The sequence below is a fragment of the Mauremys reevesii genome, unplaced genomic scaffold (assembly GCF_016161935.1).
Source record: "Mauremys reevesii isolate NIE-2019 unplaced genomic scaffold, ASM1616193v1 Contig61, whole genome shotgun sequence".
Lineage (NCBI taxonomy): Eukaryota > Metazoa > Chordata > Testudines > Geoemydidae > Mauremys > Mauremys reevesii.
Genome location: NW_024100875.1, coordinates 49,243 through 337,600, shown reverse-complemented (window position 1 = coordinate 337,600; position 288,358 = coordinate 49,243). Strand labels below are relative to the sequence as shown.

Here is a 288,358-nt window from a genome sequence, read left to right as displayed (position 1 = left end):
GCTCCTCCTGGGGAGGCTTGCTGCTGCTGCTCCTGCTCCTGCTCCTGCTCCTGCTCCTGCTCCTGCTCCTGCTCCTGCTCCCTGCTCCCTGCTTCCCTCCCTCCTTCCTCCCAGGAAGGGGTTTAAAAAGGTCTCAGGCAGCCCCAAGTTGGAATCACCTGGTCCTAATTACCTTCAGGTAGCTCCCCCTCAGCTGATTCTAATTTGCTACCTTGGTAACCCTTTCTCAGCTGAACCTGATTGACCTGTAGTTGTCTCTCAGTTGATAAGGAGGAGGGCCTTTTAACCCTCTGGGACTGACTCCTACCCCCCCCCCCCCTTGCAACTGTCTGTCCTGAGTTTATCACACTTGGAAGACAGGATTATAATTCAAAATGATCTTGGCAAGATGAAAAAATTGTCTGAATTATAGAGGATGAAACTCAACAAGGACAAATGCAAAGTACTCCACTTAGAGGAATAATCAATCATGCACACAAATACAAAATGGGGAAATGACTGCCTAGGAATGAGGGAGTACTGCAGAAAAGGATCCGGGGGTTATAATTGATCACAAGCTAGCTATGAGTCAACACTGTTGCAAAAAAAGCAAACACCATTCTGGGATGTATTAGCAGGGGTGTTATAAGCAAAACACAAGAAGTAATTCTTCCACTCTACTCCATGCTGAAAAGGCCTCAACTGGAGAATTGTGTCCAGTTCTGGATACTGCACTTCAGGAAAGATGTGGACAAACTGGAGAAAGTCCAGAGGAGACAAACAAAATGATTGAAGGTCTAGAAAACATGACCTATGAGGAAAGATTGAAAAAATGGGTTTGTTTAGTCTGGAGAAGAGAATATTGAGGAGGGATATGATAGTCTTCAAGTGTGCAAAAGATTGTTATAAAGAGGAAGGTGATAAATTGTTCTCCTTAACCATTGAGGATAGGACAAGAAGGAATGGGCTTAAATTGCAGCATGGGTTTAAATTCAGGACCGCCCAGAGTATTCAGGGGGCCTGGGGCAAAGCAGGGGAGCTGCGGCGCTTGTACTCACCCGGTGGCAGTCCGGGTCTTCGGCGGCATTTTGGCAGTGGGGGGCCCTTCAGTTGCTCCGCGTCTTCAGCAGCACTGAAGGGCCCCTCGGCACCGAAATGCCGCTGAAGACCCAGACCGCCGCTGGACCAGGTCTCATGGGGACCCTGCGGGGCCCGGGGCCTGGGGCAAATTGCCCCACTTGCCTCCCCCCCGGGAGATTTAGGTTAGACATTAGGAATTTTTTCCTCAACTGTAAGGGTAGTTAAGCACTGGAACAAATTACCTAGGGAAATTGTTGAATCTTCATCACTGGAGGTTTGGATCCGGATCCGGATCACAACTTCCATCCTGTCGTGTTTCTCAGCAAGAAACTGTCTGAGAGGGAAAGCCGCTGGTCCATCACTGAAAAAGAATGTTACGCCATTGTGTATGCCCTGGAAAAGCTACGCCCATACATTTGGGGACGGCGGTTCCAGCTACAAACTGACCATGCTGCGCTAAAGTGGCTTCATACTAACAAGGGAAACAACAAAAAACTTCTCCGATGGAGTTTAGCTCTCCAAGACTTTGATTTTGAAATTCAACACATTTCAGGAGCTTCCAACAAAGTTGCTGATGCACTCTCTTGTGAAAGTTTCCCAAAATCAAGTGGTTAAAAAGTGTTCTTGAAATGTAACAAATCTCATTGTTTACATGCTTAGTAGTATATGTAATACTGCATGTGTTTCAGTAATCTGTTTATTTTCCAGTTCTAGGAGGAAATCACCGCCAGTGGTTCCCACTGTTGGCGATTTGGGGGGCGTGTCATAAACAGTTAGTTAAGGGTTAAGGTTTTTTTTTCTACCTGTAAAGGGTTAACAAGCAGTACCTGTGGACACCTGACCAGAGGACCAGTCAGGGACAAGATATTTTCAAATCCCTGTGGAGGGAAGTTTTTTTTTCTGTTCTTTTGTTTTTTAGAGAGTCTCTCTTGGGAGTTAAGAGAGTCCAGACATCTTAATCAAGTCCTCCCAGGTTTCTGCAATAAATTCTTCTATTCAAGCTAGTGAGTATTAGCAAGGAACTAGTATTCTTATACTTTTATTTCTGTATTTGCAATTCTGTGTTTTGCTATAGAATTTCTTTAATTCTGTACTGTTATTACTTTTACTGAGAAAGAAAGGAGGGGGGATTCTCTCCAGAGATTGATAAGTTTAGACCCTGTATTTTTGCATCTTGGTAATACAGAGATAGTGTACTTTTTTCTTTCTTTAATAAATTCTTTTCTTTGGACTTGGTTAATTCCTTCTCTTGTGGAGATTCAAGGGAAGGGGAGGGGGGAAGAGTGAGTTCCTCCTGAGGTTGATTCACAGGGTTGAATCGGTGTGAATCTCTCCAGAGTGGCTAGGAGAGAGGGAGGGGGGAAGTGGGCTGCTTCCCTGTGTATAGAGATTCAGGGAGACTGAATCTGTGTTCCCCAGGGGAAGTTTGGGGAAGGACTGTGTCCCAATACACGTATATTATTGGGTGGTGGCAGCTTTTACCAGATCTAAACTAGGATTTTAGTTTAGGGAAACCAATGCAGGTCCCCATTTTGGAACCCAACAGCTCTAAGTGGGGGTGAAACCTATGACAACAGGTTAGGCAAACACCTGTCAAGGAAGGTGTAGATAATATTTTGTCCTGCCTCAGTGCAAAGAACTGGACTAGATGACCTATTGAAGTCCCTTCCAGTTCTGTATTTCTACAATTCTATGATCTTGTTCAAATATATTAGACTTTTACAGTTCTTCTAGCTAAATCAGGATTTAGAGCACAATTCGGCGAGGTGTTGAATACTTATTCCAATTCAGCAAAGCACTTGAGCATGTGAGTAATTCCGTTAAAGTCAATGGAAACACTAACCAGCTTAAAAATTAAAATGTGCTCATGTGCTTATTGGATCAGGGTCAAAGTGCTCAGAGCTTTGCAGGATCAAACTTGGAGCCTGTTTTGGAGGTGTGGGTTTTGTTTTTCTAGTGTCCAGGCTTTCCTAACCCCATTTAGAATTCTTCAGTGAAGAAACTCAATGTATTTTTATTTCTGATTCTCTTCAATAAAAACCAACCAAACAAAAACAAGCTATACTTTTTTTTAAATGACCAGATCCCCAAAATTAATACAAATATTTATCTAGGGAAACAAACATATAATAAAGCACCAAAATATTTACTTAGTTAAGCAAGCTAGTTGGCAGGACATTTCTAAGATGCTTTAAAGTGTTATGTATAGGTGAACCAAAGATCTGTTATATAAACCATGATAATAAGCTTGGCATTGATACATTGATAGATTTGTTACAGGTAAATCAGCAACAATAATCATTTCAAATAAAAAGGTTTGACACAGGATTCTAAAATTTCCTAGTGTAAGTTCAAAAGAAGTCTCCAACTCCTAAAGAACAGCCTGTAAGGAAGTTAAAATATTGCTATGGTTAGGAAAATGACTACTGTGATAGCAATTAAAAAGTCAACATGTTGCCAGACCATGGAATGTGAGAGATGAAAATGGACCAGGTTCTTCTGATACTCTTGAACACATTGGGTATTAACTTTACTCCTCCAGAAGTCCCATTGAAACTGATGGGGCTGCTTGCGGAATAAAGTACTATTCAATATGAGTAATGTTATCAGAATCTCATCTAAAGTAAGAAAAAACTCTGGTACCTCTGATATCACAGCATGGTAACTATTGGTAAATATAACAATAATTGCTGTAGATACAATTTTTATCTTCTCCAAAGATCTCTTCCTTGTATTTTTCCTAAGTTAGACCTGCTTACATTACTTTCAAATCTAAGGGTAAGTCCATACTTACCGGCCGGGTCAACGGGTAGCGTTCGACTTCTCGGAGTTTGAACTATCGCGTCTAATCTAGACGTGATAGTTCGAACTCCGAACACGCACCCGTCGACTCCGGAACTCCACCACCGCGAACGGTGGCGGAGTCGACGGGGGAGCCGCGGACTTCGATCCCGCGGCGTCTGGACGGGTGAGTACTTCGAACTACGGTATTTAAAGTTCAGCTACGCTATTCGCGTTGCTGAACTTCCGTACCTTAGTTCGACACCCCCCCCCCCTTAGTGTAGACCAGGCCTAAGTTATTAACACTATAATCCTGTTAGCACTACAGGGCCAATACAGCTGTAGAAGAGTGAGCAGGATTCTTTTCTGGCTTGCTGTTCAACATGAAAGTCATGACTTGGGCCTAATACTTTGAGTGAGGACTAAGCATCAGGAATGGTGTTTACATACATTTATCCATAGTATTTTTTTAAAATAAAGTAGGAGGAAACAATATGTATATTGGACCAGACTTTCTGCCCAGTTAACCTTAATGTCAACAGAGTTGTCAAATATATTTCAGTTACAGAATCCTTATGTCTATTGATGTTGTGCAAGCCAAAAAGATCCCACTAGGACATTCATCTCCCAGTCTGACCTTTGAAGGTAAAGAAAGAACATTTTTTAAAATTTTTATTTATAAATTAAGTAAGCTTGATGCTGAAGTTATTGATCCTAGCATGCCATTCATTTTTAAGCAGAGGTCTCCATTTATCCGATTGGGGAGCTCTATTTAAAAGTGGATTTATCTGTCTTATCTCTGTCCATCTGTTCAGGCAATTATGGCACAGTATGGCTCACTGAGAGGCAATATAAATGAATTCCTCCAATTTGTCCCCTTCAAGAGAGCACTTAAGTTCAGCAATATCGAGAAGAGATATTACAGGAAATCCAATCCTTCCTATCTACAAATATCCTTGAGCCTGTGATGCTAATAGCCCATTAACATTTATATCCAGATAACAATCTGAAGGAAAATAATTACCTCTTCTCTACTGTTCTGCCTGTGAGTTGCAGGTATGCATAATTAAATATTGGGTGAAGGAGCGTTCAAAGACCATTTACACATTTTGTACTCTTTAAAGATGTCTAAGTAGATCTGTTTCTTCCAAGTCTCCTGGCCTCATCTGAATGCAGTATTCGCTTAAGGAATACCTCAAGTGTTACCCCCACCCAACTCCTGTTCATATACACAGATCTCTAGCTCAAGTGAGATGGAACTCAGAGGTATGGGGTAAAGCTCAAGTGCTGCTGACGCTGAAGCTAACAATACAGTGCTGTTGCAGCTACAGAATTAGCACAACTCATCAACTGCTAATCCCAACACTCTGTGCTGCTAATCCAATCGCTCTGTGTGGTATTGTTTGGCAGAGTGGCTGCTCTCATTGGGAGCTAGACTAGCTCAAATTCAGTAAATTGAGTTGCAGTGAAGACAAAGCCCTGAGTGATGATATCCGAAGGTTATTTATATATTCTCAACCCTTGCAGCTAGCTATCATTGTTAGTCTAGTTGAATTATTGGTTGCAAATAAGCCTTTTTTCCGTTTATGGTTAATTCACAAACTGATCCTAATGTCTACAAACATTTGTTATTGCTAAATACGTGCCCAATAGTTGATGCAAACAAATTTCAACCATGGGGCTTTTTTTAGGAAATGTTTGACTATTGGCTGTTCAGTGTATATGATTAGTCTCTTCTATCTCGTGATATTGTCCCAACTTTCTTACTGAACAACCAACACATTTTAAACAGGAGAATAATGGACGAAGAATAGCAAATCATGAATAAACCACCCATACGACATTTTAAAACAACCTCACATGGTACCAACTGAACATGTGCACACATCTTCTGTAAGAGATGACACCTGCTTGTGGAACAGAGCATCTAAAGTTACATTCCATTATAACTACTGGAAGAGGAAATGGCTTAAAAGAGTCATATATTTATTATTTTTAAATGAAAGTATATGAGTGCTTTATAACACATCACTACCAATACTCTGTGTCTCCTTCATTAGAATATGCATGGCCAGTTTGGGTGTTCCCAGTTTCACGCAGTGTCTTGCTCATGCTGATTACATAACGACAATTTCATAATTCCATGGAAATTATTGTGTGTGCAGGGGTTAACATCAGCTTCTTACTGTTCTGTTTTTCCCAAGGACCTGCAGATAATGTGAAATCTGTGGTTAAATTATTAACTATAAATATGAAATGAGATCAGTGCAAGGCTAGTTGACATAACAACCGCACAAAACATTTTAAATCTTAGAACACACATGAATTCTATATGGGGAACTGCATCTAGTGGGAAACAGACCAATATAAAGTGCCCTTGAAACCAAGTGCAAACCAAATGTAAATGCTTTCAGAATCCACTATTTATTTTTTTAGCAAGTATTAACAGGTTTACCAATCCTTGCCCTGTAAAGATCAGAAATAATCATTACAACTGTGAGCTTTTGTTTAAAGAGACATTATACAGGAATATAGTCATCAGATGTTCCTATTTAATAGGGTGTTATGATATTATAGAGAGCATCATTACACCTATGACGTGGTTTCTAGTGATTTTATTGAACTGAGTGAAATCTCTGATTACATATATTTAAAAGACTAGGCATGTCTATCAAATGTTATATTCAAAAAAACTGGATGGCTTTGCTGATTTTTGTTGTTGTTTTTGCACACTGGGTAGACAGACTTGCACAAGCCAGGCTTGAGCTAGCATGCTAAAAATAACTGTGCGGATGTTGCAGCTTAGGTAGCAACTCGGACACTCAAGCCCATCAGATCCCCTGGGTCTGAGCTTGGGTGGCCAGCCCTAGATTCAACAAGAGCTGCAACGTCCACACCGCTATTTTTAACATGCCTGCTTGGGCCTTGCTAGAGCAAATCTGTCTACCAGCTGCAGTGCGGATGTACCTTTGGTACCTATTTGTCCTCTGCTTATTTCTGCTTATTCTGCTGGGTATATCATTGGTGTTAATATTTCCATAACATCAACCTCCCATATTTTTGAACCATTCCTCTAAAATTGGACTTTTCTTTTCAGAATCATTTTTTAAAACACACATTTAATTAATCACGTTGAGATTCATTTAAAATCTTATGTCTATTCTTTTCTATGGTAATTCCGTAAGATTAATTTAAACATTAATCAATCATAGAGTAAACAAAGACAGCACATAAAATATTCCCTAATGGACCAATGTTTGTCTATTAGCTGAAATGACATGAAAAATCCATAGTTACTCTTTTGTTCAGTAAAATCAGCATCTTTTAATGGTATTACCAATTCTTTTCCATGGCAAGGAAATGGCATTTTGTACATAGCTCTATTTGTTCTACATAATACGTATGCCATCAATATGCTAGTGACTAAATATTTACTTAATAAATTCTTCCCCTACATTACTAGTTCAATCTATTATTTACACAGTCATATGATTTGAAACTGTTACACAGAGGGATTATCAATGATTAACTAAATTACTTTGGGCTAGGCTGTGTCCTCTCAAGAATCCCACTGAGGGTTGGAAAACTGATAAATGTTTGCAAAAAGGCTAAATGCTTTTTAGTGAGCGTGTATAGAAAAATTATCCCCCTTCACTCGACAGAATCCTTCCTCTGACCAACAAAAGCCACTCTTGGTCAAAAAATCTGAAACCCAAACATTTTCAGCCAAAACAGCTGGAAACTGAAAATATTTCAGTTTTTGGCCAATTTTTTTTCATGATTTCAGGTTTCCAACAAAAATTAGAAAGATCTCCAGGAAAGCAAACACTATCTGCCAAAATGTGTTTATTCAAACACCCAATTTTCTGTCTGCCCCCAAAAAAAAGTTTCACAGGGAAGTTTTTCATCAGACCTTGAGCGCATGAATTAGTGCCTAAAGGAGATGACACCCGGGGTGAAAATAAGGCAGTACAGGCCGGTATGGGCTGGTACAGTGTACCAGTAAAAAGTGGCTGCCAGTACTGGCCCCTACAGCTGACGTTGCCCCTTTTGTCCCCACCAGGACACCAATGGGGGGGGGGGGGAAAGGAGCAGCTGGCCTGGGGCTGGCGATTTAAAAAGGTCTGGGGCTCCGGCTGCCACTGCTGCTACCGCGGAGCCACAGGCCTTTTAAATTGCTGCTGGAGCCCCGGGCAGCATGGGCCAGGCAGCGCAGCTGGGCTGGCTGGGGGACACTGACCCCCAGCCCCGCCCCTCCCGCCCAAGGCCGCGCCTCTTCTGGGGGGGGCGGAGTTGGCCCCGTACAGGTAAGAGTTCAATTGTCCTTTCACCCCAATGACACCTGTCTTTGGCAGAGGTTTCCCTGTGCAATGCTGACCTCGACTGCATTACTTGTGAGCTTATGTGAGTTCCTGTGCTTCTTTGAGAGAGAAATTAGGGGCAGGGGCAGAAGTGGAAGCAATGGAAGCACATTTCTTGAAGGAGCCATTTTGCCATGAGGGATGTGCAGGCCCAAAAAATTGTTACTGGGCCTAGACTGTACCAATGCCCCAGACCGAGACAGATGTATTGAGATCAGTGGGCCATATCCTTTGCCTGCTCTGTAAGCAAATCCTCTCCCATCCCTGATGGCGTGACCTGTCAGACATTGGCAGCATCTCTGGGCCTGTATGCAGATTTCCCTGCAGTAGGCACGACCAGGTCCTTTAATCTTTATACTGCACTGAACCTTTTACTAAAAAATGTCTAAGGTTTCTTTGAGTGAGACTATGTAGCAGCACTGTGCCTTATGTGGCTTTGTGTATGAAACTACAATTCTGTAAAAGAAGACAACAATTGCTATTTAAACGAACATATTTGAAGATAAGTGATGTGATCCTTTTTATCCAAATAGAGGTCCAAATCCTGCATTCCTTGGTTCTTATGAAAGCAAAATGCCATTGACTTCAGTGATATTTTGCCTGAATAAATACCAAATATTCACATTGAGATTTGGCCCTAGCTATGCTTGTGCAACTATCATCACAAGCACAGTAGCTGCATGTGACAGTGAACGCAAGAGGAAAGATCCAATGATGTGCGGTATAGAGATCAATTAAAACAAATGCTTTAGTGACTTTCTGAATGGAGGCCTTAGCATTTAAAAAAACAAAAAAACACAACCCACCTCTGCTCCGCCCATCAACGAAATCTCTGTTTTAGAAGTTAGTCTAGAAGGTGTGGCTGAAATGAGAACAGAAAAGTATCTATGTACTTGCAGCATACACACCCCAAACCTCCTTTTGTCTCATTCTTAAGGAGATCCATCATCACTTACCTTCTGACAGCAGCCTCCATGCATAGGCTGGGCACGTAGAGAGCAAAGGCAAAGGTGGGGCTGTACAAATGAATTTAGCACATTGCTGCTTGTGAGTTATTAGCGTTCTGCTGTCACGTTATCCAGTACAGACAGATCCAAAAAAGACTGAAGTTAAAAACAAAACTAAAATAATTATTTTAGAGCTATAATTAGTAACTAGGTAAGGCTCAAATCACTGTGTAGAGTTGTAGGGTAACGCCACAGCTGACTCACAATAACCGATTTAAGAGAGTAAAAAGACATGCTAGGTAATCCAGTCGGTCCCCACTGCCAATGCAGAATTATTTCCCACAATATATTCTCCAGTGCTTTGTCCAGTCCTGTGTACATTTTATTTATATCAGCACATGGTATTTATCTTTATTCCTAAGTGAATTCCATTTATTTTGTGTTTCAGTAGCACAGAATGATTCCAATCTGGATTAGGGCACATTGTGCTAAGCACTATACAAACACACAGGAAAAAAGTCCTTATTCTAGAGAGGTTACAAACTAGGGCCCTGATCCTAAAAACACTTAAATACATGCTTATCTTTATGCACATGAGTAATGTCACTGAATGCAGTAGCAATGCTCTTGTAAATAAGATTACTCTTGTGTCTAAGTGTGTACAGGATTGGGCCCAAAACCATTTTGGTATTGTTCTTTGCTAACTTGTCAGCATCTTTTTCTTTAAATGTGCCCCCATTTTGAGATGTAGACACACAAGAACTTTCTGAAAGGCAATGAGTGATATCCTACCCTTCCATATAGGATGAAATTCATCCCTGTGCGGTGGGCCAGTGCCAGATTTGTGCACTCCTTATGACCTACTTATGCTACTCCTGGGGGAATTCTGCACAATTGCGCATTTATGTCCCCCACAGATTTCTTTGCTTCCATGCAGAAAAATGACTTTCTGATGGGGAAGCAAAGGGAAGCCACAAGAGTGGTCATGAGATTCTCCTCAGCGGTATGTTTCGGATGCCCAGGGCAGGTGGCAGAGAGGTAAATCACTGTGAGGCAGGGCGCGAGACTGAGGAAGAGCCGGCTGTTACTCCTACCCTGCACTAGGCTCAGATGCTAGTCCCGGCTGGGCTGGGGAGGATGGGACTTCCTCTTCCTGTGCACGGCATCTGAGGCCGTGTCAGACCCACCCCCAGATTTCTCCCCTGACTATAGGAAGCTTTGCAAACTCTTTCTCTTCCCCTTGCCCCCCATGCTTCCTGCACCTATTGCTCTTCAGTTGCAGGGGGAGGGATGACAGGACAGGGAGCTGCTCCCCCATTCACCCAACTCCTATGCATCCAGACCCTCTCCTACCCAGACCCTCCTGCCGAGCCTCACCCCCCACCCTCAGCCCCCGCCGCTGACAAGCTCCATTCCCCCTGCACCTGGACCACCCGACAAGCCACTCACAACTGGATTCCCCACCCTACCAAGCCCCAGCCAGCTTCACCTGGATCCCCACCCCAACTGAGCCACACTCCCCCAGCATCTGGACCCCCCGCTGAGCCTCCCACACCCAGACCCACCCCCCATGCTGAGCCCCGATTTCCTTCACCTGGACCCCCCTGAAGAGTCCCATTATCATTGCACCCAGAACCCCCCAAGAAGCCCCTGTGCATCCAGATTCCCCCCGCACTCGGATCCCCCACTGAGCTGCCCACACCCAGATTGCCCCACACAGAACCCTCTCAACCCACACCTGGATCCCCCCACACTTGGATCCTGCCTTGCTGAGCCTGCCTGCCCACACCTGGTGCATATGGCATGGAGGGGCAGGGCCCTGGAGTGTTTCTGGGGAAGGCCCGGTTCTTGCACTGTGTCAGGGTTGGGTGCAGCCTCATCACTGAATTCGTGTCCCAAGGGGGAGCTGCACAGTGATCTCCCATCTCTGTACAGTCAGTGGCCTGTGCTCCCCAATGCCACGCTAGAGTCTCCAGATTTATTTGACAAATAACATTTGCAGAATTTTAAAATAGTGTGCCCAGAATTTGAATTTTTGGCACATAATTTTTATTTCTCTCGCAGAATGACCTCAGGGGTATGATGCTCCCATTTAAGTGGTACAGAGGTCCTTGTGCTGGCATTTTGTACCTAGGTCAATTTCACACAATACAAAGGACATTCGCAGTTTCAAACTCACAAAAAGCAGAACTCTGTATTTCTCAATTTTTTTTATCATAATCATCATCGAATTATAAATGTAGCAAGAATGTCTGATTGTAAGCTATACATTCCTGGAGAATTATTGAGGTTCTTGGATGGCAAATCCATACAATCTGCAGTTTTTTTCTATCTGGGTGCCAGAGGCATGCAAAAATTATGCAGGAAGGTAAAGCTTTTGTTTAATGTCAGAAGAAAAACCTGTTCCCTGCCTACGCACATTCTACTGTATATTATCAGGCTGCTTCAGTGTTTTCGTAGAGCTAGTATCCAAAAGAATTTATCTTTGTGAGGACCCATTTCTGGAGACACGTATGTGAACCTGTGTTATATTGTTATTGTTTGGTTTACAGTAGGGCTGTAGATTAATCACAGTTAACTCATGTGATTAACTCAAAAAAATGAATCACAATTAAAAAAATTAATAGTGATTAATCGCAGTTTTAATTGCACTGTTAACAATAGAATACAAATTGAAATTTATTACATATTTTTGGATGTTTTTCTACATTTTCAAATATATTGATTTCAATTACAACACAGTATACAATACAATACAATACAAAGTGTACAGTGCTTACTTTATATTATTTTTGACTACAGGTATTTGCACTGTAAAAATGATAAAAGAAACAGTATTTTTCAATTCACCTCATACAAGTAATGTAGTGCAATCTTTTTATTGTGAAACTGCAACTTACAAATGTAGATTTTTTTTGTTACATAACTCAAAAACAAAACAATGCAAAACTTTAGATCCTACAAGTCCATTCAGTCCTTCTTCTTGTTCAGCCAATCGCTAAGACAAACACGTTTGTTTACATTTATGGGAGATAATGCTGTCCACTTCTTATTTACAATGTCACCAGAAAGTGAGAACAGGTGTTTGCATGGGACTTTTGTAGCCGGCATTGCAAGGCATTTGCATGCCAGATATGCTAAATATTTGTATGCCCCTTCATGCTTTGGCCATGATTCCAGAAGACATGCTTCCATGATGATGACGCTCATTAAAAAAATTATGCATTAATTAAATATATGACTGAACTCTTTGGGGGAGAATTGTATGTCTCCGGCTCTGTTATAGTAGTCTTGGATGATGAGTCAGCACATGTTGTTCACTTTCACTGCAGATTTGATAAAACACAAAGAAGGTACCAATGTGAGATTTCTAAAGATGGCTACAGCACTCAACCCAAGGTTTAAGAATCCAAAGTCCTTTCCAAAATCTGAGAGGGATGAGGTGTGGACCATGCTTTCAGAAGTCTTAAAAGAGCAACACTCCGATATAAAAACTACAGAACCCGAATCACCAAAAAAGAAAATCAACTTTCTGCTGGTGGCATCTGACTCAGAGGATGAAAATGAACATGCATTGGTCTGCACTGCTTTGGATCATTATCGAGCAGAACCCGTCATCAGCATGGACACATGCAGTCTGGAATGGTGGTTGAAGTATGAAGGGACATATCAATCTTTAGCTCATCTCGCACATAATTTTTGTACATAATTCTACATTTGTAAATTTAACTTTCACGATAAAGAGATTGCACTAACAGTACTTGTATTAGATTAATTGAAAAATACTATTTTTTTTACAGTGCAAATATTTATAATCAGAAATAAATATAAACTGAGCACTGTACACTTTGTATTCTGTAATTGAAATCAATATATTTGAAAATGTAGAAAACATCCAAAAATATTTAGATAAATTGTATTCTATTATTGCTTAACAGTACAATTAAAACAGTGATTAATACAGATTATTTTTTAATTTTGTGATTAATCACGATTAATTTTTTAATCGCTTGACAGCCCTAGTTTACAGTTACATGTGAATGAGAGGGGTAAAACTTAGACGTGCATGTCAGCCATTACAATATAAAGAGTATATGCTTGACCTTTATTAAACAGGAAGAAAATTATTTTTCAACACTTTACTGGAGTAGGCTTTTGTTGCATATCATGAGATGAGGATTCTGACCTGTTTGTCCCTCGTGCGGCAGTGATTCGCAGGGTAGGGTGCATGGATCATTAGTGGCTCATAAGGTCCTTCCTACTGGTCTGCAGAATGAACCTAACAGTCATGGATGAAATTGGGCTGCAGAAGGCCGAGGCTCACTGTCAATCAGTATAATATGGTAGGCAGAAAACAAAAAGAGATTTCAATTTCTCCTCCCTTTCTGGCAGTTCTGTTTCCATCAGTGCGCACTCATTTTTTCTGGATGTATTTTCTATTCATGAAGACGAAAGGATCAGTAATGCTGAAAATGATTGCCTTTACCATTTAGCCAATGAGTGACGCAACCCGAGCCTGGGCTGCTCCTTAGCCATGGAGGGCATCATCACCCTCTTTAGCAATCAGTGTCTGTGGCTTTGGGTGTAATATCTGTATTTCCACAATATGAATCGAAAGCCATTACTTTATGGGTAAGCTCTAGTTATAAAACAGGATTTATCTTGATAGAAATAAGCCCTTTTGATATTTCTGGTTTAATTGCTAAGAATAAGGATGCGTGATAACGTTAGCAAAGATTGTCTGGGGTAAGACATAGAGTTTTTCAGATTATCTAGCACAAACAGGAATATGTTTCAGTTAATGCTGATGATAGTCTATAAGAGATTGTAGGATAAGGAAGGGACTGTTTAGGGCACTTTGAAGCACCACCACACACTTCAATCTAACCTCAGATATAGAGTGAATTGTACCCAAAAGCTCCTGAACTGAGGGGTGGGGGAAGACAGTAGGTAGCGTCAATCTTTATCTGAATGGCCTCCAGGTCCAATCCTGTTGTACCATAAATTTCAGGTAATCCTAGCCCCATGATCACTGACGTAACTATACCTCTAATCCCAGGATTTGATGTTCACAAGGTTACAATGTAATCTTTTTTGAGCCTGTCATGGTGTACACAAACCCCAGACTGGAGAGCAAGGAACAGCACTGGGCTTAGGTATCCCTGCCCGGACACACACTGCAAAGCCTGCACAAGCTGGAGGCAGGGCTTTACAAAGGAGTGCAGAGCAGTTTGGGGAGGGTGGGCAGCAGAAGGCAACAGATGGCTGCTCTGTGGGGAAAGCACTGCCCAGAAGCTCATTGCCTGGGACTGACAGCACAGACCTGTACAAACATTCCAAGGAGAGGCCAGTGACGGCATGTGCAGGTCAGAGACTAGACTGAAGTGATTTACTCTGGGAAGCTAAAGGAGGCTGGGGTCAGAAGAGGTCCCACTGGCAGCTGATTAGCATCTCAAGGTGCTGATTGGAGCTGCCCACCCCTGCACTGGATCCTGGTGGAGAGGGTTGGGCCAGGGCTCCCTTACCTACTCCAAGAGGACGTTACAACAAGAGCTTTCACCTATGTGAGAGTGTCGCTGGAAAAGACTTTGGCTGTTTGAGGGGCCCAGTCCCCCACCCGCAACGCCCTGTGCTAACAGGGAGGACTGGAAACCCTTGGGATGGGGCACTGAGGACTGTGTTTCAACAGAGAGGTGACAGGTCAACCCTCGCCTGACCACTAGGCGGTTGTGCACCCTCTACAGAGCCACATACAATACATATGCTAAGGTTGTGCAGATCCTCTAGGGAAAGAGAACCACCTGCATTCATGGCAACATAAACATCACTCATTATACTATTTGAAAGTTGATCCTTAGACAAACAGCTCTACCTGAATTTAATTATAAAAGTACACAGTCTCAGAATTCAGCCATCCCAAAGGGATGTGACGAGATTCCCTATAACCTAAACATTCATTTTAATACAAATGAAAAGTGTTGTTCTTCTGGGTGCTGAGATCAGCTCTGCAAGGTAATAATGTTCCATTGAACAGCTGGGCTGGTTTTCTGTCTCACTTCACTGGTATAATTTTGGAGGAACTCCACTGAAGCTGATGAAGTTACTCTGGATTTACACAGTGGTAAATAAGAACAATTTTTTTCTGAGATACTCCTTGACTTGAGTTTGCTCAATCCATCATTAGTTTCTGTTGGTGTTTGATTCTCCCAAGGCATAAACGTAGTGATCTAGATTTTCCCTAGATATTCCTTGCCTGTGCAGGAGTGTAAGGCCCCATAACTACTTTCTTTGCATAGCCAAGTGAGGGCCGCTCAGATGGGGGCTCTAGACACAAAGAGGCAGCCAATGGTTGCTCACACAATATTCCCCCTCTGAGCAAGTTGGCAGGGAGGAGTTGAAATGGCTGCCCCTAATGCACAGGGGGAGTATGTTGCACTCCAAAAGAGAGTCAAGTAATTTGCTCCCCACTCAGAGCAAGGGGAGAGACAGGGTGGGAACTGGGGCTCATGAGGTAGCAGGTCCAGTGGCAGCATGCACTTCAAGCATGTAACATTCTCCTTACAGTAACTACCACAAAGGAGGGTGTCTGGAGATTTAATGGCAAGTATACAGTGAAAGTTGCACCTATGGAATAGTTGCACGTTTTGGCGACCTGCACTGTAGGTAATGCCTACATTTAAAATTTGAACACCTAGGGACAAATCCTACCCCTCCTCTGGTCATGTGGAAATATTCTTGGCAGTGTAGTTCTCTTGCACAAGATGAGAGCAAGATTTTAGAGAACCAGACAAGAGATATGCACCCTTTGTACAGTGCATAGGCCAACTCTGCAGAGAGCACAAAGGTTGTTTGGGGACAGGGCTGGTGATGCCTAGGGAAGAGGCCAGGCCAGAGCATTCACCGTTTCACCAGTTCTCTGGTCATATCTCTGCAGCCCCAACCTCCATACATAATGAAAAGAATATTTCATCTTCCAGGGAGGATTCCCCTGCTCCATCAGCAGAGATCCCAAATGTTCAGTCAAGATACATGAGTTTAGTGCTCGGAGAGATTTGTGCCACAGTGCAAAACCTTTTCATGAGGCCGGCAATGTCCCTAAAATAATCTCTGTTATTTACTACCTTTCCTAATTTTTTTCTAAATATAGAAGCTCAAATGAGTGTTTGTAATGAGTTGTGAAAAGGTTGGAATGCCCATTTGCTTTATTTATTATGCTTTTAAAAACTACATGCAAACTGTCCAGATAAAATGCAGAATAGGTAACATTTACAAGGCAACTGGAAAAGCCTGATAAACACTAATAGGTTGGTGCACACATTGTCAGAAATATACGATCCACCATTTGGTCAATAGCTAGTGCTACTTAGCCTTTGAGATAGCACCTTTAAGTCAATAGCTCCTTTTTAATTTTTAATGTCCTTATACCATTAGCCTGTTCCTGTGTCCCTTTTTATTGCTTAGCCAAGCTATTGGCAGTGACCTTGACATTATTCTAGGTTTTTAGAATGGATCATGTTTCACTTGAATTAGCAAGCAGAGGAAGAGCTTTCAGTTGATTTAAAATCCTTCTACATTTTAAGATCCTCAGGTGAACTGTTATTGTTTAGGCAAAAGACAATTTTGTTCCCAGTATAAAACACAATCTGGATTAGATGGCACTGGATAGTCCTGGTTTATATATATATAATAGGAGGGACAAGTAATCTGACATGTTGTGTAGTTACTTGTGTGTAACGACTACATTGCAATAGAAAACTATTTCAATCTGTTTTAAATTTTAGTTAGCCAGAGAAATCAACACCAGTCTTGGTTCCCTTTTTATGTTAGTTTGAAAAGGAATTCTGGACTTTTTTCTTTATTTGGGATTTTATATATTTTCTTTCCCCATGTTCCTTACTAAAGTTTATGAAATGTGGATGCGAGTACTTTTGTCTTCAAAAGATTCTATTTTCAATAATAGTCAGATAGTAAAGTAACTATGGTAATTAATTATATCTCAGTGCATTTACTCATCTATAAATTACCACACTAAATAATATTTTCTATGGCAAAAGAAAATAAATACAGGCGCTCAGTAATTAAATTATATAGCTAATTGTAGAGAGCAGAGTTTCACAAATCAATTCATACTGCAAGTTAAATAATCTTTAATTGAACACTCTTTTTACATGGACCAATCCCCAGGGATTGATTTCTTGCTAGTGGTGTTTTAATTATCATTCCCATATTAACATATCAGTGGCTTACAATATTTTACTGCTTTGTGTAACACTGCCTGTACATTGGACTGGTGTTAGATTGCTGCCATAAAACCAACATGGTGATTGCATTAAAACACTTGTTTACTTTTCAGTGAGTCACAGGAAATACTTTAATTGGATTGTTTGATACAAACAAATGCATTGCACTAAAAGTAACAAAGCAACTAGGGCATGATCCAAAAGCCCTTTGAAGTAATTTGAGTCTTTCCATTAACTTCAGTGGACTTTGGAACAGGCTTTTATATACATTTGCTCTGATCTGAATGTTTTTGTTATCAGGGTCCCCCTCAGTCTTCTTTTCTCAGGACTAAACATGCCCAATTTTAGTAACATTTCCTCATGGGTCAGGTTCTCTAAACCTTTTATCATTTTGTTGCTGTCCTCTGGACTCTCTCCAATTTGTCCATCTTTCTTAAAGTGTGGTGCCTAAAACTGGACACAGCTGTTCATAGCCTTCAAAGAGAAAGCAAAGCATGGGTGCTGGCCTCTTTAGGTAGTCTGGCTTGCTGGGGTTATCACAGTATAGGCAGGGAACTGTGTAACCTGGAAAAATCCTTGTATGGAGGGAGAGAGACACACTGCTCTACCCAAGAGAAGGATGGCTGAAGAGCCAAGAGCCGAGCGTATTCTCAAGGAACCACACAGGGGCAATGCAGGCGCAGTTGCCCTGAATTGTGGCATATGTGGTAGCAACATGTGTGGGGTCTATGACAGTGTGAATTCCCAGCAGTCACACAGTTCTTTCTAAGTAAGCGTGTTTATTCTTAAGGTGACAGCATTACACAGAAAACACGTTACAAACAATAAAGGACAATACATGCATGCTAAAAAGCTTACCAGAGATCACCCCCAGCTTCAACGAGGGTTCTGGCAGGAGTCAGTCCTTCAGACCCCACCAAAGGGTATATCTGTGGTTGCAAGTTCATAACTGCCTTAGCTCAGAACTAGCACACCCATGAATAGTTGACTCTTCCCTTTATATAGCTTGGGCATTTGATTTTGAGAGTCCAGGAGCAGACAGTCAGCAGAGAATGGTCATCTCCTCAAGGCATAGTTTCAAAAGGCTTGGGGAGGTGGGGTGGATATAACTTGAGGGGTGGCATTTGCATTCACTTCCCCCTAGAGATTCACCAGGCAAACCACTTGACTCTGTTTGTCCTAAAAGTCCATTCTTGTCTGGCACATTGTTCAGTACAGTCCTTTTGAAGTTCATAACACTTCCCAAGTTTCATATCACATCTGGAGAGATCACATTCAATCCTGGCCACAATAATATATAACCTTTGCATTTAGTACAATGGACCCCAACAATACTTAAACTTTATTCAATAAGGTTTGTCAAGGCTATTGCAGAAAATTGCCATGTCCGTCACACACACCCACCAACTCCCCATCTCCTTACCAGCCACTCCCAGTCTCTTACCTCCAACTCTCTCCCCCTCCAGTCCCAGTCTCACCAGACTTCTTGTCCTAATCTATCCCCTTCTTTACCCCAGGTCCAGCTTTTGTCCCCCCTGCATTTGATTTGAGCAGCTTCCTCCTCTCCCCTGTCTGGTGGACAGAAGGAGGGTCACAGACACCAGAGGAGAGACAGGCTCCCTGCTCTCAGTTCCAGTATCCAACAGCACCCTGGCCCAGAGAATCTGGGAGAAGGAATTTCAGAGAAAGTCCTGGGCTGCAGCATGCTCAGTTGCTGTGTAGGGATGGTGCATGCTCAGTCCAGTCACTCACAGGAGCTGTGAGGAGACGGCTCATACCGTTGCCCTGTGGGGATGGGGATACATAGGCTAGTCAGCACTAGGAGCTGTGAGAGACTCAAGCATGCTCACTGAGGATGAAATCCTCAGAGATTTTAGCTGCTAAAATTGAGCACATGCGATCTGTGATTTTCCATTATAAATTTGGGGAGTGTGCTGGGGTCTACTGGCCCTACACTGAACCAGGGCTAAGAGTAGAGCCATAGGTGCAGGGCATGTTACCAGTGATAGAACAGTTTGAAAGGACACTGGTAGCCCAGGAAAGAGACGGTGGAGCTGCAAACTGCATCAGGAAGCAAGGTTGATCCTGAGCACTGTGTCAGGAGTCGCAACAGCTTTGAGAAGGCCGCTCTTGTTCTCCGAAATGGCTAAACAGATTTGACTGGAATTAAAACAAAACAAAAACATAAACAAAAACCAGCCCAGGGCAGGCAACTGGCATGTCAAATTTCAGCCCAAACAGTTACAGTTTGGCATAGTTATGTGCAACCATAAACAGGGTTTTACAGGGGTAAGTGTCACCAGCCCTGCCTGTGATAGTCCTGGTTCCACACTTCTAGTACTGCTGGTGACTTGCTCTACAACCTTGGTCCTTGGGCAAGTGAGTTAACAGTTCTATCTCTCAGGCCTGGTCTACACTATGGCATAAGGTTGACATATGTCACATTAGGTCGAATTTATAATGTGTGTGTCTACACTAACAAGCCCCTTCCGCCGACCTAAAGGGCTTGTAAAATTGACGTCTGTACTCCACCTCGGTGAGAGGAATAGCGCTAGAGTCGACCTTCCTTGGTCGAATTAGGGGTAGTGTAGACACAACACTGTGTAATTCGATGGGATTGCTCCAATGTGACCGCTCTGGACAGCACTTTCAACTCCACTGCACTTCAGCCAGGTACACAGGAAAAGCCCTGAGAAGTTTTGGATTTCATTTCCTGTTTGATCACCTTGGAGAGCTCTCCACCACAGCTGACCATACCTGCCCAGGTCCACAAATGCTCTCCAGTGTGGAGCATACAGGAGACACTGGATCTTATTACTGTGTGGGGAGAAGAGTCTGTGCAGACAGAGCTCCAAACCAGCAAAACAAAGGCTGACATCTATGCCCAAATCACACAGGGCATGGGGGACAAAGGCTACACCAGGGACACACAGCAGTGCCGTGTGAAAATAAAGGAGCTTCAGCAAGCATACCAGAAGACGAGGTGAACAGTCGCTCTGGTTCTGAGAGACAGACATGCTGCTTCTATGAGCAGCTGCATGAGATTCTAGGCAGGGACCCCACCAGTACTCCAACACTCTCTGTGGATACCTCCCAGGCAGGGCCAGCTCTACAGTTTTCGCCGCCCCAAGCAGCACACCGAATTGCCGCCGCGGGGGGCAGTCCGTGTGCCCTTAGGGTGGCAGGCGCGTTTCCGCAGCAGTGGCAATTCGGCGGCAGCTTCTATGTTTAGCTGAAGCCGCCGCGTACAGCTAAACAGAGACACAGCCGCCGAATTGCCGCCACCGCGGAAACGCGCGAGCCGCCCTAAGGGCGCACAGACTGCCCCCACCGCCCGCAGCGGCAATTCGGTGCGCTGCTTGGGGGCAAAACAACAGGGACTGCTGCCCCCTGCAGATTGCCGCCCCAAGCACCAGCTTGGAATGCTGGTGCCTGGAGCCGGCCCTGCTCCCAGGGGCCCCAGGCTGCCTCGGGCAACAACAAGGAGGACATTGTTGATGAGGAAGGGGAGGAGAATGCGCAGCAGGCAAGCGGAGGATCCATTCTTCCCGATAGCCAGGACCTTTTCCTAACTCTGGAGCCAATCCCCACCCAGGATCTATTGTTGCAGGCCTGTGATGGCAGAAAAGGCACCTCTGGTGAGTGCACACTTGTAATCACACTACAGGGGTTCAATGCAATTGCAGTTGATGTTTAATCTGAAGTAAACAATTGGGATACAGTGGTGTTCAGTCCAGCTATGCAAAGGGTGCTCCCTGGAAAAGTCTGTTTATGTGCTAAGAGTTTCCCCACCAAAAAATGTCCCCGGGTGGCCTTGACACCTCCTACCCTTTTTTGCATGCTTACCATGCCTGCCCGCAAACTGAAATCTGCTGCCCAGCTCTCTGCCGTGTGTTGTACCTTACTGGTAAGCACTTCTTTTAAAAGACAAAATGTGTCCGTGTACCTCAGGGAATGTATTTACGGCTGTGAAGTGTTTCATTCATTGCAAGAGTTAACCTTCTGTTTTCAACAATGTATTTTCTGTAAGACTACCCTTGTGGGGGCGGGGGGGGGCGTTTCTTGCAGCTGCAACCTTGTCTGTGGGTGCTTCCTCCACACCAGCACAACGGCTGTCCCAGATTAGAAGGAGAAAAAAGCAGACCAGGGAAGACACATACTCAGGGGCGACTCTAGGTATTTTGCCACCCCAAGCATGGCAGCCAGGCTGCCTTTGGCGGCACGCCTGTGGGCGGTCCCCAATCCCGTGGATTCGGCGGCACACCTGTGGGAGGTCCACCGGAGCCGTGGGACCAGCGGACCCTCTGCAGGCATGCCGCCGAAGGCAACCTGCCTGCCACCCTTGCGGCGCCGGCAGAGTGCCCCCCGTGGCTTGCCGCCCCAGGCACGCGCTTGGCGTGCTGGGGCCTGGAGCCGCCCCTGCATGTACTGTGATTTGATGCATTCCTCCAAGACTGAAAGGGCCCAGCTGAATACATGGAGGCTTACACGGTTGGAGACCATGCGCACTGACCAAGAGGTCAGGAAAGCATGCAGGGAACAAGAGCGTAACATGCAAGAGAAGATGTTGCAGCTTATGGGGAAGCAAACAGACATGTTCAGGCGTCTGGTTGAGGTGCAGGAAAGGCAGCTAGACCTTAGAGTCCTGCTGCACCCAATGATGAACTGGCTGTGCTTCTCACCAAGCTCCATATCCTCATCTCCCAGATGTCCTAGAATGCCGGGGGCAAGGGGTAGAAGCTCTGTTATCCCTTGAACTCAACTCCAGGGGATGGTTCATGGAGCAGAAGGCTCTCATTCACACAGCTCTGATTGCTAGACAGTGCAATTGTAATAATCTGTGTATCCTTGCCCTCCCTCACCCCATCCCCTGTGTTATCAGGCCCTTAGATCTGGGTTATCTTTGCTATTCATTGCTGTCTCTGATCAGTGTTTGTTAGCATAATAAAAATGCATGGATTGAAAACAAGAGGCTCTTTATTCACTGTGCACACTGTGGTTGGTGGGAGTTTAGTTTACAGGGCAGTACATGCAAAAAAGGGGGCAGCTTGGTAAGGAACAACACACAGAACTGTCACATCAGGGTTGGGTCATTCATGAAACTGGTTTTCAAAGCCTCTCAGAGACGCAGTATGCCTCAATGTGCTCTTCTTATTGCCCTGGTGTCTGGTTGCTCATAATTAGCAGCCAGGTGATCTGCCTCAACCTCCCTCCCTGCCAGAAACTTTTCCCTTTATTTTCACAGATATTATGGAGCACACAGCAAGCACCAACAATGGGATTATTGCTTTCACTGAGGTCTAACGTAGTGAGTAAACCGTGCCAGTGCCCTTTTAAATGTCCAAAGACACATTCTACCACCATTCTTCACTTGCTCAGCCTATAGTTGAACTGCTTCTTACTGCTGTCAAGGCTGCCTGTGTACAGCTTCATGAGCCATGGGAGCAAGGGGTAGGCTGGGTCTTCAAGGATAACTATTGGCATTTCAACATCACCAATGGTAATTTTCCAGTCTGGGAAGAAAGTTCCTTCGTGCAACATTCTGAAGAGACCAGAGTTCCTAAAGATGCGCGCGTCATGTACCTTTCCCGACCATCCCACATTGATATCGGTGAAACGGTCCTTGTGATCCACTAGTGCTTGCAACACCATTGAGAAGTACCCCTCGCAGTTTATGTACTCTTTGGCAAGGTGGTCTGGTGCCAAGATAGGGATATGTGTTCCATCTATCACCCTATCGCGGCAAAGCCATCCACTATGTCCTACACATTTCCCAGAGTCACTACCCTTCTTAGCAGAAGTGAACTGATTGCCCTGGCTACTTGGATCACAGCAGTCCCAACGGTAGATTTACCCACTCCAAACTGATTCCAGACTGACTGGTAGCAATCTGGCGTTGCAAGCTTCCACAGGGTTATTGCCGCTCACTTCTCAACTGTCAGAGCTGGTCTCATTTTGGTATTTCTGAGCTTCAGGGCTGGGAAAAAGCAATTCATAAAGTTCCAGGAAAGTGGCCTTACACATTCGAAAGTTATGCAGCCACTGCTCCTCATCCCATACCTGCATAGCTATGCAGACCCACCAGTCAGTTTTTGTTTTCGGGCCCAGAAGAGGCATTCCACCATGTTAACAAGCTCAGCTGCCACTGCCACCATGTATGAATTGCTCCATTCCATGGCTTCCAACACGGCTATTTTCATGGCATCACATTCTTCTGCGGTGCGGCTCCTGGCTAGGCTCTGCAAATCCCGCAGTATGCTGCGCGAGGTGTTTGGGACACTCACAACAACAGTGTACAGCTGAGCAGGGTCCATGCTTGCCATGCTATGGCATCTGTACAGGTAACCTGGGCTTAGATGCGAAAATGATTGTTTGCCGTTGCTTTCAGGGATGGAGGGAGGCAGGGAGGGAGGAGACAAGTGCATCATGGAAGGCTGACGACATGTACTCAAAACAACTTGTGAAAATGTTTTTGTCCCAACAGGCATTGGGAGCCTAACCCAGAATTCCAATAAGCAGCAGGAACTGTGGGATAGCTGCTCACAGTGTATTGCTCCATGAGTCGATGTTGTGAGGATGCGCTCCGCCAACGGAATGTGCATAGAGGGGACATGCAGTATCAACTTCATAAAATCAGAGGCTAAATGTCAACTTAAATAAATTTGACCTAATTTTGTGGTGTAGACATATCCTCAGTTTCTCCATCTATGAAAAGACAATTTACTAATATGTAGTTACTACATATGGATGTTTTGAGGCTTAATTAATATTTGTAAAGTACTTTGAGATCCTTGAGAGGTGCTATAAAAGTTTTACTGTATAAGTTCTGATTTTTTTTGTTCCTGTTGTTGAAACAGAGCTTAGATAGTACAACGATAGGGACTTCAGAAAGCCCAGAGAGAGTTAGACTAAATGTTGCAAATTTAACACTGGAAAGAAGGTGAGTCAGCAACAGAATCAGAACATAAATCAGAAGAACATTAGAAGCATACAAATTTGCAGTGCTCTGATGGGTCTCACTTCAGTTACTGGACCTAAACCAAGACTTCCTCCTAAAATAACCTTATAATGATACTTGTCTGGAATACATTTTCACAGCTCCAAGTGGAATACAAAAGAAATGATGGAAAAAATAGTGTTTTAATCTTTATTTAACTAAATATACATTTACAAGAACTAGAAGGAAACAGCTTCTAATGTTCTCATGAGACCAACTTTCCAGAGAAGCTCTGGAACTTTGAGTATAGAACTGTGATTGGCTGAAAATCTATCCTGAACATGTAATAACTCCTGCATGGAAAACCACAGGAAAGAGGGCAATGAATGGAATCAGAGAATGGGGATCCAGGAGAAATATTTTCTAAGCCTTTTTCCAGAATTTAGTGTAGTAAGACATTTCAATTTTCCCCATAGTTTTAGTCATTCAAATAGTAATTATGATAACCTCCCAGACTACACATGTAAGTAGGAAAAATGAAAAAGATTCTGCTCTGTAAAATAAAACCAGAGCCTGCCATAGGATTATTACTTTTGAAAAACCAACCAACATTGCCCAAAAATTGGCCTGCATCAGGAAATATCATGCATCCTTCAATGTTAATAGTGATTTTTTGAACAACACCGTACTCATAAACACCACAGTAAGTACGATGATTTAATAACTTACCTCGGCTCAAAGTCTTTCTGAATAAATACAAAGAATTTTTTCGATCCCCACGAATAATATACACTGTTCAGTTTTCATATGACTCTTACTTGAAAATGTAAAGTGGTATTGTGAAACACCATAGCAGATATTTGTTATAAAAAAATCTTGTTAAATGTGTACTTTTTCTAGGTGTAAACTGAAAAATCCTGCATTTATGGTGAAAAATTGGGTACAGTATGCCTGAAGTAAGTGATAAAAGTAATGAATCTGAATTAGTACTAAGAAATATTTTTATAGGAGGTATTATAAAAGGCTAACTTGCAACTTATAAAAGATACAGCAGAAGAATCTAGTAGACAAAGGTGTTTCTCCTTTAGAGAAAAAAATCTTTACATAGTCCAATAAGAAAAGCAATCAAAATGTTTTTTTTTTAAACTGGATATGAAGATAAAAAACATCAGGAATATAAGATGGATCTTTCTGCCACAGGGGAAGTTATTTGGCTCAAGTGGGATAAGTTGCTAAGGCCTAACTACAACACCATAGCAGATCTTAATATCTTTGCAGAAGCACCATTATTTAAATTCCAGAGATGTTGATCCATACTTATTTCTGCAATCCTACAGATTACCTGCATAGCTGGGAGAGAGGAATATGACCGAACACCACTGCACTCTGCCTGTTCTCAGCTACTTGGAGGCCATTACAATGTGGTGTAAATTGTTCTAGTTTACACTGGGACCAGAATGATTGCAAGCCAGCTCCAAAACCTGAGAAGCCACAAAGGAAATCTCCAGAATCCATGGAATGCAGAACTTGCTCCCTACCCTTAAACTGCACTGAGATTAACTCAGAATTTGCGCCATAGTCTGTAACTTCTTAAAAAACCCTTCAGTAAATGTACTTGGTCCAAATATAGCACATCTGACAAAGTAGAAATTTGATTCTGCAAACCATTATTTGTATAAGTAAGGGTATTCAGGATCAGGCCCTGAATATGAAAAGAAAATAAAAGAAAATTTGGAGATTAGTATTACTACAGGGATAGGTTCTGGATTGTTTGGGTGTTTTAACTGTGCATTTCCATATTTTCAAATGTTTAGATTTCTTTAAAGTTTAACCTAAACTCTTATTTTTCTGAGATTGAATGCCTAATTTTGTTGTTGGTTTTTAAAACTATAGCAGTCTAGAGCAGTGGTTCCCAAACTTGTTCCGCTGCTTGTGTAGGGAAAACCCCTGGTGGGCCAGGCCAGTTTGTGTACCTGCAGCGTCTACAGGTTCGGCCGATAGCGGGTCCCAGTGGCTGTGGTTCACTGCTCCAGGCCAATGAGATGGCGGGAAGCGGCGGCCAGTATGTCCCTTGGCCCACACCGTTTCCCACAGCCCCCATTGGCCCGGAGCAGTGAACCGCAGCCACTGGGAGCCGCGATCAGCCGAACCTGTGGATGCAGCAGGTAAACAAACCGGCCCGGCCCACCAGGGGCTTTCCCTGCACAAGCGGCGGAACAAGTTTGGGAACCACTGGTCTAGAAAGGTTTCTTTGGCCTTACGGCTGATAATATATATCAGTAACTTAAATGCATCTTAATGAAGTTTTTTGTGTGTGAGAGAATTTCCATATAATATAAACTAATCTACAGTTGTATATCTCTCAGCCATGTTCAGTCTTTCTACCAGAAAGATTCCACAATGTAGGAGATGACTATTAGTCTAGCTCAGGGGTCGGCAGCCTTTCAGAAGTGGTGTGCCGAGTCTTCATTTATTCACTCTGATTTAAGTTTTCACGTGCCAGTAATACATTTTAACGTTTTTAGAAGGTCTCTTTCTATAAATCTATAATATATAACTAAACTATTGTTGTATGTAAAGTAAATAAAGTTTTTTAAATGTTTAAGAAGCTTCATTTAAAATTGAATTAAAATGCAGAGCCTCCCAGATCAGTGGCCAGGACCCGGGCAGTGTGAGTGCCACTGAAAATCAGCTCGTGTGCCGCCTTTGGCACCCATGCCATAGGTTGCCTACCCCTGGTCTAGCTAAAGGGAGTCTACTGAAACAGAAGACTTTTAGCATATCTGATAAAAGGCGATACAAAAGGCATGTAAGCACAATACAGTTGTGTGATTGAATACCTACCTCAAAAAACAATTATGCTACCCTCAGCACAGATCCACTGCTCATATCCAAAGCCTGTACAAATCGACTCCAATGCAAAACAAGCAAGCTACCCTTAAAGCAAGAAACTACTATCCATGCTAATTTCAACCTAAAATCAAGAGTAACAACCATGAAATTATATTGTCTCAAGCATTCTAAATTGCCTTCATCAGCTTGACATGGCTCTGTTGAACAAGCCTGTGCTGGCCCATTTATATTTTACCAAAAGTTTCCTAATGCAAACAGGTGCCTCTGATGTAAGCTTTGGCACTGTATTTACTCTAAACATTGACGAGGCGGAACATCCGGTCAAAGAGAAAATTGTTTCCTCAAAAAACCAGATTGTCTAATTAAATAAAGAACATCTCTTGGTCATAAAATGGGACACAGCAACTTTTATTACAGGGCATTCACACTTAGCAGCATGTTATAAGTGTTTCAGTACTATTGAACACCCCAAAGGGATAGTTTAAAAGCACCTAAAATAACTTGAACTTGTTATAAAATAATTATTTAAAAAACAAAATGAAATTTATTTATTCTACAAAATACCCCCGGTTCTTTCCAGGGACTTCAATGCATAAAGAATAGAGCTAGTTCATTTCAACAAAGCAGAAACTTTTAGTGGAGACATATCGGTTTCAACAAAAACCTCAGGGTGATCTGGCTTGACAAACTCAAACTCTGAGTCAGCCAGCATAGAAACTTGAACCTTGGTTCCCATGTGCTAGGCCAGTGCCCTAACTACCAGGCTATAGCACATGAGTCACTTACTTACTAAAATCTTCCTAAATCCAAAGGCTCAATTTTCATCTGAAAAAGAACATTTTGACACCAAATGTCACTCAAAATGGAATCATTGTCCTCCAGACACCTCTAAAGGATATATTAGCACAGATCCCCTGCTCATATCCAAAGCCTCATAACGTGTACAAATCTACTCCGATGCAAATGTATGTAGAATTCCTGTCAATTGAGGGTTCCCTGGAAAAGCATCCCATGGAAAAAAATACACGTGGATCATATAATTAAAGACTGCATCGTAATGGATACATAAACAGAGGCTGAGTTAAGTGTGGGTAACCTTAATTCTGGCATTTCCCAAAATTTGAGCACTTGAATTTGTAATCTTAATGTCCTTTAATCATAGTGTTCTGGATGTAGTTTCCAAATTAAAAAAAAATGAGAAAAACCAGAAATATTATCATGGGGAACCACATTGATCCCCCAGTTTAGGTCATCAGCAGGGTTCAGATCTTTAGATCCACAGCACAGACCTTTACCACTTGGGCTAACAGAACTACTACTGGTAGCTATAGTAGGCTGTTATCTCTTATGAGGTGCAACTACTAGAAGGGGTTGAGACACATACCCTACCAGTGGGTTTCAAAACTATCTGCTGACAGTAGAGGAATGTAGATTCTTAGGCTTGGCTCATGCCCCTGGGCCCTCTTGTTTCTTCTTCTACTCACCCCTCTGCTGTACTCTGGCTGCTTCCTCCTCTTCTTTCATACTGCTAGGGGGTCCAGCTGGGTGACTATTGAGAGCTCAGGTGAAACAGCCTCCCTGCTTTCAGTCCCTGTGCCTAGCACTACAGTGGCTACTGGTGATTGGGATAACCAACTGCTAGGAAAGCCTGTTCAGTCCCTGCAGCCCTGGAATACAGCATATTCAGTTGCTTTGTGAGAATGGCCCGTGTGCAGTACAGTCACAGGCAGGAGTTCTGAAGGGATGGAGCAGGCTCGCTACAGATGGAATCTTTGGAGAATTTAGCTGCCAAACTTTAAGATGTCTCTACTGAGCATGTGCACACAGATTTTTCAGACACTCATAACGTGGCCAAATTTCCATGAATTGTCACAGGAATAACAAAAGACACAACCCTGTCATGACACCAGAGTGATTGCCAAATTTCAAGCCCTTCCTCCAAAGCACGGGGGACACTACAGCTTCTCAACAAATTGGTTGTAAGAATTTTTTAATATGGACAAAACATGTTCGAGTTTCTCTAAACACATTCTTGGAAATCACTGAGGCATTTTAGCTTAAATCTTCTTGCACGCCCTTCCCCCTCCCCCCCAACCCCACCCCACCCCCAAATAACAGTGTGAGGCAGACACCCAGCTTGGCAAATTTCAGCACAAAAAGTTTAACTTTGGCAAAGTTATGAGCAACTGTAAATAGGGTCTTATAGTGAAGTGTCAGCCAGCCCTAACTAAGGCAGTGGTACTAGCTGCACCTATAATGTGTTTGCTTTGTCTATAAGTTTGCTTTGTCTTGTCAAGCTTTCATTTCTTTACCCAAAGATTGCTCGTTGCCCGCTCTGCCTGTATTGTGTCTGTTATTCCAGCATATATCTTTATGTTTGGGTCCAATTATTTCTGCAGGCCGCCAAGGAGAGTGGGGTCTAACTGTATCCTTATACTCTCAATTCAGAAAATTAGTTTTCTTCTGAAGACCAGAAGTCTGCCTTTGTAGTTTGAGAGTGAACATAGGCACATCACATGGCTGTAGGTACAATATCTAGTCTGGAATTACCCCATGATTATCAGTGATGAAAACATTAGCTACCAGAGTCTGCATTTTTAGTGCTAGATTTAACACATTACAATAATGTTGGACCTAGAAAAATCCCCTATATTATTTCCTTTGGAATTATCTGAATGAATGTGTCCTTTTTTAAATTTAATTTGACGTCTCTGTGTTTGAAAGAGGAGAGAATGTGCTTTAATCTGAGCAGGGACACTGAAAGATCTGAATGGAAAATAAAAAAAGTAATGATTGCTTACAAAATGCTATAGGTACATTTTTTGAAGTGTAAACTTGCCAAGTGTCACACATTATGTGTGCTGCACATTTCTTCGCCCATTACCACATTCCTGCTGGAGTCTTAGGTACAAAGATTTGTGGAACAGTTCTTTCAGAGGCTGTGGAAAAAGGCAGGTGTTGAGAAGGGATTTGAAGGAGAGGGAGAGGATATTTATTTCTAGAAATTTTAAATGGAAATTCCAGGAATGTAGCACAGCAAATCCAGATGCCCAGCTCATGACTGTTTTACAATATCACATCCTCTGTTTGGACACATAAAATCAATGGTAAAGTGCTTCCTTTATGTGCGTGTATTTTTATATTTTAAAATGAAGCATTTCTAAACATTGCTTTAAAGTAGCATCATTTGCCCTAACCCCCCGCTTCTACTGCTATTAACTTAGATATGAGAGGATTACCCCATTCACATTATATTTGTACATGGATCCATAATAGTGAAGGTATTCAGCATTTTTTTTAAAAGGTGATAGTCTGTTGGTGTTGTGATGCGTCATGCCCAATTTACCATGTGTTGTAATTGATCATTGTTCACTAATAGACACCAATGCTCCAAACCTGAAAACACTTACACTTGTGCTAAACTTTACTGATGTAAATAGTCCCATTGAATTCAATAGAATGGCTCATGTTTGTAAAGTTTAACAAATGTGTAAGGTGTGTAGGATCAAGGACAATGGATATTTTTACCTCATCTTGATGTTTTGTGGATAGAATGCTTGACTGAAAAAGAAGTGCAATATAATATAGAAGTTTTTCAGTTTGGGAGTCCAACCCAGTAGAATAAGACCCTGATGTTTGTAACCTTCCTATTTATAGAGTCAGTGCTTTGTCTGGATACTCCACATTCGTCATGTGGAAGAGAACTTTGCCATGGTCATGCGATTGGATTACTGTACTACACAATCCATGTGGCTACATATTAAGACAAATTCAACTGTAACTTTGCTAACTGCTACTGTAACTGTAGCCACCTAATGTTAGTGCTGCAAATCCTGTCCATATTAGAGTTAGTCAAGAATTTTACAATGAAACACGTTATCAGAAAATGCTCATCCAATTAAACCTAAATATTTTGTGGCCAGGTATCTGTTTCATAAAGCTTCCACTGAATCACAGACAGGTTTTCAACAAAAACCTGCCTGATGCTCTGACAGCTTGGCCTGGTGGACTGCTAGGGACCCCATGTCTTCCAGGGTCTGTGGCTCTAGGGTAGCACTGCCATGAGGACTGCCTTGGAGTGGGGACCCCAGAGCTTCCACAATCAGCAGCTCCAGGGTCTACCACAGAGTCAGGAGCCTGGAAACTTTGAGTGCTCTCACAACTTCTAGGCTTCCTACTGCAGAGCTGAGATGGGAGCCTCCGAGGTTGGGGTCCCGGGTCAATTACATTTTAAAAGTTCCTAAACAATTTTTTTTTCAAATTTCCCTTCCACAGGAAATTTCAAAGTGTGTGCTTTTCATTCTGAAATGGAGCACATTTATTTTAAGAACTTCAGAATTTTCTGTAGAACAGAAATTCCAACTTTCAGGAAGCTCTAGTCCTTATTCCCCCTCCAGACCCAATGTTAATGTCCCATCCATTGTATAATGTCTGAAATTACAATGGTAATTCTTTGAGTCATGCAACTAGTCATCTTATCTATAATGTGAGAACTTATCACATTTATAGATTCCTAGATTTTAAAGCTAGTAGGGATCATTGTCATCATCTAGGCCATGGGTAGGCAACCTATGGCACGCATGCCAAAGGGGCACGCGAGCTGATTTTCAGTGGCACTCAAACTGCCGAGGTCCTGGCCATTTTAAAAACCTTATTTACTTTACATACAACAATAGTTTAGTTATATATTATAGACTTATAGAAAGAGACCTTCTAAAAATGTTAAAATGTATTACCGGCACGCAAAACCTTAAATTAGAGTGAATAAATGAAGACTCGGCACACCACTTCTGAAAGGTTGCCGATCCCTGGTCTAGGCTGACCTTCTGTATAACACAGGACACAGAATTTCATCCAAATGATTCCTGCATCTAGTCTAACAATCCAACACCTTGCATAGAATAGCACACTTTTTGGTGCATGCTGGGGAACTGTAATAAATTATAAATCTGAAACTGGGAAAAATATATACATATAAAGAATGTGAGAACTGGAGAGTCTGATTTCATAAAAGTAGAGGGCAAAGAAATACTGTACTAATCCAGCAACCTGTAAAGAAAACCAGTGCTGAAGATATAATCAACACTTGGGAGATCTTGGGTGAAATCCTGGCTCCACTGAAGTCAATGGCAAAACTCTCATTGAGTTTGATGGGGCCAGGACTTCAGCCCTTCTCTTTTTCTAACACATTGAGCACTTATTTTACATACTAATATTTGATTCACATGTTTCAGTGTGCAAACAGCATTTTTCTGCTATCACAGATTATCGAAAACAAAAGTCAACAGAGCTCTATGTAGGAGCATCAGTCCACCTGCAAGCTATCAATTGTAGGACTGGGGTCTTCCTATGAAATGCAGGCAATGTGCTGCTGAATATAAAGAACTGTTATGTAGTGTAGTCTTAACAGGGCCGGCTCCAGGGTTTTTGCCACCCTAAGCAGCCAAGCGACCTGCGGCAATTCAGCGGGAGGTCCTTCACTCCGAGCGGGAGCGAGGGGCCCTCCGCCAAATTGCCGCCGAATACCTGGACATGCAGCCCCTCTCCAGAGTGGCCACCCCAAGCACCTGCTTGCTAAGCTGGTGCCTGGAGCCAGTCTTAATTATTTAGCTTTAAATAGGCTGCTGAAATAAATCTGACATCTTTTTCCTTTTTCAAACATTAAGTAATGTGTCTTATCTGGTATCTGAGTAAATGTCAGGGCTGGTACTTTCTTTCAGCTAGCCAATTTGAAAAATAAGTGGACTTGTCATACTCCTAAATTAAGTGCAGTGAAAGAAACTCGGAAACATTTTTCATCTCATTTAGGAAATGATGAAAAAAGTGGAAGAGGGATTTCTATTTCCAGTGTTCGCTTAAAATCCCTTGGAAACTCCAGAAATGTGGTCATATTCCAAGTGAGAACAGATCCACTCTGTATTGTTGGAAAGTTTAATCACTGTATAACACTTGGAGAAATACTTTATTGGCCTTGGTTACACCAAGAAAACATCACTTAGAGAATTCGGCTCCAACTCCTCTCTTTCCAACACCCCCACAATATAACTGTCACTTATGCTTTTCTAGCTTTCAAATCTAAGTACATTCAAGGGACTATGTTAATATAACATTAAGGTCATGCAATTAAAATAACAAAAACCTAAGGAAGACAAAAATTTAAAGTTCCCATACCAACATTAACTGATCCGCATTACACATCCCCCACAGTATATAGTATTTTATGACATTACATAAACAACAAAGAGTAAGGGATGAATTGTGGGGTTTAAGATGTTTTCTCTCTGTGAAGGGAGGAGCTCCCTGACACGTTATGCAGATGGTTCCTAGACTGCAGGATGAGTGCAGTCAGTGCAACTGTATTGCCAACCTCAAGCACACAAAACACATGTCAAACCCTCCAAAATCATGAGATTAGCTTAAAAATTATGAGATTTTTAAAAGCACTCAATTGTGAGTATTGTTTATATGGCTTTTTGGTGTCTGGTTACTCAAGGCACATTTAATTCACATTTTCAGGCTTTTCTCTACAACCATGAGAATTAGAATTTTTTTTAAATGAAAGCTAAGATGCTTGACTCCAGAAACTTGGGCATTAAGAAAAACAGTACATATTGGTAAAAACAACAAGGAGTCCTTGTGGCACCTTAGAGACTGACAAATTTATTTGGGCATAAGCTTTCATGGGCTAAAACCCACTTCATCAGGTGCATCTGATGAAGTGGATTTTATCCTACCAAAGCTTATGCCCAAATAAATTTGCTAGTCTCTAAGGTGCCAAAAGGACTCCTCATTGCTTTTGCTAATACAGACTAACATGGCTACCAATCTGAAATCAGTACATATTGCAAGACTTGCAACAAAATTGCGAGGGCTGTCAATGCTGCTGCTACTATACCCTATAAAGAAGTGTAGCATGCACCTAGCCCTCTGTGATTGGCCAATTCTACCCCAGCCCCACTCTCTTTCCTCTATACCTCTTTTTGAGAAACCGTCATTGCTGCAGGTGCTATCCCAGAGCAGCCTGTCTTTTCCCCTGAATAAAAGGGCTAGGCTCTGCTTCTGCAACCAGTTGCCAGCTGGATTGGTCATGTACATAAAATTAAGCACCTGCACACTGATTGCACAACTGGATTCTTGCATTGTGCCCAGCTTCTGTGCAAGGGAAGGCTCCTTATACCCACACAGAGGGAGGCACCATCAAGCCAAAATTAAGTTACACATTTAACCAACAAAAAAAATAGGTATGGTAAACAGATATAGTCTAGGTGAGCTAATTTACTGCGGAAATTATAGCTATTGCATTTCCTGCCTTTGTGATTTGAATGGGACAGCCTTAAAAACATATCAATATGGTTTTTGCATTTAATTTCCTTGTTTTGTCACATAGTTTGCCCCACATATATAAGAGAGATAATTGCAGCAGGTCTGTTTACATTGTGATGATAGCTCAAACTATAGATAATTAATTTTATTTAAAAAAATGAGAAGTTAGAATTTTGCAGAATGCAGGAAAAATTACAGAGACTCTAATATAGTGGATTCATGATTTCTTTTCATGTCTCCAATTTTCATCTGTCCTTTTTTTGTGTGTGTTTGTGTTGTGGGGAGGTGAGGATTTTGTTGTGTGTGTTCCCATTAGACAATCAACACTTCCCTCATAATAACTATGCTAGCAGAGGCCTGGCTGGTAGCAGCAGTGTCTCTCTCTCCCCTGGCCTTAATCAGGGCAGGCTGGGAGAATGTGATTTGTGATAGCAATAAAGGTTGGGCTTCATTAAGATCTGCTAAAAATCTTAGCAGCATGCTTGAAAGGGATTTTTCAATCACTTGTAATTTTTATTTTAAACTGTTTTTCCTGAAACCAAGCAACGTACATCCTCCTCAGTGAGGAATACATCCCTGCCAATTTTCAGAATTCAGCCATTAAAACATCAAACTTCAGCTGTAGCCCTATTGAAAAACAGGGATTTTTTTAAAAAAAGAAAACCCATGACTTGTCACTATCACCTAACTCAAAAGCAGCTGAAGGGATTTTGCTCATACTTCCAAAAAAAGGTCACCTACAGGCAGTTTTTAATGGAGATTGTTTTGCAACTTTAACTATAGCAGAGTTCATGCTAGTAGAGAAAGATATAACACAGTCCACAGGCAGGAAGTTGAAGCTAAACAAATTCGGACTGGAAATAAGGTGTACAATTTTAAGTGTGGGTAATTAACCATTGGAACAATTTACCTAGGGTTGTAGTGGATTCTCCATCACTAACCATTTTTAAATCGAGATTGTACACTTTTCTAAAATATATGCTCTAGGAATTATTTGGGGGAAGTTCTATGGCCTGTGTTATACAGAAGGTCAGACTAGATTACAATGGTCTCTTCTAACCTTGATATCTAGGAATGTAAACTGCAGCAGAAATTATCAGTGCCCATTACAGTATAGATAATATGCAGTGCTGTTGTAACTGTGTTGGTCCCAGGATATTAGAGAGACAAGGTGGGTGATAATATTTTGTATTGGACCAAATTCTGCTGGTGAAAGAGACAAGCTTTCGAGTTCTTTTTTCAAGCAGAGCTCTGTGTAAGCTCAAAATCTTGTCTCTCTCAGAAGTTGGTCCAATAAAAGACATTACCTCAGCGGTAGTCAGTAGGCGAACCACAGTCCAAATCCAGACCACCAAATGCTTTTGAATGGACTGCAAAATCTTTCTATTTACTTATTATCATTATTGCTATTGAGGTGTGAAAAAATGTTTATCTGGAGTCTGGACCTTGACTATCCCTTGACCAAGAAATTTGGACCTTGATAAAAAATAATTGATTAACCCTGAATTACCTCACCCACAACATAGATAACATTTTTAGTTCCACCCAAGAAATCTTACCACATTTAATCACCCTATTAAACTAACCTACCTTTAATCATCTACTGTGACTGGTTTTATGTGTCCCACAGATTTGGTGTAGTTCTTCAACTAAAAATGTTTCCAGATGAAGCTAAATGGAAGTTTTGGGGTAAAAATGCGATCCATGAAAATGATAGAGCAGGAATCGGCAACCTTTGGCATGTGGCCCATCAGGGAAATCCACTGGTGGGCTGTGACAGTTTGTTTACCTGCAGCGTCCACAGGTTCGGCTGATCACAGCTCCCACTGGCCACGGTTCGCTGTTCCAGGCCTGCGCCACTTCCCGTAGCCCCCATTGGCCTGGAACAGTGAACTGCGGCCAATGGGAGCTGTGATTGGCCAAACCTGCAGATGCTGCAAGTAAACAAACCGTCCCGGCCCACAGTGGATTTCTCTGACAGGCCGCATGCCAAAGGTTGCCAATCCCTGTGATACAGCCTGATCCAACCATTGAAGTCAATTGAAAGGCTTCCACTGACATCTCACTGGGCTTTGAATTGGGCTTACAGCATGACTATCCAAACTATTTTGTACAGTGCGGCTTTAAAAAAAAGGTTAGAATTGTAATGACATTGGTGGGTGGATATGGGAAAAAATAAGAGATAACTGGGAAATAAGAGCAACAACATTCCAAGCTGTCTGTTTGTACCACCAACAGCTTTATTTTTCTCAAGGAACTCGCCAAGTAGCTGGTCCTTGGCAAGTAATACTGTTGAAACATCTTAGCAGGGTTGCAGGGAACCGTGACCTACAGACTCTTGGCATGGTAGGAGGTTGGGGATATTTTCCTTTTATTTTATGAACCTCCTCGCTGTGGAAATTGTGACTGTTGGTGACTGGTACAGAGTGATGGCTTTAGTGAGTGAATAGCTCGTATTCATCAATTTATGGTATTAATTCCAGTAATAACATAGCGAAAGCTAGTAGAAGGAGCGAAATAAAGGGAAGAACATAATCTGGAAATGAGAAAAGTAAAAAAAGTGAATTTCTCAGTGTAGAAGGAAAGAGAGAACAATCACTCTACAAAAAATTATACCACATCTCCTCTCATAGGGGTTAATAGTCTACCAGTTAATCTTCACCAGTATGGAAAAGAAATTTTTAAAAAGTTAAATATAGCAATAAAAGCATATTCAAATTTACCATCATAGAACATAGCTAATATTTTGCCTGTGTATCACATTTGTTTTTTGGGTCCTTTACCTGCAAATGTTTTAAAACATGACTGACTGGGTGTAGAGACCCAAGGCATATTTGGTAGAAAAAATATTCAGCCAATTTTCAGATGTTAATGAATGCAGATCTCACCTAGCCTAAAGCTCTATTAGAGATTTATGGTGCAGCGATAACTGAAGGGTTGAGGTAACTTTTCCATGTGGTAACCCAGATATTAGAATGGACTGTTTTAGACTATTTGTACCTGGAATGTATCCAGTGCCGCAGGCCAAAACTCATTAATGTGGAGGAAAAGTATTGGGAAAAGTCTTTGACTATTGATGCAAATGGGAGAGAGCTTGGAAAGTAATTAAATGTATTGGCCCTTGGCCTCCAAGTATTTGAAGAGAGCTGGTGGTACAAAATCTACAAAGCACTAGGGTTCTAGAAAGTTGGATAAGCATTTCATGGCTGTTTGACTTATCCAAACTAAACCCTGGAACTAGAGATGGGTCCTGGATTTTGACCCCAGTTTTTTCAGAGTTTAACGATCTTCACAGACACAGGTTTTTCAGTTTTTTCTTTCAGCTTGCTCTCTGATCTGAACCTTTTGAGGTTTACACATTACTAGCAAGAATAGAGCATTTAGAATGATGGAAAAAGCCCTGTCAGAACCAGCCTAACAGGACCATTTCCAGAAATTGGACATTTCCCAAACAATGATATTTGGCATTACTATGATTTAATCCTGTTCATTATGATTCTTAGTCCTTTTGTGGATCTGGGCTTTAGTGTATTTAAATAGTGCCTCACAATACAGCTGATCCACAGTCTACTGCTGTTTCTAAGAATCGGTGCATTCTAAAAGCAGTAATTCAGTCAATGTATTTAAGTGCTTTATTTTATTGTGTCATATTCTGGCTTTCATTTTAATGTGGCCCAAGATAGATTTGAACATTAGAGCTTGAGCTTTCCTGCAATGCAGCATCAACAATTTTTATCACAGGTATTTTAGCTGCCAAATTCTTTAAGCTCTCTAGTATCAGCTTCTGTTATTTATTTTGATGAATCTTTATCCTCAGGGTCCCACAAAGGAGCTTCCTCATATCACGTTTAGAACAATCTTCTCCTATGATTTTTTTTTTCCAATTTCTTCTGTTGGCTTTTAGGAAAAATATTTGGCATGGTAAATTAATGTGTTTTTATGCAGTAATCATATTCTCCCATGTAAAAGGTTAAGTGCAAATGCGGAATTCTTATTTTCTCTGAACATGTCTTTCCTCTACCAAATGGCAATCTTCATTGACATAACTACAATATGGGTGTACGTGAGTCTGCAGTATGAAGATGGGAGGAAGTAAACCAAACATCGTTAATAACCATTGTTAACTCGTCTCTGAATTTACATTCTTCTGCAGTAATAAATCATGCAATCATAGAAACAAGAACTGGAAAAGACCTATTAGGTCATTTACTCCAGCTCCAGCTCCAGTGCAGGATTTTTCCCTGCAGTATATTATTAATGAATGCTTTGTCCAGTCTTGTTTTAAATTACTCAAGCAGTTAGGCTTCCACTATTTCCTTTGGGAGACTATTCCATAATCAAATTCAGGGTTATGAATTTTTTCCTGCTCTTCAGACTAAATTCCCCTTTGCTTAATTTCCACACTTCGTAAAAACTATTTTTGAATTATTTTTTATATTGTGCTTGGACTTCTTGTGGGTGCAGAAGTCAGGGTGGAGAGAATCAGTGCCACGACCTTGGATGGGATTTCCAAAGAAATAAGGGATTTAGGTGACCAACTCCCATTGAAAGCAAATGGCAGTTGGCACCTAATAACCTTAGGCCCCTTAGAAAATCACAGGCCAGCCCTTCCCCCTTTGCACACCCTATAAACAAGAGCCAGACACTACTGTGGCCCGGGTTCTCTCCTGAACACAGGGATTACTCCCTGCCAGCACCCTGTGGGGCACTAGTCACTCCAAATAGGGCCATATTGGGGCAGGGAGGAGAAGGGCCATAGACATAACCTCACTCCACACCAGCCAGCTGTGAAAGGAAGCGCACTGTGTGCCCTCCACCGCCATAGCACAGTGCCTTCTGGAGCTCCCCTTGGGGAGTGCAGCTCCATACCACCCCCAAGTGGCACAGTCTGGCCTTAATTGCTAAGCACATGCATGCAAATGTAGAGAACTGATATACAAACACGATATTAAAACCAATCCAAAAAATCCTTTCTATCCCAAAATATTCGGTAAAAATAACTATATACCTAATATCATGCCCTGTGGTGCAGAGGACAGGCCGTAGCAAAGGCACACTCTAAATATATATGTGTGTAGAAAAACAGGAGGATAATTACACAAAATTATTAAAACAGAAATGTATAATAGAAAAACACATAAGGATTAAAGAAATAAATCCTTGTTCCCCAGTAGTCAGCCTACGCTCTGTAGAATACTTAAGCCAACTTGTCTACAGTAATAGTCTAGTACACATTACAAGTAATAATTACCCAGTAATAATGGCTTAATAATTAATTGGTATATTCTACCAATGATCCAAAGCCCTTTGAAGTCAGTGAAAAACTCCCATTGACTTCAAAGGGCTCTGAATCAGGCCCTAAGTACATGCTGATGGTAATTAATTTTATATTTAGAAAAACAAACAACCAAATGAAGTGGGAGGCAAGGTCAGAGACCAAGCCTCTACTCCATCCTCTTCCAGAGTTGGAGTCTTGTTTTCCCTTACAGTGGCTGCACATGGGAAACAGGCAAGAGACAAGTTGATGCTCAAGCAATGAATACCAAAAGGTGAGGGGTCAACATAGCATTCACCTCTGATACAAGCCTCTGATGGCGGTTTATTGGTTAACATCTAGCTGCAGCCAGACACAAAGAAACAACGTGTAACCACAGCCCTCCTTAACTGACTAACCCGTGTTCTAACATGTGAAGAGCAGAAGTAGCAGCAATGGAACTCACAGAGCAACTCGCTGGCCAGACAAAAAATTTAGCATTTGGCAGTTGGCGTGGATAGCAAGATGAAGCAGAATCTGAGGCTGGCTGGAAGTCCCTGCAGCAAGATGTACTACAGCAAAAATTATTAATACAGTGATCAAGATCATGGAGGAAAGTAGACATTCTCTGTGCAGTGCAATGATATTTCCCCTTTAGTAGCAAAAGAAAACAAATATCACTTTTGGTTGATCCAGAGCTGTAAAGGAAACATGAGTATTAGCTGGCTAACACCAACAATTTCATTACTTGGAGCTGGAGCTTTCTACTTTCTGACAGAGAAGAGGCTATGTAGGACAGGGTTTGTCCTGAGTTTGATAGAGGAAAAATTAAAATCCTGACCCTGAGCTAGGAGTAACTAGTAGGAATCACAGTGTGTCCTCAAATGATGATGATTTCCCTTAGCAGGGAAGATGCTACACAATATATGAAGGATTTGAGAGGGTTGTATGTTATGGTGTAAATTGGCATAGCTCCATCAATGCTAATTTACACCAGCTGAGGATCTGGAAGAGGAACAAGTTGAAGCCAGAGAGCAATGACTGAGTATATACAAGAAGAATTTGTTCTGGTTTAAACTAGTCATCGGCAAAGTTCTGGATGAAGTTCATGGAAGTTTGTCAGAATAAGGTCTAAACTGAGGGACAGATTCTGATTGCCTTTTGTTGAGTAGCACCTTACTCAATGAGTAGTCCCACAGAACTAAGTTAAACTATTTGTGGAGTATGGTATTACTCAACATGAAAAAAAGATCAGAATCTGTCCCTGAATAAGGACTTCAAGATTTAGACCTCAGACTCTTGGTTTAGAACAGGGGTAGGCAACCTATGGCACGCATGCCAAAGGCAGCATGTGAGCTGATTTTCAGTGTCACTCACACTGCCCGGGTCCTGGCCACCGGTCCAGGGGGCTCTGCATTTTAATTTAATTTTAAATTAAGCTTCTTAAACATTTTAAAAAACTTATTTACTTTACTTACAACAATAGTTTAGTTATATATTATAGACTTATAGAAAGAGACCTTCTAAAAACATTAAAATGTATTACTGGCACGCGAAACCTTAAATTAGAGTGAATAAATGAAGACTCGGCACAGCACTTCTGAAAGGTTGCCGACACCCTGGTTTAGAGGGTTACCAGGATCAGAGCTGAGTGACCTAGTTGTTATAAAATATATTATTCTTAACTTAGCATCCCTTTTGGAGAGTAAATTTTTTGTGAACTGATCCTGATTTAATTTGGGCAATAATGTGTTCATATGTTTTTGATTTATAGTTTGGACAAATAATTTTGAGACTGAGTTCTTTGCAATTTGCCTTGATTATTAACTATTTTCTGTTGTGAAGAGGTAATTATTGCATTGTTTCTGCTTGGCCTGAAACATTTCAAACAGGAGAACAGTAAAAATAAAGCATTTCTGATTGAAATCTTCAGCCAGTTAATCTTCATGCTAAATATTATGAAAACTTTCCAGATTCATAAACGTTTTCAACAATATGTGGCAGCTGTACAAATATTTGTGAATAATTATATGAATCTATGAATTGTAGTGGTGCTTTTATTTATAATATTTTAACTGGTCAATGAGCTCTAATCAGAATTATCCAAAACACTTAGGTCTATAAAATTGGATTGGAAGTTCCGTGAGAATAGGCGCTTATGAGATTTCCAGTAGTCCTGACCTGACTACAAATACCACAAGAACAGCTTTCCTTGTTGTGTGTAAGCACTACTGCTACTGCTTCTGATCTCAGCTGAAATAAAAATACTGAGTTTCACATAACTGAGATATGAATCTGAGTTCTGGACGATAAATGTTTTTGTGGGGATAAGTTAACTGAGCAAGTTTTCCCATTCCAGCACCTAGATGCTATGATGATAAGCGCTTTAGAAATGTCTACAGGCAACTTCAGATGTACTCACCATTTGCAATTTTAACTGAATCAGTAACAACTGAACATCAACCTTACTTATGTAAAACATATAGTAGCATGTGCGCAGAGAAAAACTTCTCCTTGATAGATTTAGGAGCAAGAAATAGATGGTGGGCGATTAGATATTTAGATATGGCATTTAAAGTGTTATGTGTTCACTCAGGAAGTTATGTGTTTAAAGTGTTATGTGTTCACTCACTGCTTATAAAATTTGTATTATTAACAAATACAACTTGTTAGTAATACAATAGTAATATTCAGGGTGGATTGATTTAAAGCATGATTTTTAAATAACCAAGTGGAAAGCCTTAACTGGAATCATCAATTTTAATCAACTTTTCCATTTGTACTTAATTTTCTAATGAAAGGTGCATTCTCATTGGTGATATAACCATTAAAACATGTTGATTTACAATTAAATAGAGCTTTTATGCCAGATTTGGTATATCTTTTTGCTACCTGAGGTGGGAAATGCTATAATTGTATACATTTGTTAAACAATTATGTAGCTTAATATTTTTAGATTCTTATTAACAAATTGTACATTTTTGTATGTTAGAAAATGGTGAATAATATATTGCTTATTTACTATACAATTAACTTTTTGCTCATAATTTGTATCAAGCTGCATTAGGATGGTAACTGGAATTTAATTAAATACACAAAACAGCATATACAATTTATTTTTATTAAACAAAACCCCTTAATACACCATCTGACCTATTGTGCGACAGTTATAAAGCTTGACCTCAAAAGTTAGATTACACCCCCAATTCTTTCCTTACCTAGAAAAGCAGCCTTTAACTCAAAGTTTTTGATAGAGGCTCCTGGACTCAGCATATTTATTTTTGTTTTAAGAGAGTACAATAAATTTAGGCCTTAACACATTTTTGTATTAAGTTCAGATTTCACTTTAAACAGGTTTATTTTAAAAAGAAAAACTTACTATAATTTAAATGACAAAATCAAAAAAATCCAATTTAAGTAAAAAAATCTGTATTTTTTTATTTTAAATCATGGATTTTTATCCACCCTGGAAATATTGAAGATTACAGACAAGAGTGGGTTCTAGGTAATACGGAGATCTGAAGGTGCTGGGTAAGCGTCTGTTTGTCTTAGTAAAAGGAGTGGAATACATCATGAAAAGTCTTTTTTCCTCCTAATGTGACAAAGCCCTATTGTTCTATTAAGATATGTTTGGATATGTTGCTATGAGATGTCAGTTAAATGGGTGGATAATATGCTCATGGACTTGTGTACTGAAACTGTATTGTGTACTGGTCCTGCTTTGGTCAGGGGGTTGGACTAGATGACCTCCTGAGGTCCCTTCCAACCCTGAGATTCTATGATTCTATGATACTGTCATGCTATCAGCTTCTGTTTTGCCTCTTCGATACATAAAGTGGCGCCCCTCAGACCATATAGTGGACAAGCTGACAAGTTCAGCCAGCAGTCCAAAAAATTGAGAAGAGAGACTTACTATACTCTAGTTCTTCAAAGAAAAGCATTTTTTACTTCCCAGTTAACCAACAGACTATGCAGTTTTCCTCTTGAATTTGGTTAATGTTTAGAGTGGCTACCATTAAAGTCAAGACTTACCACAGAGATCCCGCAGTTATTTCCTATTTTATGAATAGCTGGCAAATGGTCACTTATTTTTAATGGTGACCATTTGGTAGGCATCAGATTAAATATATTTAAAGGGACATTATCAATTTAAGAATAATATTTTTAATTGTTATCCTTCATTAACTTAATAATTAGACCTAGAAACCTCAAAGTACAACTTGCCTTCAAATGGGGCTTGTAATTCTCCAATTTTACATGTTTTCATCTGCTTTTTCCTGTAGAGGTGGGAATGACTACTGACACAGCCTGGTGCTTCCTGATCATATGCCTCAGCATGGTGCCATCATCAAGCTCCTGAGTTGCTATGGAAGCCACTTGCACTCTTCCCCATTCACTCAGTAGGAACGGGACATGAGTACAACAACTGCTCCAATCTCTGGGTGAGATTTTGCTATCACTACTCATGTTGAGTGGTACCTTGCTCCATGCAGAGCCTCAGGCTCTCTGGGAAGTAAGTTAATACTCAGAGTAAGGTGACAGAATCCAACTCTAACTATTAGAGAACTGAATGTGTGTAAATAATATACTGGACTGTTTCATGATACCACTGTAAAATCTTTTTTTAAAGGATTTCCTGCATGTTTTTGTTTTTTATTTAGTTCTATTTGCAGCATACTATCCCAACTTTCCTCCAACCCCACAGCAATCATCATCTTCCTTTAAAAACACCAGGATACCAGCAAATTTCTCTCTTCACCCAATCCCCCCAAAGTCCCTGAAAAGATGCCTACAGGGGGTGGCCAATCCCTCTGTGACACACAGGATGCTTTGGGTGGGGACAGAGGCCTGACATTTGGGAAAGTGGGCTGTTACATGCAAGATTTTGGGGAGGAGGGAGCAGCCATGCTTGCTTGCTTCAGTCTTGAATGTCTCTTTATTCTCCATGACTTCTCCAGGAGGTGCTCCTCCTGTGACTGTTCTGGAGGAATCCCTGTGTGTGATAGCCATCTAGCTTGGTGTTTTCCTAAATGGTGTTTCAGTGCCTCATGCCTCTTGTGCTTATGCATTCCTAGGCTAACATTTGCAAGAGTCTTTCAAATAGCCTAGCCCGGCATCTTTACTTGCCAGCTAAAGCATGTTTGGGAGCAAAGCTAAAGAAAACATAGGTAGACTGATGCTCCTGGGACAGAGAGTCTAAATATTTTAAAATAGTAAATCTGAGCGGATAATATTCCTTTAAAGCTAACTGTCCATAGTGGGGAAACTTTGAAGAAGACTTAAAAATAATTCCATTTACACTTGTTTTTTCATAACTTTGTTTTAGCATGTTTACAAATGTTATCAATGTGATTTATGATCTAAATAGCTTGCTCTTTTTATACCATCTTTTCAGATTTGAGACTTCATTGAAATCATGTTAAATTTGTGACATCAGCCATTCCTATAGCAACAGACTGCTGTCATAAACACCATTTATGAGGCACTTCTGTGCAATATTATGAATGAGAGGCTGATAGAGGCTGCTTACTAAAACATAAATATCTGAAATAAAAGCTGAGGGAATGCAGAAGAATAATGTACCGAAAATGTTCCTGAGTGTTGCCAACACTCACAATATTATTGCAAGTTTTGCAATAGCTGGTGTTTTTCTTAAAGCCCCAGTTCCTGGAGCCCTTTGATTTTATAAGAATCTCAGCTCTCATTTAAAGAAAAAAAAATCTTCTAGCCATCATGGTGGCAGAGAAAAGCTTGAAAATGTTACCCAAGTATACCATAAAGGCTCAAACCAAAAGACAAATAAAAAGAACCCCACTGTATTATTGTTTTTAAAAATCATAAACTGTTAAGCTATTTTCCTGATTTTCGGAGTCTGATACTTGGTTTCTAAACACATGAAGTTGGTAATAATATTGCCTATGTAAGTAGGGTCTGAATGTGTTGTCCCCTGACAGCTGGGAGGGGGAGAGACTTCAGGAGCAAACTGTATTTATATGAATACACCTACTCTGCCTAGATATTCAGCAGATAGAGCAGTACAGTAACTCCTCACTTAACACTGTAGTTATGTTCCTGAAAAAATGCAACTTTAAGTGAAGTGATGTTAAGCGAATCCAATTTTGCCATAAGAATTAATGTAAATGAGGGGGTTAGGTTCCAGGTATATATATATATATATATATATATATATATATATATATATACACACACACACACACACTATAAGATTTAAACAAACAATTTAATACTGGTACATAGTGATGATGATTATGAAGCTTGGTTGAGGTGGAGGAGTCAGAGGGTGGGATATTTCCCTTACTGCTAAATGATGAACTAGCAATTGGCTGAGCCCTCAAGAATTAACTCTCTCACTCTACAAGGCAGCAGGAATGGAGGGAGATATGGGCATTTTCCCTTTAAGTACACTGCCTTGTTAATTAGATCAGCTTGCTGAGACCGCAGCTGCTGCAAGCTTCCTCTGTCCTGAGCCCTGGTGTGTGTCCCCTGATCTATGGAAGATGAGGTAACTGGGGTGCAGGAGTGGAGGGAGGGGGACACCCTAACATTAGCCCCCCCTCTTCCTTCCCTTCCACCCGCACAGCAAACAGGAGTCTCAGGGAGCAGCTCCAAGGCAGAGGGCAGGAGCAGCACATGGCAGTGGCGGGAGGCACAGCTGTAATTGCTAGCCTGCTGGGCAGCTGCTGCACAGGGAACTTAGGAAAGCGGGGAGCTGATATGGGGAGCTGACTGGGGAGTTGCTGGTCCACCCTGGTTCCAAGCCCCCACTAGCTAGCTGCTACGGGCTGCTCTTTCTGCAAGCGGAAGACAAAGCAGGTGGCTGCCAAAGGACATTAGAAGGGAGCATTGCACAACTTTAAATGCGCATGTTCCCTAATTGATCAGCAACATAACAATGAAACAACGTTAACTGGGACGACTTTAAGTGCTCAAAGTGATCAACTTTGGCTGGTGTTGGGTTACAAATCACTTTAGTACTGAACACAGGGGTAGTGAAATGTTGTTATCAACATTATTGTCTTTATTGTATGAGTAAAGGGGAGCAGAACTATGCTTAACTTGTCACAAATGAGGGGGTCATTGAGCCAGGGGCTCAAATGCCAGACACCTGTGAAAGTAAGAGAGGTGGGAACAGGTGTGCTAGTCAGGAGGTGTGGATTCTCCCTAAGGGCCTCTGATCTGGTAAAGATAGAGCTAAATAGGCTCCATTAGGAGCTTTTCGTTATTTTAAGTGCACAAAAGAGCTGACAATCATTTGTGGTGGGAGAGTGATTCTGCCCAGCCTAAGAGCTGAAAATCACTAAGACCTGGGTAGAACTAAAGAGACTGACCTGCGGAGGTTACAGCAGAGAGGCAGGTGGCAGAAGGTGACCAGCATGAGTGGCTGGCGAAGCAGCGAGCAGAGTGGAACAAGCAACTGGCAAGACAGCCAGCAGAGGGGAACTGTGGCTGGCACAGTGGCCAGCGGGTAGGAACAGTGGCTGGCAGGACAGCCAGACAGACAAAGTGCTCAGAGGGCTGAGCAAGCAAGGTACCTTCTTCCCTGGGTGGGAGGTGAACTCACACAGATGCACCTCTGAAGCCTCGGTCCTCACTGACCAAGGCCAACCACTGTAAGTGGGGTACAGTGAGGGAGCAGAGAGTGGCACAGAAAAGGAACTTTTGGTTGTAGAGCTCAAGAACATGAGGCAGAAGACACTGCACCACACACTCTGGGGTGGGTGTCCTGCTCACAGTTTTATGATTATGAATCCTGCTTGTGGCATTTTCCCTAATTAATCTCAGGGGACTTCCCTCCTTTCATTAAAAGTTTCTTTTCTAGACTCAGACTCTGTGCTTGTGAGTGGAGAAGTATTGCCTCTTAAAGGCACACAGGGTGGTATGTAATTTTCCCAGATTACTGGGTTGGACCTCGAGCCACTTCTGGGTTCTATTGTTGAAAAGGAACCGCTACATAGTTAACTCGGCCCTGGTTGCTGCCAGCTCCACCTGGCAGAACAGTTACACTTATAAATGTTCTCTTGTCAAATTTACTCCAGAGTGAAAATCTCCCTCTAGTTTCTGCATGTGTATATTTCTTTTCCTTGTGAGGCAAAAAATAGGTTATAATATACCAGTTCTACAAGACTTATTACTTTTTTAGCAGGCAGACTGGTTGTCACATGAGACCTCAAGGCAAGATCAGACTGGCTGGTAAAGGAAGTACTAGAGATACATATTGCCAGATAACACAGACACAGTGGGCCAGGCTAAACTCTGGTGAAATCCTATTGAATTTGGTGTAACTATACCATTGATTAATTTGACCCCCAAGTCATCTACGTTGCAAAGGCTATCAAGATATCTGCTTCTTAATCAGAATTTGCAAGTTGAGTTCGTGCTTATTCCTAGTTCTAAGTGCATGAGCCATACAGTGAGTATGCCCATACAGGAAGTCATTAGCAAAATGTGGAATGCACTAAATTCTACCAACATGCCGTCATGCATTTATATTCTAACCTGTCAAAAGGATAATATACAAGTGAGAGTAGGACCTCTCTAGTGATTTGTTATATAACTGCACACACAACAATTTACAACATTTGATTCCAAAACATTTTGAATAGTGATCAATAAGTTCAATAATTATTATGTTAATACAAGACCTCTTAGGCAACTTACACCTTAATTTGACATTGAATTGATGCTTGCTGTCTATATTGAGGCATCTTTGATTTGGCTTTTGTTGAATCTCAAACACCTTTTTCATTACACTTTTTTGCCACAACATACAAACCACTTGGCCCACAAAAATGCCCTTATAAAAAAATCAAAATATCCTGGCTGAGTAATACCAGTGTTTTTCTTTTCAGAAAAAGAAAAAATCTGTTTCTGATATAAATAGAGGATAATATCCAAACCCAGAATTAACTGGTAACCATCCAATGCAATTTTTAAAAGTAGCAATTGCTCTGTTAACTGATGATATCTGATTGTATTTTGGTATCAAATAGTTTTAGCTGGATAGAGAAAATTGTAGAACAGCCAAGTTGTGTGGATAAAGCAAAGTCTGTAGCATACAGATGTTTCTGTCCTTTTAGTTCAAGTGAATAAGGTAAAAACTTTTAACTGAAAAGGACAGCCCAGCTAAGTTGTTAAACTCACTATCCTGGGTTTGTCAGGCTTACTTGGCTAAGGTGAGTCCCTTCTAGTTCATTTCTGGCTACAGACAGAGTTTACTCCATCCTGCGACTACATGTAAGACAGCACCCACTGAGTTTGTCATTTTCCAAAGGAAATTATATTATATTTCAGAGCAAATTTACAATATTATGTTGTCCCCAACTTTTTCTTATATTTTCCCAGTGACCAGCTGAACAGATGCCTAAACTGGCTTGTATTAGTACAATGTGATCATTTTTGTAGCAATTAAACAACAAAGTTAAACCACATCCTACACCAGCAGTTTTCAACCAGCTGGCCATGAGTGGGTTCAGGGATCTGTCAAAATAAATTGGGCTTCAGCCCTGAGTGGCAGGTCTTGGGCTTCAGCCCCAGGCGATGGGATTTGGCTTCAGGCTTCAGTCCCAGGCAACAGGACTCGGGTTGGGGCTTCAGCCCCGGGCGACAGGGCTCAGGGAAGCAGCATTACCTCCACCCCTGACTCACCTCAGTGGGCCACCCACAAGTTTCACACTGAGTAAGTAAAATAAAAATAGTCCGTTTTTTATTTTTATAGCTATATCATCCTTTTCTTTTTTATATTATAAATGTGTGTGTGCGTAACTCTATAATTTAATACAGCTATGTAGAAAAAACAGTTGTGGCACCGGTGGGCTGTGGAGTTTTTATACCACGTTGGGGGGGCCTCAGAAAGAAAAAAGGCTGAGAACCCCTAGTCTAAACAGCACTGAAAATTACATGTATCTGTTGATTCAGGAGTATTTCTATTTGTGGTGTTGTAATTATTGCAATAATGCCTTGGGATTGAGCGAGAAAATAGCCCCGTTGTGCTAGGCACTGTAGAAACAGAGAGTAGAAGACAGTCCCTGCCCCAAAGAGCTTACAGTCTAAATAGACAAGACAGACAAAGGGTGCGAAAGAGAATATACAAGCGCAAGGAGGTGCTCTGCAAACGTCATATTGGTGCCACAATTTGTAGAGTAGCGGTGGGGGTTTGTTAGAAGAGGACCAAAAGACAAAGGGAGAAAAGACTTTGAAAGGAGAAGGATGAAGCAAACAGGGCAGGGAGAACAGGGAGGAAAGGGATGATGGGAGGATGAAGGACAGATGGAGTGAGGCTGAGTGACTGAGACAGTGTGACAATCAATATTATAGAGATCAAGATGAGAAAGAATAGAGAAGCCCAGGCTTCGAGACTGAGGGTACATCTTCCCTTCAGTAAAACCTCGGTTGCCCTGACTCAGGCTCACGGGGTTTGGACTGGGGGCTAAAAATAGCGGTGTGGATGTTCAGGCTTGGGCTGGAGCAGGGCCAGATTAACCTCCCACTCTACCCATATTCCACCCCAAGGCCCCGCCCCACAGCTCCACCTGCCCTCCGTCCCAAGGCCCCACCTCCACTCAGCCTCTTCCCCAGGGCCCTGCCCACCACTCGCTCGGGGGGAGGGGGCAGAGAGGAGCAAGCAGAGGGTGGGAGAGAAGGGGACAAGGCAAGGAGGGGGTGGATAGGCGCAAGGCCTCAGGGGGAGAAGGCCAAGGAGGAACAAGGACTCGGAGCAGAACGTAAGCGGAGTGTGTGTGTGGGGGGGGGGGGCATAGACCAGGCACCGGGACCCCTTCTGAGCATGGGCCAGTGCCATTGGCACCATTGTAAACCCGGTACTTGGATGGAGCCCAGTATCCAGCCTGAGTCCAAACATCTACACTTTTATTTTTATCCCCACAGCCCAAGCCCTGAGAGCCTGAGTCAATTGACCCGGGTTTTGAGACCAGTACCATGGTTTTTTTATTGCAGTGTAGATGTACCCTGAACTAGATGTATTCAAAATTAGATGGTCACTGTGGGCTTGACCAGATAGGGATTTCCTATGGATAACCTCTCACAGGCCTAGGCCCTTTGTCTATCTAATCTGTGATTAAACTGTAAGAATGTACTATGCAAAACTGAAAGGGAGAGCCATGAAACTTAACATTTAAATAAACAAAACAGTTCAGACAAACAATGCCCTGGATGAGCTGGCTCTATGCAAGAGCATTCAGAGATGTTTTTAATAGAGGTGTGACAGCATTTGTTACTCAGGTGGTTTAACCCTGGTATGCTTTGAGGAAAAGATGGGTGTTAATCTACAGTGGTAGGGGGTTCTTTGTTGTCCTGAGCCCTGGTATTAGTCATTCTGCATAGCATTTTCAGGTATGTACATTGTTTCTACTGAAGATCATCAAGAGGATTACTGCTGAGCATTTAATACCAGCATTGATTTAAGGTTACATAAATATAAAGGTCTCGATTGTGTGCTCTCGGTATTGTCCTGCCCAAAAGAAATTGTACGTCAAGGGCACAATATTTTCCAGAGCTCCCCGCAATGTAGTGGGAGTGTGGTTGCCATGGCACACCTTAAAAAGGTGCAACAACTACTCCTTTTGATGGCCAGCCATCTCTGCAGACCAGTTCAGAGGGGGTATAAGGGCCATGTTCCTCCTTTTTCCATACTCCCCTTAAGGGTGGCTTGGCTAGCACCACCACTGCCACATAATCTTTGCACTTTAGGTGAGCACAAGGACTGCAACTATGCTTGAATGTTGCAGGGGTGGAGGAATGGTGTAAGTAGCCAGGGAGTCTCCTTGCATTCTCTTACCCTGCTGTGGGTAAGCAGAGGCAGGAAGCAACCTAGCCCAATATCAGTCTTGCCAACTCTTGCCATTTTTCTCATGAGTGATAGGATTTCGGACGTGGTTGGAGCTCCTCTTGTGATGATGGGAGAAGCTCCAGCCCCCTTGTGAAGTTTGGTCCTGCAGAAGCTGTCAGGGTTTCTCTCCCCAACTCGCCATTCTCACATGAGGAGAGAAAAGAGGAGGGAGCAGAGAGCCCAACAGCTCAGTGTGCCTCCATTATTCTTCCTCCACCACTTCTGTGAGAAACACAGACAGGACAATGCCTCTGCTCCTCCCCGCTCCCTCCCTGCAGCACTCAGCTTGGGAAGGGAGAGAGGGAAGTGAAAAGCCCTTGGAACTGCCCTCCCAGTCTGGGAAGGAGGACAATGGAATCTGCTGCAGCATCCCCAGGCCTGGGAAAAGTGAGACTGAGAAGACTAAACTGGGGGGGTGGGGGGAGAGGGGCAGCGCTGAACTGAGTTTGGGATGGGGGAACAAGACTAATGGCTGAGCAGGGGATGTGCAGAAATGGAGGTGAGAGCTACTGCAGCAGTAGATAAAATAGCCTGATCTGATCAATTTGGAAGAATGGGCAACACTAATTCTCTCTCACACACACACACTGTGGGTGGGCAGAGGGAGTTCAAATGTAAAAAGACAGACCAAAAACCCCCACAATATAGTCTCATTTTTCAATGTCATGATTTTTGGCCCAGTCCCATGATTTTTTTAATCTCTTGGGGTTGGCAATACTGTTATAAGCACCAGGAAACTGGAACCACCAATGACAGGGATGTCCTATGCTGAATATAATATATTTCAGGTAGTTGAATGCTTTATACAAGATCTAAAGTAACAGGACTTCCCCCTCCCCCACCCCCATCTTAAGCACACCACTATGTTTCCCAGAATTCGCTTTGGAAATGGCTAGGAAAACCTTTTCTTGAGGTGCAGCAGAATACCCTAGAGTATCCAGAAGAATTTGCTTTTTCATACTCAGGTTACAAATGGGATCCGTCCAGTTAACTTAGGCAAAAGTGCAGGTGCTTAAAATGTTGTTTTAGACATGCAGAAAATGTTAACACAGCTTTAGCTGACTCTGCTATATATTTAATTTGTCCCTGAACCACACTAAATCTTTCAGTAGAGCTATTTCAAGATTAGAGCAGTCCAGGAAAATTTCAGACTTCACTTTGTTTCATAAAGACAAGAACAAAATGAATAATCTATAAAACAGAACTATGTTAGTAGGCAAAACCTGAAGAATTCAGATTCAAGGCAAGTTCAGATTTAATTTCCTGGGGACTGGAGGGGGAAGGCAGCAAAGCCTAAATGATACTGGGCAAGATGTATATGCAGATGATTCTGTTTTCAATTTTTTAAAATGTACCTAAATTTTAGTTTGGGCACCTTCCAAGCATGCCACAAAGTCCATATTTTTTCACTGGCATTTGCAAGAAAAGGAGAAGATTGGTTCAGTAAGGAGATTGTTGGTTGGTTGATGGGTTACGAGGGTTTATGGGTTAATGTTATTGAGGGGAGCACTGTTATTGACATGGGCAGTCCATTAAATGTATTATATGTTTTACATTTTTGGATTAATTGTTTATCTTAATAAATGCCTAGTATCAAAGAAGAGTGCTAAAAGAAATCAAAGAGACAGTAAAAACAAACGTATAAGAAAGAACTAATAAACTAAATTCTTCCATCTGCGATGATTGGCAGTTACTAACTTCCCCCTCATTTACATGCATGCTGTTGGATCCATTTTAAACCATACCCTCTCCTTGAAAACCTGGAGAACAGAAAACCTTCTCAGAATGCCCTGAAGTTCAACAGGCTCAGGTCCTGTGGACTAAGAGGAGAAGTGAGATCCCTAGGTAGAGGGATCCCCACTACTGAAAATGTAGCATAACCAGCACACTCTCATTCAAACTGGAGAACTGTCAGCTCAAGCACCTCAGCTGGTCTCCATTGTCATGGGGCCACACCAGGAGAGGCACAGGTCCCAATCACACAGGTCTTTGCATTGTAGGTCAAAACCAGTGACTTGCATTGCAAAGACTATTCTTTTGAGACACAGCCAGAGCTCTGCTGATTCTTCAGCGAAAGAATATAACAGTTTGCTCACTCCTTGATTCAGAATTGTTCTCAAGAACTGAAACTTCTTTGAATAGGGTCTCTGTGGCTGCTCCATTTCAGGTGCACCTGAGCCCTTCGCCTCCGATTGGAGAGTTTTACTAGCAGTGCCCTTTCAGCCTGCACATGCATCCCACACACCCTCCTGGCCCACACCAAAACTATATGGGGTGGTGTTGGCAAACCACCTTCAGTTCTACCTTTGGAAGGAGATGGAGTCTACCATATGTTTGTTATAATAGTCTATAAGTACTTAGTTAGCATATAGTTAGTTACCGTATAGTGGGTATAGTTGTTAGAAAAGTTGTTCTCTTTTTTCTTTTCCTAAAAATAAAATAGAAAAAACCATCACTAGACATGGTTAGATAGTAATTAGAGTTTTCCCCTACTAGGGGGCATTTTTTGAGATATTACTCAGGAACGCTGGGCTCCCTGGGATTCAAAAAGTGCCTTTCCAGTCATGAGGCAATTCCCATCAGTAACAGAGATTCCCGAGTGCCTCCACTGTTTGGAGGAGACATATCCCCAGTAAGTGCAATCTCTGCGTTTCCTTCAAGGGTAGATCCTAAAAAATGGAGAAATCAAGTTCAAGCTCCCGATGATGAAGCTTTATGACCAGCTTCAGATCCAGGGGCTGAGCTCCCCGACCCCCAGTACCGTTAGTGCCCCATCCACATCAAGATCTTGGTCACCGGAGACCGCTAGAGAGATAGACAGTACCTGCACTGAGCACATCTGTAGAGGGAGCCTCAACATCTGCTTCTAAGCAGAAGGAGGTAAGGAGTAAATCTCCAAGAAAATCTCAGTCACCGACACAGAAGATGACTATAAAGACCTCAGGTCCCTAGGGGGGTTCCATGCAGGCTCCAAATGATCCCAGTTCCACAAAGGTGAAGGATAGTCAGTCATCTATGACAGACTTGGTACCAAGCTTGGGTACCAATACCCAGAGTGGCAGAGACACTGGTGAAAAAAGTTCTAAGCCCATCCCTGAACAGCACTCGGTATCAGTAACACAAAAGTCAATGGCACCAAAGACATCTCTGCTATCTATGTACCAATGGAACTGGAGTCAACCAATTCCTATGCCAAACATTCAGTACTAGCTGCATCAGTACCAAAGCCATTCTCTACAGGTTCTGACTCGATCCCATCCTTGAGATCATTGGTACCGCCAGAATTTAGGTACCCTAAGGACCTGCTAGTATCTTTGGAGCCAAAGTCTCCTCTGTTAACAAGTGTAGGTTTGTCAGCATCAAGACTCTTAGTCACCGACCCTTCTATCATCTAAAGTACCATATTCACCCTTGGACACTTGGTGGATAAGGAGGTGACTCCTCATACCAATATTTTCTCCTCATAGCCTGATGAAGCTGTGATGCCTCCACTTCCTTCTGTGGCAGATGCCTGCAGGCAGTTTCCAGAACTGATTAAGTGAATTGTGGACAGGCTTCAGATTACCTCAGAAGACGTACAGGAGTCCCACCATAAACTCCTAGATATTTTGCACATTTTGACTGGAATAGTGATCCTCATAGATGTCAATGAAGCTCTTATGGAACTTGCTAAGACTGTTTGGCAAACCCTGGCTCGTGCACTGCCTACCTGCAAAAGGGTGGATTAAAACAAATATGTCCCAGCCAGGGAATCAGAGTTTCTAATGTCTCACCCAGCTCTGAATTGCCTACTAGAGGCCATTAATAACCAAGGCAGAAAACATAGGTCAAAGTCCACCCTCTACACTAAGGACCACAAGAGACTAGATCTTTTTGGTCACAAATCTTATTCTTCAGCCACACTTCAGTTCAGAATAGCAGCCTATCAGGTGCTCATGGCCAAATACAACTGTTTGAATTACAACAAATTTAATTCATTTATTGAGCACTTGTCAGAGGAATGTCATGAACAATTTAAGGCCATGGTACTAGAGGGTCAGCTATTGGCAAAGACATTGCTCCAGGCCTCCTTGGATGCTGCTGATATGGTAACATGGTCTATATCCACTGCAGTGGTCATGAGAAGAGTGTCTTAGGAGCAGCTGTCAGGCTTCACCAGAGAAGTCCGGCGTACTGTTGAAGACCTCCCCTTTGACAGTCACAAGCTCTTTGTGTACTCAGTGGATACATCTCTCCACACTTTAAAGGACTTGAAAGCCATGCTGTTATCCTTAGGGATTTATACTCCTGTAAATAAGAGGAGATTTAGTGGGTCTCAGATGGCACAAAGAGCATGCCCCACCCCATATTTTACTTATCATAGACCATTTGAGCTCTTGGCCAAGAGACTAAAATATTCTAAGACAAAAACCTGCTTCCCCTACAACTATATCTTCTCAGACACCTATATCTTCCAAGCAACAGTTCTGATGGTGTGTTTGAGAATCTCAACCATCCAATTGACAGTGGTTTACAGCTGGAGGGAGTGGGGTAGGATGTTGCATTCAGATGTCGCCTCTCCCATTTTCAGGCAGCCTGAGAGAATAGAACATTGGACAAAATGGTTTTGGAAGCTGTAATGTCAGATTACACTATCCATTTTAAATCCATCTCTCCTATCCACTCTCCCTCCCCATCGCTCTTCAGGGACCCTTCTCACAATCAATTGCTGGCACAAAATGTTACCACACATCTATGCTTAGGAGCAATAGAACGAGTTCTAGCACAGTGCAGAGAAAGTACTTCCTGGTCCCCAAAAAGAATGGAGGGTGGAGTCCAATTTTAGACCTCAGGTCTCCAAACAGATATGGAAAACAGTAGAAATTCAGGAAGGAGACCCTTCCAGCAATAATTCCTTTATTAGATTTAAGAGATTGGTTTGCAACTCTCGATCTACAAGATACACATTTTCATATCACTATTCACCCTTCACACAAGAGGTTTCTTTGTTTTCTAATCAACAACTAGCACTACCAATACAGGGTGCTCTCTTTTAGAGTATCTTCTGCCCCGAGGTGTTCTCAAAGATGCTGGTAGTAGTTGCTGCCCACCTACGTTATCTGGGTATAATTGTTTTCCTGTATCTGGACAATTGGTTGATCAGGGCAGATTGTATCAGGAAGTGTTGATGGTAGTAAAGGTAACATATTCTCTGTTTCACAGCCTAGGACTTCAAATCAACCTCAAAAAGTCAGTTTTGGCTCCAATACAGCATCTAGACTTCATAGGAGCTTCGCTGGATGCAATGACAGGCAGAGCATACCTCCCTTCCAGCAGATTTCTTGCACTAATGACTCACCTCAAAGATTCAGGGCAGTCTTCAGGTAACAGTAAGAAACTGCCTTCAATTGCTGGGGCACCTGTCATCTTGTTTCATTGTAGTGAAACATATACATCTCAGATGTCTACAGGGGTGGCTTCAAACAGTTTACAAACCAAGCAGCCACGCAGCCTAGGCTGCTGTCTGTCCCCCAGTGGGTTCACCAGTCACTCAGCTGTTGGAAGGAGCTGACCAAGAAGTGCGCAACTGTTCTGTTCTTGCAGAATACCCCTACCATAATAACATCAGACGCTTTGCTATTGGATAGAGGACACATCTGGGACTTCACATAGTGCAGGCAAATGGTCACTACCAGAAAAGCTTCTCCACATCAATCTTTTGGAACTGAGAGCAGTCAGAAATTCTTGCCTATACTTTCTACCTCTGATCAGACCCAAGTCAAAAAAAGATAATGATAGACAATGGGGCGTACATGCATTATGTCAACTGTCAGGGAGGGGCATATTCCCCAACTCTGAGTCCCAAGGCGATAAAGCTCTGGAATTGGTGAACAGCCATTCAGATAGTTATCTCAGTGACTTACCTCCCCAGTATTCAATAAACCATGGCAGATGGCCTCAGCAGACATTTCTTTCTAAATTACGAATGGGAACTGGACTCACAAGTCCTCTACATGATAGTTCTAGCTTGTGGATTCCCAGAGGACATTATGTTTGCCACACTAAATGCATCAGGTCTTGTTCCAGAGAGGGTCTCAATCCCCAATCCCTAGAATACATTTTCTAATCTCATGGTTGAAGGGGCTTCTCTATGTGTAGCCACTGACACTGTTAATGTTAAAGGTTCTCAGCCAGATCAAACAAGATTAGCCAGTGTCATATCCAAGACAAGTTTGGTATCCCTGTCTAATCAGACTCACCTGTCACCCTCCATGGCAGCTTCTGTTCAGTCCTTGCCTACTGACTCAAGATACTGGTCAAACACTTCACCCCAACCCACAGATTCTGAGGCTTCAAGCATGGTTCCTTGATAGTTCTTGAGAAAAGAGGTATCCTATTCAACAACACATTGTATTAAATAATAGAAAAGACTCCACAAGATTTACTTACCTCCAGAAGTGGAAAAGATTATCTTTGGTGTAACAGTCATCAGCTTTTGCCAACTCACTCTCCTATTCTGTTCCCAGCATACTGGATTACCTGTTGGAACCAAAAACATCAGGTCTTTCTATGAATGTCATTAGGGTACACTTAGTGGCAATAACAACTTTTCACACACCCACAGGGGATTTTTCACTCTTTGCACACCCTACCACAACACAATTCCTGAGAGGTTTGTCAAATCTCTCCCCACAAATCAGAGATCCTACTCCTAGCTGGAACCTCCACCTAGTCTTTAATTGCCTTATGAAACATCCTTTGAACCACTTGCTACGTGTTCTTTATTAGACTTATCTGTGAAGACACACTCCCTGGTAGCTATCACTTCTGCCCAAAGGGTTGGAGAATTGGGGGTTTCAATGGCAGACACCCCACCCCCCATTTCCAGTATTCACCAGAGAGAAAGTATTGCTATGGGCCCATCCAAGATACCTAAGATGTCCTCAGAATTTCATACATTCATCTTCTGTTTTTTCCCAAAAAACTACATTGAACTACTCAAGAAGTCATATTCTATAGCCTAAATGTCAGGAGGGCATTAGCCTTTTATCTAGGGAAGACCAAACCATTTAGAAGATCTGTTAGATTATTTGTGTCCACTGAGGACAGAAGCAAGGGCTCAGCAATTTCAAAACAGAGAATGTCAAAGTAGATCTCCAGTTGTATTAAGATCTGTTATGACCAAACTCATGTTCAGCCCTCTTCGAGGGTGATTGCACATTCCATCAGAGCACTAGCTATTTCTATAGCTTTACTAACAGTTATACCAGTTGCAAAGATCTGCAGAGTGGAAACTTGGTCCTCTGTTCATCCTTTTTCTAAGCATTATGCATTGGTTCCTGTGGCTGGATCAGATGCTGCTGTAGGCAATACAGTTCTCTCTTTTATATTGACTCTGCTCCGAACCTCCCACCTCCTTAGACGGGTACTGCTCAGGAGTTACTTGAACTGGAGCACCCACAGAGACACTACTCAAAGAAGGAGAGTTTACTCACCTTGTGCAGTAATTGAAGTTCTTTCAGAGGGGTGTCCCTGTGAGTGCTCTGCTACCCACCCTCCTTCCTGACTGCTCTGGAGTCTCCCATTTGGGACTTTGTGGTTGAAAAGGAACCGAGGAGAGTTTGCCTGCACAGCCCACATAACCTCAGTGTGGGGCACAAGGATGTGTGGGGCACATGTGTGGGCTGAATGGACACTGCTACCAAAAAGCTCCAATCAAAGGCACAGGCGCACCTGAAGTGGAACATCCACAGGAGACATCTCAAAAAACTCCAGTTACTGCACAAGATGAATAATCTCTCCTTTCCTTCAAAGTCCCCACCAGAAGCTTCATTACTGCTATTAATTCTAAGTGGAATGTGCTCAGATACTACAGTGAGGAGTGGCTACATAAATCCCCATGACAACTAGGCAGGTAGAAAATACGATTATGAAAATAACCTCAAAAATATAAACGGAGTGTAAAATGATGCAGCATTGCCTTCATGAGTCATCAGACAGCCTGAAACAATTAATTTTAAAGGGGTAAACTGTACTCTTAACTAATTCACTTCTGATCATGTTACCAGAAGCTACCAGCCTATGTGCTTATCCCACAATCCTAAACTGTCTTCCCAGGTGCCAAAAGCCCCAACGGCTCCCTGACTGGCTGATGTCCCCTGAGAATTTCTGTGATAGGATTATGCAGCATCAGTAGCAAAGATCTGCAGCACTTTGAAAGGCTTAAATAAATTTCAGATGAGAATAAATAACAAAGGGGCTACTGCATTTCTTATATTATTCAATTTTGTATTTCATTTTTAATTCAAATGATGCTGCTATATGAGACCACTAGAGAATCAAATAAAACCAAATACATTTTTGCATGCGCCATTTAACATGGCCAAGTTTCAGCCAAAAAAGATATTGACTTGGGCAGGTGTACAAAAATGCAATTTGTGCACACAAGTCCAAATCTAGGCCTATGCAAAAATGTCTACATAAAACTGTGAAATTGCATCGTTTTAAACTGAGCTTTTTCAGTTTAAAGAAATCCATTAAGTTTTCATGAAGTAGTTTCTGAAGTTGGTACTTTCATAGACAACATAGTGACTATGTTATACTAAAATCACTGCTTTTCACAGTTATTTTTAACCATATATATATCCATCTGCTATATAATGCAGAGAGAGCAAGCGAGACCCCTTGCTCTCTCTCCAAATGACTGCACAACAGGCACAACTGTTACCATACTCTTTACAGTCATTATAAAATGGTGAAACGACAGCATAAACAATAACAGTTCCTTTCAGCAAGGTCTCTTCCCCAGTGGAATAATGTCACAGCAAGAAAATAAAAACAGTTAACATAAGGAAAAAATGAACACAAAAAACTCCCCAGTTTGGAATTCAACCTAGACTTACATCCCTACATGGGGAGTTCCAGCTTCCTAAGCCATTCAGCCCCTCTAGCGCCTAAGCAGCTAATTTATAGTTCTTCACTAGAGCATCTGTGAAACCAGAGTGGGAAGCTGAGATGCCTCATTCACCAGGGACCTAATAGTAACCCTGCATCCTATCAGTCACATTATTAGTTACTCATGTGGTGGGCACCTGTGGGATGATGAGAGGTCTAAGGCGGCAGTGTGAGATAAAAGCAAGTTCAGAGCTGACTATGGGGTGTTTTTGAGTATTTTCTCATGAACAAGGAGAAATTACCAATTTTTCAAACGTTCTCCTCTACACTGTAACCTTCTCAAGGTGATTAAAATATTTAAGTGGCAAAAACAACTACAGAAAGGATCACCTGGCCTTTGTTTTTTGTGAGGTTTTAAAGCAGTGTGTGTGTGTGTGTGTGTGTTATTACTAATAAATCATACTTGTCTTAAGAACTGTCCATGACAACTTTGCTTTCCTTCTCACCTGTCTGGAGCATTAGAGTAACCAAAGGATTATATAAAGGCATTCTACTGATCTAAATACCAAATGACAACTATTCTAGCCATACTAGCTCAGATTCAAACCTGGGAGTTACATCAAGGGTGTATCTGGTCCACTTTGTTGTTCAGTTACACTTACTTCAGACCAGTTGGAAATGGAGTAATGGTTTTAGTTTACATTTTTGTATCTATCTCTCAGAACTATATAAAATATAGCCAGCCAGGATTTCTTTGAAATGAACGTGGATGGCCTTAGGGAGATATTATGTTTATAGAAGGGGCTGACCCTTCCTTAAAAAGCCAAACACAAGTAGCCTTAAGCTATATGTTCTCATTAAGAGTACTCCGACCAGTCCTGAAAGAGTTCCTGATTTTTTGTTTGTTTGTTGGACAGTCACCATGGCAACTAACTGGTTCTACATAAAGTTATAGTACAAGCCAGCACAGCTGTAATGGAATACATTCCTTAGAATGAGTCAATGCCTTTGCTGCAAAGGAAGCACACTGTTATGGAAATAAATTCTAAGCTGATGTGCTCTGGTCAGAGTGGAAATAAGAAATGGTTCAGAATCAGGTTTCTCACTCCTCCACATATGTAAAATTATTAGTACACAAGTTAAACTTTGTTTGGATGGATCAGTAGTCCAGCTCCTGTATGGTACAACACACCTGGGCCCAGATCCTCAAAGATATCTAAGCACCTAACTCCCATTGATTTCAATGAAAGTTAGGCACCTAAATACCTTTGAGGATCTGTGTCCTTCAGCTCCTGTTGGATTCAATGTGACTGTGGCAATGAAAACTGAGGAAATGGGAGCTGAGGTTGCTTTGTATTGCAGGATTGAGTCCTGTAACTGTCACATTGAAGGCAGCCCATTATTTCCCAGGAGAGTAGAAATTCAAAATTATAATTGGATAATGTACACTATGAGAATATAAGGGCCCTGATTCTGCTCTTATTAAAACGGTGTCAGTCTGGAGTAACTCTATTGAAGACAATGAAATTATGCTGCTGCATGTGTAATCAAGCCTATGATTTCATCTGACCAAATTGATCTGGCTTCTGATCTATGAAAAATCTTGTGTATGAACTTTGCAGGTACACAGGCAGTTAACATTCTTTACTTTAAATATAAATCTAGAGCTTATACTATGCTTTCCACAAATTAGTAACCTGGCAAGTTTGTCACACCAAATGAAATGTGTTTACACTATACATAATTTAAATCAGACTATGACTTTGAATTGCTGTTAGAGATAGGATTTAATGTTACTTTCCCTCAAATTATCCTTCATAATTGGTTTATGAAGCCATAAGATTATGAGCCATAAGTTCTCAAAAATAAAACCAGATGGCAAAATATACTTCCTCTCTAGCTCTTAAAACCCAGTGAAGGCTTAAGAAAAGTCAAATGAGAAATACCACAGTGAGAAATAAATTGGTCCATAAATATGCAAAGTTCCCGACCAGTCTCTTTTTCAAATCAAAACAATTAAATTGCCAGATATAATGCTATAAATCTTGGAAGCTCTAAACCTTATTTTCACCCCACTACTAATGGGTGAACAGCAATCAATTTACTTTAACAGGCTTTTCCAAGTGAACCTGTATGGTCTTCCTCACTAAGGTATGACTCTCAAGGAAGTTTTAAGGTAAAACAATTCCTTAGTAACCTAAATAATGCACCGAGTTGTTCTTTTCTGTTACAACAAATGGTAGGCTGTAGAGAGGGGAGAAGAAAAAAAGCAAGTTAATTTAGGTCTTAATCCTGAAACCTTTATACACACCAGTAAGCCCATTAAAATCAACAAAAATACACATGTGAATTGCAGGATCAGGCCTATAAATTTCAAAGATGGGAATATTTTAAGGCCAGAAGGGACCTTTATATCATCTAGCCCAGCGGTTCTCAAACTGTGGGCTGGGACCCCAAAGTGGGTCACAACCCCATTTTAATGGGGTTGCCAGAGCTGGCTTAGACTTGCTGGGGCCCAGGGACAAAGCCTGAGCCCCATCACCCCGGGCCCTCAACAGCATGGAGGTACGTCTCAGAGTAGCTTATGGCAGTGTTCATTCTGTGTGAGAATGGAATGCTCTTGGCATATTGACTCTGGGGGGGCCCATCCACCTCACAAACTTTGCTTATGTTTAACATTGATTGTTCCCTTCACTCAGCATTGCAACACCTAACATAGGTCTGGTCTACACTACGACTTTAGGTCAAATTTAGCAGCGTTACCTCGATTTAACCCTGGACCCGTCCACACAACAAAGCCCTTTTTTTCGACTTAAAGGGCTCTTTAAATCGATTTCTTTACTCCACCTCCGATGAGGGGATTAGTGCTGAAATCAGCCTTGCCAGGGTGAATTTGGGGTAGTGTGGACGCAATTCGATGGTATTGGCCTCCGGGGGATATCCCAGAGTGTTCCATTGTGACCGCTCTGGACAGCGCTGTCAACTCAGATGCACTGGCCAGGTAGATAGGAAAAGGCCCGCAAACTTTCTAATTTCATTTCCTGTTTGGCCAGTGTGTTTGCAGAGCTCATGCAGAGCTCATCAGCATGATGTGGACATTGCTGGGGCACATTGTCCAGCCCATACTTTGTGAGAAGTCTATGACCATGTCCCTCTCGTCACTGCGCTGCAATCGCCTCCTCACCTGGTTTTGCGTGAAACAATTGTCTGCCGTTGCTCTGACGGAGGGAGGGGCGACTGACAACATGACTTAGAGGGAATTAAAATCAACAAAAGGGGTGGCTTTGCATCAAGGAGAAACACAAACAACTGTCACACAGAATGGCCCCCTCAGGGATTGAACTCAAAACCCTGGGTCTAGCAGGCCATTGATGTCACAAAACAAATCGGGTCAATTTCTTGTTTTGATCCACTCCATCTATCTTTTACATCTTAGGCTGGCAGCAGATGGTGCAGTATGACTGCAAGCCATCGTCATCTCCTGGGTGCTCGGCAGAAGATGGTGCAGTACGACTGCTAGCCATCGTCATCTCCTGGGTGCTTGGCAGAAGATGGGAATGACCTGGCTGAGTCACTCTCATGTCTGCCCAGGCACCCCTGACCAACCTCACCGAGGTCGGCTAAAAGAGCACCCAGAGTACGACAACGATAGCTACCAATCGTAATGCACTGTCTGCTGCCAAAAGGCAATGAGCTGCTGCTGTGTAGCAATGCAGTCCCACGTCTGCCAGCACCCAGGAGACGTACGGTGACGGTGAGCTGAGTGGGCTCCATGCTTGCCGTGGTATGGCGTCTGCTCAGGTAACCCAGGAAAAAAGGCATGAAACAATTGTCTGCCGTTGCTTTCACGGAGGGAGGGAGGTAGAGGGGGGCCTGACGACTGGTACCCAGAACCACCCACGACACTGTTTATGCCCCATCAGACATTGGGATCTCAACCCAGAATTCCAATGGGCAGCGGCGACTTCGAGAACTGTGGGATAGCTGCCCACAGTGCAACGCTCCGGAAGTCGACACTAGCCTCGGTACTGTGGACACAGTCTGCCGACTTAATGCACTTAGAGCGTTTTGTGTGGGGACACACACAATCGACTGTATAAAAATGATTTCTAAAAAACCAACTTCTATAAATTCGACCTAATTTCATAGTTAAGACATACCTTAAATCTCATTTTCAAAGGTTATGTAGGTACTTAGGAGCCTAAATTCCACTGATTTAAGTGCTTTAGAAAATGAGATTTAGGCTCCTTAATCAGTTAGGTATTTTAGTGCTTAGTGCAGCAACACCTAACTACCTTTAAAAATCTGGGCCTGAGATTTCAAATGTGGCACAGTATCCTCTGAAGAGACAGTGAAGTAAGTGGAAGATGGGCTCTGTGTTATTGAGGTGGCGCTCTGCTATAATCTGTATCACTTGCTGTTTTCTCAGGGCCAGCAGGATGTGTCACACACCACCAGGGGAACCATTAGTCTCTTTATTTGTGTGAACTGGAAGGGAACTCTAAAATATATCTATGGCTTATTGTGTTCTTCATATTATTAGGAATAAGTAGGCCACAGAACTGAGGGCTTTTTTTTTAAACACCTTATTTTGTGCTGGCTCTTGTAAAATAAAGAGTCAGGCCTTTTTCCCAATAGAGGGTTTTCTTTCTAAAGTGTCTCCTGTTGTTTCTGAGTTGAACTTTAGAATTGGACTCTGCCAGAGTACTGAACAACTCACAGGAGTACCCTCAATTCCCTTTGACTTTAACAGGAGTTGAGGAAGCTCAACACCTTGCAGGATTAGACCTTATGGTACATGAAGGTTCACGTCAACCAGGTTTGTAACTTTACACATTGCAATCCACCAAAACGATGAAGGGCCTTTTTTCTATACTTCCTAGATTCACAGATTCCAAAGCCAGAAGTGACCATTGTGATCTAGTCTGATGTCCTGTATAACACAGACTCTAGAACTTCCTCTAAATAATTCTTAGAGCATCTGTTAGAAAAAAATTCAATCTTGATTTAAAAGGCCCATAAAGGCCCACTTCCTGCAATCACTTACACTTATGTTTTACTACTATGAGCAGTCCCATTGATTTCAATGGGACTACTCACAGCGATAATGTTAAGCACATGCATAAGTGTTTGCAGAATCAGAGCCAAAGCAAGTGTCAGTCTATATGAGTTTACCATAAGTGGGTTCCATTATATTTACTCCTTATCAGCTGCACACACCTAGAGAGTTTTTTAAAATGTGCATTTGAAGCCTGGTTGGTTTGTTTTTTGTTTGTCTGTTTTGTTTGTTTTTTGAGAATTAGTGAGATTAGTCTTGAGTTTAAAAAACAAAGTATAAAGGTAGTCTGACTAAATCGCTGTGAGTCAGATATATTCCTTTTCCTTGTTTTCTAGCCCTGCATGTGGACAAATTGGAGAGAGTACCGAGGAGAGCAATGAAAATGATAAAAGGTTTAGAAAATCTGACCTATGAGGAAAGGTTAAAAAAACGGGGCATGTTTAGTCTTGTGAAAAGAAGACTGAGGGGGCACCTGATAACAGTCTTCAGATATTAAGGGCTTTTATAATGAGGACAGTGATCAATTGTTCTCCATGTCCACTGAAGGTTGGAACAAGAAGTAATGGGCTTAATCTGCAGCAAGGGAGATTTAGGTTAGATATTAGGAAAAACTTTCTAACCATAAGGATAGTTAAGCATTGGAATAGGCTTCCAAGGAGGTTGTGGAATCCCTGTCACTAAAGGTTTTAAGAACAAGTTGGACAAACACCTGGCAGGGATGGTCTAGGTATACCTGGTTCTGCCTCAGCAGGGGGCTGGACTTGATGATTTCTCATGGTCTCTTCCAGTGCAACATTTCTATGATTCTATGAATGAAGCACAGACTGACTGTAGTCTCTTTCTTAAGTTAAACTATGTAGAGTAACCCTGCTTTATAAAATACTGGTTTAAGGAATAAATAATGCCAAAAGGTGAGTTTAAAAAAAAATCATTTGACACTTTGTTTTTCCAGAGAACAAAACCAGCACCTGGTCAAGATGCACTCCAGGAGTCTCTATCCTGCAGTTTGACAGGTGAAGATTCCCGGAATGATGCAAGTGGACACTTCTGGCTTTGATCCTAGAGACTAGGCACTTCATTAAAATAATTTAATTATTATGTAGAAAGTCCGAGGAGCTGTGCACCATCCTTAGCATAGACTTCCCATTGATTTATTTTCCATCACTGGCTGGAGATGAAGCAGAGCAGGCACACTGAGATTTTTTAATAATAAAAAAACAACTTTACCATCTGTTTGCTGACCAAGCCAAGCCAAGCTGTTCTGTATATTTCATCCCTATGTAGCATTTGGCTTGGTCAGCAAGCATATAGTTGGGGTTTTTAATATGATTTTAAAGATCACCTGAAATGTTTGTCCTGCTTTGTCTTTAGCCAGATAGAAGAGGAAAAACCTTCTCAAAGTCATCTGGAGCATTGTTGTTAAAGAGCTGTTGTGGTTTTTTATTGTTTTATGGGAACTCTGAAAGAAGAAACAAAAGTAACTGATAGAGGAGGCCAAAATTTCTTTTTCTGCTTCTTACTTCCATTTTTTCTTTCATAAAAAGAATTTTAACAAATATCTGTAGTAATGTAAAATATGAAAAGATGAAGATTGTACTTTAAAAAACATGCTGCTTCTATATTTTAACCATGTCCTCACCGGAGTAGTACAAATACACAAATGAGACCTGGCTGCTGACTTTATACACCATTGAAGAGTATCTAATCCTAAATGTTTGGTAAGCATTGCTCTGAACCCATAGCATGGCAGTTGATTTTTTTTTACTTATACATGGTGATAAGTATCAGAGATTAACATTTGGATTTTTGTAAAATGTACATCTTCTCTTTTAGTCAATGTCAATACAGGCTATCTATGTTCAAGTTATCATAGCTGGTGAACTGATGCAATGAAATTTAAGTGGTGTCCCTAGCATGTAATCTCATATGACCCCATTCTGCTCCATAACACCATTGAAAATTAGGTGTAATGCCTTTTAAATCAGTGGAGTTGCATTGGTATAAAATAGGTGTGAGAGGAAGATCAGGCTTAATGTTTTTGCTTGGTGTTTTTAATTGTCCTTCTGAAAATTGGGATCATCTCAAGATTCATTTTCACTATAACTCAAGCTCTAGTGCTCCATGCAACCCAAAATATGTCTCCTAATCTGCAGTCTTTACATAACTGAGTAATCCTTGCTTATGTGACTAGTCCCATTGATGCCATTGCTCTATAGGCTTGAGAGACAGAGACTCTCTGTGTAAGGACAACCCACATGACTGAGGGTTGCAGGAGCAAGCACACACATATTTATTACTACCAAGAGTAAAGTACAATTCAGTTTAGCAACTGCAAATGTTCAAATGCATTAAGAACCCATTGAAAGGTCTGTCTACAGATGCTTTGAAGAAAACTTCTGAGTCCCTATTTTAGACCCATATCCATCAGTTCTTATGTGCATAAATCTCCCATTGACAACAATGGAAATTTTGTGCATGCAAAGACAGGACTGGGTCCTTAGTTTGTTTGTAGGAATTATATACCATTAGCCAATTGAAGTGCTTGAGGGAAAAAACAGAATGTTGTCAGCATACTTTAATACTTTATATTTACAGTATTTTGAGTTTTGCTGCCAAGCTGGGAGCACATTTTTAATGGTGTCCTGCAGGGGTCTGTCCTGAGTCTGGTACTATTCAACAGTTTCATTAATGGTTTGGATAATGTGATGGAGAATAAGTTTATAAAATTTGCGGATGACACCAAACTGGAAGGGGTTGCAAGCACTCTGGAGAACAGGATTAGAATTCAAAATGACTTTGACAAATTGGAGAATTGAGCTGAAATCAACCAGATGAAATTCAATAAAGACAAGTGCAAAGTATTACACTTAGGAAGGAAAAATCAAAAGCACAAATGCAAAATGGGGAATAACTGACAAGGCAGTAGTATTGCAGACATGGATCTGGGGATTATATTGAATTACAAACTGAATATGAACTGACAATGTGATGCAGTGCAAAAAGGCAAATATTATTCTGCGATGTATTAACAAGAATGTCATATATATGACACATGAAGTAATTGTTCCACTCTCCTTAGCCCTGGTGAGGCCTCAGCTGGAGCACTGTGTCCAGTTCTGGGCATCACACCTTAAGAAAGATGTGGACAAATTGGAGAAAGTCCAGAGGAAAACAACAAAAATTATAAAAGGTTTAGAAAACCTGACCTCTGAGAAAAGATTTTTAAAAATGGGCATGTTTAGTCTTGAGAAAAGAAGACATGGGGGTGGGTGACCTGATAGACTTCAAATATGTTAAGGGCTGTTATAAAAAGGACAGTGATCAGTTGTTCTCTATGTCCACTGAAGGTAGGACAAGGAGTAGTGGGCTTCTTCTGCAGCAAGACAGATTTAGGTTAGATATTAGGAAAAACTTTCTAACTATAAGGAGATAGGCTTCCAAGGAGGTTGTGGAACACCTGTCACTGGAGATTTTTAAGAACAAGTTAGACAAACACTTATCAGGCCTGGTCTAGATCAGTGGTTTTCAAACTGTGGGTTGTGACCCAGTACTGGGTTGCGGAATGTAAGGCACCGGGTTGTGGCAGCTCTGGTCAGCACCGCCGACCGGGCCATTAAAAGTCCCATCGGTGGTGCTGCCCGGCTAAGGCAGGTAGTCCCTTCCTGTTCTGACACCGTGCTGTGCCCCGGAAGTGGCCAGCAGCAGGTCCAGCTCCTAGGTGGGGGGGGGTCACGGGGCTCCACGCACTGCTCCCACCCCGAGCACTGGCTCCGCACTCCCATTGGCCGGTGCTGGGGGGACGGTGCCTGCAGGCGAGAGCCATGCAGAGCTGCTTGCGTGCCTCTGTCTAGGAGCCGGAACCTGCTGCTGGCCGCTTCCGAGGCACAGCATGGCCTGCAGTGCAGGAAGGGCAGGAAGTCTACCTTAGCACCCCCCCTGCGTTGATGACCAGGAGCCACCCAAGGTAACCCCATGCCCCAATCCCCAGCCCCAACCCAGAGCCTCCCCCCAACCAAGAGCCCCATCCAGCACCCAAACCACTCATTCCCAGCCCCACCCCAGAGCCTGCACCCCCAGCCCAGAGCCCTGACCCCCTCCCATGCCCCAACCTCATGACGCAATCCCCTGCCCCAGCCCTGAGCCCCCTCAAACCGAGCCCCTTCCTGCACCCCAAACTCCTCATCCCCAGCCCCAGCCCAGAGCCTGTACCCCCAGCCCAAAGCCCTGACTCCCTCCTGTACCCCAATCCCCTGCCCCAGCCCTGAGCCTCCCCAAACCCAGAGCTCCCTCCTGCACCCCAAACAGTTCGTCACATGCCCCACCCCAGAGCCTGCACCCCCAGCCCAGAGCTCTGACCCCCTCTCACACCCTAACCTCCTACCCCAGCCATGAGCCTCCTCCCACACCCTGAACCCCTCATTCCTGGCCCCACCCTGCAGCCCTCACCCCTGCACCCCAACCCTCAGCCCAGCCCTGAGCCCCTTCCACACCCCAAATCCCTCATCCCCAGCGCCGTTGGGCTGCGGGTATCAAAAATTTCCTTCAACTGGGTCACCAGAAAAAAAGTTTGAAACCCTCTGGTCTAGGTCATTCTGCCTCAGACTCAGTGCTGGGGACTGGACTAGATGATGGCTCAAGGTCCCTTCATTTTTATCATTTTATCATCTAGCATTTACATATAGTAAGAAATAGGCACAGTACAAAATTCTGAACTGGAACAGTAGTGACCTAAGTGGTAAATCTTCAGTGGGTGACAGTAACCCCCATTCAATGACATTGCAAAATTAATTACTACTGCATCACTCTCAGATTAAATGTGCTTTTGAGGGTCTGACAGCATTCTTCATTCCAAACATTTTGTCTGACCAATATTATTCTCTTCTCCTGCAAAATGTGTCCTCCTATCCTCATGTCCTTTCCAGTCATGACGGCCAGTCTCCAAAAAGGGTCATGGTGTGGCCAAAAATAGGTGAATGAATAAGTTATTCCTATTCTACTGTCTGGAAAAAAGGAGGATCTGGAGGCAATTTGTTCTGTAATTTATTCCAGATCCTTCCTGGAATAATTTATGCTCTTGAATTTCCTTAGATGTATGTCCAATTGGGAGCTGCCTTGCAATCTAATTTTTTATAAATCTTTCAGCTATATTGGAGGCCAAATGCAGAATTAGGGCAATTATGTGGATTCAAGATAGTTCCTGAAGGATTTAGCACCTGAAATTAATTAATAATCAGTGGCAGATTAAAGCAGTCTTTAAGGAATACCAGTATGGATCCCATCCTCAAATTATGTGACTGCACCACCAATCTCACCCCTGCCTTGGAACCATGCAAACAAGTTTGATGCACCATATTTTTCTTTTTCATATTTATATTTTTAATTAATTTTTCCAAATACAACAAATATACCAACATACCAGATTCAAAGTGAATAAAGAGTATTAGGTTACTATCTTCAGGGTCCATGTTAATCATAGACCTCTAAAAAGTCAGCCCAAATTGCTTTGAATTTTTTGGGCATTCTTTTTCTGTGGAATGCCGGTAGTTGGTTAGCTGCAAGGTCAGCCAAATCACTGAGCCAGGTATCAATATTTGGTGGGGATTGACTTTTCCATTTTTGCAGGATTAATTTTTTAGCAACCAAATCTGCACATTGGAACCAAGCTGCCTTGTTACCCGTTAATCTCCAGATATCAGGAATATATCTCAGAATGAAATTTAAGGGGGAAGGTTCCAACATAGCATCCAATATCAAATTGGTCCTGTGGTGCACCTCATCCCAGAAATTCTTGATAACGGGGCACCTCCAAAAGATATGAGCTGATGTAGCACTAATGGAGTTAAATGCTGACCACTGTGGGAAATGTATCAGGCACATGACAAGTAGCCCATGTGGGGACTAGTATATTCAAAAAAGTGTCTTTTGGTGAATAAACTGTAGCCTCAGGTCTATAGTTGCTTTTTTTTTAACTTTAGATACAATTCTATTCCATTGTTTTGGAGTTAGATGAGTATCCAAATCTCTATTCCAAGCAACTCTCAAATCCTCGTTCAACCTGAACCCAAGGTGGGGTCTGTGTAGTCATATCTAGTCATGCCTGAATCAACAAAAAGGAGATATGATCATTTTCCAAGTTGGGAAAACGAAATCCTCTCAGAGATAGGGGGAGCTGTAGTTTGTTCAGAGCCAATCTAGGTTTCTTACTTGTGCCCCAAACGAATCTCCTGAAAATATTATTGAATTTCTTAAAATAAGTTTGAGGATTATAAGTAGGAAGACCCTCCGACATATGAAATGCTGGGAAAGCCATTCATTTTCAGTATATAAATTGTACCCCACAAACTGAGGGTTAATGAACTCCATCTCCAAATCATTAGCCACTTGCATAATAATTGGCTTTATATTTATTTTAGTGATGTCCAGAATATTTTTGGGAATCATTATTCCTAAATATTTCATATCAGAAGATTGCCATTGAGAAAAGGTCTTTGTGGGCATATTTATTAATGCCTAAGATTTTTGATTTACCCCAATTAATTTTATATCCTTAGGAATGGTAACTTCAGTTAACTAAAAGTACTAGAACATTATCCACACAAAGCATAATTTTGTGCTCTGTTTTACCTGCCCTGATACACTGAACATGTTAATTTGCTTGAATGGCAACGACTAAAGATTCTAGAGCTAAAACAAACAGAAGAGGATAAAGGGGGAAGTTCTGCCTTGTACCTCTCTGAATGGAAATGGGGTGGAAATAATACCATTGGTAACTACCCTGGAAGTGTACAAAAGCTTAATCCAAGCAATAAATAGGTTACCAAATTCAAATTTTGCTAACAACTGAAAAGGATAGTCCCAGGCTATGCAATCAAAGACCTTTTGCAATCTAAAGAAATGACAGCTAGTGGTTTTTAGAATCTCTCGAAGTGGCAATACTATCAATCAGTTGACATAAAGTATTTAAGCCATGTCTGTAATTAAGGAAGCCTACCTGATTTATGTGTATCATACATGAGAAAACTTGCCCAATCAAATAGCAAAAGCTTTAGCTAAAATCTTAGTATCACAATTGATTGAAGAAATTGGCCTGTAATTGCTACATAGTCTAAGGTTTTAGGAATACCTGAAATTACAGCTTATTTTAGAGTAGGCAGGAGAATTTGCTCATTCCTGGGCTCATTGACCATATTCAATAATCTAGGTGTTAAAGTTCCAGAGAACTTTCTGCAATATTCAGTTGAGAACCCATCTGCACTGGGAGTCTTTCTGACCTTCATTTCCTTTATACACTGAGTCAGTTCCGCAATTTCTAGAGGAACATCAAAAAGTTCCTTCTGAGTCAGAGATCTGTGGCAGAGACAAGCCACTAAAAAAGTTATCTAGGGCATCTTTACTCATGTCCTCTTCAGCTAAATATAATTTTGAATAAAACTGTTAAAATTGTTTTTTTAATATCTGACTGAGTGCAGGGCTAGGGGAGAAGGAGTGCAGGAGGGGCGGGGTATATGGGGACACCGGTGGGGTGTACAGGGGTTAGGGGTGCAGCAGGGGGGTGCCGTGGTTCGGGGCAACGGGGGGAGTGCAGGGTTAAGGGAGAAGGTGTGCAGGAAGGATTAGGGGAGAAGGGGGTGCACAAACACTTTGGGAGAAAGGGCGCAAGAGGGGGTTGAGGAGAAGGGGCATAGTACAGGGGTAAGGGGCAAAGGGGGTGCAGGGATTAGGGGTGCAGGCGGGAAGTGCAGGGTTAGGTGAAGGGGTTGGGGAGAAGGCGTTATTCATCATTATTGTTATTCTTGTGTATTTTACAAACAATTTCAGATTTATTTCTCTGACTAGGTGCCTGAAATCACATTCAATTTTATCAGTGACTACTATCTCTCAGCTTCTCTGCACTAGCACAAGATGGGCCTATCTCCCCCTCCATCTGCCTGGGTTCTTTCCTTCCCTTATTTTATTCTTGGAAGCATGCAGAAACCTGTCAGCAGGAGCCAAAGATTTGATCCTGAAACCTTTACTCTATACGTAGCCCTTACTCATACACTTAATGCCATTGCACTCATGAAGGTTTTACTAGGCCAAAAAGTGTCCCCAGCTCCTGCTGTAGTTCAGAGTTTTGGAGCAGCACTATATTTGTGCTGATTTGTCTGCAAACATTTAAATGTTTTGCCACCATGAAGAATAAAGAACGATTCTATGTTCTACCATACAGTCCTTGTATCCTGAAGTGAAATCACAAATGGCAGACTCCTGTTGGTTATATATAGCACGTGTTGTGGGAGATAAAGCATATTTTCTTGCCGATTCTGCAACACACATTGCAGATGTGTAATTTTGTTAAAGCTAGAATGCATGGATTTACACAGGAGGAATTTCTCTACAAATTAATTCCTAATAAAGATAATTTCTTCAGAATAAGCACTAAAATAAATTTTTGCAATATTGATTAGCCTGTTCAAATTATTATTTTTGTAAAGACTGTTTAATAGCATACAGTGTATGTCCAAGTCCAAAATGTATACCCTTTTTTGCACTTGCTTATATATTTTTATTTTTGCTTTTTATTTCTTAGGTAACATAGAAGTTGCAAAGTGGTTGCTAAGTTATACAGTTATAAGAACAGAAGCCTGGAGGAGCAAACGCTTTGTGTTCTATATTCTGACTGGTTATTGTCTAGACAGTATTTGGTCCTGCCATGAGGGCAGGGGACTGGACTCAATGACCTCTCGAGGTCCCTTCCAGTCCTAGAATCTATGAATCTATGAATATGTTTTTTAATCCTTAATCTTTTGAGACTCCAATTCCACAGCTATAGATAGTGGAAATTCCTGTAGTAGATGATGCAGTGTCTAGCCTATTTTACTGGAATGTGTGAAAGCATGTACTTCTGTTTTAGATTATTTACCACCTACTTTTTAAAAAAAAATTACAAATGCAAAAACAAAATGGGTAAAATAAGTCTGTCTTTATCCTTTCTCATGGCATTATATTAAACCAGCCGGATAGAGCAGATATAAGAGACAAGCTCTAGTAGGAAGTGGCTTCTTTTATGATGTACAGAAAGATCTGTTTTTCGGTATAGAATTTTGAAGTTGAAATTTTTTTCCCAAATCAAATTTGTGACAATGTGACAAATTTCTTGTAATTTTGCTGTTCTCTGTTTTTTTGCTGTCAGAGCTGAGTGGCCAGAGAGCAGCGGCTGCTGGCTAGGCGCCCAGCTCTGAAGGCAGCGCCAGCAGCAGCAGCAGCAGCAGCACAGAAATAAGAGTGGCAATACACCATATATCATGCCACCCCTACAAATATATATATAATTACTAATCAAATGATAAGCTCAATGTAAAATCTTTCCCATGAGTTAAGACAATAGGAAGAAAATTGATAATCACCCTTCAACTCTTCAACCCCAATTTTGATACATAACAGGAAATCTGATGGGGGCTCAAATCTCCCTTGCTCATGTTTTCAGAATTGCTCTTCAGCATAAACTTCTCCAAAAAAAGCCATCAAAAATTCACATTGGAAATCAGCACAACCCTTAACTGATCCAATTCAGCCAGCTGGCTCACGTTTAAGAAACTTTTCCCACCATTTCTTCATGTTTTCACTTGCTGCATTACCTTATTAGTTTTTAATTAAAGGTGTTTGCACTACAAGGATCCCATAAAAAAACATCTGAAAATTAAGATCGTGTCTTCATCTATTTCATAATGTCCTGTAACCTTCCTGAGTGGACCATTAAGTAAAAATAATTCTGTTTATATCCCTGATCTCAATAATAGCTATTCCTCACAGATTACCATTAACAATCATTGAGGAATGACATACTAATACTTTCTGGATGAAATGTAGTACTGGAAATTGATGTACAATCATAAAGTGCTCTGCAATGGGCTTAGTTAAGTATTTTTCAAACATAAATCTCTGGATTCTTTCAAAGCATTGATTTAGCTGAATATCAAAAAGGACTGTGCTCTGCAACTAATAACAGCTTAAAACATTTTATTTTTAGAAGTTCATTTGTTTATGACCTAGAGATTAGAAAGAAAACCCAATAACCCTGAAAATCTAAATAAGTTTCTTTATTTCAGCCTTGCAAATTAATCATGGAAATTTACTAGGCCAGATGCACAATCTGCTCACCCACCCTCGCTGTAAAGTTGACGATGGAAAATACTAATGAGCCCAATTCTCCAGCAGGATAAGAGAAACTCCCTTTAGCTGCATTGGGAATTACTGTTGCCCTGCAGTGGAAGAATATAGACCAAGAATTTTCCCTGCTCATCCTGCCTCCCACATACCTATCTCCCGCCCTCACCAAAATGGGCATGTGGATGAATGGGCCATTTTGCAAGGTTGTTTTATTTACCCAATTTGTTAATCAAAAGTAATTGACCAATGTAAATAATGTTTTGTATTAGAGAACAAAGTCATCTAAATGACCAAATGTGAAAAGTTCCACCCAATGTCATTTAAAGCAAATTAGTTAATAATAGGGTTTATAATTGGGAACTGACCCTGAGATACTTTACATGGCACCGTAGCAAGACTATTGGAGTCTAGCTGGCGAGAGAGGATAGGAAGGACGTAGAAGAGGATTGCTTGTCACATGAAATAGGAGACAGATGCTGGAGGAAAAAGCAAAGTCAAGAGACATAGTATCACACTGCAAAAAACAAAAAACAAAAAAATCACAGGCATAATCTTTATAAAATAGATCCATTGCCCAAGACCAACTAAAGCCAGTGAGGCTAAAGAGACAAGCTAATGGCACAGAAACTAAGACTTAAAAAAAAGAAAAGAAAGAAATTAGTTTGTCAACAGTCAAAAACAGAGTATTTTTTTTAAATGCAAGGTGGTGACGAATCACAGCATATGGAACTAAATGTTTAAGTACAATGAGCCAATATACCCAATGTAATTCATGTCTTTCACACTTCAAAGGTAGGAGTGTTACACACACCAATGTCTTTTGCTGACTTGTATATATTATGTAAAAACTACTATATACTCACATAGGCATGACCATAAATATCTATATTTATTTATATATTTGAAAACTAGTGCATAATGGGCCTGATCCAAAAGACTTTCCATTGACTAAATGGGTTTTGGAATAGGCCCATAATATGAAAACTAGTATTATAAATGTTTATATTATCAAGCTGGGTGAAGGTCCACACAGGGGCGGCTCTAGGCACCAGCGGGCCAAGCGCCCGCTTGGGGCGGCATCCTGGGGAGGGCGGCATTTGGCCCCGGTGGAGCTCCCGCCGGCATGCCTGCGGCAGGTCCACCGGAGCCCGGGACGAGCGGACCTGCCGCAGTCATGCCTGCGGCGGGTCCCGTCTTCCCGCGGCTCCGGTTGAGCTCCCGCAGGCATGACCGCGCAGGTCCGCTCGTCCCGGCTCCGTGGACCTGCCGCAGGCATGCGGCGGAGCTCCACCGAGCCAAATGCCGCCTCCCCAGGATGCCGGAGCCGCGGAAGAGGGGACCCGCCGCGACTGGGAAGGGCGGCGCAGCGCTCCGCGCTGCTTGGGGCAGCCTACTTTGTAGAGCCGCCCCTGGGTCCACATATGACCTTTTCCTTTCTCCATCAGCTGCTTTCTGACAGGTGAGTTCTTGTTGGTATGACAACTGGAGACAAAGCCAAGGCTCCATTCAGCAGGCTTTGTGGGCAACTTTTTGTCCTGAAGTCACTGTTGTAAATAGGACAGGCTCTGCGGGGAAAGACTATCGATGCTCACAGACCACTGGAAAACCCGGTGGGAGCTATACAGCAACAACAATAAATTATGTGAAATATGCTTTTGTACATTGGCAGCTGTTTGGGATTTTACTGATAGCTTTCTTGGGTATCATTTCAAGTACTGAACTGAGCAGAGATTTTAAATCCAAATTTAATCAAGTGATATGGTCAAGAAGCTTCTCCTAAATCTCTAGGCCAAAAATAATATATAACCACCTATTTATGAGAGCAACAATAGAGGTGTAGGATAACATTTACCAAAAACTAAGCCCACACCCACCACTAGAGCTGTTCAGAGGATGCAAGTTCCATTTTGCAAAGGATTATGAGATTTTGAATTTGGCTTTGTTCCAAATTGGAACAAAACCAGAACATTTTGAAATTCTCCACAAAGGAAAATTAAAAAACAAATTGGTGGACAGGGGGTGGGAGGGGTCAGTTGAACTATTTGTTTTGACAAAATTGAAATACTTAATTTTGATTTTGACCTCTTTTAATTTTGTATTATTCAAAAGCAAAAGTCATTTCAAAACAAAAAAACCCCAACATTTTGGTTTGTTAAAGGCCAATTTGGGGTGATGTTTGCCTCTGGGAGAACAGGAAATGAACAGCCCCTGAGCTCTACTGGCCTAGATTGCAATTATGACTACTCCTGAGGTGGCACTTGCACCGTCACAAGGGCAGATCACAATCTAGCCCTTAGGTTTTTAAAAAAATGTTAAAGTATTATTCAGTCACATAAGATCCTGTGGAACCTGCAAGCTGTAAAGGGACCCTAGGGGAACTTGCACAAAACTTAATTTGGCCCCTTTATGTGTATGCATTATAATGCAGTCTCTAACTACTTGATCATATGCTATATGTTGAACAAGACCCTTCCTCATGGTAGCAAGAAGAGAAAGGATGTTCTTTTACGTTTGTGGCACTGGACTGGGCTCTGCCATAAACTTCCTGTGTAGGGAAAGATTTTATCACAATGTATACTCATGAGGGGTAGGGTGACCAGATATCCTGATTTTATAGGGACAGTCTTGATTTTTGGGTCTTTTTCTTATATAGTTTCCTATTACCCCCCAACCCCCGTCCCAATTTTTCACATTTGCTGTCTGGTCACCCTAATGAGGGGTCAATTTTGACCTTTGCAGTTTTGATTTTGCAATCTTAACACAAACCTCAACAAAACCTTAACACAATCTCACATCATTTTGTGTATGTTTTACAGAGAAAAAGGGAGAAAAACACCATGAAGTTATATCAGCATAAAACTAGAGTAACCCCGTGGCAAATCAGACCCACTAACAGTATTGAGAGATAACATGGTTTAGTGCAGGGGTGGGCAAACTGCGGCCTGCCAGCCGGATCCGGCCCATCAGGGCTTTAGATCCAACTTGCAGGATTGCCACCCCTGTGGCACCGCAAGCCCCATGCCACTCCTGGAAGCGGCCGGCACCATGTCCCTGCTGCCCCGGGGGGCAGAGGGCTCCGTGCACTGCCCTCACCTGCAGGCACTGCCTTCCGCAGCTCCCCTTGGCCGGGAATGGGGAACCACGGCCGCAGGTTCCCCATTCCCACAGGGGCCGCAGGGAGGTGGTGCCTGGAGCGGCGCAGGGCCAGGGCAGGCGGGCAGCCTATCTTAGCCCTGCTGCGTGCCACTGCCACCCCAGAGCCACTCCAGGTAAGCAGCGCCGGGCCAGAGCCCGCACCCCAACCCCTCCTGCATCCCAACACCCTGCCCTGAGTCCCCAACCCTCTGCCCTGAGCCCCCTGTCGCACCTCACACCCTCCCACTTTCCAACCCCCCTGCCGCACCCCTCCCGCACCAACCCCCCTGCCGAGCCTCCTTCTGCACTCCGTACCCCCTCCTCCACCCTAACCCCCTGCCCTGAGCCCCCTCATACACCATGCTCCCCTCCTGCACCCCAACCCTTTGCCCTAAACCCCCTCCCGCACCCACACCCTGCACTCCCTCCTGCACCCCACCCACCTGCCCCAGCCCTACATTCATGGCCGTGCATGCAATTTCCCCACCCAGATGTAGCCCTCGGGCCAAAAAGTTTGCCCACCCCTGGTTTAGTGCAATGGGTCTTAAACTGAGGTCAGTGGAGCACAGATGTCTGGCAGTGCACGGATCTCCTTTTGTCACACTGGTGATGACATATCCCCCAGTCTTTAAGAAACGACACTTCCTCTTCACTGTGGAGCCACTCAGGACTCTTGTAGGAGCTCCAAAAACTTTTTACCATGTACAGCTGTTTCCTGTCTTTCTTTGTTGTGGGTTCCACTATTATAAATACTGTAAAAACTGTGATCAAATTTGTAAATGACACTAAAACCAAATGCGTAGCAGAAACATGGGAGACAAAACTAAACTGCAAATAATTGGGGAAGATTAAAGCAGTGGGCGCTGAGACAATATTGAGACTTTCGGACTAAAACAATAAATTCTTGCACTCAGGGACAGGAAATAAATAGCCTAGATATGAAACAGGGAAGTATACCAAGCAGCCCCGCCTTTAGCATTGAAACAATTTTATTTTCATCTCATCTCAATATTGTCCTAATATTGCTTTTCCAAGTAACCAAGCAACATACAGAGATTTTCTTCTAACATAAATTGAGTCACTACTGTGACTCCCAATATCTACTTGATGTCAGTATCTGAAAGAGGGGGAGGTAGCTTTTCTCTATTCCTTATGCCACAGTGTCACCTTGTGGCATTTTTGTTACAATGCTATGCTTTTTTAATCTGTTATATGGTCTTTGACCTTGAAAGGTTTCCAGTTGTTTTAACTCAAACGTGTAAGCTATATAGTACAACCTCAGTTATACAAAAGCTCTGGGAGCATCTAAGTCTTTAGATAATCATAGGTCTGATTAATTGGGGAAAGTCATTTTTATGTGCTGAAGTCAAACCTTATAGACAATATTCAGACTCTGGATATCTGAGGTTCAGATAATTGAGATTTGACTGTTTTAGCAACTGTGAAAAGTCCCTAAGATCATTCATCCATTGCATATAGGCATGGAAAGACTAGATTTTTATCAATAAACGTCAATTTCATCACACACACACAAAATATTTCCATTAATCTAAATTGAAATTTACAGATAGGCAAAATAGGAATGCTGCTGCTTGAGAACTTATTGCAGTTTTATTTAATGCTATTTAATTTGTAAATTTTGACATGTGATGTTGGCAATTTGTGTTTTAATGGCTATAAAGCTTAAACTTCTTGAATCTCAAAATCTACTGTCATTAAATAATTATTGACTGCTAACCCTATTATCTGACACCTCACATAATTTCCTGCAACTATGAAAATTTAAATAAAAACAATAAAAATGCTTAAAATATTATGCATCAAAATTATAAAGTCAAATTCTAAATATGTTATTGCTTAATTATGAGAAGTTATATAAAACTGTTGCTTTCAGCAAGGGGGTTATTTTCTCCTGGCATTTTCTACTGTTCATTGTATTATATCCTCCTTTTGATCATTTACTTCATTCAAGGGTTAGTTTTCTGTATTAATTTCTGTGGCATTCAAATTACTTCAGAATTTTCAAAATGACGTGCTTTTCAGTTTTAAATGGTGAGAATGTATTAATAAAAATAAAACAGAATGAACAAGTTTTTAAAGAAAACACAGAAATGATTTAGAGTTCTGCTTTATTATTTTTCAAGAGATATAAAATGGGTCCCTTTCCAGTCAGAAACACATTGCATTTCCATGATTGTTAAAATATTCACAATATGTCACTTTATAAAAATATAATTATGAAAAGTAATCTGATTTTTTGAATGCGAGTGGGGAAGAGCAATGGCCCCGATTTATTTATATATTTTTTAACTAATCCTGACATTTTCTATTTGAGCAGGAGAGATGATACCATGGTAACTGCTACATTCACAGACTTAGGGTTTCTACTTCTTGAAATGTTCAGGACATTGCAGATTTTCAGTAGTCTCACCTGCATTCTGCAGGATATTAAAGAGTCCTAAATTTAAGTCAGGCTGGAGGTTGTATCATAGAGTTGCTCTTGACACTGAAGAAATCTCAGAGCCACTAGCAATAACATTTGCAAACTCCTGGATGACAGGAGAGGTGTCGGAAGACTGGAGAAGGGTTAACAGTGCCCATCTTTTAAAAAAGGGGGAAAAGGCGAAACTGGGGAACTACAGCCGAGTCAGCCTGACTGTGATACCTGGGAAGCTATTAGAGCAATGTATAAAACATTCAATTTGTGAATACCTGGAGGATGAAGGGGTAAATCACTAACAACCAGCATGGATTTACCAAGAACAAAGTATGCCAAACCAACTTGATTTCCTTATTAGACAGGGTAACTGGTTTGGTGGATAGTGGGAATGTGGTGGACATAATACACTTGGACTTCAGCAACAGTTCCACATGATATTCTGATAAATAAGTTGGAGAAATGCAGGCTTGGCGGAACTACCATTACGTGGATACATAATTGGTTAAACAAACAGCAAACAAAGAGTAACTGTTAATGGAATTATGTCAGATTGGAGGGAGGTCTCAAGTGGATTTCCATAGGGATCTTATTGCTTAACATCTTTATTAATGACCTGGATATAGGAATAGAGAGCATACTGATCAAATTTGCAGATGACACAAAGCTAACGGGGGAGGGTGCCAAGACTTTGGAGGATAGAGCTAAAATTCAGAGGGATCTTGATAAATTGGAGAACTGAGCTACTGGCAACAAAATGAAATGCCACAAAAACAAATGTAAGGTGTTACACTCAAGGAAGGAAAACCAAATGCACAAATACAGAATGGGGGAAAACTGACTTGGCAGCAGCATGGCTGAGAAGCATCTGGCAGTTGTGGTGGATCAAAACCTCAGCATGAATCAGCAATGCAATGCTGTTGCAAAAAGGTAAATGTGATTTTAAGTTGCATTAACAGAGGCATGCGTGTCACGGGAAGTGATAGTACCACTCTACTTGGCACTTGTTAGGCCTCAGCTGAAGTACTGTGTCCAATTTTGGTCATCAACATATAGAAAGGATGTGGAGAAACTGGAAAGGATCCAGCAACAAGCAACAAAGATGATCAAAGGGATAGAATGCAAGCCATATGTGCAAAGGCTGAAGGAACTAGCTATGTTTAGTTTGGAAAAGAGGAGATTAAGGGGGAAATACTTGAAAGGCTGTGTCATAGGTCTTCTCCCCCACTTGAGAGGTTCCAAGATGGGGACCTGCATGGGCTCCTCTAAACTAATCTTAGTCTAGATCCAGTTCTGCTGCCACCAGTTAAGTTTAAAGTGGGTAACACACTGCCTGTCCCCCAAACTTCCCCTGGGGAACCCAGATTCAAACCCCTTGAATCTCACCAGAGAGAGAGAGAAACAGCCAGTTCCCCTCCCCACCCTTTCCCTCTCTCCAGCCTGCTCCGGAGAGATTACACACCAAGTCAAATCCTTGACTCAACACAAAGAGGGACTCACCTCCCCCTCCCCTTCCCTTGAAAATGCAACCAAGAGAAGAATCAATCAAGTCCTAAAAAGAAAAGAGTTTATTAAAAGAACAAAAAGAAAGTACACTATCTCTGTAATACCAGGATGGAACAATACACAGAGTCTAACCTATAAACCTGGAGAGAATTCCCTCTCCCCATTTCTTTCTCAGTAAAAGCAAAGTAACAGCAATAGAAATAAAGAGATTCCTTCAGCAAAACACACAATTGCAAATGTAGAAATAAACTTATAATACTAGTACGCCTTTCTAATACTCACTAAACTGAATAGATGAAAAATACTGCAGAAACCTGGGAGGACTTGATTAAGATGTCTGGACTCCCTTAGCTCCAAAGAGAGACTCAACTCAAAACAAGAACACACAAAAAAACCTTCCCTCCACAGAGATTTGAAATTATCTTGTCCCTGATTGGTCCTCTGGTCAGGTGTTCATCAGGTACTGCTTGTTAACCCTTTACAGGTAAAAGAGACCTTATCCCTTAACTAACTGTTTATGACAGGCTGCCATATAAAAGATGGAGAAAAGTCATTCTCTCTTGCCACAGAAGGCAGTACAAGAGGTCATGGGCAGTACTTACCCATACGGAAAGTACGCAGCTGCGTAGGGCACCAGGAAATTTGAGGCACCAAATTTCCTGGAGCCCTGTGCAGCAGCATGCTGCTCCAGCCCCTGCTCCGGCTCTTCCACAGGGCCCCCGCCTCTGCTCTGGCCCTGCCCAGCCCCACCTCCACTCCCCTGAGCTCTGCAGCAGGGCCTGGGCTGCACTCATCGGCGGCAGGAATGCAGCGATCTGGCCCCAGCTGTGCTGCTGGTGAGTGCTGGGGGGTGGTTCCCCCCTGCCCCCCAAGCCAGCCTCGCCCCCCCCAGGGAGGCCTGGGGCCTGCTCCTCACCCCCCCATACCCACAGAGGCCTGGGGCCAGCCCCACCAGTTCCCCCCACAGAGGCCTGGGACCCAGGGCCGGCTCCAGACCCCAGCGGACCAAGCGCACGCTTGGGGTGGCATTTTGCCGACAGGGCGGCAGGCGGCTCTGGCGGACCTTCCGCAGTCATGCCTGTGGGAGGTCCACCGGAGCCGCGGGACCAGCGGACCTCCCACAAGCATGACTGCGGAAGGTCCGCCAAAGCCGCCTGCCGCCCTCCCAGCGCACCCTCCGCAGGCACGTCTGCAAGAGGTCCCCCGGAGCCGCGGGACCGGCAGCGCGCCCCCTGCGGCGTGCCGCCCTGCTGGGGGTGGCCAACTTCCTCGAGCCGCCCCTGCTCGGACCCGGGCCGCCCCAGCCATAGGCAGATCAGGCAGCCGCCTAGAGCACCACTAGGTCTGGGGGCACCGCTCTGCTGTGAGCCCGGACAGATGGGAAGCAGTGGAGCATGTAAGAGCAGGGCTGCTGGGTCCTACAGAGAGCTGAATGCAGCACAGTCTGAGGGAGGGAATTGGCTGCTGGGGTCTCTGGGAAGGGGTGGGGGAAGGAACTCACATGTAGGGTGACCAGATGTCCCGATTTTTGGGTCTCTCTCTTATATAGGCTCCTATTCCCCTTTACCCCCATCCCGATTTTTCACATTTGCTGTCTGGTCACCCTAGGTGGGGGTAATTGGTACCTATATATAAGAAAAAGGCCCAAATATTGGGACTGGCCCTAAAAAATTAGGACATCTGGATCTGGTCACCCTAGCTGGGGAGCACGTCTCTCCCCCGGGCTGGCAGTGATCCATCTCATCCAGGGGGAGCTGCACAGGGCAGGATGAGCTGCTGTGGCTCCATGGGTGCCCCGTCCCTGAGATCAGATGCTGTGCTAACTTCACCCTGGTCGTTGGGCTGGTGGTGGTGCCCACTGGCGTGTGATCGGAGATGAGGGTTTGCTGCTGCTGTTGCCACTCTGCACCCCAAGAGGTGGATTTTGGGGTCCTGCAGTTTTCCACCTATCTCCTCCTCTACTGCAGCTGTTGGACCAGCAGGCTGGGGAGTGAGCCAAGCATGAAAGCAGTACTGAGTTGCCATTTAGATTGTCATTTAACAACTTTGTTTGCCAAAAGAGCTTGCTAACAGTCCTGAATTAAATTTCAATTTTTTAAATTTTTTTTATCTTAGCCAAAAACAGAAAATTAAGTTGTTGACAATTATTGGTGACAAGTTTGGTATGGGGAAGGAGTGGGCCAGTTTTCATCAGAGAAACAAAAAATGTTGACTGACTTTCCTATAGCCCTGTTACTGCTAAATAGAGCCCTCCAAAAAACTGTAATATGCTCATCTCCTTACTAATGTATAGAGCAGGGGTCAGCAACCTACGGCACACATGCCAAAGGTGGCACGCGAGCTGATTTTCAATGGCACGCAGCGGCTCAGCCCGCTGCTGCTCTGGGGTTCTGGCTGCTGCCCCATTGCCACCCGGGGTCCCGGCTGCCGGCCCCACTCAGCACCCACTGCTGGCCTGGGGACCCCCAAGGAACCCCAGGCTGGCAGCGGGCTGAGCAGGCTAGTGGCTGATACCCTGGCTGAGCCACTCAACCCGCTGTCGTCCTGGGGTTCCATTCACTTAGCTGGTAGCGTGCTGAGCAGGACTAAATTCAATGAAATAGGAAAACAAGAGCAACTAATGACAAAGTGCAAGAACCTAGAGCAGTGGTCCTCAACCTTTTACCGTGGCAGTGGATGAGCATCCGCTGAAATTCGGCGGCATTTCAGCGGCAACGCTGCTTATCGGCGGCAAGCGGCATCATCCAAAGGCGTCGCCGCCAAAATGCCGCCGAATTTTGACGGCATTTCGGCGGATGCTTGTCCGCCAGCCAGTACGCAGTGCCCCTGCGGGCACCATGGCACCTGCAGGCACCGCGTTGTGGACCCCTGACCTAGAGAGCCTCCTGAAGCACGGCGATCGTTTTGATTTAAATGGACTTGAACTGTACGAAGAATTGAGTACACTGTCATCAATGTTGCCACATGCAAAATCAATAATGGACAATGTACAGTTTACTCATACCAGCAAACTTGTTGACATATATCCTAATGTGTACATTGCCACTCGTATTCTACTGACAATTCCTGTAACAGTAGCATCAGGAGAACAGAGTTTCTCAAAACTAAAGCTCATTAAAAACTATCTCCACTCTACAAGGAATCAGGAACACTTGACTGGTCTTACTATTCTTGCAATCAAACAAGACATCACTTTGTCTTTGTCATATGATTACATTATTACTGATTTTGCAGTCAAAAAAGCCAGAAAGATTGCTTTTAATTAAAAACAAATCCTTGTTTCAATACCTCTTCATATAAATTTCCAATAAAATTTTGACAAATTAAAAAAATTACATTATTTGCATCAGTCTGTCAAATCAGAATTTTTTTTATAGTGCTACTTCTTTAGTGCTAGTCCATCAGCATTACAGTGTGCTTCATTAAGTTAAACTGGTTTTAATAACATGCATGTGGCAAGTTTTCCAGTAGTGTAAGCTTATGTTTGTGTTGCTAAAAGCAAGACAGGCACAGGGGCACCAGTTTAATAATCCTGCCTAGGGCACCATAAATCCTAAGGATGGCCCTGCCTGGGACCCCCCACTCTTCCCCACCACGAGGGGGCTGCATAGGGCCTCAGAATAGCTAGGGACGGCCCTGGTAATGGGTTCAAACTACAGCATAGCAGGTTTAGTTTAAATCTCAGGAAAAACATCCTAATTGTAAGAAAAGTTCTGACAATGGAACAGACTGCCTAGGGAAGTTGTGAAACCACCTTCACTGGAGGTTTTCAAAAGGAGGCTGGATAGCCACCTGTCTTGGATGGTTTAGACACAACAAATCCTGTATTTTGATACGACGTTAGATTAGATGGCCCTTGCAGTCCCTTTGAACCCTATGATTCTATGACAAAATAGCATATTGTCATGCCACAAACTTTGCAGTTCACGTGTCTGACTCCAATATACCTCACTATCTCGAGCTAAAACAGATGAACCCTAATTAATACAGCAACAACACTAAAGAAGATTCTGTGTCCTTTTGCCTAAGTTTACTGAGCCACACAGACATGCACACACAGAGACTAAGTGATGTGGCAATCTGCCTGGATGGAGGAGCTGTCAAAGGCTGACAACTTCAAAAACTTTGACACCTTGATGGACAGACTCACCGCAGAACTCTCTGCAGAAATCACAGCTGGAAGGAGGGACTCCCAGGAGAGCGCACAGACCACTCGCAGATTCCCCGCGCTGAGCCATAACAAGACTGCCAGAGAAGGCAGGAGAGGGGATGCCGGCCGCAGCTACGATCCAGTGGCTGCATCCCTTATTCACAAACTATACAGGACGAACCGCCCAAAAGCCATGAGGGAGATCCTCGATGGGATCTCCTCCTACTGCGCCATCCAGCCCGAGAGGCTCTACTCCTACTTCAAGGATGTGTTTGATCGCGAGGCCCAGACTGACATGCGACGCCCAGAGTGCCTTCTCCCGCTACCCTGGATCAACCTCACGGAGGACCTGGAGCAAGATTTTTCTCTGCAGGAGGTTCTGGCGAGGTTGACGAGGACCAAAAACCCCGCCCCTGGAAAAGATGGCATCCGCTACCACCTGCTGAAGAAGCAAGACCCTAGCTGCTTGCCGCCATCTTCAACAAATGCAAGCAGTTCCACTGTGCTCCCCGCTCCTGGAAAAAATACATGACTGTGCTCATCCACAAAAAAGGCAAATGAGACGACCCCGGCAACTGAAGGCCCATCTCCCTCTGCTCCACCATCTACAAGTTGTATGCCAGCTGCCTCGCAACAAGGATCACGGACTGTCAGTAAAAAGAACAGGAGTAGTTGTGGCACCTTAGAGACTAACGAATTTATTTGAGCATAAGCTTTCGTGGGCTACAGCCTACTTCATTGGATGCACAGAATGGAACATATAGTGAGGAGATCGTTATACATACAGAGAACATGAAAAGGTGGGAGTTGCCCTACCAACTCTAAGAGGCTAATTAATTAAGATGAACTGTTGACTGCAGGAGAAAAAAAGCTTTTGTAGTGATAATCAAGATGGCCCATTGAAGACAGTTTGACAAGAAGCTGTGAGGATACTTAACATGGGGAAACAGATTCAATGCCTGGTCAGTGTGCGGGGTTGGCGTCAGCTCAGCGCAGAAGGGCTTCATGTCCTGCGAGGGATGCTATGAGCACAACTTCCTTCTTCAGACAGCCATCCAGGAGGCCAGGAGGTCCAGGAGGCACTGCGCCGTAGCATGGCTTGACCTGACCAACGCCTTTGACTCCATACCCCACCATCACATCTTTTCCACCCTGAGAGAGTTCGGGATGCCAGAAACCTTCATCCAGATCCTCTGGGACCTCTACAAAGACTGCACCACCACTATGTTGGTGCCACTAGGCCTGAGTAAACCAAAGTTGTGACTTTGGGCCTATGTGACCCAAAGTACCTTTATGTGAAGTGCTTTTGTTAGCCTTACTAAACTTTTGTAACCTTTTGTGTTATGTGCTAATTACTGCAGTGGTAAGGTTGCTTGATACTAGATGTAGCCAATATTAAATAAGATAGGCGGAAAGCAGGTGCTGTAATTAAAGTTATATGCATGAGAACGTAGCCCCCACGGTGGGAAAGTACAGATAACTGATCACAGAAAAGTTGCTAACGAGCTAAGGTGTTTTTTTGCCAAGTATGACTTAACTGCTTCATGTGATTGCTATTGCAAAGTGTATTTGCTGCATGGGAATGAAAGGTGGGGGGAGAGGAGGAGTGTGGGGGTATGGGGGGAGAGGAGGAGTTAGGGGGTAATGGGAATGCATAGCTGAAGTTCTGTATAAAGAGAGGAAAACCGCTTGTATCGGTGTGCAGGATTTGAGAATGCTTTTCTCCCTGGCACCTATTTGGGCTTAAATAAACCTGGTTTTGCTTCTCCACCCTGGTGTGATAATTAGTGCGACGCACACCGGGCAACGAACCCCCACTGTTGCTCCGCCTCGGGCTCTTTGAGTCAGCAACAACTATCCACGCCACAGATGGAGAGACGGACGCTATCCCCATCCGCTGCAGCATGAAACAGGGCTGCCTCAGCCCCATCATATTCAAGCTGGCCATGGAACCGCTCATCCAAGCCATCTCCAGCGGCCCGACTGGCTTCAACCTGCACGGCAAGAGAATCAGCATCCTGGCTTATGCGGATGATCTGGCCCTGGTCGCTGACAGCTCGGAAAGCCTCCAGCAATTGCTTGACATCGCCAGCCAAGCCACCGAGTGGATGGGCCTCCGCTTCAACCCCCCAAAATGCACCTCCCTCCAGGGCCAGGGCTCTGGTCCGGGCATCATGGTTCCTGATTCAGGGTGAGCCCATGGCCTCCCTCGAGGAGGGAGAGGTATACCAACACCTGGGCTCACCCACAGGAGTCTGCGTCTGACAGACCCCCCAAGACACCATCATGGAGATCCTGCGGGATGTGGCCCAAATTGACTCCTCCCTGCTCGCCCCTGGCAAAAGATTAACGCCCTTAATATCTTCCTGATCCCCTGCATCTACGTTGTCCTCAGGGCATCGGCCGTAGCCAAGGTGCCCCTGAACAAGGCCAACAGCACCATCAGGCAGTTGGTGAGGAAATGGCTCTACCTTCCTCAGGTCAGCACCGACATCATCTACATTTCCCACAGGCAGTGCGGCGCCAACGTACCTTGGATGAGTGACCTATGTGATGTGGCAGTGACCTATGCCTTCTACCTCCTGACATGCCCGGCCCCGATGGTGAGGACGCCGTATGGGACATGGTCAGGAAACACATTGCTAGGGCCCCCTCTGAGCAGGACGTCGCCACTTACTTCAGCGGCTCCCTGGAGGCTGAGTTCGGGAGAGAGGGGGGAGACCTGTCCTCTCTCTGGTCCCGTGCCTGCAGCACCTTGAGACACCTAGAAAAGAGGATCGGCTACCGCTGGAAGTGGTGTGAGGTGCGCCGGGAGCTGGGAATACTGGTGCCACACATAAAGACCCTGGACCACGCCATCATCATCCCGACTGCCAGAATGATGCTGGAAAGGACCCTGAAAGACACCATCTGCTGCCACTATGCCAAGAACCTCAAGTGGAAGCCAGACCAGGGCAAGGTGTTCAACGTGTCCAGCAAGTGGGACACCAACAACCACTTCCTCCCCGGGGGCAGTTTCACCAGGTTCACCGACTGGTGTCAAGTATCAGAGGGGTAGCCGTGTTAGTCTGGATCTGTAAAAGCAACAAAGAATCCGGTGGCACCTTATAGACTAACAGACGTTTTGCAGCATGAGCTTTCGTGGGTGAAGAAGTGGGTATTCACCCACGAAAGCTCATGCTGCAAAACGTCTGTTAGTCTATAAGGTGCCACCGGATTCTTTGTTGCTTTTACCGACTGGTGGTTCATCCACCGGGCCCAACTCAACTGCGTTCCCCTCAACGGAGCCATCCACCATGGCAACCAGGACAAGTGCTTCAGGAAGTGCGGCTATGACAACGAGACCCTGCCCCACGTCCTGTGTGGATGCAAACAGCACTCTGGAGCCTGGCTGCACCGCCACAATGCCATCCATAACCGGCTGGTGAAAGGCATCCCGCTGTCCCTGGGGAAGATCACCGTCGACTACGCCATCTCAGGGACAGACAGCCAACTGTGACCCGACATCGTCGTGACAGACGCAGAAAAGAAGGTCCTCATGGTAGACGTCATGGTGCCATTTGAAAACAGGTCACTGGCCTTCCACGAGGCCTAAGCACGGAAAGCGTTGAAGTACACCCCACTGGCCGACACCCTGAGAGCCCAGGGCTACAAGGTCCAATATATGCCCTGATCGTGGGAGCCCTGGGCTCGTGGGACCCCCACAATGAGCCAGTACTGAAAGCGTGTGGCATCAGTCAACGCTACGCCTGGCTCATGAGACAGCTCATGGTGTCCAACACCATCAGTGGTCCAGAGACATCTATACGGAACACACCACAGGACACCGTCAATACCAGGTTGAGTAATCGAGACCGCCAACCAGGGAAATAACCCACTGCCTTCCCTCACGAACCAAGGGACACACCCCACCCACGTACTTATTCGCTACACTGATACTGACTTGGACTCTTAATACATTCCATGGGTGGCGCACCCGAGCCCACTTATCCACTGACACTTTAAAAACTCCTGCACCCCAATCTGGGTCTATGTTGGTTATGTGATATGTATGTATCTCGTGATCCTTGTAACCGATACCTGTAATCCCTCATAACTCAAGCCTGAACCCAGATGTACAGTACCTTCCCTCTTGTGCATATTTAATTGTCAACACTAATCAAAAATTAATATTACTATTTAACCCTGTATTATAGATATCAGCCATATTGGATAGTCTAGTTGCTGACAGTCAAAAGAGAAATTATCTAGAGTAGGTGGAAAAACAGAAATATTTTTCATAATTTGTTTAAAAATATATCCTTTTGTTAAAAAAATTCAATTTTTTTTTCAGTCAGATCTAGTCTGAGTGGTTTGCTGGCTAGACTCCCATTCAGATCGTTACATTCTGCCTTCCTAACTCTCCTTTGCAATTCCCTGCTGCAGTGCAACACTGCTAACCACGAGCATGAAAAGATCATGCACCAAGCCCTCCGCCCGAACCTGAGATCTTAAAAAAGCACATGAAAACAATACAGGTTGATGTTTTTAAGTGGGACTTCTCCCATGTCTGACGATTGAGGACTCACGTTTCCAGCAACCAGGGCTAGAAACGCACATTTCACCTCACGCCCCCGTTCCCTGCTGCAGAGCTCCGCACGTGCGCGCCCAGGACGCGGAGCCGGACGCAGGCGCTGCGCACTTACTGCACCGCGCTGGGGCCAATAACGCTCTAGTCTCAATTCCCCCCGGCACGCGGCGTCCCCTCCCCCCGCCTCCCACCCGCTCAGGGCCGGGGGAGCGGGCGCGCGCGCGCGCGGGCGGGGGAGAGGCGCGGACCCAGCTGGGCGCGTGCAGCGCGCGGACACTCAGGAAAGGCGTCGGTCGGCCGCCGCGCGGGCTGGAACGCAGCGCCGCCGCCGTCACTCCGGGCCGCTCAGGGTCGGCCCAGCGGCGGGGGAGGGCGTGGCCCTCGCTGAAGGAGACTCGAGGGCAGGAGGCCGCTCGTGCCAGGCGCAGCCGCCCCCTCATGCGCAAGATGCTGCTGGCCGCGCTGTCCCGCGTGCTGCAGGGCCCGGCCGCCGCCGCCGCCGCCGCGAGACCGGTGAGGGGCGGGGCGTCGCTGCCCGGGAGCGGCGCGATCGAGCCGCGTTTGGGCGGGAGCGGGAGCGGGGCGGGCCCGGCCGCGGGCCCCCTGGGGCGGGTCGGTAGCGGAGCGCGGCTGTGAGTGCGGCCGGAGCAAACTGGGCCCGTGCGCCGGGCAGGGCCCCGGGAGCGGGGCCGTGGAGCCGCCCCGAGGTGCCCCCGGGTGTCTTGCTACAAATAAAACTAAACTCCCCGCACGACGGGCGGGCCCGCCCACTGCTGAAACCGGGGGGCTGATGTCACTCGCACTCCGGAGTCACTGCGCGTTTTAAAGACGTTTAAAATGAGAACGCGAAGAACGGCGTGATTCAGTCTCTGCCGTCTATTAGTTAAAGGGGGATCCCTGGCCCAGAAAGGCGCCCTCCTGAGGGCAGTGTCTGGGTACAAGCTGCTACAGGGAGCTTCTCTTTTATCAAATCAGAGTGTTGAAGCCAGCAGAGATGTTCCCCCTCCCCCCCTCCCCGGGGGCTCTCTCTTGCAGGTCCAGGCACAATTACCCTTCATGCATGTACACAGATACACATAGTAAATTGGAGCACGGCTTTGGTTTATTTAGATTCACTACAAGTTGAACATATCTCCTTGAGGTCACCTGCCATTACCTGCCTGTTTCTGTTAGCCCTTGCTGCATCACTTTTTGTCTTGCTTCCTAATTCAGGTCAGATCATCAGTGGGTGTAAATGGGTACTGTGTTACACTAGCTGAGTATCTGGTCCTCTCTCTCAGGCCTGATCTACACTAGAAACTTGTTAGGTTGACTGTGGGGTGAAAATCCACATCCTGGAGCAGTGTAGTTAAACCAACCTAAATCCCCAGGCAGACAGTGCTAGGTTGAAGGATGATTTCTTCCACTGATCTAGCCATTGCCTCTCAGGGAGGTGGATTACCTACATTAGTGGGAGAATCTCTTCTGTTGGTGTGGGTAGTGTCTACACTGAAGCACTACAGCAGTGCAGTTGTGCCGCTGTAGCGTTTTAAGTGCAGATGCACTGTCAGACTCTTGCTTAATGCTCTTTTTCTGATTGCTTCATGAATTCTCCCTACCATCACCACTTATTCTTCTTGAGCATTGCAAACTGTCCTCATTCTGTCAGTTTCTGTATGTTCTTCCCAATTATTTTGTTACACACATCCCATCATGCTGCTGGTACGTTTGGCATAGTCTCCCTCTTTTCATCGGCCAAATCTTGTTTCCTCCTTAGATCTTTCTTCAAAACTCACTTCCAGAGATCTTTTTACCTTTTCAATATCAATATCAGTCCCCAAGCCTTTCCTTGTAACAGCTTGTCATGTAAATAGTTCAGGGCACAATATGTCAATACAGGTTTGTAAAGTGCAGTATAAACTTGCAGTGATATGAATATTATCACATGAAATGCTATTAAAACCAGATAGTAGGAGCTGGTCCAGTGTTCTAGTGGCAGAGCAACGGTCTTTTTTGGTTTGGGCTCACTAGGAGCTGGAAGGGTGTGCTGTTTGACACTGTTTAGTAACTTCCTATAGTTAAATGAAAAAAATTTTGTTTGTTTTTTGACAGGATTTGCAGAGTGCTTTGTCCTAACCTATTTAGGTCAATCCAACCTTTCCTTCACCCAGCTTGTGAACTCTTGATAGTGAAGGGAAGTAAGGAACAAAAGTGGGAGTGATCTTGAGGCACTGAAAGGGTTAAGGAGGGCAGGGAGTAGCTTGAGCTTCTTAAGGGCTTGTCTACACTGGCAATTTACAATGTTGCAACTTTCTCGATCAGGGGGATGAAAAAACACCCCCCTGAGCGCAGCAAGTTTCAGCGCTATAAAGTGCCCGTGTAGACAGTGCACCAGTGCTGAGAGCTACGCCCATCGTGGAGGTGGTTTTTTTTTTTGTTTGGTTTTTTTTTAAGAGCGCTGGGAAGAGCTCCCTCCCAGTGCTGTTCCGCAACCCCACAAGCCAGTGTAGACTAGCCCTAAGACTTCAATTGTCTTTAGTGCATCTTTTGCCGGATGTACTTAATGGAACAAGAATGTATGAGTTTAAATAGAATATCAATTTAAAACATCAGCAGAGTAATATGCAGAGCAGTTCAATACTGAATGGGTTAATGAAAGGTAAATATTTTGGGATGGAAAAGGGGACTTAATCTTTTCCTGACTGCTAATCTCAGTGATCCTGGGTCTGGGGTCAGCCCACAGTAATCTAGTGTAAAATTCCCTCTTCACTCTCTTCAGTTATTTTTAGTGATTAAAAAAAAAATAGCTAACCATAAGGATTAAAGTGAGGATAGGTGGTTGAGAGGGAAAGTTCAAAATGCTAACAAAAATGCTAATTTACAGATACTGTCAATATATACATACAGTCCTACCACTGTATGTATATATGTATCTTACCTACTATTCTGGAATGTGTCATCCTAAGGTTACTAAAGACCAGAGAATAAAATTCTTATTTTTCAGTTTGTCTACTTTGTACATTGGACATAATTTTATACAAAGGAAGTTTGTGTTTCTCATGTGTAGTCAGTTGTGTGTGTAAACTCAGAAAAATTGTGGAGGAGACCAACCTTTTTTTAAAATTGATTAGATTTCATTTTGGTGATGAACTTTTAAAAATAACTTTTGAAGTGTTGACACCACATAAAGGGAGTGAATCACAGAAGACGTTATTGAACTACTACTGTGAAAATTTACAGGATTTTTTCGTCTTGTGCTCTGTTCTTAGGCTGTGTAACTCAGTGTCTAATACTTGTGCAAATAAGTGATATGATAGCATATGTGGTCAAATTCTCTTAGTATGCTTTTGGAAAGAAAGCTTTTAAAAATAGTTACTGGGTGAGCTAAAGAGATTCATTCGAAGATGGATTACGATTTGAAACAGATAAGGATGTTCTCTAAATTAAGATTTCCCACATTTCTTCTGTTCATATGATCTAAGAAGTGATCCCACTTCAAGTGTACTAACATGATTATGAAGACTGTTAGTTTTGGGGTTTGTTGTTTGTTTTTGTATTTTGAGTGTGAAATTTGTATGTCTCAGGAAGCATATAGTCAGACAATTTCTTAATCTTGTACTGGGCTGTTGAAATTTCAGATTATTTTAAGGAAAAGATGTCCCACACTCAGTGAAATTGCTTTGTTTAATGAAGTTTTATATGATCTTACATCTTAATGTTATAAGTTTTGATCCCAACCCTTCTTTCGCAACTCATTTCCATATAGACAAGAGACCCCCCAGTGAGTGAGTGAGACACAACCCACCAACTTTGTGGTGTTGAAACTAATCAGTGAGGAGAATGACTTTTGGCTCTGTTCTCGGTGTGATACTGACCCTCCTCAATATCACATGGGAAAAGAGCTTCCCCAGTGACTTCTTGTGCATGGATCTGACACCAGGTGGAAAAAGGCTGGCAAAGCCAGCTTGTGCAGCAGAGTGCTTTCCACTCAGTACAGACCTCTGAGGCTCGGTCTACACTAGGAACTTATGCTGGTATAACTGCGTCGCTCAGGAGTATGCATTTTCCACACCCCTGAGTGACATAGTTGTACCGACCTAACTTCTGGTGTAGACAGCACTATGTTGATAGGAGGGCTTCTCCCGTTGACACAGCTACTTGGAGAGGTGGAGTACCTACGCCAGTTAATAAAAAGCACTCATGTTGGTGTAGGTAATGTCTTCACTAAGCGGTACATCAGTGCAGCTGCAGCATGGTAAGTGTAGACAAGCCCTGAGACCGATAGAGTGACTTGCTCACTCTTGCGTGGTAGGGGCTAATTTGGAGAAGATTTTGGAAGAGAGGCTAAGAGAATTAATGGGTCCGACTTTCATCTTTTCTACACTAGTTTTATATCTTTGTAACTTTGACTTTAGCAGAGTTACTTCTGGTTAACCAGTGAAGGCAAACCAGAATCAGGCCTGCTGTATGGAGAGAGGACATGGTTTGAGAGGGGGATTGTCATGGGTAGGAGTTACTTTGACAAAGATGAGGATTTAATGGGTTAAAAATAGAAAGTAAAAGTGGTTACTAATACCTAGTTCTAATATAGTATTTTTTATCCAAAGATCTCAAAGCACTTTACAAAAGAGATAAATATAGTTATCCTCATTTTACAGAAGAGGGAAACTGAGACATAGAGGTGAAGTGACTTGCCTAAGGTCATCCAGTAGGCACAGTGGATGAGTGGGCAACATTCTGAGGAGAATAGTAATAGAGACATTTTATAAATGAAAATTGGCAAGTTTGAGGGCTGGGTAGGAATATAACAGGGACAAATGAGCTTAGTGAGCTATTACTCCCTCCTCCTTATTCCACACTACATTGTCTTATTACCTGTCTTATTACATGTCTGGAAAGCACAAAACACACTTTGGAGCACTACACTAAAATGGTAGATTTTTCTGAATCAGGTTTGTGCTCCTGCTTGGTCTGCAGCCTGGACCAATGAGTTTTGTTTCTGCTTTTTAAACATGCCAGGCTGATTCACCAATCACCAACTTCCAAGATTATGGAATGAGGGCATGAGTAGAAGCAGAGAGAATTCTTTCAATTGTCAATTGCCTTTCCTTTTCCACTCACTCAGTGTCTCTGCAGCCCAATTCTTATGGGTTCCCCCCCCCCCCCCATTCTCCTTTCATTGTGTATTGTATACCCCACTAATCTTATGTTTGGGGGTTTTTTGCCTGTTGCTCCACTTTATGTTCAGTGTGCTTACAGCAAAATAAAATGTATTAAATGTAAGCTCTATGAAGCAGTTTAAAAATTGATTTCTAGTAAATTTCATTTTGAGAAAACTCAAAAAACAAACCCCAAAACCCTTTATAAATTATAGCTTTATAGACTGACAGTACAATGGCAGAGTGCTACCTCAGGAAGGGAGGAAAGCTCTCTTGCAGAAATCAGGAACTCTGCAGAAGGGGAGGGAGCCTCTATTGAGAGGAAAAATGCCTTTAGGAGAATCTGTAAACTAAATCTGTAAACAAACCTTTTTTTCCCTTCAGATTATGCACTCAGTATTAAAGCAGGCGAGAACCAGGCTTTTAACTCTTATGGTGTCCTATACTGCTGGCATTAGTTCTTGACAATACATGTTGTCACTGCTTTTGTGAAGATCATTTTAATCAAGAACTGAAATATTAAATACATTTCAGGACACTTAATATTATGAGACTATATTTATTGGCATTTACTTTCAGAATTATAGTCCGTATAGAAGGAAACTTCAGGATTCTTCCCTGAACAACAGGGACTCTAATAAGTTAAAGGGCTATTTGTCATTTTTGTAACTGGAAGTAGCAGACTGCCCTTTCTGGAGGTAATCTTTCTCTGAATCTGTCCCCTCTGATGCATTTTATTTGCCACCTGTGATCTTTAAGTCATAAAATCCAGGTGCTGATAGCTAGCTCCTGAATCTACGTCAGGGATAGGCAACCTTTGGCACGCAGCTTGCCGGGGAAAGCCCCTTGAGGGCCGGGCCAGTTTCTTTACCTGCCGCATCCGCAGGTTTGGCCCATTGCGGCTCCCACTGGCCGCAGTTCAGTGGCCAGCACATCCCTCTGCCTGTGCCGCTTCCCGCAGCTCCCATTGGTTTGGAGTGGCGAACTGTGGCCAGTGGGAGCCGCAATTGGCCGAACCTGCGGACACGGCAGGTAAACAAATGGGCCTGGCCCACCAGGGGGCTTACCCTGGCGAGCCGCATGCTAACGGTTGCCGATCCCTGATCTACATTGAGGCACCCAATTAGAAATGGCCTGGGCTTTCTGGAGTGTTGCACATTTGAGTGCCCAAGCTAGTTCTATTGAGATATCTTAATATAGATTTAGAAACCCAATTTTAGGCTTCCAGGTTTGAAAATTTTGGGTTTGATTCTTTTCCCTGAATGTTGTTACTTACACTCGTGCAAAGTCAGAGTTAACATACTGCCAATCAAGAGTAGCACTTACATGCACTTCATAAGGTAATGTTTTACATCGACTTTGCACTCCATGTGCACAGGTGTTAAATGACTTCATGAAGTCCAGAGTGGGGAAGATTCAAACCATGAGGTCTTAAAGTACATCCATAAGCAAGAGAAATGACAGTACTGTCTTTTATTTTGCTAGTTTGTTGATTATTTTTTCCCTGAATTGCTTTATTACAGCTGTTGACTCTTCTTTCTTTTGTTTCCTCCAATTGCTGCTACTTTAGGGAGCTGTTAGTGAGGTAAGGCACATCATCACTTCTGTAAAGGTTTGCTTTTAGCCAGTTAAAATTATATACATACATAATCTGCTTTACAAACTTGCTAGCCTTTTTATATAAACCTAAACTCCTTGCTCATTGTTAACTTCACATATAAAATGGTTAGAGAGCACTGTAAGTATTGCTACATTTTACTAATTTAGTCTAATTTTCAGAATTTTTCTTGAATATCATTAATCTTAGTTGTTTTTTCTTTTAATCTGTTGCATTAAAGAAGGGTCAAAAGGATATTGGGGTTTTTAGGTTGCTTCAAAATGTTTATAGTCTGAGAAAGTTCTTCAGAGTCTAAAAGTGGAGAGTTATTTGTTTTTAGTTTTTAAATTTGTACTCAATTTTTGGGAAAGTAAAACAGAACAATATTTCTTGTTAAGTATGAAAATAGTTCTGTTTTTCTGTAAGTTGATGCCAAGCAACAAACTAACAATAAGTATCCCAAATCCCTGGTTACTGATATTAATTATCATGGAGAGCTGTTTACCAACCCTCAGGCAAACTTGAATTGTTACTAAAGAAAAATAATTGTATATGTCATCTGCTCCATTCAAAACATTGGGGGGGGGACCCAAATGTAAATCAAAACAGAATGAAAGTGCAGCCTCTTCCCACAAGATTTTAAAGAATAAGTAATGAAGAGTGTAAAGAAGTCCTTTTAAATGTAGTGATGGTACCAGTGAATTCAGTCATGTAATGTGGATTGTGCATGGTATGTCAAATTTTGGTGAATGTGGATGAAAAGTGGTGGGCTGCGGGATAGAGGAGGAAGAAATGGGATCATATTTAGCTTGCTGATATTCTGTAGACGGGTAGTAACTTTGTAGTATGTTGAAATATAATGTGCTTGAGAGAGACAATATATATAACAATGTAGTATTTGTGTATAGACATACATTTATGTATATATAATATAAAATTTTGGGTGTGTATACATTTTTCACAGTCCTGAGCAATGTAGCTAGGTCAGCCTAAGTCAGGGGTCGGCAACCTTTCAGAAGTGCTGTGCCGAATCTTCATTTATTCACTCTGATTTAAGGTTTCGCGTGCCAGTAATACATTTTAATGTTTTTAGAAAATCTTTCTATAAGTCTACATACAACAATAGTTTAGTTATATATTATAAAGTAAATAAGGTTTTTAAAATGTTTAAGAAACTTCATTTAAAATTAAATTAAAATGCAGAGCACCCCAGACTGGTGGTCAGGACCTGAGCAGTGCGAGTGCCACTGAAAATCAGCTCGCGTGCCACAGGTTGCCTACCCCTGGCCTAAGTTTTAAGTAGACCAGGCTTAGACTGCAGTTCACTCTGGTTTCTGGTAATTAATTGCTACTTTATTTTTAAATATGAAAAATTTTGCACCCTGAGCACCACAATTAGGTCGGCCTAACCCGGGGTGTAGATGTGGTGAGGTGAATGGAAGGATTCTTCCATCAGCGTAGCTACCACCTCTCAGAGAAGTGGATTAACTACATTGATTGAAAACGCTTTATGTTGATGTAGGAAGTCTCTACCCCATGGTGCTGCTACTGTGTATTTCTGTAGTGTAGACATACCCCATGGACTCTTATTCCAAAAATGTACATGCAGTATTATGTACCGGCATGTCTGTTTTCCCACTCCTGGATTAGAATGTCTTAACCTGCTCATATTAGGAAAAACATTAGGATGATAAAATCAGTTAAACAATAGAATAAACTGCCAAGGTAACTTGTAGGATCACAGTCATAACAGACTAGAGTGACCTCCATCTTTTAAGGATTTTTTTAAAAGTAAAATTGAAAAAAATCCTGTCAATGTGGTATGGGAGGTGAACTACATGATGTGCTATATGACCCTTTCATGTGACCATATATGTCAGCAGCTTGGCTGAATGAGTTATTGGAATTGCTCTTTTATATAGCAGCTTGAGCTTTTGGAACCAGAGGTAAAATATTGTATTCACTATGCTGTATAGACGGTGATTGGATGGATGGATAATCCTAATTTCTGTAGTGTGTGTGTGTGTGTGTGTGTGGGGGGGTTCAGCTACATTACATTGCAACAAACCCATCATTTATGACAGTTACAAAGGAGTGTTGAGTGTGGAATAGCCCCCTAATCCATGCACACTTTATTTTAAAATGTGCTGCCTGTTCTGCTACATTTCCTTCTTGAAGCTTTCTGTGTCTTAGGTCCCTTGCCCTTATGTTTTCACATTGTTTCCAAGATATGACTATGCTTTTCCGGCTCAATCTATGCTATTCTTTGTTCCTCAACTATCTGCTCCTGTCATTACCTTTCTAAAGTGGGTCTGGGTTGTCTCTAGAAGTGAATAATTTTAAATCCTGCCAAGTCATGGGTACCGGTCTAGGGTAGCTGTTAACTTGAAATGGTTAGAGCAGCCTAAATTTCAGAAAACTAGTATTTTTCTTGCTATTCTAATACAGGTGAAATTCACCCCTATGCAGAGGGCCAGGACAAAGCCTATGTCCCACTCAAGCTGTGTTCTCGCAGGGTAAATTTCATACAGAAAAGACAGCTGCCCTTTGATTTGATGCTGTTGATTCTTGCAGGATCTTAAGAACTGTTCAGAATCCTTATGCTTCCCTTATTACTTAGTTATTGATCACGATTGTGAGCTTAAGATGGCACCCAATCTTCTGTTTAAAAAACCTCTAAAAATCAAGTTAGAAACGGAGGTCTAATATCTGGGGGAGGGTACAAGTTAAAATCCAAACTACTCTCTAGTACTATGGGAAGATAAACATAATTGCTACATATAATGGTGACTGAGTATTTAAATGACTGAGGAAATGTTCGTTTTTCCTTGGGATTGTTGTTGACTTCTAAATTTAAATAACATGTATTGCTTTTTTTTAGGTTTCCCGTGTGGTGGTGGCATCTCGTAACTATGCAGACTTTGCAAGTGAGGCTACATTTGATATTAAGGTAAGGAAGTTGAATATTTCATTTTTGAGAATTAGCATTAAATAGAAGTATTGTTATAGATATTACTACTGTGGATTTCTCTCTAAGAAAAGACATAATTTCTGAATGTTCAGAACCAAACATTTCTATATCTATCGGCACCTGGCAGGAGTTCACAACTGATATTCCCTCAGTGCATGAAAAAAAGTCAAGTTACGAGGCAAGAGTAAAAATTGTTGCTGTTTGGGATATTTGAAATGCTAATGTAAGATTCTGAGGTAACTAAAAAACAAAAAATAGCATAAATTATTGAGATGAAAAACCTGAAATATTGTGAATTTAGGACTGGAAGGGACCTCCTGAGTCCTGGAGCCCAGTCCCCTGATGTTCAGGCAACCCTTACATATAATCCTGATCATAAACACATCAAGGTCTATCTTAAAATTAGGGAGGCTGTTTACCCCCACTAATCCTATTGGAATGCAGTTCCAACCTTACTACTCTGATGGCTAGAAACCTTCTAATTTCCAGTCTATATTCATGGCTAGTTTATACCCGTTTATTGTTGTGCCAGCTTTGTCCTTTAGCTTAAATTGCCCTTGAGACATGCACTAAGCATCTGCACGGACTTGTGAGGATGAAGGTCTCCTGTCGTTATACCCAGCATGCCAGTGCGTATTGGATTGACCGGGCCTTTAGTAGTACACAATACCATTGTTCATCTCTGGCCCTATCAGTGTCGACAGAATCTAAAGTTTGAAATCAGTGAGTTCTCTTAAGGGGCTCGGTCATTCTCTCCTATTTGGTTTTCCCTGACAGTCTTCTATCAGAGGAATGGTATTTGCTGCTCCCCATGTGTGACAATCAGGGTCCAGATACCCCAAGGAGAGAACGGGTGGTTTTAGTCATTAGTCTCATAGTCATTATGAGATGTATACAGTTTATACAGTGAATATATATATAGAAAATTGTGGTAGATACTGTGGTGCAACTTCAGCATAACCTCACACCAGGGTGGTGAAGCAATCAGGCAGAGAGGAACTACCTCCCCAGCTACTAGCTTCAAACATGTAGCCATTGTCAGGTCCAAGAAATAACACTGAGGAACCATCAAAGCAAAGGAAAATGGCTTGAAACTGAAAAGAAAATCAGTCTTTGGAAACTAAGAAAGGAGGGAGTTTTCCCCACTTTGAATATCTATTGTGAGTAGCGATTGAAGTGGGGGGGGGGGAAAGGCAAACCATTTTAAAATGGAAGTGGTTTGAATTGAAGAGCATCCAGAACTTGGGAGACAGTCTCAAGGCAGGATGCTATCAGTGAATACTGGCATAAGCACCAACTCGGTGGGTGCTCCAGGGCTGGAGCTCCCACGGAAAAAAAAGCGGCTGCTTAGCACCCACCGTCAGCCAGTGCCGTCTCTTCCCCCTCCCCACTCCGCCCGCTGATCAACTCCTCTCCCTCCCTCCCAGTGCCTTCTGCCTGCCACAGTCAGCTGTTCCAGCAGAGCCAGGGCGGAAAGAGGAGGCTGGGGGTGGGGCCTTGGGGAAAGGGGTGGAGTGAGGGTCGGGCAAAGCCGGAGCAAGGAGGAAGCTGGCACCTGTGAATACTGGATCCCCCTTATAATTAGGGGGTAAGCTGGGAAACTTTTAAGGCAATATGTAACTCCTATTAGAAAAGGGATTTTATCCAATAGGAAAGTGCAAAGCCTGTGGTTGTCTGTTTATTTTCATACCAAGCAGGTCTCTGTTGTGCAAACTGTGTGGAGCGTGTGTTCCAAAATAAACTGGTATCTGGGGGACTGGGTTCATGTCTTCAGGGCTGACGGCTCAGATGTGAAAAATCCAAGTATCTGGTAGTTAAGAACTTGGGATGGACATATTTAGGGAGACTTGGGACTGGAAGGGCTGGCATCACCCTGCAAAGAGTAATTGGGATGGTGAGAGCTAGGGTGAAACCTTATGCTTGTGGGCTGGCTGCTGGTGTCGGAGATCTGAACCATGGCTGCACAGCACCAAGGCATCCAAAGGGCAGGCAGTAGCCTGGTCTGGGTGGACCCCAAAATGTCACACCATAGCAGAAGCCATGGGTTCCATTTCCCAACATGCACCTTTTCCCTCAGGTCTCTGTGGATTCTGGGGAACATGCAAGAAGGAGTGGGGCATCCTCTGTAATTGTTTGACTTGCTGCAGTCCCTGGAGAATGTGTTCCCTATGCCACTAGCTACCCCAGGAAGAAGAGGTTGTTCTGGAGCACAGAGAGGGAAAACAGTTTCAGTTACATCAGACTCCATCTGCGATAATTTATGCTCACTTCCTGTTCTGGTTTTGGGAAGTACCCACTTCCCACTCATCCAGACTGGTGGGAGAAGAACCACACAGAATCTTCCTGCATGGTATAAGGGTGAGGGAGTGCAGTATGTTGCAAAGGTGGTGTCCCTTTTAGCAGGCAAAGGGAGACCCTGTACAAAAGGCTCTCTATGTGCTGGTGTATAGAATAAGACCTGGTCCTATTGTGATGGGGTCCCCGGGGTGCAACCTGGACTGTGGGACCACTGAGCCCTCAAACCCACCAGCCTGGCTCGCCTCCTACACTGTGTTGGTGATGTCAAGCTACAAGCCTCTGACAGGCACTGCACTTACACAGCCATCCACAGGCAGGGACACACCCAACTCAGTTACATGAATGATCTCCCAGCCACTCAGGAACCATCAATAGAGAGGCTCCAGCCAATCCTTCACAGCCTTGCACCCCAGAACTGTACCATCTTGCACTGGTCAGAAGCGTGAACACCATAAGTTCATTATTTAGTTCACCACTTCTTCATAGGAAAGTGAACATGCACCAGCCTTTGTGACCTGAGCAGATTTTCCAAGCACTTTAGACAAACTCACTGGTAAGGGTAAAACATTAACAGAAAGATAGATTTTAAGTGATTATAAGTGGTAGGCATAAAGGAGATAGTTACCTTAAGAAATAAAAATAGAAACATGCATTCTAAATCCTAAACTTACAAAATGATATCTCTCAAGGCATACTTTGTAAAAAACATCATAATATCACAGTGGTGAATATGGCGGTTCCAGGGTGCTACTTTGAGGTACAGAGTGTCACACCTGTGTTGCTAGCCATTATGGTTTTTAGATTAGATTGTCTTTGGAATGTGACTTGTGAAGCAGTGCTGTCTTCCTGAGTCTGCTGATAGAATAGTTGGGTCAGCTTCTTCCTGGTGTAAGCCCACTGGTGTCAGTGGATTGGCATTGGAGATGAAACTGCTATAATAGCTGTGGGGTGCAAAATGCTGCCATCCTCTGAAAAGGAATAGCCCTACTAAAGGACTGGGTATCTAAGTTCCCTCTAAGCTGCGTGGCCACGCAGCTGGCTATAAAGGGCCTTGCAGGCACACAGCCACAGGAGCCTGGAGAGGTAGGGGCTGGACAGGGAAGGGAGCAAGTTGGGTTGTGCAGGGCTGCCGGCGAGGAGAGGCACTTCTCCCCCGGCCCCGGAGCTGCTGCAGGCGGGGAGATGGTTAGGGGGAGTCCTCTTCTCCTGCTGCTGCCCTGGGGCAGCCTGCACCCAAAACCCTCATTCACAGCCCCACCCCAGAGCCCACACCTCAACTGTCTGCCCCAGCCCTGAGCCCCCTCCCAAACACCTCATCACCGGCCCCACCCCAGAGCTTCAGCTCAACTCATCTAGATATTTGCTTAATTTTACAACAGGCTACATAAAAAGCACTAGTGAAGTTAGTACAAACTAAATTTCATACAGACAATGACTTGTTTATACTGCTCATGCAAGTACAATATTTATATTCCAGTTGATTTATTTTATAATTACATGGTAGTAATGAGAAAGTAAGTAATTTTTCAGTAATAGTGTGCTGTGACACTTTTGTATTTTTATGTCTGAGTTTGTAAGCAAATAGATTTTACGTTAAGTGAAACTTGGGGATACGCAAGACAAATCAGATTCCTGAAATGGGTAAAGTAGTCTGGAAAAGTTTGAGAACCACTGGTTTAGTCATAAATATTCAGGTTTTACTGTTCAATAACTATCTGGAACTTGAACCTCATAAATTAAAATATTGGATTTTTAGTGCTGAGATGGCAAACAGGAACATGTACCTTATTGAAATACCTCCTTGACTGTGTCTTTAGAAATGCGATCTCCATCGTCTGGAAGAGGGCCCTCCTGTCACAGCAGTGCTGACTCGGGAGGAGGGACTCGTTACTACAAGACTATGCAGACAATTCGGCGCATGGAACTGAAGTCAGACCAACTGTATAAACAGAAGATTATTCGTGGCTTCTGCCACTTATATGATGGTCAGGTGAGTGACAGGTCCAGAGAGTTCATAAAAAAGGGTGGATTCTTTGTGTGTTGCATTATTTAATGTAGGGGTTTGAATGAAGAGGGAGCTAAGTTTAGAAGCATATATCAATGGTAAATATCTTAGTCTTAAAGCATAGCTTGGATCACAGACACCCGTTCTCTTTCAATATATGTATAAACCAAAACTTGGTCTATTTTTTCCTTCTTTAAAAAGACAAACAGAAAACCCACTTTAGATCATATGTGCCCCAGCTAATGAGGTAGGAAGAAGATCTGCCTGAGCTTCCTCGGGGCAACAGCAGCAAGGGAGAAAGCAGGAAGCTGCCGAAGATGGGCACAGGGAACCAGCATCTGCAATGTTCTGATTACAGCTAATCTGGAGGTGTAGGCAGGGCTGGGGTTGCCTGCTTCCTCCATATCAAGCTTCCCAGATGTCCTTTGGGAAGGCTGGGGCAAAAGATCTTTGGCCTCTAAAATAGTATCTGTCAGCAGGGAAAGAACTTTAGGGATGTCTGTGGCCTAGTTTTTGCTGCCTGTCCTTTTCCCCTTTTGGGTGTGTGGTGCAAAATCCTCTTCTGTGAGAGGGCTGGTGATACTTGTCTCCCCAGCTCGCTGGTCATGGGGAATGGAAAGGTCAGTCATGGTGAGCATCGGAAGAGCGGTGCTTAAGTGGTTGAACACACAGGCAGTGACAGTGGTCCGTAAGCTTTCCTAGTTTCTCACCTTCCTTGACCTAATCATCAATTTCCTCCTATGCTGGTTTTGATTATTTTGGAGCTGCAGACTGTTGTAGTCCAGTGACTCTCAAAGGACCTAGCTCCAGCCCCATATGTCAAGCATATGTCTCCTTTGAGGTGCAGGGCAGTCAACTGTACCTGCTGCCCTCCATTGCTACAGATCTTCTAAGTATGGATGGGGACCTTGGCCCTCAGCCTCAAGAGCTGGCTAGAGGAGTCTCATGTTTTGTCCTCTGTTGTCAGACTTATTTTTCCTTTACAACAGGAAGCGTGCTGTGTTGGACTCAAGCTGCCATAAAACCAACAGATCACTTGATAACAGCATACCGGGCGCATGGCTATGCCTACACACGGAACTTCTGTCCGAGAGATCCTTGCTGAGCTTACAGGTTCATCTTGAATAAAATGGGGATTCAGGCACTGCTGTACTTAGCTTGCATCAGAATTTCCAGATAACATCTAAACCAGTGATACTCAGACTGAGGCTCGCAAGCCTCAAATGGCTCTTTAATGTGTTTCCAGTAGCTCTTTGCAGCACATGATATTAAAATACTGTGTGATGTAATTATTAACCAATCAGCATGCTTTTACTCTGTTAATCAATTGTAATTGATAAAATAATACTACTTGGTCAGTCATTTTGCTGTGAGAATAAGATATAAAAATTAAATATTTCCCCTATCATACTGTTTTAAATATGAATATAGTACTATAGTAAATGAAACCGTGAATTTACACTGCTGTGGCTCTTTTGGGTAATGTTGATCGTTAATGTGGTTCCTGAACCACTGAGGTCTGAGTATCGCTGATCTAAACTGACTATGACATACTAAATAAATTGGGACATGGGATGTCACACAATAATATGGCAAAGTAAATCATCAGTATTCTGTGACCTCTCCTGATGCCACACAATAAAGTTACAAGGTAACTTTAATACTCAGATACTTCTCATGACTTGGAGTAATACAAAATGCTATTCCTTTCAGTTTACACCACTTCTGAAAGCTTTGCTTGATATCATAGACTCTGTCTACATGAGCATTATCTAGAAGCATGTCTTGCTACAGTAGCTTTATTATTATTTGTGCTATAGGTCCCATCTAAACTATGCTTTTGGTGGATCTTATTTATTCATGATAGGGCTTGACACCCTCCAGTTTTGTAGTTTGGATGGTTCTGACCTTGAGCTGTACTACTGTCTGGGTCTTTACTGGAGTTGTAGCACAGCATGACTTTACCTGTAATGCACAACTGAATTGTGTCAGGGATGACCTGGTTACACGAGGGTACTCTTGTTATGGTAATTGCTACAGTGAAGCTGAGGTGATCGATTAGAATGGTCAGGAAAACCCAGGTTAGAACCTTTCTCCCAGGAACCGTATTTACCCAAAGTTGTGACTAACAGTGTTTCTCTGCTGTAGCTTACAGCATGTATCAGAGGTATTTGGATGGGGTGGGTGGGGTTGTCTGAACACAAGTAGGATCTACTTCCTTGTTAGAAAATACTAAGATGTTATAGAATGATGGGACTCTTCCAGTAGATGTTTGTTTTCATTTCTCTCACTAATCTCATTTCATGTTTACTTTGATGCTAGTTGTAATTGTTGCACTGTTTTCTTCTGTTCTCCATCTGTTTGTAGCTCCCTGTTGTGTCCTGTCAGATACTTAAAATGTAACCTCTTTTCATTATATGCCTACACCTTTCAGGTCGAAAAGGAGGATGTGCTAAGGAAAAGGAGGATCAATGCACTTGTATGCCCAGAACTTCTATGGTGGCAATGGCATTGTTGGTGCTCAGGTACTATGATACAGTATGCAAATGTCTAGCATTTGAAAATCAAATTAAATCTCACTTAGATTCTGTGCCAACATCACCTTTCTTGCTATGGGCCTGCCTACAGCAATCATTGCTATACGTGACCATAGTCTAATTGGTTTCCACTTAATTCTTTACAAATCAAAACATATAGTTGAATCTAACAGAGATTAAACTATTGATATTATTTAATGTTATGTGAAAACTAGAGTTTAGATTGTAACAGGAATCAAGTCTTATGGAAATGAGTTAACAGCCTTTGTAGCTATACTTTTCATTATTAATTGCATACATTTACAAAAGTTAATTTTTATAGTTCACAGCTGTGTGTCTCCAACTATTCCAAAAGTTGCTCCAAATGTTTGACTTGTTATATCTGTTTTATAATTCACTGTAGGTTCCTCTTGGAGCTGGGATTGCCTTGGCCTGTAAGTACTTTGGCAAAGATGAGATCTGTCTGACTTTATATGGAGATGGTGCTGCCAATCAAGTAAGCTTTCTTGATTTAAATGTGTATAGTGAGAGTTGTCCTATGTATGCCCTATTGACATTCGTTTCAGTCACTTTGTGACTTGTATGTAGAAGTCAGTAAGCTTGGCAGTTGTGATGAAGGGAGGGTTTTATAATGTGGCTAAGAGCCAGACTTGTGTCATATAGATAACTTTTGGTCACTATCAGGCTGCTGCTCTGTCTAATCACTCTACATACTTTAGGCATTCACACTGATCGAATTATAAAAATATTTTAGAGCTTGGAAAATTTAAGTTTGGAAAGCTTATAAATTAGGGGATTAGGCTTGCTTTCCAAAGGTAGATCTGAAAGACAAGAGAAGGGGTGGTGGTGGTGGAAGTCTTCACCCTAGTGGTTCTTCACATACCAGAAGTGCAAAGGTTCCTGGAATTCCTACCAGGGTCTCGAATATGCTTGGGAGCACATCTTTCACTTAAACTTATTGCTAGTCGGTGCCTTCTTATAATTTTGAAGCACCATATTCCCCACCACTCCCCGCATTTGGAGCTCTCTTCCCCTCCAGGAAGTTGTGAGGGAGTGGGGCCAGGTCTTCACTATTCTAGCCCTGTCTCAGCCTGCAAGTGCTGTGGGGAGATGTCTTTGCATACTCTGGACCTGCCCTGTGAACAGCTTTCAGTGCCTGCCTCTGCTGTTGCTCATGGCTTTCCTAAGTAGGAGACGCATGACATTGACGTGATTCTTGAGTTTCTCTGCTGTCCAGAGTTCTCAAGTGCAGCACAAACTGACTAGTGGTGTTAATTTCATTCTGACTTTGCTCTGTTGGTGCTTGGAAAAATCCATGAGCAGTAGCAGACACAATAAACCTGTCTTTCTGAAGACCTGGGGTGGGGAAAAGCACCTCATCAGTTTATATTTGATTCTCGTATGAAAGGTTATTTACTACTGACAGCATTCTGCGCCAAAATATTAAAAATTCTGTGTAAAGTGTTTAAAATTCTGCAAACATTATTTGTCAAATGTGGAGGCTCCATCATGGCATTGGGGAGCACAGGCCACTGGCTGCACAGAGGTGGGAGATCACTGGGCAGCTCCCCCCAAGGACACAGACTCAGTGGTGAGGCTGCACCCAACCCTGACACTGCGCAAGGACCGGGCCTGCCCCAGAAACACTCCAGAGCCCTGCCCCTCCATGCCAGGTGCACCAGGTGTGGTCAGGCAGGCTCAACAACGCAGGATCCAAGTGTGGAGGGGCTTAGTGTGAGGGGATCCAGGTGTGGGTTGAGAGGGTTCTGTGTGGGGCAGTCTGGGTGCAGGCGGCTTAGTGGGAGATCTGGGTGGGGGGGGATCTGGATGCACAGGGGCTTGTTGGGTTCTGGGTGCAACAATAATGGGACTCTGCAGGGGGGTCCAGGTGAAGGTGGTGGGGGCTCGGTAGGGTGGGGATCTGGGTGTGGGTGGCTAGTTGAAGTGGTCCGGGTGCAGGGGGGAAGTGAGGCTAGGATGACCAGACAGCAAGTGTGAAAAACCGGGACAGGAGGTGGGGGGTAATAGGTGCCTATATAAGAAAAATCCCCCAAAAGTGGGACTGTCTCTATAAAATTGGGACATCTGGTCACCCTAAGTGAGGCCCAGCGGGAGGGTCTGAGTATGAGGATGCATGGAGTGGGCAGTTGGGGGAGCAGTTCCCTGTACAGTGATCCCTCCCTCTGCAGCTGAGGAGCGATGGGTGCAGGAAGTGGGCTGAGGGAGGAGTTTCCAGAGCTTCCTACAGCTGGGAGAGAAATCTGGGATTGGGTCTGATACAGCCCCAGATGCCATTCAGGGGAAGTCCCGTGTCCCTTGTCACAGGGTAGGAGCCACCAGCCAGGTCTTCCCCAGCCCCACCCCTTGCCCCACAGTGATTTACCTCTCTGCTGGCTGCCCTGGGCACCCAAAACATACTGCTCTTGTGGCTTCCCTTTGCTTCCCCAGCTGAAAGTCATTTTTCTGTGGGGAAGCAAAGAAATCTACAGGGTAACATACATTCTGTGCATGCGCAGTGGTGCAGAATTCCCCCAGGAGAAGGTTCTTTTACCAATAAGGGCTAGAAACTTAACTATAGCAACTTCTACAACAATCTGTGCTTTAAATCTCCTCTCCCCTCCCCACAGCTATGGAAGCCATCCCAGTTTCCACTAGCAAATAGAATTCTCAAGTGATGACCTTTTCCGTGACCTCTACTTGCATAGAGTAGTTGATACAACAGTGTTGTTGGAACTTTCTTTATTTAACTGAAGTAGAACTGTAGCATGTTACATGTGTAGTCCAACATTGCTTTTATTAATGTAATTTTCAAATTTTCTGTTGAAAATATTTTCGTGTTGTGAACTCCTTGGTGCACCAGTTTATCCTGAATGTTGCTATCTAGGGGTTAAGGATAATACTTTTTAATTGGAGAGTATTTTATTACATACAGGTTAAGATGAAAAGTAGATCTTCAACCCTATGATTTTCTTCTTTCAAGACTGAACTGACTCAGAATTTGAGTTCCCTATCAGAGTCAAATACTAGCCAGACCTTTGGTGGAAGTGAAAGAACCCCTGTAGGCCTTGATACTTAAAATTTAAAGAATCCAAAGAGGGACCCAACTTACATGTTACTGTTTTTCTTCCAGGGTCAGATATTTGAAACATATAATATGGCAGCCTTGTGGAAGCTGCCATGCATTTTCATCTGTGAGAACAACAGGTATGGAATGGGTACTTCAGTAGAGAGAGCTGCAGCCAGCACTGACTACTACAAAAGAGGAGACTACATTCCAGGGATAAGAGTGAGAACAGTTTCCATCTTTTCCGTATTCATAATGGAGCAGATGATTAGAGATCTTGAATTCATACTGAATCTATGGGAATACTTAAATTGATGTTCACCCTCTGAAGTCTGTTCTGCTCTACTCTAATTAAAAAGCTTTTCTGTTAACAGGTGGATGGTATGGATATTCTCTGTGTGAGAGAGGCAACAAAGTTTGCAGCTGAACACTGTAGATCTGGAAAAGTAAGTAACTCAATATCAGTCCTTTACCAGGGATAAGGTAATTATTTTGTGCTATATTGTTCTCACATACAAAATCTCATACCAACCCAATACTCTGCAGTTAAATTATTTTTGAAATTCTCTTTGTATCTCTTTTTCTCAATTAAGGAAAGTTTCAGTATCAAACATTTATTTATATAATATTTATTTCACCAAATTTTTCTCTATCAGTTTTACAGAAATGGATTGTCTAAATACCTTTTACCAAAATGTATTGACTTAAGTAAAAAGATCATATTAAAACTGAAAAGCATGTATTTTCATCCATTTTATGTCTTCTGCTGAGAGGATTTCTGAGTATGCTTTAAACGTTTTATTTACCAATTAAAGGGTGGGGGAAAGAGTAACCATCCTGCTGTATTTGCAACAAATATAAAATAACTGAAGTAAATCTTTGTGAGGTCATGTAGGAAGAGTAAAACTGTAAAAAGAAGGCATATACAGTAATTTGCATTAACTCAGACATGATATAAAATGACAATGCAGATCTTCTGTATTGGAGTGGTTGTTCCACTTCATCTACAACTTTAGAACCACTTATAAAGTGGATGAATTTATTTTTTAATACTATTTTTGACACTAAAAGTGTTCTGGCATAGAGACCTAATCAGTACTGGTAGAGCAAGGTCAACTCTATTACAGTCTTGAAAGGGAAGGACAATTTTATGCAACTGAAGCTTGCTGAATAATGATGGACTGACATCTGATGCTGTGGAGCTATGCTGTTTAAATACATGAGAACAAGCTGCCAAGTGAAGTTATTCAATTGCCTTCACAAAACATATATCCAAGGTTCTTCTTGATACCCATCTAGGAATAGTTTCAGGATAATGACATATTTCTTGTCCATGTTGCAAGAGATCATGTGTAATGCAAAGAGTGAGCTTGGAAAGGTGGTTTAGGCGAGCATTGGTGTTGTCTCATTCAAACACAAAATGAGAGCTGAGGCGAGTGAGTAATGCCTGGATCTGTAGTATATGCTATTGTTGCTCTTTAGGCTTATGAAAACAACCAGAAACTATTTATTTTTTCAGGGTCCTATAGTGATGGAGTTACAGACCTATCGTTATCATGGACACAGTATGAGTGACCCCGGAATAAGGTACAGTAAAAAGGATTGTGTGAACTTACTCTATTGGGTAATCTACACACAAGGCCTAGTGAGTGGTAGATAAGATGGTAGTAATGTTTCCCTCTTTCTCTCTCTGTACCCGCACACTCAGTATCAAACAAAGTCGTGCCACGGACAAAAATTTAGAAATGTGGATACCTTGCTGAAATCCACCTTTAGGCATGTAAAAAAAATTAAGATTGAAATCTTGCTTATGAGAATCAATTTGACCACTCATATCCCCTTGCCTAATAACACATCACCAATGCTATACTGTATCTCTTAATAGGTTTATATTGCACACATCACAGTAATGTCTAACTTAATATATCTCTCAGTTGCTTTGACTCATAATACTTCAAAATGGCATAAGTCCCAATGTTAGAGAGCTTTTTCAAAGATTTTACATTCAGTAAGATCGTGTTTATTCTGCACCAACAAATTCCTTTTCCCACTATTTATGTAAGCTTTAACTGAAAAACAGCTTGCTTTTAAACCTCTCTGGTGCATGCTTTCAATGAAGGTGTTGATTGTCCTTTGGTAGAGAAGTTAAAGTAACGGTATTTTAATTTGGAATGAAAAATTTCATTTTAGTATTTTGTGTAGTTGTCACCCTTAGCGCACGAGCTCTATGCCAAGTGTTTTTAAACACATTGGGGACTGAGCACTGTGCTAGAGTTTCCATGTGGATTCTGTATTTCAGGAAGGATATTTTCTAGCTGCTGGAAAACGAGGTCAGGTGATGAGAATTTCTAAGAGGAGGTGGTCCTGTTACACCATTCATTCTATTTGTGTGTGATTATATTTGATTTTAGTCCCTGAAGGCTGGCTGTCAATTTCTTCAGTGATCAAACAATTTTTTGATTCACAGCTGAGTATAAGAGCAGGATTCTGTTCCTCCTTGTGCTTCATCTTTAAGATTTTTTTTTTCTGAGTTCTAACAAGTTACACCTGTGTGATCTAAGGGCATGTCTACACTTACTGGTAGATTGGCACTGCTGCAATTGATGCAGCGTCGATTTAGTGGGTCTGGTGAAGACATGCTAAATCGATGGGAGAGCACTCTCCCATCAATTTATATACTCCACCTCCCTGAGAAGCGTAAGGGAAGTGGATGGGAGACGCTCTCTCATTGACACAGCACAGTGTAGCCACTGTGGTAGTGGATCTAACTATGTCAACTTTGTAACTGAAGTTGCGTAAGTTAAGTTGATTTACCGCGGTAGTGTAGACCAGCCCTCAGAGAGCATAACTTGAAAATAATGGAGTTGCATGTGTATCAGTGGAGGATTAGTTTTCCTGCGGATTGTTTTTGCTGGTTGTTATGTGAGAAAAGGAAAGACTCTGAACCCAGTTTAGGGGGCCAGTGAAGAAAGTTGGAAAAAAATTTCCAAACAAACTGAGCAGTAAGTCTGAATTTTCAGAAAGTTCTGTTTAACTTGAAAAGGGAAGTAATGGAAGCCTATAAGTAGAAGCCTTAAACCTAGAGGAGAGAAGATACTGTAGCGAGCAGTCCTCTAGTGGCTAGGACATGAGATGGCTTTAATTTCTAACTTTAGGCACTGCCTAATGTAGGCACTTGTCTTACAAATACAAGTATATTCTCTCCAAGCTTAAATTCCCCATCATCTGACAGAGATTAATTCATTAACACATCCCTTGTGAGATAGAGAAATAGCCATTTTAGAGAGTAAGTCACTTGCCCAGTCACACAAAGTCTAGCAGAATGGGAGTTGGATCCAGATCTCCCAATGCAATCATTGTATTAGCCTTCACACCAATAACTACTTTTTTCACCTTATTTCAGTGGCAAATTAACTGTCTTCATTAAAATTCTTGCTGTGTGTCAATGGGTAATCACAACTCATATGTCTGGGTGGTAGTGTGTGGAACTTATATAATGCATGTCTTTCCTTGACTCCCATAGCTATCGTACCAGGGAAGAAATTCAAGAAGTCAGAAGCAAAAGTGACCCTATTACTCTGCTGAAGGACAGAATTCTTAACAACAGTCTTTCTAGTGTCGAGGAATTGAAGGTATTAAGTGATATTTTTCAGACTACTCTTGGTGATAATCTGTGAAAGCATAAATGAGCAGCCTGTGAAAGAGCCCTGTGATGGTGCTGCCAATAGTCCCCCCCCCCCCCCCAGCCTGCATAAAAGTGCTATTGGTGAGAAATGATAAGGGACTAATGAAAATATTCATTGTTTTCCTATTTAAACAAAAGGAGTCTAATAACTTTAACTAACAGAGACAAAACTGAATGCAAGTGAGGTTACACGTTTCTGAACAACAGAATTTAGGGCAGTATTTCTCCTTGCAAACTTTTGAGTGACAGCTTTTGGAGGGGAGGAGTTTTTGTCACCTGGGAATTGTATTTTAAAAGACCTACTACTTGGGGCTTTCAAAATAGCCTAATTAAAAAAAAAATGTTTTTAAATGCACCAAGGATAAATCACTGCTACTAGGGATTAACTCCAAAGCTGTCATCCCCATTCCCTTTCAGTTTGGTGGTGGCAGGTCCAAGAAAATCCTCTAAAACATCTCTACCCAAGTGTCTCAAAGATTATGCTACAGCCGTGTTAAACTCTTTCTGCACTTCTTTTCAGTTTCTGCTGTTTATCGAGATAAGATTTTTCTTCTTTGAATTGGCTAAACAAATTTGGCAAGAGGCACAGGCCAGTTAAAAAGAGGAAATGTAGAATATGCATGTTATTAATTACAGCTGTAGCTCTTTTCCTTTAAGTTGTGTGTAGGTTTGAGTCTACAAAATAGAAGCACTTAAAGTTCTGTTCTTTATTGGAAACTGAACTATTTGTTTTAGAAACTGACATGCAAAATTGTAACAATGGAATGCCACACTATTTGATCTATTTAAAAGTAAATGGGATCAGCCAGATATACACACTTTCATTTTACCTTCTGAAGGCAATTTATGTATAAGAGCTCTTTCCTTATTCTGGTCCAATCTCAGCCTTTAGAATGTGAGCATATGCCAACTCTGAGGTGTTCCATTGGTGCATTATAAATTTCATGATGAGGGAGTTTTGTTTTTAATTTGCATCCTTTAAATAGGCCTGGAAGGATTAAATGTTGATAACCATCTATTTAACCACACACACAGCCATGGAAAAAAAATATTTCCATTGACGTTTACAGAAAGGCAAAGTAAGAAAAATTCTGCTTAAGAATTAACTTATTTAGGGATATTTACTTTATATATTTTGATATGATATAGACATTGAGATTCAAAAAGTTGTCATTAAATAATTGTCTGGACCCCCCCCCCCCATAATTTTCAACAACTCTGAAAATTTAAATTGGGGGGAGCTTAATCATTGATCTTGTACAGTGCACTTAAAAATATAAATTCTGTCAAGCTCATCTTGTGACTTTACTAATAAACAAGTCACTGGAACATAATTAGTGGTAATTCTAGAGAAAAGTTAGACTTCTATTACTTTTTAATCATATGCAGGACACTGAGAATTAATAACTAACTGGGGTTAATGACTGCAGTACAGTCATTTGGTGCTGTGGGGAGGAGTTAGTTGCCAGAGTTCACTAATCCCTCAGGAAATGGCTTATTATTCCCTGCGAGTGTTTTGTATGCTTAACTAACAGGTAAAGTTTGCAAAAGATCTTGCCACATGTGTCTGGCAGTCAGCAGCTGTAATGGAAGGGGATAGCGTGATCATGATCCCTATGGAATGACAAGTGACCTTTTGGGCTTGAAGTTTAATTTTAGCCTATTAGGCACTTGAAGCTCCCATGTTTGCACTATGACCAAATCTTGCAGTTCTTAGTCAGGCAAATGTACTTCCTATTGAATGTCACTAGAAGTTTGCCTGACTGTGGATCTTCTTATGTAACCCCTATCTCACTCTGCATTAGTTGCTGAAAGGAGGAAATCCAGCAATGGGCAGTAACTGGTCCATCTGCCACCCCCTTTTTATATGAACAGACCAACATTGGTTTTAAGACTGTCACAGCCTCACTTGTCTTCTGTGTTTTAGGAGATTGATGTGGAAGTAAGGAAGGAAATTGAGGAGGCGGCTCAGTTTGCTACCACTGATCCAGAACCACCATTAGAAGAATTATGCAACCATATCTACAAAAATGAGCCACCCTTTGAAGTACGTGGCCCCAGTCAGTGGATCAAATACAAGTCTGTTGGCTAAACTGAATGCAATTTACTCCAGCAGCCTGTTACATTATGGCCTTCTGTGGGGGATTAAATTTTGTATTCATTGTAAGAACAAACTGTTCATATTTAAGGTAGGTTTGTTTGGAAGAGTAAAAAGTGCTTTCAGCCAAGGACAGCTAAACATTATGTAGAAAAATGCACAAACCCATGGATAAGGAGCTGAATTAAGCTAAAGCAATAGTTATTTAAATTGCTATAAATTTGCTTCAGTGGGTTGTTTTGGATTGCTTTACTTATGCAAGTTACTCCTCTAAATGTTTTGAATAAAAATCATGTTATGTACAGTATATAAATATATTAAGTGTCACACTGAAATGGTCTACTGTGCCTGTTTGCTTTGGGTATGAGATCAGAGGCTCCTCATACCATTTTTTTTCACAGATGTCAGGCCCCAACTCTTTCAATGAGTTGTAGAGAGAAATAAGGATTTACTTTGGATTGCAGAAGTTTATAGAATTTGAAGATGGGACTAATACTATACAAATCAGTGTTTATGATTTTGCTGATTAAGGAAATGAAACTCTAGTCGCAGAGAGCAAACATTTCAATATTTAATATAAAAAAATTATCCAGAAGTTCTAGGTGCCCTTGTAAGCACATACATTTCCCCATCTTATATACATTTGGCTGATACTTGTTAATCAGTGCACATGATAGCAGAACTGTACAACACATTCTAAAAAATCTAATGTATCTAAAATTAGAATGCATTTTAAATGCAAGACTATTCAACAAATAGACTGCTCTAGGTATACGGCATGTGTTTTATTAAAAACAGTAAGCTGTTTTCTTCAGCTGCAGTTTGTATTTACATTGACAGATGCATTACATAAATAATACAAATTATTTGTAAAAATTAAGTGCAAGATTGGCGAGGGGTCTTACAGTTTCAACATCTAGTATCTAATGGGCAAAAAATCACAAACACCCTCTTAAAGAAAGCTGTGCTTATGTCCACTGTGCATTACATTTTGAAGTTACATTGATAAACAGGCCACTTATCTGTGCAAAATTGCAGAACAAATATACAACAATCTAATAATTTAAGGATTACTTGGAATGTGTTTTCTGCACCTCAACGGTGAGAAAGAATTAACTGTTGGTTTCTGAGGGCTTATTGGCCATTTTTCTGTGGTTTAATATTGCATTCCAAATTCTGCAGAGAAGACCACCACTATAAAGATGAAATGAAAATAGGGAACAACATTGAATTAGAAACTATATTTAAAATTCCAAAACATTATGCCAATAATAATTACACTCTTGGAAAGGGTTGGAGAATTTTAAGTGCCTGTGTGTGTGTGTGCTCTCTCCTAGGGAACAGGAAATTCCAAGTAGTGATAGTGGGGACAGCTGGCCAAAGCAAGCTGGGGATAATAATTTTCATCTATCACTAAATATATCGAAGGCTGTAAATAGTTTGTGCATAATTACCAAAAATTTACTCTTCCTCAGCTAGTAAGGAATTCAATCAATGTGAACTTTCTAGAATGACAACATAGACAAGCCACCCATAATGGCCCTCATGTCAAAGAAAGGAAGACTATGTAAAGAAAACTTCACTTAGGATGCCACACACTTAATGTTAACTTGCCCCAGTGATCCTGCATGTAAATGTCCCTTGCACCATAGGTCTTAACACCTACATGTTTAAATATTCTTTCAAGTTTACTATAATAGCAAGAACCCTTTGTGCAATGAAGCTGTGAGAGCTTATTTAATAGAAAATTAAACTCATTTTTTGATAAGGACCACTACAGTGATCCTTGACATCTTTATGTTAAGACCAATAGAATGGCAAGCAGGTACTTTGGCAAACATTTCTGGCAGTATTCAAATATTGCCTTACCGTAGTCTAAGGTATCTCAAGTCATCCTTAGTGATATCATTAAGGACATCATTTAGTGTGTAATCCTCTTCAGTAAACTGAAAGACAGAGTTGTTCCTAAATTAAGTATTGTTAATACTAGTTTGGTTTCAATAAAATAACATAAAACAGAGTGTTAATTTTTGTTTTTTTACCCTCTCAATGGCATCGGAGTCAGCTCCTTGTTGTCTTAACCAGTCTAGGAGCTCCAGGTCTACATTCTGTACAGCAGCTCCTGGAGGCCTTCGAAATTCTGTAACAATTTAAATATGTAGGTTGACAGGTCAACGACATGTAGAATTGTACAGCTGTATCGGTATTTTCTAGGGCAAAAATAGTTAGCCGCAGCAACCTGATGCTTTCCTCACATAGAGGGTAACCTATGTTTTGTGGACCACAGATTTCCTCTTAGACTATTCCAAGCCCAAAAATACAATAATGCAAAATTATTTAGCAAGTCCCATTTAATAAGCTGATTCAAACAGAGGTTTTGGTAAGCATTTGGAACTGAGTGCATAACTATCTATAGAAATAAAACCCCTCCTACCTGCAGGCTTGGACTGTAACTGAAGCAGGTGAAACTCTTGGGTTTTCTGCTCTAGAGTTTGCTGTAAGAGGGTTTGATACTCTCTCTCCTTCTGAATCAAGACTTCCAAAAGCCTGTCAAACATGACCAAAGCCAGAGACAGTGAAGTTGAGAATAAAATCTGTATTCGTATTAAATGTCCCAAAGAATATCTTGAGTACTTTAAAAAAATAAGAGATGTTAAATACCAGTATTTACCCAAGAGCTATATGTACACATTTCTGAGTTAATTCTCCTTCCAAATGAGTACTTTCTCCTACACAAACAGCCAAACAAAATCCAGTCTAATTCCTAACCCAGAGTTGAAATCCTTTCCTGTAACCATACAAATAGAGGAACTGTAGTCAAATATTCTAGGAACTGTTTTCCTTTTAACTAATTAAGTAATTTTGGTTTGACATTTAGAGTCTCTGAAAACTAGGATAAAAGTGGCTTTGAGAGATTTATCCTGTCTAACAAATGTTTCGTAAGCTCTTCAGTGCAGAGTGTGAGTGGAAAAGGATGTTTCAGGTTGACAAGTGTCAAATCATTTTTTCTCCAATATTACTAAAATTTATAGTTTAGAGAAACAAGAAAGGCTAGGACAAATTTTAATGATGTGCCAAAGCAGCAATGGTCCTCCCACTATTTTAATCGCATGGGGCTTTTTGCTAGGCCTTAGGGGACACCAAAATTATAAACAAGCAAAATCACAATTATTGACTTTACTAATAAAATTAAAACTAAATAGTCAAGCAATAACTGTTACTTCAGTTACAGTCTTTTCATATATGGAGAATAAACAAGATTACACCTTTAAGAGTGGGCCTGCCTCTCATAGGGGAGTTCTTCTCTTGCTAAATTAAGACCAAAGTACATTATTCCCCGAATTAGTATTGAGTCCAGCCTCAATGTAAAACAGCTTCTAGAAGGGCAAACGAACTTCAAGAGTGAATCCTGTTTGCGCATCTATAAATTGTTTTATGATATACCAAAGGTAAGTGATCAGAGGCTAAGTCTTATGCAAAGACAGTATTTAAATCAGTTACTCAAAAGAAGCCATTCACGGAGCTGTCCTGAGACAGACAAAATAATCCAGAATCTTAAACCCAAAGCCTTCCCAGCAAATACCCTTTCCAATACTCGCAGGCAGTTATAGGAAATCCCACCCCTTAAACATCCCAGTTTTTTGCTGTTTGCCAAAGTTTATGGCTCTGTAGGAATGCATAACAATCTTGTTTTTAACAAGAGAAGCTGTTAATACCCTAAATTACAACTGCAGTCCAATATTCTGAAAGTCACTGCAGGAAAAATTTAAATTCTTTGGTAAATTGCATCTCACTCATGCTGAACTGGAAGGTTGCTGCATCTGAATGCTGTTCTGTGGCTTCTTTTTTGTTAGCTGTCCAATTGCTTGCTTGCAGAAGTGTCAAACAGGCTGAGTGTGGGGAGTGTGCTTCTGAGAGTTGCCTGCTGAGGTTGACACACATGAGCATAGGGCTACTGGTTGCTCAGCACAGCAAGATTTTATATTCTTTCCATAGTCTTACTGAAGGAGGAAAACATCCCTCTTTGACTGGATTAAAAAATTAGCTGCTGTCATCCTTTCACTGACTCAGTGCCTTCATGGATTGGCTATAGCAACATCTTCAGCTCCTGAATATGCACTCTGCTACTGTCTGTGCATCAGGGTGGTAATTTTTCTTCCATTCATTGACTATATTGACTTTAAAGATGCTCTGAGAACTTCTAACACAGTTGAAACTTTTTTTTTTTACATATCCCTTGAATTCCTTTGGGGGGTTTAATAATTGAGATTCTACTGCAAATGGGTCCAAATACCCTTTTGTCATATGTAAAGGTCTTACAGCTCAATAGTCTTTTTAAACTTCACCGTCCTGAAAATTAAATAGCCATTCAAGAAGGCACTGGAGAAGTGACTCTTGGTAAGTAATTTGCCCAAGCAGTGCCAGATGACTAGTTCCACACATTAATATAAATAATTCTCTACTAAAGTGACTTCTTACTTTAGTAACCAGTTAAAGTATCAAATGATCTAGCTATAAAATCTATTCACACAACATTTGCAAATACATAAGGCGCTTAATCATCACTAAGTATTTGTTGGGGTTTTAAAACAAAGGTGTTTTCATGGGTGAGAAGGCCCATATGTATGGCTCCTGATAACAGTGCAGCCCTGAATATTCCTACAAAAAGTCTTTTGCTTTAGACAAAACTCAGCCTTGTCTCACATACTAGAGAGCTGCACTTGGGTCTTTGAACAGACAGTTTTGCTGGTCTACTGGCCCTTTTGATCAAAATGGTCTTAGATTTAAGATTGACAATTTGCAGTACATGTTCAACTTGCAATTTAAAAACCACTTACTAAATATTGTATACAAAGAACAAATCAAACTACTGCATTATATATACATTTCATAACAGCATAAGAAAAATATGAAAAGTTAAAGGAAGACTGAAATGATAAAAGCTGTATCTCAGAAGCTGTATAAATATACGTGGAAGTTTTGATAGGGGGTGGGGGTTATTTTATTATTATTTTTTTGTACATGTTAGGAGTCTGTGCTGTGGACAAATCAGACTTTCTAGGGCTTTCTTAAAATTCAGTCAAGGCGAAGGCAAGTTTGTAATCACCCAACAGCTCAAGTACTTATTGAGTGACTGTCCACATGCATTCCACTTCTAATGTGCATGGACCTCATAGACAAGAGACTGGAATAGTTTTGAATAGCAGTGTCTGCTGGCACCAAGCCTGTGCCCTGCATGCCCTCTGGCACTCATAAAGGGCAAGGTAGCCGTAACTGCACACTCCCAAAAAAACTGCAAGGCAAAAGCACGGCAGCTCCACACCTCCCCACTCCCCCAACAATCTCTTCTCCCCACCCCTTGGCTATGTCGGAGGCAGGAAGCCGGAGCCAGGCCATGCGTGGCAGCTGCTTCTCTAGCTGGTGTCATGGCGCAGTTAGCAGCAACTGTAGTGTTCCTTCCTCTCCTGCTGATGCCCCAGCTTGAAGCTGCTCCCAGCCCCCTTTGCTCCCACAGAGGCAGCCGGTGGCGCTGCACCACCCCCATCCCAGACCCAGCGCCATGGCTGGCAAGGCCCTCCACGAACAGGGACTGCAGGGGAGTTCGCCCAGCACACAGCCCTACCACCTCCCTACACCCTGAGCTAACCCTCCGCCCGCATGCAGCCCCTAGCCACCCCTCTTCCTTCACCCCGAGCAACTGCCCTGCCTGCACACAGCCCCTAGCTGCCCCCCACCCTGCACTCATAGCCACCCGCTCCCTGCACCCTATGCTGTTTTCAAACATTTTGAGCTAAGCCACCCACTTTGGAGTTATAATTTTTGGTTGCACCCCCCCCCAACCCAGACAGTCAGGTGGCCTGTTGAGGTGAGTCAGGGGGTGGAGGTGGCACTCATTCCCTGGACCCCACCATGCAGAGGTGGCTCACATCCTGCTGGCTCTGCCCCCTCATCCCCCGGCCTAATTAGAAGTCAAACTATACCTATGCCTAAAGCCCCTGGCATTTTTATAGCACATCTGGGGGGGGGGGGGGGGTCAGAAAAAGGTTGAGAACACCTACACTATGTCATTTATCTTCTAGCTGGTTATAGTTAGTTTAGGCTCATTATTTCTCTGCTCCCAAAAAAGAAAGGGGGATGGCACCTCAACCTCTGACAACTCAAGTTCATCCATTGATTCAAGTTCAGGATGGTAACCCTAGTGTGCATAATCCCCATGCTGGCTCCTCAGGACAAGCTCTTGGCTTGCAAGACCAACAGTCATGGTGCAGTCTACCTGGCTCGCAGAAAAGATGTCAGGTTTCTCATGGGGAAGTCTTATTGCCAAAGGCTCACTACCTTTGGCCTCATGACCGAATGCCTGGCTACACATCTGAGAGGGCATGGAATTAAAGTCGACCCCGGATTGGCTGCTTTGAGGTCAGTCATCGCTGCATGTGAATGATTTGCCACAGCATGCCTCAGCCTCAACAGACCAAAGTCTACTTTCATCCCTGTCAGCATAGAATTCATGGGGGCTGTACTGGACACCTTACTGGCAAAGGCCTATCTGCCCTGGCACAGCTTTCTCGCCTTTCACAACCTTGTCAACCAGCATCCATCTCAGCTGAGAGCATCGGCCCACAACCTGTTTGATATGCCTCTCATGCCATGTGACACAGTTTGCCAGAGTTTCCCTGCCCTGCATGCAAAGATGATTGAAATAATCCCCTGGCAGGGTGGTAGCTCAGGGTGCGGGGGGGGGGGGTGGCAGGGGCTGTGTTTGGGCAGGGTGGTAGCTCAGGGTGCTGGCAGGGGGGTAGCTAGGGGCTGTGTACTGGCAGGATGGTAGCTCAAGTTGCAGAGAGAGGTGTACTGGGGCTGTGTGCTGGCGCAGGGGGTGGCTGGGGCTGTGTGTGGGCAGGACGGTAGCTCGGTGCAGGCAGAGGGTAGCTAGGGGCTGTGTGCAGGAAGCGGGGTAGCTCAGGCTACAAGCAGGGGGGTAGCTCAGAGTGCAGGGAGAGGGGTACTAGGGGCTGTGTGCTGGCAGGGGGTAGCTCAGGGTGCAGGGGGTGGCTGGGGCTGTGTTGGGCAGGGCCGTAGCTCAGGCTGCAGGCAGGGGGGTAGCTCAGGGTGCAGGGAGAGGGGTACTAGGGGCTGTGTGCTGGGAGGACGCCCCTGTGGTCCCTGGTCCCAGAGGATGGCTTTAACTGCACTCCAGTTTCTTCTGCCTGCCAGGGGCTGAGATACAGAACACGTGTAATGTTTACATCTCTGTACAGTGTGTCATGTTAAAGGTCATGACACGCTGTACAGAGGTCACAATTCCCCAAGGGGTCCTCTCATATGATTGGTTGGAAGACCCTCTACATGTCTCCAGCAGTGTCCTGCTCCACACCTCTCTCCAGCACAACACTAGTGCCAGACTTGTCCATAGTAGAATGGGGACTGCATCTAGGCCATCAGACCCAATGCCTCTGCTGCCCCCAGGAGGCCAATATTCACTTAAATATCCTGGAATTGTGAGCCATGTGGCTAGTGTTCCTGATGCTTCAAGGTGTCACAGTATTAGCTGGACAGAACAGTCATTTAAGAATGTTCCTATCATTTGCTCACAGAACGAGGCAGGGTTAACCTATCTCCACCTAAAAACTGTCAAAATGGGTCTCTGACTGCATTAGGGCATGCTATGTGGTGGTACATTGAGGCGCAGTAGGGTACCGTATTTTTCCGTGTATAAGACGCTCCCGTGTATAAGACGCCCCCCACTTTTCTAACCCAAAATTCAGAAATCAATATTTTAAACACAGAACACATTTTTATTTAGTACGGTAATTAGGCAACATTTATATACCAGTACTATGATATTATGCATCACACTTAGCTTTAAGCAAATCACTTTATTCAACCTCTATTGCATCACTGCTTCTTCTTCATCACTATTAGTTTCAAACATATCAGTTTCTTCAACTTCTATTGCATCACTGCTGTCTACTGAGTCACTGTCTATATATATGAGATCATCCTCAGTTCCATCCATGGCATTGCTGATTCCACATTTCTTGAAGGACTTCACAATCACCTTTTGTCTGACGCCATACCATGAGTTTAGAACCCAATTGCTAACCTCAGTAATGGTTGGTTTTTTCACTCTTCCTGTCGGTGTCAAGTTACCACCTGCTTTTTGAATCCATCTACTCCATTCTTCTCTCATCAGGGCTTTAAATGGCTTGTTGATTGAAACATCTAGTGGCTGTAGCTGACCTGTAAGTCCACCAGGAATAACTGCTAGCTGTGTTCGCAAATCCGATGCAACCCTTTTTGTCTTTTCTGTTAAATGTGCTCGGAACTGATCAAAGACAAGTAGAGCTGGCTTCTTTAAAAGCCCTCCAGGTCTTCTGGCCCAAACCTTTGCAAACCAAATGGCCATAATGTCTTCATTCATCCATCCCTTCTCCTGAACTTGCACAATAATGCCAGGTGGTACGGTCTCTTTAGGATATGTTTTCCTCTTAAAAATAAGCATAGGAGGCAGTTTAGTACCATCTGCACAGCATGAAAGCACAGCAGTATAGTGTGTCTTTTCATGGCCACTTGTTTTGATTGCCACTGTTTTGATTCCTTTCACATCAACAGTTCTGTTGGAAGGCACATCAAAATTGAGAGGCACCTCATCCATGTTTCCAATCTGACTTGGTTCAAAATCATATTTTTTCCGAAGTTGTATGACATAGGAGTGAAACTGTTGGATTTTATCCTCATAAACTGGTGGCATTTTCTGTGCTAACTTTGTTCGTGCTCGCATGGCCAACCCTTCTCTCCTCATGAAATTGAAGCACCATTTTGCCTTTCCTGTAAAATCAACAATCTTCATTTCACTTGCAAACAGTCTTGCCTGATATTGAATAAGCTTGGTTGACACACAGAAGCCACTCTGGCGCTGCTCCATAATCCAAGTCTTAAGCCTCTGCTCCAAGTTTGGCCATTTTGCTGGTTTTCCTCTTAAGGCCTTCTTCTTTTTTGGCATCTTAAGAAGTTGTTCTTCCTGTTTTCTCCACTGTCTGATCATACACTCAGTGGGAGGAGGTCCAAACTGTCTCTCTGCAGCTCTATTTCCATGCTCTTTTGCATAACTGATTACATTCAGTTTGAATTTTGTAGAGTAAGACATTCGCTTCTTTATTTTTTTATTTTCCAACATCTTTATGGGCTCAGAATGCTCTGACATTACTGGTCCCTGTCGCATCTGCGCACTGCCTGCGCACTCCACCTCCAATGAGATGTGTTCTAATTGGTTTGTTCAGCATTAGCTGACCTCAGTTACATAAGGCTCCTGATTGGAGGAAGCCTGTTTGCTGAGACAAGCTACCAGTTTCCCGCCTGATTGGAGGTTAGTGATTGGCAGGGCCAGCTCCAGGCACCAGCTGAGCAAGCTGGTGCTTGGGGCAGCATCTTCTATGGGGTGGCATTCCGCCCAATCCTAAGGCAGCAAGGCAATTTTTTTGTTTTTGGTTTGCCACTCAGGCAGTGCTGCAGGTGTCCCCCCCCCCCCGACTTTGGCGCTCAGGCCCAGGAAGAGGACGCCAAGGTAGGGGTAGAGGGAACGAGGAGGGCCGGGCGCCCCGGCCGCCTGGCCCGCGTCCCCAGCCAGCTGACTCCTGCCCTGGAAGCCGCCCGCGTCCCCGGCTGCCCGGCCCGCGTCCCCAGCCAGCCGACTCCTGCCCTGGCAGCCGCCGCATCCCGGCCGCCCGGCCCGCGTCCCCAGCCAGCCGACTACTGCTCTGGCAGCCGCCGCGTCCCCAGCCAGCCGACTACTGCTCTGGCAGCCGCCGGCGTCCCGGCCGCCCGGCCCGCGTCCCCAGCCAGCCGACTCCTGCCCTGGCAGCCACCGCGTCCCTGGCGCCCGGCCCGCGACTCCTGCTCCGCGTCCTGGCCGCCCAGCTCCGGGTCCCCGGTCCCGCTATGCCGGCCGCCCGGCCCCGCGTCACCAGCCCGCCGCGGCCGCCCATCCCGCCGCGGCCCCGCTTCGCGGCCGCCCGCCCGCCCGGCCCCGCTTTGCCGCGGCCGCCCGCTCGCCGCCCGCCCGGCCCCGCTGCCGGCCAGCCGCCCGCTTGCCGCCCGCCCGGCCCGCTTTGCCGGCGGCTGCAGCCCGCCCGGCCCGCTTTGCGGCGGCCGCCCGCTCGCCGCCCGCCCGGCCCCGCTGCGGCGGCCGCCGCTTCGCCGCCCGCCCGGCCCCGCTTTGCGGCGGCCGCCCGCTCGCCGCCCGCCCGGCCCCCGCTTTGCCGGCGGCTGCAGCCGCCCGGCCCCGCTTTGCCGGCGGCTGCAGCCCGCCCGGCCCGCTGCCAGCCGGCCGCCGCTCGCCGCCCGCCCGGCCCCAGCTTCCCGGCCGCCGCCCGGCCCGCTTTGCCGGGCGGCTGCAGCCCGCCCGGCCCCGCTTTGCCGGCCAGCCGCCCGCTCGCCACCCGCCTGGCCCCACTTTGCCGGCCGGCTGCAGCCCGCCCGGCCCCGCTGCCAGCCGGCCGCCCGCTCGCCGCCCGCCCGGCCCCAGCTTCCCCGGCCGCCCGCCCGGCCCCGCCGCCCGGCGGCCGCTCGCCGCCCGCCCGGCCCCGCTTTGCCAGCCCGCCCGCTTACCCGGTCCCGCTTCTTTGGCTGCCCGGCTCGGTCCCGTCCACGGCTGCGGGCCCGCTTCCCGGTCCCGCGGATCCAGCCACGTGCAGGCAGCCGGTAAGGGGGCAGGGAGGGTGTTGGAGAGGGCAGGGAGTTCAGGGGTGGGGGGGTGGATAGGGGTTGTGGGGGTCAGAAGGCAGGGAACAAAGGGCTTACTTCCCGTGTATAAGACTACCCTCTATTTTTAGTCTAAGGATTTTAGAAAAAAGTGTAGTCTTATACACGGAAAAATACGGTACATTTGCACCCATTCCATCAGAGCTTGGGCAGCTTCTGCAACTTCCCTGAAAGGCATCCTAATCATCGAAACCTTCAGCGTAGCTACCTGGAATTCAGTTCACACTGTCACCCCACACTGTTTGCTGGTGGACAGCTCCAGCTCTGACACTCATTTCAGCAGAGCTGTCCTGCAGTCATTATTCCAGTAAACTCAGAGCGTCTGCCTCAAGCAGTAACTCAAGTCCTGGAGAGGCACTGGCAGTGATATCCATGCGGGCAATCACTCGAAGAAGAAAGGTTACTTATCCTACAAAAACTGATTCCTCAGAATGTGTTGTCTGCATGCATTGCATGGCCCACCCTCTTTCCCAGCTACTGTACAAGCCTTGCCCCCACTGGATTCAGCATTAGCGAAGCAACTGGAAAGCAGGGGCAGCTGTCCCAATTCTTTATACACTCCGTTACGAAGCACCAGAGGACACATGCATGGCCTCACTGGACGTTGCTCCTCAAAGAGTCCAATCTACCGCTACACCTGAAGTGGAACAAACATGGACAACACATCTTAAAGAACCACAGCGCTTTACTGTACAAAACCATAGTTACCCGGTATAATGGGGTAAAGAACCGTTCTTTCATTAATAAGAATTTTTACATCAATATTGAGTTTTCTCTGCCATGAAGGACTGTCTTCCCTTTATGTTTGCACAGCACCTACCCTACAAGGCCCCAATCCTGACTGATTATTTTTATCATGATGGTGCCCAGAGATCCTAAAGTTTTAGTAATTCAACAAATCAGTGCATTCCTTATTTTACTGTGTAGTCCCATATTAAGCCTGTGTTGACAGAGCTGCAGCTTTTACAATATCATCTATTGACAAGAACTCCAGATTTTTCATTACTGGGGCGAAGGGGCTGATGTGAACCCTACTGTATAGGAATATATAAAACCTTCTGAGTGGTCTAATGCAGATTGTGTCTCCAGCACTGGGCATTACATCCTGAGTTCTTAGACCAATAATTGTCTGGAATTTTCTGACATGAAATTTAGACACCTGGTGAATGAGAACTTCTCATTTTAGTTGCCACTACTCCACAACAGTGGTGAGAAAACTGAAGTTCAGCTCACACTGGGAATCCTGTGCTTATATTTAATATCCAGTGTTTGGCACCCTTACTTGATACCCTTACAAATAAAAAGAGTGTGTCAATGCTTAGTGGGAAGCCAACATTTTTTCAGTGTACTTTCTGTGAATTGAAAGATCCTAAGCTGTGTTGTAAGATTTGGTGAAAGTTATACAAGTGCATATACATATATATTGCTGAGTACCTTTCTGAGACCACGAGGTGAAGTGCAAATTCTACTTTGACTAGAGGATACTGTGGTTGGATGAACATATGCCTATGAATAAACATTCTTTTTTGAGTGTGTTGTTTATTCTTGAAGGTTTTCTGAAGACCACATGAAAAAAAGCATAGTTCTACAAGAGAAGTTACCTGTTTGTCTCTTGTTTAAGTTTGGCTAGCTGAAGATTAAGATGTTGCTGCTGTGATTCATGTGACACCACAGAACTGAGTGTGCTCACTCCAGATGTGACAACTGGCTCCTCATTTCCATTTTGTTCCACTGGGAGGCAATCATCTTCTACTTCATCGGCATCTTTTTCCACTCCTTCAGTCTCTGAAGCTGGCTCAAAGTGAGCTTGAAGCTCTGCAAATCAATGAAGAAGTCAATTTAATACCACATACCCATGCTTTTTGGGGGGCAGTTAATGTGGGAAAACCACAGGAAAGCAACACTTTTTCTGGACATCTTATGGGTGGCATATTTCCTCTTTAACTGAAAAAAGCTGAGTAAAATAGTGATGAGATTTTATCCTGATGTTTTCCACATGGTATGTACTTTCCTACGGTGTTTAATAAGGGAGATACCAGTAGCTAGGAGTGAAATGTAACATTGGCAAATATTAACACATGATAGCATTAGTCTCTTACATTAATGGAACCACAGACTTTGTGGCACCATTTCCAAACAACAGCAATGGCAGTATTAGTGCATTCAAGCGTGGATAGGTCCCTGTTTGTATGGCGTTCACAATCTTACTTGTCTATAAAATCACAGGTGCACTGGTGATGTAGCAGAAGTAATAAATAGCATGGACAGGCAGTAAAGACTCAGGATTCTGTTTACATAATGGGGGAACAGAGTTGCTTTTAGAGGAAGAAGAATTCCAGAAAAGTCTGGTTACTTACTTTGTGCACTAACTGGCATTCTTCAAGATGTTCTGTTCCTATCTGTTTTCCTTCTGAACTGCACATGTGATCCACATGCCTGAGACTGGAAAATTTTCACTAGCAGTGTCCATTGGCTCATGCCTTCACCCTTCTCCTTCTGCTCCAAACCAAGGGTACAAGGGGTGATGTGGACTGACTGCCTCTCCAGTTCCTTATCCACAGCAAATAACCTCAGGAGAAGGATCTGAAGCAGAGGTGGGCAGTGGAATACACACAGGGACACATCTCAAAGAACTCCAGTTGCTGTACAAGGTAAGCAACCAGACTTTCTTCTTTGAATGATGGTCCCTATGTGTATTCCGTTCGAGGCGACTCACAAGCTGTACCCATTGAGGAGGAGGGTGTGAGGAACCCTGCTGTATCACAGACTGAAGGATACATCTGTAGAAGCTTGTACCAGGGCAAAGTGTCTCAAAGGTATGCACAGAGCCCCATGCTGCTGCTCTGCAGATCTCTAGAAGAGGGCCATCTCTACATGAAGTTACAGATGTACACTGGGCCCTGGTCAGGCATGCTCTCACACGTTGTGGGGAAGCGGTTTCTATCAACTCACAGCGATGCAGCCCAAAATCCATTTAGGAAGTCTCTGTGAGGAGATCGCCAAATGTATGAGGGGGGAAGCAAAGGAGACAAACAGTTTAGGAGATTTCCTGAAAGTAAAAGGAAATCTGTAGGTAAAAGGTCAAGGCTCAATGGACACTGTCCTCTCTGGTGGCATGGGGCTCTGGATAGAAGACAGGTAAGTAGATGACCTGAGTCAGATGGAATTATGAGATTACTTGTGGATTAAATTTAGAATGTAACCTCAGGGAAACTTTATCCTTATGGAAGGACATATAAAGTGGGTCAACCGCAAGGGCCCTCAGCTCACCTACTCTTCTGGCTGAGGTGGCCAACCAAATAGGCAACCTTCATAGACAGAGGAGTGACGGAACATGAGGCTAAAGGTTCAAAGGGAGAATTTGTTAATGCTGACTGGACTAGATTGAGGTCCCATGTCAGAGTAGATTTCAGTACTGGGGGAAAGGATCTGACAAGTCCCTTCAGAGACCTGACTATAGTCAGGTGGGTGAAGACTGAATATTTGTCCATTGGAGGGTGAAAGGCACTAATGGGCACCAAGTGCACTAGAGAACTCTGATATTTTCAGAAAGAGGTCGGTCGGTCATAATTGTAGGGAGTCTTGAAATTGATGCCATAAGGAGAATTTCTTCCATTTTGCTGCTTAGCATTTTCTGTTATTGCTGAGGATGGACTGTACAATCTCCAAGCATGCTCTCAGTTCATCATCCATCCAAATATCAGCGAAGGGAATGTCGCTTGAGTCCTTAAGGGTATATAATGGTTAGTCCGTCTTCTCAATGAATAGGTTATTTCCCTTGAAGGGCAGATCTTCCAAGGTTGATTGGGCTTCTTTGGAAATCTGGAGGATTGGAGTCACAAAGTCCATCTCATGACTACAGATGGTGCCATTGAGTGGGAGGCTGTATTTGCTCCCTCTACCAAAGCTTGGAGGGCAATTTACCTTCTTTTATGATCGTATGGAATTCAAGTCTGTGTTCTTGAGGCAGCCTGTTGACAAATTTAGAGAACGGATTATAATTTATAAACTCATACTTTGTCATTAAAGCCTAATAGTTTGCTATGCAGAACTGTAAACTTGTGGAAGGGAAGTTCTTTCTCCCAAAGAAGTCTAGACATTTGGCCTCCTTATTGTGGGTGTAGATCTGGGTTGATATTGCTTGTTCCTTTCAGTGACAGCTTGTACCACTAGAAGTTCAGAGTGGGATGCAAGAATAAGTATTCTGCTGCTTTAGATGGTATAAAATATTTCTATGTTTTTTTCAGAATACAGATGGCTGGAATATGCCAGACCATCTTGGCTAGTCCCTAATATAGCCTCATTGATTGGCAGTGCCACCTTACTAAGATCTGAACTTTGAAGGATATCCAAGTAATTTATGAGGGATAGCCTATGCTTCTTCCAGGGGGATATGAAGCATGTCTTTAGTTCTCCGTAGGAGATCTTGAAATTGCCTATAGCCATCAAGTGGTGAGGCTGGTGTGACTGCCTCATCTAGTGAGAACAATGATATCCCCACAGTGGCTAGTTGCTCTGCCTTGTTGAGCTTCTCTTGTTTCTCTTCCTCAGAGCATTCCTGAGTGGGTTGGGGTTCTTCCCAATGCAGGGGTACATGCCTCAACTTGCATTCTTGTCTGTCTGTATTCAGTATGTCCCATATAGGGTTCCCTGGGACCCCAATAAAGCCATTGAGATAGTTCATAGGGATAATGGGGTGGTCTCCAGGGAGAAGGGTATTACTGGTCCCAAGCCAGGTCCTGTGGGAGTGAGAAGGTGCCCATGAGATTTTAGAGTCTCTGCTGGAGCTGACTTCCTGTCTTGATAAGACTGGTAAGCTCTCTCCAATGATCCCAGGATTGTTGGAGGAGCACAAGGCCTCTGTGTCCATGGGCAGGGCTGTTAGAACCAGTGATGGTCTTACTATGCTTCCACTGGTAGATGGTACCAATGAGAGACGAAACAATGGTGTGAGGATAGAGTCAGTGATTCTGGGTCTGCAGGCTGTAAGATCCTCCAGAATAGCATATCTGATCACTGATGCTGGTGGGCTTCTGTCTCTTGGTGGCACTGGCAGTGCCAGTTTTGAGCAGACAGTGGTTCTCAGTACCAATGAATCCTTCTCCAGGCAAGTCAGCATTTGTGTAGGAGTTGTCCATTCACTCCTTTCGCTCGTTGGTACACAGAACGGTTCTGCTCCTTCAGTGGTTGATGGTCTCGGGGCACTTTTGCCTCTCGGGGCCATGGAGCTGGTACTGTGCTCCTTTGGTCCTCCTGACACACCTGTACTGGGGTGCAGAGTGTCACTCAGCATAGAGTGCATTGGCGAAGAAGTCCTCTCCTTAGAGGGGGATTTCTCACATACATCTTGTGAGAGTGTTTACTCTTACCCTTCTCATGTCTGTCCTGTTTGCTAGAGTCCTTACTTCTGTTCCCAGTGTGGACACAAACATGCTCTAAGACTGCTTCTCGGTGCCTCTGCCCAGTGTACGTGAGGTCTGATGGGCCATGGTTGGACTGTGGCCTCCCTGAGCGATCCATCAGCAATGTTTGAAGTCAGAACTCTCAGGATTGGTGGGTCGAGTGAGGGAAGGACTGACAGATCTTACACTTGGAGGGGACGTGAGATTCCCTGAGGCAATACAGACAAGTGTTGTGGTTGTTGCTGATCAGGAAGGCCCGGGGCAAAACCATAGAGATCTTGAAGCCTGGCATCTTGGACATGCTAGGAATCCCCTACATGGCTGTGTGAAGTGCAGCGGTACCCTCACACAATGGCTCCTAAAACTAACTAGCTCTGGAGGAAACTTATATAATAACAAACCATTTACAACTTTTTACACATAAACAAAGAACACTAGCTAAAGCTGTGGACAATGGAGGACCCCATCTCAGCCCACAGGTGATAGAATGGAACTAGAGAGGCAGTTGGTCTGCACCGGCCCTTATACCGTCGGTTGAGGCACCAGGAGAAGAAGGCCACAGGCACGGACCAACGGACGCTAAAATGAAAAGTCTTCCAGTCTCAGGGGTATGGAGTGCAGGTGCACCTCAAATGGAATACACACGGAGACCATCCAATGAAGCACTTCCCCATCAGTTTAAGAGTAAGTTATGGCCTAATTCCAAAAGCCTTTAGAATTAGGTTTCCCCAGTTATAAAACTACCAGATATAAAGGAGTAAATCCATTTTACTCTGTGCGGCCTAGTTCATTGGTTATTTGAAAAAAATGTTGTCCCTGTCCACAGCACCGTCCCGCCCCAGCTGAAGAGAAATCACTCAAGCCCATATTTCCCCCCTACTCACAAACTTCAGAAATGAGATGGATCAATCAGCTGGAAAGAACGTGAAACCATTTATGATGCATTTTGGAAGTGTTTCATTTAGAAACTAGTACTGATGTGTTTTGATTTACCTGGAATAAGAATAGTGACTGCTGCTTGGACTGCACGGCGAATTATGTTATCCATAGCAAACATCCAATGAGGCCTAATTAAATGATTCCTTAATACTTTGTTCACCTACAAGTATAGAAATAAGCAAAAGCATCAGTGAAGGACCTAGTCACCACAGACAAAACTTTGTTTTGTAAAGATTCAGATAAAGCTCTGTAAATTAATGGGAATCTGTATAGAATAAGTCAGCACAATCCTTTCCTCTTGAGACTAAAATTATTAGCTGCTGAGTTCAGACTTCACCAGCTCATGAACAACAACTTCCAAATCTCCCATATGCTAATAAAATGCAGTGCTCTAAGCAGCGACTAAGATATCTCAGCATTGCAGCCATACTAAATAAAATTAAAATTATGCAAGACTAAGGATACACTACATATATATAACATGAGTTTCTTGAACTCTCTTCAATTTAGCTTAGAATAACTAGACTGAGAAATGCAGTGGAGGGGTTCACAGATGAAGGGATACTGACAAAAAAACCTTATTTAGCCTTGACAGAAGAGGATTAACAGGAGATGTGATAAAACAAGAACCAGGGCACAAAGGGTATATACTCAGTGCATAAGAAGAATTTGAAGAATTTTTTACAGCAAAATTGGTGAATGGGCTTCCATGTGAGATAGTGGAGCCAAGCAGTCATGTATTTAAATAAAATAAAATAAAATAAAATAAAAATAATTACATGGAATGTATACGTCAAAGGATCCTCTGTCTGGAGGAGTCAACCAACCTTATTGGCATCCCAAGGAAGTTGTTCACTGATAACAGCACAATGCTGCTGTTGTCTCTACATGTGCAGCACCAGCTCCCACTGAAGCCAGTAGAAATTCTGTACATGGAGGTGCTGAAGGATCTGGCTCTAAGCTGTCTCCCCGCCCCCAGACTAGCAAAAATATAAACCTTTTGATATTTTGGGGAAAAAAAGAAAAAAGAAAAAACACACAAAAACAGGACAGTGGGGGGCAGTGGGATGTATGGGAGTGGCCTCTGGGACAGGAGAGATCGTAGGGAAAGTGATGCTCTTCGGATTTGACATCTTGGATCAAGCCCTTACAAAAGCCTGTCACAGTTGCCAAATTCATTCCTGAACTACATGGCCTGATACAATTATCATGGCACAGGACAACAAAAAAGATGGGATTGTAGGGAGATACTGGAGTTCAGCAGAGCCCCATTTATCTGACCTTCCATTATCCAGCTCTCCGAGTTAACCAAATAACCAACGCACACAGGTCCAGAAGCAGGTGATCTCTCCTGTGGCCACCAGATGGCGCTGCAGCCTCGAACGTTCCCATTCTCTGGATTATCTGAATTTCTGATTATCCAGTCCAGTCCCAATTAGATCGGATAAACAGGGTGCTGCTGTATAAGTGAGGATGGGGCAGCAAACAGCGAGCTGGGATGAGTAGGGCCCTAGTGGGGGGTCACTAGTGATGTATCAGGTGCCTGCTGGGATGAGGCTTGTGTGCAAGGATCCTGGGATCACCCACAGGGTGCCAAGACATAGTATGGGGAGAGCCCTTCAAGCACCAATGGCCTCAGCTCACTCATGCACCAGGCAATAGTGCTTGGGGAGCCCAGGTGTTTCTGCACTGAGACTTCTATGCACCTAGAGCTCTGCATAGTGCTCAGTATGCCAGGTAGCAATGACTGCTGCATCAAGAGAGACCATTTAGCATTGATGACTCAGCACAGAAGCCCTAGCCCTAGCTTGTCCATACAGCTGTGTTCTGTGCTAACCAGGTCTTCTCCAAACAGACCTTTTCCCCTGACCCTCAATAGCATCGAGCACACATCGCTTCTCACCTCCCAGCTCATCACATCCCAGTCACCTCTCTCACTTACCCAACATATCCCACCAGTTCCTGACACATCACGCAGAAGGGCCAAGAGGAGCTATAGGAGTGAATGGCTGTGCGGAGGGGAATAAGCAGGGATGGGGAGCAGGGAAAGCAGAGGGAAGTAGCAGGGGTTCAGCCAGGAAGGCCCTGGGAATAGGAAAAGAAGTACAGGGATTTGGTTTATCAGAGTGGAATGCCACTCCCTTCTGCTTCTAGACAAATGGAGGACTTACTGCATCCTGAAATCCAAACAGCACCAGGTGAATCTGATTGATGGAAGTGCTGTCAAAGTCCAAATCCACTTTCAGCTTGGATATAGTGGATGCCATCACTCTGTGTTCGGGAGAGCGTATGAAGTCCCTTAAAATCCCAATTATCTGCTTGATGTGGGTGACTGAAAGTTGCAGTTCTTCAGAATTCTGGAGAAAAGGTATTCAGTGCACGATATCAAGACTCACACAAGGAAACAATAAATCCCCTGTACTTATGAACCTAATTATTTAGCAATGCTAACATTACAGGGTTACAGTTTATATTTGATGTGGCTGTTTCTCACACAACCACACAAAAGTGACAGAAATTTAATCACACATCTGCAAGTCCTACTAAACTTGTATTTATTCTCTGCCCTTGTCAAACCTTAAGAATTATATTTATTGTAACTTAATATTTACTTTGTGAAAACAAAACCAAGGGCTGCAATGACTGTCCTTGAAATGAAGAGTGTGGATACTTGACTGTTTAGTCAGTGCCCTTTATATTTGCTTCTCTGTATGTAAATAGAGAGGATGACAAACACATGAAAGTCCAGTCACAATATGGATTCTCTCAGTTTATCATGTTAGTAGATGTGTAACTAGAGTAGAATTTACAGTTAGTGACTTCTTGTGACAAATTAAAGACCTAATAAGTTTGTTAAATACAGAAAGAATTTGTTGTAACTCATAGCATGAAAATCACTGTGTCAGAAGCAGTCACTGGCACTGATTATTTTAAGCCCTAAAATATATTTTTGCTTTGTTTCTATTCCAATAGGCTTCTCATGTAATTCTACCAATTCACTGCAACTGCACCAGTCAATATTGTACTGCATGATTAAGTTGGCTGTTAAGGCAGGATACAGATAATGAGCTAAATTCAGCCACAGTGCAATAGAGTTCCACCTGCTTACATTAGGGCTGAACTTGGCTCAACATGTCTGACCAAGTCACTGTTCTCATGTCAACTATGTTTAGTACTATAGAGGAGGCCTGGGCACTGCACCCTCTCTAGAAAGGATGCAGTGCACTGGCATGACACCACTCAGCATTTTACCTGGACTCACTCTGTGCTTCTCTAATAGAATTTAGATTGTTTTGTATCAGAGAAAATGTAGATGAATGAAGAGCTGCATTGACCAGTGAAATGAAGATGGTAGTTTTCAAACATGCCATGCACTTTCAGGATCCAATAGAAAGGAGAACTTTAAACCAATTAATTCACCATCATTTCTGGGTGGGAGAGGTTTAGAGACGTCAAAAACGCACAAGAGAAACAAACATACATTTTCATATCTATCTGATTATGACAATTTTACTTCTGTTCTCTTGCTTGCAGATTAATTGCACTGATACAGAATACAGTAAGTATGTAAAGAACCCACCTGCTGATTATGTTAGGAGCTCTTCAACATATTCAGAGCATTTTCAGCAAAAATTTAACTTGAAAATAACCCAAAAAAGCCCCAAAAATGTCTATAATTTTTTTAAAATCAGAATTGGTTTGGTTTTTTATCCAGCTCTAATTAATTTACACTTCTGCAACCACACAAGCTCTCATATTACTGGAGAATTTCCCCACTAAAAGAAAATTCCTGCCCCTATCTCTGTAGGTGTGGAAGTCCTCAAACACAACCAGACTGTTGCAGTTCTCTTGGAACCCTCCTTGACTCAGCACACTTAGGGCTGGCTCCAGGCTTTTTTGCTCTGCAAGCCAGAAATGTGGGGAGGGAATGTGAGGAGGGGGAGGTGAAGGTGGAACTACCTGTACAGCTAGTGTTCTTCATTGAGCAGGGGCACAACACAGTGACTTCCCATTCACAATGGGTAGGTCTACACTGCAATTAAAAACCTGCAGCTGGCCCATGCCAGCTGACTCAAGTTTGGGCTAAGGGGCTGTTTAATTGCAGTGTAGATGTTTGGTCTCAGGCTGCAGCCTGAGCTCTGGGATCCCCCTCAGACCAAGGCCCTTTCCCCAAGGCAGCTGGCACAGGCCAGCTGCGGGTTTGTATTTGCAGTGTAGATATACTCAGTGTGGCCCAAGGAACGGACTCTTTTCCTCCTACACCTGCAGAGATCACCAGCTCACACAGCCTGGCTATTCAGGAAGGTTTTCCCCCTGAGAGAAAGACATTTTTACCTTTGGTTGTTCAAGTACTTCCCTATACACTTGGTTAGCTGGGGTTTATATGTTGATGATTCAGAAGGTGGTGCTCTTCCCTTTGGTTGAACACTGAACCAACACTCCAGTACAATGTATACCGTCCTTTGCGCTTCTCATACAAGTAAGGTCATAACCCCCAGTTTCCTGGCCAGTTTCCAGTTTGGATAATTAAATTCTGCCTGCCTAAGTTCCTCTTGTATTTAAATGGATAAAGTAATTGTCATGGAAATCACTTCTGACACCATGTCATGTACTCCTTGTACATAATAGGTTTCAGACTGCTACTAGCAAGTCAGGGTCCTGTACCAGATATGGACTGGCTACAGAGTTTCCATCACAGAGAGAGTACAAGAGAGGTGCACTCTAGAAGATCCTTAAATGCACTGTGACCTATAGCTGTTACACACTGAAGTAAGGTATGTGACACATGCTGTAATACAGCTTAGCATTCCATTACAGAAACTTCTTCCAGTAGGAAGACAATAAAGGAACAGAAAGTTAAAAAAATCAGATGTGACTGTGAGTTGCTGTGAATGGTAAAAATCTACAAGTACCCTCTCTCATCTGTCATAAAAAGAGGAATACTACATACTACTGGATTTTTAATTTTCCTTTTTAAACACAAAAAGAAGTATTAAAATATTACCTGTGCGAGACACTCCTGTAAGTTTGAAGCAACTTTATTTTGTTCCTCTTTAAGAATTTTATAGAGAATTGCCCGGCGTTCACTGTCCTTCCTTAGCAGAAAGAGACCAGAATCTCTATCCTCAAGGGAAGGAGAAGCACTCCGATCCTCTAAGGCAGAATTCTCATCAGGAACACTGGATCAGAGACAAGAGAAAATGTAGAAGACACAACTAAGCATTAGAAATAACAAATCACAGTCGGGAGTGGGTAGGGATATTTACATAGATAAATAAATAATAATTAGTACTAATCTCATCTTATTTCATTGTCACTGCAATTTTCATTTCAGAATCATTACTAAAGACAGTTCAGATCCTCAGCTGGTATAATTCATCTAACTCCCCTGAAGTCAATGGAACGACACCAGTTTACTTCAGCTTAGTCTGGCCCTGTTTGTGCACCAAGTCAATCAATAACAAGAAGTGAAAATAACGCAGAATGAGCATAACAATGAATTTCATTCTGAGCACACGTTGCAACAAATGTATCTGAAGGTGAGATGTTTCATGTTCTCCTCTGATCAGGAAACTATTCTCTTCCCAGGCTTCTTGCAATTACTGTTCAAGGGCCTGAACCAAATCTTGCTGAAATCAACAGAAAGACTATGGAGCCCCCTTAGGCCCCAGGCTTTATCTGCTGGTATAAACCAGCATAATACTTGGAGACATTTGGGGGAGATCTCCATGAATCAGTTAAATATAATCAATATTTAAATCAATTGACATTTTGATTAATCAACAGATTTAATTATTGAACACATCTGGTTATCTATTCATTACATGCACAAATTGCCTTGGATAAAATGTCATGCGACTCTAACCTGCATAAGCTTTGTGGAGGCTGTGCCAGAAGCAATTAGACAGCTTTACCTTAAGTGGGAAATGGGATGCTTCGCTGGGTTCTCTGAAACAGATCGCTTTGTCTTTTCAAAGAACATATCATGCTGTACATCTGAATCTGGCGAGACAGAGCCATGTTCACTGCTGCTACTACCAGCCTGTTCCCCATAGACTGGCAGTGGGAGGGACGTACTACGATTATAATCTAGCAAGGGACAGCAAACAAGCAAACCACACCCATCATTAAATAGAGCATATCACACAACTGTGAGAGAGGGCAGTGCTTTTAAAACCACAGAACTCCAACACACTGAATGCTATAAAGCCCTTATTTGGCAAGGTACTTAGAAGTAATTCTGCATGTTTGGTCATTGTGAATATAAAGAATTGGCATTTTTAGCTAATTAATATTTTCCTCCTATGACATACTAACACCAGGTGCATCCAATTACCCCTCCAAGGCCACGACTATGGGACCAAGATTTGATCTCTCATTGGCCTCCTAGCTATCTGCCTCTCTTGCATCCCCTGCCTTCAGTTATCTCCTTCAGGACAAGCCAAGAAGCCTCCTACAATCCCTCCCATTTCATCCAGAAGGGAGAACAAAATAAATGAGTCGTTGGGTGCCCACTACTTCCCTATAGGCCTATTTACTAGAGTACAATGCAGGAGAGGTGCGGCAGGCTGGGGGTACATATTTAGGCTGGGAGGCAAATTTCTGGGTGTTTGTCTCCACCATCGCAAACGGTTGATATTTTGGAAGGGAGGGTTGGGTGTAAAATTCTGGCATAGTCATTAGGACACAGTTACTCTTCAAATAGGAGTTTAAATTGCCACCAAAATAAAAACATGTCAACTTGTGGCTCTTCACAGTCCTATGTTTACTGGGTAGGCCCACCTCCACTTGCCACATCAGAAAGTTGCCTGTGGTCTTATGAGGGAGAGCTGGGGCCACCCAATATTGGTCAGCCAAGGAACCGCCACTTGCAGCGAAAAGAAAGGAAGCAAGGTTGCTTGGCCTGGAGCAGTTCCTAATGTGGGAAGAAGGCACCTGCAGACCTTTCCCGGGGTGGGGTTGGTAGGAGGATGAGAACAGGTGAGCTGAGGAAGAAAATAACTTTTCCAGTTTGCATTCTGTGATATTTGTACGGGTATTTTTCTCAGATACGAATGGGGCTCTTCAGTAGGTCAAAGTTCAGGCTCACTATTTATCCTGCTAACAAAGCGGCCAGATTTTCAGTAGAAACATCAGTAACTGGAAAATTAGGCCACTAGGTGCCAAAATATTGATACTCCACATTAGGCACTTGTGATGCTGTATGATTGGAATATGACCATGTTTATCATGAATATTGCCACTGTTAGACAATTGCAACAAAACTTGTACAAAATATATCGTGTAAGGTGTCAATGGAAAAGTTATGATTTGCTAAAGATGATTATCCTGTTTATATGCATGTATCATTTTTAGGAGTACTTGTGGCACCTTAGAGACTAACAAATTTATTTAAGCATATTTAAATTTAATTTAAATTTATTTAAATAAATTTGTTAGTCTCTAAGGTGCCACAAGTACTCCTCGTTCTTTTTGCTGATACAGACTAACATGGCTACTACTCTAAAACATGCATCATTTTTGTATCTGAAGTTATGAATATTGGTTATGTACTGGTTTCACCGTTGTGTTTGTTCCTGAGGTAACACCCACAAGCTAGTTTACATCAGTCTAGCCAACACATTGTGAAGGGACTTTTCAAGCTTGGCTGCCCATTAAGGATACTTCACTCCTACAATGGGCCATAGAAGAAACTCATTCTGCCCAGATGGCTCGTCCTGCTGACATTGCCATCTCCAAGGGGCCAATGGCTACCTCTTGGAGTCATCAAGCCATGTAAGGACATATGACATACTCATATGACCCTGGACTCCATCTTGTGCCATTAATTTTCCACAAACTGTGCTGTGAGATTTGTTTGGAATAGTAAAATTCTAAGCAGTTGGCAGAGGATATAAAAGACCCCTGAAATATTTCCATGTTGCCTTTTTCCTGCTCTGACTCTCCAGACTCACTGAGGCACAGTGACAGCACCAATGTTTGAAAATCCTGTCCAATACGTATAAATTGAACACAAAACATCAAGATGCTTGGCCAAGATTTTCAAAACTAATTAGTGCTTTTGGGTATCTTAAAATTTGGGTTCCCAACCTGACACACCTTAAAAGGGACCTGATTTTCAGAAAGTGCTGAGCACCAATCTTCTGAAAATCATACCTCTTTGAGGTGACTCTTGGTGGGCACCGAAAAATTAAAGTAACTTGCAAAAATCTTGGCCGAACGAACTTTTATTTTATTATAAATGGTTTACACATTTGGCCAGTGGGGAGATTTTAACAAGCCAAAACAAGATACAAATATAAACTACAAGGTACTTTCTACAGTTTAACGCTAGTTGATTTCTTGGTATGTTCAACATCCTGAATAACAGAGAGGAATTGGCTAATGATTCAAATCTTTTTATGTAACACTTAATTATATTGACTTGTAGTTGGCTGATAATTCCTTACCTAAAGGCTTGAATGCAATTCTGTTTTTCTTGCCCTTGTTCACCTGTTTTAAGAAGAGGTCTTTGAGTAAATCAGATGCTGTGACACGCTTATTCGGATCAGGTTCAAAGCAGAGCAAAATAAAGGCTTTTGCTTCAGCAGACAGTGATTCTGGGATTTCAGGATGAATTTTAAACATCCCAACCTGTAAGTAAAATATGGACAGAAAATTATATGGCCTCAAACAAATAGCTGCAAAAGGGCCACTAGCTAGCTCCTCGCTTGGTGTAAACTGGGATAGCTCCATTGACGGCAAGTGAAGGGTTTGACAGCTGCAATGCAGAAGTCCACTGAAGTCAGTGGAACATCAACGGGGCTCCATTTACGCCAGTATGGGATCTGGCTGTATTTCTACTGCAAATGTTTAACTCTGCAGATGTGTATCCTAAGTGGTTATGTCAAGAAATGGACATATCCAACTATCTAAGCCTTGTGCAACCCCTGGGTCTGACCAGACCCACCACAAGTGCTCCAGACACTATTCTCCCTATTAGCCACCAAGCCCTTCTATTCCATATGCCAGCCAGCGCCTCCCTCCCAGTTGCTGAGCCCGCTCAGGACACTTCTCCCCAAACACCAAAACCAACTTCCAGCCCTAAAGCTGAGTCGCTTCATAGCCCATTCCCTCTGTCTGGTGCCCAGACCTGTCCTGCTTTGCCTAGTGCTCACTCTTAGCACAAGCGTGAACACCCAGTCTCCGGCTGCCAGATGCACTCATTATACCCAATGCTGAGACCCGTGTCTTTCTTAGCCCTTCAATGGCAGCCAACTGGAAATTACACAATGTTCAAAGGGTTAACGTAATCCCACACTTGGATAATGTGATTGGACAGAAATTTATTTATTTCAAAACATTACTGGATAGTAACTTGATATTGCCCTCTGGTGCATCAGCATGAGCTACCCATTTTTAATCCCCAGGGCTGATTTTACAGCACTATTTTTGGGTATGTCTACAACGCACACAAACCAAGCAACCCACAGCAGCGAGTCTCGAGCAGGGCTAAAAACAGCAGTGCGGACGTTCAAGTGATGGTAGAACCCTGAGCTTGAGCCTTAACCCCCTTGACAGGTCTGAAGCCTGAGTTTGAATGTCCACACTGCTATTTTTAGCCCCACAGCATGAGACCGGAGTAGCTGACCCAAGTTCCGAGACTCGTTGCTGCAGGGGGTTTTCTTTGCAGTGTAGGCGTACTCTTTAAGACAGAGTTGTGCCGCTCATTCTGCACATGCCATACAAATCTGGCAAAATTATTCTTTTCATCCTTGAAATATTTATGTAAAATAGACTCTGGAGAACAAGTAGCAGGAGCCTGGAAATAATGCTGGCCACAAGGCAGCTAGTAGCTAAGTGGTTAAACAAGTGGCAGCAGCTTGCTAAAATAAAGAGTTGTCTGAATAATCACATTAGATAACTGTACTAATGCACTGTGGCACTATTATACATTTACAATAGCAGTTTAGCTTTGTGAGATCCAGTATGGTCTACTCACAATGCAGGCTGAAGCCAAAATGCTGAACAGTAGAGCCTGTATTTGAATTGTAGTGCAGGGTATAAAATGCTAGTGCATTAACCACTTACAAGCTATATCTCCATGCGCATCCAAAACAATGCCTTTAAAAGCCAGACGTCATATTTCCTCTGCAGTGTAAGATTCCAAGCAGCAAATCCATAGGCATATAGCTGTTCTAAGCTCTGCTACTACTCACTATGTGACAACAGGCCACCTGGTCTCTCTGCACTTCAGTTAACCTGTCTGAGGGACCATTTCTATTTGATTTGTAAAGCACCATGAACACAGCACTTCCCTCAGTGATGCATCTTGAAGCAAATGGGATCATTCACATGCATAAGGAAATTTAATTAACAGGTACTACTTCAAGTTTCACAAACTGTCCAGCAAATAAAACAACTCTTACTTTAAACATTGCTGCTTGTGGCTCCCCCAGCTCATGAAACGGAGGCTTTCCTGTTGCCATTTCAATGATAGTACAACCCAGTGACCAGATATCAGCTGGTGCACCATATCCTCGAGGCCCCTTATCTATAATCTCTGGAGCCATATACTGCAAAGTTCCTGAATCAAGACAAAAAAGGAAGAACACAAGTCATATATTTGTTTTTCTTATCAAATAGATACACCATATCATTAAACCCCTTGCAGGTTGTCACTTCAAATGCGGCTTGTATGACTGAAAGATGAGCCCTCTAAGTCAAACTCCACCACCAACACTGAGTCATAAGATTGTATTTTCCCATGTCTTTTCTATACAAACTCTTAGTTCTTCCCCTCACATGAAGGACTTCAAATGGGAGAAAATATATTTACCGTACAATCTGAAAGTTCTCCCTTGCCTTATTTAAGCTAAACCTACCTCCATTTCTGAGAATGACGAATTGGAAAGATATGTGAATAAAAAGGGCTGCAGAGAGCAGCCAACTAGTTGATGGGTTTTCTTTGAGGGAATACCTTTTTTTGCTGTATTCACCACCTCTGGCGGGAACACAGAGCAGGCGAACATCAGCAATAGCGAAGTGAGCTAGTCCATGGAGAGAGGGTCAGGCCTCGTAGGAGAGGATCAGGAGCTGAATGAGAGATTTTGAAGAGGGAGCGAGATGGAAAGAGGTAGGGCTAGAGAGATGAGATCTGGGAAAGAGATAAGGCTTGGAGAAAGAGGAAAAGTGTCCTACATTACAAATGAAATATCAGGGCCGGACTAACAGAAAGCAAAAGAAACAACCTCGTGGAGGCAAGTGGCAGAAATGTGAGACAAACAGGGCGAATATCTGGGTCAAATTGTGAACTCCACATTTTTGGGGATTCCCATTTGTTTTGAGAATACCAGTGATTGTAACCTTCACTGTGACCTTTGGTCTGTATTGTAATTTCTATGGAGGGTTCAGACATTCAGGTGGTGATGAAATCTTGATAAAGGAAATGTCTTGCAGATACTGTGTGCTCATGTTAGAGGGTGGGACACCTTGACAGGGCCGGCTCCAGGCACCAGCCAAAGAAGCAGGTGCTTGGGGCGGCCAATACCAAGGTGTGGCATGTCCGGGTCTTCGGCAGGAATTCGGCAGCAAGTCCCTCTCTTCCTCTTTGAGCTGCCGCCGAAGAGGAAGAGAGAGAGTGAAGGACCTGCCGCCGAACTACGATTGCGCTGCCGCGGCCTTTTTTTTTTTTTTTTTTTTTTGCCGCTTGGGGCAGCAGAAAACCTGGAGCCGGCCCTGCACCTTGAAGAGGCTAATAATGAGAGAGCCATCAAGGGCCATTAACACTGAATGACTCTTCCATGCTGAAGCAATGGGGTTTCTACTAGCAGGACCTGTGACTTTGAATGGACTTCATACACAGAAACCTAGCTAGGAGAGCATGCAATTTCTCAGCCTGACCATCTGACTAAACACAGGAGACTTTACTTATGGAGGCTGCTTCTCTGAAGAAGGGGACCATCCACCACCACAGGCCAGACGCCTGTGCTGGAGCGCGGGAGAACGCGGGGGGCGGGGGGGGAGAAGGGGTCTTGCCTTGCCAAAGGATGCTGACCAGAACTAGAGCTTTTAGATGGGGCGAGATCAGACCAGGGAGTTATGTTTAGGGATTTGTTGTTTTCCATGGATCTGTAACTCTGTTGTGCTTTGTTAAGAGTAAATGTAACTGTGGTTAAGAAATTCCTTTGCTAAGCCCGTATTCATTGCTTTTCTGCCACATTGTCGCTAAGGGGATTAATTAGGAAATCAGAGCTTGGACAGCCAGGGGAAACATGTCTAAGCAACTGGGTGCTTGGGAGGGCTGTGAAGCTGGTTCTAGGGTCTAGGCAGCCAACTGAAAGGTCCTGCTGCCCAAGGAGGGTCAGACACAGGTTCTGCACCTGAGACCAGGGCGCTTAGGAAGCACATGGGATTCAGCAGTTGGATCCAATCATAATGGACTGAGTTCCATCCATGTGGGGGGACTGGGCTGGGCTGCAAAGTGTGTTTGACAATCCACAATTACTGATGATGATAAGACGTAGTTTCATACACTTTAAAGAACGTTTCTGTTATCAGATATAAATTAATGCAAAGAAAGATTTTTTTTAGGGTGGGGCATGTTTTCTCTGCCACTATGGAAGAGTGTCCTTTTCAGTTCCTAGGTCTGTAATACAGTATAGGCACATTCTCATTGCTTCAAGGAAAAATAAGTCTGAAAGCTAAACTTCCTTAACTTCACAACTAACTTCGTAAGTGTAGTTGGCTGCTCAAGCAGAAATAAATTGAGGAAGCAGAACTAAGGGAGGGGTCTTAGTAACTTTAACTAATCAAAAGTTATTGAGTAAGAAACAGGCTTAACAGACCTGTAAATATTACATGTACAAAACATTATGAAGAGATCTATGAACTCTAATGAAAGAGGAACACACGTATTATACAATTTCCTCTGGGCTAAAAGAGACGCTAGTGACAATAGTGAAAAGGCTCTGCCTGGAATGTTAATAAATTAATTTGGATTACTTAGTTAAGAAATAGGTTTACAAAATTATATAATACCAATAATTAAAAAACAAAACAAAACAGGCATTAGCAGCTTACTTACCATACTCAAATAGCTGCCCACCTCAGAGATTTTTGTAACAATTATATATTCCAGAAGTTATACTTAACCAAAACATCAGTTTGTTTATAGGTGGAAAAAACATAAATAATTTAAAACATAATAGTCTCATAATACCACTAGAAACAAATGCCTAAACAACACACATCAGAGTTGTGCTAGTGGCGGGGGCAGTCACAAGTAAAGTAACAACATAATAAGAAAAGGGTGAAAAACTAAAACCTTGGGAAATGTAAATCAACATTTTTGAAAGTCACAACATTTTTAAATGAAATTCAATTATATGCTGATTGCAAAAGCTAAAATATTTTAATATAAAATGTAGTTTGTATATGGGTTTTTTGGTTTTAGATAGCACTAAGGTTTTGCATTTCATAGCTGACTCGTGTTGCAACAAAATCGGCAAGCAATCAATTCAAGAATAACACAAAAATGGTTATTCTTGGAATACTGAATTGCAGTGCTAAAACACAAGTGTTTACAACTCTACCTGTTAACAAAAGAAGGCCTGGATCTTGCAATCTGATCTGCATGGACAGATCTACATGCCTGTACAGAGTCCCATGGCCATCAATCTGTTTGTGCATATCTGATTACAAGACCAAGGGTAAAGATTGTAATATTGTTGAAACAAACATCGAAGAAAGTAGTAAAACATGCAGCAAGTTAGTCTGGAACAGTTACTGTGATCTTTTACTAGGACATCAAGTCAAATGCACTTTGTACCCTCTTTTATACTGTAAAGTTGCTCTTTAAAGTTTAATGGATTTTCAGTCAGTACATAAATAACTCTCCATTAGCAGTAGAACAACTCTACACATGCACTTGGGTGCTTGAAGGATTTTGTTAGGTTCACAGATTACAAACAGAGAAGTTAGAGAAAAACATAATATACTCTCTCTGGAAGGTTGCAATAACGCTCTTACTTAAAAATCCAGAACCTTAACATACAAAAACCAAAAAGAGAGAGAAAGCAGGCTGCTTCCAAAGCCAAAAGGGTACAATTCACCGGGCTCTAGGCTGGCTCTTTGTATATTGAGTGCTGAAAGACCCAGATTGCACAATCCTAGCCTGCTAGCAGAATCAGGAAAGCCTTTACGATTTAAAGTGACAGCTTATAATTTATACACAGTTTGCAATACAACACAGATTTCATAATATTTCTGCAAGTGAATTGCTTCCTTGGACTCTTTTCCATAAAAAACATATGGAAAAGTTGCCATTAAAAAATAATGTAGCCAACAAGGATATTTCTTTTTAGGAATCTGATAAAACTTGCGTAGGAATGGCCAACTCCCACCACATGCACCCCCAGATGGCAGATAGGGCAACATCCTGCAGATATGCAGGGCAGCTGCAAATAATCAGTAAGCAGTCGCAGACCATCTGGTGACATCTCTCAGCAGGATGTGATGGGGTAGCTAGTGGCACAGTATCAGTTATGTCCATAAAATGCCACTTAGGCCCCATGATGACAACATCAAGGTGAACAAAGACTGCCTTAAAATCAGTCTTGCTGGGCCAGGACCTTTGGTTTGAAACCGGAGTGTTCTTTCTCCTAGGTGAGATGTCTGCTAAGGCTGACAAGCCTCAGAAGGCAGCTCACCTAGGAGAAGGAAAAGTCCGGTTTCAAAGCAAAGGTTTTGACAGCTGACCGGTAAATGTCACTCCATAGATATGCTCATTAAACTGACATTCATGTCAAGTGTGTCACAGTTTCAGCACAACTGCACCTCTAGTCCCACTCCATGGTCCACAATGGACACCCACTTCAACCTTCCTGTTCCCAGCCGTCACCTCTCCTGACTAGGGACATTAAGGCTGCACAGCTCCTTGCCTTACACTGTGATATCCCCAGCCAGCCTGCCCCAAAAGGCCAGCACCTGCACTTTGCTTTTTTCTCCAAAGGCTACAACCAGTGTATTGCTGCAGTAGTAAGTTATCACAGAGTACACATATTAATTCTAAAGGTAAAAATATTACAGAGAAAGCATATTAAGGCAATAAAATAACCAACATGCCTGCTAAAAAGCTTACAAGTGGTCACCCACAACTCCAATCTAGGGCTCTGATAGGTTTCAGGTCTTCAAAACCCAAATCTGGGTTTTCCCTGTGGTTACAAGTTCATCCATCTTGGATCCAAAACCAGAACCAAGGCTGGACAGATCAGTCATTTCTTTATACAGCTCGGCCCTTTGATCTTGGCCTTCTGTAACAGGTAACCAGCAGTCAGTCACCCTCTCCTCACCCTCTTCGAAAGTCTAGATTTTTGCATAGCCAGAGCTAGGGAATTTGCATTAACCTCTCCCTAGAAATTCCCCAGGAAATCTACTTAACACTTATTGTCCCAAAAGTGTCTCATTTTCAATAGTCTTTTGAACTCCCAGGTCTCACATCTATCATCCCCCCCGAGAGGTTACACACAACCCCATCTCACAATAATACGAAACGTAATACACCAAGGTCTTTCAATGATATTGTAGGAAATTGCTATATTTGTCAAAAAGTGTATCCCAGAAGGCAAAGATGTTCCCCACAAGTGACATACATCAGCTGTGCCTGACTGTAGTAACTGAGCAAGGGTTGATAAAATTTAAAAAGTCAATGAGTAAACTGAGACATGCAAGTTGGGGTAGGAATGCCGACTGGAATAAGTTTCGAGCTATGTGAGTTCTTAAAGAAGAGAAGAGTAAATATGGCATGTGTACAAGAGACCAAACAGAAAAAGGCTGCAGAGACAAGAGAGTGATGAGGAGTCACAAAATCTATTACTCAGAGAGTTCAACCTCCTGAAATGCTGTTGGAGTTATTCTTGATGAAACCCTGCAGAGGCATGTGACAGAGCTTACCAGACCATTGGACCAACTGATGAGTCTTAAACTGTGTTGGGAGGCGGTAACTATCTCTATAGCAGGTTGGCATGCACCAACAGCTAGGAGAAGATCAAAAGGTAAAGTTTTTTTATGAGGAGTTTTACCTTACTGAAGATATACCATCCAACAAGAAGATCATTATAGGAGTAGATTTATATGTACACACTAGAACTGAGAAGACTGGATATGAAGGTGTCCATGTTGGGCACGGCATTGGGACCAGAAACTCTGAGGGGGAAAAAATGGTCCTACAGACTTGTCTGGCACTGGGCTTGATGACCGCAAACACACACTTTCAAAAGAGGGAAACCCATCTCATATTTTATACCAGTGGAGAACACCAGTCCCAAATCAATTTCTTTTCAATACTAACCAGAGATAGATCACACATAATCAATTATAAGGTAAACGGGGTGAGTGCACTGTGAGACAGCATAGACTTATCCTTATGGACTAGAATGCAGAGCCTCAGAAGTATCTGAACCCCTTGGCACTGGAGAGGCCTAACTGGTGAAAACAGATGGTAATGAAAAAAACTTCATACAAGGAGAAATGCATAGACTTCCTGACTACACACAGGAGTGCATGGAGGACAACTGGTTCAAACTAAGGTCAGCTTTGCTGAAAATGGCACAAGTCGTCCTAGGAGAGATGAAACCAGTGTTGAAAAGGATAAGAAGGAAGACTTGGTGATGAAATCCTCAAGTTAGAGAATCTGTTGAGGGGAGAAAAAGGACAATCTTCAAAAAATGGCAGGCCAGTGGGTTTCAGTGATGATAAGACGGTGTATGGGGAGGCACAAATGAGGCTAGAAGAAGTGTTGCAACAGCTAAAAGTATGGCCTGTGATGAGCTAAATAACTGACTAGGAAGACAGGAGGGAGATAAGACCATCTGTAGACTTGCCAAGGCAAGAGAGAAAACGATGAAAAGGATGCAAGTTTGCTTACATTAGAAATGCATATGGCATTTTGCAAACAAATGGTGAATCAATCAACGAAGTATGGAGTGATTATTTTGAAAGTGTGATGAATGAGGAGAACCCAATGGCGGAATTAAGAACATGTAAGCTGAACATGAGCATGACAGATTGCATACCAGAGGAAGAGGTCGCAGAGGCACTTGGGAAAATGAAAAAGGAGAAAGCACCTGGGCCAGAAGAAGTAAGAAAGAGAAAAATGCCGGATGAAAAGCTTTGTGGTACCTATTTTGAAACATAAAGGAGATATTTAACACTGCGTACTAATTATAGTCCAATTAAGTTGAAGTCACATGCTATGAAAGTTATTGGAAAGGATTACTGAAAAGCATCTGCATGGAATGGTTGAAATTTGGAAGGGTCCGTATGGATTTGTGCTGGGAAGGAACACCATTGATGCCATATTTGCACCATGAATCCTCATGGAAAAGTTCAGAGAAGAGAGATGGCAACTAGGTATGGTCTTTGTGGACCCAGAGAAGGCGTAGGGTCATGTTCCAAGAGAATTAGTTTGGTGGAGTTTGCGATGGAGAGGTGTGCCAGAAGGATACGTTCCTCTTATCCAAGATATGTATGATGGAGTGACTACCATAGTCAAAATTAAATGGGACTACAGTAGAGAACTTCCAATAAAGATTGGTCTGCATCATGGGTCAGTGTTTAGCCCCTTTTTATTTGTGATTGTCATAAATGCAATAAGTGAGACTACATGAAGGGAGCCACCTTGGAACACGCTGTTCACTTAGTGCTACATGTGGAAGACTGTGAGCCCCTGCAAGCCAACTTTGAACAGTGGCAACATAGTTCTGAAGAGGTTACACAGAGTGAACGTTGGTAGGACCGAGGCTATGAGGGAGGAGGACTCAACATGAAGTATATCACTGGCAGTGAACTTAGAAGAGCAGAAGTATTTAAATTCCTAGGATCAATGGTTGCTGACAGTGATGCCCCCGAGTGAAGCCTGGCATCGTACTGAAGTTGGGTGGGTACAAATGGCGGGAGCTGACTCCAGTTCTCTGTGACAAAAAGATGCCAATAAAAAGGTAGAGTGTATACAACTGTAATTTGATGGAACTTAACAGATCAGTGACTTGGCCAGCCATAAGAAAGGAAATCAGCATGCTCTCCACCATGGAAATGAACATGCTGAGATGATCAAACAGTTCGAGACTCCATGACAGGAAATAAAACAAGAATGCAATGGGCCGGCCTAATGTAGATTTGTTCCAGTTGAAGACAAATTGAGGGAGACTAGCCTGTGTTAGTATGGGCATATCCAGTGGAGACTACTACAGTTACACGTAGGTAAAATATATCCACACAAAGCACTGAAAAAAAATGTAGGAGGGGATGAATGCAGAAACAGGATGAAATTTTTACCTGCTCTTGTCACAATATGGCAACTATTCTTATGCTGTCATTTGGTAGTTCCTTTAGGATGGTATTAAAATACGTCTATTTCATATGGTTACCATGTGCAGCATGCTGTTCCGTTCTCATTATTTTATACAAACGGCATAGAACTGCTCAAATACTTGCAAATAACAATTGCAAGTATTCTATTTCAAATATTTAATGAAAATTGTATATATATTTTTGTTATTTATTCACATAGTTTATGCAGCTGGATAATAAAAAAGCATGTATTGAATAATTTATTTGGAAAACTATGGTGAAATTTCTTAAAGAAATGATTCAACCAAACTCTACCCCAAAATGTACTCTGTTTTTTGTATTTCATGTTTTCATGTCTGTGAGCTAAAGAGATAGCCCATTTTGGAATACGTGAAATGACTCTCTCAAATCTATGTAAACTGACAAATAATATTTTAATTTCACTTAAGTGCAGCATTTTACTAGGAATCAAGATTGATTAATTTTACAAATGCTATGACTATAACTTGCCCTTTAATTTTACTTTGCCATTTTTAAAATGTTAAGTGATGAGATTTTTTCTTTGAAATACTTCAGTTTTTAAATCAAATAGAACTGGTCTTTATTGCAAGAGAAATTATATTTGTTGAAACTGTCACCATTTCAGGGTTAACTGCGCCTTTGACCCTGATCCTGGTCTTCTTCAAGGGCACCCACTTACCTAAGAACATAAGAATGAGATACTGGGACAGACCAATGGTCCTTCTAGCCCAATATCCTGTCTTCCAACAGTGGCCAATGCCAGATGCTTCAAAGGGAATGAACAGAATAGGGAAATTATCAAGTGATCTCTGTCGTCCAGTACCAGCATCTGCCAGTCCGAGGTTTCAGGACAATCAGAGCACAGGGTTGTACCCCAACCATCTTGGCTAATAGCCAGTGATGGACCTATCCACCATGAACTTATCTTATTCTTTTTTGAATACAGTTATAATTTTGGCCTTCACAACATCCCCTGGCAATGAGTTCCACAGGTTGACTCTGTGTTGCATAAAGAAGTACTTCCTTTTGCTTGCTTTAAACCTGCTCCCTACTAATTTCATTGCTAAATGGAAACAAGTCAGATATTAGGAATGTAGGAGAACACTTCAAACTCCCTGGATACACAATAGCAGATTTAAAGGTAGCCATCCTGCAGCAAAAAAACTTCAGGACGACTCCAAAGAGAAACTGCTGAACTTCAGTTCACTTGCAAATTTGACACCATCAGCTCAGCATTAAACAAAGACTGTGAATGGCTAGCCAAGTACAAAAGCAGTTTCTTCTCCCTTGGTGTTCACACCTCAATTTCTAGAAGAGGGTCTCATCCTCCCTGATTGAACTAACCTCATTATCTCTAGACTAATTCTTGCCTGCATATATATACCTGCCCCTGGAAATTTCCACTACATGCGTCTGACGAAGTGGGTATTCACCCACAAAAGCTCATGCTCCAATACGTCTGTTAGTCTATAAGGTGCCACAGGACTCTTCGTCACTAATTTCATTGAGTGACCCCAGGTTACTGTGTTATGTGAAGAGATAAATAACACTTCCTTATTCACTTTCTCCACACCATTCATGATTTTACATACCTTTATCACATCCCCCCTTAATTGTCTCTTTTCCAAGCTGGACAGTCCCAGTCTTTTTAATCTCTCCTCATATGGAAGCTGTTCCATATCCTTAATAATTTTTGTTGCCTTTCTCTATACCTTTTCCATTTCTAATATATCTTTTTTGAGATAAGGTAACCAGAACTGCTTGCAGAATTCAAGATGTGGACATACCATGGCGTTATCTAGTGGCATTATATTTACTGTCTTATTTTCTATCCCTTTCCTAATGGTTCCTAGCATTCTGTTAGCGTTTTTGATTGCCTCTGCACATTGAGCAGATGATTTCAAAGAACTATGCAAGATAACAGAAAGATCTCTTTCTCGAGTGGTAACAGCTAATTTAGACCTCCATCCTTTTGTATGTATACTTAGGATTATGTTTTTCAATGTGCGTTACTTTTCATTTAACATTGAATTTCATCCGCCATCCCTCTGTAACTTTACAGTCTGCTTTGGACTTAACTATCTTGAGTTATTTTGTATCATCTGTAATTTTTGCCACCTTACTGTTTTCCCTTTTTCAAAATAATTTATGAATATGTTGAACAGCACCAGTCACCATAGAGATTCCTAGGGGACACCACTATTTACCTCTTTCCCTTCTGAAAAATTACCATTTATTCCTACCCTTGGTTTCTTGTTTTTTAACCAGTTACTAATCTGTGGGAGGATCTGGTCCTGGTGACTTATTACTGTTAAATTTATCATTTTTTTAAAGGTTTCAGGTTCCCAGCTGTCACCTCTCTGGGGCAGAGACTCACATCTCTGTCCCTCCAGACCAGGGGCTTAGGCTTGCAGTTAGTCTGACTGGGGTCCAGTACCTGTCATTAACCTTTCTCCAGGGGCTATGACAGTGTCTACAAGTTACCAACCAGCCTTCACAAAGAAAAATACATTTATCCTTAAGGTAAAAGCATTACAGAGAAAATGCATAAAAGTCAACAGAAGTTCCTATATGCATGTTAAAACTCATCAGAGGTCAATCTTCAGTCTTACGGGGCCCTAGTAAGCCAAAATCATTCCAAACCCTCCACACTGGTTGGGGAGAAGGTCCTGTCCATTTGCTGAATCAAAAAAGGCTCAACTCAGCCTTTTTATACCAAAAGCCCTTTTTTAGTCTGTTGGCGTCTGGAAAACTCATCTCCAACCAGTATATATAAGCCTTTCTGGGGGCGGTACCTCTCGAGAGGCGTTTACAACCTAAGTGATTTACTTTAATCACCCCCTCACTGTTTTTGGCTCTCTCCCTCCCCAGAGTTTCATACAATCACTGGCCCAAAGTGATACATAAACCATTCATAAACTTAATACCATATGGTCCTCAAAGATACTAAAGTGATTACAACTTTTCTTTCACGTACTTCAATTTTTACATGAAGTACTACTGGTCTTTATTTCTACAGATTCAATTTCTCTTTCAATATTTAACTAAAACTAGTAAATTTTGTTTTAAAATTTTGTTTTATTCATTTGGTAATTCATGAATGCATACTTTCCTAAATTGTATTTTAACATGAAATAAATTAGACATGAGTCTTTATGTTGAATACTTTAGTTTGAGAAGTTAATTATAAAACACAGACAAACTGGCTGACCCATTGTTCGTTATGGTCAATAAAAAAAGAGCTCACATTGTTTGGAAATAAAAGGCTGGTTGGTTTTAGCCAGATTCTGATTTGCATAAAGCAAAAAGAACTCTTACACAGGAAAGGAAGTAAAAGCTTGCAAAGTCAAGGGGGAAGGAAAACTTGCTGTGTAACAAAGAAGCTAGTCAGGAAAAGAAAAATATGCTTACGTAATTACTCAATTGTTTTGCTCAGTCTGAACAGCAAAAAACAGGAAGGATAATATTTTCTCATCCTTAGAACTATCATCTATTTCCTAAAAATCACAGTGCAGATTATCTACTGGCCTGCAAAATGGCAGCAATCTTTTTAAGTTTGGAAAAAGTTACATAGACATTGTGATTGGTCATAGATGGTGAAGACAGAAAATGGCCTCCAGCTTCTAAAGGGTGATAAAATACCTTTTCCGTCATCTCACTCTGGCAGTGGTCATGTAATTCCTCTGGTTTTCTTACAAAGGATGATATACATAAAATTATGTAGGCCCAACTTTAGTTCACATTTTAACTATTTGTTATTAGCACAACACTATTTTATTGTTTAAACACACACAGCACACTTAACTGACTATAGGAAAAACATCTTCAGAGGATCCGGCTACCAAAAAAAAAAGTTTTGAAAGCTTTGTCAGTCAAAATTAGGTTCTCACTGATTCGTATGGTGCAGTTTGTGGTATTTTGTGAGGTGGTGGAGTTTAAAGTTTTGCAATAAAACTTTTCACAGACATTTTTGGTCTAAGATTTTAAATTATAAGGTTTAAATAGGCTCCTTAAGAAGAAGAAAAAAAGCCTATCCTTACATGTGACCTACACCAATCTACTTTCTTTGTTTTCTTCAAAGCAGAAGTCCCGTCTTTCTTTGCCGACCAAAAGCTCTTGGTGGCTTCAACAGGCACTCTGGATCTGTGAGGAACCCAAAACTGAATCCTAAATAAGAATGCTAACTACAGCATCAAACCACCACCACCAAAGAGGAGACTGTTCAGAAATGTGTTCGGTTCCTCTTACCTGTAAATGTCTCCGTACATGGATTGATACCTGCGAGCCGCTTGGAAGTCCCAAAATCAGAAATTTTTACCACTCCACTATATGTGTTCACCAGAACATTATCTCCCTGGAGACAAGAAAGAGACAGATAGATGTAAACAGATTCCAGCATGCTGACAACAAGATTCCAGAAAGATTGATAACAAAGATAATACTTTTTACAAAGCAAACTGCCAGGCGCAGTGGTGGTGTTTTGTTGTTGTTTTTTAAAAGTTCCTTCCTACCAAAAGTACTACTTCTGTTCATAACAAAATTAATTATGCTGCAAGAGGTACTGAAATTAATCCCCCCCCCCACACACACACACCCCACATACACTTGCCTCTACTGTACAAAATACAATACTTGGAGAAAATTCACCTTTATATCTCTGTGTACAATCAGGTTCTCATGGAGATATTTAAGCCCTTCCAGAATCTGCTTGGTGTAAAATTTTATTGTGGGTTCTTTCATTGGGCCCCATTTTGATCTTAGAAGAGCAGAGAGGCTTCCTGAGTTAGATAAAGAGGAAAACATGTTAGGATAGCATAGTCACAAGGTCAACTTTTGGAGGTCAGCACTCCAGGATAAGCCCAAGACTTTTCTGGTCACCCACTTCCTCCAGGGCAGAAGTGATTTATTGCAGTCTTTGCCTGGATGCAGGTTATTTCCCTCTTCATGCCAGCTCAGCTCCATTAGCTGGCACATCAGTGGAATGCAGGAGCAGCGCCAGGGTTTTTGGCGCCCTAGGCGCAGGGCCGCCTGCGGGAGGTCCACCGGAGCCGCCTGCGACCCTCCCGGCAAAATGCCGCCCCCCCCTCCAAATCCTGGCGCCCTAGGTGACTGCCTAGGTCACCTAAATGGAAGCACTGGCCCTGGTGGAATGGCAGAGCGAAGTGTCTACCCATTTCCAACCCATCTACACCAGAAAGGGGCAGATTGAAAGGGGCAGAAAGTAACTAATGCACAACCCATGCCTTAAACCATGATGTGAGGAAGCTGTACGCCAGGGTAGAACTGGTCTCACTCCCCTTTAAGCCTTTAGGTGTGCACGTTAGGGTCAGCCACACTCTGGCACTTAATGAAAAGCAGCGTGGACTTGGGTGAATGTCACAGTGTGTCACGTGAAATATGAAAACTATGTAAGTTAAGAGAAGGTGATCTACTCTGACAGCAAAACAGTCTAAACCCATCTCCCTTTGATTTAAAATAGCCTTTATCCTTGGGCATAGATGGAGGTAGAGGAAAGAATGTTCCAGAAAGAAACCAGGGGATGGAGGCCTCCTACACTCAGATTGGAAGATGGGTTGCTGTTATTTCTTCTACTTAGTGGAGATAGTGAACCAGATTTAATCTTTTTAAACAGACCAAGTTCTTGATTCACATAGCAGCATTTTCTGCAACAGTTTCTGCTTATGACAAGTCAGACACAGAATTTACAACGGGCTCTACTTAAGTTCTAGCAAAGGTAGTTGAGGGAGTTTTCAATCCATGCCAACAGCTTTCTGAGTTGGAAGTTTCCTGACAGTATTGAACCACAGGTTTTCTAAATAGCTGTCCCTTTAAGGACAGCTGGTGGTGAAGAAATGTAAGTGTTAGTGCAGTCGTGTCCTGTCTCCAGCAGCTATTCAGAGTGCACTACAACATATATGGGAGGAGGAGTGCATGGACAGAATAAAGCACCTGGTAAGCAACAGCAGCTGGTACTGTCCAGGGGCAGGACAGTGACTGGAGATGCTGGGATGAATTTAGCACAAGCATGTGCCATTATGTTAGCACGGCAGCACAGGGGCTGACTCCATGGGTGCTCTGGGGCTGGAGCGCCCACGAAAAAAATAGTGTGGGCTCAGCTGTTCAGTGGTGGACAGGAGGTGCTGGGGCGGGGGAAGGGGATGCAGGGGCAGGGAGAGGCAGAGCGAGGGTGGGGCACACTCCGTGGCAGAATGGGAAGGGGTGAAGCGGGGGTGGGACGAGGTAGACAGAGGGTGGAGCCTTAGGGGAAGGGTTGGACTGGGGGTGAGGCCTGGGGCAAAGCAGGGGTGGAGCACCCACGGGGAAATCAGAAAGTCGGTGCATGTGTGTTGCAGTGTTGGGAAGCAAGCACATTACGGTCAGGAGGCAGTGGGAACCTGAAGAAGGGAGTGAAATGGATGCAGGATTATCGACTCGTGCCTCCCAAATGTATTTTTAAAATGCACTCTGAATTACCTTTTTTGAGTCTGTGTCTTGGAGGTTTAACCTTAACTTTGATTTTCCTGCCTCTTTAATAGCTTTGGTGAACTACTAGTAAGGATTTTTACCCTCAAATTATTGATATATACTTAAACAAAGCTTTTGTCTGGGAATTATTATGGGGTGAGGAGGCTAATCCCACCAGCTATTAAAAAGGTTACCTGTCACTTAGACTCATAGACTGTAAGGTCAGAAGACACCATTGTGATCACCTAAGTCTGACCTCCTCCACATTGCAGGCAACAGAACCTCACCCACCCACTCCTGTAAGAGACCCCTAACCTCTGGCTGAGTTACTGAAGTCCTCAAATCATGGTTAAAAACTTCAAGTTACAGATACTCCACCATTTACATTTGTTTAAATCTGCACGCGATCCCATGCTGCAGAGGAAGGCAAAAAAAACCCAGAGTCTCTACTAATCTGACCCAGGGGAAAATTCCTTCCTGACCCAAATATGGCAGCCAGTTAGACCCTAAGACCCACCAGCCAGACACCTGGGAAAGAATTCTCTGAAGTAACGCAGAGCCCTCTCCATCTAATGTCCCATCACCAGCCATTGGAGATATTTGCTGCTAGAAGTCGCAGATCAGCTACATGCCATTGTAGGCAGTCTCATCATACCAGCCCCTCCAAAAACTTATCAAGCTCAGTCTTGAAATCATTTAGGTATTTTGCCCCCACTGCTCCCCTTCCCATTAGAAGACCCTGTTTTCAATTGCTTATAACTTTCGCCAAACTTTAACTATTTTGGATGAATTTACCATGCTGGGTGCCTGCCTCAGGCTGAATGTTTTTTGAAAAAATTCAGTAAATAGTTCAGCCATTTCAGAGAATAGGGCTTAGGAAATTATCTTGTTTTACCCATGTTTAAAATTTCTGGCAGTTTGGGACAGGAATTTTAAATTTGGCAGGAGGTGACCTCTGTGTCAGGCCTGTACTTCTTGACATCTGTCTGAAAAATCTAATCCAAATTTGACACCAGCCTTTATCAGCCTTTGGAAAACAAAAACTGCAATTCATCCATGCTCAATAGAGAATTTGGTGAATTTAGTGGTTAAAATCCCATAACATTTCATTTGCACTGAGCATGTTCCTGCCCAGGATTGAACACGACTTCCCCTGCAATTGTAGCTCTGAGCTGCTGTGGGCCACGCTGGGTCCAGGCAAAGTGTGTGTCTCATTCCCCTCTAGTGCTGGTCCACAGAGAGCATGACAACCTACTACTGCTATCAGTTACTGTTAGCTCAATTGGCAGAGGACTGTGTGGTGGATAATAGAATCATGGAAGATTAGGGTTGGAAGAGACCTCAGGAGGTCGTCTAGTCCAACACCAACTAAATCATCCCAGCCAGGGCTTTGTCAAGCCAGACCTTAAAAACCTCTAAGGAAGGAGATTCCACCACCTCCCTAGGTAACCCATTCCAGTGCTTCACCACCCTCCTAGTGAAGTAATTTTTCCTAATATCCAACCTAGACCTCCCCCATTGCAACTTGAGACCATTGCTCCCTGTTCTGTCATCTGCCACCACTGAGAACAGCCGAACTCCATCCTCTTTGGAATCCCCCTTCAGGTAGTTGAAAGCTGCTATCAAATCCCCCCCAACTCTTCTCTTCTGCAGACTAAATAAGCCCAGTTCCCTCAGCCTCTCTTCTAAAAGTTAGAGCCATACTAATGAACTATGTGGGTATCAATAGGATGCCACAGATGGAACTTCTGTTTTTTCAGTTTCCATTTTTAAAAACCTAGGCAATTATACACGCAGAAAAAAAAAGCATTATTATTAAACACACAAAAGTTAGGAAATGCCAGAATTAAGGTGGTCCCCGTGTGTGCATGCATTATAATACAGTCTTTAATTACCATAATATTTCCCCCCCCAGGATCCCTGCCTCATTCAGTGCACAAGCTGGACCTGCTCTGGGGATGAATCAGGGTTGTGTAGTGAAAGAAGCTGTAGTCTACAGGACCCCATCTCATTTGTTGCAGAATTTGGAAGGCATGTAGTAAATGAAGCAGGTGATTGCAGGAAGAGAAAGGATGATCTTGTGGTTAAGGAAGCTGAATGATGCTCTGGAGAACTGGATTCTATCCCTGCCTGTGCCACAGAGTTCTTTATGTGATGCTAGGCAAGACATTTAACCCAAACTTTTCATGAGTGGTCATTAATTGTGTTTTCCTCATTTTTGGGTGCCCTACTTGAGGGTCTGATTTACAGAAATGCCGAGCACTCATAGTAGCAACTGATGTCAATAGGAGCCGTGCTTTGAACATACGGAGTGCTAACTAATGCTAAGTATTCTGAAAAATCAGGTCCCAACTGTCTCAAACTGGGCATCCAACATTAGTTTACATTTTTTACCTTAATCTCTCTGTGCCATTAAGTTCCTATCTGTAAAATGGGTATAATAATAATCCGTTATCTTACTGAGGCATTGTGAAAACAAATTCATTAACATTTGTGATGTACTCAGATACTATAGTGATGAGTGCCATAGAAAAGCCCGTGATTAAATTAATAATTCTGTCTTCAGAGCAATTGTGTGCAGTGAGGATATAACAAATATTGAACAGCTGTTCAATAAGTGGGCAATGTCCATTCTGTTCACTGAATGAGGCAGTGGTCTTATGAAGAAAAATACCCCAGACAGTTAAAACCAACGGATGCAGTGAGCACTCTTTTTTCAGTCTAAATAAAAGGAGCCTCTTTATGTAATGAGATAGCTGGAAACAACAGAAGCCTCATGCCAAAATCGGATCAGAAGCTAAGCCATATGATCTGAGGGTTCCTTGGCCGCACACACAGGAGCTAGATTATTGTTTGATGAACAATGTGTGCATGAGAGGCAGAAAGCCAAAGGGAGAAAGCCAGAAGACAGAGAGAAGAGTCATGAGCAAGATCCTAAGATGTGGCAGAGAGACAAAGCTCGCTGAGGCACAGAATCAAGTGGAGGGGTTGGACTTGGAAATTATGAGTAAGGAAACTGCCTCCTGTTATTTGTCTCTACTTTGTTCAGGGAAACTGGAATTAGAGTACATTAGGATTGAACTAAAGAAATAACTGACTCGTATCATCAAGTCCTCCTCCTAACAGCACTGCCCGAACACTGGCTAACTGCTTGGGCCAAAGGGGAAACAACCTTACTTCTAGCATTTCTTAATTTCTGAGTGCTCTACTTTTTAACCTTACTAATATTATTTTAACATAGTTTGTGTGGGTGTAATTATTATAGAAAGGGATTTCACAGGATCTCGAGAACTGTACCACTTCATATCTATTCTTCACATACAGAGAATCTGCTTATAAACAGAAAAATGCCACTTGCAATTAACTTCTCAACAGGAAGGACACCTACAGTGTAGCAATGCATTAGTTCTGGGATTTAGTGAAGTTCCTAAAACATTTAAGTGCCCCACTCCTATTGACTGTTTCCAGGAGTTAGATTCCTAATACCCTTAGGTGCCTTTGAAAATCCCAGTCCAGAATGATACAAACCTCCTGGCACCTGCTCCATAAAGATCTTAATGTATCCATCTTCAGAAACAGAACCAAGGTACTGGACAATGTTCCGATGCTTTAGATATTTATGCAGCGCGATCTCTTCATGCAGTGGCTGAGAATACCTATCAAGAAGTAGTAAATTGAGGATCAGTTGAAGATTTATGCAAATATACTGGACTAACATCTTTAGAGACCTAGTTTTAAATCCTGGTTTACAAATAAAATGAGTTTAGTGGTTTCATCCAAGTCCCCAAAAACCTTCTAGTCACTAAACTCAAAATGCAGCTTGACTGGCTGGCTTTTCAGAAAACATAAAGCAATGGAGTGCAAGAAAAGCTTCCGACAAAGATAGAGATGCACATGCATCTCTTCCTAGCATTTTCCAGCTCTATGTTTGACATATTCAAATGGTTTAAAACCCTTTCTCAAAAAAGGATAAAAATATGATTGGATTGCTACATGTAAAACAAACTGTTTCTTATCTAAAATATTCCAGGAAATAATGTCAGACTCTTTATTCAAACAATTAAAAAATCCTGATCCCCACAAAGGATTTTATCAAATTAGCACATATTTTTGGTGGTTTGATAGTACTGGGAAAAGAGGAAGACATTAAAGTTGCCCCTAAACAGAATTATTAAAGCCATATTTTATATAGATTAATTCAATGATCATGCATTGGAATATTATACTACAAACCATTATACATAAATCCATTTTAGAAGGAAAAAAGTCTTAGCAACAAACTGCATTTCTCATTGGTGATGCAGGTTTATTACTACACTGAGGGCTTGTCTACACTTACTGGGGGATTGACATGTGGTGATCGATGCATCGGTGATCAATTTAGGGTCTAGTGAAGACTCGCTAAATTGACCGCAGATCACTCTCCTGTTGATTCCTATACTCCATCGATCAAGAAGAGTAAGGGGAGTTGACGGGAGAGTGTCTTTCATCGACATCACGTAGTGTGGACCCCGCAGTAAGTAGATCTAAGCCACGTTGACCTGAGTTACGCTATTCACGTAACTCAAATTGCATAGCTTTCCCCTGTAGTGTAGACAGGGCCCAAGACTCACCTGCTGTCCTTCTCAGGGATTTCCTTGATGGCTATTCGAACTTGATTGCTAAGATCTCTTCCAGCATAAACTATTCCATAAGTACCTTTCCCTAATATCACTCTATCGCCATTCTCATCATAGTCATATTCATACTGAAAGCAGAAAGGTATACGTAATGGTACACAAATAGTTACAACTGCAGCCACCTTTCAGATTGCAAATAAGTTTTAGTAAGAATGATGAAATATATATTGGTCTATACATACATACATAATTTTTAAAAACTCACTGGTCATTATTTACTTTTTGCTTTATAAAATGTGGCCTTCCCTAACAGGAGTCCAGATACATAATTGCTAAATAGATTTACTCAAAGGGAATTTTACCTGAATATGGAATACAGGATTGGGCCCAAACAGTGCAAATATTTATAATAAAAAACAATAACAAAGTGAGCACTGTACACTTTGTATTCGGTGTTGTAATTGAAATCAGTATATTTGAAAATGTAGAAAACATCCAAAAATATCTATAATAAATTTTAATTGGTATTCCATTATTTCTTTTTAACAGTGCAATTAAAAATGTAATTAATTGCAATTAATTTTTAATCAAGTTAATTTGTTTTGAATTAATCGCTTGAGTTAACTGAGATTAATTGACAGCCCTAAAGCTGATCTTCTGAAATGAAATTAAAAATACAAAACTAAGTAGTTGTATACATTTCTGTTGGAACATACTGGGTCATATCCTCAGCTAGTATAAATCGGTGCAGGTGACTGACTTCAATGGTACTACAATGGTTTACACCATCTGAGGATCTGGTCCACTACTGTGACCTCATTGTAGAGAACTCGTGTTGCAAAGATCTCTGCAGACAAAAGGCCTATTGATGCATGAAGCAAATTCACAGGCACTAAATGAACTTCTATTATGAGAGATGGGTTAAACAGTGCAGTCTTGATTCATAAACAAATTTGAGTGTGAGGAATTAGCGTAGGAAATTTTGAAAGCTTTTACACAAACAGAAAACAGATTTTTTTAAAGAGGTGTGTAGCTTTATAATTTCCAAGATGAACGACTGGAGCATGTAGACTTCCCCTTGTTCCTTCCCAAATCCAAATGGCTGTTTATGCCCAATCTGTGAGACTTCAGGCTCCACATGCTGTGTCTATATGAATTCCCTACCTGGGTAACATCATTTTTTATTTTTTTTACTGCTGTAATTAATAGACACTTGTCTCATGATACCATTTTTTCTGCAATGTCAAATATGTCCATGTCATGCAGTGGAACTGAATGCAACCTCGAGATCTGTCTTCGTCGAGCATATCCTGAGTTAAGTTGCTGCTGTCTCAATATGCCTTCAAAATTCTCTGTTCATTTACAAAATGATCCCCATCTTCGTATCACTGTACAGAACATGCTAAGGAGTTCTGTTGTTGTTTAACCCCAACACCTACTCAGTGGATCTGTACTTGGATTAATGTAGCCTTAATATAGTTTCCTTTTCCATGTTTTAGCTCTTCAAAGTTCCAACATTATCCTGTTATGTGACATGCACAATTGACCAAAGTGTCACACGTAAAACTTGTCAAGTTCTTTGGCAGTAGCACACCCTGGTTTCATAGTTATGGCATGATACAGCTGCATGACAGAGTATGAGGTCAGGGTGCAGCTCTGCAACAGACGAGTCCTAAGGTAATTCTTCTCAGCCTAGAGAAGGAGTCCATGTTCCCTAGCATGCTTCCCAGGATATGTGAAGTCTGTTGAGATGTGTAATTCAGTGCTTGACAATAGGTTTAGCAGACTGTGTATCTGATGCAATTTGGTATGTTTCCATTCTGTTTTCTTTAGGTGGACAATAAATCCATACCCGTTTGCCACTGCAGAAAATCTGTGCACATGATCAACTACTGAGCCTCCTTGGTGAGTGATTCAACTGCAGTTATGAACAAGCAGGTGTTCCTCCTAAGACCTTGGCCAAGGCACACCGTCTGGTGTTCCCAGGCCTATTTGGGATTCAGTAACAACTTTTCCAGTGATAGAAACTTCCTCAGTATTAATTTACAGATGTGCACAAAAGGTAATATAAGTAAATCCCACTTGGTTCAAAGAATCCCAAAATTGGCTCTAGTTCTAAATCTAAATCCTTGTTAACAGCAGCTTTTACTCCAAGTTACAATCATTTTCAAATGCTACCATTGTCCCTATCACGTAGCCCTTTACCCAGATGATACTCTTAATCACAAGAGTTTTGACTGAAAACTGAAAGATCACAGGTTTTCTTTTTCCTTCCAAAGTTTCTTTTCCCCTTAATACCATGTATGGTTTCCAGGTGAGGTTTTCTCGTCAAGTCCATCAAGAACATGTCACCTAGCATTTTTCATGTTGTCACTGCGACGTTGGCAGACTGGGTGTGAGCCCTTGCCATGGTTTAAGGCGTCAGCTGAGCACTGAAAAATTCATTTCTGGAAACCAGTCTGTAAAACCTGTGTGTTAGTACAGTTCAGATGGGTATTGGACTTTTAACATATTTAGTGTTTAGACTCTATGAAATGCTTGTAGGTTGCTGCATGCATTAGTCTCACTTATTATATCTTTATCACATGCTATATGATAATATTTAAGTTTTTGATTTATGACTGTAAAAAATGTTTGCTCTGAAACTGTGAACTCAATCAGGAGGGATCATCTCCCAACCATCAAGGCGGCCTGTCAAAACTAAACGGGCCATTGTGAGACATCACAAAACAAAGACTTTGTTAACTGCCCTTTCATACTCATGAAGAGGCTAAGTGTAAAAGTGCAAAAGCACTTGAATTTGAGGAGAAGAAGAAAATAAAAATAACTGACAAGAAAATTTTTCATCTCGTTTCTGTTTGGACTCTCACAGGACTGGAGCTATGAAACAGAGGTGACATATTACTACAACTCTGTCACCTTTTAAAGCTATAGACTACCTCATTTGTGTATACACATTTGCCTGCTTTAACCTTGTAATAACTCTCTCACTTTTTTTCCCCTAGTTAATAGATCTTTAGTTAGTTTATTACTGGATTGGCTACAAGCATTGTCTTTGGTGACAGATCTAAGGTACAAACTGACCTGGGGTAAGTGACTGGTCTTTTGGGACTGGAAGCAACCTGAATATTTTGCAATCTTTCGTGTATAGCAACCAACTATCCCTAAATTCAACTTGCTTGATGTTGATGGTAAGATAGACTGTCTGTGACTACATGGTACATCTATTATAGTGCTTTGGGAATTCCCATTTGTTACTGGGTTGGTGAAATCTAACAATAGAACATACAACCAGTTTAGGGTTTCTGCCCTGCTTCTTGACAATCTGCCCTGAGGTTGGCACTCATGGTCATGAGCCACTCCAGACAGCATGATAGTCCCTCTAAGTGAAAAGACTTCATAACCTATAACTGTGGAGTGATATAACATGTCTGATCTCATTTATGAACCAGTTGTTTCTGGCTAAAAACTATTTTTTTTAAAGGGATTGTAATGTCAAATCAACCAAAGTTCCAATGTGCAAGTTATAACAGTGAAAAAAAAAAAAAAACCCCAACCCAAAAAAACCCTTCTCCCATATAGACAAATCTGCTTAGGCGCTTTCAAACCAAATAGCTGTCCTGTATGGATAGAGTTCTGCCTTTCCCTTCCATATTTTGATTTCTACTTTGCCTCTTGTTGCATAATAGAGTAAACTTAATTTAATACATGTGAAAAAATGCAGGTTGCTTATAGAATCATGCAATTTAAAGATGCAATATATATATATATAAATATCATTAGGCCACCATTTTTACAAATGGAACCTATCAATACATGATTATTCCCTACAATGTATCCTCAAGCATTTAGCTCAGTTCTGTTTTTAAAAGGCTCAAGCTATGGTGAACTTACTTCCTTTGAGAGACTATTCCTCAATCAAATACACTGTATTGTTAGGAAGTGTTCCTGTTGTTAGCTAAGTACACAAATATGCAATGTAAAACCCATTGCCCCAGATATAACTATATCTCTGATCAAGCAAAATACTGCTTCCTGGATCCTATTTTCTCTACAGTAAATCCTGAGGCCACAGATATGAACTATTTAGCTGAGCCTTCATAGACTCTCTCAACTGATGCACTTTACATTGGCGGGATGAGAGAATTCTGTGGCCAGAACTCTCAGACTTGGTTGTGGAACCTTGTCTTTCAGCTAATACCCAGTCTTGAACAACTCTTCCCTTCTCCAATTCCTGCTTGAAGTTTCAACTCCTACAGGAGATTCATTATCATGAAGACCTAGTCGCATCCTAAAGGTAAGTAAATTGCTCCCGGGGAGTGCCCATTTGGCAATGGTTTTTGATGGGATAAACAGGGGCAGAAAGAACTTAGGTTCAGGTGAACTACAAAGAGTAAGTATTTTTTAAAAACAGCAGCTGGATTTACTTTTACCTGCCCATAGATAAAAATGACATCAATCTTTTAGCGATGCTTTCCCAATTGCAATAAAACAACAGAATGCAGTGCGCACCCTCAAAACTGACAATTCCGAACTTTCTGGATGAAAAAAAACAGTGTTCACATTACCAAGAGTCTGGTATTCAATCACCACCAAAAGAGCCTATCAATTTAATTTATCCAAAGAGATGGCAACATCATGGAACTGGTTAGAAAAACTACATGGCAATTTCTAAAGAGGTTTTCCTTGGGAAGTATGCAACACCTGCTATCATTATCTAACCAACTCCACCCAGGATCAGGTGATTCTCAACTATCCATCACATGTGCAATAATTTTCAAGATCAATAACTCACATTCTCATGTACTTGTATGACCCCAGCCACTGTAGTAGCTGGCTCACTATGTTACATACAAACCTGTATTTTTCCCCCACAAGAAAGTTAACTGTTTTATATAAAGAGTTACAGGAGTATTGCAATGTTCTATATATTTTGAAGGATTTAAATGTTATTTCCTTATCCTTGTTTCTCAGACAAATTCATATGAGAGAAAAAATGGAAAAGGAAAAATGGTTTAGGGTTTTCAGCTATTTTACCCATAAACATGACTTACTTCCAGTGTGTCCCCATCAATCTCTCCTTCTAATTCCAAAGCACTGCCCACGGCATCAGTCAAAATCTCCTTAACCAAGCCACAGAATCTGCAAGCAGTAAGTATCAAACAATCAGCAAAGAGAATGCCCTCGCTGTAAAAGATTAGCTAAAATGTTGTAAGCCAAGTGCAAAGCAATAAATTTACTAACAAACTGTAATAGGGTTCCTTCATTATCTTTCCATCTTTACATTTACTATAGTTTATCTGAGGAAAGATATCAAACATACATTGAAAAATAAAAGCCTGCTTATCTACGAAGTGGTTTAATCAGCTGCAGTGTACCCAAGGATTTGTTTGGGGTTTTTTATTGTAATTCTTCTAACTACAATGTTTTAGTCAGATAAAATCTGTAAACTAGCCTTAGTGTGGCCTAGTCTTTATAAATGCAATTACAGAAACATGAAAACCAAGATACTTAAAAGTGGCTAGAGATATTCAGTGCCTCAATTTTTGGGTGCACAATCTGATACACCTTGGTAAGGGCTGACTTTTAGAAAGTGTTGAGCAGCCTATGAAACTCAGGCAGGGGGCAGGGCCAAAACTGAGTGAATAGCATTGTGGCCTGGTGCAACTTTAATTTGGCTGCCTTATGTTGCAGTCCTTAATTAAATGATCACATACTATTTTCTCCACAGGACTCCTGTCTCCCTAAGAACACAGAATGAATGGTGCTAATTTAATTAGCAGTTATGCAATATTTTGTTTTAGCTTCATTGTTCCATGTGTGGCCCATGCCTTATTTACTGCAAACTATTCAAACTCTGCTCTGAAGAAAGAAATGCTAATTTCTGCATGTTTTTTCTATGGCATTCATTACTTTAGTGCTTGAGTGCTATACAACCATTTAGTAATTTATCTTCACAATATCTCTCAGGTGAGAGGGTATCGCCAGGGAAGCAAAAAACAAACAATAGGAAGTACTTCTTTACACAACACACAGTCAATCTGTGGAACTCATTGCCAGCTGTGAAGGCCAAAAGTGGAATTGGGTTAAAAAAAGAATTAGAGACATTCATGGAGGACAGGTCTATTATTGGCCATTAGCCAAGATGGTCAGAGATGCAACTCCATGCTCTGGGTGTCCCTAGGTCTCTGACTGCCAGATGCTGGGACTGGATGGCAGGGGATGGATCACTACATAATTACCCTATTCTGTGCATTCCCTCTGAAGCACCTGGAAATAGCCACTGTCATAAGACAGGATCCTGGGCTAGATGGATGGTTGGTCTGACCCAGTACAGCTGTTATGTCATTTAAGGCAGAGAGAGATTAAGGTCAAAATTTTGCACTAATTTTGGGTGCCTAATTTGGACCCAATTTTTGAGAGTACTGTACTTAGCATCACTTTATAAGTTCAAAACACAGATCCCATTGACCTTCTCTTCTGACAATCCCCTGCCTTGTTCACTGCACATTTTCCGACTCCTGCAAACAAATAAGGCAGGGGTCCTACGCACCTACTTCACTACACACTCTCATTCACCCCAGAGCAGATGCAGCTTCTGCACTGAGAGAGCCAGGGGTCCTGTGGAAAAAATATCACATGACCATGTAATTAAAGACTATTATAATGCATATACACGAGGGGCCAGATTTAAGGTTACACAAACAACCCTAATTCTGGCATTTGCTAACTTTTGAGAGCTTGACTTTACAACCTTAATAATGTTTAACATATTGTTGTGTGTTCCCCATTTTATATAAACACTAAACACAGATCACAGCCCAAAAGAGGGAAAAAACATTAGACATATTAAGACAAACAGAGCTGAATTCACTGCTGATAGAAACTCCACTGATGTCACCAGTCAAATTCCAATCCCAGGAGAGTTATAGACCAAATACTCTCCTAGTACGTCTTCCACCAGAATTTCAACTACTGTACTTATTATCTAGATTTGATATACTCTATCTGCAGAGAATATTCAGATACCCATGGCAAACTTCAGAAGGGTTACATGCGAGGTAGTAAGTTAGACTTTCCATTATACTTCTTTAAACCTACTTACGCACCACTTTGCAGGGTTTAAGGAAGTCCAAGTAAGTGTAATTTACATGCCAACGAGCTAGAAGAAAGTGTAGGTTAAAGTAGTATGGGGGCTACTTTAACTTATACCTTAGTTCAAGCCAGGGCCGCCCGGGGGGGGGGGGCAAGTGGGGCAATTTGCCCCGGGCCCCACAGGGGCCCCACAAGCCCCTCCAGGTTTTGGCGGCACTTCGGCAGCAGCCCCTTCCCTTGTTCCGGGTCTTCGGCAGCGGGTCCTTCAGTGCAGCCGAAGACTCGGAGTGAGTGAAGGACCCACCGCTGAACTGCTGCAGAAGCCTCGGAGTGTAACCCGGTGAGTACAAGCACCGCAAGCGGCAAGGGGGAAAAAAAAAGCTGCGATCAGCAGCACTTAGGCTGCTCTACTGCCGCCGCTTCATTCTTCGGTGGCAATTCGGCGGCGGGTCCTTCTCTCCGCGAGGGACCCACTGTTGAATTGCCGCTGAAGACCTGGCCCTGCCCCAGGCCCCCTGTATCCTCTGGGCGGTCCTGGTTCAAGCTTGTTTACATGCAAGTTGTACCAACAGAGACTGCCTTAAATATTGCAAAGTAGGTGTAGGGAGTCTGAGTGTAATGGGATCTAGCTCATATCATCTTATATATCATCTCTGAATTCAGCCCACAGTTTCTTAATAAGAAAAAAAGTTTCAAGATGATAAATGCACAAATGAACTTTTATTTCTTATCTGAAAAACTGTCCGTTTTTGTCCTCTACTAAGTGCTATATACCAGTCACCGGTGATGAGGGAGGGGAGCAGGGAGGCCATGGCCCTCCCAGTTTTTGAATGTGGACACGTCTGACTGGTCCACTTTTCACCAGGGTGGACCCTGTTCCCTTCCCCTACTCTTCTCCCAAGCCCCAGCTCCATGGCCAGGCCAGTGTGGAGCCCAGCTGGGGAGCCTGGGCAGTTGTGGGGACTGTGCAGACCCTCCACCTGCCCATGGTGCGGGGGAGCCTAAAGCAGCCCCCAGGCCCCTGTCCCTGCCCCCGGGCTCCCTGCCCAGCCCAGGGCAGGTGGAGGGTCCGCGACTCCAGGCCAGCTCACCACAGCTGCCCGCGTGGCGCTCCCCGACCCAGCTCTGGCTGGGGGATGGGGAAGACATGGGCCGGGGGCTTCTCTTGGTGGGCCTCCCATACCGCGGCAGGTAGAGGGCCCACTGCAGCTCTCTACAGCTGCCCGTACAGCTCTTATCATGGCCGGGCTGTGGCTCCGTGGCCCTGCCCCCTGGCTGGAGTTGGGTCAGGGAGAGCCTGGGTCCCTCCACCTGCCCTAGGCGGGAGGCCTGGGTAATGGGGACATGGGCAGGGGGATGATTTCGGCTACACTCCAACCCAGGTGAGGGGGACAGTGGGCTCCCCGGCCCTGCTCCAGCTTCTGGCTTGGCCAGGGGAGGGGCAGGGGCCCCCAACTCCCCCACTTTTGGGAAGGCTCCAACACCCTTAACAGTCACATACCAGAGAAGTTTTATTAGTGGTAAAATCAACTCACCTACTACACTGGTCCTCTGTGGAAAAGTAGATTTGAAAGTCATCAGAGTTGTCATGGACATAAAGAAAACAACATCGTTCGTCAAACTTGGATATGCTGTAAAATTTCCATCAAAAAAAGTTTTACTCTATATGTTCATATTAGACAGCACGGAGGAGGAGGAAGCAGTAATATCTTAGGAATTATTCAATTTCAGACAACTTTTCTTTTCTCAAGGACACAGTTAATTCTCTCACAAATGCAAGAATCGCTGTAATTGTTCTCCTTACATATAAAATGTCTTGTGTCACCTATTATTGAGGGTGAAATCCTGGCCACATTTAAGTCAATGGCAAAACTAATGTTGACTTTGACAGGGCAAACCTCATCCCAGATGTTTTTCGTTTTTTTTAAACCTTTCTTAGTAGACTCATATGATTTCCTAGTATTTGACTGCCCTTGTGTGGAAACTGAACTGATTTAACATCTATTTGGATTCCAGGGCTGTCTTTGTTTATGTTAACGAATTTAGTTTATACTTTGGTTACATTTGCAATAAACCTTAAAAAGGAAATAATGGCAACATACATTAGTGTGTAAGCTTCTTAGAACCCTTTAAAAACCAGATTAATGCGCAACAACATCTGCCATTGAGGCCAGGCCCTTTGTTGAAAAAGTGCCTCTTTGATCACCCCTGCACAGAACCCAAATAAATGGGCTGCGTGCTGAAGAACTTTGCAGGAACTGGGAGAAATGGAATCCACCTTCAGTCCATGCACAATGCACACAGAAGTCCTACCATCCCATCATAGCTGCTACTAGCTTTTGGATTGGAATCGCTTCTGAATTGCTAAACATTTTCCATCCCCCATACAGGAGTTCATAGTCATAGGATCTGCATAACTGCAAACTCCTGCAACCCCTTCCTCCCTTCCCTGAGCAGCCACCAAGCTCTCCCTCCACACTAGACTGCACAGAACTGTCATGAAGCCCTGTTCAACTAAGTGTAGAGTTTGAAGAGGTCTTTTGTGTGTCCACTTTGTAAGAGAACCTCTGCAGTTCAGCTGCATTTGGAAATGTTCATGGTCTTTATGATCCCAAGCAAAATTCACTCTAAATGCTATTTTTCCCCCATTCAATAATTTTTGATTAGCACTTTACTTATGTGTATGAGGTGCCTTGTTTTGTAAAGGCATTGTTCATTTGAGAACATGAATTAATTGAATGCTCAATATTTTGGGTTGCTGTAACATTTAAGGGTAACAACAGTGCCAACATTCTAAAATACATAGAAAGAATTCGGCCAAAACAAAAAACATTTTGTATAATTTTAATAAAAGTTATATTTAGTAATAATTCCACTCTGGAAATGTAACATGGGAGGAAACCCTCATTTTTTGCAGCCAGCTCTATTACTTTACAAAACACACAATAAAACTCTCCATTTCAAATGTCACTGCATCACTTGGCTTTGATGAAGCAATCTCCGGTGTAGAAATGTATGAGGCAGATTAATCTATCTGACTAAACTACAATAAAAAACAATGTGAATTTTCAAAGGTTATACACAGGTGAAACAAGTCAATATCCATGCATATGATTTTCAGTTTACTAAATATAACAAACTATATAGGAATGCCTCAGGAATTTAAGATTAACTGGCTACCATAAAGAACAATTACATTTGACAAAAGTGTGAATTAAGATTACAAGTACTATTCTATATTAAATAACTGGTGAGAGTTTCAAAAGCATGAAGAGGTCAAATAACTCAAAATCAACAAATACAAACGTTAAAAGAAATCATACCTAATTCAATCACATAAAACTTTACTTCCAAGGGTTTTAGAGTCCGCAGAAATGATTAAGAAAGGAGCCAAAGCAAATTAATTGTCACTATTTAAGTAAAGTTACCATGCTAAGCAATTATTAATAATGCAAACTAAGCCCATTGTAAAGTAAGTAATGTGTGTTTTAGAAAAGTAGCACCTTATCTGGTAACGGTGCACACCAGCAACAATAATCATTTCATTGGTCTTGGAAACTTGTTGGGACCAAAAATAACCTAACATTTCTCCAGTGCAACAAAGGGAAAATCCTGGCTGCACCTATCTCAGTTGCACAGGTGCAGAAGGACTAGTGGTGGTTCTGCAGTACTGAAGGTCAGGTAGGCAGGATTTGAGTGCAAGTGCTACAGTTGGGGCCTGGGTGACCAGGCCTAGTGGGTAGAGCTGGAGTCAAGAGTCAGGAACAGAACCAAAGGTAAGAGCTGTAACTGGAAGACCGGAACCAGCACGGAGGATTAGAGCCAGGGTTGGAAGCCAGGAGTCAAGGCTGAGGGTCAGAGACAGAGTCAGAAGCCAGGAACTAAAGCCAGGGATCAGAGCAGTAACTAAGAGCAAGGCCTGTGATAGAAGCTAGCTGAGGATTCGCCTATTTGCATAGTCAACTTCCTGTTCCTGGTGCTCCCTCCAAGCTTAAGTAGTGCACCTGGACCAATCAGGGACTCTGGGAGCACTGCCAATCAGATCCTTTGTGGGTAGCATATCCAGTACTGTTGGGCCCACTACGTTCACAGCCTGTCAACTGCTGCTCTGACAGAGCTGTCTGGTGGCAATGTGGAAGCAGCAGTTGCTTAGGGACCAGCAGACCCAGGCTCCAGACCCTTACAGCAAGGGGACAACAACTCTGTGAAGGCTCCCAGCAAGGGTGCTGGAACAATTTTTATAGTGGGGGTGCTGAGAGCCATTTAACCAAACTGTAAACCCTCTATATAATGGCAACCACGTCAAGCCAGCGGGTACAGCAGCACCCCTAGTTCCAGCACCCATGCTCCCAGCACCTGCACTTGGGGTGGGGGAGGGAGGCAGAGCAAGGACAGACTAGGAAAGGCGTGAGGAGGCCAAGTGGTTCCCTCAACCATTGTTCTGCAACAGAGCTGGGTGGAGAAGGGGCCATGACCCACAGGAGTGTGCGGCTGCAGCAATGGATGCACAGCAGTCTTAGGGGGTAAGATTATTTCCCCAGAGCCACTACAGAATTCCCATCTATTTCATCTCTGTGCTTCCTCTCGTTTGGGGACTTTAATCAGTGTAGCTTCTGAACAGAAGAATCTGGTTATATTATTTTATTGCTTGGTTAATGAACCAAGAAAGGTAGTATTATTTTTATTTAATCAAAGGGGTACTGTTCTGAGGTCATTACCTATACTTGAGAGGAAATATGAAATTCTTTAATTTTTTATGTTATATCTTCAAGTGCTCAATTACATGGGTAGGTTATTTGTAATGCTTCCAGGATTTTGAGTTCAGAGCTCTTTGTTGTAATGTATCTTCTTTATTGGACTGATGTTTTATGCTAACTAAACTAATTCATGGCCTAAGAAACTACAACTGAGCTTTGTTAAAAAAAATTAATTAAGTTTTAGAAAACAGGGCTGACTTTTTACTATTATCTGGCGAAATTATATTTAGAGTTCAGTTTAATTTAATCCTTTGTCAAACTGAGGGAAGAAGCTTTTGGACAATATAATTAATTGTTTCTTGATCAAGAAAGTCCAGGAAGAGAAGAGAAGTTACCCATTGGTTCACTTCTCTCAGACGCTCCTACACCTAGAATGGGTAATCACCTTTGCTGATGTGATCTGAGGTATTTTTTTATATACCTCATCTATCTGGGTCTGAGATAGGGTTGCCAACCCTCCCTGTTTCACTGGGAGTCTCTCAGTGTCGGGCTTTATCTCCCAGAGGCTACTGAAGCCAAACCGGGAGATTTTAGGCTGCTAAAAGTCTGGTGGCACAGCGGGGCTAAGGCAGACTCCCTGCCTGCCCTGGCCCTGTGCCACTCCTGGAAGCGGCCTGCACATCCCTGCAGCCTCTTGAGGGGGAGGAAGGCAAGGGTCTCCGCGTGCTGCCCTCATCCCAAGCGCCAACTCCGCAGCTCCCATTGGCTGGGAACCGCGGCGGTGGTGCCTGTGAGTGGAGGCAGCGTGCAGAGCCATCTGCCCACCCCCAGGGGCGAGAGGGACATGCCAGCTGCTTCTGGGAGCAGTGTGGGGCCAGGGCAGGCAAGCAGGGAGCCTGCCTTAGCTGCGCTGTGTCGCCAACTGGGAGCCATCTAAGGTAAGCGCCACCCTGCCGGAGCCTGCACCCCTCACCCCCTCCTGCATCCAACCCCCTGCCCCATCCCAGAGCCCCCTCCTGCACCCCAGCCCCTCCCAGAGCCTGCACCCCTCACAAATCGCAATCCCATGCCCCAGCCCTGAGCCCCCTCCCAGACCCCACACCCACTCCTGCACTCCAAACCCCTGCCCCAGGGACAGCATGGAGCCCCACATCCCCCCAAACCCATTGGACCCAGGCCAGAGCCCGTATCCCCTCCAGACCAGCGAAAGTGAGTGAGGGTGGCGGAAAGTGAGCGACAGAGGGAGGGGGGATGGAGTGAGCAGGGTGGGGCCTCAAAGAAGAGGCCGGGTAGGGTAAGGGTGTTGGGGTTTGTGAGATTAGACAGTTGGCAACTCTAGTCTGAGACCTTGTACTTTTCTTGCAGCCTGAAGATTTCTCTATAGATGTCTCCTAATGTAAGAGATGTCTTCAGCTAGCCTCTTCCAGCCCTCTCTCATCCTTGTTTTTAAATACAAAAGTGTCAACCATGGAAAAGAAACTACAATTTATTTCCTGTAAATCTAGCTTCCAGTGACATGGAACTAAAAGTGTGATTGCACCAATTGAGGGTGGGTTTAGCTCAATGGTTCCCAAACGGGGTCACACTATCAGCAAATGGGGTTGTGGCAATCCCTAGTGTGAGGAGGATGCCATTTTGCTCACATGTACAGTGTGTGCCAGGTCATGATGCCTGGAGAAGGCCATTTTGCTCTACACATGACTTCACATGCACCATACATACAAGGTCACTCTGTGCAGAGGACATCATATTCTAGGACAAAATGGCATCCTCCAGGCTGTCTGGGGTCCTGGGAGGAAATAATTAGTTAAAATGGGGTCATGATGTCAAAAAGTTTGGCAACCCCAGCTTAGCTGAATATAAAAATTGTAAATACAGTTCAAAATAGAAGTCTTGACATTTTAGGTCGGACTCTTTAGAGCAGAAGCTCACTGCTCTGCTTGACTTAAGGCAGGGGTTCTCAAACTGGGGACCCCTCAGGGGATCGTGAGGTTATTACATGGGGGTCGCGAGCTGTGAGCCTCCACCCCAACCCCACTTTGCTTCTAGCATTTATAATGGTGTTAAATATATAAAAAGGGGGTGAGGGTGTCGCACTCAGAGGCTTGTTATTTAAAAGGGTTCACCAGTACAAAAGTTTGAGAACCACCGACTTAAGGAAAGACAGACTCTTCCCTATTACAATGTTCTGAAGCGGTTTAAGTAGAAGAAAGATTTAACAGGAAATGAAAAGCAGAGTTCATTATCTCAAATTGTAAGGCATGATCATTTGACATAAGTGAAACATTAAATGTGAAACCGTAATTAGTTGTTTTCAAACATACCAACCTTATTCCCCTAATGGAGGAAGCTGTAAAATTCCATTCATGAATCTGTTTCTGTAAGGAACAAAGATCTAAGTCAACCAAAGGCTAGTCTCAGCTTGTTATTTGAAAGCAAAGTCATACAATACATAGGATCTTGGCAAGACTAGCCACATCTCCATATTTTTATTTGAAAGGATGAATAGATTTGGGTAGATATAGGATGTATATTCAATGCTAGCTTTACTCACTTGAGGAAAAGCAATTTTAAAAATATCACAGTGAATTAAGATACATATTTTCTAGTGTAAAATTCAGTTTCAAAAGCAAAGTTGAAGCTTGAAGTGTAATTTACCAAACAGTACATCTTTGGACTGATTAAGCAATCCTTTCACATGAAAAAATACACATAGGGCAGATCCACTGCCCTGCTCTTCTCCTTTAGGAATAGAACTCTCCCGTTTTCAGCAGACAGAGCGCTAGCGTAATTGGCTCCTATGAATTCACTCCCCCAGGAAGCTCTGGCACAGATATAATTGAAGGCAGAGAGGGAAATGGACAGATTATGACCATAAGTACTGCCCTCCAGCTGTCCCCAGCAAGTGGATGGTATCTTGGTTACTGTTGTCAGCTAACATAGGTTAGGGCAGTCAACAAGGAATCTACTTTGTAAGGTAAAATTGTGTCATATATGCTGTGGCCTGTATTGGGAGTAGTGCACAACCCCACCACACCAGGTCAGATTAGATTTCAGGGATTCACAAACATTTAAAACCTTGTTCCATTATTTGGTCATCTCTTACTTTGGTTATCATAACCTCTTTGGCTACCATACCTCTTTTCCAGATGTCACTCATGGAGGCTGCAAAAGCTGTCCTCCTCTCACGCCTTTCCAACAGTATCTCCCCCTTCTTGATCATTCTGGGCTTTCTATTCTCCTTTCTCATCAAATTCAAGTTACTTCTCACTGTCAAAGGTTTGGACAACTCCATACCTGTCTGCATCCCATCTCTTTATAAATTTCCTCCTACACCCTCTCTCATAACCCCATATTCCAACAAAGTTTGTCTCTTGACTTTGTCCTTCACTGGCTCACAACCTGATATCTTCTTTCATGCTGCTCCCAACGTTTGGAAAACCTTTACAATTTCAACAATGCCATTATGGTGCTTTATCAATAATAACTAATAATCAATGTAGGTTAGCTCTGAATTGTATCTCTGTAAAATCACATGTGCTAATGTAAAAAAACAAAAATTAAAGAGGATAACAGAATCAATCACGCTACCCAAAAGGTTTTCAGAGGCGTAGCCATGTTAGTCTGTTAGTCAGCAAAAACAACGAGGAGTCCTTGTGGCACCTTAGAGACTAACAAATTTATTTGGGCATAAGCTTTCGTGGGCTATAACCCACTTCATCAGATGCATGGAAGACTTTGATAGAGCATGTTCTAGTGAAATGAGCTCAGGACTGGGAGCAACAAAGACCTGAATTCTTATCTGAGATCAGCCACTGAATAATCCCAGATCTGCAAGTCATTTCACCTTCTCTATAGTACCTCAGTTTCCCCATGTGTAAAATGGAGATATTAATTGTCCTGCGTCACAGGGATGTAGAAAAGTTTAAAGTGTTTCTAAAGTGCTTCAAAATCCATAGGTGAAAAAGGAGCCATACAAGTACAAAGCATCATTAGCCATGTGAAATGTGTTTGCCATTTGTCTTACCACTTCAGTGGGTGAGACATGCCACAGAGAGACAGTGCTCTCTTCTGCTTCGTTGTTGATTGACACATATGCAGGCTGATAGACCTTAGTTGGTTCTATCACTAAAACCTAAAAAAAAACAGAGTTCTGTTTAGTGAAATGTAACAGCAACTATACCATAAGATCTCAAGAAGGATAGTGATATAGGATAATAAGCAATCTCAAACCAAACATTACATACATATTTTTTTGTTTTACAAAATCCATGGTTTTTTTCCTATTTACAATAAAACAATATTTTTATGGTATATTTGTTACTGTACTTTGGAGAGGGCATCAGATGTTTTTAGGTTGGTCAAATGACTACGTAGAAGAAGGGAGATTGAAAATATGCTAGCTTTTGGTTAATGCCATTCAATAAGATCTGGGGAAATTAGGATTTATATGTTACAAAACCTATTTGGGCATCTTACTGGAAATCTCAGTCCATTAGTTGTTTCTTTCGTTGCCTCAAAAATGATATCTAACCAGAAGTTCAGTCTCTCTTGTCTGGGAGAATGCTCGATGATGAGTTTCTTGAAACGCTGAATTAACAACAGGTTCTGGACTAATGACCTCAAGTACCTAGAACATATACAGTCAATCAAGGGGAGGGAGGAGGGGGAGGGAGAGAGAGAGAGAGAGAGCGAGAGAGAGACTCTGAGACTGACTCAGAATCTCCTCCCCTCCCAAAGCTTTTTAATAAGTTAGTAGCTCAAATGTAATTTAAAACAAAATTAAATGTAGTCTACAAGATACTGTCATTTACATATGACTGTGCTGATTTTACAAATTTATAGGCCTGATATCAAGCTTAGACATGAATCTATAGTGTGCTTTTATGCACAACTGATTTGAGAAGTACATGGTTAAATGGATCCCTATGTAGTGATGCCAATGGACTGATCACATGGGGGGGCAGAATGGGTTGCACATATCAATACTTAGAAGAGAATTCTACTTCAGTCTGAGTCATCTCCACCATCCTCCTCCCCTTAACATACACATTTCAGGGGAATCTAAAACCAGCTCTATCAGTCTGATGGATAATTTTATTTTCTACCAGAAAAAACCACAATAAAGAATCAAGTTCAAATCAGAGTTGCAAAATTTGAGATTTAGAAATGTATTAAGTCATCTGGTTCATCCAATTGTCTGTGTAGGATTGTTCCCTACTGGACATTTTCTAGTATTTTGTCCAGTCTAGTTATAAAAATCCCAAAAGGTAGCTCTTTTGACTGAGACTTTATGTGCATTTAATGAGAACACACACTACTTACCAAACTGGAGGCTTCAGTTTAAACAGTTTCTCCGCTGCTTGCACTGCCTTACCAATGTCACTGGCCAGCATGCTCACACTGAAAACTGTCCCACGTCCCAGTAATTATTCATTTTTTCCAAGCTTCCCTTTCTTCCCAACAAACTGTTCAGCCGCACACCTGGAAAATTCCACATTGAAAAAATGCTTCTATTTTAAATGAAATTTTTGCATATTTTGCTATCACTGTAACAATGATCATTCAGAGATGGAATTGTCATTAATGAAAGAATGGGAGTATTTACTCCTACCTGGAGATTATGGGCCAGGTGCTTGACCCCATTAAGGTTACTTTGTACAGCTGTGGTGACAAAACGCAGCCTTAGACATGGCTCAGCTGGCCAGGGAAGGATTTATTTTGTGAAGGGCCACTGTAGGAGCTCTTACACTGGCTCCCAGTGTAGGGGATGTACCTAGGTGTCCCTATGTCCTAGAGATCCCCACCTGCTGGAACAGTCCCTAGGTCAGGGGCTGGTGCAGACTGGCCCCAGGATTGAGGTGTAAAGTGGTTAAAAAGACACTTTTGCATCCCCCTGGCCTCCTTTGCTGCGGGGAGGGCTGCTCTGGTGCAGCTGAGGATCCGATTCCAAATGTAGAACTTTGATTTTTGGCTATTACCTTTTTAGAATGTAACTGAATCTATAATACAACAGTTTTACTTTATAAATCTATCTATCTCAGGGATGGGTTTCAATCAAGCTCTTGAACTTTGGGGAAATTGGAATCTGAGTTGGGCAACTGGCTCCTAATGCTGTAATGGGCTAAACCAAATTTTGAGCCAGATTAATCTCTGCACTGATACAAAGGGGGTGAGGGGATGGTCTCCCTGATTCAGTGTCTGTAGTGGCCCTCAATGCCCCTTAATTCACACCTTTGTTGCAATGGCAACTCTGAACCACTGCAGTGGCGCAGAACAGTTGGGCCACAGGTCCAGCCTACACCACCTCCCTCCACCTCTGCTGTGTGCTCTAATTCCCCCACCTGTTCCCAGGGCTCCTGAAGAGGTGGCACAGAGCTGTCTCTGCATCAACTCATTGTAGGGGTCACACTTATCTGGGGTCTGTTCCCTGGAGCAGATTTATGCTCCTTCTGTGGCCCCTTTTATGCTGATGTAGCTGGCATAAAGGGACCAAGGGGCAATGATGAATAGACCTCAGACCCATCTCAGCAAAATAAAATTCAATTGTTCTTTATTAAAACGAGAACACAAACTTCTTGTTTGTTTACCTATTTTTCTTAATTCCATAGAGGTTTCAAACTGCTGTCCTGCCACAATCAGCAAAATTGCAAGGTTAATTCCAGAATACAGACTTGACTGGAGCTCAAATCCCTTGCGGTACCTGCAGAGACAAAGAGTCTAGAGCTCACATCTTACTGTGCCTTAAACACAAAACACAGCACAGTTGTAAAAAAAGGGGCTCATCGCCCCCTGGGAAGAAAGTATTTTTAGGGACCATGTAACATGTTCATTACTTTGTACCACCATCACCTTGAAAAGGGAATGCTTTAGAGACCATGCGTTAACCCAGTGGGTCTCAACCAGGGGTACACAAAGGTCTTCCAGGGGGTACATCAACTCATCTAGATAGTTGCCTAGTTTTACAACAAGCTAGATAAAAAGCACCAGTGAAGTCAGTACAAACTAAGCTTCATACAGACAATAACTTGTTTATACTGCTCTATATATTATACACTGAAATGTAAGTACAAAATTTATATTCCAATTGATTTATTTTATAACTATATAGTAAAAATGAGAAAGTAAGCAATTTTTCAGTAATAGTGTGCTGTCACACTTTTGTATTTTTATGTCTGATTTTGTAAGCAAGTAGTTAAGTGAAGTGAAACTTGGGGGTACGCGAGACAAATCAGACTCCTGAAAGGGGTACAGTCGTCTGGAAAGGTTGAGAGCCACTGATTTAACCTGTTGTCAAAGAAGAGAGGAGAGCAGAGGACCTGCATACAATTTTGTGTCCCATCAATTTGCAGGATTTGGATGAAGGAAAATCTGAGTTAGTTATTTAAAAAAATTAACATTTAATGCAACAGAATGTCATTTTATTCCATTGGTGATATAGGAATATTCAAGGAAAATGCAGCAAGATGTTCTTTCTTAGTGAGAATTTTACAAAAGGGGCTGAGAGTTGCACATATTCTGTACTTTATGTCTCTATGCCCCAAATCTTGTTCCTTAGTAGCAAAACTCCCATGAACGTGGCTAAATTATCTAGGGCCAACAGTTTTTATGCATTTATTTAATTTCAGGAGAGACCCATTTACATCCTGGGGGTTCATTATTCCCTGCACACACTGCTTGAGACATCCCCTTTGAAAAAAAAATATTTTACAGTAACAATCCAGAAAATACACCATTAACATTACTGCAATCAGCAGAAGTTTGAATAATTACTGTACAATATGTGGCTTATATATATATACATACACACACACACACGCACACACACACACACACAGAGAGAGAGAGAGATCTGTGTATACACATGTCTGTGCCGTGACTTTATTATGAAGTTTATCAATGCGGCTCCTTAAACTCACTGGACAACTTGCTATTGAGCAACATGAGAGATCTCCTTTCTCAGCACCCCCTCCTGGGACTGAGGATAGAATTCCTCCCTGTGCAGAAGACCAGCATGAGGCCTCCACACTACCTGCATCTCACTTAAACCCTCAAAGTGGGGTTTAAGTGAGATGTAAATAGCACTAGGTCTTCTGTGGTGTCTCTGCACGGAGGTGAATTTCACCCTGAATTCGCTGTTTGTACAGCATTCCCAACCCATACCAATACATAGAGAAGAGTAAGAGACCAGGAATTTGTTTGCCTTAAAACAAAACAAACAAAAAACAAAAAAACACTAAGATACAGTTGGCCAAAATGGAGATCCTTACTCAAAGTTTTCTCAATTCTGACTAAAGCAAGTGCAAATTTTACTTCAATAGGAGTTTGCTTAAATAAACACTGTGTGGAAGTAAAGATCTTGGAGTTTAGTCTTATAATTCGGCACAGTCTTGTTTAGATAAATTCTGCTGTTTTTTCAAAGCCAGATGTAAAACTTTAACAGCATTTTCAAATGGGTTTGCTTTTTCTGTTACCATTCAATGGCAATATCTCGGCTACTGGTATCTTTACAGTCGGAATCAAGGAATATGTCCTTGTAGATTCTCCCACACAGGCAGAACATATCTGGAGCAGGGTGATCACAGGTCTGCAGGACTTGAAGCATCACTTGTAATGCCTTCCCTCTGTCGCCCGTATTGTTCCTTCTAAAATCAATGCAGAAAATGATACGAATGAGTTCAAATCCAAAACAGCAAGTCTGAGATGCACAATAGATTTAGTTTTTGCTATCATTCCACTGAAATGTAATTGTGTATTGGTTGGCATAAATAAAACTCTACCTGTCATAGGGGAACTACTTGTTAAATCTAAGAACTGAATAAAGTTCAGACTATTCAGGTATATTAAAAATTCTCCATCTCTCACCTGGTTCTTCCATCCATGAACAGACAGGTGTTGGGCATGCTGTGAAGGGGAAACAAGCACTTCACATGAGGCTCAGTCCCCACAACACTTGCTACAGGGTAACAGTCATATTCCCATGGTAGTCAATGGGACTCCTCACTGCACGATGCCTAATAGTGTTTACAGGCATGGACCCATAATTCGGAAGTGACCAGTACCAGCCTGTCCTGTGGTGATATTGACTGGCTGTGGGGGAAAGCCAGGTTGATCTCTCTTTGTCCAGCAAGACAAGAGAGATCAACATGAAGTCTTTGGGGAAACGGATATTGAGGGAAATAGTATTGAAGTGAACTACTTTTATTCCTTGATTAATCTGTGGCGGTAAGAAATAAAAAGTGTAAAAGATCTAAAAATTAACAACTGTAATGAGCTTCTAATTAAAAACATGTAACAGTCATAGTCGTCACAAAAATCAAGCTAGTAAAATATTATATGCTCTTAACATTTTTGTTAACATAACTTCAGAATTCCTGGCTAAATAAACCTAGATTTACCTCGTCGTTTTCAATAAATTTAAAACTCACTCTCACTATTACATCAAAAAGGCACATTAGTGTGAACAGAAAAAAAATGCATTTGCAAGTGAAAAGCAAGCACGGTTTTAGAGCTTAAAATCCACTTACCAGCATTTTGCTAATAACTAGGATTCAAACTATTTACCAACCCATTTTCAGATCTGCTTATGGTTTCCTGATCCCTAGTATCTAGGTATACAGAAACAAACTTATGCTTAAGAACGTATATGCTTGCTTTGTCAGCAATGCCAAGGGCAGATAGCTGCTTCTGGTAATTTTAGAATTTTTTTCCACTGAAAGGATTTAATCTCTGGTATAGCTGCTCAGTTACTTGGGTAACCAGCAGATAGACCAGGGCCTATAGAACATACCTACAGTAAAACATGTTCTATGCGTGAGAAGTGCAGGATAAAAGTGCAATATTGCTATACATATTTGTCACTAGTTCTCTACATTTTGTACTGCCTGTGATGCCAGAGGCATTATGTAAATTGTACAGTAGCAAGTACCAGAGAGTTTTAAAAGAGTGCATTGTTTCTTCAGATTAAATTCTGAATTAAAGTTCTTCCTGACCATTTCTAATGAGTTCCAAATGAAAGGTAAAGGACTTTTTGGACCTTTATAGAGGTAACAAATTAAAAAGAGGAAAGGACAAGTCCAATGTCCTCTGTGTCACATTCTCTCACTAAACCTGTTCTACATTAATCAGATTCTCTAAGGAATGTTGGCCAAATTCTACCCTTTTTACATAAATACAATGAAAGTTGTGCATGCATAGCCAAAGACAATATTTGGTCTTAAAACAGGTTCCTTTGAGGTCCCATAATTAGCACATATTGGAATTTAGGGATGTGCTTAAGACATCGCTGACACAATAATGTCTACTACATTTGCTTTTAAAGGCATCACACAACCAGCATATAACTTACAGTACTTTCAGATAGCTGGCGTAGGTTCGTACCATTAAGCCACGTTTATAAATTGTCTGTGCAAAAGCACAAATTTAAAGAAAAAGCCATCTATAATACAATACATAGTATGACACAAGGATAGTTTTGCTTAAGATAGGCCAGGGATCAGCAATCTTTGGCACGCGGCTCGCCAGGGTAAGCACCCTGGCGGGCCAGGCCGGTTTGTTTACCTGCTGTGTCCGCAGGTTCGGCCTATCACAGCTCCCACTGGACGCGGTTCGCTGCTCCAGGCCAATGGGGGCTGCAGGAAGCGGCGCAGGCCGAGGGATGTGCTGGCCGCCACTTCCCAGCACCCATTACCCTGGTGAGCCACGTGCCAAAGGTTGCCGATCCCTGGGATAGGCTAATGAACAGCTGGTAATAGTTTTCTATCACTACGTAGCACCGAACACTTTTGGGGCACCATGGGCTTGATCCAATGCCCATTCAACTCAACAGAAAGACTCCCTTTGTCTTCAAAGGATCAGGCTCAATATAAATAATATCAATATTAATGCAATATGTACTCCAGATTCTAATGGGCAAAAGCTTCCACATCTCATTAAGAATCCCATGAATTATTCAGTTCCCTTGTAGGGGAGGGAAGGCACTTTTAATAGAATTTAGAACAGTGCATTTAAATCTTTTTTAGATCAATTAATTGTGGATTTAAATTAATATGAGACATTATCACGCATGGCATCAAGCAACTCATCTTAACTATATTTACCTAGACCAAATTTTCAAACATGGATGCCCATACTTAGTCACCTGAACATCTGATTTTTGGCACCTAATAGCTCATTTAGGAAGTTAAAGAGATATTAAATCCCAGTATGTGCCCAGTGTACACTAGGTGCAAGGTCAATAGTGACAAAGTTATTACCATAGGATAGTTATATGTGGCCTATGTGAAATGAGTCCAGTTTCTATGGGGTAAGCACCTACGTTACCACCAGTCTTGGGAATTAACTATCACTCTGTAAGGCAATCTCAGCTGAGAAGCCAAGGTACGAATGGGATGAAAAACTGAACCACTCTCTTAAGGCCTACAGGTAGCTTCTCCAACTCAGCATGGAGGTACGCAGGTGGGATAACGTCTGACACTTGGCATGACACTGTTATACCTACTCCATAGATAAGAGGACTCCTATTTATTTCATGTTCATCACTATGGTAACCAAACACCTGACAAAGTCTAAATGTATATTTCAGGCTCCAGTGCTGTCAATAGAGCAACTGAATCAGCTTAATTTGTTTTTGTTTTTTTAAATGGTAATTCTGTTTAACACTGTCCTTGCCCCATCATCAATTGTATTAACATGTTTTTCATTCAGAGTCCTAACAGCAGAAGGAAGAGTGGCAAAGTTAAAGTACATTACGCTATAATGTCCCAGCAGAGCTAACAGAAAGCATGAAATATTTTCCTGGTATGAGTAAGTCAGCACAGCAAGGATGAATTGACCAAGGTAAGCATGCCTAAGAAATCCTACTGGCAGAAGCAAAATTCCAGATAACCGGACGTCACAATGCATTCTGTGTATTTTACTGCTACTTTGCCAACCTGCTACAAAACACACCTGCTGCTGCTAGCAGCATATGTGCTAGTTAATTTGGGGACTAAAAAGCCCTCCTTTTCAATGGATCAAGTTCATGCATGTTAATCAAGTGTACTTCCTACCATACTCTTGGCTGTTTGAATTAGGATAACTGCCGCTGCTCCCTATCTTCTACCCTCTTGTGTAACAGTGCAATAAAAGGTAAGATGTATTCCTGATCATTTAAAATAATGCATATAAACAAGTTGCTTTGAGTAGGGTTTTTCTATCAGCAATCACAGCTCAAGGGGACGAAGATCATTCCCATAACTCCAAAGAAAGTTTTTGGCAGAAAACTAGATCACAATATTTTTTTTTAAATGTTTTCCTGCTTGTACTAATACAGAAACAAATAAGGTTATTTTAGACATTAATGTTGATTTCATAAAAATTTCCATCACATAAACAAACAAAAACTTTGCAATCCTCTGAGTGTAAAACTAAATGAACTATCTTGGCCAGTCTGCAGGAATGGGTCAGCAAATGTACATGTGTAGTGATCGCTGTCATTCAGGCCTTCATCCTGCAAACACTTGCATTCATGCATAACTTTATATACACAAACAGGACTACTGAAGTCAATGGGCCTTATAGCTAAGCAGGTACATAAGTGTTTGCAAGTAACTGCTATTTTCATCTCCACAATCATGTTGCTTGCAATGCTCTTACTTAAAACATGTGTCAGGGCATCTATATGCCAGTCGCTTATCAATGAAGTGATCTAGCTTACAGAAAAGCCAGCATACAGTACAGCTGACCTTCCTCATGCACCATTATCATAATAGACAGTCAAATAAGACCATCCTGCCCCACTCCAGCCATGGCAGAGGTTAGACCAGACTGGGAACAACTTTTACTTGTGCCACCTTGCAACAATTCTCAAGGGCCACATGCCAGTGGGAGGTAGCCAGAGCACAGTAACTCCAGCTAGGGACTTATAGGCAGCTTCAACTCTGGCCTGGTCTACACTAGGCGTTTAAATCGGTTTTAGGAGCGTAAAACCGATTTAACGCCGAAACCGTCCACACTAGCAGGCACCTTATATCGATTTTAATGGCTCTTTAAACCGGTTTCTGTACTCCTCCCTAACGAGAGGAGTAACGCTAGTATCGGTATTAACATATCGGATTAGGGTTAGTGTGGACGCTGATCGACGGTATTGGCCTCCGGGAGCTATCCCACAGTGCACCAGTGACCGCTCTGGACCGCAATCTGAACTCGGATGCAGTGGTCAGGTAAACAGGAAAAGCCCCGCGAACTTTTGAATATTTCCTGTTTGCCCAGCGTGGAGCTCCGATCAGCACGGGTGGCGATGCAGTCCGAAATCAAAATAAAAAAAAGAGCTCCCGCATGGACCATGCGGATGTGATCGCTGTAAGGGCAGGCAAATCCGTTCTATCCGTTCTATCAGCGCTCCGTTAGAATCCTTTTTTAAAAATCTCCAGACAGACGCCATAGCAGGGACTCAGCGCACTGCAGCGTGACAAGCGTAACGGAAAGCCAAAGAATCAAATGGATGCGCATGGACTGGAGGACTGAAGCTATCCCACAGTTCCTGCAGCCTCCTAAAATTATTTGCATTCTTGGCTGAGCTCCAAATGCTTCTAGGGTCAAACACAGTGCCCGCGGGTCAGGGCATAGCTTGGCAATCTACTCACCCACCCCCACCCACCCCCAGAAGCGAAAGGTAAAACAATCCTCTGACTCTTTTACATGTCACCCTATCTTTACTGAATGCTGCAGATAGACGCGATAGTGCAGCACTCAACACCAACATCCTTGCTCCCCCCCCCGTCATGGGCGGCTGATGGTACAAAAAGATGGAAATCCATCCTCATCATCAGCATAAGCTGATCGTACAAAATGATGGAAATCTATCCTCATGATCAGCTTCAGCTGATGGGACAAAAGGACTGGTAACCGTCCTCGTCATCAGCCTATTGGCCCTAATTTTTTCTGGTGGATGGATGGTGCAATATGGCTGGTAACCATCCTCATCATAGCAACAGGGGCTGAGCTCCATCAGCCCCACCCTTCATGTGTAAAGAAAAGATTCAGTTGCCCCTGGACTAGCAGTGGGATGCTGGGCTTCTCTCCTACACACTGCTTAATGTCCTGTCTGGACTATCATAGCAGCTGGAGGCTGCCTTCCACTCATTTCTCACTAACAAGTCAGTGTGTCTTATTCCTGCATTCTTTATTAATTCATCACACAAGTGGGGGGACAATGCTACGGTAGCCAAGAAAGGCTGGGGGAAGAACGGAATCAACAGGTGGGGTTGTTACAGGAGCACCCCCTGTGAATAGCATACAGATAATTTCTGCGGGCTCTGACACAGAGCAGGTGGTTCTCTAGCACACTTGCCTATATTAGGCAGCACAGATTCTATTTTTAGATACCAAAAAGGAGGGATTGACTCAGGGAGTCATTCCCAATTTTGCTGCGCCCCTGGCTGATCGGCCAGGGGCACTTATGACAGCAGCCAATGGTACAAAGCGATGGAAGGTACAATATGGCTAGTAACCACTCTTGGCTTTTGCGCCCTGGCTGATTGACCAGGGGCACTAGCAGCAAATGGTACAAAAGGACTGGTAGCCATGATCATCCTCAGTTCCAATTTATGGAAGGGTTTGGATGGTGCAATATGGCTAGTAACCATCTCTGCTGTCATGCAAAAGCAAAAGCATGCTTCTGTGTAGCGCTGCTGAATCGCCTCTGTGAGCGGCATCTAGTACACATACGGTGAGAGTCACAAACGGCAAAACAAGCTCCATGATTGCCATGCTATGGCATCTGCCAGGGCAATCCAGGGAAAAAAGGCGCGAAATGCTTGTCTGCCGTTGCTTTCCCAGACGAAGGAGTGACTGACGACATTTACCCAGAACCACCCGCGACAATGATTTTTGCCCCATCAGGCACTGGGATCTCAACCCGGAAGTTCCAAGGGGCGGGGGAGGCTGCGGGAACTATGGGATAGCTAGGGAATAGCTACCCACAGTGCAACGCTCCAGAAATCGACGCTAGCCTCGGACCATGGACGCACACCACCGATTTAATGTGTTTAGTGTGGCCGCGCGCACTCGATTTTATAAAATCTGTTTTACAAAACCGGTTTATGCAAATTCGGAATAGTCCCGTAGTGTAGACGTACTCTCTAGCTCCAGCAGTCATAGCAAGAGGGAATGCAGGGATGAACTGAGCCAGTGGAAACATTAGATTTCAGTAGCATGCTCCACCCCTCCCCAGGAAGCTTCCACAACAGCAATACACCTTTACAGCCTCCATGCACTTCTGCAACATCAGCCCTGCTGCACTCTATCCAGCTCATCTAGGGTGACCAGACAGCAAATGTGAAAAATTGGGACGGGGTGGGGGGTAATAGGAGCCTATATAAGAAAAAGACCCAAAAATCAGGACTGTCCCTATAAAATTGGGATATCTGGTCACCCTAAGCTCATCACTATCACCAGACACCCTCGTATTGTCAGAAACCACTCACACTGTTGCTGCTTGTTTAATTCACTTGTCAACAAGTTATTTTACCTGTCTGTCTGCTACACCATCACCTTCTGAGACTTACTCTTAAGCTTTCCTCCCACTTCCCCATTCCCAATACCCTCTTCAACTCCCATATCTCCATATCCTGCCAAGCAATCCCCTTCTCCTTAACTGGCTCTCTCACTTCTATCACCGCAGCACCACACACCAACTACAAACACACGTTTGTTTTAGTTCACAATCAAGCTACATTACATTTTAAAGTGCATATAAACACACACATTATATATGAAAGACCAGTCAAGTCATGCACAGAGCAAACGTAAGTTACTGTATAACTTCACTGTCGTATCCCTTGCCCTCAATCATTCTACAGTCCCAGACTCTTTGTTCATTGCATCCTGTTTTAATTTAGGGCCAGATTCAGAGACTATTATTCATGATGAGTAGTACCCTGCTCCTCAAGTCTTCCCATTGCAGCCAAGGTACTATTCAATGTATTTACAGATATGATCCCTATATTTGGAAGCGTTTTGGGGTGAGAAGTGTCTCTTTAATTTAACTGTGACATACTTTGAAAGCTTTTGGATGGTGTTTATAATATCTATCTAGGTATTTATAATGTGTTCAGCATGGTGGTAACTGAGTGTTGACAAGATAACGTTAGTATATACACAGGCTACATCTATACTATGGGCCAGGAGTATGATTCCCAGCTCGCATACACATACTCTCACTAGCTTTCACTGAGCTATCACAAATATAAATACCTGTAGTAGCGGAGCTGCAGTAGCACAGGTTGTGCCTAGTACCAACCTGCCTGCAATCAGTGGTGTGTTGCCACTGTCCATGCTACTGCAGCTACACTACTTCTATAACTCATGCTAGATCAAAGTGAGCTAGCACAAGTATGTGTATGCAAACTGGGAATCACATGCTTAGGTCATAGTATAGAAAGTCATAGTCAAAAGGACTTTTCTCCACCACTTTATTATTGATGGTACAAGGGGGTTGGGTGGGGAAGGGTGCTTGAACTCTCTCTCTCTCCATTGCTTCCAACTCTTCCTACTTCATTGCCTTACTTTGCTCCTCTTTTTTGACTTCTGTCTATTCTCATCCAAGCTATTATTAGAATTGTTGAGGGAAAGCAGCCAAGGGGAGGTTCGTGAAACACAGGAGTATCAGCAACTTGCTCTTTGGAATGGATTAGCTACTTGGAGGACAATGGAACCAAAATACAGTCATTTCAGTGCCTTTAGGTCTTCTAAACCACTTATTTTTTCAGATCTTAATTTCATACCCTTCTTAGGCTATGTTCATACTCTCCTATTTAGTGATCACCACTTCTGGCTAGAATCAAAATGACAGTGCTCTCTCACAGTGTTCTCTATAAATGGTTCCTATTTACCACATCAAATGTTCTGTCAAATACACACCTATAAACTGTTGAATCAATAGGACTTCTTTAAAAAGCCAGGATAAGTTTTGAAAACTTTCTAATACTAAGTAATAAAAGGATTTTCTCCCCCAAATACACTGTACTGTTTTGTAATTTGGCAACTCAAATTAGAGGGATTTTTGCCTGCATTTAGAAATCCATAGGTATTTTATGTACTACTGAGTTATGCTTTCTTGTTTCCACGGGGGAACAAATACAGCTTGCAGGAATAAGTCTCAGTGATGCACAGGAATGCATTCATCTTCTCTCTCTCACACCTATGCACGTCAAATGATCTACTACACTTTTTTGTTTTTTGATGATTAATGGATGTGGAATATTAAGAGCTCATTTTACATACTCATAATTGCTAATGGCACCAGCGACTCTCATTCCTCTAAACTTACAAGTAATTTGCTGGTTTTTTTCCCATTAAGGATCATCAGCATCCACAAGAATATGATCCTCTTACAACTTTACCCCCTCAATTCCCTTTCCCTTCAGCCGCTCGAAACCCACCCAACGTATCATCTTCATGCCCAATCCCTCTCATCTACCCCCGTCCTCTGCACTACAGCAACATGCAAACCACTAAGTATACACTACTATTTTTCTTTTATGCCCTTCACTCTTCACATAAACCCTTCCCTGTAGTCTTTATTTCCAGTAACTGTGCTGTCATCACTCTCTCCATATCTCCAAAAACAGCCTCCTTAATCATTTCCAGTCTGGTTTCATCCCCGTTGGAACACTAGCATGATTAACAAGTCAGAGCTTCACACCGTGAGCCACATTCTTACCCCACTGAAGTCAACAAGAGTCTTGTCGTTAACTTCAGTGGGGCCAGGATTTGGCTGTCTGGGATTAGGCCAGCGGAAGCATTTGCCACCTTGTAAACAAGAGTGATGTTACCAGTTTTGGTCTGGACCTTTGTTGATATTTTGTCCTGTATGCCTTCTGTTTGCACCATGATTAGGCAGGTAGATAGAATACAGTGTATTCTGGAAGAGAGACTGGATTATAGAAGGGCCCTAATTCAACCAAAATAAAAGTTGCTCAGGGCAGGGGGCTTTGGTTTCATCTTTAATTTAATTTTGTCTCTATTTGTCTGCTCATACAGGACATAAAATATTTTCTCCATCTTTGCTACCCCCATCAGATTGGAATTACTACCTACCATTTTGGTTGTTAGACAAGATATATTGAATATCAGTGGAAGAAGGCAACATATTTTTTTCCCCCACATATCAAGGCTGGCAGTTAGGTTGACCAGGTTTTCATGGCATCCATTCAAGCCAGTATTTTGTTCTGACTGATTATTTCAGCCTTCAAACAGCTGTCAAACAGTTTACTATGCATGTTATCATTATAAACGTGACCTCAGTGTCGTATTGCAGAGTAATGAGAACATGAGGCAGCCTAATCCATAATAAATACTGTATAAATACAACCATTCATAAAGTAATTAGCATTCAAAAGCAGCACTTACTGTTTACTCTGACTTAATACATTCTGGAACACTTACTTGCGCTAATAAAAAATAATCAATATGCATATCAAAGCAGTCTTAAAATGAGGATGAGGTCTGATGACTGCTGAAAAAATGGCATCACAGCATTACAATATTTATTGCATCTCAGTTACTCCATATCAGATTTGCACGGTTTATAAATACAGATGGATAATCCAAAGTATAACTAAGTATATTAAAATCTACAGCAAGAAATAGGCCTAGAATAATTTACAGCAGATAATTTAGTGGTATTCCACATACTTTTTCATTAAAGACACAATACTGATCCCACTGAAGGCTAATGGCATTATATATGTGTCAAAAAGGGCATAATTTGGCCTGCAGATCCCTTAATACTGGTGATAATGCACAAGGTGATGAGAACTCAGCTTGACTTTCAGATTGTAGGTTGAACTTGCAGGGCTCTAGTTAGGAAAGAACATTTTTTCTTGAAATTCTGAAACGTCAGATGCACGTCACTGACAAATAATAAACCACATACCCCCATGATGCCATTTTTACAGAAGAAGTACATTTTAAAACACTTATTCCTTTTCAAGGAGAATAATTTCCTATGGCTTTCATTACCAGTAATAACTAGTTATTTACTAATGAATCCCTTGCACAATGTTATTCCCTCACTTGCTAATAGCTTGCTCTTTGTATGCTAGTTCATTGTTAATAACCAGTGATGATTGCATTCTCCCTCATCTTTAATATGATCCCTTGGGAGGGATAGCTCAGTGGTTTGAGCATTGGCCTGCTAAACCCAGGGTTGTGAGTTCAATCCTTGAGGAGGCCACTTAGGGATCTGGGGCAAAAATTGGTCCTGCTAGTGAAGGCAGGGGGCTGGACTCGATGACCTTTCGAGGTCCCTTCCAGTTCTAGGAGATTGGTATATCTCCAATTACCACCTTTTTTTTTTTTTTTTTAAAGATGGAACTGGTTGGGGGCTACAAAGAAATCACACACGCCAGAATTTTGAATAGCAGGAGCTGTAATATCTCCACCCTAGGTCTTATGTGAGGGCTGAATTCGGCTTTAAGGTAGCTATAGTCTGCTCTGTTTTATGAAAAAATCAGATGTAGCCCTTGGGTGCTGGGAAAGCGGCGAATGCAGCCACCACTTGAGCAATATTTGGACTGTCTTGGTTTAGTCTACAAGGACCTCTTCAAAATATTAATTAAATCATTTTTTAGTTGATGTGACTAAACTCTAAATCACCTATGGACAGCCATAACGTTAAAATTCTAGCTGATAGTGAAAATTTAGACTTTATTAATATTCAGACAAACTACTGCAGTAAGTAAAACAACAAAGAGCCAGTCTAATGTGCCATTTAATTATTCTCTTAGCATTAAGCTATCTAATTACAGGCAAGTTGAAGCTCTACCTTAGCCTCTAGATAACCCCCTCCCTACCCAACCCTCGCCCAAATTACCTATCACAGTCTCCCTTCCTGGGCTTCTCATCCAGTCTCAGTGTCCCCATCTCCCTCCAGCTCTCTGTTGCATTCTCTTCACTCAGCCAGTCCCAGTTCTATGCCCAGACTTGTCTCCTCATCAGATCTGTCTCCCTTCAACTCATCTCCTGTCCCCGGCCCCACTGATTCTCAGTCCCAGTCTCTTTACCCACCCAGTCCCATTCTTCTCCCCCACCACACCCAATCTGATATCAGTTCACCCTCCTCCCATTTCCCAGTCCCAGTTTCCTTGTCCAGCCAGTCCTGGTCTGCCTGCTCACGGCCCCAGTCATTCCTCCAGCCCAGTCTAGGCTATGTCTACATATAAAACACTAAGGCAGCACTCTACAGTAACAGGAGGGGTTCTCTGGAGGCATAGGCAGAGGACATTATTTGTTTAAAGGTGAGCCCAGAGCTCAAACACCAGGAGTATTACAAAATATAATCTTCACCCTCCTCAAACGCAAAACTATACTAAGGTCCAGAGCATGCCTACTTCTATTCCTAGAGCCTGAAATCACTTGGGACAGACCCATGATTGTCATGAAATGCTGAGTCAGCCGTGAAGCCATGTCCACATAGTCACATAATGCACCGGACCCTCGCTAGAACGCGTGTCTATATAGCGCGAATTCGCATATAATGTGGTCGCGGCCATGGATCCCAAATTTAATTACTTTAATTGCAATTTATTTTAACGCAGTCCCCGCGTTAACGTGGTACCGCGCATGGATCCCAAATCCCACGTTCTAGCAAGGATCCGGTGTACAATAGGTCTAGGCAACTCCAGTGCCAACCCAGACAAAGTGCCACAGTACAAGCTGTACACCCCAGCTATTTCTCACCCAGGAATCGCTCACTGATTGAAGCGAGGGAACATCTACATTTGAAAACAGATGCAAACATGACAAACTGCTCCACAGATCCTCAGTTATACATCATCCTTACAATTACATCATAGTAGTTAGAAATTTTATTAGCCACTGACCTTACATTAAATAAGATGAAGCAAAGAGAAGAGTCCCTGATAATATGTGTTCTATGCTCCAAAGCTGAGTCCCCAGTTGAGACCAGTGTGACAGATAACTATCCTACCGCAGGACCTACACTTGAGGAATTATCATAATCTATTATTTAGAATAGTGCCATAAATGTGTATGCAATTCTCTGTCCTGTCTCCACCTAATTTGGAGAGTCCATGCCCCCAGAAATGATTTCCTACCATTTGAGTGCCATATCTCTAGCTCTTTGTAGCACAGCCCAACCATCTAACTGAAAAGACTAAATGAAATTAACTGCCAACAATAACTTAAAGCAGAACAAGAGGAAATTAATGAATAAGATTTTCTGCTGATTATGATTAGAACTGTGGTATAATTGATGTGAAATATTAATTATTAGATTCAGCAGTGTCTGACATTTAGTATACTCGGGTTCCTACAATCAGTTATTCTGTTATTACTTATGATGCATGTTGTTACTGCTGCACTTTATTGTAGATTCTGGGTAATCTTTACCCTGTTTTTCAAGACAAGAATCAATATCTTAGGTATAACTTTATCATTTTGTATTCTTGTGAATACTAACAAACTTCAATAAAACACGAATAATAAAAACAGAAAGTTAATAGCACAAGCAGTCTGTAGAAAAAGTAGTTAACAATTACGTTTTTAGGATGACCAGATATATGAATAGACCTGATCTAAAAATATTTTCAAGTCCAAAACAATGCATCAAGTAGCAAATACATTTTGAAAATTGCTGAAGGGAAGTAATTTAAAAAGATTACTCTTTGATTGGACCAAAAATCTATAAACAGGAGAGAGTACTTTTTGTGTTCTCACTGTTGGAAAATTAGTTGTTCATTTCTAGGAAACTATTTACCATAATACATTTCCTAAGTATTTCCTAAAGAACATTAGAATACTATACTCAAGCAGACTGGTAACTCAATGCAGCATATGTTGATGAGGAGAACAGGTGCAGATTATTTTGCATGTGTCTTTTACAGAGCTCTAACTCCATCAATATCTTCAAAAAGATGCATTTTCTACATCAAATTCCCAAGTCAATAAAGGGGGAGAGAGGGAGACAATTTTGATAAGCTTCATTCTCAGAAAGCCTGAATCCCTTTTGCTGAAACTCTCACATATACATAAAAGTACAGTGAGGCGGGCACCAAAAATGGAAAATTTCAGCCAAAAGGTTGCATTCTGGGAAATTTTTAAGAATGTTGTGCTGTACTAAGTCAAATGCCTTACAATAATCTAAGTACATTACATTTATACTTTATTATTTAGTTACTTTATTATCAACCAAACTTGTAATCTCATCAAAGAGCAAAATCAGGCTTGTTTGACAAGACCTATTTTCCACAGAAACAAGCTAAAAGCTTTCTTACTATAATTTTAAAATGCAGTAGCCATTGTAGAGAAGTGCTATGGAAAGACCTGCCTAGAGGAATACAGGGAGAAAACAGAACATTTATCTTTGTCGCTTCAGGAGAGGTCGAGTGGATGAAAGCAGGCAGGCTCAAATGGGCTTTTCTTCCCTCAATCGGAGATACAATGTATGGTTCAGCTACCACTTGTCACTGATTACTTTAATAAAATTACCTTTAACTAAAAGCAATTTAGCAAAAAGGAAACATGGGTAAGCAAGAACTCAAACATTTAAGGAATTTGGGCCTGATCCAAAGCCCACTATAGTCAATGGGAGTTTTCCCATTGACTTCAATGGGCTTTGAATCAGGTCTTTTATCCAGTCTTGTGGGCAGGCTATTCTTTTACCAAATTGGGGCTGTTTGAAAGGATTTCAAATGTTAAAAGCTGTCCTGGCACAAATGGATTAACACATGGTTATTGCAAACAAAGTAATTTATTTCATGAATAGTATCCCCAGTGGTGTGGGTGTGAGTGAGAAAGATGTTGCACATACACCTCTACCCCGATATAACGCGACCCGATACAACATGAATTTGGATACAATGCAGTAAAGCAGCACTCTGGGGGGCAGGGCTGCACACTCCAGCAGATCAAAGCAAGTTCGATATAACACGGTTTCACCTATAACGCAGTATGATTTTTTGGCTCCCCAGGACAGCGTTATATCTGGGTAGAGATGTACATGCATGCACACACACATGCAAGTATATGCACATACATTTTAAATGTGTGCATATACATATACACACCTATAGAGAATGCAGAAAACGTAGCATTTATCCTTACCGATTCAATGCAAATGCATAATGAAATTTAATGTTGTGCTGATCAGCCAGATCGCAGGTAGGCAGCATTTCCAGTGTTTCCACCAGCTTCACCATAGCATTATAGTCCTGATATCAATAAAAAAAATACAATCACAGAAAATATCACTAAGCCAGATCATTTGATCAAACTCCCAGCTGGATCAGGCTCTTCACTTGGAAATGTAAATCAATTTAGTTACAGTAATAATTACTGGTCAGTGTGGACAAGGACAGCTCACATTCACTAACAGGCGAGGTAGTTGTGCACAAGAAGTAGTTACTCACCTTGTACAGTAATGATGGTTCTTTGAGATGTGTCCCCCTATGGGTGCTCCACTGTAGGTGTGCTTGCGTCCCTGTGCTGCTGACTGGAGAACTTCGGTAGCAGTGTTCATGAGGCCCGCACATGCGCTGTCTCTCCTCGGGCTGCGCCACAAGGCTAGTCAGCACGTGCGGGCTAACCCCGCTCAGTTCCTTCTCTATTGCAGAGTCACTGACAACAACTCCAAAGGAGAGGGTCAGAGGGTGGGTTGTGGAGCTCCCATAGTGACATACATCTCAAAGAACCATCGTTACTGCACAAGGTGAGTAACTTCTTCTTCGAGTAGGGTCCCTACGTGTCACTGTAGGTGACTCCTGAGCAGTATCCCAGTGCAGGGTTGGGACTTCAGGGTCAACGTCAGCACTGTGGAGCCGAAGATGGCATGGGAGGCAGAGTCCCCAGTGATCGCATAATGTTCTGCAAAGGAGTGGATTGACACCCATGTCGCCACTTTGCAGATCTCTGAGACAGGCACATTCTTGAAGAAGATGAGGGATAAGGAGACAGACCTTGTGGAGCGTGTACGAACAGTATCTAGAGGGGTCATATTGTCTGATACACTCTGAGACCATCTTGGAAAGTCTTTGGGCTGATATTGCTGAACCCTTGGATCTTTCCGCAATGGACAGGAAAAGCCTGGGGGGAGTCTCTGAAGGCCTTTGTCCTGTCCAGGTAGAAGGCATGGGCTCTCCTGATATTTAGTGTGTGTAATATAGCCTCGCTCTTGTCTCGGTGAGGCTTGGAATAGAACGTTGGAAGATGAATCAATTGGTTCATGTGAAACAGAATGGTTTGGAATGAATTTCAGATGTGGCCTGAGTGTAACCTTGTCCTGAAAGAATATTGTGAAGGGGTGGGGGGAATATGCCATCAGAGCCACTATTTCCCCTAGTCTCCTGGCCGAAGTAATTACTAAAAGGAATGCTGTTTTCATTGAGAGCTACGTAAGCAAACAGGTGGCCATAGGTTCGAAGGGAGGCCTAGTACCAGGTTTAAGTCCCATGCAGGCGTAGGAAGCCGAGGTTGTGGAAAGAGGTTAACTATACCCTTGAGGAATCTTTTGGTGGTCAGGTGTGACAGCACCGAGTACCACTCTGCTGGATGGTGGAAGGGCTGGTATAGCCACTAGCTAGACTCAGAGAGCATAGAGAGCACCCCAATCCTTTATGGCCAGTGCATAGTCTAAGATAGGTGGAAGAGTCATAGATGTCGGGAGATTTGTTGGCAAATATACCAAATCTGAAACCTAGACCATTTTTACAGGTAAGTCTGTTGTGCTGAGGACTTTCTGCTGTGTAATAATATCTCTTGCACCTCTATCAAATAGGAGCTTTCTACGTGTTTGAAACAAGAAGGAGCCATGCCTTGAGGTGAAGAATCGCCAGGTTGGGATGTAGGGTATATCCTCTATTCTGCGAGAGGAGGTTCAGAATGACTGGAAGAGAGATTGGTGGATGTGTCATGAGCTGTGACAGGTAAGGAAACCAGGTCTGTCTTGGCCACGTAAGAGCAATCAGAATGACATCTCTTTATTTTCAGCAGGACCTTTGATAGTAGAGGAAAAGGAGGAAAGGCGTAAAGAAGGTCTCCATCGCGGGGAGGAGGAAAGCATCACCTAAGGAGAGTTGTCTTATCCCTGCTCTGGAACAGTAGCGTGGACATTTCTTGTTCAGGTAAGTGGCGAACAAGTCCGTGCTCACCTGAATAGATCGTGAAGCACTACTGGGTCTAGTTCCCACTCACGGCCACGTGGGAATTTGCAACCAAGACTGTCTGCTATCGAGCTGTGTGTGCCTGGGAGGTAGATTGCTGACAGTGTGACGTCACGAGAGGTACACCATAGTCTCATCACTTCTGTGCAAAGGGAGGGTGATCGGGCTCACCCTTGTTGATTTATGTAGAACATCCAGGCTACGCTCTCCGATAGGACTCTAGGTGTGATACTTTGATCAGTGGGAGAAAGTGAGCACAGCCATTCCTGACCGCCCTTAGCTTGAGGAGATTGATGTGAAGGGAGATCTCCATGGGTGACCATTTGCCTTGCGTTGTAAGGCCATTTAGATAGCTCCCCCTGTATGAGTGATGCATCGGTGGTGAGAAGCAATGATGGGCAGAGGTGCGAGAAGGGGATCCTTTTGCAAATGTTGGTTGGGTCTTTCCACCAGTCTAGGAAGATTTTGACCCTGGTGGGTATTGACCAGGGTTTGTCTAGTCTGTCCCTGTTTGGTCTGTAAACCAAGCTGAAACACATCAGAAGGCACCGCATGTGAAGCTTGGTGTATGGTATCACTGCTGTGCCCGCTGCCATGTGCCCCAAGAGCTGTAGGCAGTGTCTGGCTGATATTTGTGGCCTGTTTTAAACAGTCTCTATGTGTGTCGCCAGAGAGAGGAATCTGTGTTGAGGTAGGAGAGCTCTGGCCTGTAACGAGTCGAGGTCAACACCTATGAATTCCAGGCACTGCACTGGAGTGAGGGTTGATTTCTGGGCGTTGATCTGTGGGCCCAGTTCTGTAAACAAATGCTTTGCAGCTCTGGTGACTTGGTGAGCTCTTGGAGAGACAGGACTCTGAGGAGGCAATCGTCCAGAAAAGAGTAAATCATGGCCTCTTGGGAGCGTAAGTGGACAGCCACCACTGAGAGAACCTTGAAAAATACTCTTGGGGCCAATGATAGCCCGAAGAGGAGTACTCTGAAGTGGTAGTGGTCTTGTCCCAGAATGAATCTGAGAAATTATCTGTGTGTTGGTAGGAGTTAGATATAAAAGTAGGTGTTTTGAAGGTCAAGGGCTGAAAAACAGTCTCCCTGTTCCAACACTGAAATGATAGTTGCTTAAGTGATCATCTTGAATTTTTGAGCCTTGACAAACTTGTTGAGAGCTCTGAGGTCTAGTATTGGTCTCCAACCTCCCTTCCTCTTGGGTATTAGGAAGTAAGAGTAGAACTCTTTGCCTCAAAGATGTTGAGGTACTGATTCTATGGTTCCTAACTGGAGGAGATGATCTACCTCTTGTTGTAGCAAACTCTTGTGAGAAGCGTACCTGAAGAAAAATGGGGATGGGTATTGTGGAGGGGGCAGGAAAGTAAAATGGATAGAGTACCCATAAGTCTGGTATTATGCGCTCCCAGGTGCCGCAGAACACTGAGAGTCAGTGGCCAATGGGTGGGTAGCAGTTATGGGGAATGGTCTAATGGCACCTTGACCAACATGTCAAAATGGATGTTTGGATGTGGATGGCTTGGATGAGGAAGATTGTGGGCCAGATGGTTTATGTCTTGAAAATTTAGGTTTTTTTCTCAGGGTCTTGTAGTAACATTGAGCTGAGTATTGGGAAGTGCATGGCTTGTGATGGGCTGCAGACTAAATTTTTTCTTCTGTCCTGGCGTGTAGATTCTCAGCAATTGGAGAGTGGCCTGAAAATCCTTCAAGGTGCGAAGAGAGGCATCGGTCTTTTCCACTAAGAGCTTAGTGCCCTCAAAGGGAAGACCTTCAACGGTTGACTGTACTTCCTTCAGGAAGCCCAACAGATGGAGCCAAGAGGCACACTGCATCACCACCACAATCAAGATGCAGCTGGCCAGAGTGTCAGCTGTATCGAGGGCAGATTGTAGCGTTGTCTTTGCTACTAGCTGACCCTCCTGAATGATGGCCTTAAATTGGTCGCGATGCAGCTTGGGTATCTGTTCAATAAAATCATTCAGTTCTATCATAGGAAGGGGATCTCATCTGGTGTTGATGGCCATGAGAATTTAAAGCACCCACCACAATGGGGAGGGGTGGGAGAAGAGGAATTATTGCAGCCTGGGTAGGCCTAACTATGCTAACTTTAATGTAGGTAGTGCGGGCAACAATCATGGGGTCACAGACCCTGACATGGGTCAGCAACCCAGCGGGCTTGTAATGGGGTGCCAAAGCCTGTGCCACCACTTCCTCACTACCATTGTACCCATGCCAGCTAGATTAAAGATAAGAGTGGGTATGCCAATTCGCACTGCAATCACATCTTCATTTGCCGAGTAGATGTATTCTGAGAGAGGGACGCAAGAAACAAAAGTGCTAAATATCAGAAGAACAAATCCTATATTTCTAAGTCTTAAGAGGAATGTCAGTCACAAAGATGGACAGTTCATAAGTATTATAAGAGAGGCCCTGTTTTACCAAAACCAGAGTTTTTTTAAAAATCCAAAAGGTTGTTTTTTCGGGGGGTGAGGGAGGGAGGTGGAAGGGATGGGGAGGGTGGAGAGTAGGGTTTTTAAAACAAACACAATATTCCTTTTTATACCAATTCTGAAACATAGTAAACCTGGACTCTTGTAGCAAATGTTGAAATCACAACAAATTCTTTTTCTTAGTTTCCAAAGGCTTAAAGTTTGGATTTAAAAATTAAAAACCAAATACACTTCTTTTTTCATAGATGAAAAAGAAAAAGAAGTAATCTACTTTAAAACCACAATATAGCCAGATTTAACTTGAAACTAAAATAATACAGTGGTCCAAATTCAAGAAGCTATCAAATAAACAGGCAATAAACAAGAATAATAATAAACAAGAGTAAAACCCACTCGAAAAGAGAATCTTCCTTACTTTCACATCAATAATATACCTGGATATCTCGATAAGAAAGAAGCAGGTTTATGACAATGTCAGAAGTCAGGACTTCAGTATTATCCATACGGAGCTTAATCCTGGCCAGCTCCTTTGCTAGTTCATCTCCTTGATACTTGTCTCTAGCTTTTCTAATATCATTCAACAGTGTTTCCTTGCAATATGCACTAAAGAAATAAAAATGGAGATAAAGTGTTAGAATTTTCTAAATGGAGGTTTGGTTACAACATTAAAACAGCACTAATATTTGTTTATCGGAATGAGGTTTAAGTTAACTATTCCTTTCAGTTTACACTTCTAAGAAATATTTTATATGAGACATTATTAAATTACAAGTTCTAATTTTTAAAATTATTTACCAGACCTAGTAAAGGAGAGGAACAGTGCTCAAAATAAACACATTAATCTACACATTTATCCTTAAGAAAGCAGAAAATGTCATGCTAAACAAAGAGACTACAGTAATATAAAACAAAATCCCTCATCTTTGTATCTAATGGACACTAGCAGCTCTTATTAAATAAACCAACCAGAGCCATCCATTATCTGATTAGCTGTAGTTCACTTAGTGAACATAATGCATACTATTACACGGAGGCATGCAAAAGCCACAGTAACAACAGTCAGGTCTTTTTCACTAAAAATCAGTTTATATTGCAATGTAGGGAGGTTAAAAAAAAAAAGATGCAGTCTATTTGAAACGTAACTTGTAGCGAGCATTTACTAAGCCCAGGGCTTAGTCATTAATAGCCAGATCCTGACAGGTACTGAGCACATATAACTGCTTTTCTTGTCCAAAAGGAGTTGCAAGTGCTCAGATCCTAAATCCTAAATGCAGAAGAGGAAATTAAGCTCTCTCTTAATATCCACTAATACTGTGATACTAATATCCACAGCATATATCACTTGCAAGGTACTCTCATGAGATAATGCAGTGAGGGTCTGAAGAAATGGCCAATGGAAGGCTTTTTCATTTTATTTATTTTACTGTCACTGCAAACTCATGTCTAATTTGTTGCACACTATCACTCCTAGTTCTCGTGCACTGTTTCCAGGTTTATGTTAATCAGTTCTTCTTTCATTAATAAGATCGCACATAGGTGATTTGAAAATTTTACCCTAAGTCACCTAGAAGACCCAGTTCCATTTTCAAAAGTGGCTTAGACTATGTGTCTCATTAAAACTTATCTTTTGTCACTTGCCTCTACTGTATATCTTCACATCTCTCTGCCACCACTCTTACTAACTCTATAACTGTACAGTTAACTCTTTAAAGCTTTTTAGGAGAGAATTTATATAAAAGGCACCACATAAACAAAAGCTTTATTGATTGCATCACATTACCCTAATCTTTACTGCCCCTCCTTCATATTAATACGCCTGTAAATGGCAGGATAAAAAAATAGAGGAGCAAAATAATAATTTTATAATCAGTTACTTTTAAATTAATGTAAAAATACAACACAAAGACACTGTAGGAACTCAAAAAGCAACAAAGAATCCTGTGGCACCTTATAGACTAACAGACGTTTTGCAGCATGAGCTTTCGTGGGTGAATACCCTGGGTTTTGCAGCATGAGCTTTCGTGGGTGAATACCCTGGGTATTCACCCACGAAAGCTCATGCTGCAAAACGTCTGTTAGTCTATAAGGTGCCACAGGATTATTTGTTGCTTTTACAGATCCAGACTAACACGGCTACCCCTCTGATACTTGTAGGAACTGAGTGCCTCATAGCAGCTGAGGCAAACAAAAATGCACCAACTTAAACCTGAGCTCCACTGATAACACTGAATGAAGGCAACTCTGTTCAACAATATAGCTGCAGTTCAGCAACATTGAAATAGACTGTAAGCTCGTTAGGGGCAGAGACCCAATTATGCAAGGCTGTGAACAAACATAGAACAAAAAGATGGTCTCTGCCCCTAACGAGCTTACATTAATTTAAAAGTAACTGATTATAAAATTATTATTTTGCTCCTCCATTTTGACTGAGGAAGGGAATGTGAAAAGTGCAGAAGAGGTACAATGGGCAGTGCCTACTAAACAAAGGGGTATCAAGATGTGTCAGTAAACAGGAGTCACCATGGGACAGCTGAGGCCCAGAGCAGCATTCTACAATTACTATGCAATTCAACTGTTAAAAAGGTTCCACTCAGACACTAGTCTGTGTGACCACAGTTAATACCATATTGTATGCACACACTTAGTTTCTATACCCTCTTTTCTCCAAGGGCTGTATCCGCAGTTCTGACTCTGCTGGCCGATATTTTGGATAGTAAATGCAATCCACTGCTGTCATAAAATAGTTAGTTTACTACAACAGCTTCATGACAGAAATATAGTTTAGATTAAATTAAGGTATTTATTTTGAAACAGGGTTAAGCACACTGAACTTTGGTGGGGATTCTGAAACCCCTTGCAGAGTAGGAAAAAATATCCACAAGCAGGAAGTGTAAAGGTGGCAAAATTACCATGATGTAACGTGAATGTCCTTCAGAAGACAGATAAACCTGTCCATCAGTGGGACACAGAGTGGTCCCAGGATGTTGTCCCAGTTAGGCTGCATGTACTCAGAGGCCCTCCGCAAGGCATCACTTTCACAGCAAAAATAATCAGCACCGGGTGTTACAATGTATGGAATAAAATAGTAATTCCCACTGGAAGCCTAGAAGGAAAAGCAAACACATTCAGATAGCAAATGGAAGCACTGCACACTCAAATTGGATGGAGTGATCTCATTCTGAATCTTCTGATTAATTCCTTAAGAGCAAATAATGGGCAGCTAGGTTTGCACAAGTGTTCACTAATTTTGCATGCCTCCACTTTTGGATGTTCAACTTGAGACACTTTGGGCCTGATTTTCAGGCATGCCAAAAGGACCACGGCTCCTATTGACTTCAATAGGAGTTGCTTTCTTGATGGAAGAATTAAGTCTTTATGTAAATATATGCTTAATTGGAAATCCAGATTTTTTAAAAAACATCCAAGTTTACTGTACAGTATAAATTTTTGTTTGTTTAAAAAGCAGCAGCCCTCAGGATGTCATGGTGCTGTCACCAGAGCTTTAGAATTTAAATAATACAACTAATTTTTAAATTACCTTAGTTATTTTTATTTAACTGAAATTTTTAATTAAATATTCTGAATGTGAGTATGACAAATTGTGTAGGGTGACAGCTGTCACGATATTGTCTCTGTTATTCAGTAGATCAGTCCAATGACAACATAATAAAAGGGGACTGGCAGTAGCATTCTTATAACTGAAAAGACACATTTCATATATAAACACTTTGTTGGGTTTTTGATCTGGCCCGTATTGAGAAGGCACTACAGCAGGAAGCAGTTGCTGGGAAGCTGTCACTGTAGTCAAAGAAGAATAAGGGATTAGTTACTGTTGGAGGAAGCAGGTAGAAGGCTCTCTGTAGAGGAGGGGAGGGGAGAAAAGGGGAGATGGAAGTAACAATGGCAAGAGGACCATAATTAGTATTTTAAGATCCAGAGACCTTATTGCATTCCAGAATGAGAGGCCCAGCTCAGTATTGCCAACCCCAAGCATTCAAAAATTATGACTCAGGCCCTCCAAAATCAGGAAGTTTTAAATAAAAATTAAACATTTCTGGTTTCTGAGACTTCAGGGTTCATATTTGCAACCTATGTATCCCCTGCAACCATGAAGGCTGAAAACTTACTTTAAAAAAATAAAAATAGGGGAGCTGAGATTCATGACCCCACAAGCTGTGGCTTTAAAAACACTATCAAATATTGTGAGACTTGCAGAGAATAAAAGTGTTGGCAAAATTAACTTCAGCAGGACTCCTTTCGTATGGGAGGAATATAGACATTACTAAGGGTGAAGGAATCAGGCACTAGACATGAAGAGAAATGAATTAGGAAAACTGTTGCTGTTTGTGACCAGCTGCGCAGATCTCATTCCCCAGTCCAGCAGGGAATAGGGTTAACCCCTGTGCTGCCTTCCCGGCCCACCCCGCAGAAGGGCCACAGATGTTTACAATCAGTGCAGATGCATTTAGAAAGACATGTGGCTGCCAGGCAGGGCTATATAAAGCAGTGCTCTCAGCTGAGTCTGAGAGGTGCCACAGACTGGGAAAGACCTTGTGTGGACTGCTCCATGGACTGGCAGAAAGACCAGAAGGACTAAGAAGCCCTGATACAAAAGTGGAGAGCTGAACAGATTTTGTTGCATGCCAATAAACCAGTCACTAGAAGGGGAGATTTTTCATTTGAAACCCTCATTTCAGGCATGTGGTTACCCTAAAGGCAGAGAAAGGAAAGTAACTGAGGCACAGTGACTCTTTTGCCCCTCTATTTGAGTTCATGATGATTCCGAACTATAAAAGATCCATCATTTCTAATAAAAATAATACCACATTCCTATTGACTGTACTTGAGCTAAATGTCACCACACAGTACAGCATTCACATTTCCAATCCCTCAGACAGAGATAAACACCTACAAGATCTCTATCAAGCATTCTTAAACCTACAATACCCACCTGCTGAAGTAAAAAAACAGATTGACAGAGCCAGAAGAGTACCCAGAAGCCACCTACTACAGGACAGGCCTAAAAAAGAAAACAACAGAACACCACTAGCCATCACCTACAGCCCTCAACTAAAACCTCTCCAGCGCATCATCAAAGATTTACAACCTATCCTTAGAGATGATCCCTCACTCTCACAGATCTTGGGAGACAAGCCAGTCCTCGCTTATAGACAGCCTCCCAACCTGAAGCAAATACTCACCAGCAACCGCACACCATACAACATAAACACTAACCCAGGAACCTATCCTTGCAACAAAGCCCGATGCCAGCTCTGTCCACATATCCATTCAAGTGACACCATCATAGGACCTAATCACATCAGACACGTCATCAGGGGCTCATACACCTGCACATCTACCAACGTATTATATGCCATCATGTGCCAGCAATGCCCCTCTGCCATGTACATTGGCCAAACCGGACAGTCTCTACGCAAAAGAATAAATGGACACAAATCTGACATCAGGAATCATAACATTCAAAAACCAGTGGGAGAACACTTCAACCTCTCTAACCACTCAGTGACAGACTTGAAGGTGGCAATTTTGCAACAAAAAACAGACTCCAAAGAGAAACTGCTGAACTTGAATTAATATGCAAACTAGATACTATTAACTGTGGGTTAAACAAAGACTGGGAATGGTTGGGTCATTACACCAATTGAATCTATTTCCCTATGTTAAGTTCTCCTCACACCTTCTATGGGCCATCTTAATTATCACTTCAAAAAGTTTTTTTTCCTCCTGCTAAAGATAGCTCATCTCAGTTGATTAGACTCTGCCTGTTGGTATGCATACTTCCACCTTTTCATGTTCTCTGTATGTATAAATATCCCGTCTGTGTGTTCCATTCTATGCATCCGAAGAAGTGAGCTGTAGCTCATGAAAGCTCATGCTTAAATAAATTTGTTAGTCTTTAAGGTGCCACAAGTACTCCTGTTTTTATTTCTAACACTGTGATCATCGGTCCCACTGCTGTCTTTATTTTCTACCACCCGCCTCCCAAAACTAATTACTTAAATCAAGCTCAACTCAAGCAACTAGCATGTCAAGTTGCTCAGTGCACATGTTGCAAAAATTAGTTTTGCTTTTTTCTATTATTATTTTTAAGGTTGTCTTTGGCCTGGAACATAGTGACCTCATGAGAAAGCAAGTCTGCCCCCGCCCCTCAAACCACTAAAGACAAACACTTTAGGTCAATAATTTTCCTTGTGTATGAATTTTGGTTTTAAATTTCAAACAATCCATGAGCTGTTAGTTCTGGGGGAGAAGATGAAGATCAGCTTTGATAGTCCATATAATTTTCTTATGGCTACAATTTGTAACAGTAATGAAAACTGTAGTAATTTGCTGGGAGAAGGAAAACTTTAAATTTCACAACCAGCCTTCAGAGATGTTTCTCAAAGTTACCTGTGTGGAATAGTGCAATACACCTGTTTGGACAACATTTAACCATTTTATTCATGTCCCCTACCTCCTCTTGGATTTTTGCACCCCACATATTTTTCCACAAATTTTCATCCACAATGCAGAAGCACCTATTTTAATGCAGAAATTAAGGCCTATCTGTATTTAAACACATTACCTTATGTGAAGAGTTCTAGAGGTGCAAGCAGTGGGACTTCATCTGAAAATTTAGCCCCGTAAGTTTGTGATGCACAGCCACATCATCAGCTGCCAACGTAAGCCATCAGTGTTATACAAAAAGAGGTAGGCTACCTCCTGGCAGAAGTAACCTTAGTATGTAGGGGATACCCATCAAACCCTAGTATTTCTGGACTACCTCATGGCTAGTGATCAACAGTTTCCTGACTCCTCTCTTTTCTATTTAACATATGCATGCACTAAATAAAATCCAAACATCCCACGCAGTACAATATGTGGACTGAAATTTCTAAAAGATTCCATCGAATCTTCACTACTTAGAAACAATTCTGTGTCTCTACTTTCTTTATATTGTTTTTATTATGAACCACAGATGTCTGAAAACAACATCTTTATTTCTTAGGAGGTCTCTGCTCTAGTTACCTATTCCTCATCTAAAGAAAACCCTCTGACTCATCAAAATTAGCCACTGTGGAAAATTATTGTAATGTCACAAAGAAATTACTGATATTCTAGGTGAGGAATGGGCAGCCGATGACCTCTTAAGCAACTTATGTAGTATTGCCAACCCCAAGTGTTAATAAATCATCAGCCAGGCGCCGCAAAATTTGTGATTGGCTTAGATCATTATGACAGAATTGGAGCTGCTCTCTAATAATTTATGAATAGTATATGTTGATCTGGTTATCGCAACGTTTACTGTATTAATATATTGGTTTAGTTTAACAGGAGGCTGTAAGAAAAAAAGATTGTGAAAAGAATGGCTGAAGATAAGCCATTCCTCAGCAAACTCTTGAGGGTTGCTAAGTGACAATGTCCAAACTCTCAGCCTTGAAGAGTTTACCTCCTGCCCAACTAGCCTGGAAAATTAGTTTTGACCAGAAGGGCCAAAACCTCAGGAATACAGAAGAACAAAGGAGTAGAGCAGGGTTTTAAAGGTCTCTCTCTCAAGAGAAGGAATAGGTGTTTGTGAGCAATAGACAGAGGCACCCATTATGGGGTCTGAAAAGTTAGGCCTACCGAGGCTATCATCTGGGGTTAGAAAGATAGACGTGTATAGACTGTTGTTTTAATATCTTGGCCTCTAAATGCTTTGTCCCTACTGTCAAAATTAAACAATACTTTCATTTAAGAAACTGCCTGGTCACTGTTCACAGCCTCCCAAAGGGAAGAACTGCTGACTCAGCCCTCTGTCATGCCAACTCCCATGAAGGGAAATAAATTGGAGCTGGCTAGAGAAAACCTGCCCCTAATTGGTGAATGGAAGACAGCTGCCCAATTAGCCTGGGAGGGACGAGGGAGGGAGTGGAAGCAGAGTGATAGCTCCTCCTTCCTCGGTGAAGACTCTAGAACCCAAGCTGTGTATGGTGAAAAGATGGTAGGAGCCTAACCTGTAAATAAATGACACCAGGGTCTCCAAGTGACTTTGTCAGCACAGCAGGGGCAGAAGCAAAGAGAGGCTCTGCAGTGCCCTGCTACATACCCAAACTCAGTTGGAGCTAAGGGGTAAGTGTGACACAGACATGCCCAGGGAGGTATATTACCCCTGTGTCTGACCGTCTTCTCAATATTTCACTGAAGGGGGTCATGGTTGGTATCTGCTGAGCGCTAAGAACTAGCTGAATGTCATGATTATTGCGAGGTGTTTGTATGGGAAACCATTTTAGAGTTTGAAACATGTAGGCTATTGTATTCCAAAATGGTTGAAAGAGAAACTTGCCACTTGAGATGGAGGAGCCTCAGACCTGACTCAATCAACAATGAGAACAAGGGCCATCAGTGGAGCCAACCCAGGCCCTGGATTTACTGTCTGGACCAGATGCAGGCCTGAGTGTTTACCAAGACAAAAGAACCCCTAAGAAAAGTCTCTGGTTAGGGGACCTCCTTGGGCTAACATACAACAGTCTGTAACTGTATAGGGGAAGAAGAAAGGGCAAAGGTGTTATTCATTATGGGAGAGCCACTGTCCAGTGGGAGCATCTCATGAACGGTGGATCCCAGCTTTCTGGACTGGACAAGTGCTGCAAGGATGGACCATTGGATGAGAAATGCTTTCCTGCCTAGGAAGGTAACTTGTTAATAAGTATAGGCTATAGATTGCAGTTTGTTTTTCTTTTACTTGTAACATTATGTTTCCAAACCCTTTTACTTTTATTTTGCATCTTTCTCTCAAGCTCTGTTAAATAAACTTAAATTTGTTTTTACTATAAATACGTATAGACACCTTGTCCTAAAAAGAGTGTTGAACTGAGGTGAAACCGATGAATTGAGATACACTGCTTCCATGGAGGCAGCAGATCCATGTAAACTGAGGGTGTCCACAAGACAAGAAACTGTGCACTTGAATGTAGTAAAGTGGTGCGTGTAAATTGCTAGCCTGCATTGGGAAAGAGTGGGGTTTATGGAGCCTGGATTGGAGCACTTGTGTTGCCAAGGGGGAGGGTGGTGGGCAGAGACGAGGCTTGCTCCTGCTGTGAGCAGGTGGCAGCGATTTACCAGGACACCTCGGTTAATACTGAAAAGCGTTACTAAGTACAGGTGATACGCATGGCACACACATGCTACCGTATTCAAAGTGGTGATTTGAGGAACTACAATAGTTTGACTTTATTTTGTTTCTATAGGGTATATATTAAAAAATCCAGACTCAAACTCAGGTCATATGCTTATATGACCGTCCTAAGAGAAACATTCCACCTTGACAGACAGTACCTGATCCTGTAACTAGATGCATGAGCGCAGGGGTCCACTTGCATGGAGTCAGTTGCAGGATTGGAACCTAAGTTAGTGACATCAAATCAGGAAAGATTTAAATGCTGATTACTCTCATTATTGCTACCAGAAGCACAATGATGTTGAATGTTTTACATTACATAGCCCCTTTACTGCAAATGACCCCGTGCCACTTTATAAGCTATAGGACTGATCAAAAGCCCATTGAAGTCAATGGGAATTTTTCCTCTATGGGCCTAATGTCCTCACTTTCATCACAGGAAAGGTCCTTCGGATTTCAATAGAATTATGTGAGCAGGAAATTGCCCTCTATGCAGCAGATAATTATCATTTTACTAGTCAGTGAAATGCAGAAGTTGTTTAGTAGAGAGGAAGTGAAGAGCGGCAAGATGTTTTAGGAAGAGCAAGGAACAGAATGATGTAATAGCTTTATTGTGCAAAATATTTTTGAGATTTAATTCCTATTTAAATGTATTGCAAAATAAGCTGTAGTGGCCTAAAATTAAATGAGAAAATAAATACAAATTGGACATTAGGAAAGAAATTTCTTAGCCGTTGGAGCAATCAGGAATTTCAACTACCCGAGCTAGTAGGGGAAGCACTATCATGAGAGGTATTCAAGAAAACACTCAGTAAGAAAGTAGAAGGAGAGAAAGCAAGGGTCCATGAACTAGATGATTCCAATAATCTTTTCAGCCCTATGATATATCGATTTTATTCGTGCAGGTGAACTCTTCACTGCCATTCATAAGTAAGTGCTCGCTAGTGTAAGAGCTGATCCTGGAGCCATATTCTATGATTGTTCCATCAACTGGAACGCCTGTTGGCATCAGTGAGAGTACTGTGTAAAAATCTAAAGGAAACAGTCTAGTCAATTTAACTTTTTTGCCACATGTGCAGCAAATGCAAGTGCTGTTACTCAGTGATTCAAACAGGACCAGTATCTGCCTGCTAAACTTATAGCTCTACTTGTGCAAGATAAATAAAATGAATACCTGCACAAGACTGTATAGCAACATTTGGATAGTCTAAAGTTATTAGCTATCTGAATTAGTTTGAAATATTTCCAATCTAAAATACAAGCAAAATAAGTATTTGCAGTTAGAAACAATACATTTTAAGAACTTAAAATGAAGTTGTTAAGGAATAAGTACAGAATTATTAGTCAGTTACAGTGTAAGTATACTATAAGGAAATAATTTTTTGGCACTTATACACTGATTTAAGAAATAATTCTTAGTATTTATACATCTATTTTTCATAGCACTTTAAAACATGATGGAAATTTTAAAAAAATTATTTCAATTGAGGTATGTAGGTGGCCTACCAGAATATAACTAAAAACAATCTAAACAAAGACAACTCAGCTCAAGAAGGCTATATCAGAATCATCAGTGAAATGAACCCTAAAATCCCACCTCTAAACAATAATAAGTTTAACAATCTTTTCCTGGAAGGATGCCATTGCTATGTTTTGGCATAATGTGGGTATATCTTCACTGAAGAACAAAAAGGTGTGTTATTAACTAACTCACTCAAGTTAGCTAACTGGAATTAAAATCTTAATGGGGACTAGGCAGCCATCTCCTGCAGGGGCATTGGAACAATGTGTATAGTGGTGGTGCTGAGAGGCATTGAACCAAACTGTAAACCCTGTGCATGATGGAAACCACTTCAAGCCAGGAGTTCCAGCACCTATGATCACATGAGTTAACAGGTCAAGTCAAAGTCTACAGGGAACCTGGGGTTTAACAGTAGAGGCTCACTAGTGTTAAAGTCACAGTTGCCAGCCTTGCCTTCACTAGGCTTTTAACTTCTTTTTTTCCAGTGAAAAAATGACCAATAGGTTAAGGATTAAGGCCCTTCCAAAGCTACAAGACCTCAACAACATTGACCCTCCCTCCCATCTTCTCAAATACGTTCCTTGGGACAGTCAGTAATTCCAAACCAACAAATCTCTATTGACATAAAGCAGGGGTCCCCAATGTGGTGCCCGCAGGGGCATCTAAATGCGCCCGCGTCCTGGCCGGCTTTCGAGCATCCACCGAAATGCCGCCAAAATTCAGTGGCATTTTGGCGGCGATGCCTCTGGATGGCGCCGCTTGACACCGACAAGCGATGTCATCCAGAGGCGTTGCAGCCGAAATGCCGCCGAATTTCGGCAGCATTTCGGCAAATGCTCGACCGCCGCCACGGTCCTTCGTCTGGTGCCCGCCAGATGAAAAAGGTTGGGGACCACTGACATAAAGGAATCAAGATGAAAACATGTCCCCTTCCCTCCCCACTGAACTAGTCCTCTATCATTTAAGGTTTTCAAAATCAAACAAAAGTATTTGAAGCACATTCACTGGTTAACAGACGGCCAGTGCATATTACAGGACTTAATGAATCTATGCTACTGCATTCTGCAAGAGTTACAAATTATAAGTGGTTTTCAAAGGTAGCCCTCAATAGAGCCCGTTGTTAATACTAATACCATAACAAAAAATTACTGAAATTTAAAAAATTGTCTTTATAGATGACAAAGACACAGATTACAGTGGCAAGGTCTAGCTCCAGAAGAAAAGGTCACAACTTCAAAAGATTTTGGAGGGAGGCAGGTGGATATCTGACCATCAATGAAACATGGGTTTCCACGCTCAGCTCTCAGTAAAAAATGAAGAGTCCTCACATGAAGGGCCTATCAATCCACAGTCATCAACAAACATGGCAATTTCCAAATAAACAAGATCTTACAAAAGCCTTCCCCCACCCAACAAGCAACACTTTCAATTTTTTCCAAGTACAGCATGAGCTAGCTGCCTGCACTCCATTCATCAATTTAGGCCATGCGCACCAGAACAGCACCTTGCAGGAATCAGTGATCAAAAGAGATGGTAACAGAGAACCATTTTATTTACAGTTTTTGGAGTCGAGGGGGAAGATATCATCTATTATTATAAAAAGACTTCCTCTAAAACACCTCTAACATTAAGCATATAGCCTGATATGGAAGAGAGTGAAAAGTCATTTCAAACTCAAGGCAAGATTCAGTTCTGGGTTTCTTTTCTGATCAAAAACTTGCAGAATTTGAAGTCTGTTCAAAATGCTATTCCTAAGACAATCTTCCTGGCCTTTTTCGGTCCCTCCCCTCCTTATCCACTGCAACAAATACAAGATTGTCTTCAAGGTCTTTCACAGTTCAGTTCCATCCTACCTATCCCTCTCTATTATCTTATCAGCCTTCCCCTTTGCTCGGCCAATGATAAAAGTCTCAGCCATCTGCTTGTCTATTTCTCCCACAAGAAGCTTCACCCCTTCTTCCATATCATTCCTTATGTGTAGGGCCCTATTTCCAAATTCATGGTCCATTTTGGTCAATTTCACAATCATAGGATTTTAAAATACTACATTTCATGATTTCAGCTATTTAAATCTTAAATTTCACAGTTGTAATTGTAGGGGTCCTGACCCAAAAAGGAGTTGTGGGGGGGGGTTGCATGGTTATTGTAGGGAAGTTGCGGTACTGCTACCCTTACTTCTGCACTGCTGTTGGTAGCAGCGCTGCCATTAGAGCTGAGCAGCCAGAGAGCAGCACCTGCTGGCCGGGAGCCCAGCTCTGAAGGCAGAGCCACCACCACCAGCAGCATAGAAGTCCGGATGGTATGGTACTGCCACCCTTACTTCTGCACTGCTGCTGGGGGGGCTTTGCCTTCAGAGCTGGGTGCCCAGCCAACAGCCACTGCTCTCTAGCTGCCCAGCTCTGAAGGCCATGCAGAAGTAAGGGTGGCAACACCACGACCCCTATGCAACTTCTTTTTGGGTCAGGACCCCCAATTTAAGAAACACTGTTTTCCCCTGTGAAATCTGCATAGTATAGTAAAAACACACAAAAGACCAGATTTCACAGGAAGAGACCAAATTTCATGGTCCATGATGCTTTTTTTATGGCCATGAATTTGGTAGAACCCTACTTATGTGTAAATCACTGTCCCACAAAACACCTGCAAGACCACGACTTAACCTCCTTCATACTCACTTCTGTTCAGCACCGGGTGAAGCATAGGAACATTAGGTCCATGCTTCAGGGCATCAGCTCCTGAAGTCATGTACTTACACCAGAATCTCAGCTTTTGTTGAAAACTGAACTAAGAAGTTTCTAGCCCTTCTAGTGAGGGGAAGCTTGAACACAAGACCTGAGTATAACTAATGCAGTGATGACCCCATAAGTCTGCAGTAAGGCTGGACCAATAGCTCAGAGAGGTTTTAACACCTAACTTGGCTGTTATCTCCAAGACCTCATGATCTTGGGGAGGGGAGGGAAGAGGTGCCGACACCATCCTAGGAGAGGACTCAATGTGGCAGGAGGAGAGGAATGCAGCAGTCCTGATCCATCCACCCACTCGGATACCATAACAGCCAGGGTGTAAGTACTGGAGGGGCCTCTTCTCTCAACTCTGTTTCTCCAGGGAGGGAGGGAACCCTTGTTGCTCCTGAGGTTGAGGTCCTGGTGTGCATAGGGCCTCTGATTGCCCTACTTTTACTGTGATGCCTATAGCATATTATTGGCTGATAGTGGTTAGACAGGCTGCAATTTAAGACTACGGCTACTGATCTGCTTATATATCACCATTATTTAAAAAAAAAAATTCTACATCTACAAATTGTGCACACAGCTAGGCTATGAAAAAAAATGCTTATATTACTGTTATCCCATTCTCCCTCCTCTCATTTGTATGTTTCACCAATCTGTCATGACTTGTCTTAAACTAGGATTGTAAGCTCTTAGGGAAAGCAAACCTCTTTTACTACATGTTTGTACTGTGCTAGGCACAATGGGTCCTTGGAGCTAGGTGAGGATAACACCAGTGAGTAGCAAACTTGTACATATACCTCCAAAAAAGTGTAATTATACTACCACCCCATACCTTAAATTACTTTTATTTTGAAATCAGAGTATCCACATGGGGTGTTATACTGGCATAGTTATGGTGGTAGAATTATGCTGCTAGAGCTATGCAGTTCCCCGTGTAGACAGGTCTTAAGAGTATTTAAGATAACATGTAAAAGACTCTCTCAATATGGTTTAACCCATGCAATTGGACAACAAAGAACAAACCAAATTCATTAGACGAATTTGGATGCTTCTAAACACGTTGCCTATCTGAACACGCTTGGGGAGTTAAATTAATCAGTTGTCTTAAGGATCAAGATAATTTTCAACACCACAGAAAAATATGATGGACAGGACACCACAGAAAACTGTTGCGTGTGACTGATTTCCCAGCAAAATTATAGTACTTTATATGCAGTACTTCATCTTAAAAGTCTGAATGTAAATATATTTTTTGAAAATGCAGGGTTTGGCTTTCTCTTTAAAAAAAACCACAATGTATCCCTAGGCTACAGGATATAATTTCAAAATAACATCTATTCCAAGATAACAGTTACCTGAAAAATAAGAACCAGCCCAGTATTATTTTTAAAATATCCTTAAGTAAATACAATTGGAAAGGCACAGTAATAAAATAATTCTAAAATTACTTTTATTCAGCCAGAAAGCAGAATAGAAAGTAATACATACTTTGCCTATCACATAACCACTGTGGTACTCAGGAGGCACTTGGACCTGAAGAAAAGCTTTGTGGTTGGCAACTGCAGCCAGCTCCAAATTGAAATGGAACAGCATGGAAAATAAAGAATATGGAAGTATACAAATAATAAAAAAAAAAGAGACAGACAGACACAGGACACATGAAGAGAGAAATTATTAGAAAGAGATACAACAGAAGATGAAAACACACATACAGCAAGTTTATATATAATCTTTAAACTCAAAGAAGTTTGCAGGAATTATAGTATAACTACAATACTACAGAGACAAGTTTGCCAGCATATGTTCTTGTTTTATCGCTGACATGCTTTCAGGGAAGTCTTATATACAATCACTAGTTAGATTATTACATGAACACTGTAATTAACTACATACAACAACATATATTGTTGGAGGTAAATTAGTGTGTGCCTATTAAAACTTTACCTTTTGCATTTCTAGAACTCCTTAGGGTTAAATATATATCCTTAACTTGCATTAACATTTTTCATATTTAATATATACAGAGTATTACAATCAGATTGTTAATTCTAAATCATTAGAAAACCACCAATTTAAGGGAAAATCAGTTTAACTATTTCCCTTCTATTATCTCCATGTTCTATTTTTGTCCTTGTTATTAGCGATTTGTAAGCTTCTAGAGGATAATACGACTATAAGGAATAGCCGGTATGGATTTGTCAAGCCAAACTGACTTAATTTCTATCTTCAACAGAGTAACTAGCCTACTGGATGGAGGGAAGCTGTAGACATGCTATATCTTGATTTTAGTAAGGCTTCTGACACAGTCCCAAATGACATTCTCATAAGAGAACTAGCAAAATGCAGTCTAGATGAAATTACTATAAAGTGGGAGCACATCTGTTAGAAAGATCACACTCACAGAGTAGTTATCAATGGTTCAGTGTCAAACCGGAAACGTGTATCTAGTAGGGTCCTGCAGGAGTCAGTCCTGGGTCTGGTACTGTTCAATATTTTCATTAATGACTTGGATAATGGAATAGAGAGTATGCTTATAAAAATGTGTGGATGACACCAAGTTGGAAGGGGTTGCAAGCACTTTAGAGGACAGGATTAGAATTCAAAATGACTTTCACAAATTAGAGAATTGGTCTGATATCAACAAAATGAAATTTAATAAAGATAAGTGCAAAGTACTACAGCTTAGGAAGGAAAAAAAATCAAATACACAACTATAAAATGGGAAATAACTGGCTAAGCAGTAGTACTATTGAAAATAAGCTGTTGTTTATATTGGATAACAAACTGAATGTGAGTTAATGTGATGCAGTTGCAAAAAAGGCTAATATCATTCTGGGATGTATTCACCGGTAAGAGCTGGTACAAAACCAACCGTACTGGCAGGGCCACTGATGGGGGAGGGGGGGCGGCAAAGGGGCAGCTTCCCCAGGGCCTGGCAATTTAAAAGCGTCTGGGGTTCCTGGCCATGGCCAGAGCCCCTGGCCCTTTAAATCGCCGCCAGAGCCCCGGAGCTCCCGGCTGCTGCCGCTGCCACAGGGCTCCAGCAATGATTTAAAGGGCCCAGGGCTCCCAGCCTCCGCTACTGCTCCAGCAACCAGAGCCCCAGGCCCTTTAAATTGCCACCAGAGCCTGGCCTCAGCCCTGCCCCTTCTGCCCAAAGCCCTGCCCCTTCCAGGGGCCTAGAGCCGCCCCACAACCTTGCTCAGGACCCCGGTCACCCTGCGTACCAGTAAGTCCCTTAAGTTACTTTCACCCCTGACTGGAAGTGATTGTCCCTGTCTACATGGTGAGGCCTGAATTGGAGAATTGTGTTCAATTCTGGGCACCACACTTCAGGAAAGATGTGGACAAATTGGAAAAAGAGTCCAGAAGAAAGAAACAAAAATTATAGAAGGTTTAGAAAACCTGACCTATGAGGAAAGGATAAAAAAACTGGGCATGTTTAGTTTTGAGAACAGAAGACCGAGAAGGGACCCAATCACAAATATGTTAAAGGCTGTTATAAAGAGGACAATGATCAATTGTTCTCCATGTCCACTAAAGGTAGAACAAGAAATAATGGGTTTAATCTGCAGGAAGAGAGATTTAGATTAGATATTAAGAAAAACTTTCTAATTATAAGGGGAGTTAAACTCTGGCATAGGCTTCCAAAGGAGATTGTGGAATCCCCATCACTGGAGATTTTTAATAACAAGTTGGACAAACACCTGTCAGGGATGGTATAGGCTTATTTAGTCCTGCCTCAGCACAGGGAGCTTGATTTGATGACCTCTCAAGATCCCTTCCAGTCGGGCACATCTATGATTTTGTGATTGCTTTCCAGGGTGAGCTGTACCTAACTCACCACCCCTCACTACCCACATTCAAATAAACCAAATGCGTCCCACTATCATAGAATCATAGACATGTACAACTGGAAGGGACCTCAACAAGTCATGTAGTGCAGTCCCCGACACTCAAGGAAGGACTAAGTAATAACTAGACCATTCATGACAGGTGTTTGTCTAACCTGTCTTTAAAACCAATAGTGATGGAGATTCCACAACCTCCCTAGGCAATTTGTACCATTGCTTAACCACCCTGACATTTTATTTATATATATCATGAAGGATGGGCAGTCAGGGCCAGAACTATTCTGGAAAGCACCGTCCATCTGCCCTTTGAGTCTAGAAATCTTTAAAAATGGCTTAATCCCACTTCTTCCTATGTCTTGTGTTTTCTAGATCCTGTGCCTTAGTTTTCATTAAATCTAGTAGAAATTTTCTGACTTTTGATTCTTCGTCCCCAAAAAATGACAAATTTGTTACAAATTTTTTTTTGTGAAAAGTCAAGGTTTTGACCAGCTCTGGTTTTCATGTTTTTCTGAAGTTGCACTCCTACAATCCACCAGTTGTGATTTGGAGAAGAGATGTTAGGAAGCCTAATAAAACACACAAGTTTATCCTTTCCCTCTAAGGATAAAATACATTATCCCCATACACACTCTCTACAAGTCCAAGAATATATCCTCAAGCCAGCTCCCAAACCTTCATTGCTTCATGGTAACAGAGAGATGAAGATGAGACTGTTCCACAAGGCTGGAAATTTGTGATTTATTTTATAAATAACGACTGACAGAAACAGCAGAGCTACACCATCTCTGAGTGAAATAAGCAGCTGACTGCCTTTAAGGCTACAATCAGGTCCACACAAAAAGAACCACCTAATGGAAGGGACATAGAGAATTTTGACCTTTAGTTACACGCTAGGGCAATTCTGTCTTGGGAACTGAGCTCCGAATTGTAGATTGCATGCTTTAAACATCTCAGTGGGGCAGTAAATTAGCAGCACAGAATTTTAATTGCTTGCTTTGGGCAAAGTCAAATAGAACAGACTCTTATCCAAATCTCAAAATATTTCATTACTGATGTTGGAAACTACATCCCCCAGTTTTCCCACCCTTACACTTTTCAAATCAGTTATTAAATCTATGTTGCAATCTTATATCACAGCCTTACAGAGCTGCTCTGTGGTTTTCACGTTTCAGCTATGGACCCAGACCAAGTCCCAAATGAACTGCTGGACTGTTTGCAATGTAGCATTCTCCGTTTACGTTCAACTTTCTCTCTACTCCCTCTTTCCCTGAAGTGGAATTAGTATAATGATTTACATTTTCCTTAAAGGGAAAACATTAATCATTTTTCTAGGTTTACTTATTTATTTAGAATGAAGAAACAATCACTGCAAAGGAAACATTTGACATCTAGTTTACATATTTATGTGTTTCAACTACTGTTCTACACTGTGATTTTCTTTGCCCTTTTTATGGGATTTGAGATTTCCAGAATAAAGGGCAACACTAAAATATTAAGTCCTTAAGGGCAAGGATTCTGCACAGTGGCTCTGCACCTAGTGTACACCACTCAGGGGACTGCTTTTGCACTGCCAGGAAAAAGGGATGATGTAGCTAGGGACAGTTTCAGTTGCTCTCTTCCCCCAACAAAGCATAAGGGATCGCAGGCATCACTACTGCCTTAAGACTGCAGTAGCAGCTCTGCGGATTCTCCATGGCTCAGGGCAGGGATGGGAAGTAGTCTATCCCCTACTTATCTCTACTGCCGGACAGAAAGCACAGCCAATTTGTGTTGGGATTTCCCCAATGGAGAACAATTAAACCAGAAAACAAAACCCAACCCAAAACCCACCCACCCCCGCCTCAGCATTAATTCTAATGTAAATATTTGCCATTTAAACCTAAAGGGTTAATTAGCAGTTCACTTCATCTGATTTACATTTACACTGACACTGTAATTATCCAAGAAGTGAAGTGACCCTCCTTATCCAAAAGCTTCAAATGAAGCATTGGTAGAATATTGTAACAGTGACAAAACACAGTCTTGTCTACAGCATGCAGTTACTTCTGGAAGGGGAAAAAAACAGACTCTTGTTTATGCACAGAGACCGTAATTTCAGCTTAGTTATAAAACTTTGATCTATTAGTGTAATTAGTTTGTTATTTAACAACATTGCCACAGTAATCTCAGATAAAACTGATCAGAGATAACAAATTAAGGATATAAATTTAAATATAATCTATCATCAAATTTCAACCAAGCCATATTCCCTGCCCCCCCCCCGCCCCCCAAAAAAAGTAGTCAAGAATACATGCTTGGAACTTAAAACTAGTAACTCTCTCTGATGGCATTTTACCAAAAAAAAAAAAAAAAAATGCCAGTAAACACTTTAGTAAAAGGTGTCAGGAGTTACTACAGGCTGGATGGTGCTTTTGTGATCAGTCCTAAATGAAGGGGCAGCACATAACTGCTTCATCCCAAGAGCAACCCCTAGAAGAAACTGTGACTCAATCACATTTCCTCTGCTCCTCTCTTGCTTTTGGTAGGGATGCAGAGAGTGTAGCTCTGGAAGAAGTCAGTTTATTTCTCCTCCTAGCGCCTAGCCAGCTACTTAGACCAGCTAGAGGGTAGGTGGGGTTCAGAAGCAAGGTTCCACCACCCATACCCCTTACTCTTGTTTGCAGGGAGCATATTCAGAGATAGTGGTGGGCATACTCCATACCACATCTGGAGCTAAAATGGGCCTTACCAGGCAGGCCAAGCAAATGGGTTGAGGGCCTTACATCCCTTACTCATGTTTACTTAGTCTAATCTAGCCATATATTGGTCTACACAGCAGCCTTTTTATCTACACAGTGTGTTAAAGTTACCAAATTTAACCTGTAACTCCAATTAAAGTTTTAAAACTGCTTGTTTTCAAACAACAAAATAACAAGTTCATGTCTTTATTCTTGCTCTGTAGATGCAAAATAGAATACAAGTTTTAGGTGTATGTGCAAATGGAAACAAAAAGTGATAAAGCAAGGTTTCAGCTTTGTACAAATTAAGTCAGTTCTCAACTTTAGAAAGTACAGTATTAAATTGGGAATGGCCACTTTTAATGATCTGAAATATAATAAGCTATGTAACTGCTGAAGGAGCTAAATCATCCTTTAATATGAGTGTGTGTGTATATATATATATATATATATATATATATATATATATATATATATATATAATAGAAATAAAACATCCAAAAATATGTTTTATACTGGACTGGTTTCCTGGTCTGTTTAGTTTTAGTTGATATTAAGAAAATGTAATACTAATAACTTTGTTTTGAGAACCAAGCTTTTGCACCCACAAGTCTTTTGTCAGAACCATGAATCTCTCTCTGTGTTTCCTGGAATTTAAAATGCACCCTAGCGTGCACCCCCCACAAAACTTCTTAAATGTGCAGTCTTGGTTGTCCATCTACAATATATAATAATAGTTAAAATCTCTCTCAAGATTTTTCACCAGACCTCCAGGGTCATGTAGTCAAATAAAATCTATTTTGTACATCTTCCCAACAGTCACAAAGACAAACTAATTTCTGAAAATGTCACCAACAACATGCTTTGGAGAGGAAGTCAGCATGATTTACAGTAATTTACCCTGCATCTAAACAAAGTAGCCTTCTTGATTACATTATAGCAACTACTGCATGACTTGGCAAACCCACTTATGCAATATTGAGGAGTATTTTTCATGTTAGTCACTTCAAATTAAATCATTTGTGGCATCTTCACATTATGTTAAAAAAAATCAGGATTTAATACTTACTGTGTTTTTCTGAGATACCATGTCCTGGAAAACAAAGATCAAGGAAAAGTTTAGGAACATTTGTCTGGATTATTATTTTCAATAAAAATAATTTGCATAGCCCTATCAGTGTGCATGTTGCTTTACAGACTGAGTAAGTCATATTTCCTGCCTCAGTAAAGGTACAAACTAAGGGTATGTTGACACTACCCGCCGGATCGGCGGGCAGCGATCGATCCAGCAGGTATCGATTTATCGCTTCTAGTCTAGATGCAATAAATCGACCCCCGAGCACTCTCCCATCAACTCCTGTACTCCACCGCCGGGAGAGACGCAGGCAGAGTCGACGGGGGAGTGGCAGCTGTCGACTAAGAAGATACCACAACCACAGTAAGTCAATCTAAGTACGTCGACTAAGTTGCGTAACTTAGATCGACCCGCCCCCAGTGTAGACCAGGCCTAAGATACACAAGAAATAGCATATCATTTCAAATGAGGGAGGAGGAGAACCAAGGAAGGCTCTCTAAAGGAAGTTGTTTTCAAGGAGAGACCGTAAGGAAAGGAAAAGCATGCTCAATGGACAAGTGGAAGGAGAATACAAGATGGCTTGAGAGTGTAGAAAAAAAGATGAAAGAAGGACTGGGAAAGGTTCTGAGTCTGAGTTAGGAGGAGAAGAGGACAATGAGACAGAATTTGATTTGAAAAGAGACAAAAATAATGAAGAACCTCATGTTCGGTGCTCAACACGGTTAGAATGTTATGACAATAAGCAGAATTTAGCAATGGCTTTTTGCACAGCAGTGGAGTGGGAAAAAGTGAAAAGCAGAGCAGGTGAAGAGGAGGTTATAATAATCAAGACAGGAGAAGACCAAGGCATGGAAGTAAAAGGCATCATACAAGGCATTGATAAGACATGATCTGGAGTATTGTATACAATTCTGGTCACCATAAGAAGCCATAATGGGTCAGTCCAATGGTCCATCTAAGGCCATGATCCTGTCTTCTGACAGTGGCCAATGCCAAATGCTTCAGAGAGAATGAGGAGAACAGGGCAATTATTAAGAGAACCATCCCCTGTCATCCAGTCTCAGCTTCTGGCAGTTAGAGACTTCGGACCCCCAGAGCATGGGGTTGCATCCCTGATCATCTTGGCTAACAGCCATTGATGGACCTGCCCTCCATGAACTTATCTGAGGGCAGGTCTACACTACAAACTTGCATCAGTGCAGCTGCACTGCTGCAGTGCTGCTGGTGAAGACACTCTAAGCCAATGGGAGAGAGCTTTCACGCTGGCTTAATAACTCCATCTCCACAAGAGGCGGTAGCTATGTTGGCTCTGTCTACATCAGGGATTAAAGTTGGTAGAACTACATTGCTCGGGATATGGATTTTCACACCTGTGAGTAACGTAGTTATCCTGAAGTATGTATGTAGTGCAGACCTGGCCTATGTCTTTTTTGAACCCAGTTATATTTTTGTCCTTCACAACATTCCCTAGCAATGAGACAGGTTGACAGTGTTGTGTGAAGCAATACATCCTTTTCTTTGTTTTAAACCTGCTGCCTATTAATTTAATTAGGTTTCTGTGTTATGTGAAGGAGTAAACACTTCCTTATTTACTGTCTCCTCACCAGTCATGATTTTATAGACCTCTATCATATCCCCTCCTTAGTCATCTCTTTTCCAAGCTGACGAGTCCCAGTCTTATTGATCTCTCCTCCTATGGCAGCCGTTCCATACCTCTAATCATTTTGGTTGCCCTACTCTGTATCTTTTCTAATATAACTTATTTGAGATGGAGTGACCAGAACTGCATGCAGTATTCAAGATGTGGGCATGCCATGGATTTATGATATTTTCTGTCTTATTATCTATCCTTTTCCTAATGATTCCTAACATTGTTAGCTTTTTGACTGCCTCTGCACATAGAATGGATGATTTCAGAGAACTCCACAATGACTCCAAGATCTCTTTCTTGTGTGGTAATAGCTACTTTAGTCCCATCATTTTATTTGTATAGTTGGGATTAATTTTTCCAATGTGCATTACTTTGCATTTATCAACACTTAATTTCATCTGCCATTTTGTTGCCCAGTCATCCAGTTTTGTGAGATCCCTTTGTAACTCTTTTCAGTCTGCTTTGGACTTCACTATCTTGAGTAGTTTTGTATCATCTGCAAATTTTGCCACCTCACTGTTTACCCATTTTTCCAGATAATTTATGAATATGTTGAACAGCACTAGTCCCAGTACAGACCCTGGGGACACTGCTATTTATCTCTCCATTCTGAAAACTGACCTCTTCCTACCTCTTGTTTCCTGTCTTTTAATCAGTTACAGATTCATGAGAGAACCTTCCCTTTTATCCCTTACTTTGCTTAAGAGCCTTTGGTGAGAGACCTTGTTAAAGGCTTTCTGAAAATCCCAGAACACTATATTCACTAGATCACCTTTGTCCACGTTTGTTGATCCTCAAAGAATTCTAACAGATTGGTGAGACATGATTTCCCTTTACAAAAGCCATGCTGACTCTTCCTCAACAAAGTGTATTCATTTGTGTCCGGTAATGTTCTTTATAGTAGTTTCAAGAAATTTTCCTGGTACTGAAGTTAGGCATACTAGCCTGTAATTTCCAGGATTGCCTCTGGAGTCTTTTTAAAAAATTGGAGTCACATTAGCTAGCCTCCAGTCATCTGTTACAGAAGCTGATTTACATACCACAATTCAAGAAAGTTGAGTTTAAACTAGAACAGGTGCAGAGAAAAGCTATTAGGAAGATCAGGAGAATGGAGGGCCTATCTTATCACAGGACACTGGAAGAGCTTGGTTTGTTTAGTCTCTCAAAAAAAAAAAGGTTGAGAGGGGGTTATGAATGCTCTCTGTAGATACAGAAGTATCTATAGGGGGGTAAATATCAGGGAGAACAAAGAGCCATTTAAGATAAAAAGGACAATGTTGGAACAAGAATAGATATAAACTGGCCATGAAAAAATTCAGGCTGGAAATTAGCAGACGGTTTCTAACCATGCGATGGGTAAGGTTCTGGGACAGTCTCCCAATAGGAGTTGTCAGGGCAAACAACTTAATTAGTTTTCAGAGAGAGCTGGGCAAATTCATGAGTGCAATTGTAAAATGGAGGTTGCTTGTGATGGTGGGGGGCAGGGCTCAACAGCGCTGGGGCTCACTGTAGTTTGTGTCTTATGTTTCTAATGTCCATGCTTCAGGGTTTCAGCCAACCACTGGTAAGGGTCAGGAAGGGATTTCCCTTCCCACTCCAATGTATTCTGGGAGATTTTTTTAAATCTCCTTCCTCTGAATCATGAGGGATGGCGAAGGCTGGAGATGGGACACTGGGGACGGAGGGCCAGGGCTCTGATATGGCATCGAGCATTCTCTTTCTCAGATGCTTGGCTGGCTGGTTGTTCTTGCTGGCATGCTCAGGGCCTAACTGATCACCATATGTGGATTCAGAAGGAATTTCCCCGATCAGATTTGCAGTGATATTGGGTTTTTCCTCATTGTTCTGCAGCACATGGATGCACGTCACTGGCCAGGATTATCTGAATCGCTCTCAAGTAATCGTTTCCCTGCCATTACCACAGCCTTGAGCACAAGTGCAACTTGGACCCTCCAATTCTCTGCCTGTGGCAAATATTAGTCCAGTCTTCTTTCGATCTCATTTACTTTGGTCTCATTTCCATTGTTGGGTTTAATGTGTGCATGCTGGGTGGGGTTGGTGGCCCATGACATACAGAAAGTCAGAGTAGATGGTCTAGTCGTCTCTTCTGGTCTTAAACTCTATGACTCTGCGACAAAGGTTTTAGCAGTGGGGACAGCAAAGAGACTACAGGATGTGAAGGTCGGAATATGAAGGTAGGGATAATCTGCTGCACAGAAGAGGATGTCTGCCTCTATTCTGCTAAAACGGACAGACGTACCCGTGAGTTATGATTTGTGTCCAGGGCAGTCTGCCCATGGCTAGCCAGAGTGCTTACAGTGTAATAACATTTATTGCCCTAATACAGGGGTAGGCAACTTATGGCACAGGTGCTGAAGGCGGCATGCAAGCTGACTTTCAGTGGCACTCACACTGCCCAGGTCCTGGCCACCAGTCTGGGGGGGCTCTGCATTTTAATTTAATTTTAAATGAAGCTTCTTAAAATTTTAAAAGCCTTTTTTACTTTACATACAACAATAGTTTAGTTATATATTATAGACTTATAGAAAGAGACCGTCTAAAAGTGTTAAAATGTATTACTGGCATGCAAAACCTTAAATTAGAGTGAATAAATAAAGACTCGGCACACTGCTTCTGAAAGGCTGCCGATCCCTGCCCTAATATAAAATTAAATGACAAGCTTATAAAAAGCTTTTGTGATGACATATTTCTTATCTTCACCCCACAGCAACAGCAGATGAATTTTTGAGTGTGTGTGCGCATACAGTTTCACCCACTCAGGCTCTAGAAACTACAAAGCAAACCTATAGTAATGGAGATGAGTACGCTGACTAATAATAAAAGTATGTTCAAATATGGGCCTAAATCAAATGAAATGTGTCATTATTAAACAAAAATCCTAAAATCTTTTTACAGCATACTTACAATAGTCAAGAGAAAGAAACAAACCTTACTTGTGACTGAGCTAATGAAAATCAGAACTACACACTTGTTTCCATGTCTAGCAGTTTGAAGAAAAACAATTACCATATTATAGGCCTATAAACATGCCTGCATGTCATTTTAGAAACACAAATACTCCCATTTTGTTAAGTAGTCAACGCACAGGGGTAAAGCTTCCAAGATGCACAAGTGTTTGCAGGATGAGATTCTACACTTGCAACATCTGTATTAAAATGGATTTTGAAGTGAAGACCTTACCTTAAGTGACAGCGCAGTGTCAGCATCGGTATCATGGTAGAGTATAACATTATTGGCCATGTCAAAGCTTTCACGCACTCCAAGGTGGTAGAAGAGTGATGGCTGTCTGGAAACATCACTCATATCCACTACTGCAACATCTGTAACAAGGGGTGGGGGGGAAAACAGCTAAAAACAAAACCAAAACTCATTTCCAAGCTGATTCTTATTTTACAGAATTTAAAATTTAAAAAAAATGGAATTAAATTTGGGCAACAGACAAAATCCATACATTCAATATGGCATTTTGGTCTATTTAAAAATAAGTTTTCCCATCAGTCTGGGAAGAGACAGACACATACCGCGCAGTAAATAAAGTAACAAATGGCTAAAATGTTATCATCATCAGTTACTACTATTGCCAGAAAGGAGAATGCTGTATCTGAGGGAAAACAAGTCCGATTTGCCTACCCCTATTCCATTATAGCAAGAGATCTCAAGGGCCCGCTTTGGCAAACCACACCAGCCAGCCACCAGGTCAGTAGCCAATTCATACTAATGCACAAGTGACCCAAATCATGTACCAAGACACTGAGGCACCTCCTGAGACCAACCCCTTTCATCATTCCTTAGTTGTTCACTTCCTTCAAAAAATCATGGGGGGCTGTAGGGAGAGGAATCCTCTGTCCCCACAACCCAAACCAGACTGGGTGCCTCTCAGCCACATCTTGGTGTACTTTCCCACCAATTCCACTGGTCCTCTCAAAGCTTCCACAGAGTTCCCAGTTTGCTGAAGAATTCAATATCAGAATGTCACAGGCTATATGTCTGTACTGCAGCTGGGAGGCATAATTCCCAACTCAGGTAGACGAACACACACTAGCTGTGCTTGAGCTAGTCAGCTAAAACTAGCTGTGTGACTGCAGTGGCATGGGTGGCAGCTCAGGCTGGCCATCAGAGTATAATCCCATCTGAGATCTTAGGTATGCACTCCAGGTGGCTCGCCTGAACTGCTGTCCATCCCACTGTGGCCATGCTGCTATTTTTAGCACACAGCTCGAGCACACCTAGCATGTGTACATCTACCCGAGCTGGGAATTACACCTCCCGGCTGCAGTACAGACATACCTATAGAAACCAATAGGACTAGATGTAGAGTACACCGTGCTTTAAATACACATTAAAATCTACATTTTTTTCCTTATAATAATTCAGCACCACATTTAAGAAATGTAAGTGGTATATAACGAAGGGAAATTTAGAGAATTTGATTATGGATCTGCATACTAACATTCAGAAAAACAAGTCTAAAAACTCGAGACGTGGGTTTTGTGCCCGTGTAAATTGTTTTTGTGGAAACATAATGCTGTGAAATCAAAATCACTTTCTTGATGAGAGAATTTAGACAATGTGTGCAAGTAGGACATAGATACTGCATTTAGCAATATGCATTGTTGATGAACCATAATATAATTTATTGAAACAAAGTTGTATTTTTCAAATTCATAATGCATCACCAAGCAAATAACTGAAATTTATTTTCTTTGCCTGCATGTTAGATGGTGATGTATGAAGCAGCAGAACATAATTTAATCCATTAAACTGATAATTTGAAAATAAAAGCAGAGGCAAACACCTGCCTTTCAGGCAGACATTATTCATCCCTGTATATTCATTATGACTATTTTCAATAGGCAGAGAAGTTTTTTTTGTTCAGTGTGAAAAGAAATTTTCACAATATTTTTAAACATCATTTAAAAGAGCTTCTTTCTCCCAGCTCCAAAAACAGGGTTGCTTTTCCAAAGAGATTTCTAGCGAGTAAACTGAACACATAATTATATATGTTAAATGTAATCAATTAAGCCATGTTAAAAACAATAACTAGGGCCCTACCAAATTCACAGTAATGAAAAACACATCACGGACTGTGAAATCTGGTCTTTTATATACTTTTAGCCTATACTATATAGATTTCATGGGGAGACCAGCATTTCTCAAACTGGGGGTCCTGACCCAAAAGGGAGTCGCAGGGAGGTCACAAGGTTGGTCACACTATTGCTGCCCTTACTTCTATGCTGATTTCAGAGCTGGGCGGCACACCATACCATGCTACCCTTACTTCTGTGCTGCTGCTGATAGCGGCTCTGCCTTCACTCTCCAGTGTGAGAGTGCTGAAGGCAGTGCTGCCACCAGCAGCAGCACAGAAGTAAGAGTAGCAGTATCGCAACACCTCTACAATAACCTTGCAGACCACCACCCCCAACTCCTTTTTGGGTCAGTATCCTTACAATTACACCACCATGAAATTTCATATTTAAATAGCTGAAATCATGAAATTTACCATTTTTAAAGTCCTAGAACCGTGAAATTGACCAAAATGGACTGTGAATTTGGTAGGGCCCTAATAATAACACAAGCTAGCTTAACAAAAGAGTAAAGAGATTCAGAGTTGGGTTCTACTATGCACAAGTATTCCTGGTTCTCTCCAATTGGGTGCTTTAAACATAGAGCACCAATACCACAGAATACCACAGAAAGTTAAAGGGCCTGATTCTCATCTCACTTAGACTGGTGAAAATCAGGAGTTATTTCACTGATAGCTATGGACTCAATCAGCACAGCTTAGGCATGGGATCCTTAACTGTCCATTTGGGCAGGTTTAAGGTCCTTTTCTGCCACTCTAGTAGTATAATGGGACATTAGGTTCTGATCAAAAGTTGAACTGGTGTAGAACTGGTGCAAGATCAGAATCATATGCAAATATTTTCTGCGTTATTTCTGCATTTCCTGGTTGTCATTTCATTTGAAATTCTTCTTCATCCTGCCAACTGAAAACATTACCCCATCTTTTTCATTTGGTTTTAAAGGTGCATACTAGAGTAGAAGTATAGCTGAGCATCCTGATGGTACGGCACTGAGCATGAATCTCGCATTACTTCAATTCCTTTGCTCTTTTAGTGTTTGCACTGGTGTGAAAAAATACACTTGGGAACCTTAACTCTAAGTTAATGACTTTTTTGTGTAGGAGAAGAGAGAATAAAGGAGAATTACTAAGGAGAACAAAATTAACAGGACAGTGACAGCAGCATCAGAAGAAAAGGCAGAAAGGAGAACAGGATTTCCCCACCCCACTCCTTTTTAAAATAATTGTTTTTAGTGTTGGTCCCTTGACTTCAGATGATCTCATGGCAGCCATGACAGAGAAATACAAAGAGCCCCTGGAACTGAATGGGCACAATATAGAAGAAGAGTGGGAGCCAAGGAGGAAACTGAAAGCAGAGTTACTAATGGTGAAACAGAAAGAAACTTCAGGACTGGCTTCTTGACATGGTTAGGATCCAGACTAGAACAGCTAGGAGACATCCCATTCCCTGGAGCACTCTAAGCATCCTCTCCAAGGGTACACTGAGGGACTGGGAATGGAAAGGAAAGCTTTATTTATGCACTAGCTGTGTTAATTCAGGACAGAAGTGTGGCTTTTGAGTCTAGTGGGTCACAGAACTAGTAGTAAAAGGTTGGGGGCAAAACATGGCAGCAACAAATACCCAACATGATGTGGTTAAATCTCAGTTCTCTTCCTTTGTTGAGGAAGGAGGGAAGCCCAGAGGCTCTTGCCAAGTGACTGGTGTTGCTGCTACTGATACCAATGAGTGTCAATGGTCACCTATACTGGCTTTTAATGAATTTTGTTATCCCATTACTGACAAGGGCACAGTCATCTTTTTGCTGCATGTAGCTTTGTGGGTGGCTCACTAAACTTTGCTGATGGTTACCCCAGCACCTCCAAAAGTACACTCACCCCAACTGCCACATCCCACCCTACAGTAATGCTAAAATTCATAACCCTGCAGATCTCCTTAGAGTGACAAAGGACCTTGCACTTGAATTGAAGATCTAGCATTGTTGCAAAAAAAAGCAAGGATTACCTTACTTACAGCTGTCCTGAGATCCAGAGGGACATCTCACAGTTCTAGTGACATGATGATATACAAGTAGAGATCAAATGCATCTGCAGTTCTTATCTGGCTCATATCCTCCATGGCAGAACAGTTTGTCCACCAAATGTGCTACCATGGTCTCTCTGTTCAAACTTAGGTTCAGCCTCCTGTATCATAGGCGTGTGCTTCAAGACCTGGAGCAAGAGTTCCCACCGTCACACACTACGCTGTGGGCGGTGCAACCTAGTGATCGGAGCAGAGTCAGAGGGCAGAACAAGAGGCATGGTCAGAAGACAAGACAGTGGTCAGAGCCAGGAGTTAGAATCGTGGGGGCAGTCAGAGGCAGGCAGGTACTCTGGCTGGAGCAGAGCAGGCAAAGGTCAAAACAAGGGCCAGACAGGAAGCAGGTTTGGCAGAGCTGTGGGCATGGAATGCACTGAGCAGTCACAGTGCTGCTGCTGCTACAGGTCGTAAGCTGTTGGCTTTTCTGCGTCACTTAGTGAAGGTTTACTTGGCTCACCCAAGCTCATTGGATTGCTAGACGACCAAGCCCAGAGGCAGCTGAGTTCCTGACACTGGTAAATTAATGGTGACATTGTCAGGGTCTATTAAAGAGGGCGGACTGTATCTTAGAGACCCTCTCATACAAAAAAACCCACAAAGGCACCTCATAAAGGTTATCTAATAACTGTTAATAATAAAGTTCTCAAAGATTCGAAGTACTGCCTGACCTATGTTTCCTTAACCGAACTTGATACAGAGGATATAAAATTGCACATTTACAGTTCCGCTGAAAGATTTTCAAAACATACTACAAAAAGATATACACAGTGTATTCACTGTGTGGGGAGGGGAGGGTCACTTAATTAAAATGACAGCAGACACACCAAAATGTTCTATTTTAGAAGCAATGCTACTCAGATGGCGTTTGTTTCTCGAGCAGCAGCAATCACCTTCATTACGTTCAAAGAATCCACCCCGACACATCCGTGCTTTCTCATTTCTTCTGAAGTATAAAAGATATTTTTAGCTGCCCCGTTATATTATGGTTAGAGAGGGAAATAGTTTTTCTTTCTGAAAATGATTTCTGTGACTAGAAAATTTCAGAGTGGATTTCAGCTCTTTCTTAAAAGGAGAGTGGAAATACATTTTAAAACTTTTCTTCATTGTGACAACTATTGTATGTACACATATAGTTTATATTGCATTAAGGTAATTCATCACTATTAATAAATTGTACAATACTTTAGCTCTAATTAGGTCTTTGTGTTATTATAGAGCATTGTATGTACAGTTTGTTATATTACAGTTCCATACCAGCACATCTTAGAGACTGGATAGGCCAGAGATAAAGAACTGGGACAACTGAAACAAGAAGGAGAACATTGCCTTTGATGAAGAAAAGAATTTGAAGTTACTGTATGACGCTGCATGGAATACATTAATATACAAGTTTAAATGATGGAGTTTAATTCTCCACCCTAAACACATCCTACAGCAACATATAATTTCATGAAATTATAAGTGACCTGAGTGGGAACTGGCTTACCCTATAAATCTTTATGTGACTGTGTTATGATTCATGGCACTATTAGTGGAATCTAAAATAAAATCAAGAGCTTTCACATCAAGTTTCTATATTTCTAAGAAAGAGGAAAGTAGTAAAGGAAGAGAAATTGCCACTGCAAAATAGCCCACAGATGTGCAGCATTTACCCTACCAGCCAAATGCGGCCTATGCTAGTCTGAAAACAAGCAGGGTAGTCACGCTGGTACCATAGGACCTTCAATAATTCTCCCACTTGAGGACAAGACATAATTGAGTAGGTCTATGGTGTGCAAGACTTTGGATGGAGCTGTGGATTCAACTATTCTGCACTCTGGGGAATTTTCATTTACTTCAGGGATAAAAATTTATTATTTGCAATTTGGATCCATGTCCTCCATAGCTAGTGCAAATGAATGACGGGGCATTAAGTCCATTGGAGGAAACTGTCAAATCTCTTTTCAGAACAGGAAGAGGTGATGTATCTCTTACAGAAGCAACTGTTAACATCTATTCTCAATAAACCACTGTTTGATGCTGATAATCTCACTAATTTTTTGACCTATTATGGCCTCTCTTTTTAGCAAAAAGTATTGAAATTCCCTTAATGAAACAAGTCTGGCAATACCTGAAATGCAGAGACTACATCCTGGCTTCAACAATTCCAAAAGGACAACCTGCCAACTGGACATTGCCAGAGCACAATGCTCCAGCCATGCCAGCTCCTGGTTCCTGCCTTCCCATTACCTTGAGTTTTGTGAGAGATGTAGCACAGGTGATAATTACAAGTAATGATAATAACTGCAGCTAAGGCACTAGTTTTCTGTATAGTTGTTATCCCCATGCATAACTAGTACTTATAATTATATACCTTAAATCTGATTCTGACCACCAACCGTAGTGCCAATTCTCATGATTGTGTTGCAAATCTCACAATATTTGGTGCTTTTCTTAAATCCCCGGCTCTTGGAGTCATGTTATTTCATGAGAATCTCAGCTTTTTTTTTTTTTAAGTAAGATTCTACTCCCCATGGCTGTAGAAAAATAAGATTGAAAATGTGACCTGAGTATATGCTAAATGACAGGATGGATAAACATCAATTTAAAAGAAAAATCAGATTTTTAAAAAACTTAAATTAAACACAGGTTTGTTGGGTTTTTTTAAATAAACCTATTTCAAAAAAATTTGAAATTGACAATCTACATTAAGACCTAAGTTTAACAACCTAGTATCAGAGGGGTAGCCATGTTAGTCTGGATCTGTAAAAAGCGAAAGAGTCCTGTGGCACCTATAGACCAACAGACGTATCGGAGCATAAGCTTTTGTGGGTGATGAAGTGAGTATTTACCCATGAAAGCTTATGGTCCAATACATCTGTTTGTCTGTAAGGTGCCACAGGACTCTTTGTCGCTCTTAACAATGTAGTACATCATTTAAATTAAATACAAAAATAACATCAAGTGGTGCCAGGGCTGATTCCAGGCAAAAAAAAAAAAAAAAAAGGTGCGGCAATGCAATTGTGCCACTCCACTCTTCGGCGGCAATTCAGCAGCAGGTTCTTCATTCCGACAGGGACTGAGGACCTGCCGCCCGAACCGGACGTGCCGCCCAGTAGCAACCGGAATGCCGCCCCAAGCACCTGCTTCCTTAGCTGGTGCCTGGAGCCGGCCCTGAGTGGTGCATATTTGCTGCGAAGGGTTAAAAAAGTCAGACCGTGCAGCACCCCAGGCTTGGCAGGGGCTGCAGCCGGAGCTGTGTACCCCTTGCGGTTTCCCAGGGCTATGTGCCCCTTCTTCCCCCACCCCAGCCCCTGCTGTGGCTGGGGCTTGGTGGGGGCTGCAATCGGGGCCGCACACCTCTGTCCCGCAGCTAGGCCAGCTCTGGAGTGGGAGCTGTGTGCCCCTCATGGCTGTTCCCCTCACTGCAGCCACTGAAGTCAGGGCTGTGCCCCCCCATGGCATCAGGACATGGCCTGTCAATCTCCCCATCCCCCCATGGGACTCCATTCCTCGCCCCTACCCTGCCCTGCCCCCCGGTTATTTTTAGTAAAGTCATGGACAGGTCACGGACTCTGTGAATTTTTGTTTATTGCCCGTGACCTGTTCATAACTTTATTAAAAATAACCATGATAAAATCTTAGCCTTAGATATGATGTAACCTCCTGGTTAGCAAAAATAATTACTACATTTAATGTAAAGGCTATATTTAGTTGCAAATCAACATGTTTTAATGGTTACCAAGCAATGAAAATCAACCTGGCTTTAGGAAAATAACTGAAAAATACAAACACAAAACACATTTAAAAATCTATTATTTAAATCAAGGTTTCCTACTTGCTGATTTTAATCATGATTAAAATCAATCCACCCTGCTAAGGGATCAAAAGCCTAAAAGCCAAATAACCTAAAATGTATTTTTTAATCAAGATTTTTAGGCCAATGTGGTGATTGTTTGGGGCCTGATTCCTGATTTTTGAATGCTTTAGTTTAGCAATACCATACTACGTAACTGATCATTTCACTGAGTTACTCCTAACCTGTCAAATTAGAATCAAATCACATACAATGAGTCAAATACAACAAACAAGGCAATCATATTTTGTTTTGTGATATACGTCTTCCGTATGAATTTTAGTCATGTGGTGTAGCAAAAGCATGCAGCGTTGGCCTACCTTGAGGCCAATGGACTAATTGTTTAGGACTTGATCATAGTCTCAATAAGTTAAAAAAAGAAGGTTACTACATGTTTGTATAAAATATTAAAATGAATTAATTTGTAAAATAATCTACACAGTACTTCAAAACAGTTTGAGGGTGAGCTGTTCTCACAAATTGCAATCAAAACAATCAAATATTTGGCTGGAAAAGCAATGCTCTCTCACCAACCCCAGTGATGGAAAATGGAGTTTGATCTTCAGTTCCAGTCTCTCACTTTCCAGGTCATCAAGGGTACGTCTACACTGCAACTGGGAGTGAGCCTCCCAACCTGGGTACACAGATTCATGCTAGCACGACTTGAACTAGCATGTTAAAAATAGCTGTGTGGATACTGAGGCTCTGGTGGGGACACTGGCTAGCAACCAGAGCTCAAGTCTACCTGACCGCCTAGGCTTGAGTTGGATGGTTCAGCCTAATGTCTCTGTCTTTTTTAGTCCAGGGTCTGAAGTCCCAACAGATCTGGCACTTGTCCTTCACATGAGTTTCCCCCAGGCACTTCAAACAGCTGGAATGCAGGTCACTCACAGGCAAGGGTTTGCCACAGGAGGCATAAGATTTGAAGCCCCGGAACTGGGGCATGTCCAGCCCCTGGGGTGGAGGAGTCCCTCGACAACAGAAACTATCTATTTATACTAATCATGCACACTAATACTAATTACAGAAGCTATATACACTAAACTATGGTAAGGAAGAACAAAGAGTTAGAATTCAAAAACCACTGGGATGAAAACCTTGCCAAGGCAAGAAGGAACTCAGAGCATGTGTGCCCAGCAGTGCCCCTTATACCGGCACATGAGTGTGCACCTCCAGAGGACGCTAGAGCTGGGCCATTGAATATCACTAAGGGAAAAATCTCCGGCAACGGTGCATGCACATCTAACATGGAATGGATATGAGCAAAGAAGAACTTGCCTCTTTAGAAAAGCCTTTCCATCACAAGAACAACACTCACATCACTTGACACGCCTTCTAACTATAAGCCCCTACCAAAACAAACAAACAAACAAGGAAATTAATGAAATATTTTAAACATGACAGCCATGCCCCAATGAGAGTTTTGTTTTGATCACAAGAACGTGTGTGACATTTCTCCCATGAATTCCACTAGAGACTTCAGTGTTGCTATTTGATGTTATGTGGAAAGCTTTCAGTTATTACAAAGATAGGTGGCAGTATAAAATGCTTTAATAAATTTCTGTGTAACTAATCTAAGTAATCTTTTCACTTACCTATTTTCCACTTTTGTTTTAAAATTTCTTTTAAAAAAGAGAGTAAATCCTAACGTTATCTATATAGCAATTAAAAAAACTAATATGCTACTACATTTTTAAGTTAATAATTTTTTCTAGTGCTTTAAATTAAGAGAAAATTTTAGAATATTATAAATTATTTTCCTGGAAAATATATTCTGATGACACTGGTCATACTTGCACTACATCAAACCTACTATAACACTAAAAGTTACATTCAACCAGTCCAAGATATTCTAAAATAAGCATTTTGAACAAATAGAAAAATTATGATAGTTACAATGAAAAGATTCATAAGTCCTCAAAAAGTAGTACAATGGAATGAGTTAATAAGGTAGTCTCCTTTAATGGAGACAATAATAAAAGATAGTATTATAAAGAGTTGTAACATTATTCCCCTAAATGGATTACCCATACATTTCTGTAAATACATAGAACATACCAGTCAGTTACAGTTAACATCAGTATGTGTTGAGGGAAAGATGCTAGATGTTCTTCTGTTCCTCCCACCACATTACTCTTTCCTTTCCACATCTTTCAGAGACAACTATGAGCTCAAGCCAAGATCAGAGATGGAGGGCTTGTCTAGACTTACAGCACTGCAATGGCGCAGCTGCACCACTGTAGCTCTTACTGAAGACACTGCCTATGCCGACAGGAGAACTCCTCCCATCGGCATAGGTAATCCACCTCTCTGAGAGGTGGCAGCTATGTTGACAGGAGAAGCCCTTCCATCAACATAATGCTGTCTACAGTGGGAGGTTAGGTCAGTATAACTACATTAAGTTGCTCACACAACTTAAGTTATACTGATGTAAATTCCTAGTGTAGATCAAGCCTGACTTTAGTTTGTGGAGTGCATGTGTCTATATTTAAAAAAGTCAACTACTTTCCCACCAACCTATCATTATCTGGCCCTAAGAAATACAATTTTCATAACGGAATCTGTCAAACACTTTAACTGGGAGCTGCACTTCAGTCTTTCATGATAGCATGGCTCAGAAGCACCACTACAAGGTCTTCCTCTATCCTGTAGCTGAGAACATCTTGTCACTAGACACAAATCTAGGAGTTGTTAGCACCCATTCATTTCAATGCGAGCAGGATCAAGCCTGTAAAGTCACGAATGGCCACATTTTGTACCAGTGATTAAATGAAATTTGTACAAGTGATGAAATGTAGCCTCAAGGAAAGCATATTACAGTAATTCAGTCTGTAATCATCAAAAGACATGCATAACTATAGAGTAGTCAATAAGGGAGCTCTTACATGGTAAATAATGCACGTCCCTGGTGGAGCTAATCAGACATGTAGCCTAAAAAGTACTTTACTTTAATTCAGCTAGGGATCATGAGAAATAAAGAAAATTACTTTATTGATTTTACATTGCAGACTTTTAATCGGAAGTGGCACCATTCATCAGTTCAGTTGTTATCTGTAAACATTTTGCAATGGAGTATGCTCCTGGGATGCTTTATGGTGTCATTGCCTTCAGTGCCTGGCTAGCCTGATTGATTGGCTTCAGAATTACTAAGCACCCACAAATCTCTCTTAAGTCAACAGAAGCTATTGTAGCTCAACACCTTTGAAAAATCAAGCCACTTTTTTAGGTGCCTAATAAAATAATACACAAGCAAAACAATAGACTGACAAAATTGACAGGTCTTTTCCTTCTCTAATTTCTATAACTCTGTGAATATATAGTGTACACTACACAAATAAATAAATACACTGAACTCCAGCACAGGGCTACAGTTAGATCCAAATAGTATAACTACTAAATATATACCAGCAGCATGGTGTTGAGTTACAACTGTGCCCAAACACAGCTACAATCCATCTTCTAGTACACAGAACACATATTAAAAATAGAACTACTGCATATTTGTCACACTCTTCTTTCATTTATTATGTCTCACAGGAAAAATTGGACAGACTTTATTTTTCAGCTTCAATGACTAAAAGACTGCATGGCACATTTAAGAACTAACATACAAAGTCGAATATTTTGAGACCAACATCATTATTTTGCTTCAAAAATTATTACCCAAGAAATTATATTTAATTCTAACTAAAGAGATGACAAAATAGGTTATGAGTACTGCCAACCCCTAGTGTTTAAAAAAAAAACATGATTTTTTAAACATTAAATGTTGGATTCTTTTTATTTGCTTTGGTTTACGAGTCATTAGGATGGGTTTGCTTCAGGTTTTAAAGCTCTTCTATACCACTATTGAAGCTAGAAACTGTTTATTTTTTTTAAATAAAGGTTGAGATTCTCCTGAAATCTCTTGATTCCAGGAGCTGGGGTTTTAAGAAAAAACATCAAATTTACCATTAAATGAAGATATATTTCTGCCCACTCACTCAAAAAAATTTTTTTACAAAAAAACCCCAAACAGTTCAGATGTTTCCAGGTGCAGATGTTTTATCTGTGCTCCTGTCTTGGGATAGCTGTGTAAACAGATTCAAATAATGACTGGATTAGGCAAATATTTTGCTCTAATGTGCTTGAATGGAACATGGCAAAATATCAACAAGCTGTGTATCCTTACAAAAAAGGAAACAAAGAACACCGCCCCCCCAAATACACAAAGTAATGCAGCTAACCTGTGGATGACAATCTATAATATATTCAGAATAGCTTTAAGCTGTCTTTCAAATATCTAAAGATAGAGAGAGGTATTGTTATTTGAATAATGAAAGAAATAAATGTCACTTAAGTCCCTATTCAAAAGAAATTTGCAGTGTTATAGCCGTGTTTGTTCCAGAATATTAGAGACAAAGTGAATGAAGTAATATCTTCTATTTGAAAAAGCGACAAAGAGTCCTGTGGCACCTTATAGACTAACAGCCGTATTGGAGCATAAGCTTTCGTGGGCGAATATCCACTTAGTCATATGCTAATTGAATTGTCTCGTTAGACTGACCTCCCATTTGGTAAGGCAACTCCCACTTTTTCATGTGCTGTGTATTTATACCTGTCACTGTATTTTCCACTGCATGCATCTGATGAAGCGGGTATTCACCCAAGAAAGCTTATGCTCCAATACATCTGTTAGTCTATAAGGTGCCACAGGACTCTTTGTCGCTTTTTAGAGATCCAGACTAACACAGCTATCCCTCTGATATCTTTTATTGCAGTGTTTTCAACCAGGGGTACACGTACCCCTAGGGTTCAGAGTGGTAGCAGTGTCAGTCTGTATCAGCAAAAACAACGAGGAGTCCTTGTGGCACCTTAGAGACTAACAAATGTATTTGGGCATAAGCTTTTGTGGGCTATAACCTACTTCATCAGATGCATGGAGTGGAAAATACAGTAGCAGGTATAAATACACAGCACATGAAAAGATGGGAGTTGCCTTACCAAGTGGGAGGTCAGTCTAACGAGACAATTCAATTAACAGTAGGATACCAAGGGAGGAAAAATCACTTTTGAAGTGGTAATGAGAGTGGCCCATTTCAAAAAGTTGACAAGAAGGTGTGAGTAACAGTAGGGGAAAATTAGTATGGAGGAAATTAGGTTTTATAATGACCCAGTGTTTATTACATCAACTGATCTAGATTATTTTTTTATTAGTTTTACAACAGGCTACATAAAAAGCACTAGTGAAGTCAGTACAAACTAAAAGTTCATACAGGCAATAACTTGTTTATACTGCTCTGTATTCTATACACTGAATGTTAGTACAGTACAATATTTATATTCCAGTTGATTTTATAATTACATGGTAAAAAATGACAAAATAAGCAATTTTTCAATAATAGTATGCTGTGACACTTCTGTATTTTTAAGTCTGATTTTGTAAGCAAGTACTTTTTAAGTGAGGTGTAACTTGGGGGAATGCAAGACAAATCAAACTCCTGAAAGGGGAACAATAGTCTGGAAATATTGAGAGTCACTGTTTTATTGGACCAACTTCCGCTGGTGAAAGACAAGCTTTCAAGCTTAGGGCTAGGAAAGGTATTCACAGTGTCACAGCTAAATACAAGCTAGAACAAATTGTTTAGCATAAGTAGTTAACACATATTGTAAGAGACCATTTAAGATGAAGTGGCCCGTTAACCACTGCAGTTATAGGACAAAACAGGGAAACCACAACTATAGAGAAGAAAGCCAGACATCACCACACTTACCTTCACAAATCCAGTAACCACCTAAACACACCAAGAAATCTGTTATCTACAGCCAGCCAATCAGATACCACAGAATATGCTCCAAGGAGAAAATCTGGGATACACACCTTAACACACTTAAAATTGCCTTCACCAGAGAAGTAGATTGCATTATAGAAAGGGCCATTCAAATACCCTGAGAGAAACTACTTCAATATGGAAAACAAAAATCCTCTGACCACACACCCCTATTTGTCACCTATCATCCCACATGGAGTATCATTAAACAATTATAACCCATACTCGATGGGGACTGCATCCTAAAAGAAATCTTTTCTGAATCCCTTCTCCTGGCCTTCAAACAACCCCCCAACCTTGCCAAACTCATGATCAGAAGCAAGCTTCCCACAGACCAGGACACATCAACTTAAAGTGGTACCAGACCCTGCCACAACAACAGATGCAAAACCTCCACTGCTAAATGGTAAATACCCCTCACAATACATCTGTAAGATTCAAGAGTGCTACACATGACACACATGTTGTGTATCTCATCCAGTGCTCTAAATGCCCCAACAGCAGCTATGTGGGTGAAACCAGACAATCACTATGCTCTCAAATGAACTCACACTGAAAAATAAGACAAAAACCGGTGGGTGGACACTTTTTACAAAACAATCATTCCATATCTGACCTCTCAGACCCTGTCCTCAAATGAAATCTGCACACCTTCAAAAGCTGAGCTTGGAAGCTTAAATTCATAATTTTGCTAGACATTAAAATCATAGCCTTAATAAAGATGCTGGATTTACGGTTTATTACAACAATCTGTAACCTACTAAACACGCTTTTTTGTTCTGAGTCACTAAAAAGAAGTGAAAGATTTCCAGCCTATTTTTTATTCTGCAACTTGGGGAAAAGAAAAAGGGAAAAGCAATTGATCCTCATGATAAGATTTCTTACACTGCTACACTATACAGGATACCAAATATTACTTTATTATCTCTTTTGGCCCCAGTGGGAGAGCCTTAGTTACACCGATAGACGTGCCAGTGTAAGCTCGCTAGTGTAGATATGGCCTGAGTTAGTTTCCCAGACCTGAAGAAGAGCTCTGTGTAAGCTCAGAAGCTTGTCTCTCTCACCAACAGAAGTTGGTCCAATAAAAGGTATTACCTCACCCACTTCGTTTCTCTAATATCCTAGGACCGACATGACTACAACAACACTGCATGTAGGCAAGGCTATCACTTTCCATAATAAGACCCTGTTTTCAGTTGCTTATAACTTTGCCAAACAAATGCTTTAGGCTGAAATTTTCCATGCTGGGTGTCTGCCTCAGGCTGACCCCCTCTCCTGCACTTTCATTCCCTCAAAGTTCCATTAAAAATAATTCAGCTACTTCTGAGAATGAGGTTAGGGGAAAATATATTTTGTCCATGTTAAAAAAATCGTATGCCAGTTTTAGTAAGTAGGTCTAATGACTCCTGGGCTTTGGAGCAGGAACTTTAAATTTGGCAGAGGGGTCACACTGGTGTCAAGATGTGAATTTTGCTGTCCTGCTCAAATTTGGCCAAGTTAAAATTGCTGTTTTCACATCTGCAGTAAAGGCCACTTAGAGCATGCCAGTTTGACAGCTAAATTCTTCAAAGATTCCATCTGAACCTAGCATGCTTCAGTCAAGGGCTAAGGTTCCCTGCCATTGCACCTCCCACCTGACAGGTGCCACCAGGCACCGGAGCAGAGATCAGGGAGTTGTCATCTCAGTGCTCTCCCTGCTGATGCCCTGGCAATGTGGAAGAAGCATCTTGACTCCAATGCACAGACTCAAATGTCATGGACTGGGATTTTCTTAAGTGCCTAAGGAAGTTCGGCACATAACTCCAATGGCATTTCAAAGGAACCTGGGCATCCAACTTCCTTAAACCCCATGAGAATCCTAGTTTACATCCTAATCTCTAAAAAAGGGAGTCAAAGTATTACACTTCCTAGTCTAAGGGCCCAATCCTTCAGTTCTTAATCAAATGAAACTTCCAAAGAAGTTATAGGACCTAATTCAGATCTGCTGTAAGTGATAAAATGCCATAAAAGTCAATGGAATTCATTCTGGGTTGCTGGGTCACAGATTTCATCTGTAGTTTTCAGAATCATACAGGGATTCCCACCCAGATACCCCTCTCAAATGTTCAATCCCATGTCTTTTAAATGTCAAAGAAAACAAAGTAGCCTCTTGACTGACACAGCAGGGTACGTCTACACTGGAACTGGTGGTGTAATTTCTGGTTTGGGGAGACATACCTGCACTAGCTCAATCACAGCAATTGTGCCACCACAGCTTCATTTCTGTTTTTAGTGCAAGCAGTGGGATGGGCTAGCCACCCTCATACAATCCCATCTGGAAGCTAGGCATTTACTTGGGGCAGGTAGCACCTCCCACCATAGCTACACTTCTATTTTTAGTGTGCTAGCTCTCATCAAGCTAGCACTGGTGTGTCTACCCAAGCTGCAAATTATACCTTCCAGCTCCAGTGTAGAGATACACCCTTACAAGCAGTATGAAAGGTCAAGGTACAAAAGAGTTGTCCTTACTGTCACCATTACCAAGCTAATTGCACCATTATCTCTTCCTGCACCCCCATAGACATCAGGCCTCAGGCCCTCACCTCTCTTGGGGTAGAATTCTGCAATTCACCCACACAAGCCCTGTTAGCTTTGCTGGTGCCTGGAAATAACTTATACCAACCCCCAATTCCAGTCTCCCTTAACCCTGAGGCCTGATCTACACTACAAAGTTAGGTCAACATAAGTTGCCTTGAATCCACCTATTTGTGCATTTGTCTCCAGCCGACATAAGCACCCTGGTCCAGCAACTCAACAAAATCACCTCCCCGAATGGCGCAGACTAGAGCCATGGTCAATCTATTGAGGTCGTCCCAGTGTGAATGTAGACACTGCATGACCTGTGTCCACCGTAACAGTCTTCCAGCAGCTGTCCCACAATGCCCCATTCTCTGCAACAGTGACCACTCTGGTCACAATTGTAAACTCCATTGCTTAGGAGTCACGGAGACTAGAAGCCGCCAACCTCTTTTAAGCACATGAATGATTTTGAAATGCCTTTTCCTGATCGCGCACCTTGGCGAGCATACCTAACAGCTCTCCTTTGTTGTGTGCCAGCGCCACACACTAAAACACACTCCTAACTGGCACAGGGAGAAGGTACTGGATCTCCTGTGCCTCTGGGGAGAAGAAGAGGCTGTGCAAGCACAGCCACAGACTCAGTACAGAAACACTGAGAGCTACCAACAGATTGCACAGGGGATGCAGGCAAAGGGGTACAGCCAGGCATCAGCAGCAGTTCCGCATGAAGATGAAGGAAGTTCACCAGGCACACCACAAGGCCAGGAAGGCCAACAATAGATCTGATTCTGAGCCACAGATCTGCTGCTTTCACAATGAGCCATACTTTGCAGGGACCTCACCAGGACTCCACAGACCACCATAGATACCTCAAAGGAGACCTCTGCCATGAACAGAAAGGAGGAGGAGACATGGCAGGTCCTCCAGCCATACTGCAAGACAGGACCTGTTGGAGACTCCAAAGTCTAAGCAAGTATGGATGAGCCTGATGAAGTGGAAGGGACCTCGGGTAAGCCTGTGTGTGCATTTTTCCTAACAATGTTTAAATAGAAAAGGTATTGCCCAGCCCACTCGAAGTTAACAAGACACAGGTATCAACGTCTTAGTGTTCTACTCATATAAGAGGTAGTGGTTCAACCAAAAGAGAGAGTTGGCACGTGCTTTTCATTCCCGTCTGTTTAGGCAAGGGAGCATGTGGAGCATTTTGCTTATAAACATATGGATGTCCCTTGTATCCTCATGAGATATTGCAAAGGTTTCTAGGGATGCCTGTCCTATTTCTTCCTCCATGGTAGGGCACATTCCCCTACCACTCTGTGACTTCAGCTGGCACCACTGCAGTAAACAGGTTGGCAGCATACAGGCATAGGCAGCTTCGGGATGCCAGAACCCAGCTATGCCTTTGTGATCCTCAGGTGTAAGATATCAGCTAAAATCACCACTACCTGTGGAAAATTGTGCCAGCATTCAGTGCCATTTTCCTATACTTGTACCCATGGAATAGGGACTGAAATTTTACTGTTTTGTGCTATCAAAAATCCTTTCTCCCGAGCCCCCCGAACTCCTCAGGCTAGGGTTGGAGATCGGTGCTGTGCACAGATGCTCGAAAGACGAAGTGTAAATAAGCATCTTATTAAAAGCGTTTATGGGAATAAGGATGAGCGTTTTGAAACATCTTCCCAATGGGACTGTAAATTCAATGATACACCTATCTATTTTTATCAGCAGCTTCTGTTACAGCCTTGAGAGGTGCCCCCGCAGCCCTGCAGAATGCCTGACCCTGATGAAGAGGAGAAAGAAGCGGATTAGGGAGGACGTGTTCACTGAGATACTGCAAGTCAGTGCTGCAGCAGAACGTGAACAGAGGGCCTGGATGGTGAATACAGTAGACAGCCTGGAGAAGCAAAGAGCAGACAGGAGTCGTCCCAGAAGGAAAAGGTGAGGTAGAGGACATAATGGGTCTTCTCAGGCTGCAAACCCAAATTCTGCAGACCCTGGTTGAGTTACAGGTCCAAAAATCCCAGACTCCTCATCTTTTGCAACACTTAAGAGAACTCCATGGTTGCAGCTCCCTACGATCCCCCAACACACCATGTGGCATCATGGCTGCATTGTTACCCCTGCCACTCCATGCCAGGAGCTGGCAAGGAAAACCACAGCTTCACATACACCAACCTATGAAAACCACAAATGAGGTATGTGTAGCCATACTGGATTACATTTGTGCACTGAAGTGTACCTTTCCAATTGTATAGTTCTACTCTGTTAATTTGTGTTAAAAGTTTGTATTACATTACCTGTGGCTTTTTGCACATTGTTTTTTGGCACTGTTTTTGCCACTCAAATTTCTATTTTTGGAGAATAAAATTGTCTTTATTAGTTCACAACACATTTTGCGGAATGCATAGCAATTGTTCAAAGTCAGCCGATAGCTGCTCCACTGCAGCCCTCTACCCTGGGTAGAGCGTTTCCTCCTTTGCCTCACAGATATTTTGCAGGACACAGCAGGCACCTATCACCATTGAGATATTTTCCTCACTGAGATCCAATCTAATGAGTAAATACCGCCAGCATCCCTTCAATCTATCAAAGGCACATCCAACAGTCACTCTGCACCTGCTGAGCTGGTAGCTGAATCTTTTGTTGGTGCTGTCGATGTGGCTAGTGTATAGCTTCAGGAGCCAGGGGAAAAGAGGTAGGGTCAGTTCCCCAGATTCATTATTGGCATTTCAATATCACCAATCGTAATCTGCTCATTGAGAAAGAATGTCCCTGCCTGCAACTTTCTGAACAGTCCTGTATGCTGAAAGATGCGAGCATCATGCATCTTCTTTGACCATCCCACATATGTATTGGTGAAGTGTACCCAGTGATCCAACAACACTTGCACAATCATAGAAAAGTAGTCTTTTCTGCTGATGTACTCTGCAGCAAGATAGGCATATCCCTATTTTGGCACCAGCCCATTTTGTCTATTGCCTCACTGCAGTTCAGGAACCCCACTGCTGCAAATCCATGTCCTGCACATTGCCAAGAGTCACAGTCATATGTAACAAGAGATGATTAATGGCCCTAAATGTTTGCATAACAATTGGCTCCACAGTGGATTTCCCAACTCCAAAATGACTTCTCACTGACCAGTAATAATCCAGTGTGGCAAGTTTCCACAATGCGATTGCCACTGCTTCTCCACTGCCAGTGCAGCTCTCGTTCTGATGTCCCTGTGCTGGAGGGTTGGGGTGAGCTTGGCGCACAGATCCAGGAATGTGGCCTTTCGCATCCAGAAGTTCTGCAGCTACTGCCTCTCATTCCAAACCTGCATTATGATGTGATCCCACCAGTCAGAGCTTGTCTCTTGTGCCCAGAAGTGGGGCTCCACCATCTGCAGCTGTGCTATGCTCCATGAACACCACCAACCACCTTAAATTGCCTTTCACTGTGTCCCTCAGCAAACTGTCCCCCAAGAAATCGTGCCCCCCCCATTGTTGCAGTACTTTCTGCAGGTTGGCAAATGCAGGAGAATCGGGGGTCATATTTTTGCTAGGTTCATGAGAATAGTGCAGAGCTCTGCAGACTCCATGCTTCTGCCAGAGGTGGCAGACACAAAAAAGTGCCTTGTGGGTTTCTGGGATTTTTTTTTTAAATGCAGAAATTATGGGATACGGATGACATAATGGGATGGAAAAAGTTGCATGCTGGGAACTTGACTCCTAGCTCTCCGAGACCCCAGGCAAGTCATTTCTACCTCACAAGACATTGTGAAAATTTCCAAAAAGGCATTGCACCACAGGGCATCGCACAGGACACTGGGATACCTACCGCTGGTGCACCTCACTTTGCATCAAGACAAGCATTCCTGGTGAGTACATACAGCAGTGACTCAAATACATAATAATCTATAGAGAAGCCCCTAGAACCACATAAGATTGGGTCCCTAATCTAAGAACTATTGGAACTCATTTACAAAACTTTTCTTAAACATTAAATGAATATATTGTCTCATACTATAGAATTAGAATTTATAATCCCTATTACATTATGAGATATCTTTGAGCTATAATGTATCTTAATTAAAACTCTCTTTAGATAGGTTATTTCCTCAAAAAGCATTTTATCAAAAAAATCCAATTTAAAAAAATCCATTTTTTTAAGTTTGTTTTTTTTAAATCATTTATTTTTATTCATCCTGCCAGCTACTGATAAATTATTCTGGACCTTGTATCCAATGGCTATGCCTACTTCATTATCTTGAAAATGTCTTAGTTTAAATGGATTCAGGATTTCACCAAACAGGAGTTTTGCCCTTGGCTTCATCAGAGCTAGGATATCACCTCTTGAGCGTATCAGCTATTAAAAAAAGGAATATAGTAATAGTTTTTCAGGTCTTTAGGACCTATTTTCAGAAGTGCTAGGGTACTCAAATTCCCATTAAAGTAAAAGGGAACCAAGGGTCCTTAGCATCTTGAAAATTAGGGCTCCTTATTTTCAAGGTGATTTGGGACAAATCCAAGAAAGCACTGAAAGAAAAAAGCTCTTCCTAATATCCTGCCTAAACCATTCCTTCCTACCGTCCATCATGATTATGCCCGGTTTAGAATTCATGAAAGGTCACAGACTTAGCAACCGTAGTCCTCCATCTACAGAACAGGTTACACCACTGGCAATAGGCTTCCCCATCATGCACATAACCAACACACCAGAATCCTATTTTTAAAAAGACCAAAAGTAATCCAGCCTCCATGCTTGTTCAATCCTTGCCTAGAGCTGCCTGAATACTACAAAAGTAGCACCCACAAATTCTGATAGATATTTGATTCAACCACATTTGTGACCATTTTTGTTATTGACAAACATCTGCGCAAACGAGCATTAGGGGAGTAGCTCTTCTTTGATGCAGGCAAACAGGAAGAGTCATTCACTTTTTATCATCTGTTATTCTTTGGTTGAAGACGTTTCAGTAATCCAACAGGGAGAACAGGTAGCATATGGGTTAGCTGGCTAATCACACACTGAAGTTAATGAACAGTGAATAGTTGAATTGAATAGTCAACAAGCGATCTATGGGTTCAAAAGGTGTTCATCCAAACTATCAAACAAATACTTAGCAACAATGAATATATAGTCAGAAGCCAGGATCTCTTAAACAATTCGTGAACAAATAACTACATTTGTTAGATAACTTGCCTCCTACTGACATACTGCATGTACTACACAACTATAAATTTTTGGCATACGGACGTGGCATTGCATGGCATTACAAATCGATGCCTAGAGCACAACTGTTGACGTTTTACTTTTCCTGTCCTTTGAATACATATAACCTTATTTCCTAAATTCTTTTTGCAGTAAGAACCTATTAATTCTGCTGACTCTGTCTCCTGTCTTTAGCGGGATTAGCTCATGAGCACAACAGAAATAAATTGGAAACAAACATTGCACACTTGCCGACTACAGTAGTAGATGTGCCAAGGGTCATATAAGAATATTTCTATTGCCGTGTAAACTAGGGCTGGGTGAACTCATTTGAACGGAACCAAAGCTGAACCAACCCTGAACATTTCTTGCCATTTGAAACAGGTTAACTTTATTTATTTAATTTTCCCAATGCTCTGCACTTCCTATGCTGGGTCACCACTTGTAGTGGAAAATGGTGAAGTACCTTAAAAAAGGTTGTTCATGGGGTATTTTTTTACTAAAATGTACTTAAAGTTATATGAAAAGGGCTGTTTTCCCCTCCATTCCTGCAGTAATACATCCAGATGTATTTCTAGACAAAAAAGGTTTAAATCAGCTTTGAATTTCTGGATAATTATCCAGACCAAACCTCTTCATGGTCACTCATCATTGAATGTTGAATACCTTGGCTGGGTAGCAACAGAAGTCAATGTGACCTGATGCACATTTCCATCAGGTCAGACACTGGCCATCATGGTTTAAGAAAAACATTTGAAAAAAATATAGTAAGGTTGATCAGTATTTTCCACCCACTAAAATGCAAATTGATAACATGAAAGTGAACACAATATGATATTGCAAGAAAAGACTGCAAAATATTTCCAAATTTTGAATTTTTCACTAGAAAATTAGATATTTACTTGTATTTAATATGAATTATTTCAATGTTTTTTTTCAAATATATTTTAAAACACATTGAAACAAAACCCCCATATTCATACAGTCAAACATAAAATGACCTACTTCTTCAGGCTTCTGTCCTTAACAGACACAGAATTAAGCAGCACAAACCAAGCACAATCAACCCCTTTCTTTCCCATCAAATTACAATTCTCTCTATAAATTAAAATCAAAGGTGTGATGCTGTAACAGATTGCCAGCTCAGGCTAGACCAATAGGGCAATTCACTGATGTGTGTATATTAAAGAAATGCTAAAAGGTCATAGGTGTTCAAGTCAATTCACTTGTTGAATAGAACAAAGGGGGATGTTCTCACATTACATTTACAAGGCATATGCCCTGGTAATTACATTTGCTCTAAATTCATGAAAATTAATTAAATGTTAATGACATTGTTTTCACTTACCTATAAACCTGTTGATTGCTACCCCATTACATTATGTATTTCCTTGTACTTAGTTAACCCTAGATCAAACGAATGTATTAGCGTTTAGATGTGAGTTCACTTGATATGTAAAACTCCCTGATACTTAATGAAAGATTGTCTGAATGGCTGTATCTAAATGCATTATCTCTAAATTGCCCATTAAACAGGATTGGAGCCTCAGAACTGTAAATGATGAAACATTAACCTCAAAGCATGGGTCTTTGCATGCAGCAATGGGAAATCCACAAACTTTGTCTGCAGGTAGTCAACAAAGCAAGAGCCCATGCTGTGCTGAGAACACTTGCCAAACTGTTTTCAAATATAAGAAGGAACTATGGGAGCGACTCTGCATCTCTGGACTGATGAATTCTGACAGGGTGGAATTCTGAGCAAGTGGACAGAGGTTCCCAAAGCCATTTGGGGTAACTGAAACACTTCTGGAGAACCAGCAGACACTACATCTCTGACATCGTTTGGACTACAAACTTAAGATTCACCTAAAATGTATTTTACCTGCTTTAACCTCTCAATAACACTCATTTCTTTTTCTTAGCTAATAAATCTGTAGTTAGTTTACTAGAGAAAATTGGCTACAGTGTTATTTTAGGTGAGATCAAGAGTATACACTGACCTAGGGTAAGTGACTGGCCCCTAGAGGTTGGGAGTGACCTAATGTGTGGTGAACTTTGTTTTTAATAACCTTTCATCATAAAGGCCAATCTGTCTGGGTGGTAAAGTAGGGGCTGGAGACCCTAAGGGGGACTGTCTGTGGCTCCATGGTAAGACTAATATAGTGATCCAGGAGTGCATACCTGTTACTGGTTTGGTGAAATCTAACAATAGAATATGCTACCAGTTTGGGGTGTCTGCCCTGTTTTCTAACAGTCTGACCTGAGATTGGCACTCACAGCTGTGACACCCAGATTCTGTCACATACAAAGGAGACACACACAAATTAAGTTACACACTGTGCATATTCTCCTCAATTTATTTATATTTCTATATCAACAATAGTATGTGTCCTAAAGTGTACCTAGTTCCAAAGCTTCCACACACACTGAGCTAAGAGACTCAGGATCAAACAACAATACAGAATCCCTGGTCCCATCCTCATCTGGATGCTGAATAGATGTATTTTCAATTTGTTGATTTATATTTATCTCCATAGCATAAGCTCTTTGGAAGCTTGCGGACCTGCCACATATTGTTGCAGTAAACCTTACACTCCACCAAGCAACATAAACACACACAAATTCCTCTGGCTCCTACAGAACAAGGAAAGTTTGTCTCCAAGTACTTAATGATCAGTAATATTTAGAACTTCTGTAGCATTTTTAATTTTCAAAGCAGGTTACAAACAGTATCTACAACAGCACTATGAGTGCAGTAGGTATTACTGCTATTCTGCAGAAGGGAAAGCGAAGCAAACAAGTGGGTTGTTCAAGGTCACAAAGGAAACCCGGTCAGAATTAATACTCTGGACTTCCCAACTCCCAGTACGACGATTAAAACCTCTTTAACCACATGCTCCATCTCCTGATATAACACTGGAAATAAATAACACTGTCAACTAACTAAATAAATAATAAATAACACTGTCAACACTGGTTCTCCACTTGTGAGGTAACTCCCTTGTCTTCATGTGTCATTACATAATGCCTGCATTTGTAATTTTCACTCCATGCATTGGAAGAAGTGAGGTTTTTTTACCCACAAAAGCTTATGCCCAAATAAATCTGTTGGTCTTTAAGGTGGCACTGACTCCTTGTTGTTTTTGTGGATACAGACTAACACGGCTACCTCCTGATACTGGAAATAAATGTTTATGTCAAGTTGTCTGGAGTGGCTCATGAACATGAATACCAACCTCAGGGCAGGCTGTTACAAACCAGGGCACAAACCCCAAATTGGTTGTGTGTTCTATACTTAGATTTCACCAACTCAGTATCAAGTGTGAACTCCTCAAGCCCTGTAACAGCCTTAATATGGAGTCACAGACAGTCCTCTTGGGTACTCTAATCTACCCTGCCACCAAGGCAAGCTCCCCTTTGTGATAGATGGTCCCTTATACCAAAAATCACAACAATATTCAGGTTGCCCCCAGACTCAATGGACAAGTCACTTACCCCAGGTCAATCGCACACTAGATCTCTCACCAAAGTCAACAACACTTATAGCCAATCCTATAACAACTAACTAAAGATTTATTAACTAGGAAAAAGAAATTAGAGTGATTTACAAAAGTTAAAACAGGTAAATATACATACACAAACGAGCTACAGTTTTAGGTTCCAAAAGGTAATAAAAGTTGCTGTAATATGCAAGGAACTAAAGAACTCTTGTTTAGACATCTTGGCCCCTCAGAGTCCAAGCAGCATAGAGATAACAATTTCTTCTTGACAAGGATTTTTAGTCTTTTCCGTCCAGAGTTCAAGTTGAGGGGACAAGTGCTTGTGTCTTCTTCATGGGTGTGGGAGCAGTAATCAACAAAGTATTTTGTCCACTGATGTTCCATAATGGCTTGTCTGGGGGTTACGGGCCTTCTTTTGTTGGAGAGGAGATGACTTGTCATAAGTATTTCACATTTGGTAATGCTTCTCAGATGACTGTGAGGGTTTACAGTTTTAGAGCGAACACTTTTATAGTTAAAGAGCAAACACTTAAATATTACTTTAAAAACATAGGGAACAGATATCATAAGTGAGATTAATGCATGCAGCAATTCACAAGCATTTCATGACATCTAAACTCAAACACATTTTTATAAATCTAATACTAACACACAGGTGACCCAGTCCGGTTTCCAGCTATACATTTGTCAGCGTTCAGTGAGGCCTATGGGCCTAGACATGAGCTAGCATCTGGTCTGTCAGCATCACAGTTTACATACCATAACACATTGTCAGACCACAACGATATCTAACTTTAAGATTATTTGCCTCCTTATACTCTTTCCTCTCCTTTAAAAAATTATGTTATTTCTTTTGGGTTAATCTTAACAATAATAGTTCAGAATCTTGGAAGTTACAGGTTCTTCTTTGAAAGGAAAAAAATTCTTAGGTATTGGCATCTGTGACCAGAATTATTCTAAACTATGTTTTTAAATTGTTGCTTTGTGATGTTTTGTTTATCAAACTCATCTGCATTCCTCCCAGGAAGTGCTATCTTACTGTTTTATACTGCTGCTCATCATCATAGTATCTGAGTGCCTTCCATATAAAATCAATAGTAACTACAAAGTTTCTAGTAAAAAGAACAAGAGTACTTGTGGCACCTTAGAGACTAACAAATTTATTTGGGCATAAGCGTTCGTGGGCTAAAACTCACTTCATCAGATGCATGGAGAGGAAAATACAGTAGGAAGATTATACATATATACATACACACACACAGAGAACATGAAAAGATGGGGGTTGCTATACCAACTCTAAAAAGACTAATCAATTAAGGTGAGCTATTATCAGCAGGAGAAAAAAAAAACTTTTGTAGTGATAAAAAGGATGGCCCATTTCAAACAGTTGACAAAAAGGTGTAAGTAACAGTAGGGGAGGAAATTAGCATGGGGAAATAGTTTTAGTATGTGTACTCCTCATTCTTTTTGCTGATACAGACTAACACGGCTACCACTCTGAAAGTCTCTAGTGTCTTTCATCCAATCTCCAGTACTTCTCCTTTAACACAGTCAGAACTCTGCTTGAGAGAGGTTAGAAATAAGACGGGTGTTTGAATTGTGAAACGGTGCCTCTTGCAGAGGAAGAGCTTTCTCAAAAAGGAAGAGTTTGCAAAGTTTCCTGAAGATGGTCACTGGATTCACCTGATCTCCTCTGGAAGAGTGCTCCATAGCCAGATCCTCTCTTGAGAAAATGTTTTGTACCCAGCTCTCACATACTTTGTTGTCTGCTTTGTCTCTGAGGAGCGCAGTTGTCACAGTGATTGATAGAGTGCAAGTCTTACATAGCTAGAGTCCAGTTCATTAATTGCTTTGAAAATTAGGACCAAGGCCTGAAAATGACACCTGAAGCTGACTAGAAGCCAGTGAAGAGACTTAGAGTACAGTCCTGATATCCTTACAGTGCCTTGGGCAATGGAAAAGGCAGGCAATCACATTCTGTACCAGCTAGAGCCTGTGCATTATCTTTGCATTCAGCTTCAGATATAATGAGTTTCAGTAATCCAGTCTGATGGATGATCGTAGCTAGGTCCTTGGGAGGAAGAGATTAAGTTTCCCAGTGGGCTGGAAGTGAAGAGGCATTTTTGGAAAGTGATGCTACCTGGTCAGCCAAGCTCACTGAAGAGTCAGACAGGACCCTGGCACTTCACACCACTTTAACAAATGGGGGCTGGATGCCTTTAAAGGAAGGCAGAGCCAATGTCTTGGCCAGCTCTTTGAAGCACTTCCTGTTTCTGATCAGCATCATTTTGGACTTAGGGTCTGAGTTCGGCTTTTAGGCCTGCTAGTCTTTTAGCAGTGGTGGAGGATGCATCATTTGAGAATGAAGAATACAGCTGAATGCCATCAGCATAATGTAGGCAGTTGAACCCATAGCAGCTCACTATCTCCGCCAGTGGTCTCATGTAGCTATTGAAGAGAAGTGGGAATAGCATGGATCCCTGCAGTTAACTGTGTCAAAGGCTGCAGAGAGGTCCAGCAGTATGACATGGAGATCTTACCTGTATCCAAGGCCATGAGAAATCTTTCAGCGCCACTAGAGCTATCCCTGCTGTGCCCTGATTGTGACAAATCCAGGATACTGGCTGATGTCATGTGTTGGAGTTGGATGGTTACTATCCTTCTCAATTATTTTGCCCAGAAATTGGAGCTTGAAGATGGCAGTTGCAAATATTATCAGGGTCAAGTGTTGGCTTCTTGAGGATTGACTGACCCATTCTGTTTTTCCCAAGGAGGACAGTAGCTGTGCTTCTCTCAGGGACCCACAGCTGAACTCAAACCCTGCTCATTGCCCTCAGCTGATTCAGCTAATGAATCCAGGGTTTAAGACTGTGCCTGCTGGAGTCTTCAGGAATTAGGAGCCTGGGTGCGTTAGCTGAGAGAAACAATCAGTGTAGGTTCAGCTGTAGTTCAAGTGTTGGCTTCTTAAGGATTGATTGACCCATTCTGTTTTTCCCAAGGAGGCCTGGGTGCGTTAGCTGAGAGAAACAATCAATCAGTCTAGGTTCAGCTCCTCTGGAGGAGGCATTGATATTCCCATTAGTAGCAGCCATAGTTGTTCTCTGGATTTTACCTACCAGGTGTGGAGAGGTTCTGTTTCAGAGGTTGTGGCTCTAATATTTTTCACAGCTTCTTGAGATCTTTATGTGTGATGGGGCCAAGCTCAGTCAGAGGTGGTGGGGCGGATAATACAATGTGGTTGGGGTGGAATTTTCTTTCCCAGGTATCTCCATAAGTAATCTGTTGATTTTATCAGTGCAGTGTGCCAACAGCTCTTTACAGTGGTTAGCATCTGGGTTATGCAGTCTGGGTTGATTAGCCGATTCTCTAGGTAAAACAGTTCTGCTGGGCATGATTCTGCCGTGTTCATCGTGAAGGATTAGAAGGCTCATTTTGCCTCCTCTGCTGCCATGGCAGAGTTCGGCTGCAAGTGATGTTTGTGCTGCTGACAGGGATTCAGAGTGGTTTTTGAGCCACTGACATTCTAACTTCCTACCTGCATCCATCATCTGCCATAGCGCATCTGTGAACCATGCTGACCTAATGAACTGGTGTGAGAGAGTGGATGGTTCGGGGCTAAGGCAGTGGCTCTCAACCCTTCCAGACTACTGTATCTCCTTCAAGTTCAGATAGCGCAGAAAAGATTGGGGTCAGCTCCCTACGTTTTGAGCCCTTATCCAAATCAAACTCAATCACCAAACCTTTTGAAAGTTCTGTCATCACTAGTTGCAAACCCCCCCACAAAGTTGACCGTTTGGTGTGTATTCCTCTTCTAAGAGTAACTCAGATGTGGTTATTATTTCATTTAACTTGAACAATAAAACATTCCACATTCCTGTACGTACAAATCATGCCCCAAAATTAAATGCCTCCCCTGGTTTTGCAAAACCAAAAATCATGACCTCCCAATAATTCACAGATTCCAACACAAGAAGGGACCATTGTGATCATCTAGTCTGACCTCCTGTATAACACAGATCATAGAACTCCCCCAGAATCATTCCTATAGCATCTCTTTTAGAAAAAACATCCAATCTTGACTTTAAAATTGTCAGCAATGGAGAATTCACCATGAAGCTTGGTAAATCGTCCCAATAATTAATTACTCCCACTGTTAAAAATTTACACTTTATTTCTAGCCAGAATTTGTCAAGATTCAACTTTCAGCCACTGGATCATGTTATACCTTTCTCTGCTAGACTGAAAAGCCCATCATCAGATATTTGTTCCGCAGGTAGGCACTCAGACTATAATCTAGTCACCTCTTAACCTCCTCTTAGTTAAGCTAAATTAATTGGGTTTCCTATCTAGTAGTCTATCACTATAAGACAGGTTTTCCAATCCTTTAATCATTCTTGTGGCTTTGCACCCTCTCCCGTTTATCAATAGCCTTCTTGTATTATGGATACCAGAAAGGGACATAGTATTACAGCAACAGTCACACCAGTGTCAAATCCTAGGTCAGGGAGTGGCAACCTTTGGCACACAGCCTGCCAGGGTAAGCTCCCTGGTGGGCCAGACCAGTTTGTTTACCTGCCGCGTCCGAAGGGTCAGCCAATCGTGGCTCCCACTGGCTGTGGTTCGCCGTTCCAGGCCAATGGGGGCGGCGGGAAGTGGCGCGGGCCGAGGGACTTACTGGCTGCCACTTCCTGCTGCCCCCATTGGCCTGCAGCAGCAAACCACGGCCAGTGGGAGCCGTGATTGGCCAAACCTGCGGACGCAGCAGGTAAACAAACCAGCCCAGCTGGCAGGCCGTGTGCCAAAGATTACCGATCCTTGTCCTAGATTCTCATTTATACACCCAAGAACCACTGTGACCCAGACCTCTCTTGATGTCATATGGCAGAGGATGCTACAGGTTTACAGGGATCCTCTGTGTCAGATATATGCTTATTAGTTCACTAAAGAGTGACAAGTAAGGTATCTACCAAGGCTAGTAGCCCACTGGTCATCACAATCATTGCGAAATGTATATAAGAATAATATTTAAGTTATGTATCTATACTGAAAATTATGTTCTTAAGGTCTTGGAGAAGACAACATGCCTCGGACAGGTTCCTTTCGGGCAGGATGTAACAGATGTTAATCTTTCAGTCTTTTCATAGGTGTATTGTGCATTATTCTGCTTCAAAATCAGGGGCAGCTCTATGTTTTTTGCCGCCCCAAGCATGGCAGTCAGGCAGCCTTCAGCGGTGTTCCTGCGGGAGGTCCGCCAGTCACGCGGATTCGGCGGTGGTTCTGCAGGTGAGCTGCTGGTCCCGCCGAATTGCCACCAAAGCTGCGGGACCGGTGGGCCTCCCACAGAAACACCGCTGAAGGCTGCCTGACTGCCACCCTCACAGCGACCGGCAGGCTGCCCCCCACGGCTTGCCACCCCAGGCACACGCTTGCTGCGCTGGTGCCTGAAGCCGCCCCTGTTCACAATGGAGATCTATGTACATACTTAGCCTGATGCTAATCCAAAGATTTCAAAATTGACAAGAGAGGGAAAGCACAGGAGGAAAAAAAAAGGTCAGCTAGGGTCTCTTGTTTATGAAAAAGAACAAAGGACTGTCCTGATATAGGAAAAGGTACTTGGATCCTTTACTGGGGAAGCAAGCTGACACCGTGTTGTGTCTCGCAGAAGGGGGGTAATAGCAAACCTGACAGTAAAGTGCTAGCAAGCAATTCTTTATTAGACATGAGAGTATCTTGTAAATTAAGTCTAGACTCTAGAATGTGTGCTATGATTTTATTCTGTGTGTGACCATTTGTTTCCAAAGCTGCTTCTTGCTGTCATTGGAATCTCTATTCTTTGCTAAATAAACTTTATACGGCATTTCTCTATAAATATATCTAAGTGGTGTTTGTTAAGCAGAGTGGTGATCTGAGGTGGCAAGCTGGGGTTTCTGTACTGTTTCTCTGGAAGCAGCAAATCTGTGAGTGTCCAGTGGATCAGGGGCTGGACACTCCAGGGAGACACTTGTGGGGCTTAGGGGTTGCAGTGTGCCTATCACTAACCTGTGGGAAGACAACAGGGTCTGTGTAGGCCTACATGGGAGTGCTTCTGTTGCCTGTGGCTGGTGGAATCGGGGAGCTGACCCACGGTAGGCATGGACTAGACTTTTTCATGCTAAGGGCAGGGGGTAGTGAGCTACCTCATAATTCTGGGCACTCCCGGGAAGCATCACAATCACATTAGCCCTTTGGCCACAGTGTTGCACTGGGAGCCTACCCCCAAATCTTTTTCAGAGAGTCTCTAGTTCCCAAGATAGAGTCCTCCATTCTGTAAGTATAGCCTGCAGTCTTTGTTCCTAGATGTACACATTTACATGTAGCCGTATTAAAATGCATATTGTTTTCTTACACCCAGTTGCCAAGTGATCCAAATATCAGTGACCTGCCTGCTTCTTTATTTATCACTCCTCCCAAGTTTTGCGTAATCTGCAAACTTTATCAGTGATGATTTTATGTTTTCTTCCAGGTAATTAATAATAATGTTAAATAGCACAGAGCTCAGAACCAACCTGAGGCACCCAACTATAAACATCCCTGCTACACGATGATTCCGTTTACAAATACATTGAACCTGTTAGCCAGCTTTTAATCCGTTTACTGTGAGCCATGTTGATTTTATATCATTTTAGTTTTTTAATCAAAATGTCATGCAGTACCAAGTCAAATGCCTTACAAAAGTATAAGTATATTATATCAACACTATTACCTTTATCAACCAAATCTGTAATATCAAAACAAAAAGATCCTGTTAAACTAACTCAATATACCTTCCATAACCCATGCTGATTTGTGACATCCTTATTTTCCATAGAAATTCAGTCATCACATTAAGCGTCAAGAAAATGTAATTTTCAATTTCTACACTTACTTTTGGTCAGATGCACTTTGACATTAAACAGAAAAGAACTCTGGCTGTTAGCCATTTTTAAGTTTCTTTCCGTTCTGCTTCACACAAATACACTTTGCATCTTCTCCACTTGACTAAGTAAGACTGATAATGTCAGTATCTTTGGAGCATGAATAAAACTAGTAAAAACAGCAGATGTAATGTTTGGCTTTCAGCTTAATAATTACACCCTTTTCTCAAATTTGCTTTAAAAGATTTAATGAATGTAAAATATCCATTTAGATAAAAAAAGAACACCTGAAACATAATTCAGACACACAGACTTCCAAGCACACCAACAGAGAAGCGGCCAGTAGCTGAAGTGGACAGTTGGCCCATTATACAACAATGCACATAGCAATTCTGCTCAGCAAGGAAACCTGGTGCCAGGAAGCAATACCACTGTAAACATTAGCTTTTCTACGGCAGATTTTCATTTTCAACTTAGATTAGAGCAGTAGAGCTGACTGGTCTGGCACTATTCGAAAGTGACACACACGGTATAATCCTGTAACCCTATTTTCATTTACAAATTCCGAACACCCATTTCATCCTCAAAAAAAACAGGAGTACTTGTGGCACCTTAGAGACTAACAAATTTATTTCAGCATGAGCTTTCGTGAGCTAAAGCTCACTTCTTCGGATGCATAGAATGGAACACACAGACAGGAGATATTTATACATACAGAGAACATGAAAAGGTGGAAGTATGCATACCAACAGGCAGAGTCTAATCAATTGAGATGAGCTATCGTTAGCAGGAGGAAAAAAAACTTTTTGAAGTGATAATTAAGATGGCTCATAGAAGGTGTGAGGAGAACTTAACATAGGGAAATAGATTCAATTGGTGTAATGACCTACTCTGAAACCTGCCATTTCATCCTGTCACTCTCTTTGCAGGCAAGACAAACATGACATTCCAAAAAAAAAAACAGGATTCCTAAGTATTTTCTCAACTGCCATGTCTGGGACGACAACGAGGTAGTTTTCACAAACACCTTGTAAGTTAATTTACAAATGGCAGATAATTCTCTGTATTAACCCAGATGCCATATGATTAATTCTTTGAATTAGCCCAATCCTACATCCATGACTTCTGTCTGAGGGAAACTGACTGAATTCATGAGTACTATGAATAAACACACTTGGATTCACTATAAGTTTAACTGTGCTAACTACCAAATGTTAGTAATGCTAACTCATAGTACTAGTAAGATGGGAGAAAAGAGTTTGGATAAGGTAAGTGCAGACCTAAGCCATCACCCAAAACTTGAACCAAGATCAGATAAACTTTTCCCCTGTATTAATCCCCCCTGCCTCTAATTTTCACATGTTTCTGTAACTCTTTGTTCTGGTCAGGCTTGGAAGCAGTGAAATATTACCACTGAAGAAAGGTTTTTCTCTCAGTACCGCTGACGCTATTAGAAGCAGCAAGTACGAGAGTCTTATGAAAGAGCCTGTTGAGAGATTTTGCACATTTGAAATAAGGCTCCAAAACGTTGGGTAATGATCTGAGCAAAATTCCTCGAGCTTCTGAGCACTCCCTGTCACTAGCAGCAGCAGAATTATAGCTAAGTGAGCATAACCATGCTTTGGTTAACACAGGTAGGAGGGAAACAAATATATTGCTGCACAGCATCTGGACCATCTCTCCGATAATTTGATGTAAAAGTCAGGGACAAATAAGATATAAATCCTAGTGAAAGGGTTCAAAACTGCTTCAAATCAACCTTAGATGATACCTGTAATATATACCTTTTCTTCAGAGTTATGACTGAAATTGTTCCATGGGCTTACAGCTGTATGTATATGCCTACTTAGCTGTATGTACCGTGTCACAAGCTCTTTACCTCAAGTTTCTCGATTTGGAAAACGTGAGTTAAATCAGTATTTAAGCAGGGGGTTGGACTAGATGATCTCCTGAGGTCCCTTCCAACCCTAATCTTCTATGATTCTATGATTCCTAAGTGTGGTAACGTTTATGAAGCATTTTGTTTTTTATTTTCAGTGTATTACATGGGGAGAAGTGTATCATGACAAAGCAATGCATGAAACTAGTTACTATGGTTTCCTCCTATGTTCATCAGTTTTGTAGGAGGAAAAGTCAACATTTAGTATGGAAACTTTCATCTTTTAACTTGCAAATATGCAAACATTTTAGGTACAGGACTTGAGACTTACCTCAGACACATTACCATACACTGTATCTGTAAAACTCTATGACTTCGTTGTTGATCAAAATTTCACTAATTGCCTCAAATCCACCATTTGTTGATATGAATCAAGTGCCTGCAATATGATTTTTGTCCATTTCACAATACATGTTGGACCATATGGGCTAGTTTATGAAAGGTTCATGGGAAGCAAGAATGGCAGCAAAGGAAAGACCTGTTGCAGTAATTCTCAGTGAGCATGACAAATTACTTTGAGGGTTTTTTTTTTGGTTTTTTTTGGTGTGTGGGGGGAGAGTCATGGAAATTTATGGAGGCCTTCCAGTGATGTCAAGGCACTCTGCAGATAAGAGCGTATGAAAAATGCCATGTGTTGTGTATGTTCCATTATTCTCAGATTCTGAAGTTGGCGTTATGATTTTGTTCCTAGAGATAGTGTCAAGAAAGTTTCCCCCAAGATTTTCCTGTTTAATGGCTCTATTTTCAAGCCATACAAAATAAAATAAAAAAGGTTTTCTAAATGCAATGAACATGAAGCTCACTATTGACGTTTTTCAAATGTGACCCCGGAGTCCCTCAAGGAAAAACAGGCAGTGAATGTAGAAAAATAATTTTGTTTACTGGGTGGATTATTTTTGTGGAAGGTCATTCTTTTTTTAACTACTTACATTTTATTCAAACAAAAGCACTGTTTTACGTTGGAACATTATGTGCTGCACTTAACCACTCCAAGTATGGTTTTATGCATGGAAAGAACTTTTGCTACCGTTTGAGGTTATGAATTCTTATTACATAAGCACTCGAAAGCAACAGAAGCTCTCAGCTTTAGTTGCATTTTCAATTTATATTGTTTTTGACTGAAATTACAAGGTCAACTTTTCTACAACCTGAGTCCACAAAATGGGGGGAGGAGGGTAAACGAAGATTCTTATTTGTTATAAAATTGCTGAATGTAAAACTAGAATAGCTAGTTTCATGCCCTGCTATTGTCCCCATTTTGCAGTTGGAGAAATGTTTCTCCCCCTCCTCCATATTTCTGATTAATTTGCAAAACTGTGCTATGGACTGCAATCCAAGTATTGCTAACCTCAAGCATTCAAAAACCATGACATTAGCTTAACAACAGTGAGGTTTTTTTTTTTTTAAATTAATAAAATTTGGTTCTATTTACTGGTTTTCTGGTTTCTGAGCATTTACATTTTGGTCAATTTTTCAAGTTTTCTCCACAACTATGAGGGCAAGCCACATGACGCCAGAAGGTGGGGCTTTAAGAAAAACCACCAAATATTGCGAAATGTTAAAATTATGAGAGTTGATAACACTAAAATTAGCTTGTAACATCATTAGGCACTGGCCACAGACACTGTTGGCACTTTACTTCCAAGGGCTCCATCTGACATCTCTGACCACGTTGAAATGCAATAAAACAGAACATGAAGTCAGATTTCCAAGGTTTTATGGCTGAACTGTTAAATCTCAAACAGGAATATTCAAAATAATTTACAAAATATAATGTAAAGTATGTCTGCAAAAGTAAAGGACCTAAGACAGGCCTGCACAACTCGTAAAGCTGCGAGGGCCACATTCCTCCAAAGAAAACAGCTGAGGGCCGAAACCTCCCAGCCCGAGGAAACACCCTGCCCCAGGGCCGCCCAGCCCTGCAGAAACAAACCCTCCTTCCCCAGCGCCGCCCCACCAAAACAGCTGTGGGCCAAAAAGGAAGGTTGGGGGTGGGGAGGTGATACTTTATTTTAAATCAACAAGGGGCTCCCAGCTAAAGAGGTGGCTGGGAGCCCTCAGGGTCAAATTAAAGGGTCCGGGGCAGGGCCGGGTTCTAGGTTTTTTGCTGCCCCAAGCAAAAAAAAATTTGGCTGTCCCCCTTCCCAGCCCTGGGCTCCCCCCGTACCCTCCTGCTGCCCCAGTCCTGGGCTCTCCCCCCACCCACACACACCCCCTGCCACCCCAGCACTGGGCTTCCTCCTTTCCTCCCCACCAGTGCCCTCCCTCCACCCTGCTGCTGCCACAGCCCTGGGCTCCCCCCCACCAGTGCCCCCCACACCTCCTGCCGCCCCAGCCCTGGGTCACTGGTAACTCGCTCCCAGGGCGGGTCATTCAGCCGGAATGTTGGATGTGCACAAAACATAGACAGGATTGGTTCCCATATGGTTACAGAGCTGCAGTAAAGTGGAACAATTTTCAGCTTGTGTGATTGGAGGATATCTGGATGCATATTATAAGACTGTCCTCCATAAATGAGGAAAAGTTGAGGTGCCTTTATTATTCTTTCCACTCTTTCTTTCTATAGGGAATTTGCCAATGCAATATCACTGTCTTCCTTAAACAAACAAAAAGGCAATGGCTGTTGAAAGTAGCAATTCCAGTCCTAATAAGCATTTCTTGCTCAATTTTATCCTACTTTTTCTACAGCAAGTTACAGTGGATCAGTATATTTGATTTGGGAGAAACAAAGTAAAAGCTGCCCAAACCGAGCTTGAGCACTTCTGAATTTTGAGGTGTTCAAATCTGGAAGGCAGGTGCTGGGAGTGGGAGAGGGCTGTGGGCTCCATGGGGGAGCATGGCAGCAACTATCTGGAGCTGCAGGAGCCAGACACGCTGGTCTGAGTGGCACAGTAAGCGGTTTGGGGGTTGGAGAAGGGGTAGGAGGTTCCGGGGGGCAGTCAAGGGACAGGGAGCAGCGGGGGTTGGATGGGGCAGAGGTTTGGAGGGGCAGTTAGGGGACAGGCAGTGATTGGATAGGCATGGGAGTCCAGGAGGTTTATCAGGGGACAAGTAAGGGGTGGGGTTCTGGGGGGAAGTTGGGTGGGGTCTCAGGAGGGGGCAGTTAGGGACAAGGAGAAGGGAGGCTTAGATAGGGGCTGGGGTCCCAAGGGGCAGTTGGGGCAGGGGTCTGGGGAGGGGGCAATCAGCGGCCAGGGGCTGGGATTCAAAGGGCTCTGGGCTGCTGGCAGCCGCGGGGTGCCCTGAGCCCATTAAAACCCAGCCCCGGACGGGATTTAAAGGGCTCTGGTCTCCCTGCCCCTGTGGGCAGCCCAGAGCCCTCTGACTCCCGGCCACGGCTGGGATTTAAAGGGCTCTGGGCTCCCCGCGGCTGCCGGCAGCCCAGAGCCCTCTGACTCCCGGCCGCGGCTGGGATTTAAAGGGCTCTGGTCTCCCTGCCCCTGTGGACAGCGCAGAGCCCTTTGAATCCCAGGCCTGGCTGAGATTTAAAAGCTCTGGGCTCCCTGCTCCTGCAGGCAGCCCAGAGCCCTTTGGTTCCTGGCCGCGGCTGGGATTCAAAGGGCTCTGGACTTCCCGCAGAGCGCCGTGTGTGGGGGATTTAGAATCCCCCGGCGGGCCGCACAGTGAGGCTCCGCGGGCCGCATGTTGTGCAGGCCTGACCTAAGAGCTTAAGTGCTCTCTTTAATTCACTGACCAGACAGGCATAGTGCAGGCAAGCAGAATTGTATGCCTCCCTCCCTCACCCCACACAACCTGGGAAAGGGTTAATATGGGCAGGGAAGGACGAATATGGACCTGAAAAGCCAGTTAACCTGCCCAATTAGAAATTAGAAATAAAGCCCAGCTGGGGTCAGTAGGGTTTGGTGCCATAAAGAGTTGAGTGAGCCCAGATGAAGGGAGGAGACCTAGAGGAGAAAATGTAGAGAGGTCCCTCTCTCTGTGAAGCAGCCTGAAAGAAAGCTGAACAGACAGGGAATTCCAGGTGTAACCTGGAAGCCTGAGTGGAGGCATGTGCCCTGAGGAGCGTAGCCTGCCTGAACTCCGAAGCAAGAGGAAGAGTGTGCAAGTCTCTTGGGTTGATTGTGGTTATACAGGATTAACAGTATGGAGCAGCAGAGGCACACTTGCGATGAGATGGCTGCCAGCTGAGCCCAGCTAGGCTGAAGGTTTGGTTTACAATCTTTTGAACTTTGGTAAAGGACTCCATAGCCCTGGAAGGAGCAGGACTCTACAGAAGTGGTCTGGCAGGAGGACAGGACACTCCTATGGCAAGAGTAGACCAAAAAGTTTGTGGAAACGGAGGCAGAAGATGCTGCATCACCAAATCCAGCCACGAGGGGCTGTGTTGGGGCAGCAACTTTGCCACACCACAACTTCAGTAACAACCAAGGGGTATAACAATGAACTTTCACACAGACGGTAGAAGACTTTGCAGATGACATCAACCTGCTGTCACATATGCACAGAGCTTTGCAAGTTAAAACAAATTCCCTCCAGGACTATGAACTATTGGTGGGACTGAAAAGTCTACATGGACAAAACTAAAGCCATGAGAATCAACAAAAGAAAGAACACCAAAAATGCTTTCTGGGATTAACACAGAACAGGTCTGACAGTTCACAAATTTTGGCAGCATCATAAGAAAAACACATGGAACTGACTAAGACATTACAGCCAGAAAAGCAAAAGCCAGACATGCTGGCAACCCGAAAGCCAATCTAGAGAAACAGAAACTTTGCCCTCCAAAACTAAACTTCAAATATTGAACATCGTAAAATCTCTTACTATATGGCACTGAAACTTGAAGACTTATCAAGACCTTACTATCTACACTCCAAGTTTTTATAAACTGCTGTCTTAGACAAATCCTCAATAACAGATGGCCAGAACGAGAAAAAAAAAAAGTCATGAATGGAGATCTTTGGGATTTTGCCTTCTGCAAAGCATGAGTTTGACACTCTAGGTCAGGGGTCGGCAACCTTTCAGAAGTGCTGTGCCGAGTCTTCATTTATTCACTGTAATTTAAGGTTTCACGTGCCAGTAACACATTTTAACATTTCTAGAAGGTCTCTCTCTATAAGTCTATATTATATAACTAAACTATTGTTGTATGTAAAGTAAATAATAGTGCAGCAAGCGGAGCGGGGCCGGCGGCTGGTATCCCAGGCTGGCATCGGGCTTAGCAGGGCCAGTGGCCAGGACCCCGGCTGGCACTGGACTGGTGGCTGGAACAGAATGCCACTAAAAATCAGCTTGCATGCTGCCTTTGGCACACGTGCCGCAGGTTGCTGACCCCTGCTCTCGGTCTTAAGCACATACATATATCTGTTCTCCTGTTCCTTTGGTTTATAAATGGGGAAGGGGAAAAAATAAAATCTTTAATTCCATCAATTGTACAAAGTAAACAAACCATTTTTAAAAAATAAACAATTTTTCCTCTAATCTCTTTCAGCTATAGACATGTTACTTGCACTTATAACAGGTCACAGAATTTTCAGGCAGGAACATGATTTGAGTTGATTGTCCCTTTAAAATGCTAATCTGAGATCCCCAAAGAACAAATATTTCTCTGCATCTAAGCAGTCAAAGCCTTGAGACTGTTAACATACATTCTACTCATTCCTGGGTAGACCATGCCTCTAAGCATCTGGGCCTAGGATATGACACTTTTTACTGGAGATATTTATGAGTGGATGTAGCCAAAGTGCTTACCATGACTTATTTTTCTCCAGTGTATGATCCAACTTTTTCATCCAAACAGCAACAGTGAGAAGCGTGGGTAGGGAACATTTACTCATATAATCACCCATTCAGTCTCAACAATAGTAGTGATACAGAGACAAGGTGGGTGAGGTAATATATTTTATTTATCTTTTATTTTATTCTGTTGGTGAGAAAGACAAGCTTTTGAGCTACACATAGCTGAAGAAGAGCTCTATGCAGCCCAAAAACTTGTCTCTCTCACCATCAGAAATTGGTCCAATAAAAGATTACCTCCTCCACCTTGTCTATCTGATATCCTGGGACTGACGTGGCTACACCACCACTGCATACAGTATTAGCAATATTTTCATGCATGTCATATTCTGCTCCACCCCAGATCCCTGGGTGGACCTGCTAGGTTTTCACTTCACTGGCAACAGTGGGGCAGCATGAGGCTGCTCAGCAGTCCCTCTGGGATATGAATTGATCTCCTTTTTGCCCATATGCACCAGGCTGAACAGAGGTTGCTGACAGCCCTTATAACGGGGATATACTCCATTTTTCAGGCTTTCATGGCAACGATCTAAGGATAGAATCAGGACTTTCCTCTAAAATAGATTGTTGCTAGAAGTATTCTTCGGTATCCCAGTAACACTTTCTAATCCTCTTTAGGCTTAACTCAGCAGCCACACTTGTGTCATCGAATGCACATTCAGAAACATTTACCACCCCTTAGTCACATACACAGAATCATGAAGTTAGAAGGCATGACAAGGGTGATCTAATCTAACCCCCTGCCAAGATGCAGGATTTCTTGGGTCTAAGCAGCCAAGGCACATGGCTATCCAGTATCCTTTTGAAAACCTCCAGTGAAGAAGCTTCCACAACCTTTCTAGGCAGTCTGCTCCATTGTCCGACTGTTCTTACAGTTAGGAAGTTTTTCCTGAGATTTAATCTAAATCTGCTATGCTGTATGTCTTGAAAATGGACTCTGATAAAGAAATCTTCAAAATATTTTAGATTTTAATATTTTGCAGATGTACACATTCACATTAAAAAAAACAAAAAGATTTTGCTGCTTCAATCTATAAATAATATGGGACAGATCCTCAGCTGGTTGACTTCAATGGAGCAATCCTGATTTACAGCCATATATACTGCTATGCACATACACAAAAAATATTTTCAAAATATGCAGCTCAAATTCATATGATATTTACAGTAATTCTAAAGTTATTTTCTGACTCTTATCTGTTATACATTTTATTTTTGAGGTCCATAAAACCTATCCAGTACCAGAGCCTTGCTCTAACAACTTGGATCAAGAGCTTCTTAAAAATAAACATTCATCTTGACTGAGAAATGGTAACAGGGCAAAGAACAGAGTGCTGAGATATCTCTTCTCACCTACTGTCATTTCTTGAGTTATTTGATTCAATAGTAGTAGTAGTATACTGGAGTGTTTCTCCATAATGAAATCAAGGTACACTTTTTATCTGCTTCAACCATCTTCAGCACTTACTGATTAAGGTACAGAGCATCACACCTTACTTCTGTTGAATTACACTCACATCCAAATCCTGTCCCTATCTTCCTGCATTTGACATTAGAGAAGGTATTACATAGAACATGTATGAGTTAAGATGCAGAAAATATCTTTCAGGTTACACACTGGAGATAAACATGTTTAGTATATGAAAACTAGATATTTGCTTTAGTCATTTTTCAAAGATGAAAATTGGCAAGATTACCTACTCCAATGGCTGCTGAGTAAACAAACATATGCTTATTTATTAGAAAATTCTGCACGCTGTAAATCTGATGCCACCTGATCTCATTAGAATAAAGCGCAATTATATCTCATTAAAATGGATGTGTGATGGAGACCAAGACATATCATATGACCAGGGCCGGATTTAAGGGCAGGTGACCCAGGCGACTGCCTGGGATGCTGGGCTCGGGGAGCTCCAGGCTCAGGGTGCTATTTTTGCTGTTAATGACAAAAAGGAAAGTAGAAAGTAAAAGTTTCAGGTATTCCATACGTGTATTCATTTTTCACTAACCTCCTAGAATGATCTGGAACTTTGTAGGATCTCATGGAACCTTCCAGATTTTCTGAGAACTACATTTTCCTCAAACCTCCTAAAATGTTGTCAGCCATGCCCTTGTGGGCATATAAGGGGCAAGGCGTCACCAGTCAGTGAGATATAAGAACCAAGTGAAGTGAGAGCTCAGCTGCAATATTGTGAACCTTGTTTTACTGTGTAATTGTGAAAGTTCAAGCCTTAACACACAAGTCTTTGGATCAGAAGGTCTCAGATATATGCGCTTATTCTAAAGTCTACTTCATATTGGGCCAAACCCAGTCCCAATGTCCTTCCTGCCCCCAAAAGCAAATTAGGGGACTCCACACTGGGATTGCAAAGACCCCCTTTCCTTCAGTCAGGGACCCACTCACCTCAGGTCCATTTTCTCCAGGAACAAGGTCTGATGAATTGGGAATGTGGTTGTGCAATTTACAAATTCTGGTTGATATTGTGAAGTTGTATTATGAAAAACATAAGTTGTATCATGAGCGCCCATATGTATGTGGATCCACCACTGCTGACAGGGCTTGTAGCAGGTGCACACCAGACAGAGACAATGCAAGCATTAATGTATTACACACTTTGCACAGAGGCTGTTATATGCTTCACAGCTGCTGAATGCCCCTGAGAGAGTTGAACCTTAAGCAGAAGCTTCACACCTTTGGGTGGAGTTCTGGGAGAGGGTGCATTTAAGTAACTAGGGTATTTCAGGAGGCAGCGCTGCCCATTCTTTAAGTCCCCTGATGAGTCATGTGAAAGGCAGGCAGCCATTAACTTTTATTTTTAAAGAATGAGGTTATCTGCTTCTTGGGATAGCTCAGAAATGCAGAGGATCAAAGAACTGAGTAGGGAGAGCAGAAAGACTGAAAGAGTGGAAGTACATGGGAAAGAGGGCATAAACAAAGGAAGTTGGAAACCAACAAATTATGTGCAATATGAGAATACATTATTCCTGACCTAATGGAATAAATTAGAATGCAGAACACTAAAAGCAGATATGATTATTTTGTCTTCGAAGTCCCATGTACATCCATGCTGCTATTTGAATAACAATACTTTATTTTACTCAGGTTACTATGTGGAAGCTTAATTCCTTTTGTTTTCTAACTTTTATTAATAAGATAACAATTACATGACATACACACAACAGATATGATTACAGATTCTCCATCCCCCTCCTTTGAGAGGATATGGAGTAAATAGTGTAGAAAATACTTTAGTGGTAGTTTGAAGGTTGAACTGTAACTCTCAAAAGGGCAAAAAAGAAGAGAAAAGGATAGACCGGGCAGAACTAGAAAGGTGCTCAATGTTTTGTACATGTCATAATTAATATATTTTAAACTAGATTTGAGCATTCCAAATAATCAAGAGCAAGCTTTCCAAACGTCATAACTGGCCCTATTGCCCTGTAGGTTACTCTCTCATATGGATCAGCATTTGAGAGGATCATGCTCTATTCTATACCATAATGAAGGAGGTCTTTCCAACACACCCAAGGAAAACTCCCCACCCATCTTTCAGAAAATTCTCTACCTTCTTTTTGTGCCCATTGCCTTCTCTGCTTGTTATTCTGAAAATGAATATTTGATGGCTTATACACATCACTGCATATTTTATTTATAATAAAAATCATAAGATAGGAGATACAGCATCAGTTTGCAGTTCTTCAACTCCCTGCGGTACATTGTCATGAAAACAAAGATACCAAAAATAAACTGAGTGGGTGAATATGAATTGAAGGAAACACAATAGTTATTAGAATTTTTAATAGGGTTAGAGGAGGTACAGGCCCATTCGCACCTCACTGGCATGATGGCCTTCTTAATTTAGACCATTAATGGACTAGGATGCCCTAAATCATTGAAGAGTAATATCTTTGCCCTTTTAAAGAACAGTGGTACTGGCTACTTCCAACTGGAATATCAGCACCATTCGATTGGAACCAGAAGGATGGGAGCTCTCAGAAGTAGGTAATGTAAAGCAAGAGAAAATGAAAAGTAAATTTAAAGCAATTATTAAATAAAATAACTACAATAATTGTTTTTAAATCATGTTATGGATTCACAAATTCAGCAACTGCTAAGTAAGGTCTTGAAAATTTAAATTCACTTGTGCCCCTCTAAAATCCAGTCTTCCTTGCAGGGCCACCCAGAGGATTCAGGGGGCCCCCACCGCCAAATTGCTGCCGAAGACCCGGCACTTCAGCGGCAGGTTCCGGGGCGGAAGGACCCCCCGCCGCAGGTCTTCGGGGCACTTCAGCGGCGGGTTCTGGAGCGGAAGGACCCGCAAGAGTTTTCCGGGGCTTCCCCCCTCCCACCTCGAGAGAAAGAAGGGACTTCTGGGAGATTGTTTCCAGAGTGACAACAGGCTTTTCAACACAGCATTTTATAATTTTTTGTTTTTAATGTAAAATTCAGTTTCTTTGTGCAGTGTTGGATCGATGGTCCTAGAAAATGAAGGCTAAACCAGATCATCATATTTAATCCCTTAAAACACTATGGCTAGGGTATTAAAAAAGAGCCTAAAAGAGGGGTTAGATGTCCAAATCCCCTGAATTTCAATGAAACTCAAGTGCCTAACCCCCTTAAGTGACCTAAAGACAGGTTTTATGTCCCATTACCAAATGCCCTCAGTCCTCCAATCCAGTGCCAGTGCAACAGAAGATGTTCCCAGATAGTGGTTCATGGAGCACTTGTACTTTCCGGAGAGCTGGTTAGTCAGATTTCCTCCTCCTTCCAGCTACTAAATCTCATTAAAATGCAACTATAGTACATTAAACGTTGGGCTAACATCACTTTGCCATGGAAGCAATAGCTGCCACAAGGATATTAGGAATCACAAAAGGTGTGGGGAGTGGGTAAGGTGGTCTGCAAGATTATCAGAAGGGAGCTGTCCATAAGACAATCTCTCTAAAAGATTTGCACAATGAAAAGGTCTGAGAACCCCTAGTATAGAGGAAATGCAAGAGCTCCCACGGGGGTGGGGGTGGAGGCAGTTTCTTTTGTTCTCATTGTCAAAGGCATTCTGGGGCAAAAACTCTTACTCCCCTCCACATAAGGTAAGGATATTACCATGCTCACCCCACTCCCTTCCAAGTGCCCCTCCCCCCCTCATCCTTCCATCTCTCCCACTTCTTTTAAAATGTGCTAGAGCTACCAACAGCAGCTCCTCTGCCTGGCATGGGTTGTCATGTTTTCACACACACCCCTGGGGCAGGCTCTGTTCCTGCCCCTCTTCTTATTTCAAGGGATGCATGGGGATCACCATCTTCTACTGCCCACACAGTCCCCAGGGAGCCAGCAAGATGAAGACTAAGCAGAGCAGAGTCTGAATCAAAACCCTGGAGCCAAACACTCCAGTCACCAATCCCCAACATCAGAGGAGAGGGGGACAAAACCTAGAACTAGGGGAGGCACTAGGCATAAGCAAACTAAGAAACTGCTTAGGGCCCCACGCAGGTCTGGGGTTGGCGGCAAAAGGAATCCGATTTATTTACACAAGAATGGCCATACGGGGCAGATCAAGGGTCCATCTAGCCCAGTCTGGCCCGGCTTCCAACGGGGCCAACACTTGATGTTTCAGAGGGAACGAACAGAACCGGCAATGGTGCAGCAATCCAGCCCCTGGCGCCCATTCCCAGCTTCTGGGGAAACTGAGGCTCAGGACACCGCAGCAGGGGGTTTGCAGCCCTGGGGAGCTTGGCTAGTAGCCATTGCTGGACCTACTGATCATCTCTCCCCCCCCCTTCTTATCGAAGGTGTCTGAGCACCGCTGGCGCTGGCTCTGTGTTAGCTTGTGGAAATAAGGGGGTTACTATTGGGGGGGGGGGGTAGCCCCGCCTGTGCCCAGCGCTGCCCCGCCACCCGGCTGCGCTCCCCGCCCCGCACACCTGCGTCGTAGAAGGCGTCCAGCACCGCCGTCTCCCCGAAGTCCAGCTCCCCGAAGTTGACGGTGGTGAGCTGGGCCCCCTGCGCCTCGCAGGCTCGCACCAGGCACTGCAGCGCCCCGGCCTCCGGGCTCCGCGCCCCGGCCCCGGCTTTCGGGCTGTCGTTCAGCACGTACACGGCCCGCAGGGAGCGCTGCCGCGGGGCCGGGGCGCTGCCCTCCGCTCCCGGCCCCGCCGCCTCGGCGCCCGCCTCGGCCCCGGGCTGCTGCTCCGCTTCCCCGCTGAGGAAATGCGGCTGCTCCGCCGCGGCGCCCCCGCTGCCCTCCATGGCGCCCGGCCGGGGCCCCGCGCTACATGGGGGCGCTGCCGCCTGGCCCGGGGGGGGGGACGGGGCGCTCAGCCCGGGCGCGGGGCAGGAGTTGGGGAAACTTCTCCGCAGAGCGGCCGCGGAGCTCCGGCGTCAGCCACGCGGGGGCCGGAGCTGCGGCGCCGGGGACAGGGACCCGCTGAGCGCCCCGACCCGCCCGCTGCCCGCGCTGGGGAGAAGTCGGCTCCCGGCGGCTCCCTCCCAGGCGGCGTCTGCAGCTCCGCACCCGGGGGTGGGGGGGGGGCAAACAGCTGGGAGCGGGGGCGGGGCCCGGGGCAGTACTAGAGCCGGGGGGAGGCGCCGCGGAGTGAGCGGGGTCTGGGCGCTGCCGGGCCGGGGGGGCAGCGGAGAAGCCGCCCGGGGACCCCAGAGCAGGGGGCGGGGCGCTGCAGTGGCTGCAGGAACAGGCTGGGGGGCTTTTCGCCCCATCTCAGCTCCCAGGGCGGTGCCGCAAACTCCGGGCCGGTCCCAGCGCCCAGACCAGGCTCCTCCCCCGCGTGCGGAGCCGCGACTCGGGGCAACATCTCACATGCCCCCGCCCCGGCTCGCTAATGGCCAGACGCGAGTTTAGAGACTCCCGGTCCCGTGTCCGCAGCGCCTCCGATCGGTTCCCCGACGTGCCCCAGCGGCTCCTCTCAGCCCCGGCCCCGGGGAGCCCGCGGCAACGCAGCTTCGCTCCCTGAAATGATTTACCCCGTCACGTGTTATTGTCATTACCCGGAGCACTTCAGCATTTCCCTGCCTCACTCTTGTGCAGCTGGGCGGCGTGTGCCATTTAACTGACATTTTAATAGCAAATCATCTCTGAAACTATTAAGAGTTGGAAGAGCTTAAGCAATCACAGCCCCGTGTAGCGCTTCCTGCGTGTATGGCAACATTTGTTTCTAATCCTACAGTTTTGCTCTTTTTTTTTCATTTTTTTAATACACAAGTTTTTTTCTTTGGGATCACGTGACGTTAAGGCTGGCTGATTTCCTGGTTTGGTGTCAAAACTTTTTAAGTTTCCTTGATCTACCAATGGGGCTTGCTTTTGGCAAGTGGTTTCTGCTCTATTCAATGCCACAGTGGTATTTCACATGTTGCCACTTGTGTGTAGAACTTGGTTCCTAAATATTCACCACAGGCCAGATTTTTAAAGGGTGTAACCACCTAGATGGTTTTGAAAATCCCACTAGTTGCCTAATACTTTTAAAAATCTGTCCCAAAGGACACTATATTGTCTTGGTATTAAATCCTTCTGAAGGTAAACTTCTACTGTAGATTTTACCTAATATAGGCATACAACCCAGAGATAGGTTGGCAACAAGTGTTCAGACATCATGAGATTTACATCCGAAAGTCATGACATTAAAATAAATAAATACATTTGGGGTTCTTTTAATTTGCCTTTTTGTTTCTGAGCCTTTAGGGCATAATAGCTTCATACTTTTGCTGTTCTCTCTCGCATTGAAAACTTATTTCTGTAATTTCCCATCTTGCAAGCACTGAAGTGCTTCTATTACTTCGTTAGTTGCTTACATAAGCGTTGATTTTTTTCTACTGAGTTGTTTATGCTACTAGTTGAATATTTTAATTTCATAGCTTTTTATGTATGCTACATATCTTGTTATGATACATTTCAGTGATGTTTTTAATTCTGATAGGTTTACAGTTTTGAACTGCCAAAATCGAGGATTTTTTAAAATGAATTATCCTGTCACTCCTTTGAATTGGTTCTCTTTTGACAAAATAAACATCTCCACTGTTTTCTCAGGGAGATAGCTAATGCACGCTAGTTGTCCCACAATAAAACACACACATTTTCTTAATGCTAAGGACACAGACTGTAATGCTGACTCAGATGTTACATTAAGCATTATCATTCAGAGCTTTACAGCTCTGATACTGATTGTGTGCCTAACACTGCTCCTTCATCATCAGAGGTATGTGTGTCTGCGTGCCTACAGCCCCCCTATTTGTGTGGGTGCCATGGAAAACCAGTTAATGCATTTTAAACTAAAGGAATTAATGGAGGCTTTCCTCCCCCCAATTTCCCTTATGCCTTTCCCTTACTAAGGGCATGTCTATATGGTGGAACACTAAAGATGTGAAGTTTCAACACATACATTCCAGCACCTTAAACCCCCGTGTGCACACTCTCGTTCAGAAGTAAAGTTGACCTTAGTTTAGACATTGTCAGTCTGGGCAACCATAGAAGATTACAGGAGTCCTTCCCTAACACTCTATTAATCAGCACCCTTTTTACCTCTGTTGGACATTTTTTTAAATTTTGTACAGTTCAAGTGTATCCTCCATTTGATTTTTTTTAAGTCCAGAGAGGAGGAGTGAAGTAATGGAGCACTTGGAGAAATGTAGGACTGGAAGGGACCTGATAGGTCATTTAGTCTAGTCCCTGACACTGAGGCAGGACTAAATATTATCTAGGCCATCTCTGACAGGTGTTTGTCTAACGGACCTGTTCTTAAAAAACATCTAATGACAGAGATTCTACAGCCTCCCTGGGTAATTTGTTCCAATGCTTAACCACCCTGACAGGAAGTTTTGCCTAAGATCTAATCTAAATCTCCCTTGCTGCAATTTAAGTTCATTACTTCTTGTCCTGTCCTCAGTGGATAAGGAGAACAATTTATCACCCTCCTCTTTAAAACAATCTTTTATGTACTTGAAGAATATTATCCCACCCCCCACACCTTCTCTCCTCCACACTAAACAAATCCTAATTTTTCAATCTTTCCTTGCATTGTCAGGTTTTCTAGACCTTTAATCATTTTTGTTGCTCCTCTGACTTTCTCTAAAATGTCCACATCTTTCCCAAAGTGTGGTGCCCAGAACTGAACATTGTACCTCCTGTAGAGGCCTTATCAATGCCTAGAAGAGTGGAAGAATTACTTCTTGGGTCTTGCTTACAACACTTCTGCTACTACATACCAGAATTATTTTTGCTTTTTTTGCAACAGTATTACATTGTTGACTCATATTTAGTTTGTGTTTCACTGTAACCTCCAGATCCTTTTCTGCATTATAGTCAGTCATTTCCCATTTTGTATTTGGGCAACTGATTTTTCCTTCCTAAATGTAGTACTTTGTATTTGTCCTTAATGAATTTTATCCTATTTATTTCAGACGATTTCCTCCAGTTTGTCAAGATCATTTTGAATTCTAATCCTGCCCTTCAAAGCCCTTGCAGCCCCTCCCAGCTGGGGTGTCATCTGCACATTTTATAAGCATATTCTCCATTCCCTTAGCCAAGTCATTAATGAAAATATGGACCCAGGACTGGCCTTTTTAGGACCCCACTAGATATGTCCTCCCAGTTTGACAGTGAAGCATTCATAACTACTCTTTGAATATAGTCCTTCAACCAGACCATATTTCCTTAATTTGCTTATGTGACTGTCATGTGGGACTGTGTTAAAAGCCTTACTAAAATCAAAATATAGCACATCTACTGCTTCTCCCCTTATCCACTAGGTAGAAGCAGTAGATTCGAAGGAAATTAGGTTGGTTTTGCATGATTTGTTCTTGACATATCCATGCTGGCTATCCCTGAGAACCCAATTATCCTCTACATGCTTAAAAATTAATTGTTTAATCATTTGTTCCAGCATCTTTCCGGGTATCAAAGTTAGGCTGAACGGTCTATAATTCCCTGGTCCTCTTTGTTCCTCTTTATAGAGACTTAGGGCTAGATTCATAAAGGTTTAGGTGTCTACATCCCAATTTAAGGCTCTACCTCAATTCCCAGACTCTTGCCAAATGCTTTAGGCACCTACATTTTCAGGGTAAAAGTTCCTTAGGTACCTAATTTTCTGCCTTGAGCATGTGCACTGCTGCCTTATTCTAGACATCTGAGTGCCTATATCACACCTAAGGCTTAGAGCAATTCGCAAACCAGGGAAGATGGGGGAAGGAGGCAGTGCATATCTTGTGAGTGGTGCCTGAGCCAATAAGTGGATCTCACTGGAGGACAATGAGCTGGATCATGAGCTACCTTATAACTTCTATTACAGTGGTTAGCGCACTCAGCTGTGATATAGAAGACTCAGGTTCAATTCCCCTCTCAGGCAGAGGGGAAGACAGGATCTGACCAGGAGTCTCCCCCATCCCAGCTGAGTGCTCTGACTACTGCAATAGACGTTACAAGGTGGGTACCACCTCCTCTGGCTGTTCTGTGGGAGTTAGACACTTGCCTAGCTCATTTGCTGGAGAAACAATTTAGCTGCCTGATTCCAGGAGTGGGGTTCCCATTCATGGATCTCTGGGCAGAGCTGGGTGCCTGCTGCACTGGGAACATAGGCACAGACCTCTGAGGAAGTGGGTCTTAGCACACACACCTCTGGTTGGCAATCTTCCATTGGCTGTCTTGGGCAGTTCCCTGCCTAGCATGCTGGTTTTTGTGGATTTCACTCTGAGCCACCTCTCTCTCTCTCCATTCACTGTATAGGAAGCTTAGGCACCTAACTCAAGATTGTGAAGCACAGATGGTGTTCTTGTGACTTTCTTGGTCACTAATAGCTGGTCATTGTGATACTGACCAGAGGAATGCCCTTTGTGACTCTAGCCCTTAGGCCTTTTCTTCACTGCTAAAAAACAAAATTTGTGTTATGTTTTGTTTAAGTTGGGGTCATGGGTGTAGTTTGAGGAGAGGCAGGGAGCATTGCTCCCCTCACCCCCCAAACTGCAAGCCTCAGGCAGGTGCAGAATTTACTGCCCCCTCACCCCACGCAAGTCAAGCTATGCCTATGCTTGGGGTAACTAAGGTGCAGAAGCTATTCTGAGTTTTAAAAAAAAGTGAGGGAAAGGCCTGAGAAAATATCTCTGGAATAAGAGAAGGAAAATGCTCATTATGCCAAAGGAGTGATGTGCAAATTTTGTTTTGAAAATGTGATCAATACGTGAGCCCATGAGGAGGGGGAGTCTGTATAAGGAGCCATGGTAGATTTTTCTGCCAACTAGTTTGCATTTAAAATGAATTAATCATATTTCAAATATGGTTTACTGTGGTTTGCACTAGTTTCAGTGTTTTGTGTACATTAAATGTTTGTTTACTGTACAGTTTCTGATCTATAATGGAAAGAGACTAATAAAGAAAAACAACATCTTCATACAGGGTTTTACATACAATAACCCAGCAGTTTAATTCTGTAGAATGCTTTTCCAAATTAGAAAAATACTTTTCTTTATTTGTGTCCAAGTTTAAAATAGAGATTTCACAATGATAGCAATTTGTGACTGGAGATTCTGCAACTGGCAGGCCAGGATAGCAAGTGTCCAGCTCCCCCCAGCTTCCTCCACAGGGAACCCAGAGCCCTCAGAAGTGCAGGAGGCATCCCTCGCCCTTGGGCAGACTTGCCCAGAGTTGCTCGGTCCCCCTCCACCCTGCCGCCGTCCCAGAGAACGAGCCCAAATCCTCAAGTGGCCACCCAGGCCCATTACAACGTGCTACCCCCAGATCAGGAGCTGGGGAATTAGCAAATTGTGACAGGTGTGCTCACATCTATCACAGTTTGCTACCTCTGGACAAGAGAATGGGGAAAGATAGAGGTAGTAAATTATGACAAAGCAGCAAAGAACACCCATGGGTCAGGAACTGCTTCAGGTAGCAAAATGTGATGGTAGCACTTTGCAACATTACAACTGTCACATAAGTAGCTCCTTCCCCTCATCTCTTGTAAGCAGAGCAGCAGCGATTCTTCCCTGCACAAAACTCAGCCCAAGCCATTCTGTATCTTTGGCTTCACAAAGGGAACTTGGGCCCTGCCAACATTCCCCTGGGCACATGGGAAGCCAAGTCCACACTTGCTTAAGTGGGTGTGTGAGGAAGAGAGATTGGTGGGGAGGGATGGGGCGGGGGTGCTTTGGAGATCTACAGAGAAGTGAAAGCAGCTGGGCTGAGTCCTAGGCCCTGCCCTGGCTCACTGCAGCCTGCTGAAGATAATGCTGAGCACAGCGAACAGACTAGATACCTGGGATCTTTTCCTCCCTGATTGCAACCTGCTCAGTCTTGATAAATGTTGAGAGCTCCAGTAAAGGAAGAAGTGAGTGCAGCGTTTAAAGTTGCCATTCCAATGTAGATATGAGCTCATGCATTTTGAAAAGATGACCACTTTTATCATTAAAACTACAGTATTTCTCCCAAACAGAACCACATTGAGCAGGTAATTGACATTTAATTTAAGAGGTTGGTTTGGACTTGTAGGTACAGAATAGATAAATACTTTAGCCTGGTTCAGCCAGTTTTCTTGCTCCTATATGTGGGCAGCTACCCAAATTTTAATGCACACAGCTAAATATTCCAATTTTTTTTTTTACCCATTCAACTGTTCAGCTTCAATATAATATGTAAGCAGGGGGAGGATAGTATTGTTAGTAATGAAAAAATTAAATACACATTAGTCAAGTTAACAAAACAGGCAAACGAGGGAGTACAAAAAGACGGATTGATTCTAGACAGTGACCCTACAGAAGTCTCCAATAATGCATTGTATTCTGAAACCTTTTTATAATGTTTCAAGGCGTCTAATTTGTCTTTCTGTGTTGTACCAAAACCAAAATGACCTGGTGGGCTTTATTTAACATAAGCTTTGCCTACCTTGTTTTGGGCTGACTAGAGTACGATCATTATCTGATGCAGTAAGGGGTTTTGAGTGTATCTGTGTCAGTTTCTATTTATTCACTTTAAGATGTCACCAGCCTAAACTGAGCTGACTTCAGTTTTAAAAAAGGATGTTCCAATCCAGATGCCATCTAGTTGGCAATGAACGAGGCAGGAGTACCGGTTTCCCTCTTAGCATGTGCCAACTATTTCTTAGCTAACATTTAAAAAAATGCTCAGGACTATAATGGCCCAGTGGCTTAATACTTAACTGAATACGGAAGGTCCTAAAAAAAAATCCAACTGACTGAAGTTGTTAACAAATAGAAGCAACCAGGGGGAAGTTACATAATACCTTTCCTAGATTTGTACTGGACAGACTGTATTTCTGCAAGCTTGATCCCTCATCTGATTGCCATGTAAAATTAAAAATGTAGCATTCTGGCATAACTTTTAGAAACAAAAATTCACTGTTCATTATTTCTGCTTTCTTGCATTCTTCGTTACCTACCAACAGATTTTGTTTAGTGATGGCATAGCAGGAGTTGATTTCAAGTCTCAAAGCTGCACAAATGAAGGTCATTTATGACTAAGTTATTTTCTATTCTCCTTTTACCTTTTTTAAGCAAGAGACCCATAATAACTTTCCCCCAACTAAGTTAGCACATACACCACTTTTTTCCGCTGCAGTAATCCTATTTCTTGTGCAAATCGCTTTTTCCCTTTAACTATGTTTACCAATATTTCGTTAAATAGTTTTCATTACTGATCTAATGCAAGATAGCAAAAATTCACTTTTTAAAATCTACTTTGTCTTCTCAGAAGTCTCCTAAATTTATTGTGAAACTGTCTTCTAGAGCTATTGTGGTAGGTATGTAGCATTTTTAGAGGGCAAGATTACTTATTTTATGTTACAAAACATTCAGTTTAGGAATAAATATTAAATTCTTCTGGCACCAGGTAAACTGACAATAGTAGCCCTGGTGTTGACTGTGCTATGGCCTCTTTACACTGTACTGCTTGCATAAAGTGGCCCTAAGGCAAGATAGCCAGCCATGGGAGGGTCAGAACCTTGTTTACTCTAGGTAAGGATAAAATGAGGCCTAGTGGCACACACATTTTGCTAACCTTGATCTATTAATCATTTATTAATTACTGTTTTAATTTGTGTGGTTGAAGTGAAGTCTTTCTTGGCCTATACTCTTCCTTTGAAGTGTGTGTGTGTTTATATATGTGTGTGTGTTACATCACACACAGTAGCAGGCTTTGTGTGTGATGAAACAAGAACATTTTTTTTTCTTTAGTACATTAATTCTTCCTAGAAGCAGCCTTTGGCCTATTTTTCTAATCAAGTGTTGTGTTTTCAAGTTCCACATTTTGCAATTTAAGCCCAGTTCAGTTTGTTGATGATGTTCCTTTAAAGCAGGTAGCAACGTGTCCTTTTATTTTACTTAATATATTGTTGCTCCTTCTTCTGACCCAGTATTGCTCCCCTACTGAGCAGCAGCAGCTGATGCCAGGCCTTCCCAGTGGAGCTAGAAATCAGCAATGGAGACTGGGTATATTCATAGTGCATAAAGACAATAAAACAAGTTACACTCAATAGCTTCTCGTCAGTTAGGAAACAATATATAAATTATATTGTTATAATACAATGTTATTACAATGTTACATCTATTAGGAAACTAATTTATATCAATCTTTGCAGACAACTTTCCTAAAAAAAAATGGCCATATCTGACACACTTGGACAACGACCTGATAGACAAATTAGCCCAGAGAACTAGGGGTTGATTTGGAAAATAGGACCAGAAACATCAGTCCGTAGCACAACAAAAGAATTTTTTTTAAAATACCATCTCAGTGGTACCTCTCACCAGTCAGATTAAAATATACATAGAGATTGAATGGGGATAAATGTTAGAGAAATTGTGGTGAAAGATTTTATGCATATATACTAGACATGTCCTGCCATTAGAGAGTGTTGGATATTTTCCCTGAGGTTTCTGGATTTTTATATAGTGTTTCCCATTCCTCAGGGTCCCATTTACTAACCCGCTTCATCTGTCCTCCAGCAGTTTCAATAATGTGGCTTTTCTATTTAGGATTGTGGTTGGGCTACTCAATAGTAATTTTCACACAAGCTTGTGTATTTGGCTAATGTTTTCCCTCTGGTTTTCTGGAAAAGATAGAAAGACACACAGATAGCTGCTGTGTTATGACCTTTGATGCTACACTTCTATCCCACTTAGAGTGACCAGATAGAAAATGTGAAAAATTCAGACAAGGGGTGGGGGGAAATAGGTGCCTATATAAGAAAAAGCCTAATATTTGGGGATATCTGGTCACCCTAATCCCAGTCTCATGCGCACAAACAACCCAAAACAGGAAAGTTTAATGAATCTGAAAAGAGAAAAGGCCAAAACTACAGACTCCCTTAAGGAGATAGACCATCCTGTCACAAGGGGACAGCTGAGTGGCCCACTTTTCCACTTTCTCTTAGGAACTTGAAAGGACAACCCAGCAAGCCTCCTCTTCCCATCAAGTTTTTCCAGGGTCTTGGCTCTGTAACTGCAGAACTCAGACACTCCTCTGCTGGGTCCTGCTGCTTTCTCTCTCACTTTAAACATACAGGTTTGTTACACTGTATGGCTCATCACGGTGTTGGGGAATCTCAGTATGCCACATCTTGCTACCAGCTTCCCTTTGAAGAGCCCAAAAAACCATTGGGCCTCCCACCCTTTCCCCCACTGTAGAAGCTAACAGCAGGTAGTAAAGATCTAGACTCTAGCGGGGGTGACAGATGTTCTGTGGAGGCTCTGGAACTGGATACTACTTTCAACCTTTTGATATTCACCAGCATTAATTGTCATCAATTAGTCATTCTCTGAGCTTGGAAAGGTGAAGGGGATTGACTGCCGGAAGGAAATGGACGAAAAGGCAGCAGCTTAGAGTTAAGTCTCCAATGCTCAGGCTAGTTCAGTTTGTGATTCATGCCACTGGTCCCAGGCAAAAGCTGATTTCTCATTAGTACCTTCAGATACCAGTAACTGAAGTTGAATATGGTTATTCCATACACTTTGAGTTCTAAACGGCAAGTGTTATTTTGGGTATAAAACAATCTCTTAAGTGGTCTGACCTTCTCCTCTCTGAACAATGGTAAGTTACAGTTCCCATGGAGTATTGCTAACTCCAACAATTGAGAGTCGCTCTCCCCCAATTCATGAGATGTTTTCTTGTTGATTATATTGTGTTTTTAATGTCTTGATTTTTTGAATCCCTATGCCTACCTCCAGTGTGGTAGCTGCAGCATTGACAGCTCTCAACCCCCTCCCCCCATTTCTCCCCACCTCAGTCGTTTGCCCAGCAACATGCATTATTCCATGACAGGACATGTCTAGTTTATATGCATAAAATCTTTCACCACAATTTCTCCAACATTTATCCCCACTCACTCCTCACCAGACCTATGCTGCAGGGATAGAGTGAGAGAAGTGGAGGGAGAAGAACTGCCCTCAACTGCTGTGCTCTTTCTGCTCCCCATTCCCTTCCTGTGAGAACATTACTTACTGCTTCCTCTCCTCCCACCCCTACGAAAAACCTCCTCCTGGTTCCTGGGGGGGGGGAACTCAGCCTACTTCCTGTAGCAGCCCTGATTGGCTGCTCTTTCCTAGGAGGTAGGAAATGGGGGAAGCAAAGGTAATCAGTTGGGAAGGGATAGCTCAGTGGTTTGAGCATTGGCCTGCTAAACCCAGGGTTGTGAGCTCAATCCATGAGGGAGCCACTTAGGGATCTGGAGCAAAAATCAGTACTTGGTCCTGCTAGTGAAGGCAGGGGGCTGGACTCAATGACCTTCCAGTTTTAGGAGATAGGTATATCTCCAATTATTATTTTTTTTATTATTTATTATTATTATTCCCCCTGCCCCCTCCCTCCCGGCAGGACTGGAGCCTCTCAGAGGGAGAGAGAGAGAGACTTCAGCAGGGGCCAAAATTGCATTAGGCAGGCTGAAATCACAAGAGTTGGCAACACTGCTGACACAGTGCAACACTTCAACACAATCAAAACAAATAGTAGATGCTTATAGATCACATAAGCCCTGATCCCACAAGCTGCTCCCCTTGACCCCTGCCCCCAGCTGCCATTGAATGCAATGGGCTCACCACAGAAGAGCTTGTAACACCAGGGCCTTAGCACAGTAGTATTATATCAGTCTGTCTGCTTCCAAACGTGACAAGGCTGCAGAGGGGACTAGTTCACTTGAAAGGCAAACTTCCCTTTCAGAGAGGCTAAACATTTCGATATCTTTACTGGAACTTTAATGTAAAAGAACAACACACAATAGATTTAAGATAGACTAAAATAGCTATGGAGTAATATTTCTGCACATTCATCCATGCCTGCAGGTTTTTCCTTGCCCATACCTATTATCTTTCTTGCAGTGGTATAAATTTAAATACTGATGGATATAGAAAGATGGTTTACACTTTATATTAAGGTAACATTCATAAATAGTTTATAATGTCTAGATGTTACAAGCATTTTACAGATGTGAGCAGTGTGCATTTTAGATTGTTTTAAGCACATGTATTGAAAGTGTTCTAGATGGCAATAAGTGACCTGTTGGACTCACAGTTGATTTATAACTTATTTATAAATGGAACATGATTAAAATGTCTGACCAAAAAATGAAATTTCACTGCTAGAATTTAATCCCTGCTTTGAATACTTTTTATATTATGGGTTCTATTTTCATTTAACATTTATTCTTCTAGTAATGTTAACAGCAATTATGGTCACACACATAGTGGAAACTAGGTCCTTTCAGTGTTGATTTTTTTTAAAGTATCATTTTGAAGGATTTTCAGTATTTCCTACCAGTTGCATAAATACAAAATGAACCCAACAGATTTAACAAAATGCATTTGTTAAAGTTATCTGTAAACGGTGGGGCTCTGGTTATTATGAGTTTGCTACCTGAGGTATAAATAATTTCTTTCACTGAATTATATAAAGCATTATCGTACACAAAACAGGCAAAACATCAATGAATCAAATTATACGTATCATGGTGGCCCAGATACAAGTGATTATAGAAGGAAAAAGGAATTGAACTACTACTAATAACTCAAAGGCATAAACGTGATGCTTTACAGCAATTTCCACATGAAAGAAAACAATCACCAAATTGCATGTTTGCCACCAGAGTGTTTGTGTATGTGTGTGCATGTTAATGAAAAGTAATTTTACATGACTCTTCAAACACATTTAATCATTTTCATTTCAAAATGACTTTGTAGCTCCCCAGCATTTTCTGTTTTTCCTTGAATATAAAAATGAACCTTTCTCCAAGCGGTTAATATCCACAGGTCTTACTGAATCATTCATTTTTTACAAGGGGGATTTCATGTCCTTTGTAAAAAATGTTGTTATTATAATGAAATGCAGAAAGAAGAATAACAACTTGTTTTCCCCAGAAATCTTCCTCCCAGAACAATAAAGTTTTGAACAAAATATTTTCACAAAATCTCATTTTATCTTCTTTAACAAAGCACGATATGTCAGACTCCTAAGTATAGCCTTGTAAAATGACAAGTTACCATTTTAATAGGAGAAAAAAATAGATGAACTCTAATTTTGGGAAAGTCCATGCTGAGTTCAGACAGGTTTTTACAAAAGCAACTTTTCAGAGTTGCCTCTTACATTTCAAGGTCCAGTCCAGGAAACAATACTTTAATTTATCACTGGCACCATAGCTTTTTTTTCCCAAGGGTGAAGTTAGGAATCTCCTGCATTATGAAACTGTTTAATTCTGTATACATGTTTCAAATATACACAGTTCAGAACCCCAGCAGAATCCTTACAGGCTACATCTATGTCCTCCTATTCTCTCCAAACTGTTATTTGGCTCATAAAAGATACAGAAATTAATAACCTAAAGATCTTTATTGCTGGAAAACCATGATGAGACTATAAATTTTATTTTAAAAAATCTCAATGCAGTTCTTTAAAAACATTAAATAAAAGCATCTCAGTAACAAAATATGTAATTAGTGCTTTTGTTCCAGTTACAAATGAGAATACACTGTAATTTAAATCAAAGCTTGTAATTTTCACTAACAAAAGTTGAAATCTCAGACCCCTTCATTACATAAAAAGCACAAGCGAAGGAAATTGACCCAGTGATAATGTTCTGTATTGCCATACAGAACACCCAGCTGAGAATCCTTCAGGTAACACATTTGTATACTGGGATGTTTGTGTGTGCTTAAACATATTTAAAATAATTCTCCATATAACCAAATGAGAACCCCTCCAGCTGTTCATGAATGGCACTGACAGATTAAGAAATAAGTCCCATCCACCCTTTAGCAGGAAGAATAGTAAACTGTGATGCAGGAACTCCAGGGTGGTATCAATTAATATAACTCAATATGATGAATAATAGATCCTTTGTGCAATTTTATCACTTCCTAATACTAGCATTATCAATCACTCATTCCACAAGCTGTGCAAAAATATCCATATTTAGCTGATTCAGATAAACTCAATAAACAGACATAGTGGGCATTTGAGAAACATATTAAAAACATTTCACAGGCTAAATGAAATCTGCTGCCATTTAAATATGAAGCCAGAGCAGTCTTATAATACTTTGTTTTCTGATTGCACTAACAGGAAGGAAATAGGTTACTTTCAAAGGCTGAAAAGCTCCATTACAAACAAACAAACAAACAAGCGCGCGCATGCACACACACACAAAACTTGATTTCCATAAAACCAGGAAAGAAAGCACAGCTGCTAAAACGTATTATTAAGAAATCCTTCTATTTCATCTATGTTAGAAAGCTTACAACAGAATGTGGCAAATGACATCACATAAATAGCAAGTTAAACAACATCACACAACAAAGAGAACCTTGTGTATGAAATAATACAACCTTTTAACTGATGATATTTAGTTAATTTTATTTATTTTTGCTTTAGTAATGCATATTCTGTTCACTCAAAGTGTGCAAAAATGGGGACGGAGGCAGGTGTTTAACTTTTCTAATGAAAATCAAGCAGAGATGAATTTTCTAGCTGAATGAGAGTCCTATTAAACAGGAAAGCTAAAAAACCACAGCTGGTAAGACAAAACTGCTCCAACCTTATGCTGTTTTAGCACACATTTGGCTATGTTGACTGAGCAGCTTTACATTGGAAGAGTGACCTCTAGTGGACCTAAGTGACCGGTGTCGTCATGGCAGCTACATTAT

General features: G+C 42.3%; 1 protein-coding gene, 2 long non-coding RNA genes and 1 pseudogene across 4 annotated transcripts; 2 read left to right on the top strand and 2 right to left on the bottom strand.

The window, feature by feature from the left end:
- Positions 1-55,583: 55,583 nt before the first annotated feature.
- LOC120394499 lies at positions 55,584-61,374 on the bottom strand. 2 transcript variants are annotated; one of them, XR_005592316.1, is made up of 3 exons: positions 61,158-61,374; positions 58,051-58,140; positions 55,584-55,908 (listed from the first exon to the last, which is right to left on the bottom strand). It is a non-coding gene; the product is annotated as an uncharacterized LOC120394499 (long non-coding RNA). The 2 variants fall into 2 exon arrangements; XR_005592317.1 differs by lacking the exon at positions 61,158-61,374 and adding an exon at positions 60,504-60,527.
- A 30,470-nt stretch (positions 61,375-91,844) lies between these two features.
- Positions 91,845-117,229, top strand: LOC120394497 (annotated as a pseudogene).
- A 214-nt stretch (positions 117,230-117,443) lies between these two features.
- Positions 117,444-274,410, bottom strand: LOC120394496 (mitogen-activated protein kinase kinase kinase 15-like). The gene is given in 30 exon segments (XM_039518722.1): positions 117,444-118,088; positions 118,764-118,840; positions 118,937-119,034; positions 119,329-119,441; positions 129,257-129,470; positions 134,051-134,156; positions 136,168-136,353; positions 139,002-139,176; positions 139,912-140,086; positions 142,447-142,630; positions 144,406-144,563; positions 156,596-156,701; positions 156,995-157,125; positions 162,341-162,468; positions 163,426-163,559; positions 168,486-168,573; positions 172,062-172,157; positions 177,552-177,601; positions 179,251-179,358; positions 179,703-179,853; positions 180,549-180,633; positions 180,636-180,707; positions 181,814-181,926; positions 183,698-183,868; positions 198,333-198,439; positions 203,275-203,443; positions 205,750-205,943; positions 223,895-223,918; positions 228,753-228,892; positions 274,141-274,410. Coding segments are annotated over 29 exon segments (3,618 nt in total). The 5' UTR covers positions 228,876-228,892; positions 274,141-274,410; the 3' UTR covers positions 117,444-118,006.
- On the top strand, positions 133,592-156,681 carry LOC120394498. Its single transcript, XR_005592315.1, has 4 exons — positions 133,592-133,741; positions 138,626-138,771; positions 139,332-139,536; positions 156,432-156,681. It is a non-coding gene; the product is annotated as an uncharacterized LOC120394498 (long non-coding RNA).
- Positions 274,411-288,358: the final 13,948 nt, after the last annotated feature.